Raw genomic sequence first — 238,646 nt, forward strand, 5'->3', positions numbered from 1 at the left:
ATAGAACTCATTACAGGTATTTAAGAAATATTCTTGGATATTTCTGTAACAAATGCTGTAATACTGCTAATCGTTTCCAAAAAGAAGATAGGCTTTCCCGGCTTGCCCTGCCCAGGTGTAACAGACCTGACACACGTTGCATTTTCAGCCTTCACTTACCTTGGCAAAGTTGGCTAAAATCATGTTCAGATACAAGAGCTCCACCTTACAAACAGGCTTGTATGCAAAATAACTAAGGTGAAATTCATTACAGTGAAGGCCAAGTCCTGTACTTAGGGACACAAAATCAAACACAAAGTGAGAATAACTGGCAAGACAACAAAACCTATTGACAGGACTTGAGGGCACTAAACCACAGACAGAATGCAGATCAATGATATGACACTACTGCAAAACTAAAGGTAAAAGGAAAAAATAAGATCACTGTCATTCCAGGATATGCTAACAAAATCTTCTATATAAAAGACAGCAATTATTTCCCTTCACTAAGCTTTATTAAAGCTTCAGTTGGAACACTGCCTCCAGTTTTGGTTACCATTGGTTACCATTTGGTTATGCTTTTTAAAAAGCTAAAGACAAGCTGGATAAAGTCCAAAGAGAAGTAGTTTAGAAAATATGGCTTATGAAGAGAGGTTGAAGAAACTGGGTTTGTTTAGTCTAGAAGACTGAAGGGAGAAATGATAACAGGCTTTCATTATGTACAAAATTGCTAGTAGGGGGACAGTAACCAGTATCTCTGTGGCCACTGAAGGAAGGACAAGAAGAAATCAGACCAATTTGTAATAAAGAAAACAGCATTACAAAGGTAGTTCTTCAAGCAGAGAGGGGTCAGCAAACTGCTTGGAAAGGTTGTGGAATTTTATTGATCAAAAAGTTTACAAGAACAGCTTAGGCAATTGTCCTTTTGGGATAGTCTGCTATGGACCTGAGCCTGGTTTATTGCAGAAGACTGGATTAGACAATTATCTGAGATCTTAGGCTGACTTTTCTACTTATACATTGATGGTGTCATTCAAGAATACTGCCTACAATATAGAATTTTTACAAAATCAACTAGTAGCTTGGGTTCCTTTGGACTTGTATGCCATGATCCATCTCTCCCCACCCACCCTTGCCCAGCTCTCTGTGACTCTGCAACGTCATTCAACAATCCCAATTCCTCCCCAGATCAGCAACCTCATCTACCCACTCCACCTCCCTCCCTACTTCATTTACATATCGTCTGGGCAAAAGAAAGCAAACATGGAGACTGGTTAAGAGTGTATGTTTGAAAATAACAAGTATGGATGGAGCATTTTACTGGCTATAAGGCAGCTGATTGGTTCACAGAATAAGCTGACTGACACTTTTACCTGTGTAATTTGGGCTTTCTTTCTTTATCTAGCTGCCATTTTTCATGTCACTTGTAAGAGCTTTTTTTCTCTAAGATTTCTGCTCCTTTGTCAAATTTGATCATGTTTGAACAATAGATTCAAAACAGGGAGGGAGGGAGCAATCTGTTACACAGAAACAGACCGACACACGGCATGATCACATATACTATACACATATACAATACTACCCCTAATACCTCCCCTACATTCAAATCCAGGATAAAATCATTTGGATGTCTACCTTCCCAAGTCCTAGCAACTATTTCCACTGATACGTTCATCAGACTTAGGCGCTTGTTAAAAAAGGGAGACTATAAAACAACGTGCTAGGATGTGAATTTAAAGCCCAAATGTCCCATAACAATTTCCTAGTGGATTTTCTTAACATTGAATGAAAGCGTCCTGAGGCAGAGCTTGTGCTTTATTTCTTCTTTGCAGACCAAGCCTTTAGCCTTTAAAAGAACCATGAGAATTTTCCCTCACTAAAGATCAAATGATTTCGTTTCTCTGACGTTACAGAGAGTTGTCAGATGGTCATATTTCAAATATTCTAAGTAGCTTTGTTTAAGTGAAGGTAGAGGTGACTGGACAGTGAGAGAGATGAGTTTTATTTTTCAAGAGGAGAGAGGAAGGTGTGTTATACAGCCCACTTGTTTATTCCCTGGATGACTCTTTCGACTCTTTCTTTCCAGAACCGCTTGCTTATTCTACTTGCTATGCAATTAGGCAACACTATAGTATCAAACACACTACAGTCTTCTCAAATTTTCCTTCCATTCCCAATAGTAATTATGTGACATAATTTGGGAGTCAACTTTTCCGCTTTCGATATATGTATTAGGGTAAATGTGATTTGAATTCAGAAGACATGAGTCACAGCAGGCTGCACTCTAGAGAGAGCAGTATAAGAACCTGATCCTAAAGAATTTCATTCATGCCAGCAGTCCTTATTTACGTGAGCAAGTCGACAGTGCTAATGATGTACATAAAAAATACAGGGGTAAGTAAGGGTCGGCAGTATTCAACACTGCTGTTAAGACCTCTGGGATAAAGAAAAGGCTAAACGCAATCTGAAATTGGAAGAAATGTCCCCATATTTTATATACACTTTGTATCTCGTATACGTTTATTAGACAGTATATGGTTCCATTAGACAGCAGCATGCACTTGATTTTCAACTGCGGTGTCTCAAGGAGTCTGAGACATAAACTACATGGATTACTTTATGCTCAAAATAATCTCTTGGCAATACTTCTTGCTTTCCTGACTCCAAGGCATTGTTTGTAATAAAAGCTTGCAAATAACTACATCAGGCAATTTTGTTATTCAGTCTCCTCCCTCAACACAAAACAATCTCTTTCAGCCTGTGTTCTTCCTGAAGCAGCCTACAATTACTCTGTATGTGCACACTGTCTAACAGCTGCTGCCTCAAAACGCTGCAGCTACTTGCACAAAATACGGGGATGACTTAAAGCCTATACTTTCTATTTCACAGCTCAACAGTGAAGTTCAGTGTCTGCCTCAGCTTGTTAATCTACACCAAATTCGTAACACAGGTGAACTGTGATAGAGGATGCTCTATCAGTTCTTGTGAAAGCAGAGAAAGCAGACAGATGAAGTGATAACATAGAGAGGACTTAGGAAATTACAACATAGGATTTTTATTTCTATATTCTAGTACCTTCTAGACACTGCATTTTAAGCAACTGCCATTTAAGAAACTCCCAGACACATCACTTCCTAGCACACAGTTAATCTTCCTTCTCAGGAGCACATTACTGTTTATTCATTGCTTCTGTTAGTTATTTCAAATACGTATCTTTCAAGCTGCGTAATGACAACACAGTCATTTTTTTAATATACGTTATTCACTTTCTCTGTCTCGTGACTACCAGCAACAGCGAAACTATGTATTGCACAGATCTGTCAATGCCCTTTTCCCTGGTGTTTAGAAGAAATTATGCAATGTAAGCAATGGCATTAAGACTGCTGCATTGGACCCATGATTAATTGATTGCTTCTGCCTAATTAAAAGAATAATAGAACAGGGTAAAGGTTTGTAAATGACTATAGTACTTTGTCAGAATGTGGTGTCATTTTGTGGTAAAATGTATACGTTCTGTCTTGTGTATAATCCAGCCTTGCCTGATTGCGTAATATGAAGTCTATGCTGCAGACAAGAGATGCTCTGTTTCATAGGTGAACATAAACTTAGGAAGTCTCTTCTTTACTTCATCTGTGAATACCCGGATAGTAATATAAGCTCTGCAGCTGCTTGTTTATAACACACAAAAACACACTGGGACTGCTCACAGATGCAAATTAGCAGCTTTCATTCACTTCATGGGACCAAAGGTCCCTGCATGTAAATGTATAAACATACATACTTATACTCTCCTCCACTAAGCAAAACATTTGAAAATGCGTATCTGCAAGAACATTCTGAATTCTAATGAAAGCTGAGGAAATTCTACTATGCACTTGAATTTGAATGCATGCTCTAATGATTCACTGACTAGAAATACTTTGCGGAGGCAGAGACTAGGTGCCTATATCTAAGGTTACCTCTGATCCATTGCTGACAAAGGAAGTACATGAAAAAGTCTTTTGATAGGGAATACTTTTTTTTTTCTCTTTATTCCTTCATAGACAAAGCAAACTGATCTGAACTTTGAAGTACAGTAAATGTTTTCAGTTTCAGGAATAGAGCGGGGGAGTATTTTTTGCTTCATACTTTATGATAAATTCTATTTCTTAAAAAGAAGTGATTTTTCGTTGTAAGGAAAAAGGCTTAAAAATGATTGACTGGCTTTACTTTTTCTCTGGTATAACAATAGTACAATTCTTCTCATCAAACCGGACTACCTTTTTCCAACACCAAAATCTGACTAACGGTGAACAAATGTGCTGTGCCAACATGATAATTCAGAAGAAATTCAACTGTAAATATCTCTGCTTTTTAAGTACTTAGGACTTAGTTCAGTAAGCTAGCCATTAATTGAACATTTGCAATTTTCCACACATTTTTTTGATAGGCAAACAGGTCTGCATTTGATGCAAGAACTTCAAAGACAAAAATATCCAATTTGATTTTTGTGTGCAGGCAGCCTGCAGATGTGGTTTGCATGGGGAAAATGAATCCCACTCAAAATAAGCCAGAAGAATTCTGTGCATCATAAAAACTTTTTAGAGCTTTGTTAAATTGTAGAATAATAATAACAATAATAATAACAATAAACACTCTTCATTTTCAATGCTGTTCCCTGAAGTTCATGTTGTATATATTTACATTTGTATGTTCATATACTTTCTCCTTTTATCAAAAGATAAACTGTATCTTTTTAAAGCTTTCCTTTGATGGGACTAAAACATATCAGATAATCTGGTGTAAATTGTTTTAATACCATGCATCTCAGTAGTACTATTCCAATGTACATTGTCTGCTCTATTATCCATAAATTACAGCTTCAGTATAGATTATTGAGATTCCACCTTCTATGTATGTAACTTTAAATGCAAAAAATTTCTTATTATCCCCTAGCACACAGAATAAGAAATTCTAGGCAGAAGGTCTTTTCAAGAGAGAAATTCACTCCTTTTATTATGTCAATTTTACATTTTTTTGTGGTTTGCCTTAGACTGAAACCATACTTTCTGCATTGATTGACTACTTCAAGAAAAAAAATTACAGTCTCAAATATAGCTATACTAGCAACCTTCAGAGTTGTAAACATATTCTGCAGTGACTATTCAATGAAAGTGAAAAGGGCCCCAAATTCAAGAGGAAATAAGCAGGATGTGGTTCCAAAATTCACAATAAGAGAGTGACCAATGCATTCATCCTATAAAACATTCAGGCACTCCTGGGATGTGGCTATAGCTTTCGCTTACAGCTCACATTCTTGAACACACCTAAATTATAACAGGTAAAATCCACTAAAACTGTTTCAACAAGTCAGTCTTCTCTTCCGTACTAGAATAAAGCAAAGAGTCAAATTGTGACATTAGCTATATGGGCGTAAATCAGTATTAGCTCCACAGACATCAACAGAGCTAGGTGTACCCACTGTGATGGGAAGCTGGACCTAGAAGCAAAGAATATGCTACAATTATGGGCCAAATTCGGCCGCCATCACTGTGGTATATTTCTGGAGTAGCAAGATGCTTGCTAGAGATTCTTTAAGATTTAGAAATGAGCCCAAATTACTTCTTTTTTCCTTAATTCTGAGGAAGTTTGAGGTTTTCTATTTGGGCTCCCATGCATTTTATGGTAACACTGAACAACCCATTTTCAGAATGATAGTTCACTGACGTTACAGGGATTCTCAATAAGAAGGTCCTCCTTTCACAACAATCAAGAGGAAATATTCTGACATAAGATTACAGATTCATCCACACACCTTTGGATGAAATAAGAGATAAAGGTTGGGCATTATTTTTCATTTTGGAGTGGACAGTTCCTGGTTGCCTGCCCCAACTTCCTCATCTAATGTAAAAACACTTGCGAAATTCTCTTATGGCCTTTCAAATCTAACCTCAGCTGACTTATTTCGATGTGAAGAAAAGCCTGATAGTAATGTTCTGGGCTTGTATAAACAGCTGTCCCTTTGACTTCTGTGAGACAATTAATCAGAGAAAGTAATGAGCATATAAAGGGCTTAGTGGACTGAACAGGAAGAATGTACAACTACCTGTCAATTAACTCTGTCCAAGTAGGATCAGTCACTCTCTCTTTCTTGCTGTCTCTTAATTTTTTTTCCTGGCAGGGCTCTCCTTATCTCTCTCTCTCTTGGCTTTTAATCTTGAGGGATTGGAGGTTCTTCCTGCACGAATATAATAAAAAGGCCTTCTTCAGATGGTATACTCTCTCTCTTAAATTAAAAAGGCTGACAATCATTTTGGCTTTACCTAATGTATACAATTCTGTAGCTATCTCATTCATTGAGTCAAGAATTTCCCAAGGCATTTCCTGGGATAATCTGCAGTGCACTAATGCCTCATACGTTAGTCAGTCCGACTGCCTGATGTGTTTTACACAGTTCAGCTTAGTTCAGAATCCAATTCAGTTACTGCTCGAGGTTGCCAAACTCGCTCCCAATTTTCCCTCACCACACACGCAATCGACTGACGAGATTCTCCTTGCTCCCTGACACTCGGCCTTCCACAGAAGCAAATGCCAAATATAAAAAGCCAGGGGAATGCAGAGGAATTAACCATTTTTGGAATTCAGTTACTTCAAAACAATTTCACGTGCTCGTCACTTTTGGTCACACCGAGCACGACAGTACACAGAGAACCTGCCCTTCTAACCGCTAGAAGCTTTCCCCTCACCTCAAATTTTGATTACAAGGGAGATTCTCAGCTGGACCACACTGTCAGTCACTCTATTTACCACACTAAGCCACCACCCGACGGTCATGCCCGAGGCGCTTCCCGGGGACAGGAGCGGGCACAGGCCCGCGCCCTCCCCCCGGGCGAGCACAGGGCGCCGAGGGCGCCGCGCTCCCCCCTCGCGCGGACCCCCGTCCGGGGCCCCGCGCCGCAGCCAGCGGGCGGCAGCGGAGGGCGGCCGCTCCCACGGGCCGCGCCGAGGCACTGGGAGCCCGTCTCGCCTCGGAGACGCACCTCTGCTCCCGGGGCCGGCGGAGGGGCCGGCCCGCCGGGGCGCCGTTTACCCCAGGCCCGGGGCCGGCGGAGGGGCCGGCCCGCCGGGGCGCCGTTTACCCCAGGCCCGAGGGGGAGCGGGAGCGGGAGCGGCGGTGCGGGGGGATGGGGACACCTCGGCGGCCGTCGCTGGCGCAGCCGCGCCCCAGGCAGAGCCGCGGAGCGGGCGGCCGTCGGGGCGCGGCGGACGCGGTCCCGGGGCTGGCTATAAAAGGAGAAATGCCGCCGGCGGCGGGGTGGCCGCCGCCATAGGAGCTCGCGGGGCGCCCCCAAGCGGCAGCCGGGCGCGGCGCGGCCCGTCGGGAGGCGAGTGCGCGGCGCCCGCCCGCCCGCTGCCGGCGGCGGCCCCGGGGCACGGCACGGCACGGCACGGCGCGGCTGGCGGCGGGGGGCGGGGGGAGCGCGGCCCCCCCTCCGCGGAAAGTTGCCTGTCGCGCCGCGAAGGGCCTCGGCCGCCGCCTCCCGCTTCCTGCGCCGCCGCCGCTGATTGGCCCGCCGCGCGCCGAGGAATGCGAGCGACCCTTTAAAGGCGCGCGCGGCGCCCGGCGCCCGCAGAGCACCAGGCAGGGCCGGGGGACAGCGCGACCCGCCGCCGCCGCCCGCCCAACCGACGCGCCGGCCGCCGCCGCCCGTCGCTCGCCTGGGGGCTTTCCCGCCCTCCTCGCCGAGACAGTCGAGGGCTGCCGGAGGATATTAGCCGCTGGGTGCCCGGCGCTGCCCGCCGTGCCCTCGGGACTGCTCCGGCCCGCTCTGCCCGGAGGTAAGTGCTGAAGCAGCTCCTGCCCCGCTGGTGGCTCCTGCAGGGTGACGCGGGCACCTGCCCTGTCCCTGTTGCTGCTTCCCACTTCGCAGCCTTCCTGCCCCCGAGGTGCTTGGGGAACTGCTGGTGCCAGTGCCGCGAACACCGGGCTCCTGGATGCAGTGGCAGCTTGGTGACCTTCTTCCTTCGTGATTGTCTCTAGGTTGGCTTGGAGGCAGATCTCTGCCATGGGGCCAGCGGCTGTTCTCTTCCTCTTCCTCACGCTCAGTGTCTCTGAGGCCAAGCGGACTGCAGGTAAGACCAGCCTCTGCACCCTGCATCTGCAGTTTTGTTACTCAGAGTGGTCACAGAAGTGCAAAAAGAAAAGGATTCTTGGTGTCTGAGTAGGCAGATGAAATTGTTCTCTGTGCTGAAGAGCTCCAGAGCTTTCAGTAAACAAAAATGTTTTAACCTAAGCACTATCTAATTGTGGGTTATGAACCGGAAACAACTTCTGGCATGGAATTTATGGAACCTTCAAAAAAGAAGTGTGGAGACCCCAGCACTTCACAGCATACTTTATCCACCTCTCTGGTAGGCAGAGAAGAGGAATCTAATGTAGGAACTAGCTGGAAAAGGAATGGGGCAGTAGGCTGCTTTATTGGGGGCCATAGAGAAATTACCCTGCTTGCTTTTACCTTGCCTGACTAAGCAAGCACTCTTTGCAATATCCCCATACAGCAGCCTGGGCTTCTGCGGTCTATTTCTCTGTGCACCTCTAATGAGGTGCCAAAACTGCTGCTACCTTTGTGTGTCAGGCAGCAGGTACCTGGCACTCCTGTGCCCACTGGCTCCTTTACAAGAATGCACATGTACTGCCACACAGCAGCTCCTGGTGGGGCTGCAGTACTGTCACAGCTTCTGTCTGTGCTCTAACATGAGGCTCTGTTCCTTGCATTAGATGGAACTTGAGCCAATGTGCTAAGCAGCCCCAGAAGATAGGCACTTAACTTAATCTCTTCTTATCCCTTGCTTATGGTCTGATCTCTCTGATTGCTTGCTCTGATCTCTCTGCAGAGTCAAGGGGAGATGATAACAGCGTGTTCGATCTCTTTGAGCTCATCGGCTTTATTCGCAAGGGAGCTGGGCGCCGGGCACCCGGGGTGCACCTGGTGAAGGGACCAGAGTCCTCCAGCCCTGCTTACCGCATTGAAGATGCCAGTCGCATCCCAGCTGTCCCTGATGACAAGTTCCAAGATTTACTAGATGCTATCCATGCTGAGAAGGGCTTCATCCTTCTGGCCACTCTCCGGCAAGCCAAGAAGAGTAGAGGCACACTGCTGGCTGTGGAACAGAAAGATGGCTCTGGTCATGTCCTCAGTTTAGTATCCAATGGCAAGGCAGGCACCCTGGACCTGAGCCTTTCTGTTGATGGCAAGCAACAACTCGTGTCAGTAGAGGATGCCTTGCTAGCTACAGGACATTGGAAGAATATCACCCTGTTTGTGCAGGAGGACCGGGCTCAGCTCTATGTGGGGTGTGAGAAGATGGAAAATGCTGAACTTGACATCCCCATCCAGAACATCTTCACTAGGGATCTGGCCAGCAGTGCCAGGCTCCGTATTGCCAAAGGGGGAGTCAACGACAACTTCCAGGTAAGATTTTCACTTCCATTTTGGCTAGCATTTTCAGTCATCTGCCTTGAAGGTGTATCAGCTATTCAACCAGCCCAAACATCTACAGAGATATAGCTAATATGGTGAAAGGGGTGCCACCACGAATCAGTTTTTGTACATCTGATATGAACCATCTCTAAAGTCACTATATTTTAATAATGCGGTTTGAAGGGAAGCACAGATTTGCAGGGTTAGAACTTTAGGCCATGAAGCTTCTGAACAGGTAGTGTAGCTTCATTACTCAGCTTATTATACATGCTTCTGGAATGCATAGTTTTTTTCCTTCCTGTCTGGAGAGCTGCCAGGTCCCTGTGGTCAAGGATGAGAATGTTGGGAAGCAGGACCTGTTTTCATTGAGGAAAATAATGTTTCCCCTTGCTGTCTGTCTGATGTGAAATTACTCTTAATGATCTTATGTGAAGTTAAGTGTCTACAAATACTTTCCCTGCAAGTTACACTTCCTCTTGCTGTTGCTGCAAGTAGCTGTAATTCTTTCTCTGTCCACAGGGCCTGCTGCAGAATGTGCGATTTGTGTTTGGAACAACTCTGGAAACTATCCTGAGGAACAAGGGCTGCTCCAGCTGTAAGTCTGCAGTCTTTCTGAATGCAGTGACCTATTAAAAATAAATTCTTCAGTATGTTAGGAAGACAAGTTGAGACAGAACTCAGAAGTATGCTGACATACAAATCCACATTGCATAAGAAATAAGATTATTTTTCTGCAGGCTCCCTAATGAATCGGGTGACAGCTGTTTAGCAGGTGTTACCCTGGAATGATAAAGGCGCATGGTGAAAAATGCATTTATCTTATGTGTGTTTTGTTGTCTCTTAGCCACTAGTGCGATCATTACACTGGACAATCCCATCAATGGTTCCAGCCCAGCTATCCGCACTAATTACATTGGCCATAAAACAAAGGACATCCAAGCAGTCTGTGGTTTTTCTTGTGATGAACTAACAAACATGTTTGTGGAACTGCAAGGGCTACGATCCATGGTTACAACACTTCAAGACAGAGTGCGCAAAGTGGTGAGTGCTGGTTAAATTCACGTTACCTTTCATCAGCTGGCACTTAGTGAGTGAATTCTAACCTGCCCTTTGTGTGCCTGGATGAACAGTAATAACTTTACTGTTGTCCAGTCTATCAATTTTGTGGAAGAGGCTGTCTTCTGTATTGAGTTCTAAATATCTTCTCTCTGTTCCCCTCCCCCCCTTAAGACTGAAGAAAATGAACTGATTGCTAAAGTGGTCCAGATCACTCCTGGAGTATGCATTCATAATGGAGTCTTCCACAAAAATAAAGAAGAGTGGACTGTTGACAGCTGCACTGAATGTACTTGCCAGGTAAGATTCCTCACATTTGTAAATCCTCTGTATATAAATTCATGAGCTGAGATTAAGAGATTTCCTTAATGACATTCTTTGTCTGAAAGAGTGAATCCTACACAGGAATAGCATACTATAATACCCACAGAAATACTCTGCTTGTATCTCATCCTACAGGACTCTCTGGTATGAATGTAGCTTTCATACAGTGTTATGACAGCACCATTTTAGAAAGATTATACAGAACATCACTGTGATACAACAGTTAACAAGTATCTAATTCCATGATTTGGGGAGTGTCTGTGCACTTTACATAAATCAAAAGTAAACTAAAAGGCAGCAGCAGAACAAACTTAGAGTAGCTATCAGCTTTCCTCTCTGAAATACCTTGTCTCCACCTTCTGTCCTCACTGAACCTCCTGCTGGCTTGAAAGGAAAAGACTTTCTAGTACTCTGTAAAAGCTCTCAACAAACTTGCAGCTCTTTTCTTTATATAACAAATGCTTCTAGCTGTGTCCCATTAGCTGTTACAGATTATATGCAACAGCAATCTCTTCTAGATTTCAGTTTAGCTGTTTGAATCCCAGCATTACCTTACAAGATATTTATGCTTTGTACTCTGCTTCTGTGGAATGTTGTAAATTACACTAAAATATACAGTTTCTCAGTTTCTTTAAACTCACTGCTTACTCTATTTAATTTTGAGTATATCTTAGCAGAAGTGTTTTGGATTAGCAGTCTGCCAAAGAGCAGGCTAACTTGCTTGCCTCTGTTCAGTGACTAAAAGCTGAATGTCTGTAAAAGTGCCATCAAAGGTATATTACCAAGCTCTGCCTCTGTTTCTATAGGTCTTGACATCTTTTGTCTTGTATTCAGCAAACAATATTGTGATTTCTGCCCCTGCTTTCCCAACCCTCTTATTCAATGTTAGCTGTAAACACCTTAATATAGTCACTTGCTTGTAGAAGAGGGGAGATCAAAATGGTGATCATGACAGCACTTTTCTGAGCAAGCTGCTACCTTCAAGAAGCAAAACTACAGGCTGCACTTCAGCTCTTAGTCAGTTTGGAAGTGGGTGTTCTTACCCTGCCTGCTTGGCTTAAAGATCAAAGACCTCTAAGTATAAGTTATGGATTTTATGGCTCTTGAGCCAAGTCTACTAAAATCACTTTATTTTACCATATAATTAGTGTAAATCCATATTAACAGACAAGAAAATTGGCTTCAAATTCTTGGTTTGTTCCCTTAAGTCTGAGGGAATTATACTTGGGATATCATGTAATAGTCTTTGACTCTAGCATCTGGTAGCTACCCTTGTTCAACTTCTGCTAAACCAAAATACTTCAACTCTTAACAGAAAAATAATTAAGGAATATGGGAGAGATGGAGAAAATAGGGATGGGACAAAGTATGGCTAAGAATACCTGGAACTACCCTTGCACTGTATCAGCTCTAAATATAAGAGTTTGTACTTTAGACATGCTATTGAGTCTTTTCTAAGTGCTAGAGAAACTCTTTTATCATTTGATCTTTTCACCTCCAAGTTCAAGCTCCACAGATTGTATTTATATTCCACTTGTTTATCAGGATTTTCACAATTCTTTGTAGAATTCTGCCACTATATGCCAGAAAGTGTCATGCCCTCTAATGCCTTGTTCCAATGCCACTGTTCCTGATGGGGAGTGCTGCCCTCGATGCTGGCGTAAGTACTTAAAAATACCTCACGCTTCTGCAGCAATTGGCTCTAGTTAGACACACTGCCCTAAAATGCACCACAACTAGGTATAGCCTTATACCACAGGTGGAGTTAGGTTAGCCTGATGCCTCTTTGAGGTTAACTGCATGCAATTTGAAACTCAAATGACTGTCCTTCACTAAACAGCCTGTGGCATACAAACCTGCTATATTTACTTCTAACTGACACTTCTCTACAGAATGACCACTGTCATCCTGAAAATCAGAACACTTCAGACAGGTTTTAGATATTACTGCATTTCTGTAGAGAAAGTAAGGGTTTAGGGATTCTTTAGATCAGTCATCAAGATGAAATTCAAAAGGAGCTCTGAAATCCAAAGAACATAGTATGTCCTGCCTACATACTTTTTGTGTGCTACTGAAGTATATTAGACAGCTCTAATATATTCACTATTGAATGCCTTTCAGTAGTCTATGCTATTTCAAATTTCAGCAAGTTAAAATATTTCAGAGGACAATACTGTCTAGCTCTCCTTATCTGCAAAGTGGCTATGAATCAAGCATATTTATACACAAGTTCAAATGAGTTTCTGGAGGATTTCTATATAGAAGCTTTATAATAAGGAACTGTAATCCTCAGTTTTTTAAAATCACAACTGTATGTGAGTCTTTCAGATTCTAACTGTTTCTATGGGTAGATTTCTCTTCTCCCCAGCAAACATAATACTGCAAATTGTGCATGCTAATTAATCTTGATTGTGCTTAGAAAAGAGAAACCTTGCAAAACTGACCTCAGACTAGTTTTGGTGACTGAATGATGAACCTGACATAACAATGATGAATTCAGAAAGGCTAGAAAGAGCAAACTGGCATGGAAAGTTAAAAGAACACGTTTTGTTTTGACATAACTTACAACAATTCCTTTTAGAACTGAATGCAGGAAAAGTTCTTGTATACTAACTAGGTATCCTTGTGTCTTAAAGTAAGCTTGAAGTAGAGGAAACTACTCAATTCTTATCTGAGCCTTTAGATGCCTGAAATGCATAAGTGATGCATGTGGGCACTTAAACATCCTAGTTCATGGCATTTGTCTTGTAAGAGAAAGGAAGATGCACATAGTTTTTGAGGAGAGTTGTGTCCATTTTGTGAAGAGATGAGTGGGAGAAAACACTATGGAAAACACATCCCAGCAGTCTTACTCGGGCTGTAACAGAACTGTGTGCCTTTGCAGCTAGTGACTATGCTGATGATGGATGGTCTCCTTGGTCCGAATGGACATCATGTTCTGTGACCTGTGGGAATGGGATTCAACAGAGAGGGCGCTCCTGTGACAGTCTCAATAACCGCTGTGAAGGGTCTTCTGTACAAACTCGAACTTGCCACCTTCAGGAGTGCGATAAGAGGTGTAAGTACTTAATCTGCTCACATTGGTAATAAAATACAGGGTACTTTTATTGGCTTAATACTAAACAGTAAAGATTATCCTGCTAAGCTGCTTTGTCACAGGGATGGAGCATTGGCTTCTAGCTCTACAGACTTATGTAATGAGGTAAAAGGAACCAGACAGTTCATGCAGTATGTAGGCATGTTTAGACACTGCTCCCAAATCAAAATTTCAGGCAAATTTAGGTGTGGTGTTTCTTTAGTAGAAAAACAACTTAGTGGTCTGTGATGATGCTGTAGCTATCCAACATATTGAGTCTTTGCTACAGTTCTGGTACTGGCTATGTTCTAGGAGCTGTGCAGCTGAAGTCTGTTCTTCAAAAACTATTAATTAACAGATCTCTCTCTCTTCTCTCTCTCTCTCTCTCTCTCTCTCTCTCTCTCTCTCTCTCTCTCTCTCTCTCCTCTGCAGTTAAACAGGATGGTGGCTGGAGCCACTGGTCACCATGGTCATCATGTTCTGTCACTTGTGGCATGGGCGTGATCACTAGAATTCGTCTCTGCAACTCTCCAGTACCACAGCTGAATGGCAAACCTTGTGAGGGTGAAGCAAGAGAAACCAAATCCTGCCAGAAAGATCCTTGCCCAAGTAAGTATGTCCAGGTGATAACTACTATTCATCAGCTTAAAAAGCAACCTTCTATTCAAGAATTTCACTCTGATCTGTTTCTAGCAATCTTCTCCCTTTAAACTAAGAGGTTGACTAGGTAAAACCTCACAGGTTAGTTTCAGACAAGCTATTTTATATTGCAGTTATGGTCTGACCCTTGCATGGAGTCCATTAATTAGGGCTCCCATTCTGTCATTTATGTCTGAACAATGCCTGAACTGCTCTCACTACAAAAGCAATAGTTCTTAGTCAGTGACCTTACAAACCAGTAGTACAGCTGAATTTAAAACTGAACTTGTCTCTTAATTTCTACCTCTCTTCAGTTAATGGCAACTGGGGACCATGGTCTCCATGGGATGCTTGCACAGTCACATGTGGGGGAGGACTTCAAAAACGTAGTCGTCTCTGCAATAATCCTGAGCCTCAGTATGGTGGGAAGACTTGCGTAGGTGAAGCTAAAGGGACTCAGGTCTGCAACAAACAGGACTGTCCAGTTGGTGAGTATCCCTTTTCCCATGAACATCTGAAGGTTGTGGTCAATCTTGAAAGCATTAATTAAAAATTATGGCAAAAGTCCCTAAAATAGAAGTCCTAGAATTTTCAATTGGCATATTGCAAAACACATAGTACTGCAGTGACCTGGTAAGTGTCCCTCATCTTAACACTATCTGATTTGTCTCTCAGATGGGTGTCTGTCTAATCCCTGCTTTGCGGGTACAACATGTACCAGCTCCCCTGATGGCTCCTGGAAGTGTGGTGCCTGTCCTGCTGGCTACCATGGTGATGGTGTCCACTGCCAAGATATTGATGAGGTAAGAAGGATAGTCTGATGCTTGAAAGGGAGCAGAAGAAAATGGGAAGGGAAAATAAAATCCCAGTGCTTTAAAACACTAATTGACATTCTCCTCTTTCTCATACTCTTAATTTCAGTGCAAGGAGGTTCCTGATGCCTGCTTTGTCTTCAATGGAGTGCACAGGTGTGAGAATACTGAACCTGGGTACAATTGTCTGCCTTGTCCACCGCGTTTCACTGGGACGCAGCCATTTGGCCGCAGTGTTGAGGATGCCATGGCTAACAAACAGGTATTGTCAACCTGAGATCTTTTCTGGGTTACAACACCTCATGAAGTTTCCAGACAACAGAAAGCAGCTAAGCATTTTGAGGAGGAGGGAAACAGGACTTGGTATATTTGATAAAACATCATCCTCTGATTCAGAATAGGAGCATTAAGCAATTTCAGTTAGAGTTCAAAATAAGTTTTAAAATTCCTGTTCTTCTCAGCCACAGAGTCTCAGATGTTGTATTCAATTTTAGGAGAATAATTTCCCAAGTATTCACTTATGATTCAACAATATATGACTTGAAGGTCCTTAAGTGCTTGGTCCCATTTGAAAATAAGAGGTTTGAGCAAGAGAAATAACTGGTTATTAGTAATTGGTGCTAAGACGGCTGCTGGAGTTGGGGAGTGGAGAGAAAGGAATGTATGAGAATTTTTTTCTTCTGATTGAAGGATCTCTGATCAGAATAGCCACATTCTTCATGCCTGATTGGTATCTTTGGGGGGAAAAATGAGGGATTAAAAAGTTAAAATTAAAAATCCACTTCTGGTGGATTTACTGTCTGTGTGGCCTTCTAGGTCTGCAAGCCACGTAATCCATGCACAGATGGAACACATGATTGCAACAAGAATGCCAAATGCAATTACCTTGGCCACTTCAGTGACCCTATGTATCGCTGTGAATGTAAACCAGGCTATGCCGGCAATGGCATAATCTGTGGAGAAGATACTGACTTGGATGGATGGCCAAACGAGAACCTTGTCTGCGTTGCCAATGCCACTTACCACTGTAAAAAAGTAAGTTTACGCTGTTTCCCTGTCTACTGTTTTAACAGCTGGCCTATCTGAGGAACATACAAAATATTTTAAGCTTGAAGTGTAAAGCAAGCTGCTCTCTAATTAGAGCTATTATATTACCCTATGTGCAAATAAAACAAGTAAAATATTCCTCTGTGTAGGAGTACCACTGTCAAAGTATGGGTAGGAGTATCTTGGTGTTGCCTTAGATATTTCTGCAATATGGAAGAACAGAAAGCCTAAAATAATTATAAATATTTACTATAAATGTTTTAGGAAGAATGTAGCTTAGGCTATACCTGTATCAACTTTTCTCTGACAAGATATCCACCTCCAGGGGAAGACAGAGGGTACAGTCCTGGTTTTTAAAAGTGTTTTGGACTATGGCTTCTAGATTTACCCTCACAATAGTATGACTGGTTAAAACCAGTAGAGTTACAGTAAAATAATACTTGTATGATTGACGTATTTAATTATACCTAATGATTATACCTTACCTGCTAAAAACCCTATTGTAATTCATGCCAGCAGTAAACACATCTGTGTACTTCCTCCTTTCTAGGACAACTGTCCCAATCTGCCAAACTCCGGGCAGGAAGACTACGATAAGGATGGGATTGGTGATGCCTGTGACAATGATGATGATAATGATAGTATTCCTGATGACCGGGTAAGACAACATGAAAAACAGCCTTTGTGAATGTAGCGCTCCCATTCCCCTTCCTAAAGCCAGGGTCTAGCTTCTGACCGTAATCTTAAGAGAAGACCATAGAAAATTGCTGGCACTGACAGCTATCCTTGAAACATTTATATATGCATAGCTATGCAGACAAAAAACCTTCTGCAGCTGGTTGAGCTTTGGAAATGAATCTTTGTTTTTATTCAGCCATTCTTAAACTCATGCAAGCAATGGGGTGTTTTGAGATAAAAGCATTTCAGTTTTAACTGTCTGTTTTCCTGCCTTTTGCTTCTCTTCTCGCATAGCAGCAAAAGCAGAATAGGGTCTCGTTAAAGGTTTAACGTGAATCTTTTTAAAGCTTTACTTTCTCCCTCTTTCAGGACAACTGTCCATTCATCTACAACCCGCAGCAGTATGACTATGACAGGGATGACGTTGGTGACCGCTGTGATAACTGTCCCTACAATCACAACCCTGATCAGATTGACACCGACAACAATGGAGAAGGAGATGCCTGTGCAGTGGATATTGATGGAGATGGTATGCGTCCTCTAGTCACACCTTTAAACTGCTTTCTAATCAGACTGATCAAATGCTGCCTTTTGTGGTACCATTAGCCTCTTACCAGAATTTCATACCCAAACACACACAAATTCACCTTTCTGGTGCTTTCAGGACATAATGACTATCAAAGTAATACTTACAGCTAATGGAGAGTCACCTTGTAATATACACATTTGGGGACAATTTAAACTTTAGCCCTATTCTCACAGGCAGTGGGAACAGAAATGGGGGGGCAGGGCTGCTAGTGATGTGTCAGGGTTGTAAGAGGGTCCTCATGATTTCAAATATCTATCATTGTGTGTGGTGGCTTTCAACAGCCCTTCTTTGTGGCATTTAGATCTTTGGGCTTGCATTCATGAGCTCTCCTTAATTTTGCAGGTGTCCTTAATGAAGTGGACAACTGCCAGTATGTCTACAATGTGGACCAGAGGGATACAGACTTGGATGGTGCTGGAGATCAGTGTGACAACTGTCCACTGGAACACAATCCTGACCAGGTAGGGGATTTGCATTATACAGATGGTGGATCTGAATTGTAGAAATATGGTGTCTTATGTGTTGCAGATCATACTTGAACAACAAGTTACAGCTTAAATTTGACTTGTTGCACATCATTCTTGTTGACTTGCCAAGTGGTACCTTTATCAGATAATAGCATGCATTCATATTTCAAACAGCTGGTAGGTATTTTCTGAAAAGAATTCTAGTGAAGGTTTGTGAGACTGTTGTATGTAATTATCTCCTAAACATTTTTTAGGTTTGTCAGATACAGTGATTCTCATGCTAAGGATCTGAAGTTCCTGTGAGCACTGTATGAAATTCAGATGGATAGGGACTACTCTCTTCAGTATCCTATAGTGTAGCCAGGACACTTTTATCAGGCTGCTATTATACAGAAATATGAATTGGAGATGGATTGCAGAAGCTGGCCACCTTAAAGTCCAGTTCAAGTCTTTCTAGAATAGAAGCAATAGCCAAATGCCTCTTAAACATACTTCTGGGACTTGCAGGATGTACTAAGTATTATAAAACATGCTAGGAGCAGAGTTACTTCTCAGGCATGATTATGTCAAAGTATTAAATACAGCTTTGCATTTTGCTACTTATAAATACAAGGTTTATAACCTTTCTTTAACCTTTGTCCTTATGTCTAAAACAGCTGCATTTCAAAAAAATCACTTGTCTACCAGTATAGCAAAGCACAGCTTGCTTTACTTCTCCAGGGCAAAGGCGTATTCTGACACTTGCAAAATTTTCCTCCTTAAAGTCTAAGGGGAATCCAGCCTCTCGCACAATTTGTTCAAAAACATTTGAAGATGGAAATGGATAAAGCCTGTGTCGTCCTGTCAAGTACAAGGCTGTAAGATTAATAGCTTCAGGGACATAACTGGAATGCTTAAAGGGTTAGAAAAGCTGCTGTAAATGAGTGGAATCTAGTATAATACTGTCATCTAGCCTATAAGCACTGATACTTTAAGTAATTTTATAGTCTCAGTTTAAATCCTTCATCTTTGTTGCTCACTTGAATACTTTAACCCCCAAGAGCAGAAAGTGGCTGAAGATCCATTTTACTTCTCCATTATTTACAGGCAGTGTTTCTCTTTTAACACTTTGGAATCTTAATGTAAGTCTCTAGTGGCCTTCAAACACTTTTTTCCTCATCAAGCTGTGGAGGCAGAGAGATTAGATTCCAAACTGCAGAACTAGTAGCTACTGGAATTGTGTGGTATGCCTTCTGTCAGTACCAGCTCCTGGGTCATCAGCAGTATTGGCAAGACTACTTGACTAAACCTTGAGGCAGCCTCAGAGATGCCTGGATTGTTTTCCCTATTTCAGAAACAGTAAGCAAATGACTGGCTAAAATATATGATCAGCAGCTACAGGAGTTCATGCAGTCTTTGCAGACTGCTAAGACAATAATTGTCTTAACTTACTGATGAGTCAGAGGGCATGAAGAACACTATAGGCTTCTTATTACAAAAATTTTGATATGGAGTGAAAGCTGTTAAACCAACACCTGGCAGACTTTGCTTTAATGCAAATCTCCAATGACTAGGTATGGAATATTTCTGTCCTTATCTGGTCCTTGGAACCAGGAAGCCCCCAGAGCAGGTGGGAGGTGAAGCATCCTGTGTCAAACATGCTAGATTGTAGTGACAGAAGAGTCACATAGCAGAAGGGAAAAGAGGAGGAGGAGAAGCTTACACCACACTGTTCTGCTGCTGTGGATTCAAATTAAAACCAGGGCAATACTAAAGCAGCCCCAAGACAGCGAGCACAGGCAGCTTAAGGAAGCATGTATTAATTCTTACATCCATCCTAGCTCTGATTAAAGCAAGCAGAAATCCCAATTAATTCTAGCTATTAAGGCTCTTATTTCTGTTATTTTTTTAAAGTGGCTTTTAAAAATGTTCTTTATTCTGCCCTTTTGTAGGACGATACTGACTCTGACCGCATAGGTGATGAATGTGACAACAACCAGGACATAGATGAAGATGGTCATCAAAATAACCTTGACAACTGCCCCTATGTGCCCAACGCTAATCAAGCTGACCATGACAAGGATGGCAAAGGTGATGCCTGTGACCACGATGATGACAATGATGGTATCCCTGATGACAAAGATAACTGCAGACTGGTTGCCAACCCAGATCAAGCTGATTCTGATGGTAAGATGACCAAGACCATAGTAACTTAATTGAGAGTCTCTTCCAACAGTTAGATACTGTGTTCTTCTCATACTATTCTGTGCTGGACAAAACTTTCAAGTAACAAAAAGACTGTCTGTCCTGATATTACAGTATTCAATAAAAGCAAGGAATAACTAAAAAATGACCACATACTGAGCTTATTGCTAATGTATGAAATATCAGGATGGAAAGGAAGGGCACTTATACAGTAACTGATCTGGCAGCTATAATGTGTCTGCCAGAAGTACCTGGGTAGTCAGAGCTCTGCAGTAAAGATTTCAACTCCATGTTGTAAGGCTTTGAAGCAACTATGGTAACAAACAACTACCAGTACCTGATTTCTTGGAATTTGTCACTGTAAAATTTCTTACACCCTGCAGGTGATGGACGTGGAGATGCTTGCAAAGATGACTTTGACCAAGACAGTGTGCCAGACATCGATGATATCTGCCCTGAAAATGTGGACATTAGTGAGACCGACTTCCGACGATTTCAGATGATTCCCCTAGATCCCAAGGGAACATCCCAAAATGATCCCAACTGGGTTGTTCGTCACCAGGGTAAAGAACTGGTTCAGACAGTCAACTGTGATCCTGGACTTGCAGTGGGTAAGGGGAACATTTTTAACTCCTACAGGCATTGCACCATTGGCCAGGGGTAGGGTGGAGGGACTGACAAACTACTAAAGTTGTTTAAGCATCACAAAAAAGCAGGGTCTCAAACTTCCTTCTTTAATGCCCACACAGGTTTTGATGAATTCAATGCTGTGGACTTCAGTGGCACATTCTTCATCAACACAGAAAGGGATGATGACTATGCCGGCTTTGTATTTGGCTACCAATCTAGCAGTCGCTTCTACGTTGTCATGTGGAAGCAGATCACCCAGTCTTACTGGGACTCCACACCAACCAAAGCTCAAGGCTACTCAGGTCTCTCCATCAAAGTTGTGAATTCCACCACAGGTCCAGGAGAACATCTTCGTAATGCTCTGTGGCACACAGGAAACACTCCTGGCCAGGTAAGAATGGCACTTTGATAAACCACTTTTCTGCACTGTAAGGCAGGCTATCCTTCCAACAAGTTAGACACTCGAGTCTGCACATCCTGATCAGGATAGGATAGGGTTCTTGCCAAAGACAAGAAATAACTTTGTAATTATCCCCAATCATGCAAAATATTATGTAAAGTTAACAGGAGTACATGCTGCAGACAGGGTCTCCAGCACAAAGGAATGCATTGTTTCTGGAATACTGAACTATATTCCCATTTATGTACTTAAAAGTAAATATAACCATAGCTAGTTTCAAAAGATCCCATTTCAGAGCCTACTGACTAACTTTAAACCTTTACTCATCATAAACAAACAATCATCAAGACACTTTCATGCCAAAATGCCTAAGTTATCTCAGGGCTGTGATTGATTAACACTATTTTCTTGTAGGTGAGAACTTTGTGGCATGACCCTCGTCATATAGGGTGGAAAGACTTCACAGCATACAGATGGCGTCTTAGCCATAGACCAAAGACTGGCTACATCAGGTGAGCACCATGCTTTTATCTGAAGTACTTATCAAAAATTAAAAGTGATTTGTCTTAAACTAGAAATCTGTAAAGATAAACCCAACAGAGGCTTGTCAAAGATGACTTGATGTCTTTTTGTAGAGTTGTAATGTATGAAGGGAAGAAAATCATGGCAGACTCGGGACCAATCTATGATAAAACCTATGCTGGTGGTCGGCTAGGATTATTTGTCTTCTCTCAAGAAATGGTGTTCTTCTCAGATCTTAAATATGAATGCAGAGGTAAGGAGGACATTTTATTGATGTGACTTAGCTGGTGATTTAGCTGATTCCTTAGCCTACATTTAAAAAAAAAAAAAAAAAAAAGCTTTGAGAAAGCTGCTTTAAAGACAGAATGGGACAGATCAAAAGAGCTAAATGTCATTTTGTGGAATAGTTCATTCATGATCTTTCATGGCTTTATTTTAAGCAAGTTCTGCAGGCATAAACAGGGCACCTTTTTGATAAACTCTGCACTGTTAGAAGTTTGTATAAAATCTTAAGTATATTTCTATCCTGCTATTTCAAAGGAACTGGAATCCATGTTAAGATATATTTTCTGGAACTGGAATTACTTTCTAAAAATACATATATATATCAGAATGAATCAACACAGATGATGAAGTCTAAGATGAAAATGCAGAATTTTTTAGCAAGAAAGTCATATCTGATATGCATATAAACTGTAACTTCCTTACAACCAAGCAAATCAGAAGGCTGTGCATGCATTGCAGTCTTGCAGTTCAGAGGTGATATGTGCATATCAGTAGATCCATGTGCCCTAGTTTTCCTTAAATTCTGACTTCATTATAAAATGGTTACATAAAGTAGATTCTGAAGTTTAACTCAAAGTACATAAGCACTTTCAGTATCTTTTACCAAAATGTTCTCTCCAAATGTCTTTAGGTATTGATCTCTAGACATAATCATGCTTAACAATACAGAAATATTTAGATATCTAACATCCTCTTTCTTTCCACAGACCCATAATCACAAGGTTATTGGATCCAGAGACTGTTTAAAAATGCTGATATTGCACCTTCTGAAATGTTTAGCCTTACAAATCCTGGGACCATTATATTATTCCTTCCTTTCTTCTTTCTGCATAAATGTGGACTCAAAACACATGACCTGCCTCAAGAGAATGCTTTTGAGAGAATGAAAGTGAGAACATACTTGGTATCTGACCTCTGTTGGAATGGAAGGAAACAAATGTCTCTTGCAAATGAGAATTGTCTTCATTGAACAAGCACACTTCTTTCAGTAGGAAAGACATTTGTTTTGCTGTTTATCACAGTGCGGTGTCACTGCCTCTCTAACTGGAGGTCCCATGGAGTAGCATTTTGTAAAAAGAACATCTCTGGATGTGCTGTGGACTACTTAAACTAAAGACCTTTCATTGTGTGGGGAGAAGAGTTTTTTTTTTTTTTGGGTGGGAGGGTGAATTTTAACCCTTCTTTAAGGGAAGGGGGGGAAACAATTCTTTAATGGGGTTTATGCTATCTTGGTTTACATCTATTTAACTTGGAGAAATGTTTATCCTCTTATTTTTCACATCTTTCAGATGAAAATGCAGGCCTTGACTTTTGGGGGGCAGGGATAGTGAGCTGCTCTATTATACAGGACAAAACAGACATAGTAAAACTGACTTCCATGGTGGGAGGGGGAAACAGGATAAAAATTGGCACACTGGATCACACTAGCTTTGGGAGAACTAGGATTCACCATTAGATTCTGTCTTTGCCGGGTTGGATGCAGATCGATCTTACCATATATGCAAGAAAACACTTAAAGGTGCCAGAGTGCACCACCATCTCAACTAGCACTGTGCTGTCCTTCAGGGAGCCAGCATGTGCTTCATATTTTATGGTTAAAAAGGCACAAAAAACAATAGCAATGAAAAACATTCCTTTTCTACATGCCACAGATGCTTTAAACCCCTCATTTCTTGGGGAGGGGAAGGGGCCTGTAGATAAAATACTTAAATTGTAAAAATATTTATTTTTACTTATCTTTGTTATAATGATTGAGGGATTATTGATTAAAACAAAGAAATGCGTCAAGACTATCCACCTAATCATTGTTACAAGTCTTCATGACTAAGATTGTAAATACAGATTATTTATTAACTCTGTTCTATACTGAAACTAGAGTGGTTTTTTTAGTTGACAAAAATCTTGTTTGGACCAGATAGTGGTGGTCTTTGTTACAAAGAGCAATTTTCCCATAAAGGATTTGAGGCACAGGGAAAAGTGGCAGGGTGGGGAATGGAATGTTTGTTTTTCTCAGTCTGAGCTCAGTGTTGGCTTTTCCTTTCTTTGTGCAAAGCAGTTGGTAGCCTGGCAGGCAACTGTTCTGCAGTGTTAAAACTCAAGTCCTCTTAGAGCGTAGCGGTTCCTGTCTCTCAACCATAGTATTAGAGATGAGGGAATACCTTTTGTGTTCTTAGCAGTTAGTGCTGTGAAATGTCTGCAGTGCTTTACTACTGGTCACTGTGCCTGTCACAAAAACAGAATATCTGCCCTGAGGAGGCTGCAGAAAGAGGCATAATGACCACAATCAATATCCATTCAAATTTGCTATTTGTGCCACTGCATGCTACACATTGTAACTAACAGTGTGCAGCTACAAAAGAATGAATTCTTCACAGACTAGACAGGATTTCAGGAGCTCCTTGTAGAAGAGGGAGAGGGCTTGATGTACATTAACAGATGACTGTTTCCCTAATAGAAGGGGCAGCATCCTTATACCTACAATATTTCCTCCAAAAAGGAAAAGAAATGAACACAGTGAAAGTTTTACGTACAAATATTACCTCATTGTTGTGTGACTGAGAAAAACCTTAGGATCAAGCAGAGTTCAAATGTCTAACAAACTTTAAAGCTACTGTAGTACTAAAAAGTTAATGCTGTACATAGTCAAAAAATTCTTTGCAAAAAAGTGTATTCCCAGTAAGGAAATGGCATTGAAAAAAAAATGCCAAATACAATTTCTAATGTTGTGTTATATTTTTTTCTGTCATCTTGTATACCATTGCTTGTATTTTTATAAATTATTTTTCTTGTTGCTATTGTTATAGTTAATCATGTAATGGTGTAGATACGCTATTTAAATAATTTATCATGAAATGCTACCTGTAGAGTTAGTATTTCTATTTTTATAAAATGTTTGCACACTGAAGATTTTTTGCTTCCCTCTTCCCCATGTTTTTGCTCGCATAATTTTCTAAGAATATGCTTTTTTGTAAACATTTTTAACCATTTTCCATTTTAAAGCTGTGTAAGTTGTACAATAAAGCTTCTTACATACAAAGAACAATAAACCACCATGGACATTTATCTTTACATCCTCCTGATCTAGTTTTAGTCATTCTGTGTGGTATTTCCATGGATTACTGATATGCTAATCTATAGCTCTGTTATTCATACTAAATCTGCCATCAAAAGAAGTTCTCTCTACAATCTTTACAAAGAAACAATGATTATCCTGGAACTGTAACAAGGCTGGGTCCACCTTTCACGTCTGCCTGAGATTTCATCCTAGGTCTAACTGCACATCCAAGAAAGCACTTCTGCAGTTAGGTAGCATGGACAGTCAGCAAATTTGATCTTGAAGTTGTCATTGAGGATTCATGTTAGTGTAGGCACAGCCACAATGCCCTTCATGAAGCCACAAGGCAAAACAACTTTTCAGGAATTTTAATCATTCCTAGCCTGGCCTATGCTGTATTTCTCTTCCATTCATATGCAAGATAGTCACCTGTTGATACCTACTCTAGACTGAAAGTGCTAGAGTACTCAAAAAGCTGATGATGTGGCACTAAATCAACTGCTGGAACACGCTGCTTAAAATAAGAGCAGTAACACTAGTTCCCCAGTCTTTATTTATGGCATTCATTTGTGGCCTGAGCTCTTTAGCAAAGCCAGGTGCCACAGAAGGAGTGTTACATATCTACTGCCAAGAAGTGTATTTAAGGGGTCTTGCAGATACACAAATTTAATCTTTGTATCTCTTTCTCCTGAAGCAAATTCTGCACTGGCATGGATTTAATTTAGCTTTACACATTCACAGCTTTTATTTTCCCCTTTCAACCCTTCCCTCGCATAGCTGCTGAAGAACTCAAATAACAATTAAATTTTACTTATTTTTTCTTCTCTGAAGTGAGTATTTGGTGCTCCGTAGTACATTACAACTGGATCTCCCTCTTCATGTTCAGAATCATGTAGACACATATATTATGCATATATTTTTATAAGTATGCTATATATATATATGTTAAAGCCTCTCCTAGCTTCACAATGATGTAGCACAGAGAGGGTGTTGAAGGAACTCCAGCTCCTTAGATAAACAATGTGAGAAGACAAGTCGTAAGTTATGCAGCCCTGATAATTTCTCCGGTAGCAGCCCAAGCTCCTGACCCTCTGGCCCATGAGCATGGTCAGGTCAATTCAACTTCACAGATCTCGGTGTGTATCAGAAAACAGTGCTCCTGTCCAGCAACTTTTTAGTGTAGAACTGTTCTCCCTCCCTTTGGATTGTTCACAAGAAATGCACTACTGCACACTCACAGCAGTGTCAGCTGGATAAAAGGGCCTGCAAGCACGCTGTAGTATTTTGCTAGGGCACACATGAACAGAAAATGGAAGTTCAGTCAGATGTCTACCTGCAGAGCCTTGCTATTTTCGTTATGCAAATTACAACTGGGTTGCCTCGCTCCACTGATTACAGAAAAGCTCTGTATTTAAATAACGTTGGGAAGAACTGGCCCATACCAACCTAAAGGAAAGGGAATACCTGCAAATACAAACAGCAATTCAGCCCATGCTGCCAGCCTTCTCTTTCACAGGACATTGTGGAGCAGACAGGGCAGGGGTAAAATGGAAACAAAGGGCGTTATGGCAGTAGAGGGGTAGCTGGCTCCGGCAGGCTGGCAGCCCGGCAGCCCAGGGTAGACTATTGACTCTCTAAAGAAAAAGCAGATTGGAGCAATGGGGGAGGGGGAACAGCTAAATAGGATTTAGGGTTCCTGCAGCAGAATGAGGAGAAGAGACTTTTGTTTTGTTCTGTTTTGTTTTAATTACAGCATCACAGAATAGCTGAGGTTGGTAAGGACCTCTGGAGATTGTCTAGTCCAACCCCTGATTAAAGGATCACTTTTCAGAACCCATGAGAATCAGAGCTGCTTTAAGAGCAGGGAAGGCTGACAGGCAATGAGTACACAGGGTTTCAAGAGATCAACCACAACAAAGACTGGTTATGCCTTGCCTTTCAATCACTGGGGCAAAAAATACCTTGTTTATTGTGATGGTGACTACAAAGAGAATGCGGAGTCCTGTTCTGTGAGGGTTTTTTTTTCTATTTTTTCTGTCTCTAATCTTTTGAAGATAGTCCTATACAACTTATTTTATCCTAGTGTGAACAAAGAGAAAAATAACAAAAAACTCCTGACCTGTTCCTTCCAAAATATGAGCAGCTGCTGAATTTCTGCCCTCAGCAGTTACAGTCTTCTCTGCTTCACTTCACTGGAGTCAGAAGTGGTATGTTATTGTGTGGCTGCACTGTCAGCATAACCCTTTCCATCTTTCTTATGTGGGCCTGCTGCACCAACTTGTTCTGCAGCTCTGGTCTCAAATGCTTTGCCTCCGAGGGGCACCAAGTGACACAACTATAAAAAAACAGAGAAAGTTCCTCCCTGAAGAAATACCTTTACCATATTTGCAGCAAGTATGAAATACTCCGGATTCAGAAAGCCAATCAGTTCTATGAACAGTTATGTGTGCATATATACATACATACATATATATATATATATATATATATATATAAAATCGTAAGTTTAAAAAAGAGAAGCCTCAATACATGAAGAAGAATAACACAGGTGTAATCCGTTAAAGAGCAGCGTCTGCCCAAGAGAAGGGATGAATGCTACCCATGATTTGGCAGCAATATATGCAGTTCCTAATTGCCACTGATGTAGGGGAAGATACTCTTGGCAGCCCATTCCAATGATCTTGTCTGAGCCCAGGCCAAACTTTCACGCTAATTTATTATATCCATTTACATAGCATGTATCAGTGTAGCATCTGAACTGGAGATGATACATGGCTTAGAAGAATAAAGGCAAGCCATCTGCCTTGTATTAACCCATAGGTTAAGTCCGTGCACTGTCCCTTGGAGAGTACAATTACAGTGGGACACAAGAAAGGGCTATAGATGAGGAAAGGTAAGCCCATACTTACCCAAGCGAAAAACAGACAAACAAAAACTGAGCAGGAAGAACATAGAAAGGGGCTACACTCTACAGGAGCAACTAACTCCACAGGTGAAGTCTGTGGGAAGTATCCTGTTCCCAGCTCCCTGGAGTCTCATCAGTGGGACACTTAAGTGCACTAACTAACACATGCTGCTTCTAGTGTCAATGGGTACCAGGCCAACTTTTTTGGATAATTAAACCTTTGAGTTTAATGGTATGGCAGAGAGAGAATCACAAGTGCAACGTTTTCTAACCATAGTGTGTTCTCAAAGCCCATGCAAATGCAGTAGCTTAAGTTTTCATTGCATTAAACCTGTGTTCAGCATGTGTAGTCTAACCTGTAGAGATAGATAACCTATTGAGATAAAGACAGAAATAACCTTAGCAAGATAAGCATCTATATGACAATAATGCACGACTATTGATATCACTATGATTTTATAACAAAGTCCATAAACTGGTAATTAGTTGATTTTCAACATAAATTCACCTTAGAAAGGATTGCTCAGACTGTAGAAGAGAGAACATTCTTAATGTATCTGCAAGATCAGTTCTAGTCTTTATTCCAGGTCTTTTCCAAGAGATAGAAAACAGGTGTGTAGAGTGCAGTCATGGAGAGAGGAAGAGAATTCAGGAGAGAAAAGTGTTTGGCAAGCAAAGGCTTTAAAGATGAAACTTTCTATAGGAAATTCAGAAAATTAGACAAGTACCGCACAGAAACTTGCATTTTCAAATTTATACAAACTCCAGGAATTCCAGTCATGATTAGGCTTTAATTTTCAATTGGCTTAAAGAACTGCTAGCCTCGGCAACCCATGCAAGAGCTAAAATGAGTGCTACCTAGATACTGTGTCAAAATCTCCCTTGATGGCTTCACTCACAAAATGCCTTTGGAGAGGCCATTTTAGTGCTATCACAGAATCAGCGTAGAATGCCTCTGGCAATACCTTTCTCACCAAAACTATGCATACCAAATACACAGAGCTCACAATAGGGAAAAGAATGGTACAGGATGCCATGGAATAGTATTTCAACAAAAAGATAAAAACAAAAAAATATTGAAGGAAGGGGGAAAAAGTTCAAAATCCAGGATAGCTGCCTGTAAATCAAGATTATGTTTAAGTACTTTGTCACTCTAGATATTAGTAGATATTTCTGTGTAAGCATTCCAGTTTGCTTTAAAAAAATAAGAAATTAAGCATAATAGATAAGGTACAGCAGATTCAACTGCAAGCAGTAAACTATTTCATATAGACTTAAATAATGACAGGGAGCCTTTTATTCTAACTAGTGCACCTGGATTCCAGCCAATCCCTCAATGAAACGTATAATTGGATAACTGTAGGTTATAGCTTTAGTAGTATTCAAGCGCTCCCATTCTATTTAAAAAGGAAGCACTTTTCCTGACCTTTAAATCTTGCTTCAAATAAAAGAGCAATTATTTCTCAACAAATAAATCTGTTGAGGATATAAAAATTCACAGTTACCATTTTTCCTAGAGTTTTAAAAACCTTCTTAATTTAACAACTTCCTGAGTATCTGCCAAACCATCTTGTTTTCTGTGTCTACCCTTTAAACTGTAAGATTCTCAGAGGTGGGGCTCTTTTTGTAATTGCGGCAGGAAGCAGTCTTAGAAATGTAAACAATTTAAGAGATTTAGCACCTAAAAAGCAAAAGACAGATTTTATTTAAAGCTGTGGTTAGAAAACCATTCAAAGAAGGGAAACAAAGAGAACAACCACATTCTCATATTATTTTCTGAAATTTTATCTGGGAATGAGGTTTTTTTAAAAAATAAAATGTAAAAATTCTGATCATTACTGAGATGACAGAAATTCAGCTGAAAATAACAGCCTCTCATCTATTCCTCCCTGATTAGAAGGTAATTGCACCCTAACACATGAATTACTGACATTCTTTGTCGTACTTCTAGATTAGTCCTTGCTCCTCTCATGACCTGTTTTAGTAATGCTTGTAAGAAAGCAACTATTTCCTCTCTGATCTCTGTAGTAGATAATTTTTGCAGAGCCTGTTTTTAATCTGTGCTCAGAGTGTCCAGAGACTCTACAGGAGCCCTGCTCAGGAAATGCGAGGGAACACATGCTCTAGAGCCCCACAAAGCAGGTAACAACCATGGTCTGGCCTTGAAAACAGAATTTTGATTGTGGATTTTTGTGTCTTTTTCCTCTTTTTTTAATCATAAAGCCTTTTGTACAAAGGCTTCCATTTTTTTCAGTCATAAAGCCTTCACTTCTTGTTATAATTACTTTTAAATTAAACTGGAATACTGCATTTACAAAATACTATATTAACCATAACTTCACTTCTTTTATCATTGCTGTCTATAGTCAACAGTTCTTTTTTAAACAAGAAATTTAGTCTGTCACATCTCTTTGAAAATGGGTAAGAGTCTCAATTGCTGTAAATCTGCATAATTGCCGTAAATCTGCATGGAACTTTTTGTACCATTACAGTATACTAAACTCAATACTATATAGAACTTTAAATCATCATACCCAAATATACATGCATATATATCTATACATACATACACACACAAATATACATAGCTCTCTGTTAATCCATAAAATACTAAACAATTTAGCAGTAGGTCATGAAAATGATTCAGATAACTGCCCTTATTTTCCTGTTTCAGAGGAAAACACTATGATGAGCTTTGTTATTTAAAACGGCCAACCCTGCAGAATTGAAACATGCCCACTACAGTAAATCAGTATCAACAGCTGAGCACTGGCCACCAACAAACACTAGCACTACATTTATGTTACTAAAGAGCCTCAGTGACAATAGCAGAATGGTTTGGTCATATCTTGCTCAGAAAATAGACCAAATAGACCAAAGTCTTATCTTCATGGGTATCTTGCTTTCACACATATCACATTTTTAGTACAAAATTATTCACTCTGTGCTGTAAAATCATTCTGGGAAGTAAGATAAGTAGCACAAGACAATAGAAAACTATACATACACACACAAGCAAGCAAACTTTGTCTTCCCATGATATAAAACAGATCTCAAAGCCCAGAAGTCTGAGGGATGACTTTAAAACCGGTCTCACTTGCTCTGCTATGTTTTGGGATGAACAGAGCTAGAAAAAGTTGTAAAAAAGCTAGTTGTCAGAATCTTTTACAAACTAGCACTTATGCTGAACAAAGATCTTTATTTTGGAAAACCTGTTTCCAAATCCTGAGTTCAGGCTGCACGTGAAAATTCATTTAAAAATCCTAATCTCACTGCTGCATCACCCCACAAGGATAACAGTCACCCCATTCCAGTCCAGCTGGCAGTCTGATTAAGAGTGAGCCATAAGAAGGGGTTATTGTAGGTCACAACAGAGAGACATTGGAAAAACAAAGAAAAAAAACCCATGAATTCTCCTTGGCTCACCTTTCTTTTTCCCTTGGTATTGGGGTTGTTTCAGCAAATAACCTTATCACTATCTTTTGTCTCCATTATTATGTAGCTTATATCAATAAATGTGTTTCGTCAAATAATTTTATTTCCTCCAGTTTTACTTAAATCTAAAAAAAAAAAGTACTTGAACTGATATATCATCTGTTATGTCAGGCACAAAATAAAATCCTCCCAAAGAATCTCTGATTTAATGTAATGCAATAAAAAACAAATACAGATAAATATTAAGTAAGTCAGTAATTTTTAACACAGTCTCTGAGTTTGGGTATCCATCTTAAGAGTCTTTGGACCAGCATTTTGTAAGTGTTAAGTAGCAGCAATTTGCAGTGACGACAACTGGGGTACTCAGCACTTCCCAAGATTTGAAGGGAAATAATAGACTTCTTTTTAAAACTAGACTCTCCAGATCAACAGTCATACAAGGTTACATGCTTATCCCAGAAATATCAGATGAGAATAAAAAGATGTATCTATGATTTCAGCAATGTTTTAAGGCCTAGTCAGTGTCAAGGCTCTTCCTCGAGGATGCTAGGAAAAGCTTTTCATAACAGTGAAAGATTTAAGACAACAAAATAAACAAAAAAGTAACAATGAATTATTATTTCTCTTTATATTGTAAATATTCTAAATGTAAACTTGAAAGAGAAGAGATTTTCTTCAACAACTATCCTAGCTCTTTAACACTATTTTTAAGGAGTCCATAAAACCACATACATGCCATGTGAAAATAACTGGACTGTGGAAACACCACAGTCAATGAACAGCCCTGCATGATTATCATGCAGACGCAGCAAATACTACAGAAAAAACTTACCAGTATTGCTTTGATTGTATTTATGGTATAGGAAAAAAAATAATGACACAGGCTTATAATTCTGAAGGAGCATAAGAATTACATTTAGTTGAGCAGATTCACAAAGCTTTGTGAAATCTGCTTACAATAATCCTTTTACACAGGGCAGTGGGACAAGGTAGAATGCCCAGTATTTGTTTGTTTTTCTTGTTGTTGATGCAAAACAGCAACAATTTCTAAAAACAAAGCAATGGTTTCTAAAAACAAACAACAACAAAACAACAACAAAATCTAAAATATTATAAAAAATAAATAAAAACAATAAGTATCACTTGGATGTGACAAAATTAATGTCCCAGCTACACTTTTTAGTGAAAACAAGTATCGGTTAGATTCTGATCTCTGTTATATCCACATGATAACCCTTCATCAGGAGTGTAAACCCACTCAGATTGGCAACTCTGTAAACAAGATTAAAATCTGGCCCATTAGTTTTAAAATTCAGAGTAGCTCAGGTATACCCTATGCCATAACCCAGCCATTATACAGTTTACATTATATCCATACATCTCTTCTTTTTGAATGTTAAATAGCAAGTTCAGTATCTGAGAAAGAATTTGTTCTTTTAGCTTGTGTCAAATGTGAGCTTGCCAATGGAGAAATCTGTCCAGTTATCTTTGCTACAATATCTCCCCCCCAAAATTTTCAGAGAACCTTGTTTTTTTAATAATTTCTTCTTTTCCTCACACTACAGTTCATAAGATGAAAAACTAAACACCAATTCAGTAAATATGCAGAATATTCAGGAGAAATGATAGTTAAAGGGCAGACAAACAAAAACCTGCTGTGAATTTTTACTACTCTCTCAAACACAAACAGCCCTCCCCCTGCAACTATCCATTACTCTCTGGTTTCCCGTTCCAATATTATCATTCCCATAGTGTTGCAACAAATTTCCAAACTCTCACTTTTATTCACACAAAGCCTCCACAAGCGACTGCGGATCCAATCCTCATCCTGCTCATGACATTTCCTTGCAAGGTAAAGCAGCAGGGGAACAAATCATACCGCAGTTCTGTCAGACAACTGTGGCATGCACCTCACTATCTTTCATAAACGTGTTATGCTTCTTTAAACTAGAGGATAAGAGTGTTTGCGGTGTGGATGCGTTCTTTGCAGGATCACAAAACTGACAAAGAGCTGAGCAGACTGCTTCTGATCCAGCAAGGGACTTGGGCAAGTCTTTACCTTTAACGAAACCAGCAGTCCAGTAGATATCCACCGGGCAGAAATTAAGTACGTATTTAGGTACTTCACTGAGTCAGGGCCAACCGCTCCACTCTCTGACCGGCTGCTAGCTCCAGCACGCTCTACTGGGATAACTGGGGTCTAGTTTTGGCTAACTTCATGACAATAGTACATTTTATGTAAGGGAGGAAAAATAAAATTATTATATACATATGAGACATCTGTGCTAATAAAGTCTCATCAATAAAAATGGAACTTTACAAGTTTTATTTTACATTTTTCATAAATAGAAACATGGATATGAATATCTGTCTATAGTTAGACAGCTACACATATGCATGTGTACATTTATTTATTAGATAGAACACTCAGGAAATTTAATGAAGTACAACAGGTTTTATTTTGTAATCCAACTGCATCGATATATGATAATAATAATTTTCTCTTAAGAATAAATTATTTCATGGAAAATTCTGCCATAATGATAATTTGTTGCCTTCAGAGTGTCTGAAATGATGGTGTATCACTGTAGTACCATTGACATAGACTTAACTGCAGTTTTAGCAAAAAGGCTGCGTAAAGAAGCATATAATCACTCTCACCTCAAACTTGCATTTTCAGATCATCTGTAAAAAAGAAAGAATCATATACTGAATTGCTGAAAGCATATTATTATTTGCAAGTAATAGGGGAAAAGCAACAATTATCAATTGGCTTATACAACTGAAAAATAACACCTTTTTGATAAATGCATTTGGGTAAGTCTGGCTTCCGTTTATATTAGTAAACATCACATATTTACATGTGTATGACCCTAGTACAAATTACCATTTCTTTCAGAGAAAGAAGAATTACTTATCTCTGCAGGCACATGAGACTTTGCTAAATATATGTAGAATTTAATGGAATAAGTATCACAGACTACAGTACTATAATGACTGAAAAACTTAAATTCTGCAAAACTGGGTTTACACAAATACAATTTTTTTTTTTGCTTACACAGAGTTGCATTACATAAAGTTTAAACCAGATGTAGCAAGGTAGAAAATCAAGCTATTTATTTATTTAAATATATTTAAATAATAATTATTTAAATGTTCAAATAAATATTTAAACATTAATTTTAGATATATGTTTTAGTGTAATAGTAAACATTAACTGAATATTATAAAAGAATATATTTAATTGATTTAAAGGTAAAATTATGGATAATTGCAAAATATTTGGCACTAATGTAATAACAGTTACAAAATTCAGAATTGGTTTTTATTTTGCATTTCCTTTTATTTTGCCTGAAGATTACCGCTTCACAGCATTTTTAAATAATCTAACAGATGACTGAAACAGAATCTGACACAATGACTCAAAGCCTGATGTGACAGTGATATCTGTGAAGATTTTTCCTTTTTTTCTTATTTTTTTAGTAAAAAAAGAAAATATTTAGAGAGTTCTGAAAATTCAAGACACCTTCTCCCCCCGCAAAATACTGGGTAGCTAAATGGCTTCTAAATCAAGATGTACAATTAACTGTATGGATTTGAGGTCTATATGGTTGAACAATACTCCACTGCTACTGAAATAAATAATCAAAACACCACATTGTATTGCTCTGACACAATGCAGGATTATGACTCAAAGGTCTTTAAATTATGTGATAAACATAACGCTAGTCACTTTACAGACTCTTAAAAACTCTACCGTGAGATGTATGGAAATGGATGGATGGATGGATGGATGGATGGAAAACTGCTTAACAGCAGTGTGGTTTGTTGCAATTTCCTTCTCTCTCTTGTGCAATAAAGTCACCACATACTGACTGTGTCTACCTCAACAGGTTCAAATGGTTACCTGCTCAGGTCACATCATAGTGGCTACAGTGCATGTTTTGCTTGAACTAATATACCCCACCTTAAAATACACTAATAAAGAGAGAGCAAAAACGAAGCTGGTAGAAGGTACTGGGTCACACTTGGTTCTGACAGCACTACATCTGTTCAAACTAAATGAAAGAGAACTTGAATTCATGTTAAGGCCACATGTTAAACTTCAATTTTCCTCACTGAGGTGCTCAAGAAGCAAGACTGCTACTAAATATTTAGCCATTTTAATCCTACATTAGATCGCATTGCCCTTGGCAGACATGGTTCTCCACAGTGTTCCCCAGCACCACCACCACAACCACACGCTGGTGCAGATCACTTCTGGCACTAGCATTTATGTGAAGAGCAAGACTCGCATGTGAACCTAGCTGACAGCCCCAAAATTGCCTTTCTACAGGTTCGTAGTGTAACTATGGCCTAAGTCTCATTTTGGATAAATAATATGAATAGCAGGTAAGTCTGGGAACCAAGTTTGCCTGGCAGTGTAAACACACCAACAATTTGCCTTCTTGCTTTCTGTTAGGTGGAATCACTTAAAAAAAAGACATTATCATTCCCTTCTGTGTAGAAAGGTTAAGTACGAACGATCCAAGAAACAGCAGTGATCATAACTCTGAAATTCTAATGTAGTAAAGAGACATCAGGATGCTCTTCTAAAATACCAATGACCGTGCAGAAATGTTTCTCCAAATTTGGAAGAGGCTACCTGTATAACAAAAGATCTATCTTGACAACCCCCCCCAAAATTATTAATTCCTAATACAATTAAACTATAGCACTCTAATCATAAATATCTTCATACTGTCAACATTTTTATGAAAGAAATTAAAGATGCAGAGGCACTTGCTAAAATCTGGCTTATTTGAACAATTTGTTTTCCAGAAAGAGAAGTGGTCTTAGGCTAAAAATGTAAATGGAGATTTATATAAAGAAATCACTATATAATTTCATTTAAGTAAAAGTCAGAAAAAATAGAGACCTATCCAAAATCTTATAATAGCACCAGACAGGCTGAATTTGATTTTTCACTGGTTAAAGTCTATTCTTCCTTTACTAAGCAAAAAGTAATTTACCGAAATTATGCAATATTTACTCATTTTGGTATCCTCTCTGTGCAAGTTTGAATTCTCTGAAAGCAATTTATTATTTTGTAATATAGCTACATTGTGTTTGTTTCTATACTATGGAGTTTACCTCATTAAAAACATTCAAGAAACACTACTGGATTTTTGTGTGAATTGTCATACCAGCTCTCGGGAGACTATTTGTTCTCCACACAAGAGGGAACATGATTTTCTGTTATCAAAAAGATAATCCATATGTGTAGTCAACAATGTTTTCCAGCTCACAGAATTAATCGCCATCAGTATTTTATTTCATAATGGTTCTAGTCTCACAGCCAATTATGTCCAGGCAAGCATTTTGATAACATTCTGTTATTTTGTGCATACTGTTTTTGGCACAGTTTTACATTTAATAAAAGTGCATCCTTGCCCTATGATACTAATCAGTGTGTATTAGTGCACACCTTTGGTGAGAACCTGTTTGGTTTTTCATCATAATCAAAAGCCTATTCTAAAGTGCTGTTAGGAGTTTCACCTCCTTTGGTTTGCAGTGGTATGCTGAGAATGTCAGTCTCCCCGGACAGCTCATTGTTCATGCTGATGCAATATAATGGTTCACCCAAGAAAGAAGGTTTCTTCAACTTTTTTGTGTTCAGTGCTCTTGACATAAAGTAACCTTCAGTAATACTCTTATCTCCCATCTTCTGTAAACCTTCTAGGTCATCAGGTTCCTCTGTTTGGGCCAGTGAATCCTTTGATAAATGACTATCAGCCAATGCTTTGCTGAGATAGTAGCCAGGGATTTCACTCTGCATTAGCACATAAAGCTTTTGTCTTCAAGTCCAGCCTTTTCCTGAGCTGTTAACATCCGTACAATATGGTCTTCAACTAACATTTTGGAAAGAGTAGATGGGGAGTGAAGAGTGGAGTCCTGACTTGTGTAACAAGGCGGACTTAATCCACAAGAAAGAGATTCCTGAGATTTTGGCATGGTAACGTTGCTCATTGTTCTCTGAGACCGCATACATTCTTCCAGAAGGGTCTTAAGCTGCTCTTCAGAGAGGCCCATTTGTTCTTCAGTCTGAAAAAATAGGGCAAGAATTTCTTTCTGTCAAAATATAATTAATGAAAAGTAGCACCATAAAACAGTTTGAGAGGTAGAAAAGCACAGTCAGAACTCTTAAACTGTTATCAGTGTTTTCGAATTCAAACTAAATTTAAGTATGCAGGTACCTAATTCTACCATTTACATAATATCTCCCCTGGGTTCTAGATAGGTTTTACACTGAGAGTTCAGAAAGAAGCCTGATGTCCATGAGGCACTGAGAAGTCCTTCATTTCACTTATAATTTTACACAAGATATCACTGTGTTTTAATTATCAAAGCACGTATTTTCTCATATATGTGGATATGTTGTGTATACACACATACACGCACTTTAAGATTTCAGTTACTGAAACCAAAATTGCACATTGCTAAAAGATTTTAAGCCATGGGGGTGATACAGCTGGGGTCAGGAATGGTTTTGGACAGCATCAGTCCACAAAGGTTGTCACATCTTGATTAGACTATTCCTAGCTGCTCACTGTAGAAATGCAACGTAGCTTCTCTCAGCCATGTGACAAAAAGCACATCAGTTACTCATCTACAGGATCTAACACATGAAGTATGTCCCACAGCACATGACAGAAGAAAGTCTCTTCCTCTGTATTACAATCTTACTTCTTTCTAGAGCTGCCTTTGCTTGGAGAGCTCACAGATATATCTTTTCAGTCAGTTTCTTATCCAGACAGCAGCAAATGCTAATCATTTTTATCATGGAGGTTTACTTTACTGGACATTTCTTAAAAGCTGATATTAAAGATAACAACTGACACTAGCTGGTAATGGAGAAGAACAGGAAAGGACATTTTCCTTAGAGAGGGTTTGCAATGGGAAGTTAGTCTTTACAATCCTTAATGCTTCTTGGTACCCCCTAACAATTTAAACAATTTAAAGCTGTTAATGACAAAAATACGAGACATATTTTAGATATGCATAATATATTTGCCCACAAAATGTGAGATATAAAAGATACAATCATATCTTTTTCATATATATAAAATAAATAGTATAGGTACTACGCAACATTTACTGAAAAAGGTATCAAATACATTTACTTTTGTTTTCTAAAATCGGAACTTTGGTTCTACCTAATCTTCAGAAGACAACGGATTAGTTGACAATCTGATGAACTCCCTAAGGTTGCAGTGATTTTTATCAAATAATGATTTTATTCACTGCATTATGACTACTATACAGAGTCTACATTACGCTGGGCCATGGAGCTAGTATTATTTTAAAGGAAATATCAACATCACATCTCTGATTTTTTTCCTGAAGGTCTCTTATCCAACTACAGAACAAATATGACCCTGTTTGATGTATGTGAATTGATGAGATCACAGCCTGAGCAGCACAGGGTGTATGAATTACATCTGAAAACTGTTCATTCATATTAATGAATGGGGAAAATTTTCAGTCAGGAAGAAACTACTATTCCTTTGTTAGACTTGTTTTGGGTATTAAAAATTACAAGCTGACACTACAAAATGAGTAAGAAAGACATTCAAGGTCACTTTCAGTCACCATTCTGTATTTAAATTTTCAGACATTGATGATAGCTAATAGCTGCTATTACATCCTGATTACTTTACAGTACAGGCACTATTTGACGCACTTAAACTGAGTTTTATAGATGTATTCAACTTTTTTTTTTAATTGGTCTCTTCCTGTACAGACCAGTATCACTCCCAAAGACACTGAGTTCATTTTCAATGAGTACAGCAGAAGAAAATTGTGTAAAAGACACTGAGATGTTTATTGCTTTTAAACAAACAGAAGTCCTTAGCAGACTATTATTGTGCATAGACAGCTTCATTTAGATTAACAAAAAATCAGGAAACTACACAGAGAGTCAACTAATCTTGATATCAATCAATGTAATTTTGATTATATAACTAAAATTAAATTGCAATCATAAGCACTGAACCCCTATTTAGATATGAGACAAAATTATGGCCCCTTCAAACTATTCTCAGGCTTTTGAATTTTAATCCTAGTGGAGAAAATACTGTTGAAAATAAATCAGAGAGGGGAAAATGACTAGCAGCAAAACACACGAGAAATCAAAAATGAAACTTGGACTTTTCCAAACTTTCACTCTAAACCTAATCTACTAGCCCATGTTGAATCCCTTACATTTCTTGAAGTAGTGTTTTAACTTGCATGACAATGTCTCTTTGCAAGCACTCGCTATCAGAATGCTCTCACTATAAGCAGCAAGATACGTTCACTGAGGTGGAGCACCACAGTAATATAGTAACACTACTTCTGAGAGCACAGTTACATCTAGAGAAAGTATATCCACACAGCAGAATATTATGCTATGTAACCATAACTACATTTATACCAAAGAAGATTCTCACATCTGGAAAACTATATGGAGTCCCACATGTTTTTTGAGAGTCTGGTTCCACACTTACATATCTTAAAGCTCTTAGCCAAGACATATGGAGTTAATTTTATGTTAATGACAGGACAATTCACTGATTACAGAAAGGAATTCAGCATCTGGTGTGAATGAATGAGTAAAAAATGAGTGCAGTGAGGAAGATCATCTTGTCCTGCCTTTCTTTTTTCCTTTATTCCCCACTCCCAGCCCCTAAACTGCAATTTTCCTTTCCTCCTCCAAGTTTCATTTTTCCTTTTTCCTTTTATGAGGAAAGTCATGCGGCTTGTATTGACAATTAACTCGCAGAGGCAGAAGCTAATTACTTTGATTATTACAAGGTGGGGAGATTTAGGGCCTAAGGCCAACAGGGAGGGGAATGACTCTAACAGCTATGGAGTTTGAGAGCGTTTGGTAACTTGTGGGCTTGTATTCTTCCTGAGCGGCAGGCCTGCAGGCAAAGCAGATCAAGTAAAATATTATTTATTTTTGTACCGTCTTTGTCTCTTCCTTCCTTTGGATCATTTTATAAGATGTGCTTGCAATGAAATAAGGAGAAAGTATTTAACATGTCTCTCAAACAAAATTATGTTTTAAAATAATAAAGGCTTACTGTTTGCAATTAGCCTGTGCCAAAGTCATTTAAGGAAAAACATACGGAAGAAAAGATATCTCTTAAATGGCCATGAGTCACCTACTGGTAACGAGCAGCAAGAAATTTATATTGAAATGAAAGCAGAAAGGCTGTTGTTGAAATCAGGAAACTGAGTTCTGGAAAACATGCAACACCTAAGCAAAATAAAGGAGAAACAGCTCACACCAAAATTAGTTGTGCATTTGCAACCAAATGAGTGTTGTAACACCCGGGGTCCCATAATACAGTAATTGTATTAGGAGTTTCCAATTGTACATAGTTACCAGAAAAAATTTTCTCACAGTTAATTTTAATAGTTGAATACCAGAACTTGGAATCAATAATAAAGGTTTAAGATGACACTAGATTCTACTTCTCCCAAGCTTTCATTGTCCTCACTGTAAATAATTTACAACTTCTATACAGAAAAAAATACTCAAAGATACATCTTTAAAAGCCACAGGACATAAAAGTAATGTAACAGAAAATGCAGAAACAGCCCTCTAGACTAGGGAAAATGAGCTATTAGGTCTGGTTCCCATTAGAAACTGGAAAACCTTTTAATTGTTTTGGCTAATTTTTAATAGGACACGTAGTCCTATTCATTTCCAAGGCTTTTTACTGTTAATGATCAAAAAAACTAGTTCCTAGTCAGGAGTTTAGGAGCCTGCTAATGACCTTTTCTGTTTATGTGTGGTAGTTTTTCCTACACTTGTGGCCCTTCTCCACCTTAAGATTTCTTGTTCTCTGCTAAATTCCTGGGTGACATGCATCTATAGAAAAAAATCTTACTGCATGTGGTAGGAATGCAAACTTGTAGTTAGCTATGGACAGGCCTGCTGTGACTCTAGGCTTGCCAGTTCAAAGCTTTAGGATTCTTTTCCATGTCTACACAGCAACTGAGACCAGATATAAGCATGTAGAGAAAGCTAATAATTCAGGATTATTATTTCTAATTATAGTAAATAATCATAAAATGGCACACAGTAAATGAAGAAACACTAGAAAGCCAGGACTACTTAAGGACTCATGTAGCAGGGAGAAATTTATATTTTGATTATATTTATATATACATTTTTATATTTATATTTTGTGTTTATATTTTGGTGCCAAAAGTATCTTATGATGCTTTATTTGCTTGAAATAATTCACTTTAGTGCTTTAAAGTTAATTTAGTTATATTTTTACTGAAATGTAGGGCTGTAGCAATCAATTCTAAAGTAACTGCTCTCTTCCTGGTAAAATGCTCCTTTTCAAAAGTACATTAATCTACTGAAATAACATTCTGATTTTTGACACAGAGGCACTGGAAGTTTTTTGCAAGTATTAGTTATTCCTGACTGCTTAATAGTTTCTCGAACACACAGCTCTACGCTGTTTTGAGAAGGCAACTTTGCCTTGTATCTCCACATCAGATACTCAGGTCCACACGCACCATCAATTGCAAGGCCTCACCTTCATGGAACGAAGCACCATGCACTTGCCTAGGAACAGTACGAGCGAGTACTGCTGCGGGACATTAACATGCTGCACACAAAAACAGAGACATCATGTCATTGTCAAAAAACCTCTTACAATTTTCAAAAACACTAGAAAGACAAAGTTCCTTTGCATCATGAAAATCATTATTGGTATCCATAACCTGTAAACTGACTTACATTATGGGGATATATCCTTATGAGAGCCATGCAGTCATTTCTGCAAATTCCCAAGTGCCCAGCAAGCTATGTTAGGATTTCAGTGCTTGCTTGTTTGCTTTTAAAAACATTGTGAGAAGAGAGTACTTCCTCTGCAAGGCTTATTTCAGAAGGTAACAAGAGAAACTGTAACTAGAATAGATCATAAACATGCTTTCAACTCAGTGAAGCTGTTACTGGAGAGGACAGTAATTAGTACGGATTGGGTGGCATTAAAAATTAAGACAGGAAGCTGAACAACGGATAGAGAAATTAATGGCTCCTTGTGCTACAATCATGATTCACCATCTGGTGGTACTGTGCTTAAGTCCAGTTTGGGGGATTGGGGGAATTCTGTATTGTTTCAGAAAATAAATAAATCTTTACAAAGGCAGGAAGGGGATTCCTGAGCCACACAAAAAAATCTTCTGCTTACACTCTTTTCCTCCATCTGCTAGCCTTACTCCTGCTAGTTACATTTTCCATTCTCTATTTTTTTCCACTATTTGTGCACGGGAAAATGAAAAGGTCTGGTAGTCAGTTTTCTGTAGCTGCTGCTAATAGACAGAAAGCAGAAGGGACAAAAGTATCTAGGCAAGAAACAGATGAGAACACCAAGAAAAAAAGGAGAGGGGATATTAGTGAGCATCTGGTAACATCACTGACTGAAGAGAAAATTAAAACTTGTAATATCAGGAGCCATCAGAACCACAACATCAGAACCACTGTGAGGCTCACGAAATCATTTTTCAGAATTTCATAAATTGTCTGGGGAAAAATAAATTTAAAAATACTAGGAAAATTCAAAATGAAAATAAACTTAATTTTATTAATAAATTGAAAATTTAAAAAATACTGAATTTTTCTCTTTTTTCCAACAGACAGAAGTCTTAGCAGAGGGAAATCAAAAGGGGACATAAGTTTACATAATTTTGCTCTTATTTAGAGTAGCAAAAGACACCAAGAAAAGAAAGGGAAAATTGTGAAGGAGAGACACTTTAATTGCAGCAGTTTATTTTTTTTGTTGTTGTTTTTTAACAGATAGCCTGCAGGTCATACATGTGAAAATAATTACAAGTTCTTGCAGGCAAAACTAATTTAAACATGCATATTTTAGTCGTTACAAGGAGCTATAATACTTGGTTTTATTTTTTCTTTCTCAAAAGTATCCAATCAATTGCTTGTGGTTTGAATGGGCAAATAATGCAAGACTGCACTTCTTCATCTATGCCACACCCTGTAGACTTGAGAAAGTGAAAGCAACTGGTTGCCAGTGGTGACAGAAGTAGAAAAAAATAGAAAGCTAACATATCTTTAATAATAATTTTCTTCTCATTTGATAACATAGACACTAAACTACATTACTCACAGCTATAGAATTATTGCATGGTGTTGCACTGAAATATAATGAAGGGTTTTGGTACACTAGGATGTAATGAAGAGGTTTTGGTGGCTACAGGTATGGATTTCTTCTTATAAGTATCTGGATAAAATTTTATAATTTTTAAAGGTCCAAAAAGCTTAATTTTTGAATTGTTACAACATGCAAGTCATACTTTTTAGCTTTCATTTTCTGACGCTTATTTTCAAGTTCAGCTTCATTTCATTGTAACTTTTGATCTACAAGTTGCATAATATTTTCTAAGTGCCTGCATATTAGAGCTGAAATTTTCACACGTGGGCACCAAAATCTGTATTTGTATGTCTTCGCCAAAGTTTCAAAGACCTAACTTTAGGAAACAAAATTTGAAAATGTCACACACATCTGAAGTTCCCAAGATTCCTATCAGACAGCTATCTATTAATAAAAACAAATCTGTAATTAAAGATTCTTCTACATAATTATTTCTCACAATTGCCTATACACGCATACATGCATCTGAGGAAAATCATTACTTCAAATGATCTATTTTCATTAACTAAAGCAAGTATGGTATTTATAACCTTTAGATCCCAAACAGTACTGAGAAGACTACATTCAAATGTAAATAGTTAAAATAACATATTTAAACTCCTTAAAAACTGTATTTGCATTAGCATGGTGGCTCTTTTTTTCATTTTAGGTGCTAATACAGCATAAGATTTATGTGGGATTTATTTCTGTGTGTTCTAAAGGAAAGCTAAGTGAGTTTTGATTTACTGTTACAATGTAAACCCAAATATTTCAGCAAATGATTTACTTATGAATAGTAGGTTTTCCACAGCAAACCAAATGGTTGACAAACCAATAGCAAAGGAAATTGTGAATATATTATGTATGATATATAAAGAAAAAATAAATTAAAGGGTAATAGAAATTATTTTTAAATTCCATTTTAAATTGAGAACTATTTTTCTTATTTCAATAATCTTTTACTAAAACACCTGGGATTGTGAAACTGTGACTAAATCTGTTTAACTCTGACTTTACTAGAACATATAACTATTCCACATTAAATAAAAAATTATATTCAAACAATCCATTTTTGCTGTCAAAGTTATAAAGAGGGTTAAATTAGTGGCTGGGAAGTACTCCTACATAAGCAGCTGAGTCTGAAGTTAAATGAATTAATAAACCAAATTTTGACAGCTATAGTCTCTTTTGCAGGTGCAGAGAGATATTTTATTTGAATTTACTTTCTTTTGTTCAGTTCAATACTGTTTAATTTGAATTTGAGAAACTAAACAGAAGCTGGAAGAACAAGAAACTTGTTTTCATCTTCTGATGCTGAATAAAAACAAAAGAAAGAAGAGACGTAGTATTCTAAAAGCCTGGAAACTCTTGAAGCCATTGGATCTGCTAACTGTAGATAACGTTTGCTGTTATCAGGAAATCTGTTAGTTTTAAACAGGGCTAACCTTTTGCTGAAAACATTTAAAAAGTCATAATGAAACTCTAAAATCTTACTCCATTCTCCTCCTCCTAACTATAAACAGCGTTTGTAGTATTCTGGTATCTCTTGCCCTAAAATTTATACCTTGGTTTTGATTGTATGGTGTATTTGACTTGTGTATATCCTATATAGTAAAAAATTTTATTAGTTAAGTTTCAATGCTTCTAAAATGCTACTGTCTTGCTACTGAATTAAAATCTGGTTTCCATCCAAAAGCAGCAGGACACAAACTCCTAGTAAGAATCTACAAAGGAAGAAATTTTGCTTGCTATCTTTAATAGCACAAAAGGTAAGAACTAAGAGTCTAAATAGACATATATTAAACTGTGTAATTAAATCTGCATAGAATATATTTTCTTGGCTAGGGAAAAAAGGTACTGAATTAGTGTTGTGGGCATATTTAAAAATCAACATAACCTAGTAGTCACTAAACAGTAAGGTGCAACTGATCTTTAGGAAAATAGGTAAAAAGTTTAAGAATAAAAGAAAATTAAGCCATAATATTAAAAAAACTTGATTTAAAAAATAAACTAAGCTAAAGTCTCTGATTTTTATCACTTTGAATTTAAAATCAATCCACTCCAAGGATGTCAACAGATGTTTTAGAAGAATTCAATTTTTCTAATTTCAGACCAGTTCAATATTTAGCTCATCTAAGCTGCTGCATTTGTAGATAAAAAATAAGCATTATACTATACATGAGACACTGTATAATTTTTTCTCTCATTTCTAAAATCTCCCTCAATTGTTAGCTCTGGTTTTTAGAGCACTTGATTCCATGTACTTTCACTTCTTATTAGGTTATAAAAACAAACAATTCTTGTTTGCACACACTGTACATATGTGCAAAAACAAGGCACAAATTCCTGAACTGGTATTTATGATCTATTATACTAAGACTTCCATTTTCTGGCCTCTGCAGAAGGTGCAGGACTTCTGCAAGTAATTAGGTTATTTAACATTCAGAAGGAGTTTTTTAAACATCCCATTCAGTGTTTTTAATTGTTTGTTATTAAGCATCTAACAGATTTCATTTCATTCAACTATCTTCCTTGAATATTATTAAGTTATGGCTTTAATTTTCAGCAAAGCCAATAGAGTCAACAAAAATGCCTTGATGTGGTTGCAGCTGTTTTCTGTTACAAAAAAACCCATTTATTTTACTTTTTTTGCTCATGTTGGCTTTTATTTTCCAAGAAGTAGATACAGGGTAGCATGACGGGGCCGCAGTACCCTATATATCAATTTTAAAACTCTGTAACTAAGTACCACGAGATTTTAAGAACACTCACAGGTCAAATATAGAATATAACTTATTGGCTGAACAGAAAATATAAATAGGAATAAACCGAGGGCATGGAGATTTGTTTCTTTGTCATATAAAACACTTCACAGCAAGCATTGAAACACCAATAAAAGTAACATGTCCCTCCAATAAGGAAAACAGAGAAACCACAAGCACATGATCGACATGACCCACATACTTAAGTGGCTAAAAGTCCCTAAAAACAGCAACTTGCCCAATGAGCAGGAAGCCATGAAGATTCAGAGAAAACAGCTATTGCCAGAAGCCTAAAAAAGGACAAAATAATAGCTTATGTATTAAGGAGCTCAGACCATACTGCCTGCCATTCTCCAGGGATATCTTTTCAGGTGATTCTTATTTAATGGCCCTGCCTATCAATAGCAGCAGGTACCTCTGAATACTGAATTCTTGCATATAACATGTATGTCTGTGTACTGTAAACCTGACCGGTGATATATTATTGGTGACAAAAATATTCTTTCCTAATATTAGAAGTTCGACATGAAGGAAGTCCTGCTATATATGCAATAACAGGATACAGAAAAAAGATGTGTTCTGTAGTGAAGACAGATAGGTAGTGTACATTCAGTTATCCGAGTTAAGGGAAAAAAAACAGTTTTCTTTTGTAAATGTAGCCCTCTTCCTAAGTACTTACTAAGTATTTTTCCTAGTAACAGAATTGTACGAACACCTACTTTTAAATAACAAGACCTATAAGGCTTAGTTTTCGTTACCCTGTAGTTGAAGTTCATTTCATAAGATTAATAAAAAAAGCATATGCTGTACTGGCAAATGCAGTCATAAAAAAACAATGGGTCTGGATGTCTCTCCAAAAATACCAGGTCTAATACATTTCAAACTATGGATTTTTCTTGTTTGAGCTTTTAAGTGTTACAGTTCAAAGAAAAGGCTTGCTTTGTTTTTCTTTTTAAACAGAAGCAAATATTCTTGTGAAATCACGGCACTGCAAAAGTCTAGAACTTTAACAACACCAAAAATTACAAGACTTGAGGGGAAAAGAAAGGGAAGTTGGTAACACTTGCAGTTATGTGAACTGAAAATACAGAATCCTAGTTCACAACAGCAGGACTATTAAATCCTTTAAAAAGGAGAAAGAAAGCAAATTCCCATTTACTGCTCATGAAATATTTCTGACCCTTCAATTCACAACTTGAGTATTCATAATCACTGAGGAACACAGTTTTAAAAGCTGTGAAATTGTCATTGCTTTTTAGAGAAAATCTCTGTATATGAGTATAGATAAACGAGCAAGAATGTGGGTGGTTTCGCCACATCTAAGTCTGTTCATGAGAGGTCAGAGAAAGAATTGATAAAGATTTGGGGGCTTTTCGTGTCTGGCAGAGCTGGCTGCCACATGGCAAGTGCAGTCTCTATAGGGAATGTCAGGTTGCAGCTGTGCTTGTCAGTGTGGGCATATATTCTATGGAGTGCTGAAAATACATTTTTAAAAAAGAAAGAGCATAATGAAGAATATTTTTCTTTTCTAAATAATGGCAGGGTATTTTGAAATGAGATACCTGCATCTGGCTCTTCTATTTGCATTCAAAACAAAAAAATGAAAGCCTTTAGGAAGAATGTGACGAAGAGCACTGCCCCAGGGAAAACATTTTATTTGGAGTTTCAAGCCTGTTTGTACCCATTCTAGTTTTGGAGAGGAAAAAAAATCCTTTCTGTAAGTATGAGAACATGAATTTAACCTTGAAATATTAAAATATACATTACCAGAAAATTTACATTTACGTCATGTAACAATAAAAAAGCTAAGACGGTGACAAAACAAGTGCTTATCTATTTATTATCTATTTATTATAGATTATATATTTATTATATATTATTTAGTGTTTGATAGCTGTTCTCAAAAAAATTAAAAATGCAAAATGATAGAATTACTCATTTTCTGTCTAACTAGAAAGGTCACTCTTCAGTAGGACTGAGCTATTAAGGTAAACCTGAGCTTTGACTGCTTATTAACACTCTCACAGTTTTTCCTCAGGCTTGTATATCACGTATAGCAAATGTGCAACAGTACCAATCACAATACTCCTGCCAGACTGATAAAACTCCTATAGCATTATGAGTGAAACCCATGTATTTTATGACCTTGCCAAACTAGAAACAGCGTAAGTTTTATACACAGGGTAGGAGAACTAACCTCCCTTGTTTTCCTTGGGGCAATGCTGCAATTCCTTAATGTTCTAATTGTTCTAATATATGCTCAGAAGCATATATTGTTTATACATAATAAGCAAGAAGGACTTTACTTACTTTACAGAGACAGATACTCTCATTTGATATGGAAACTATGGGCCAACAGATACATAATGCAATGATGCAGCACGCATGTTGCCTTCTCTCTGCATGCTCCTTAACTGGTAAACCCACACCTGGTAAATAAGAGATAACTATCTGTTTGTAACTAGAAGTAAGGATGGCCTTTGACAGGTAACACAACCACACTGGGCAGGTTCCTATACTTACTCCTCATCATCAAGAAGAATGCCAAAAGCCAAGTGAAAGATGTACAGGAAACCAGATAGCTTAAAAAAGTTTAGACTTAAGCATAAGTGTATATGCTTTTCTGCTCGAGGGCCAAAAATAATTATGTTGTCCATGTAGAAATCCAAACAATTTGTAACAGAAAAAAGGCTCATATTTTAAAAATTATCTTGATGAATTAGGAATTTTTTAACATTTCAATTTTTCACCCATTTGCTGCTAAACATGCTCATAAATAAAATGTAATTCAAAACAGCTGTGTAAACACTCATTTTAAGAAGTTTTACATTTAGGGAAATTAAAACAATGCTAGAAACAACAAACACACTACCAAAAAGTAACATGGTAGGTACAGCTGTGTGTAGAAAAGTTAATTCTTTGCAATTTGAAACATATAATTGCTATAAGAATAGCTAAAATATGTATTTTTTTAATGCAGGTTGTCACAATTCAACTAATACTTATTTTAAGTCAGGATAATCCCACTGACTTCATTAGGCACACCACTGCACAGAAGTGGAAAAATAGGCTAACATTTTTCCTAGCAAAAGATATGAAAGCACCAAAAGACTCATGTTTTTCACAAGAAAGTTGTGTAAAATCATCATGCATTTGGGATACAGGTGACTCTACTGGAACCGAGTCTGTCTTTCACCCATGAAGTCAAAGTTCACATGTCACGCATAAGATCTGAAAGATTCATTTACAAAAAGTCTGTGTGATCAAATTACAAGGTCAATGGCTTAAACACAAAGCCCTGTGCACCCCAGTTGCTTGGAACTCTCTTCCCTGCACACTGGAATTTTTTTGCCCAGTTACTTTCATAAAAATAACAACCAAAGTTCACAGCTGTGTTTCTGACGAGAATTAATGATGACATTGTTGGTTTTACAGAGTACTACACTACTCTCATTTACGTGGAATCGCAGCTACTGAATCAGTAGGAAATGGCACAGTCAAGTATTTGGTGTGCATCTTCCAGGCACTTGGCAGAAAGCTGCTTATTCATTTTACCAGTTTAGATAGACAGTTCCTATTGAAATACATTGAGAAAACAATGGATTATACTTTGTGAAATAAAACAGTAGAAGCTTATGGCCAACGAAAAATATTTAAAAGTCTCAACTTCTTTAACCAAGGACATTCAGTGCTAAACTTGATTTTTTTTTTTTTTTAAGCAAAAAGCATAAAGTGTAGCAGTGTAACCTCTACTACATGTGATCAGGCGTGTGTATACCAGCTTGGTTGTGCAATATGAGAGCTATATATAAGTGCTAAAATGAATGAGTTTTAATTAAGATAGACACATTGTGGGTCTGAGTAACACATGGATATTCAATCCTTTTTAGAGATGTCAGAAATCCATTCTTTCTGGAATGTTAAGAATAAATTATTGAGGATCTCAGTGATCTGTCCGCAGGAGACATGACCAGCTTGTTCTTGCCCTGTGGAATCTGTTCACTTACATGTCCCCTTACGGTGCTAAGCACCACTTGATATGAGAATTCTTTTCATGGACCTGACGCATTTGATGCAATTTATGTTTTATTTTATGTGTTAGTGGAAGTATTCATATAGGTCATTCACTTCTGGCTTTACATGGGTCTATTGTTTGGTGGTGCAATATGCTATTAATCCCCAAGCCATTAAAAGAAAGATGGACGATGAAGGGAATAACAAGAGGAAGGATAAGACCAATGCATTTTGGTATTTTCCCAAGTCATTCTTGGAAAGGCAGATTGAGGCACTTCAGTCTTCCCAGTCAGAGCTGGATGCCTTAAGAACTAGGTCATGATGTTTTGCACCTTTCTAGGCTTGCTGTTTGGCCCCCAAAAGCTTCGCTTTCCACACGTTCTAGAGCCCAGTTTCAACACTAGCCAAGGACAGTACTGCACTGAATCTATTCTGTAGCCTATTGAGGATGGATGGCTTTCTCTTAGAAAAGAGATGTAGTTTGAAACACCAAGGTGATATAGAATTAAATTTAGTTCTCCCACTGCTATGCAAATATTTGAGCCATAAGTTATATGGAATAAGTAAAAGAGATCTTCCTTGTTTGAAATAAAAATGTTTTAAATATGCCTAGCTTCAGAGTTTCTAGGTTTTAGATCTTAAAAAGACAAAGGTGCCTGTCAGGAGTCCACGTAAAATACCTAAACTCCAGGGAGGGTGAGAGTCCAGGCAGATTTTTTTTGCTCTTATCAGTTAGCCCTAGGCTATTCCCAGCTCAGTAAACTGGCTGCTTTGAATATTATTCTAAGCCACCTAATCCTCCCCTTGAACCGTAGAGAAAGTCCAGAAGTTAAAATACATTCACTGGATCCAGCTTTAACTCATTTGCCCAAGGTTGGAGAGCAGAGAGTTGCCCTAGCCACTGAACATACCTTTCTTTCATGATGTCCCTAGGGTTTATTTGGTAGATATTCATAATACAAGGATCTTAAAAAAAAAAAAAAAAAAAAAATCACTAATGACAAGGAATCAGTGATTTAAGTCCATATATGGAGGGGGAAGAGGGGAATGAGTTTGTGAGGATGCATGTATATACACACCATGCACCTAATCAATTAATTCTAATCATTTATTCGCTTAGTCACAAAAACAGAAATATCAGGATGAAAACTAAACAATAAAATATTAAGAATAAATTAGTAAGTGAAGTGGATGTGAACAATGCAAATTCCTATTCTGCAGCACTAGGTAGTCAATTATATAATAAAAACATCCCCAACCTTTGACTCTCAGACATGCAGAGAAAATCTGGATGACAGTGTCTCCCAAAACCATAAAATAGACCCATATGTTCATGAAAATGAACCATATGGAAAAATCTATCTTTTAAAAATATCCAGGAATAATAACCAGACTGATCAAAGAATTTTAAACATTTACATAATGAGAAACTTCAAATTTATTTTTCTCATTACTTAGAAAAAAGTTCATGCTCAAAACTTTAGGAGAATACTGTGAAAAAAATCAGCAGTGGACATTGGCTAGGACATTGATATAACACATATAATGACATAAGAATAAAAGGACAGCTTCTCTTCTCCAAATGAAGTCCCTCTACTTGACATGAGCAGTTACTGGCTGAGAGTTCTACCAGCAGGTGAACCAGCAGGTGCCTTTTGGACAGCCCTTAGGGTTGAGCACTTTGCTAAGCGCCTGGACATACAGGGGCATGCTGTAATGAAGAGGAGAAAGAAAACCTTGTCCTGCTCCAGGAGTTTACTCCTGGTTATAGCTATAGTATTAAACCGTGCCTGTCTGAGGTTAGACCACTGTGTAAAAGGCACCAACAGATCTCGGGACAAAGACAGTCTTATAAACTAATATAATCAGGGAACTAATGATCCATCTTATTCCACCTCTTATCTTCACCCAAAAGTGAACCTGATCCTAAGTTTTAAAAACATCTGCGACCATTCTGATGCTGCTGTACATTAAAGAAGTTTAACCTGCTAAACTTCATTTACTTCCAAAAGTTCTACATACAATTTCTATTATGTATGAAATAAAGACCAAAGACAGTGTACTGATACGGGGTAAAGCATGCTGATCCTTCTAGTTTCTACCCCTGGCTTGTTTACTGAAGTTTTTCTGTTCAGCAGTTCACTGAACTTCAGTCTATCTATCTCAAAAATGTAGCTGCTACTATTTATGGGACAGAATGAGGCAGTCAGAAAGTTTGACTAGACAGCTCTGAATTCCTTGAATAAAAAATATTATATGCTAAGAAGAAAAAATGCTAATATGGGCAAACTATGCTGTATTGTAATATGCTCAAAATGAGAGAAAACACACACTTCTACAGATCACTTTGCAGTGCTGTGTTTTTGTTCATAAAGTGCTTGCAAAATCAAGACTACAGCAGAAATTTTTAGAGTTTAAGAAAGGCAAGCAGAAAAAGTCAAAAATGAAGAGAATATTGCATTGTATACTTCTTTTGAAAGGAGAAATTAGAAACAGCAGGACTTTGCAATGTATTAAATGTTACATTATTTGAACATTAAAACAAAATGCTTTTATCGAGAACAATATAATGGTGAGACCACCATAAAAAAAATGGAAAGATGAGTAAATATTGATGAACTGAGCTAAACACAGAAGAGAGGACATATTTAATAAAAGTGAAGGAATGATTAATTCAACCTGCTTGATTATTACTGCCTTAATAAAATATTTCCTATAATTCAGGAACATACACTTCTATACTCATTCTCTCATCACTTACCTCACACAAAGAAAGATAGTTAACATAAGCAAATGGGGTACTGCCTATTCATCAGCACACATCTTCTAATCTCTGCATATGCATTGATGCAGACAGCTGCTTTGTTAGTGCAGTTCACTGAATCACTTATTGTTATTTAATCCTGACTGCTATATATCGTACAAGTGCCAAATTACCCATGCAGGCCCTACTGTACAGTACATGCCTCACACTATAAAAGTACAAAACTATAATGAAAATGTCAGCATTATTAAACATACTAAAACCATTCCTAAAGATGAAAGCCAAAGCTAGCTTTCTGAATGTAACTAGTTCGCACATTTTACAATACTATCTAAACACAACATTGTAGTTTGAAAATATGAACAATTCAGATGATAGAAAATACCATGAGGTAATACTGTGGTGCACTATTGTGCCTCTTGCACTTACACATTTTGGTAGTCCCGTAATATAGCTGCAAGAGCCTGAGTAAAGCCACAGACAATATCCAGATGTGAGATTCTACGCTGAGCCTTTTAAAGGCATCAAGGAACTCACAGCTTAATGAGGTAAAGGGCAAAAGGTTTTAAAACACTTTTTTGCCTTTATGATTTCAGCTTGTTCGAAGGGTTGTTCAGCTGTAAGATCCTTCAGAACCACTACAGTGTGGTCCACTTCAGTTTGACCCTTGTCTATCACCCTTTCTGCTCCCGCCACTCCTTTGACAACCCCCTACACCTAAGTATAAAAGGAATTCTAATAAAGCAGCATTAGTTCTACCTACTTGTATTTCCCTGCTTGAGGGAAAATTTTTCTGTAAAATGCAGGACTTTTAGGCTTCCTATAAATCCTATAGCATTTTACCTAACATACTTTCACAATATTCACTATTGCTTTAAGATAGTAAAATATTTCTCTTGCAATCTTTCATTTGCATCTTACCCTCAGCTGAAAGCAGATCCTGTAAATCCTATCATACAATTGCATGAGTTTTGCAAAGACTTGAACTTTTAAGCCACCTAGATGCATTTGAAAACTTCACATCCAATCTGTAGATCAGATCCAACATGACAAAAGAACTTAACTGTCTCACACAATCTGCTTCTTGCTACCTGCTTTCCCAAATATCCTATCTAACCTCCTGGGTTACAAAACTGAAATGCTGATTTTATACATGTATATCCAGTCATGTTACTGCCAGTCTATCTGTGCACGAATGAACTAGAATCAGTTCCAATCACCTGACTGGCGTGATGTCGATCACATCATGTGATACATCAGCATCCTGATTATGCAAAAAACCATACTGAGCACGTGGCAGGGAAGGGGCTATGGAGCTATTCAGATGGGGATGAATAACCAGACATGCAGTCCTCCACTGTTTCTCTAACAAGCTCACAGCCATCTGAGTCAATCAGTACCTTTTCTATCTGATACTAAAACGAAACTGAGCTTACATGGACAAGCTTAATTACACTGCTTCTTACTTTTAAAGAGTCACCCACGAAGCTAGGTTAGAAAGCACCTCTGGAGATCATCTGGTCCAGTCACCTGTTGAAAGCAAGGCCTTAGATTAGGTTATCCTGCCAAACCAAGTCTTGACTATTTTCATTAATGAAGATTCTACCAACTCTCTGGACAACCTATTCCAGTGTTTAATTGTTCTCTGCTTGAAGAATTTGTTCCTTATATCTAGACAGAATTTCCCCTGAAGCAGCTTGGGCCCATTGCCTCTTACATTCATGTGAGGAGAGTACCTCCATCTTCTCTATAGCTACCTTTTAGATATTGGAAAACTGTAACTAGATCCTTTTGCATCTTCTCTTCTCTACACTCTCCTACACTACCCAATTCCTTCAACCTTTCTTTGTACGCCACATTTTCCAACTATCTGTGCCAGAAGCACAAGGAAGACTCTCCATTTCACATTTCATCTAACACCCCGTTAATTAATTTTCCTTTAGCAGCCCCCCACTTACTGTCTTGGTGTATTATTATACCAGTTTAACAAAACATGGTTCATAACCACTTACATCCTACTCCGGGCTCAACAAACTTACTATATCCTTCACTACTGTTAAATAAATAAATAAGTCCCAGCCAATTACTGAGTTATGTAAGATGGATAGCAAAACAAAGCTTTAAAAAAAGAAAAAAACAGACATTTTAATGTAAATTATAAGTAAAAGGAAAAAATAAAGGAAGCTTATCTGAGTAATTTTATAGTGCAAATTATTATCAAATTAGACACTTACCAAGAATTTTAGCACAAAACTCCTCTCTCTCAAATACATCTTCCTAAAGATACGTCTTCCTAATTGTGTCTGGATTGCCATCCAAAGGGATGACAGCAGCAACAGAGAACTCAACCTGGGCTAGCTAGCATAGCATCTATTCAGGATCCCAGACAGCACTTGCAGTCCATGCTAAATCCATTCTAATTGCAGTTCCATTATGAGGAACAGTCTCACTGCTGCAGTCTAAGTACTAGTATTAAACTACAGTCATACCTCTGGACTGCAGCACAGACAGTCCGAATGAGAGATGGCAGAGTGTGGTACAAAAAACATTCTCTATTGCATCAGTCCATACAGAAATTGTGTACTTCTGCCTGTATCTCCCAACCCTCTCAGGACAATGAGTCTTTTCTCTGCCAGCCTTGCTGGTCACTGCCCTCAAATACACTCTCTTCCCCCTGCCGACAGTTTAAGGACAGCTGAATTGCCAAGCACACACTGGATTTGTGCTAGTTATCGTGCCAGTTCCTGCAGTGTATATGCAAGTGACTCAAAAAAGCAGCCACCTCCTCCAGTTCATAATATTTCTTCTTCAACCACAAAGAGCAAGCCCCAGATTGGAAGCTAGGAAAAACTCGAGGTTTTAGAAAATGTCTAAACTTATGATATCTGCACAGTAAAACCAAACTAATGCTTGCTGTATGCCATCATGAGATGCAAGTAAAGCATATAGCTCAAAGATTATTTTAATCCTCCCAGCTTTAGGCTAAAGTTCTTGTTTTATTCCTGAAATTTAGTAGTATTCCTACTACTAAATGGACTTTTTCAAAGTCATTGTCCTTACTGCTTTTCCCCCAACTCCTTTTTTTAAATATTAGTGTAAGAATGAGAAGTTCGTCTTACTGACTACAAATCCTGTGAATTTATTTTGGCAATAAGAGGGTTACTGGATGGACCTTAGTAGACCAATCCTTCTGTTTAATGAACCAGGAAATACCATCCTGTAATAAGTTTGATTTTTTTCATAGGTGATTCATTATACAACATTAAGGTATTCACACTGTGAAACCAATTCCGCATCTCAGGTTAAGTTAACACTGCATATCCTGAGCAGCAACACATTTTTAAATTTTACTGAGGCTTCATGACTGCTCAAAGAATCAAATCCATATTTAATGCTTTCAAATTCACCAGAATGAGAAAAGGAATAAGATATAATACATCAAGGAAATAAATTTACTTGGCAATGTTATATAACTGTTAACACACCATGAAAAAAATCTCTCTGATAAATTACACTACACAGTACAGGTTGATCTATCTTCATTTAGTTAAAGAATGTTTATCTTAATTCTCTCTTTTTACTGCCTGAGGTTGTTGCACATGCACTTCCAGGTGACTGTTACTAGATTGCCTCCAGATGTACAATTGCTTGTATTCAACATGTTACAGGTACACATGTACAGGCGACCCAAGTAAACTGTAGCCTCCCTGTAATAAGTCTTGTCTGGCATATGCACTCCAGGTCTTTTAACAAGTAACTGCTATGAGGATAGCAGTTTCCTTATTAATGCTGTCTCCCACACTGTGAGTGCGTCTAGCTCTGACCTGTGTGACAGCTCCTTCTGCCCATTTAGAAAGTTAGGCATTTTGGAAATGTACATGAAAAGTCAACTGGGAGACACTGCAAGAGATCACCTATTCCAGTTCCTGGCCTTCCAGACCAGACTACCTATCCTCATGTCATTTCTGATGTAGCACTTGTCTAACCTCTTTTAAAGGCCTCTAGTGGATGAAGGTTCCACAAAAACACTAGCTATTTATTTTTTCTTAATATCTAACTTGATTTTTCCTTCTTCAAATCAACCACTATTGCTCTTCTTTTCACTATGAAAAACTATTTGTTCCCTTCCACTCTGCAGAAGGGCGTACTTGAAGACTGATACCACATCCCTCCCAGGCTTCTCTCTTTCATGCTGACTCAGCCCAATTCTTTACATTTTTATTTAGGTATTTTCTAGATCTCTGATCCAGAGGTCTAGAAGTTGTTTGGTGCTGTCCTCTGCACTCTCTCCAAATGGTCCACACCTCTTTTAAATAAGGTTCTTGTAACTGCAGGATTCTAGCTGAGGCCTCACAAAACTGCATAGAGCAGAAGGATTACTTATTTTTTCATATATCACAGCATGATGTCGCACATTTTTGCATCATGATATTGATGACTCATGCAGTTCATGATCTGCTATAAACCCCAGAAACTTTCCACCTATACAGTAATTCCCCTTTGTATTTGTGCAGTTATTTTTAAACACGGCATCTTACACTTGTTCTTGCTGACCACATTCTAATTCTTTAGGCTATTTCTATACGATCCCCATTTTTAAAGATATTGACAATTTCTTTCAACTTCATGCTATCAATTAATAAGTGGACCGCTCATTTCAATTTCTGGGTAAAAATAAATATTGTAAAAATATTAATAATAAAACATAATAACTCAGAATAAAACTGAGCCAAGGATAAACCTCTCTGGAGCCACACTTCACTGACATTTTGTCAGCGAACCATTAATACTTCCAGCCACGTTATGTAAATAGATTTGAACCCAACTTAAATCTATTCTTTCTATCCACATGGCCTCTGCCTGCTACTCTGTCACAGGAAAAAGTCCTTTGGCTTGACATTATTTTTCTTGAAAAAAAATCCATGTTTGCTGTTATGTCCTTGTTATTTTTCAGGAGAAAAAATAGCTTGACTACTTATTGCAAACAATTTCTAGCAAATTAAATTGAATTAACTAATTGTTTCTTTTCTCCTTATTTAAAAAAAAAAAAATTACTACCATTTCCAGTCTCTCAGTAACCCAACCATCTTTAATTTTAACCATTAATATTTCTTCAAGCAGTATTTTAAGTTTGATGCTGTCCATTAAATCCAGATAATTTGAAAACATCAAGCTTATTTACATGATCTACCTTCTTCTTTTTTCTTATTACAGAGATCTCACTTTTCTGATACTGGAAATAGAAAGGTTAGCACTGCCTGTAGACAGAATTTTTCAGTGATGGTGGCCATTTCAGTGATGTCTCCTTTTACTACAAGGAACCTCTGAAACACATCTTGCTATCCTGGATGTACCTGTCTCATTAAACTTCATATGAGCCTTAGCCTTCCTGAAATTAGCTCTTTAAACTCATGGTTTTCTTTTATATTCACCGTTATTAATCCAACTTTATTAGCCCTTTATATATGCTTTCTGCATGCGTTTGAAGTCAACAACAAGCGAGTCTCAATCCTTCCCTTGCAGCTGGATTACCTTCACTTGTGGCCTTACAATTTTCTATTTTTTTTTCTTTTTTCCAAAAAAAACTCTCATTCTACTCCTTTTCCCCCTGAGATCTTACCTACTAGTTCCCAGAGCTTACTGAAGTCTTCCTCTTGACAACCTCTGTTTCTATTTTGCTTTCTTTGCTAAGCACTGAGCGCTATCATTTCACTGTCACCTCAGGCACGTTGCCTTTCATTCTCAGCTGGTTTTTCCCTATTATGTAAAATTACATCTATGGAAACTTTCCAACAAGTTGCTTTCCCCTTCCACATTAAAAAATAGCACTATGACATTACCAAAAAACCTGTCACCAGTATATTCTAAAGCTTGCTAAACTTATTCTGCTGTATACCTTTCTCAACAGACACCTGGGTAATTAAAAAATTTCTTCCTATCACCAAATTCTAGATTATTCTGCCAATCACTTAAACAATGCTGCATCCATTTATGCATCTGTTCTGGTTGCCTGTAGTAGAACCCATTCTAGTCTCATCTTATTTTCCTTTAAACTTTAGCAGATCATTCAAAAACTCTAACTTCCTCTAAATTTTAGATACATATACTTTCTCCTTCCAATTCTTTGGCCTGTCCTTCTTGAAAAGGCTATAGCTCTTTAGGTTAATATTGTATTTATATGAGTTCTCACTGAGTCACCATTTCAATTGTACCACGGTCTTAATTATATATTAAGACTTCCAGATTATATGATTTATTCAGCATAATTCCCACAATAGTATGCTGTTACTTAACATCCACCTATCTGTTCCTCTGAAAATCCACACCTCAACAATTTTGAATAAACCTGTCCACTCCACTTTATAAACCAATTCCCAAGTTGCTATTTCTGTTTTCCTGTGGCCTTCTAGCATCCATTATGCTCCTCACTACTTTATGAACAGCTTGTGAAACACCATCCCATGGTAAAAATTGAGAGTACGCTTGACAACAGCAAACTTGGATAGATTAGTGCAGTGTAGGGGTCATTAGTGCCGATGACTCTCACCAACCATTGCTCTCACCATGTGAGCACATTAAGAATTCCAGAAAAAAAGCAGTTCACCTGCAAGACAAGTGCTTTAGGCTGACAAGTCTCCTAATTGCTCTCAGGCTGGAGTCATCAACCACAACTACCTTTCACTCCCTCTGGAATGCAGATCTGAGATCCCCACAGTGTTTGGTGGGATATGACTTTTCCTTCTCAAATACTGGATTTTCATCTTCACATCCTGCCTGGACAGCATACCTGCTCTTGATCTCAACAGGCAGTTAATCAGAAGTGGAATACAATCTGCCTTCTGAGGAGATCAGAATTGCAATGGCTGGTTTCTCCTGTTACTGCTGATACCACAGACCTCTCTAAGCAGCTGGAATCTTTGCTCTTTGAATGTATTCTGTCAATGAATATACTCATGGATATATTGTAACCTAGTTAATTCCTCTTATAATTCTCTCACTAATAAGTAAGATTTTAGGAATGTGGGACTACTACTATACAGAAGAATACATCAGCATTAATATTTTAACTAATGTACCATTTTATTATGTTCAAGCAGGCTTAAAACATGATAGCTTATTTTAAACATCAGCCATACCTTGACTTTGTCTGCCCTGACACTCCTGTCATCTATTAGTAATGGGAGAGATGCTTAAATGGCTGGAAACACTGAATAGATGAAATGATAGTAAACTACACTGGAAAGTTTTCTCTTAAAGTAAGGCTATCACAGACCTGAGGATACATCATAGGGAACATGCAAACTCATACATGTAATATCAGTTGACATAAATATGGCAGAAAAAACCCACAATTTTTCCATGATATAAATATACCTTTGAGAAACTGTTTTGACACTTCATAATTTTAAAAAGATAGAAAACTTGAACATTTTAAACATGCTAAACAAGAACTGTATCTTGAATTGTATATATTATTACATGTCCTGTTATATAGCTGTCTTACCATCAGTGTGATCTTGCATGCTATAATCAGAATCACATTCAACTCAGAATGTAGGCAAGAGAGATCTAATTAACTCTTAGTTCATGATTCAGCTGTTTTTTTTGAATCAGTAACAGATCTATGTCCTAAAGAGGTATACACAGGCTCTGTACTATGACCAGCTTTCTTCGGAATAAGATATAAAATCAATGTCTTAATTGTACTAGAGAAGTCCCTTGGCACTTAAGCGTACAGGTTTTAGTTTTACCACCTTAACCAAATCCCACAGTTTGGGTAATATTCTTTCTACTTAAATTCTTTCCATAGTTTCCACTGGAAAAGATATTTGCCCTCATTTCCTGTACCAAAGCTGTTGCTGTGCTCTGTTAAAACAACTGTGCTTTAACTCTGCTAACATCTGTGAAGGGTTAAGGGTTTTTTTTTAATGTGGTAAGAGACAATAAAAATGATTTAAAGTGCCAAGCATTAATCTTAAGCAAAATGGGGGACAGTAGGGCTTAAAAGTATTATTTTTATATTGAAAGGGGGGGGGGGTAAACCTTTGTATGTCAACAAATATTGATAAACACATGAATTCGGTAGTGGAAGGAAAGCCATTCCTATCTAACTTGGCTTTCATTTCTAGAAGTGTTTTCACCTCTATTATGCCCTAGGCTGACAACCACTTTTCATGTATTGCAACTACGAAGTTTGATTCAAGATCAGATAAGGTAGGAGTTGATTACAATCACAGCATACCCAATACTTTCGAATACATATATAGTCTTTTACTATTACAAAAAACATCTGCACAGCCTTGCAGCATTCCTCAGCAGCTACTTATTGAGAGATAAATGGGCAAGCATTCAAACATGAAGCTTTCTCTTTGCAAAACACAAAATGAAGTACCATGTTAGACTGACATATTGTAGAAACATCTTCTCTTAATTTATGGTGTAGCAATTTAGAATAGGAAGAATTATTTCTGGGAGAAAGGTAACATTTGCATGTGAAGTATTCCCAACTACCAAAAAACATATTGAAATGCAGCAATAAATTTCATCATATACAAACCTGCCCCCTAAAAACAAGGAAATTTGCCCAAAGTTGAATTAGCAAAGCAGACTGTATCATAAATGGCAGTACACAATTCTATCAGTGTTTACTTTATAAATACTAAAATAAGATAGTAAAAAAAAAAAAAAAACTAAATAGCTATATGCAGAGAATTTAACATTTATCCTAAGTGAACCTTATGATAAAATTTTCACATCAAATCAAACCTCACAACAGATGGATGGAGAGAAAGAAACAAACTCTCATCTCAGAAGTAAGAACAGTATCAGATGTTTAGTTATTCAAGGCATGTTAAGATAGCTTGTTTATTCATATTCAGATGGTCTGAGCACTTGGAGAACTGAACAGTTCAAAAGGCAAATCTAAGACAATTACAGAACTGTTTTTTCTTTCCTTAGTTAACATATTATATATACCCAGAGACCTAACCTGTGGCTTCTGACTTGAGCTTCATCATACTAGAGGCACTCAGTTTGACCTGAACTTCATGTAGCTAACAGAAGTGCTCTCCTAACCCTTAGTTACTCCTCAGTTTTCAGGATATCCAGAAGCATCCTTCTGTGCTCTTGCTGAAATGAAAATTCTGAGCAGGTTATTCAGGGCTTTATCAAGTCAGGTAAAAAAAACCTCCAAAGATGGAGACAGCACTGCCACTCTGGGCAACCTGTTCCACTGCTTGACTGCCCTTACTATGAGAAACCTCTTCCTTTTATCCAGTCTAAACATCTCATTTCATTTTACACCTGTGGTCTTTCATCCTCCCACCATATGGCTCATAGGTATTGCAAGATTGCTATTAGAAGCCTTCTCCTCTGCAGGTGGAATAAGCCCAGCTCCCTCATCCTCTCCTCACAGGGCAAGTGCTTCAGCCCCCAACCACTGCTGTCCCTCTACTTAGCTCACTCCAGTTTATCAGTCTTTCTGCAGGAGGGGGCAGAACTGGACACAGGATCTAGATGCAGTCTAACAAGTGCTGAGTAAATGAGGATAAACACTTCCCTCAATCTACTCGCTCTGCTCCTGTGAATACAGCCCCAGATGTTGTCAAGCTTCTTTGCTGTCAGAGCATGCTGCTGGCTCATGCAGCTTGCTGTCCCCCAGGACCCTCAGGTGCTTTTCAGCAGACGTTACTTTTCAATAAACCACCGTAACAGAAGAAGGCTCAGAGGAGATGGGCAAAAGCCATGTGCCCGTTAAGCTCACGGAAGACTGTAAGGTGTGACTGACCACAGCTGTTGCAAAGAAAGCTGAATTTATCTCCACACAACAGGGACCATAGGGTGGTCTTTGTTTTAAGATAAACAGCTGTATCAGTTGAGTGGATCTACTGGCTGTGTAAATGTTTTTCTCTGAATTAATCAAAAGAGTTTGTCTCCCTGAGTTGGTGACACAGGGGTGGGTGGCTCAGCCCAAGACAGTATAAAAACTGAACAAGTAACAAGAAGAGAGCAGTGGGCTTCAGCTGGTTTCAACCCACATACTCCTTCCCAGTGACTTGGGTCCCTCAGCATCGTGACAGTAAGCATATTACAGGGATCAGTAATAAGAATCATGTTTGTACTGTGATTCAACTGTATGTTGTTATATTCTGTTAAATGTAACTTACACTCACATTGTGTTTTCAATATATTGCTCTTTCACTCTGCTAAATCAAAATTCCTTGTAGCATCAAATATCTTCAAATCAGTAAATCTGGTATCAAACATTAAACCTTCCAGGTGTGGAACATCTAAAAGAACCTCATCAGAGAGTATCGGCCTCTGACAGCAGAGCTGCTCCCCAGCCACTGGTTCTTCTTTCCAACACACAGGACTCTGCATTCGTCCTTGCTGAATTTCACAAAGTTCCTGCTGGCCCATTCCTCCAGCCTGCCAAGGTCTCTCTAGATGGCAGCCCTACCCTCAAGCACATTGACTCTGCCCCCTATTTGCTGTCATCTGCAAATTTGATGAAAGCACCTTTTAGTACTAAACTTTAAAGTCAGTATGCACAAAAGTTGTTCACCTATGTAAATAATACTGCTTCCAGCTTCAGTTTCACTTTGACTAAATAAAATCGACACAATAGTTTCTCAGACTCTGAAGAAAATGTCCATATCCCCTCCCATCTCCAATTAGTAGCTAAATAGTATTTCATGTTCTCTTCTAAAATGATGGAATCTTACACACGAACAAAGCTTTATACACAGATTAAACCAATTCTGAATATTACAACAAAAGAACCTGAAGCTACATTCCTCATCAGACTAGCTGGATTTCTGCCATTCATGCTTACTATACAACACAATACCATTAATTGATGTCACAGTAGAAGAATTTTCCTCCCCTGGAGTCACGTATTCTAGAGATGCTAGTGTTCGGGAAAATACCAGATTCAATACCCCATTTCAAATTCATGTTAATAAAGACTGAAGAAAGGCAAAAATAAATAAATAAATAAATAGCAAATAAAAAAACACAATATAATAATAATCACAGTAATACTCCAAATAAAAAAACTCTCTCTGTAGTTCACTTTCACAATACTTCCCTGCAATATGATGTTAGAAGCAACAATGGACCAAGCCATTCTCATTGAAGGGAACTTGGGCAGAAATAACAATGTGTGGTGCATTGAAAGCAATAATGTAAGAAACAACAGGGGTTGAAGGATTAAAAACAGTTTGAATTTAGATAATAAAGAAACAGACAAAGTTACCACAAGAATAACTTCAGAAATTTTTTTAATGTTTCTTAAAGCATTAGTCAGTGATCCACTGTGCTCTATTTAATTCTTATTTCAGTATGAAGAAAAGAATCTCATCAGGGTAGGCATTGTGGTGTGGAATTCAACAAAGCATTCTTCAGACATTGTCTATTCATCTCTGCCCCCTGGTTTTGAATCCAGTCTCACTAATGGCAACTAAAAGCTTCTTGAATTTAAAAGCTTTACAGACTACAAGTGGAATAAATATATACAGCCTCAGAGGAGCTTTAACCAAACAGGAATTTGTGCTCTGCTTTAAAGGAACGTGGAAAGTGGTATGCTTGGACTGACGTGAAGTGAGGGTTTTAAATTTCATGAATTGCTGAAAGAATATTCTGCTATTCTCAGAAATCTGTACAAAACCAATTATCTAAATCAGAGCCATTACATACTACAACCATACTTTGTTAGATATGCTATTATACCTCATTAAATGATTCCATAATCATAACATTTTTAAACAGATCACTGATTTCAAGCCTTCAGTTAACTCCCCCCCACATTTTTACCACACCACAAATAAGTTGTCACTTATAAATTCAAACAAAGATCTCCAATGTCAATGTCAATGACAATTAAGAAAATCATCCAGTTGAATGTCAATAAGGAATTTCAAAAGAGCAATATTTATAAAAATCATTGCACACAGGAACCGGTTTTATAACAGATTCTAACCTTTTGCTCCTGAATCTGAATCTTTGAAATAGAATTCTGACACTCTGCTTGATTTTTTTTTTTTTTTTTTTTTTTGGGGGGGGGGGGGGGGGTTGACCAGTGTCATGAACACCAAAATTAACAGTTTGACAGAGCCTTTTTTACTAGTACAGTATGGTCTACCCAGGACAAGAAATAATATGATAAACAGATTTATCTGCATCCGCTGTCATTCTGGCTAGTACTGCAAAGCTTTTAACATGATAATGTCATATTTAATAATCAGTCAGTAGTATATGGCACAGCTTTTGTGTTTGGAAGTCATCCAAGAAATGTCTGAGAGACATTTCATATCTAGAACAACTTCTAAAATATTAAGTAAGAGTATGCCTTCAGCCACAGAGAACTACTCAAGAGAAAAATGTGTATTTTTTTGTATAAATATGACAGCATGCTCTCAAAAAGTCTCATTCTTTATTTAAGGGCATCTGCATAGTACTCCTCTGGACTTAACCACATGAATTTGTTCAGCACAATTTACCAATATGGTGATGTTCTCATGGTTTAAATACAGAAATAAAATACTTTCCCTGAAATGGTCTAAAAAAAGTAAAAAATCTATGGAAGCAATTAAGAGAGGGTAAATCAAACTATGAAAAGGACACAAACTGGAAATCAGTTAAGGGCCCATGTTCTGACCTGAACATGGGGATCTGGATGACTCAGTAAGTCAGTCCTATTAAAATGAATGGTATCAATGACACAAAAGAAACAGCTCTAGAAAACAAATATTATAACCCTATACAAAGAAACTTATAAAGAGACAAAACTAATTAGGCACCCAAATTCCACTGACTTCAGCAGGAGCTGTGTGCTTTAATTCCTCTAAAAAAATCTTCAACCCCCAAAATCTTACTCTTTGCCATTTGAAACAGTATACATCTCTCTCTTCTACTTCTTCAGAGTCATGGAGTGTTGAACATCAAACATATATTTGATGCAAGATTAAGTACTGTCCTCTGAAATTCTACTACTGATATTTGTAGAAATTCCACATTTTATTAGAAAGGGTTAATATAAACAAATGACAAAAGACAATCTCAGGTTTTACGTATTCAAATATTATTAGAAATATTAGGCAATATGGACTGGCATGCATCATGATCCTGGACTAGCACTTTACACAGAGTTTATAAATCACAATACTGTAAATCTGAAAGTTCTTCCAACTTGAAAAAAAAAAATCTGTTTGCTAACTGCATTTCCTAGGGAAGCAGGATTTTTTCAGCTGCCAGATGTCCTCAAGAGATTAACACTGCAATTTTTAAAAACTAGATGGGATATATATAAACTTCCCAGTAAAAGAGAAAGCATCCCTGCGCTCACCCAAAAACTAAACTACTTCTGAGGATTTCCTCCAAAATCTAAAAAATGTCTTCATAGATTGTGTATTTATATGGTGTACCTCAGAACAGTAGTCAAAATCTCAACTTGTCTGTTTTTTAATATTAGTAACCAATTGAGACAAAAAATAAAACAAGCACTCAAAAGTTATATATCAGACTTTGAATTCAAACTCAGACATCCACTAATATAACGGTGCTCAATTAAATATTGTTAGTATTAGTAACAAGAACTTGTCATATCACTTCATGTGCAAAACCAAGTATTTCATAAAGAAAGAAAATTAGACGTTAAATACATTGTAAGAATCACAATGGTCATATTTTAAAAAAGAATAATATATACCCACATACATGCACTTTCTCAAGTTTTCGAAATGAGGGAATGCAGTCACCTAATTCATATTCAAAATCCACATGACTTTAATACATGCTCATGTTTTCAACTACAGACCATTTTCACCACAGCATATCTGCTTCACAGTAAATAATGTGTTGAACTTCTTGTATTGTATTATTTCCATCACTTTTATCTTACTACCATATTTTTCCTCTGAAAGAAGACTGAAAACTAGGAAATACCAACAAAATTCTAACAGTGAAAAAGATGTTGGGAGTTTTTTAACCTAAAAGTGCCTATAAACTGTCCTTTCCTTAAGATAACATGTATGGCTCATAAGAAGAGGCTAAAAACACTGCTTATTTATAGCACAATTAGGTGATACAAGGGGACCTACATTTGTGATTCATCACTGTTTTCAGAAGTGCCTGATAGTTAAGTCATAAGAATAATTTATTTAAATTTCTTAAGAACGTGATAAATCTACATCTTTCAACAAGATCCTGAGCATCTCCAGTTTCCATTGATGTCAACAGAAAAAAAAGGCATTCAGCGACGTGTTACGATTTTTACTTGCCCTAATTGCCTAAACTTGGTAAACTTAGAAGTACATACACATATAATGAATGCTTGTAAACAGCAACACTGTAAAATACACAAAATCAAGAAGACTGATAATATGAACAATTAAAATATTTAAACTTATGACTTTTATTTCTTCCTTTTAGAAATGTACTTTCCCAAAGGATTATATTTCATCTCTTGATTATATCTGTAGCCAGATATAATCCTCATAGCTACGTAATTTAAGAAACAATATTAAATCTTTGCAGTAAATCACCTTCAATATTTTGTGTGCCTTTGGTATTGAATTTTAAGGTCTGCAATTTGAAAAAAAGAGACCACTGTCTTGCTATTACTCAGCAGGATACAGATTCCTTTTTCTAAGTGGAATTCCAGACATTCCATCTGTTTCCCATAAAAGTAGAAGATAGTTGGTCTTAAAGTAGAACAGCAATGGTACATCTAAATAGTGTAGGAAGAAACCACATCCAGCCAAATAACACACCTATAGCAGAAAAGTTTCTTATCCTTTATATAAAATTCAAGCATATGAATCAGTGCTTGAGCTTTTTAAGAGAAAACAGATCAGTTACAAGTTATCGAAAAAGACTGACATTTCTTCACTAGTAATTAGATAAAACCAACTTTTTAAAGTCAGATTTACAAAGTGACTGCATTCAACAGACAGACAACTATGAAAATGGGAACAAAGGAGGGAACACCTATCTTTGGTTCTGCTTTCACTGTCTCAAAGATAGCATATGGCTGTCCGAAAAAAAAAATTTCACATGATTAGAATTATGCATCTAATTTATTATGTATACAGAATGTGCATTTTCCTATTGTGAAAGCAAATCTCCAGGTTACTATGCTTAAATGTGGTAACTGCATATGCAAGCAGTGATTTGCATACAAAATTTGTGCACATAGTATGTGTGCTATGCAGTTTACTGATATGATAGTGTTTTTAAAATTTGGTTGTTGTCTGACTAGCCAGGATATTTTAAATATGCGTGCACATGCAAATACACACATACGTGCCCAAAGTTAATCTAACAATTTTAAAAATCCCACAAAACTCAGAAACTTCAGATACAGCTGTAACAATATTTCTATAGAGTATTTATTGTAACAAGTGCAAGCTCAGAATTAAGTTAGTCATGAAAAAATGTACAAGACAAAGTATTTCACTAACTATATGCAACAAGGAAAATTGCAATTACATTTTTCTCTTAAAAGAAATGCATGTTTTTGCCATGTTCAGGAAATCACAAAATGGCCTACTCCTTTTGTTAAATTCCTTTTAAAGTATTTCTCCTAGGCATAGGCCAAAATAATTCATTATGTTCTTTCTCAGTTATTCTCACAATTTATAGTCATACAAATTACAGGCCCAACCCCCAAAACACCCAGGACAAACTTTAATCATAAATACCTCTTTGAATTCATATTACAAGCACGGGCCTGAAGGATTGGGCTCTATAATTTCAATGTCAATACTGAAAAGAGAATGACAAAGCCTTAAAATACGAAATAAGTAAAGCTTTTTTCTTTGTGCACTTAAACATGTGCACATAATTATGATATAAACAATCCCACTGGTTTTACTATACCTGCACTTCCATACTTCATGGTAAATGTACATACATCACAGAAACACCTACAAAACAATCTACACCACAGAAGCAACAAAATATATGAATACTGACCTTTTAAACAGAGCTATTACATTTGTTCTGGAAAAGGAAAACAATGGAAAACAAAAGTGGGACAACAGATCTTTCTAGAAATATTATTATATATTTTGTGAAAGAACTCAGTAACATTTCTCTGAAATAAAACATTTGAAATTCTTTATGAATTTTTAATGCAATCACCTGAAGTTTACTCTGTAGTCTACCTGTTATACTAACGGAAACCCACTTATCAAAAGGTTTCCCATTTTTACTAAAGACTGTGTTGTGCAGACATATGTCAATAAACTGCAGACACAGTGAAAGAATGCTGAAGGAGAGGGATGGACTATTGACGTTTCTGACATTCTTAGTCAAATTAACATCCTGCTTTTGCTTTACAAACATGGATGTAAGAGAAATTTTGTGGATTATATGCATCACTAACTCTTCCACAGTTAATAAGTCTACATGATTTCCTATTACTTTATTTATACATTAATGGTCCTGATGAACCTATCAGATTGAAAGGGGGATAATGACAATTGGTGAGGAAAACTGCTTTTAACTATCTTCAATATAATAATCCTTTTAACAGTTTTTTGACTGATCTTCCCTTTTTTCAACAAAAACAATAACCTAGGTATTAACTCTGAAAAAGGAAAGTGAAAAGATACAAAACAGACTCTCTACAGAGCTGATACACGTTATTCCCTGTGTTCTGTATCATAGCACTGTCTCAGCCTAAGCACAGTATTTGGATTGGGTGGTTCTTTCTCCCTACCGGTCTTGAAACTATTGCGATATTGTTAATGTTCAAACACTACATGGGCTTTTTGACTTACTGGCATCAAGTATTTTGTTTTAGGGATAACTGTACTATTAAAGAGAAGTTATTCAGAATCACAGAAAAATTTTTAGTCAAAATTTAAAACTTGAGAATACATTTTGGGTCTTAACACATCAGGCAATGGGTAATCACAACAATGTCACTGCCATGCATTTATTTAGCTTTGTGAAGGTACTATATTTATTGCAGAGCAAAAACAGTATTACACGGAAGCAGAAAAAAATCCACTTTTTTGTCAGAGGTAGGTCTAGTTTAAATCAAACGAGTTGGGGCAATTTACTTCGCAACTATGTATCTGATACTTCCCATTGTAGTAAAATATTTGCGATGTTTAGATAAAATATTTTAAACAACTTGCATGTTAGCTTGTTAGATGCTGACTAGAGAAGTCCAACTTACACTGTTACTATTGAGGCTAGTTTCCTAGTGCGGAGGCATGCGTAGCTATTGATGGCTATCGCTAGCTGTCGATCTGGACGGGCATTTTAGCTTTTGGGCTGGGGCCAGGGCCAGGGCCAGGGCCAGGGCCAATCCTATTCTTGTTAGGCATGCAAGGAGTCTTGCCATCGATACCTCTCGATATCGAGGGGCATCAAAGCCTGTCCAATTCCACACCTATCAATAGACAGCGATATCCATCGGCATCGATAATATCGCTGCCCATGGATATTGATGCCTATCAATAGACAGGAGCTGCCGATCGCCAGAGGCATGCAGAGCTTTTGGTGTGTGGGCCGTGTTGCTCTTGGGAGGCACCGAGGCCTATCGACATTGACCGTTTTTGGGATCGCGGGCCCTTCCAGAGCATTGATTTCCATAGGCATCACGCAGGAAGGACACGCAGAGGTAGCGAGCCCTCTCGCTCTGCGTCACAAGCTGTCGATCTCGAGAGCTCCGTAGCCAGGGGTAGGCATCGATGTGGAGGGGCATGCGTAGCTATCGATGGCTATCGCTAGCTGTCGATCTGGACAGGCATTTTAGCTTTTGGGCCGGGGCCGATCCTATTCTTGTTAGGCATGCAAGGAGTCTCGCCATCGATACCTCTCGATATCGAGGGGCATCGAAGCCTGTCCAACTCCACACCTATCGATAGACATCTAGTTACTCTAGACTTCATTGTGAAGACTACTGCACTCAAACACAAAATATATACAAAGAGGAAGACGATAGAGTTTTTCAGGACTTTTAAATGAATTTGGTTTCGGGTCTACTTCAGATAGGTGTTCAACTCCCTCTGCTGTGATAACTACAAAAATGTACCTATGAATAAGGTTCTTGATTCTCTAGCTTGAAGACTTATGATACACTCTGCTCCAAAACCTATACAGAGTATACCTCATTAAACAATTAGCTATTTTATCTGGAAAGATTATTATGCATGTATATCTAAATACAATTTTTGTTTTCAAAAGAAACAGGAATTCTGAATGACTAATCTATGAAGTTTTAAGAAAGCCTAAAAAGAAGCAGAACATAAAGCTATCCCAAAAAAAGAAATATTCAAGATGATCAAGAGGACAGCTCTCTAGAAGGTAGATTGGTAAAGTCAATCCAACAGACTTTCTAATGTCGCTAAATGGCTTTAATGAGCATAAACCTTAGACTGCCCTAGACTTTAGCAGGTCCCTTAAACATTTCAAGAAGAAACTATAAAACTAAGTTTCTGTATACCTTTCAGGTAACCTGATGCTATGTGGCGGACTGATGAATGAATTTTTTGCCTTAAACATTTCTTGGTGCATGGGGTGCAGGCAGGCCACAACCCCGAACAAGCCATCTGTCCCTGGCGGAAACAGGACTGGGCTGCTGCGACCCCCGAGATGGTCTCCCTGCGACCACCTGGGACACACCGAGCCTGCACTGAACGAGACCACAATGGGGCAGAGACTCTGGGATCTGGACTGTAAATTATTGTCCGTTTTTAGCACAACTTCTATAAAACCTGCTTGGCATGAGTGGCTAAATTTGCTGAAGCCTTAGGCCGCACTCCCTAGTACAGTGAGAAAGGGCCCAGAGCTGCTGCAGGTGGGAATGATAAGGGAGTTACCAGCAATTTGCATTCCTGTGCACTGCTGAAATAGTGCTAATTGCTGGAGTTATCACCTTCTTTGTCAGGACCTTGAGAGCTAATGGCTGGACCCAAGAATGGAGACACACCTGTCAGCAGAAACGGCAACAGTAAACGGCCTACCTAGGGACAGTGATGAGACCCAATAAGGAGCAGGAGACCGCAGACCCAAATACTACTACTGGTCTGAACTACCACGTGAGGGGTGGGAAAACAATTTGAAAAAGCTATAATTGCCGAGGGATTTCTTTGTTTGGCCCCCTCCTCTCGCCCCCTCTCTCGGCCCTCGCTCCTCGTCCCTCGTCGGAGGCACCTAGCTTGAGCTGTGATTCGAGCAGAGTCAGCGGAACATCACTGACCTCGGAGTGGTGGTAGCTAGCTTCCTCTCTACTTTTCCAACTTTTCTCTATCTTTTCCCCTTACCCTTGTTCTGTTCCTTTTTTCCCTTCGCCTCCCCTTCGCCTTCCCCCCCCCACACACCTTTTCTCCCCACTTCGTGGAAAATAAAGGTAAAAGGCTGTACGATATTTGACCGGTTTTAGCGTCTTAATCTCGTCCTTGGGATCGTAACGAAACCCTCCCGATATTGGATCGGGACATGCTAACATTAGCATTCATGGACAGCAGGTGAATGCACATGCAGGGCTATGGTTACATTAACATAAATGAACTCCATTTACTGACACTGAGCATCTACTTATGTAACATCAAGGTTTTCTATAATGATCATTCTTGCAATGATTATAGAGCTTACATGCATCTTATCTGAAACAGATGTAATCTTTTAAAAGAATATTAATTGCCAGATTATTTAGGGAAAAATCTTAAATATCTATGGAAAAAATGAATATATGAATTAAATACGATGTTATGCAAGGAATTCCCCTTTCTCTGATCTTTACAGAATCACAGAATGGTTGAGGTTGGAAGGGACCTCTGGAGATCATCCAGTCCAACCCCCTGCTCCAGCATGGTCACATAGAACAGGTTGCCCAGGACCATGTGCAGATGGCTTCTGAATATCTCCAAGGGTGGAGACTCTACAGCCTCTCTGGGCAACCTGCTCCAGTGCTCAGTCACCTTCACAGTAAGGTTTTTCCTTAGATTCAGATAGAATTTCCTGTGTTTCAGTTTGCACCTGTTGGCTCTTGTCCTGTCACTGGGCACAACTGAAAATAGTCTGGCCCGATCCTCTTTACACCTTCTCTTTCAATATTTAACACATCGATAAGATCCCCCCTCAGTCTTCTCTTCTCCAGGCTGAACATTCACAGCTCTCTCAGCCTTTCCTCATATAAGAGATGCTCTAGTCCATTAATCATCTTCACAGCCCTTTGCTGGACTCACTCCAGTAGCTCCATCTCTCTTATACTGTGGAGTCCAGAACTGGATACAGTACTCCAGGTATGGCCTCACCAGTGCTGAGTAGAGAGGAAGGATCACTTAAGAGCAGCTGCCTAACCCTCTTCATCTACAGAGAAAACCTTCAGACTACAGTAATTGCATAAGCTACTTTGCTTTCTGTACATAGCAGCTCCGTGAAGGAAGCGGCAGTACAAAAGAGTTTGGGCAGTTGAGACTTCCCTTCCATGATGAAAAGAAATACAAAACACAGAGAACTTCAACTTTCAAAATTATGATCTAGATACTAAAAGAAAACTAGTTTATTCTTGTTTTAATTATTGTTTAATTATTTGCAGACTGCATTTTTTTGTGTCAATGTAATGCTAATTCACCAAGCTGAAATATGCATGCTAATTACTTTAAAGTATTTTACACTAGATGGCTATGCAGGAATGAGTCAAAAAACATTCCTACAATTTCAGCCTGTATTAATTTTTAAGTGTGATTTTGAGAGTCTTTTTCTCTTTGTAACAAGTAACCAAGAATTGATTGTTTTGTTTCAAAGGACAAACTAACCACAATTTTCAGCTGTGGCTGACAATAGGCTGTCGTACAGATGAAACAAACTCTCTGAAGGGGGCATTCGTTTCACAAAGTTATGTTAATGATTAATTATATTGCACTTGAAATGCTGTGATGGCCTCTATAGACAATATTTAGCCAGTTTGACTAGACCCACTTGTTAAAATCACTGCATTCCAAATTTAGTTTGCTGTACCATAAAAACCACAGGAATGGACAGAAGGTTTCAATTTTGCATATTTCCTCCAGTACAGGAAGAATAAAATGTGCTCAATTCACTGGCCTGAAAGTTATAAAATCTAGAATGAAGCACAGATACCAATAAAAATCAGGTGCAATGGCAGAAAGTGTATATCAATTAAGCTTGCAAAGTGATCTGAAGACAGAAAAAACTGACATAGAACACTGAAATCTAAAAATGAAAATCTTCATTCCAAAGTTTTTAATAAAAATCATTTGAAATATATTATCTCCTGTCTACAGCTTTCAAAACTCTAATAAATAAACTACAACAGTCTTAATATTATCTATACCATATTTCACTTAACCTGTTGATTACAATCCAACACAGATATGCTGTATTAAGAGAATATCCAAAAAGCACACAACGAAAATGAGAGACAGCCCATTTTGCATTTGGGCAAGGTATTTAAGCATTCAGCTAGTGCTTGGATAGTTCCTAAAACAGTAAGTTAAAGCACAGTGTTTGATGGCATTGCTAGGGTTAATTTCAAGGAACAGACTATTCTCCAAGTATGGGATGAATCAGTAAATGCCACAGAAGAAAAATGAGATTATGAAATTGTTCTAAAACAGCAGTGTGAAAAAACAATGGATTGTTTATACATTTTAAAACCAAAATAAGTATTGTATAAGTTTATGAATTAATGACCATTCATTTTTTTAAATAAATGCTGGAGTATGAGAAAGTTGATTTCCAAAGCAGAGTAAAGAAATGCATGTCTTTTGACTCAGCAGTCAATGAATCCTCTAATATACATATGTGAAAAATCTGTTCTAGAACAGAAAAGAATGATTATACAAGACACTGTTTTATAGTTCCCAGGTATATGCATTCAAACTACCCTGTTTCAGCATATTATTACAAATAGAATACCTTTATTATTTTTGCTTTTTCCCCCCTGAAAAAAGAGTGTATATATTAATATATAAATACATATTATATATTACATATATTAAGAATTTCAGAAAAGATCCTGATGACAAATACAGAAACCAAAATGTCCCAACACAAAATCCTGTTTCCCGTAAGAAGAATATTTCAGACTACATACAGAGATCTTTATGAAATAACATTACCTCTTTTGATACCTGCTTTAAATGAAATGAAGATAGCAAAAAGAATTATTAATGCTTAACACATTATCTCATCAGGTCAGGACATTTAACACTGCCACTACAAATTGCTAATCCCATCAAATTTTATAATAAAATGCTTTTTACCTGCTTCTTCCCTGTTAAAACTTTCACTAGGAGTTTAGTCATATTAAATAGCTCAAAATCATTCCTATCTCTACTTGGTACAGATTGTTTTCTTTTGTCTACATCACAGATTTTGGTCACATTTAGGTGTGGAGTGTTGCTTTTTGAAAGCAACAATCTTCTGTTTAGTGAAGAATATAAGACTAAGATGTATAGAGATGAATTAGCACACAACTTGACAGTTCTCTCTAGCTTTCAACAAAAAAGGTAGCTAACAAATAAGTTCACTTTATTTCTGCATGAGATTCTGGTATCCTGTATCAAGACTGTATATCAACAGTATTTAATTTAACTTAACTTAACCTTACTGTTCATACAGTTAGTCAAATTGCACATCACCTGGCAGCTCATAGCTTCAAGGAAGTTACTCCTAAGTAAAGTGTAGTTTGGGAGACATGTTGAAATGCAGCAGACTAAGAATAACCTGAATTAGAAAGTGTTCAGTGCATGCTGTGTTCTAGAAACAAGACTAGGGAAATTTATAAATCAAGATTAGAATTGAACATTAAAATTTGCTGTCCTTACAGTGAAATTTGTTTCCTGTTATTTGCATGCTCAGTAGAGTTTATAAAAGTAACCAATATTACTCCATGTCCAAAACTGTCTAAACGTAAGAAGAACAGCACAGAACCATGTAGTAGCCTCCTATTTCTAAAAGTAGGCACTGAGAGCTAAGCTAGTACTTGCCCTGCATAGTTTGCTTAGTGCACTTGTCCACTGTTAGGTGTGAAGAGAAACAATATAAATAATGACTACAGACAGCCTGAAAGAGAGTGGAGAAAGATAAATGAAGCAAAAGCTGTCAAGAGCGCTTTCCACATAATCCAGGCATGAGAATCATTGTAAGATGTTGAACTAGAGCCCCAGACACCTGTATCAAATACTTAATGCCATGATGTCACATATAACATATTTTACATTAATAAGGAGAGACAGAATGAGATAGCTAAAGACATCCTAGTGTTAGTGAGCCTGGGGCAGTTGGAGTTAGCCTTAAAGAACTGCTGCTGGGCATGGAACATCCATGCAAAAACCACTAAAATCAAGACTTTCTACATAAAATTTAGTTGGTAAAAACTAACATTGTGCTCTTACATAATTCCATCTCCTCCTGCACTGAAGCTTTGGTTTTCCTCTTGCAGCACTTTATTGTTAGGACAAAAAAAAAAAAAAAAAAAAAAAAAAAAAAAAAAAAAAAAAAAAAGCCTATCGCAAGTCCAAATAATTATTAATTCAACAGAAAACAAAACGAACATTGCTCTTAACCTTCTGCCACCAACATCAGCAGAAATGAGGGGGGGGAAAAAAAAAAAAAGGAGAGATGTGAAGAAAATAATGACTAAATAGATTTTTTTTTCTTTCCATAGCAGTGTTCTGTTTTCCAGCATTTAAGTCAGTTATCACTCTGCAGACAAGCCATCTGAGAATTTCCTCAAAGAAAATTCTGTAGAAATTTCCTGAATTCTACTCAGGAGACTAGAACAATTTAAAATTATTTATCACCTGACCACCACCTTAGAAAATCTGATAATCTCACCATTTGATGTATGTTGGTAAAGGAACTACAAGTAAAGACTAGTGAATCAATAACCTTTAAAAGTGAAACAGAGTGATGGAATGTTGTTTTTCAGTCAGCATAATGTTTGCCAATACTCAGACATGTTTTTCCCCATGAAATGCTAGTTCACTTTGCTGTTTTTCAGTCAGCATAATGTTTGCCAATACTCAGACATATTTTTCCCCATGAAATGCTAGTTCACTTTTCTTTTTTTTTTTTTAAACCCCATGAGATTACAGGGAGGTCAACTGTGAAGATGCAAGTTAGATTTAGCCTAATCACTTTCTACCTGGCAAAAATCCAAATACTAAAGCAGTATAATATAATTAGTAGCTTAGAGTTGTTTTAATGTATGTATTTGCATGTTTAAGCAGGTTCAACAATGCAGCAAACTGTGACACACCTCTAATGGCTAACCAAGGTCTTCCATTCCCATACACTCAGCATCAATTCACTGTATTTATCTATTCTTCTACCTGTGTTCTCAGACCGCTTCTGTCAAGCACTGAAAATACATTTATTAAGGTCTTACCAAACCAGACATCCCAAGGACGGCTGCTAAACTAAGCACATATTGACAGGCTTGAATATCAAAACTGAGTAGTGATTTCAGCATTAAATTCTTAAATGACGCTGCCCATACAGGTCTCTATGATCACTCATACTTCTGTGTGACTTCTCTAACGATTCTGTGGGATTATGGAAGTCCTAATTGATTTAATCTTTCAGAAAATGCAAATTCAGAACAGCCTTAACAAAAGTAGTAATATATACAGCAGATACATATACAGAAAAAATATTTAAAAGGTTTATCGGATTTTTCCTTCTCCTCACAGAAGACTTAAAAAAATGAAGGGGGAAGAACAAAGGGGGGGGGGAGATAAAATTCTCCAAAATTGAAGAAGTCATCTAATGTCATCTACCATCTGTCTGGTATATTGAAGATACCTGTTTTCCTTGATTATCTATGTCAAAGTATATCAAACATGCTCACATAAAAATTACCCCATTATTTAACAGTTAACATAAAAGTTAGCTAGTATTTATGTAGCACCTTTGTTTCTAAAGGACATTGAGGTGCTGCACTACATATAAATTGTTGGTTAGAGAAATAAGCAAGTCAAACATTCAGCAATGCACATCATAACAAACAAAAAAACCAGCATACAACTAGCAAAAAAAGAAATACCTGAAACCAAAGAAGTATGCACAATAAAATTAACTGAGTTGGAATCAGCCTCTGATATTGGTGTATATTCCTGTATAGTCAAACACAATTCTGATATTTAAAGATTAAAAAAAAAACCCTGTGATTTCAATTCTGTTTCACTGTTTACATTGCTAGTTCCATGTCAAGAATGTTAAAGGAAATCTAATCCCTCTTGTTAAAGAAAAATCACCAAAATAGGGAAAACAGGTTTTATTCCAGAAGCATCTTGAAAATTGAGAAGATAGGAACTCTAATTTTATTGAAATTTGAATATACTAAAAATAATTTATATAAATCTAGTAACTTCAAGTAAGTTTTAGCAACTTATTCCCCAGAGATGAAAATAAGCACAAAAATTAAAATTTCTTCCTTTATGTTCTTTGTTGTCAGAAGATCAGAACAGTTGTCTCTTAAGCAGCATTAGAGATTCTAAAATAGTTTTGCAGGTCCGTATCTTATCTATAAAGAAAACAGTCTGGGAAAAGCAAAAGGTAATTAACCGTAACTTAATACTGATGACATTCATGTTTGCTCTAGTTCTTTCCATGACACCAAACTTAAAAGGAGAGGAATTTAAATCAAGAGTTTGTAGTTACATCATTAGCTTTGTCACCAACTCATTGAGAGACACTGGCCATGTCATTTATTGTGCTGTGCCCACTATGCCATTCATAGTATATCCATTTCTCTAAAATGCTTTGACTTCTGCAATACAATGTCAGTTTAAATTATGATTATGTATTGCAATGTCACATAACGTTTCTATTTTGTAGGCTTTTATTTTCAAAAACATTTTTCTGATTTTAAAGTTATCAGGTCACTCACATCTTTATTTTCTTTGCCCACTCTTTACACATAAAGTTATTTAACATCTGGAAGAAAATGTCTAGCTTATCACAATCATCTGAGGACTTTACATTTGGACTTTTGATTTAAGAATTTACCCAAGTGATCAGAATCAACTAAATTAAGAAAAAGCACATAGCAAAAGAAAATAAATCCATCACCCATTTCAGCTCACTATCCTAGACTTTCTATGGTACTTTAATCCCATAAAATCGCAGAGTAAAGCCTGTTACGATATAAAAGGAAAGTGCAAAGCTCCCAATTTAAGGACTAGTAACAACTCATTAAAGTAAGGACACATACAATCTGAAGCATTAGAATGTATGCTGAAATATAATTAGTGGCTATGAATCAAACCTGGATGGATTGAACTAATTCCTGGAATGCTATTATGGAGAGTACCTTGTGGAGAAAGAATGATCCTTCTGTTTGCACAGCAACTAAATAGCTTCAATTTATTTTTAAATTGACTTGAATAGAGATAAAGTCCCAGCATTTCAAAATGTGGCCTTCTAAATATAATCAGCCTGAATTATGCCTGTTTCACACTGCAGTACTTGCAACCTGGTTACAGGCAGAAGGGATAAGGCTGCACTCAGCTTATTTCACTGCTTAATTTATATGGTAATTACCATACCACAGCCAGAATGGAGAGCATCTGCCAAAACTGAAGGCCTCACAATAATAAAACTGACATGTGCTGTGATATTGTTGAAGTGCTGACTAAGAAACTTCTTTTATCTCCTCTTGAAGCTATAAAATGGTATTCGTGTTATTACTAGCAGGGAATTTTAACAGCCTTGCATTGACAGCAATTATGTAACACATGCACAAAACAACAGAGTTTCACATCACTTAATAAATCCTTGAGCTCTCTTAGTTCCAGATCTCTCACTGGCTGGATTTTATGGTCTGGTAGCGCTAGCGGACCTTCCAAACACTGGAGCACACTAACCACAAAAGCACTAGAAAATTACTAGGAACAACTGGCTTTTATCCCTGGTATATCTATTTAATGAAGAGGTCATGATGCATAATCATGGATTAATTAAAAGATTGGCTCACTCAATTTTTTCTGTAGCTAAATGTTGTTGTGAACCCCTGGCAATAAAACAAGCAAGACAGATACACACATGACTTTTCCTACTAAGAAGAACATCCTTTAACCAAACAACAGCTGCATAAAAATAATTTCATTCCTATGCTGTGCAACTTTTCTTTTCTCAGCCTAACTCACCTTTTATTAATTTTTAAAAAACTAAGAACATGTCGTTAACATAAGGAATCTAAATTTGCATATCAGTTCATTTTCCAATTGATACCATCAATTTAGCTTCCAATACTAAGCTTTAACTATTTTACTTCAACATATTGCACCCAAAATTTCGAGCTTTAGCACCAGAAGGCTCATGAACAAATTACAAACATTTGATCATACACTTCTAAAAAACAAATCACATCAGACAGAGAAGCATGGGTAACTGAAAAATGAAGAACACCAAGAAAAGTTAAATGGCCATTTCTGTATCAGAATTTATACAAAAGATAAATTAGTACAGGACAAATCATCCCTCCTTCTCCTTCAACAAGAACTGTTTGATAGTGATATCCATTCAAAAACAACCAGCAATTTCAACCAACCAATTCAATTTCAGAAACTGAACACTCACGGAGAGTTGCTTGGTAATGAAACAGAATAAATAAGCTATGATACAATAATTTCAAACACTCTGAGAATTCATTTTCCCTACTACTTACAAAAATAGTCCATGATGCCTCCCTTTGACCACTATAATAAAAAGGGCACAATTCTTTTGCTGCTTTATTGCACTAAAAATCTTCAGCTGCTTGTTGCTATCAGTTTGAAGTCGCTTTCCACACTACTGCTTTCTATCTTTGCCCCTATAAATACTAGTAATAACAACACCAGTCAGTATTAATACTGGATTTGATTTCCCCAATGAATTACCTTAAATAACAAATGGGTAAAGAGAATTGCACACAAGTGATGATTCCACCAATAAAGAAACACCACTGTAATTACTTTCCCAATCATAAAAGTAGATTTGTTAACTACATGATAAAGTCAAAAGCTTTTGAAATGTGCTATATTTATATACAGATCATCTTATCCTAATGTAAGAATCTCTGCAATTTTTCAAATAGAAAGAATATTAACTGCAAAAGCACACATTGGAAAGTGTTTCTTCAACAAAAAGATTCTATGAAATCAAGAAAATAATACAGGTGGCTTCAACAAACAGGGTGAAGTCCTGTAGATGGATCCTTGCCAACAAGTGCTTCCCAGCACTCTTTCAATGAGCTATTACACTTAAGCCTCCAGTAGAAGGCAGGCACCAGAAGTTCTCTTTAGAATGAGGATGCTCTGCTGAGAGATACCACTTCTCTTTGAGGGAAAGCTTTGACTTACAGAAAGAAAAGCAGCTAGAAAGGAAAAAAAACATCTGCTAGAATTACACTTTTCACATTGCATAAGCGATTATCCAGTTTTAGTATTTTTTCTATGAACATCACAGAAAGTGAAATTTTTCGTAACATTTAGAGTTAAGCATTCTTTGTATCAACAAAGACTGTTTCATGTTCAATACACACATCTCTCTATCACAGTATACTTTCTACATTACTTTACAACAGGACATTAGAGAAGATGAGTTCTCCCCCCAAAAAAGTATGCAGCGTTTCAGCTCTGACTCAGGACTACTAGTAGTCCAGGTAGAAAAGACTATACGATTGAGAGAGCAACAAATGACTAGATCCCACAAGAAAGGCCCAGGAAGCCCCTTGCATATCAGAAATGAAGATGACCAGAGGAAGAATGTGCAGGTGCTCTAAGAAGAGGGCAGTCACTACATACAAAGGGAAAGTCTTAAAACAGAGGTTTGTTTAACTGTTTTTTGCATTAGGGAGAATAAAAAAATTACTACATTGTTTGGTTTACTTAAAAAAAAGCCTGTGAAAACATAGTGCAAGCATTCTCAAAAGCATAATTTAAAAGTATGTAACCTATTCTATAATAAAGCTAGTCTCTCCCAAATACAATTGATAGAGTTGGAAAAACAATAATGTCTCATATTAAGAGGTGGAAAAAGATATTTCCTATAAAGTCCAGTCAGTATCTTCAGCCATCCAATGTCATCTTTATATAATTGGCCTCTTTTTAGGAGCTATCTGAATAGGTGGAACTAAATGTAACACATCATTAAGTAATCACATCTTTACAGATGTGTATGCTAGGGGTGAAAAATGAGATACAGTATTATCACTATCATGCAATATTATGTACCAATGTGTATATAATACAATATTCATAAGCAGCAGCATGCCGACATGGAGAGATAACGAGGGAGGGAGAGGAGAAATCTAAAGCAAAACCCTAAACCAGACAACAGAAAACAGCCCAAGAGGAGAACCCTACAACACCACCTCTTCCAGAATTGGAGAGGATTGTGGTAAAGATTAGGATTGATCACAAAATATGTGGCCATAACATTTAGGTACATGCAACCAGTTTTGTGATGATGGTTGCACTTGCTTTTCATTATTACAGAAGTACATGCCCAGAAAATAAGTTCCAAGCTTTAATCTACTTCACCCACTTACAAGGGATAACCTTGAGGACAAGGATATAAGCAAGTCTGAGTAAAAACTCTCTTCACCCCAGCCTTGAGACTAAGCACTAGGGAAAGCAAAATTCATGGTGTTAGAGATCATTAATCCAGACCAAAGATGAGACTGTCATCTGCAAAGAGGAAGTTCCTGGTCCCCAGCCACAAATCTGTTCATATATATTTTGCATGAAAGAGTCAAAGTACAAGCATTGTTCAGGATGTTCTCTTCTTTCAAAGGTCTATCCTCTCCATCACCGGACTAGAAATACATTAACTTTATTTATACTGCTTTGGCCCTGAACTTCGTGTACCTGAATGAGTATCTTAATTTCACCATGGGAGAGATGTCCTTCTCTCTCAAACTTAGAATGCAGGGGCTGGGTCATCCTGTTATGTGAAGGCAAAGGTAGCTAAAGCTACTGAGATGGAATTACTGAGGTTGAACAAGGTAAAGGTGTACTCTAAGATAGATGTTAACTTTATAGGTTGTGTTTCTGAAAGAAAGAGCATAATCACGATCATGATTGGTAACATACTTTGTACTTAATGCTCCTTGGGTGTGTTGACATGCTCTGAGCACATCTAACAAACAGAGCCCATAGACATTCCCAGACTTCCCAGACTAAGCAAAAAACAAATTTAAGCATGAGATGCAAAACTCTGCCAAACAGGCAACACACAGTAGCAGCATGTTAGGAACCTACGTAATTTTTCCAGCAAAAGTTTACATATCCTCAGCTTTTCAGATTCCTGAAAAGGGGAAGTATTATTTGGAAAGAGAACTTCCCAAGTGCTTCTTGATACTGGCCCATGCTATGCAGTATAACTAAAAAAATATACCGTGTAATTAGACTATTTAGATCAATAAGGGAAACCTTTCAAACCATTTCCCAAATGAACTTTGTTTGATTCTGTAAATGGGATTACAGTGTTTCTGAAAAGAAAATTATTGCATTCATGTTAGAAATACTGCTGCTGTCACCTCAGGAAGCTATTTCCAGAACCCTTTCCAATAGGCTGCCAACATGCATCAAAAATATTTCCAGGTTTCAATTAAGCTTTTTCATAAAACAGTGTGATTATCAAATGTGTAACAGTACACCATCAGTTCAAGTTATTGGACTGTCATATCCAGCCTATCGACAGCTTTAATGGCATTCATATACTCTTAGCAAGCATACTGAAAAAAAGCTTTCTCTTTACTACTACTGTCTTTCTAGTGTATTCACATAAAGATTATATAGCTTCAACTGAAACACAGGAGGTGTCAACGTCAATATTAAGAATATTTATAATATAAATAACTTCTTGCTAGGATATCTAAGACGTTTTTGGCCCAGGAGCAACATGTGGCTGTCAAACAGTTCAATGTAGTTCACAAAAGTATCAGCACCCTGTGCATCTGCTCTGCACATTACATCCTTCACATTTAGAGCTACTGTTTGATTACACACCCATCTTAGCCTAACATGTTAAAGTGTCTCAAGAAAAGACTAGAAGCACTGCTACATAGTTTGCACATGGAGACACCCATATATAAGACACAAAATTTACAACCACTAAATTTCTATCCTGACATCTATTGTAGACTCTAAATTACATAGCCCTCAATGCTGGAATGGAAGGATGCATCTATATGCCACCAGTCAAAAAATTGGGACACTTCAATGACAAAAGTCTGCTGTGGACAATTGCACTAACCAGGCAAACTGCTAATTATTATTTTAATAACACCACAGCTAAAAACCATTGTCATAGCCTTAGAAACTGTGGTCCTAGATGTTGAAACAGAAAGAAGAAAAGACCTCAAACAAATCTGTAAGTGTATCCATGTAACAGCTACATATATACGGGTAGACCAGTATCAGAAAAACACTGAAACAACACTGATCAGTATGCTTGACTGTCTTAAATTGGAAATACAATCCTCATCAGTTCACTGAAAAGTGTTTTGAAGGGCTTTGGCATGAGGGCAGCGCAGTAATATGGGGTGGTTTTAAAATACAACTGCATAAGGAAAAACACTATCTTGCTTTGAGGACATTCATTTATCTCAGTCATGAATTAGAGACAACAGGTTGAGAGGAAGGGGAGTTAGGAAAGAGTTGAAAAGGGCCTTGCAAGTGGATACATGTAACTTGATTTAGATGTGACAGGGGAAGGGCAGATAAAAGGATCATATGATTAAAAGCAATAAGCAAATACAGGAGCACTGTTATACCGTATTTGTCAAGGGAAGTATATTAGAAGAGATTTTCCATAATTTTCCATCCATAAGAGGATGTAAGAAAATTAGTTTCATGAATTCTGCCACTGCCTAAGAAAAAGGATGTTTCCAATAAGAATCTGTTTGATAGTGTCAAACACCATTTATAAATAAAGACAATTAAGAAAGTAATGTAGTTACAGTTAAATTTAAATCAGGTTAGAGACATTAAACTGAAGGAGACTTTGGACAATGACTACAAATAGGACTACAGTGAATTCAGAGATGGATGGGAAATCAAAGGCAGATTGTCTGTTATTTTAAGATGGCAAACACCATAACATATAGGACAAAAAGATGAGAAAGAAAGGTTAAGTCTACAGAGGAAAATAAGATCACATGCAAGAGAGATTTGGAAAGAGAATGGGAATAGATACAGGTGTGAGAGAAAGAAAACAGACAAAAGCCTTTCTCTGTTCACTAGTAGCTGGGAGAAGCACAGCAGACAGCTGCTCCTCAGTTTTTTCAACAGTCTTCCTTAATAAAATTGGTAACTTTCTGTATTTTGGGAGAAGGGCAGACAGCACATCATTTTGATGGAGAACTTGATCATTCTCATCTGAAAACCCATTATTTTGAAATAGGTCTCACTGTAAGCATCAAATTCCAGCAATGACTTGTCATACACAGGATCAATGTACAGTCAATACTTATGAAATATTTACAAAAACCTTTGATGCAAGCTGGCAATGTTACTTACCACGGTATGGATGTAATTCTATTTAACTGGCTCTAGCATTGACACAAGTATTATATTAATAATTTTCCATATAAACCAGAAACAGCATTAAGATTTTAACTTAATTTTAATCTTTTAATATAAATAATAAATGTTAAATATTTATATTTTATTGAATTATAAAGTGCTAGTGCAGTCTTAAATTGTTTTCAAATGATAAATAATTCTAGCAGCTGATAAATTCTTGTCAAATAGCAGTCTGAAAAACTACCAATTATTTCAATCATATGAGCAAAACATTTACTTTTTATTAATGTGTTTTGTATTGTGTATTGTTTGTGAAAGTTTTCTCTTATTGCTCTCTCCATGTGTGTAGTAGCTGTTACGTGAAGAACATTTGGTTTTCATGCTAATATTTACACCAGGTGGAAAAGCTACCACTTCTCATTCTGAAACTATTTTGTGCAAATATTATTGATGAGAATGGATCCTGTAAAACTTCAATAAACAAGAACTGTTTAAGCTTGGCTAAGCAGCTTTAGTATTTCATAAATATTTTCTGAAGAAAAACAAAACACAGAAAGCACTATGTCTCAACTTCATTTAGAAACATGTCCTTTTCACCTTAAATTGATGCAGTGCAATATTTAATATGAAATCATTTTAGTAAAAAAATTTACTCTTAAGGATAAACATATGCTTACCAAGAAACAAGGCATTACATGATATTATGTGAATTCAAAGGAAAATGTTTGCCATTTATAATGTTACTGCACAACATACAAGAACCACCTAGAAGGACTACAAATGCACAAAGTAGTCCAAAGTAAATAAATAAATAAATAAAGGTTATGGCTATCTTTCTGTGTTCAAATGTTTTAGCAATGAGTCACTGCAAGGACATTATGACAGAAAATCATATTACAAGATTGCTAGTTTTAGACAAATTACTTTGATAGGACTTCATCTTCTCTTCTTTTTCCCTTTATGGGGGAAGAAAGGAACTATGGCAGAAGTCAGGAACAAATTATTCACTTCATCTAGAATTTGTCCAGATGAAGACCTACTTCTCCATTCTGAAGAATTTGCCTACTACAGGCCACAGGATCAGGCACATTGAATTTGATCCATTTCAGGGAAAGAGCTGGCATAAAAGTCATGTATACCACCCCCCCCCCCCCCCCATCATCCTAATCCAGGGTAAGCCATGAAATGGTGTGCAAGACTTTCTCCAGCACTAAATGATAAAAATTAATTTTATCCTATGATTTCCTTCCCTACAGATACATACATTCTGTATCAGGAAGAAAAAGAACTCTGTCTTTTGGAGTAAGCATCTCCAGGTAACATTTCCTGACAGCACTGGTATATTTACTAGTTTTTATATGTTCCTTCTGCATCACCTGCACCAAATAACTCACTTTCCTGCAAAGCTCAGAGTTCAGGTAACAGAAAACATGTAATTTTCATACCGTATGATATCAAAAAGCCTTGAATAATTAGCAACTATATATGGTGTTTAGCCACTGAATCAGATACACTTGTGAGAGTATGTATCCATATCTCAGTCATGATAAGAGGTCACTATGTATACCCACATATATACACACACACACGCACACACATTCAATATATATTTGAAACAGATTTAGATTTACATATTTAACAAAAACTCCAAAACAAGCATCTGTGTCTAGATTTTGGCAGCAGGGAATCACCCTCCAAACATCCATATAGTCAGCAAAGGTGAAACACTCTTACCTAACAGCTTGCTTGAGTATGCTTTTAAACTTTCTATCATGAAGAAACTTGCACATCACCCAAACATGCTACTGGATTAATGCAAATGGCCAACTAGTTAAAAACTACAAAATAACTACATTTTTTATTCTTTCTATACAAAATTCTTTTCATTAATGCTCAGCAACACGCATTTGGCAACTGAACATTTTTTTTCTCTCTGAAGCAGTAGTTAACAATGCAATTCACCAAACAAAGATAAGCTCAGTGGTTTCCAGGAAACTGAAAGATGAAAGAATGTGGAGAGAGTCAGCCATCGTTTCAAATGAAGAACAAGTGAACTAAGGTCAAACTAAAACCTAAAAGAAATTCAACGAGGCCTAGAAACCACAGCCCAGACACATTTCAGTTGGATTGAAATTTCACAATGCATTTCAACAATGCATACAATACATTCTTTGGTATATTAATTCACTGAGGACTTTTTTTTTTTTTAAATAAAAGTAAAGGAAGAACTCAAGTTGCAAAGCCCTCGGTTTCATTACTTGAAGCATAATACTCGAGCAGATTTTCTGATTTCTATATTAAGATCATAAAGTACATTAAAGTCTGTCTCCAGCCTCATTTTATGTGCTCAGCCACCGGCCCAGCTGAAACAACGTCACACAGCATAAATGCGGTAAGGTGTAGTGGAGTGACCCATAAATGTTGTCACAGTTTCAGAAGCCAGCACCTAATAGACAGTCTATGTCAGAAATGTTATGAAAAATCTGTCTCAATTTATATTTTATACCACAAAAAATGGCAACATTTTCACCAGTAAAATATCCATAGAACCATTCCTAGGCATTTGTCTGCTGACATACAGTGAAGGGTGCCACCTATTGAATCACAAACAGTATTTGCTGAAATAATGAAGTTATTTTGGAAACATGCCATCTACATACTGCTCCTCTCCCGAAGCATTCAGTTTAGCTTTTCATCTCAGTTTCTAGCAGAGAGCAGTTTTGCTGCTAACACAGTTGATGGCCATACTTTTACTTTGGTATAGAAATGAGGCATCAATCCACGCTGCATGGAAGTTTCCCTATTTTTACAGATTCTGATCCTGGGAATAAGACCTCCTAGCTAACTTACACAGATTGGATGCATGTACTTCAGCACCAAATAAGAAAAAAATTAGCCAATTATAACTTGTCGTATCAGAAGATACCATGCTATTTTGTCCAGTCTTCTCTAATAATAAACCATATTTTCCAGAAATCTGTGATTAGAAGGTATCAATTAAATGAAACTAAAAAAAGTGGTATTTTAACAAGGTTGTTCTTCCTTATCCCTAAGAAGTGTGCATTTTCTATATATTTTATTATTAGAGGGGGGCTCCTACTTTCATTCATAGCTGGATGCTTCTTTATTTACTCAGGCAACACAAGTTGCTCACAGAAGGCAAAATACAAGATATCCCATACCCACATGCTAAAATCTCACAGTTATGCTACAGAGCTGCAACCAATGAGAAGAAACAGTATGTACCTGTGAAAGCAGCCTTACCAGGTAATCGTCCTTATGCGCTTTGCACAGTACGCTGCGAAGCTAGCCTGGCCATGAGTTATGCATTGGTACCTTGGCATCGTTTATAAACACTGTAAATAAATGCTACAGGCTATCATTCAGAGTTCTAAATACAAGCAATTCAGCCACAAAAAAATGTCTGGTATGCTGCAAGAGTGTGCACACAGTGTGATACCAAACAATACTGTTACGACCCGATCAAGCCTTGGAACTGACCTATTTACATTCAAAACACTTGAATGAGTCAGCAGCCCATTGCATTTCCCAGGCCTGCTGTAGACTACTACGCAGTTCCCAAACGTGCTTCCTCAGATTGTGTTTACCTCACTAACAAGGTCAGTAGCGACGGAAAGTGATACAAAGGTCAATGACTAGGAAAAGATGACCATATGCAGATTTATTTTATCTGTTTACCCATTAATCTAGTCAATATACTGAAGTTCCACAGAATCGCTCTGTTTGTCTCCCATCTTCTGACTGTCTAGCAAAAATAAAGCAATGTATTAAAATGAAGTTCTACTATTGTTTTGATACTGCAAACAGATGAAGAGCCAAATACGCTGTCTTACACACGATCACTGCCTCCCTTTCCATACTCTTGGTCCCATACCCCATAAGTATGCAAAATTAACTGATGCCAGGAAGAATGTGTGTCAATTAGCCAAATTTTTTTCAATCCAAAAGGCTGGACTGCATGTAGTTGCACCCAAGCTAGCTTTAATCGTGTTAGAAGTCTAATCACAGAGGTTGTTCAGTTGCAGCGCTGTCAGCATAAACTCTGCCAAGACCCTTGCATAAGTAGACAGTGGCTGTAGCTTTTGCAACTGCAGTTACACTGCTCTCAGTGACTGAGACTATACCCCCGTGGCTATGCTGCTATCTGAAACACAAAGCTTTTGATCTGCACTGGAGATCCCTATTTAAGGGCTATAAAAAGTTAACTGGAACAGTATGTATCCCAACTCTGATTACTGCTGGAAGGTAAGCCTACTACTGAATGAGGACCTCCACAAAGCCAAAGGTGGACTAAATGGATTTTTGGCCTGACACAGCCAACTTGTATATTAACATTTTTACGGCTACAAGAAAAACACCAAAATCAACTACATACAAGAAACTGTAATTTGTACAGCACCATGAAATATCACCATTTTGCCTCCAGTGCAGTGATAATAATGATTACTAGCTGAGAAGCACACAGAAATTCTTTACCTTTTTCCAGTTAGAATCAAAGAATCAGGTTAAGAGGGCTCTCAGGAGGTCTCTAGCCCAACCTCCTGCTCAAAAGCAGGGTCAGCTATAGTATTAGACCACGCTGCTTGCAGCTTTGTCGAGTCAGGTCTTCAAAATTTCCAAGGATGGAGATTTCACATTCTCTCTATGCAACCTGCTCCAATTCCATGCCACTCAGTAAACAGTCCAGAGCTCTGTCTTTTCAGTAACATCCTCTTAGGTACTGGAAGCCCCTGTTAGGTCCCCCTGAGCCATCTCCAGGCTGAACAAGCCAAGTCCCCTCAGCCTCATAGGGCAAGTGCACCAGCTCTTGGTGGCCCCCCACTGAATATGCTCGAGTGTGTCAACACCCTTCTTGTATGGGGAGCCCCAAACTGGATGCAATACTCTATATGCAGACTAACAAGTGCAAGAAAAGGGGAATAATTACCTCCCTTGATCTACTGGTGATGCTCATGCTGACACAGCCGCATATGCACACCACTGGTTCATGTTTGGTCTACTGTCCACAATTACCTCAGGACCTTTTCAGAGGGCTGCTCCCCAGCCACTCAGGCCCCAGCCTGTACTGTTACAGGGGGTTACTCCTTTCCAGTGCAGAACTTTGCATTTGCCCTTGATGAATTTCATAAGGTCTCTGTCAGCCCACTCCTCCAGCCAAAGTCCCTCTGAGTAGCAGCCCTGACCTAACCTTGATCTAGCAACTCTAGTCATCTCACTGTAGAAAGCAATAAGGCAGATCAAGTACATAACTTCGTAAATCCACGCTCATTATTCCCAATCACCTTCTTTGCTTTCATGGTTCTTAGTCAATTAACTATACTGCAGCCTCTTGCTAACATGGAAAAATACTTAGAACTTCTATTAAAACGTTCAGTTTCCCGTCATGAAAACGCCCATGCCGGTTTTTATCTCCCCTCAGTTTCTTATGCAGTATTTTACTTGTTGGCCCTCCCCACTGTCCCAATCCAATATCAGGAAGGTTTCGTTACCATCCCAAGGACGAGATTAAGACCCTAAAACTGGTCAAATATCCTACAACCTTTTAACTTTATTTTCAATGGAGTGGGGAGAAAAGGTGGGGAAAGGCGAAAGGGAGAGGGGAGCAAGGGTAAGGGGAAAAGATAGAGAAAGTTGGAAAAGGAGAAAAGAAACTACCTACCGCCACTCCGAGTCCGATGGTGTTCCGCTTCCTCCGCCCGAAAGCTCCAGTCAACACAAACAAGCCCCCCACACACCCACCCACACCCACCCACCCACACCCACACCCACCCACTCACTCACACCCACACCCACGCAGTCTGCAGTTTTTTATAGGTTCTTGCCCCGCCTCTGGGAGGTGCTTCCTCACTTCCCATGCAGATGAACTGTCACGCGCAGTCCGCCCTCTCGGAACCTTCCAGAAACAGGCTGGGGGCCTCTGGGGGTCTCCTGCTCTTGCGCAGATGGTAGATGTGTACGTGCAGTTCGTGCCAGACGCGCTGTTCCCCTAGAGGCGGCCTTCTGCCCTTTTCGCGCCCTTTTTCCCCCCCGTGCAGGTGCACGAGGTTGTTTACCTCGCAGACGGCTCCCAGGGGCACCAGCACGGCATTGCCCGACATGGAGACAAAATCGCATTTAGTACCGGTTCTCTACACCCACATAGCACGTTCTTGGGAGAAACAAAAGCCTTCCTATCTCAAAGGTAAAACATAACTCTGAACAACACATCCAAACCTTAAAAAAAATATATATACATATTCAGTTTTTGACCACTAGTGACAGCTCAGTAATGCTTTCTTCTTTCGAGCCTTCAGCAGTTTTATTCCTGCCTTCAGCTGAGCAAGGCAAACCTTCAAACATTTGTACAAGCAGTCATAAATAAATAAATAAATAAATAAAGATTTTCTTCCTGTTCTCTTAAGAAGATCTACAAGGGAATGAATGTAATAACGAATACCAATATTTGTTTCCAACCCATATGAGAACTGTATCATCTTAGGAATCTTCTTTTTAATTTTGTTCCTAATTCCCTTCCATATCAGCTGCTTTTTTAGCTCCTTCACCACAGAGCAAACAGCACATTTTTAAAATGTATATATTAAAAAAAGTATTTAAAAAATACCAAGTCCTTGAGGTTCCCCTACCACTATTTCTTTTACTTATGTTTCCTATTTGTAACTTCAGAACAATGTAATAAGTTATACCCACTGAAGAAAAGACCAGTAATTGACAGACGCACACAATTCTGCAAGTTTAGGCTTGTCATGATTTAGGAATAAATATAATTTCTGCCTACTAGATTAATAATAGGACCCTCTTCAATTTTAAATTGCCTTTTCCCTAAACACTTTTACTAAAGATAATGATGAGGATGAGATGTGATGTAGCTTATTCTAAAAAAAAAAAAATTTTTTTAACTAACATTTTACTTACGCATTTATATTTTAACTTCTTTTGCCTCTATGAAATTCATGCATTGAATGAAAGGCAAGTTACAGAAACTTACTGAATTCATTCAGCAAAATTAAATCACACAATAATTTAGTGCACACCATATCACCACCAGACCTGGTCTTTTAACAATCATTGAGTGAGATAAGCCATAGTAAAATACTTTAAAGATATATTTATAGATGATTATTTTTATATGCTATCCTCCTCTGGGAGGAAAGAAAGGAGAGTAATTTCTTTAACTTTGAAAGACACTGTGTTAATCGGTAACATGAATTAGGACTGAAAAATATATATTTGCCAGAATATGGAAACTTTTTATCTGAAACTTTCTCCTTTATATTTCATAAATTCCTTCAGGATATATGAAAGGTTGCAGAATTGGATTTTACTGTAAAGATACACAGAATGATAAATTCCAAAGTTCACAAACTGAGGAGAGATTTATTTATTTATTTATTTATTTTTAATGAAGACTTACAAGATTTCCCTCCAGGGATTCCAGCTGATGGTCTATTTCTTTCAGGCGGTTCTGTTGATCACGGTGTTCCTTACTGTATCGCAGAACCTTCTCACCTGGAACTGTTTCTAGTTTTCTGTTTGCATAAGCCAGAGATTCCTGACAAAAGAAGGAATAGGCATAAATTAAATATATGACTTTATATTTTTTTCAAACACAGAAAAGTGTTCATTTGTTTTCTGTGAGAAAAATATATTTAGAATAATTTCACGTTTAGCAAATGCATAATTTTCCTTATGCATACTTTTAAACACAGTACATGAACATAAAGAAGGACTTATTTCAATAAAAGAATTCTCTCCCTTCACATTGGAAGAGAAATTTCATAATCTCTGTAGCTAAAAACTTTGATGCTTAGGTTCTGTTACAACAATATAAATGCACAGAGAATTGGGGAAGTGGAATGAGGGGTTCAAAAGCTTACTCCTATTCACCATACTGCAATCAGAATTAGGCCATTGCTGACAGCTCTCAGAAGGGAAAGGAAGAATCAGACTTGGAATGATTCTAGGCTTTGTTTACTGGAAGTCTCAGTGAATGAGAAAAAATCCTTCTCTCTGTAAGCTGAAGAATGAGTCAATGCACAACCATCATTAAAGATTTGGTTACACATTCTCACATTCTTCAGTAGCTTCGGATCAGTGCTGAGTATATTCAAGGTTCAACGTAGTACTGCTACATGCAAGAACGGAATGTAATTTAGATCATTCATAATGACAAATACTGGGAAAACTGCAAAGTTACGGGTAGTTGGAAAAAAAAGCAGGGTTTGCTCTTGCAAACCAAAGATCCTATAAGAATCCAAGTAATCCAAATAATAGTATAGGAAAAAAAAATTGTCAGTCAATTTAACCCAAAGGAGCATGAGCAGCCATTTAATAAAACATACTCTATTCATTCTTACTTTCAGAAGTAGATCAAACAATCTTAAACCACTCAGAAAAGAAGTTCATATAGCGTGTCTGATTGGAAAGAGAAACAACCTTTGTAATTTAATATTCAACTGAAAATTTCTCAACTACAATATATAAAAGTTGTGAGCATCTGAAAACAATTTTTTCTTCACCAACAGATAAATTAATGAGTTCTGACATTTAAATCACAATATTAGTTGCTTGAGAATAAAAATAATTTAATACAGCACAAAACTTTGAATGTATATTTCCAATCAGCAGTTTTTGGCATTACCACAATCCTAATTAATTTTTCTTATAAGAGACAGAGTTACAAACAGCATCACCTGCTAAAGACTGGAAGCTCGCCAAAGTGGGCTAAGTATAATGCAGACAATTTAAAGCCAAAATTCCTAATAATGAGTGTCTAAAGTTAGGCTTCTAAATATATCAAGAGCTTATTAGCTAAATGTGATGCCCGATGGCAAGAAAACTACACAACTGACATCTATACAGAACATAAAAAAAACCCAAAAAACTTATTCAAACTTCTGCCTATTACATGAAACAAGGATATGACCGTTACATGTACAATATAAATACAGAGTTGGCGAAGGAACCCAAAGTATAGCCACTGAAGCTCCCTCTATTAAGGAGAATTGATTTTGCATGGCTTTTTTCTTTAGGGGATTTTAATGCAAGTGAAACCTCTCATGAAAGTGCCGGGGGGGGGGGGGGGGGGGAGAAAAGAAAAAGATGATGGCATCATATTTCACTTTTTTCTTTTCTAAAAACAAATTACATCTATTTCTGCAATTAAATCAAATTTCTAAATCCAATCTTCATCTAGCCATGTATGGAGACGTTGCCATATGAGCAGTTAGTGCTCAGTATGGATTAGCACTATGGTTATTACTTGGTTTAAAAAGCAGTGTTATGAATACATCTAGAAGAACATGCAATTAGTGGTACTGAGAACTCGCTAAATGCTATATTACACTTCTCAATATTTTATTTTGGGAGTTGTATGCAAGGACTACAGATTGATACTTCTATATGAACTTAGCCTTCAATCAAAAATATAGCTCAAATTGCATACAACATCTCTGGAAAATATTATTACTTCAATAACAGCAAGATTTAGACAGGTGACAGTGAGAAGGGTCATACAACCCAGAAGTTATCACCTTCAAGTTCTTCACATATTTTCCTGAAAGTTTTCTACAGATCTCGGTCCTGGTCCTTCAAATAGTTTCAGGCATACGTTTCATTTTATATAGAGACAGCTCAATGACTGCAAGTACTTACGGGAAAGCTCTTAAAACTTTAGGAAAACAATGCATCATAAGTTATTTTTCCTTTTATCACATGCAGTATGGTTTTAAGCCTGGTTGCTTCTCTAGTAAGGCAACATTGTTCTATCAAAGGGAATTCATAACTGAGATAAACATGATGACTTCATTCTCCACAAACTTTTCTTGAATATTGATCTCTCTCATGATACCTACCAATTCTAATCAGAGTGTGCTGGATAGAACCTGAACTTCAAACACTAACCAGAAAACAGAAGCAAAAAGTACCCATTTCAACATTTCCACAAAAACAATACCCACAATTTTGTTAATTCGATTTAATTCCAAGATTGCTAACTGTGAAATTTCTGTTCATTTCTATAAAGCAGTGAGCAGAAAGGTCATATGAATTCCAAATCCTACCCTACAAATCATCACACTAATAAATAACACAAATAATGAATAAGCAATGAATTTGGTTGGAAGCTTTGCACTTTCTGAAATTTCTGAAATTTTTTCTGAATTTCTCTAAAAGTTTAAAAAAAAAAAACCCTATAGAATGAAGTTGAGTAAAACATGCGGCATTAACCAGATATACTTTTCCCTACAGTCTTGGGGGGAGAGACAGGATATATGTTGTTATAGTGTATAACTAATTATTGATTAATTCTTCAGAATCCTTGAGAAGAGAGGTTTTTAGAAGATTTTCACCGAATTTCATTCTGAAATGAAGTTTTTATAGAATTCTCAGCTTTGAAAAGTAAGCTCTAATCACTTAAGAGTGATAAAACACTTTTCTAAAAATAAGCAACATTGAAAAAACCATGCTGGACAAATGTTCAAAACAGAATCAAAGTTGTTTAAGGTGTGAAGGAATTCTCCTCTTTAAGCTAGAGTTAGTGGAAATGCTATGGGATATGACCAATAACCACATTATTTTCACAGACTTACTCTGCTAAAGAAACATGATCAGTATGCAAAGTTATACAGCTATCATAACAAAGTCTTCAGAAACAAAGCTCATAATAGAACCTAAGAACATAAGAATGACTGGCTCCAATAATATCCTGTCTCCAGCAAGAGCCAGTAACAAACACATGCACATTGACATAGAATAAGAACAAACCTATTAGTGAGAATTTCTTAATATACTCTCAGACTCCAACAATTTGCAGCACAGGGACCTCCCAAAGCAAACACTGCATATTTGTATTGAACATCATTTGAAAGATCTTTCTTCTATAAATTTATTCATTTGTGTTTCAAACCATGTACACTTTGAATTCACAATGGCAGAGGCCCACTTCATAACTGAACATTACACAAAAAATATGTTTTTTTGTTTGAATCTGCCATTTGCTAGTTTCATTCAGTTCTTCCAGTTCTTGCATTAGATGAGACAGTAAAAATTTCCTATTATTTACTCTCTCTCTGATCACTGTGTTTTTGCATACGTCAATCACATACTTTCTTACTCTTTTCCAAACTGAAGAATGTTCTCCGTGCAAGTCAGACCTTGCACAGCATCCATTCTACACTTCCGAGCATTCTGGTAACCAGTTTTCCATTTCTTCTACACTGCTTACAAGATATGGGGACCACAACTGTGCAATAGTCAAGTATGGTACACCACAGATTCACACAGTGGCATAGCGACATTTTGTTTCATTCTGTATTTCTTTCAGAACTGTTCCTAACAATCTTGTTGATATTTGACCACTACGAAGCATTAAATTGCTGCTTTTACAGAATTAGTTCTTTCAGTCTCAGTTCTCACCTTTGAATAGTAACTGATCAGAACTTACACCAGATGAGCAAAGTTTTTTTCCCCCCATATACTCATTCTCTAACATTTTTCTCAAGATATCTGCATTAAAGAAATGTAGGAAACACTACTGCATGAAAAACATTTTATTGTCAAAGTTTCAAATGCTTCAAAACATTTTGCTTCAATTATTATATAGCTGAAGCAGGTGCAGGAATTGAAGCAGGAATTCTTGCAGATGCAGGTAACTGAATTTATTAGAGATTAATAAAGGTCTAAAAATCTTAGCGATGAAGCAGAAAATACAAATATTAGCTACATTACACAAGGGAAGATGCAAGAACTTAGAACAGCCAAAGCTGTAACGACCATTAGATAAATGTAAAAAAACAGTATCTGAAATAACTATTTGCTGCACTCCCTTTCCTTCAAAGTTCTAAAAATAAACAAAGCCAAAACCCACCTAATGAAGCATAGTGGTGCCTTACAATCTTCTTAAGCTACAGAGCAGGCTGGCCTGCTTGTTAAGATGCTTTTAACCATGTCTCGAGGTAGAGATACCTGTCAAAGTCATCTGCTGTGGAGAAGCGGGAGCGTGGAGTATATGACAGAGTTCACCAATGAAAACATTAAGATCTTGTCATAATCTTTTATCCTTTAGAGTAATTCTTTAGTTTTAAACTGTTAACTGTAGTCTACTACTATAGCTGAAAGACAAAATCTTTTTCCAATAAAAGGAACCCAGTTAGGTACAAAAGAACACATCAAGGTAGTATGCTACATTAAAGAAATTATAAGATAATCAAGCACATGGATGATACTGTTTCATCACTGCCTCCATTTTATTTTCCAGTTTTTCAAACTAGTAAATGCACTTATCACACTCAGTCTTGCACTTCATGTTCTTCACCCTACCATTCTCTCCTATCTCCTCCAGGATTATGTTCAGTTTAATTTGTTTTTCCCCCAAAATATTGAGTAACACAAAAGCATTTTTTAAGTTTGTAATTAAGTTGGCACCAGAAGAAAGAAATGCTTCGGAGAGAAATAAAGTTCTGATGAGAAACATTTCCATGTAAAAGAGAACATCAGTCATGGAAAAGCATTCTGAATCCAGCTGGACTGATTGCACAAAAGATGAATATGTATGCTTCTCTGTGACAGCTAAACTATGGTACTGTAGCATAATTAAAGCCAGTTGTTAAAGATTTCAGAGTCAGAGCATAGTTCCTATACCCTGCCAATATAGTTAGAAGTGGCAGGAAACAGCCCTGTCATTAAGCCAATGGTGATTAAGTGTTTGCACTTTGAAAGTTATATCCAGTGCAATTCTTGGAAGAAAAGAATGTGCATCCTTATGACATGTAACTCTAGACTAATTTCATTTTAACTAGTTCTAAAATTCAAAATAAGAATTCAAGCAGAGGATTTAGACACCAACAATTTTTTTCCACTGTTCCCCATCACTAATGCATTATATTCTATTCACCCTCAACAGATGAAATCCTCATCTCCTGAAAATCAGAAAAAATTTCAACACCGATTTAGAAGAAAGATTCACGCCACTGAAATCAGACACTTCAAAGGAAATGGTATCTACATCCCAGTTTAGACTTGTGTTCAATAACAATTCTTGACATGCTGAAAATAAGTTTTCAGCACTACATATGTAGTTCATACACTAATTTTCTTTATTCAGTATTTCTAAACAAAGATCTAAGTAGTGTCCAGTGATAGGAAACAACAATTTATCTGTATTTAAAGTTTGTCTTTTTTTTATGGTAACACTAGAACTTATTTAAAAAGCCAGACTCCTTGGAAACAAATATTGCAGTGCATTCAAATTTGCCTCCCATAGTGCCTGTGTCAGCATTTTTATCTAGGAAGTAAGTTTACAGAATTATCCTCAGTTACGGGAGACGTAGTAATACAGTCTAGGCTGAAAGCATGAATAAATTAGCAGAAACTTATCAGAGACTTCAGCAAGGCCAGATTCTCACTATCAGTTTTGGATACTATAGATGCCCAGTCTCACCCACAAATACGTTGCCTCTCAAAGTTTAGAATATATTTATGAGCATTTATAAAGTAATTTCTGCATATTTAATTCACTGTGTTAGTATGCTTAATGTCTCCCACTTCTAAGTGGTTTTACACAGCCTTCCATTGCTGAGAGCTAGTTTACTTCCTCATTTAGTAATGTAATCCACTGAAGAAATATTTACAAAACTTGTCCGTAAACACTTGGAATTGGCCCCAATTCCCCAGACCCTTTTTCTGGGTAGGACTGCTTAGCCAGTTATCCCCATTTCATGTTGTTCATTTGTTTTTTCCTTCTTGCATGCAGTAATTAGCACTTAAAATTTCTGAATCCGTTCCTTATTTCAAAACATTTATATAATCCATCGGAATCATTATGAATTCTCATCTTACTTCTCAGAATATTTGCAACCTCTGCCAATTTGATGCCATCCACAAATTTTACTTAAAACCCTGTTTCATCAACCAACTAATTTCAGAAGAAAATAACATTATACTTAGGACATACCTAGATCCTGTTGCTACGGGACTACAAGGGAAGGAGTAGAAGAACAGGGGAGAACAGATATGATGCGCGAGGAAAATATATCAGGGAAGCTATGCAAGAGACTGGAAAAAAGAAAGAGAGAAAGGAGAAAAATACTGAAGGAGGCACATGAAGCCAAAAAGGGGAGAAACGTGGGAATGACATACGTTTGGATGTTGGGAAGAGGTGAAGAAAAATATGAACTAACTGGATGATAAGGGAGATACAGTGAAAGGGGAGACGGACAGCAGTTGTGAGAAAGAAACCTACGGGCTGGACAATGAGGCTGGCTGGATCAAAAGTGTAAGAATACAAGGATATGGGAACCAAAGAGAAGTAGAACTGAGAAAGCAAAGGCAAGGCTGGGTAAAGCCAGGGTTAGAACAGTTAGGAAAAAAACAGATGAAAGAAACCGCAGTCAGTACAGAACTTTTTTTTCCCAGGGACTGCACAGAGCCAGCGTATCAGTCTTGCCCTTTCTTTTGCCAGCACATTTGCGTGTTTTATGCTGGTAATGCATCTCATTTTTCCCAGGATTGGATCAAACTCTGTCATCAGTTATGCTGTTAGCTCAAGTATCACATTGACGATAGAGGTTTCAAAGCTGCTACTGGCACTTAGGTGAGCTGTCAGGTGGGTAGTACCCCTAAATAGAACATTTCTCACCTTGTTTGTTTTCTTCCCCCATAAGAAATACACACACAAGTAATTAAGGATGAAAATCTGTGCCTCAAGCATTAGGAAGGACCAGAACTAGGAGCGCATCTCCAGTCTCTAATCATCCTCATTGTACGTCAGTTCCTCTCACTGTGAACTATCGCAGTACTTCCCAACTCTCTCAAGGTTTCAGGCTTCTCCTTATACAATACAGCTATCATCGCAGAAGCAATAAAAACAGAGCATGAAACAAGAAAACTAGAATGTTCATTTTTTTTTATATATATATCTTATTACTTAACTTCTCCAAGCAGCCAGAAGCATATTAAGTATGTCATACAACAACCACAGATGCATGGTACCTAGAAGGTGCTGTCAGTGAGCAGCAAGGGCCAGCTGCTCCCTAAGGGATGGGAGCTGAGGGGGATAACACAGCCAGCAGGACAGAGGCCTCAGCAGCCAGGGCCCAGTCCCACAGTACCCGAGTGAAGCAAGCAGGACAGTAGCAAGGTCCAAGCGAGGATCCAGAGAATAAGGCAATATCATGATGATGAGGCAAGTCCAAGGTCAAGCTGGGAAGCCAGTCCGCATCTCAAAGTTAAAATGGGTCCAGTGATTGCCAGGTAGGTCCATGAGGATGGGGCCAGGCCAAGGCCAGGCAGGGGAGTCATCCCACAAGTCAGAGTCCAGATCAGGCCTGGTGAGGGTAACTAAGATCAGACACAGCCTCTTGATGCTGTGGTAGGGCTGTGGGGACGGGACAAAGCTAGGCCAGGGCAGGATCAGGACCATAGCAGGGCTGGAGACTGCACTGCTACGGTGTCACCCTGGGCTGGGCTGAAATGGGGGCCGGGGAGGGTTTGGAGGCCCCAGGGAGGTGGGCAGGGAGAAGGAGGGTCCGGAGTGCCCTCATGGCTCTGACAGGTACAATCCAAAATGTAATATTGCAACAAACACCAGTCATAGTCTAAACAAGGAGCTAAAAAATAGGACGAGAAATTTCAGTGAGCTAAATGATGTGCATTTTGATAGCTGCAAGAGAACATTTCAAACCTAAGCACAACCTGAAAGAGTTGCGATGAAATTAAATGGAGGAAAAATATCTCAGCTAGAACTACTGATAAAGCAGTGGAAGTACAGAAGGAGATCAATAAGAGATGAAAAATGCACTCTGTGACTCAGACCCTGAGGAAGGCAAAAGAGGCAGTGGGGAGATTAAATGGAAATGCACTACATCTTTGAAATAATATACATAAAACAGACATTTCAACCATCCAGAAGGTGCAGAGATTAGCAGTGCATGGCTGCAAAGAAAGCAAAAAAATGCTGGGCTCAAGAGAAGACTTAACAAGATCATAGACATGGGAACAAGTTAAACTTAAGAATCAGCTGGAACTGACACAGAAGAAAGAACAGAACTGCCACATCCTGTATGTGGAGAACAAAATTCCTTCTCTGTGCTTTCTGTAGACTATAATAGCAATTTCGCCTGGTTAGCTTTTCCATAAAGTTTGTGTCCAGTACAGTGCACTCTAAGGCTATTTTTCTATCTCATTTTCTGTATCTTCCTTTTTCTGATGCACTTTGAACTTATCCCACTACGGAAGACAGAAACCTAGTCCCACTTGGGACTTCCCTTCATTTCTCATGCAAGCAGTGCCATTCCTTAAACACTCGTCTGAATTTTGTTGTTAGCTAAACTCTTCTCCCATCTAACAGGTTCTATGGTAGAATTCAACATCATGGATCAGATGCCTTTGATCAGGTTCCAAAAGCCATTCTGTATAAAGAATTCTGACATTTCTCTCTGACTCAAATATTTAAGTTAAAGGCAAAGTTAAAAAAGGCAAATTTATAAAAATTCCAGTTTATAAAAATATTGTTAGATATTGCTTGTGATAGACGAGGCTGTTTTAAAAAACATAAGTGGCAATGAACTACATGCAAAAAAAAATATTTTTCATGTCTTTTGACATGAAGCTCTATAAACTCAAAATAGTCATTAGTTTTTCAGCTGCTGACACATGTTGCTTCCATTTGTTTGAAAAAGCAATTGTAAAAGGAATTTGAACACGAAAGGTGTTAAGAATTCAGAACTGAATCCAAATTCAGAACCTAACAGTTATTGTTCTATGCATATATTGAATAGCAATTATTTAGGTACCAACACAAAAATAGCTACAACCAAGAATGCAGAACTAAAGGCTGGATCCAGTAAAAAGCTTTTGCAGTAAGCAGTCAAGTTCCCCAAAGTTGACACAACTATCCTCTCCCCCACTTCCCATCAGAAAAAAATAGCAGCTGCAATTATATGTAAACATAAACAAGCCCAGTCATTTCATGCTGCCAGACACACTCAGATTGCACCTACCAAAACAGGCGTCACAAGTGAATTGTCTGAACCCCAATGAAACTGAGGCAGCCAGTAGATGTCCAACCCTCTCCAGAGGGCTGAAGCTCAGGACATGCAGAGAAGCAGGAATGCAGAAAGTAAAGGAATTTGGAGGCAAATATTGAAGGGTAATTTCTGGAATTAACTGTCTCTTTTTGGTTGTTAAGTTTGGTATTATTCAAAAAGATAACACATTACTCTTCTATAAGCATACACATAAATGCAAGTTTCTATTCAAATACTTCAGAGCTTTTATCTAAAAAGGAAGTGACAAGAAACATTTGGACAGATGTTCGCAAACAGAGCATTCATCATCACAGCAATCACATTAACCTCAAGTAGATGTCTTAAAACAGTGAACACAAGATCCAGCAATCATTTGCAAGCTCAGATCCAGGAACCACTAGAGGGAGTTGCAGTTCACACATTAAATCCCAGTTGGCAAATGATCAACATCAAAATGCGATTTCTCTGGAACTCTTACAGCAAGAGTAAATACTATTTCAGGAGAAATAAAACTTTAAGTACATAAAGAAGTCAATACAAAAATGACATTAAAATGCAGTTAACAATATAACGTTGCCTTTAAAAAGCAAAAAGAAAAAACAGTTATTATAGCTGTTGAGAGAGATGTTTCACATAAGTGGATAACTGAAGACATAGTTTTGCCAAAGTACACTCTTACGGAGCCTCTAATACACCCGTCCTGGCTACGAACTGGAAGTTTTACAAAATAAAATTTTTGTAAAATTTTGTGCAAGTAACTGCGATAACACAGACTATGGTATTTTATGTTCTATTTAACGCAGGATGTCGCGGACGACAACATTACTGGGACATGGTATACAATAAATTGGAGTTTTCTTTTCACAAAATCCAAACAGTCATTTCTCAAAGCTGAGATTCCAACAGTTTTATTACTGCTGGCACAGGAAAAAGAGACCCTGAAAAACCCAGACACATACAGTTTCAATATTTTCTACAGTCTTTAGCATTGCTCATTGATAATTTCTTTATCATTAAGATCATAATTGATGAGGCACCTTTGGAATGCTGAAATAAGAAGAAACCTAGCTCCAATTCCCAAAGATGAATTATCATGGATAATGTGCTACTATGTTGACCAAATCCCCGCAGCCCTTGTGCAGCTGAAGTCTGAGTTACCAACTTCTGTATATGAAATTTATTGTTGATTCCACACTTTCAACAACTACTAAAAATAAGATGACAGTCCTCAAAACATACCACTCAGAAATAGCAACACATTATTTTCCATATGATTTCTATAGCCAAAGATTGCACTGAAACTGCTTCATTCTTTTACACATATACTTTGAGATCAAATAGAAGATACTAAAGAAAAATGCAACAAAAGGAAATGAAGTTTGGTGTATTCTCATTTGCATCAGATCTTAACACACACTTCAAACAAGAATCTGCAACACAGAAGCTCTGTTCTTCAATATACCTGATAAATCTGGCTTGGAGGTTTTGAGCAAGAGCTGTGAATTGCAGAAAAATCCCCATCAGATAGTACCTGAAGCTTAATATCTATTTCATTTAGGTGATGAAATTCCATTGGTTCAGGTGTGTACCCTTCTCCTGGTACTAGCCAGCCAGATCCATCTTCCTATTGAAAGATAAAGAAAATACTTAATGCTCATTCCCAAAGGAAACTGATTTTAAAGGCAGTTATGCATAAAGTGTACTTATTCTTAAGTATAGTTTATTTTAAAAAAGTACATCCTATTCTCATCTGTCTCAATACACAGATGAACACTGCCAATACTCATGTACCAAGCATACCTTAAAACTGGTATTCATCAGCCACTTAGATGCACATTTTTCACTTTTAAATATAACCAAGCAGCAATTTAAGTGAACTTAAAAATATATATACTTAGTTTTATTTTTAGAAAGTGCATGAATCTACATGCAGGTAAAACATTTAGCAAAGAAAAAGTTTAGGTTATGTTAACCTAAACAGACTACTGCAATTATGGTACTTATTTCCATACAAGTCCAAAGCCTTTACCTTCACCAAGTAGCCACTTCAAAACCTTGAAAGAAGATTGCTTAAAACCAGATGCCTCCCTTCTAAGATAATATTCAAGTGGAAAAGCACAGCTCTCAAAAAACCCACTGAACTGTCTATTAACATCTTCCTAACAATTATGCCTTGCATCTCAGCACTCTTTGTTTGTACACTACCCCTTATTCCGGAGACTAGCGAGTCTCACAGCACTGTATTACAACTGAAGAGCAAGGGACTGGACAGACAGCTGACTATACAGCAAACCTGAACGAGAAAGCTCATTCTTATAAGACAAGTCAGCAAGCATAAAAATGATAAGTTCTACACTACAGTGAAAAATAGCACATCTTGAACAGCAGTTAGGTGGAATTTTACATCTCAGAAAGTCTGGCAGCAACGGATGCAGTTGGGCATCCATTCTGGTACACACTCAGTCACACCTGCACAGCAGCACAATGCTAAAATTCATTTAGAATTCCAGATAAAAATGGAACATAATACGCTACTCTCTACTATTCTCTGAAGGAAGTGGAAGGAATAATCTCAGGTGCAAGCCAAAGAAGGAAATATAATCAGCAGCTTTGTGTATAAGCCCAGCAACTTTCTACTTGGTAACGGTCAGAAAGTGTTAAAGCTTGGCCAAAAACTGCCTTGGAATGAAACTGAAGAGGTTCTTGCTGTGGCAGAAACCACCTGGAGCCAAATACCAAAGAGGGTATGAGATGCAGCGTGAGAGCTGTAATCTATCACCAAAGAACACAAGCCTTAATTCTTAGGGGAACTGCTCTGAGATCACTAGCCACCACCTTCCTAGAGGCCAGCACACTGGCATCCCCCCCTCCAAAAACAACAAAACAAAACAAAAAACAAAAAGCATGGCCAGGCAGAGACTATGGAGTTCTTTCTGACCGTGACTTGGGCTACTTGTTCCTCATGATAGCAGTAGCAGCAGTAACATCTGCCTAAACAAGAAAAACACGTGCTGCCAGCATGAACAGTTGCAGATTATGAGTGAGCTTGGCCCACTTTACTCAAACAAATGAGCTTACATTCACAAATAGATGCAGGTTATCTGCAGCAATCTGGTGCTCCTCTCTTACAGCCAGAGAACTCGGTTTGTGCAACCACCATTCACGGGGAATGATGCTAAGAGATTACATCTAATCTTATGTCCCGATCCCAAAGAAATGCCACGTAGGACCTTACAAAGGGAGGGCAGGGAAGTGGAGAAAGAGGTTTCCTTTCCTTCTTCTAACAGAGGAGGGCCATGACCTTGCCCCAAAGACTGCAACACCTGCTTTGCAGGGGATTCATGCCCACTGTTTCTTCGGAGCTTCCAAATTAATCCTCTAGCTACTCAAGCAGCCACAGCCACACAACAAGAGGAAATATCAGCTTCCAGTCACAACACCACCGTTGTGAAGTCATCCCTGGGCAGCCTTATTACTCTAAAGGCACAGCGGGAAAGCAAAAGAACCTATCACTGACCCAGGCTCATACCGCTGCATCCGCTCCATTTACTGGAACTGTTCGTTCTTTCTACACCACACCACTGCAATCTCTGAGTAAAATCTATTCATTACAAGGAAGCTCATTAGTAAGAAATTTGGGGGGAGAGGAGAAAACACTATATATACACACATCAAGCCTAAATAAGTGCAATTCACACCACAAATACTACCTTCCAAATTCCCACTTTAGAGATCCCTTCTATAAGAGAAATCTTGCCAAAGGGCAGCATTCTATACCTACAAAATATTTAAATATAAATTAGTATAATTTAGTGTTAACAACAGTCCTCATAAATAGGGGTTGTCTTCACACTAAACAGCAAATACCTGAAAAGCGACTAGAATTAATTTTAATATGACTGGTCAACAGAAATCCAGTAACTGGTTGCACAAAGCAAACAAACATATACGTAAAAACAAACAAGAAAAACCTGATACCTGTCATAAATTATTTCCATACTAAAAAATAAACAAGCTCCTTTGTGGAAAAAAATCAGTTTTTCTAGCACTTTCTCATGCAAGTATGTGTTACAAAGAGGAAAAGTAATGGAAGACAGTCACAAAATGTATTTTTTGTTAATTTTAGAAGTCAGTGGAAATACCACCTTAAACTGTAGCCCTATAAGCAAAAGAAGGATTGCAGCATACAAATATGACTAGTTTCCAGCATAAAATTTTATGAAGCAACAAGACAGTATATTGTGATGAATTCACTTCAGTCAATTCTCAGTTATCTCTGGGTATATTGTCCAGACTGAAGATCATCTGTAAATGAACATAGGTCCCCAGGAACCTACATTTGGATCAGTTTGGGTCCTGCTAAACTTACCATTCCAAGCACAGAACTGTGGAAGCCTGGTTACCTCCCAGAGTATATGAGAAGCTTAGGCACTTTCACAAGGCATGAAATCCAAGTTAATAAGCCTTCTGAAGCTGACTCAGGTCTGGTGTTTCAGCAATACAGTCCCAGGCCTAGGAATTCTAGGAGTACAGTTCAAATATCTCTAATTAGCAAAGCATAGAACTAGTCTGGATCTGACAGCACAACTAAGCTTGACCACCTAGCCTGACTCCATAAGAAACACTCAGAAGTGTCTCTAGAAAAAGCTTTCCGGCTTTGTGGGAGTACCTATTCAGGTCAGACAGTGACCATCATAACAGAAGTATCTAGTGAGGTACTAAACTTGTGCTGTGTTACTCATTCTCTAACCAGACACTGAAGAGCACAACACAAAAAACACGGAAATGATTCCACAAAGTCAGTTCAGCTGCAAACAAACTCATTAGCTATAGCTCAATGCCCATACTCCATGCTCCCCAATATCCAAATTATTCCAGTAGCCACTTTACTCCAAGGTTAAATGCACTCACACGATCTCTTCTGTATTTTCAAGATGGCCAGTGATTTAACATTTTTCTTGGAAAATAAGCTTCTGCCCCATCAATGTTTCCTATGCATTAACTCAGAACGATACTTTTGTAACAGTACAGTCAGTGCTTATTATTATTGGAATATCTGAAACAAAACTGCAGTTTTGACGATTAAAGTAGCTTGAATATTTACTTCTAAAATATTTTAAATAGTCAAAAAAGCACTTTTGAAAAGTGCTATTTGGATATTTGAGATATTTAGTAATATGAATCAAATTATCTAATCTACATTACACTATACAGAAGAATGAGCACAGCACACTCAGCTCTACCTTGATCGATAATTTCCATAACGTTACTTTAGCCAGTGTGCTTGCACCAGCTTTTTAAAAGTCAGAATGAAATAAGATAGAAGTGGCCATCAGCTGGACAGTTACCTCTGCCAGTTTGGAGCAGTCTAGATTAGACGTTATAAGCAGGCACAGGAAACACCTCACACACATACAAGTCAAATATGGGAGAGAGAATCCATCTCTAGATGAGGCAGGTTTCAAGCAACTAAGTATTAGAGTAAGTATTGAGTAAGTAAGAGAATAGATGATGTTATTAATCAAATCTCAACCTCTCCCACAATGGGAAAAAAAACAAAACAAGCGAATAAAAACCCATACACTCTCCCAACAGTTTCTTCATATTCTAAAACTAGATGAAGTACTGTTTTCATTGAACTTTTTGTCATTCTTATATGGGACTATAATGCCAAACCTGTTGCAAGCTTATCTAAAAGAAGCCCTGAACCTTTTCCTGAATGCACAGACAAAAGATTAATTAAATAATGATCCAGTAGGCTTTACCTTTGTTCCTTTAATATGTAACAAATTAAAAATACAATAAAAATCAACTCTCCTGACCAGTACAGGAATATTAGGCCAGGAGTCCATTTCACTGCTTTCTTTTAACGCTAGACCACATCAGTTAAGTCAAACATCACCGTGCAATATCATTAACTGATGAGTATCTTACACAGATAAACATATCAGTTCTGTAAGTGCTGTGTTCATATGGTACAAAGAAAAGTAAGTAAGCTTTCTACATAAAGTGACAGAAAGAATGTCAGGGCAACACGAAGACTGGTGTAACTTTACAGAAGTCAGTTGCTAAGAGGAAAAAGTTTGAATGTGGGTGACAGATTTAAACCTTTGCATATCAATGATCATCAAAAGTTAAGCTCTCTGTGTTTCCGCTATAGTTTTCCACCTACAAAAGAAAAATTACCATTAAAGAACTGCACATTTATATTATCTTATTCATGTGTCCATCAGAATTTCCTGTCTTTGATATAGACTCCATCACTCGTGTTAGTCCTACAAAGATCTGAAAATGCTAAAACACAGTGTATATTTATTAGTTTCCCTGGAGTAAAGAGAAAAGTTTTGGGCTATTGACTGTGTGAGTGACAACCAGCAGTCATACTGAAGCTGGGTAAATCACAGATTTGTTTAATGCCACAAACCATGGATAACGAAGCAGGTTAGTTCTCTCTTTTCATTACCAGTTTGGATTCAGATGAAGCAAATCCTGAGCTCACCTCCCTACCCCCATACTCTAAGACAGTAATTTATAAAGACAGATTTTAGGCATATTTTGGAAAACAGTTATGAACAACACTGCTTCTTGGATGCCTTCACCACCTTTTTGGCAAATAACTAATTAAACTATGAGCAGACAGACTAAAAATAGAATACATTGCATCCCCTTTTGTTTCTGTCTCTCTCTCTCATACACACAGAGACACATAAGTTGTTACATTACGGAAAAATAATTTACTCTAGGTCATTTTTAGCTGTATCAATTAAACAAACTATCTTGTATTTTCTTCATTCTACACAAAGTTCACATCTCTCTTAGGTACAGTGATTTAACGTATACTTGTAAATATTGTGAAAAAGATCATTACTATACACTTAATGCAAAGTACATTTTAATTTGAAATAAAACACAAGGGTCACTTAATTTCTCTACACGTAGCAAGCATTTTTCCCCTGTATTTCTTATTTATTGCAATGCTGTTTTTTTGAAGTGTTATACCAAAGCTTACATAGTTTAAGGATGATCATACTATGAAAACACTTATCTTTAGCACATTTAATACCATATATATATAAAAAAAATTAAGTTTCCAATATGTTTCATTTTTCAAATCAAATTTTATCTTCCCATCCTAACAGACTTTGATTATTTCTATAAATCAAGGAAAGCCCCCAAGAACTCCATCATTGTGACATTCCCCTCATAAAAGTAAGAAATAAAGGCCATATCCTAATAACTAGGAGATCAAAAAACTAGTTAATGTGTTCACATTACTGGGAATCATTTTGTGGAAATGTAGATCAGCTAGACTCCCCTAGAAGGAATGACTGCTTGGACAGTTGTCTTCATTCTCTGTATGAAAGGGCATTTCTACGTGCTTCAGCTATTTCCATCTACTGCAGCATGCAGACATGAAACACAATGCCCACACTGCTTGCTCTTTAATAACATTACGTTAAAATATAAATGTCTAGAATTTAAGTAGAGTTTTGGTTCCTTAGTCTACTTTTCAGATAGATTGAGTAGGAAGCCATTATCTTTCATTATCTTTCCAAATGTACACATAAGCTTCAATGTGTGTGTGCCCAATTGCTGCCTGATTGAAGTTCATGTCCTCAAAAAAATTCAGTTTCTTCTTGAGGTAATTGCCGGCCCTTCTACCACAGATTATAGCAGCTAGCCACTCAGGTCAAGAGGAAGCATCCTCACATTTTATGCGGAGGAAATAGGCCACCTCCTCCTCTGAGTATTGTTTAAGGCTGTGCCTAATTTTTCCTGAAAGTTCTGCTGTTCTTCAGAGCCCTGAGTACTTCCAAGTGTTAGTAAAGTGAACAAAGACGACAATAAAAGTTCATTTGTGCAGACAAATCTAATGAAGTTTGTTCAGCTATTCTCTCTTACCACAGTAGGTCACATTGTGATGAGACTAAAACAAAATCAAATTTAGATTTACACTACAAGCAAGTCAAATACAACAGGACAGTACAAATGAAAAGTTTCTATACCTCAAGACCCTGCAGTTCACTTCCATCTTCTGTATCTTTCAATAGTTCAATCAACCTTTTCTTTTCTTCCTCAAGCAAAGCAACCTGGTTTCCTGAATCCTTTGCCAGCTGAAGTATTTACAAATAAACAAAAAAAAATAAAAAAAAATTTAAAAAAGCCTTTAAAACCCTACCAGGTCAAGCAGCAAAGTTTTTAAATTCTGTGAAATTAACATCCAATCTTGCTTATTGCCATAATTCAAATTATCACTCTGACAGCAAAATCTAGCAGCCTAATATATAATAAGCTGATAATTTTATATCTGTCATTGACATAGATACACAGAGTTTTTTGGATGAAAAAATCATTATAGCTACTACAGCCTTAAAGAAACAAAAGCACGAAAGTTAAGGCATCTATTTTCTGACAGAAGTTTTCTGTAGATGAGGGTCCTGTGTGGCCTGCACATGAATAACTTACATATCTAGTCCTTACCTACAGACAAGGATAGCTTCTCTTAACAGTAAATATATTTAAAGAAAGATTTTTAGGAAATACTCGTCCTCAAAACAAGCTACATCCAGGCATAAACAGAACAATGCAATCTCCATTACCTTCTGCAAATACATAAAAAGGGTATTATCCCAACCCTACAAATGTGAGCACTGAGATGAGGATGCTCTTATGTAGCAGTGTGCAATAAACAGCAACATTTGATAGCAAGATTTTACTTTCAATGTTCCTGAGAAAGAAACCCAATTGTCCCCAGAAGTGCTTAAATACTACTGTTTCAGTTAACATTGAACAAATACACTAATGATTTTAGGTTTTAATGCTTACCTCAATGTTCTTTTTAATGAAATCCTGATTGCTTTTGCTTTTATTATGTGTTTTTTCTGCTTGATTCAGAAATCCATTTGTTTTTATTTCATTTGGGCCATCTGAAGTTTGAAAAAGAAGTTGCAAAGTTAGACTACTCCTTTTCTAATTCAATCAGAGCTGTAATAATAGTAATTCAATTTAAATCTTTAATAAATTTAAAGTGGATACACAAACTTTTGATGTGCCATTTTCAATGTTTTTATTAAGTCTATTGCTATTTTGAAAACATGTAACTATCAAAGACTAATCTCCTTTTTTGAGCTTTTATTACATGAGATCATCCAACTTTGGGAAAGCTAAAACACTTTTGGATTTCTGACCTCAAAAATGTTAAACATGGTGGCTTTAAAAGGCACGGCATTCCTTCTAACCCTCTTATTGTTTCAGTTTTATCATCGGTACAAAACCAGACAATAGGTTTTGGGGAAACCGCAGAACTATTTGGAGAACTATCAAGTACATTTTTTTAAAAATAAAACAGCTGAAAGACAGGTGATATATTTGATGATATTATAACATAGCTTACAAAAGTTTTTTTCCTTTTTTCTAAAAACAAAGCTCATCTTTGAGCTGTAAAGCTATTTAAAAACCATGTACATTTTTTGCAACAAATATATCTGATAATGTTTTGACAACAGTACACACTTTTTTGCAACAATGGTTTTCTATCTATCTGTCATATAAAAGTGGGCACACATTCTGTTATTCAGAGACCTTTACTAGTTTTAAAACAGTAATTCTTCTGTGATCACCAAGAACACCAAAGATTTATCAAAATAAATAACAAGTCTAAGCAAATACAAACAGCTTCCTCTCAGTCTCACAAACTACTTTAAAAGTATTGATCACAATACTTTTTATTTTTCAGAAAAGCATAGAGTTGAACAACAGGGTTATTCTGCCTACAAAAAAACCCTCAGTTTAACATGTTAGATTATAGAACACATGTTCTAGCAGCTCATTCTTTTACAGTTTACATGTGAAGTAACTCTTGCAGATTGAACAGACTAAAAGCAAACTCCCAAAGATACAGAATAAATTCAGTGCATCATTTTACCAACCATGGACAAAAACTGTGCAACATTCTCACCAGACTTACTCTGAAACTGCAAGCAAACCCTAATGGAATGAAGTGTGGGACCTGATCACCAAGAAAACCCTGTCACTGTACAAATTCAGTTATTTACAGGAAACATGCCAAACTACCTCTGGTGTTACCAGGTAACAGAGGAGAAGAAGATCTTGAACCTATCTAGGAAGTGGAATCCTGTAAGAATTTACAGATAAATATGAAGATGATGAGTTGTATTCTGAAATGAGCAAAACAAAACATGAACATAACATGCAGCATGCATGAAACATTACTTTTAGACTACATTTTTTGCTACCTGCAGCATGAGTGCTTTTGAGAGGGAGCCATCATACACAGTATCTCAGAACATTCAAGTAAAGAAGGAATAGACATGGATTACTCTGAAGAAGAATACATTAGAGCTCATCCTGAGTAAATAAAAGAAAGACTAAGTTCGATCTCAATGAGACTGCTTAAGCAATAGCATATAAAATAGTATATATAAAAAACTTCTTACCTCAAAAAAAAAGCTCCTCTTGCTCAGGCCCTACCTTTTATGACAACTATTACATAGAAATCCAAGAGCAACCAAAACAACAGGTCTTAGAAATCAGAAACCATATCAAGAGTCTTCAGCAGAAACAGTGAAAGTCATTTAAGTACTTTATTGCTCATGAGTTGCAAGTGATCTCCACTTCATGAGTTCCCAAACTAAGAGGATGTAAATCATCTCAAAATTCTACGTGCAGCAGCAGCTCCCAACCATGGCTGTGCTGGGAGCTTCAGAAATCACTATTGTCTTGAATTCAGGTAATCAAAAGCTATCATTGCTAATCAAGGATGCTGAAGCAAAACTGTGAAACGGAGAAGTTGGAAGCATAAGGGTCAAGTTTTGGTTTAAGGGAAGAATGAAGACAGATGGTAGGAAGATGGAGAAGATCAAAAGCACGACTGCTCCAACCCACTGTGAATAAGCATTTGGTAACACAGAGTTAAGATCACCTACCAGTAGACTAAGAGTGATAAAATGATAAGGGGACTGAGGTCCCAGTTTGAAAAGCTAAAACATGCAGTCACATTCTATAAAGTTAAGAGATTCTGCTGCCATCAATGGTTCAAACTTTAGGAACACCTGTTTATTACGTACTTGTCATCTTGGCCAGTCACCAGGATTAGATCACTTCTGTTTATGTAAAATGGTAGACTTTAAAGAAATAAGCAATTGCAGCTGACAGCAATGGCAGCTGAAGCTACCTCTTCTTATGTCATTTCACATATGAGAAGTTATTCAACTGTAAAAATTTGACTTTCAAATTAGGAAAGAATAAGGCACAAAAGCACAATTTATTTATTTTGAAAAGATTTTTGTATCATATTAAAATGCTTTAGGTTAGCTACAAAGATTTTTCCATTTTATCACTTGTCAAAAACTAAGAACTGTTGCCACTGCAAAGATAAACTTACTTTTTCTGACTTTTTGGCTCAGCCATGAAGGCAAAGTCTTCATTACCCACCAATTTCATGTGTTGTTTTGCCATATCAGGAAATACGAATTATACGGTTACTAAAGCTTACCCTGATTATGCTGGCTTTTATGGCAATCATAATCTTCTGGATTAATTTGTGTGTGAAATATTGAAATACTTATTTCATCTTCTTTAATGAGGAAGGGATCTGCTAAGAAATTTCAGTATAATTTAATTAAAATGCATTTAAGGAAGACCTAGTTTCACATATATCATTCTATAAAATCTCACACATGAAAGTTACAGAAGTTTACTTCTCTCTTTTTAGATAAATTACATCACCACCATATTTTTCAAGAAAAAAAAGGTGAAAGAGCAAGGTGTGTTTCATTAATATGAACATGTAACAGAAGAAAATTCTTTATACTGTTTCATACATCTGTTTTTGTTTATAACAACTGCTGCATATATATATGTAAATGCACACACAGGACAAATAATTACATTGTAAAAGATACAGCCCTAGGCCATAATGCTCAAAAGTCTCAACAGACACCTTGTCACAAGCCATCTAGAGGTTTAAGTGAGAATAAAGTACCCAGATTTTCAGTTGATGTCTGCCTCTGCCTGAATTATTAGGCTTCCAAGTGGCTAACGTCAAGGATATAATCTAAAGAAAAGCGCATTCAAATATCCTAGCACAAACAAGAGTTGCTTCAGGCACTCAAAGAAAAAGAACTAAGTCGTCGTCCTGACGTACCACCTGGAGGTATAAACTAGAGTATTAATATGCAATCTATGTACTTGGTACTTACAGAAAAGGACTCATACTGCAAAGACGCATACACATGAAAAAAACCACCAATGTTCTGTAATAACAAATCTTAACACGCTCAACTGAAAGCATGATTTTGTTGCACAGAGCATAAAAGAATGAATTTAAAGCTCTTTGATTAATTCCCGACTTACATTTCTCCCACAAGTCTGTCAGAATTTTCTGAGAGGCTGGGATACGTATTAGTTATTAATGATTTTGTACCCAGAACCTTTGTTTAATTTCACAGCCACATAAAGAGTTATAATTATCTATCTATATAAAATATGTAATTATAAAATAATATATACTTTATTATGGAGTCCTATAATAATTACATATATTTATTATGCTATGTATTATTGATTATATTGTACATAAATATATATTATATATAAAACATTCATCAAATAAAGTTCTGTATCAAATTCAAGCTCTGAAAAGCAAAATATATGAACTGCCTTCCATTTCATTATCAACCTGGAGAACTACCTGTGCTGTCAGTCCTAAAAAAGCAGACCTGAGAAGCTGGGCACTAGCATGCTATAGAAAGAGTAAGACAGAGATCAAGCTAGGGGAGAAAAATAAATCTAAACTACACAGAATTTTGCCATTATGGTACACCAGAACCCATATGACACACGTTCACTACAGCATGGAGTAACCTTTGAAAAGAACAATGAAACAGAGCATGTAGTTCATTAGTAACTGCATATATTCTTGTTTCCTACCTTTTTTTTAATTAGATTCTGACACCTACTGGACACTTTTTATATACCACCCTTACCAAGCTAAATTTTGTGTTCTTCCCTTAATAACCAAAACTTAGGTATAGAAATAAAAGCAGTTTATCTTGTAGTAATAAGTTTTAATTTTTTCACCACACATTGCTACATTAGTATGCATGTATGTCCAAATAGTCAAGTTCAGATTTTTGCCCAGCAATATCCATTCAGACCTCAAATCCTCATTCCCTCTCTAACGACAGAAAAGGCAGGATGCACGACAACTGTTCTCTTTCAACGAGGAAACCCTTTCAGCTAAGGTAGAGAGAAGGAGGGCGGGCTGCAGAATGTGCATATGACTGACACATCTCTGAGAACTCCAACAATGAGAGACAGTACTTTAACAGCAAATTTTTGAAAATTACTTTTGAGCATAATTTTGATGTAACATATTCTTGACAAATCCAAACAATCTATTCCTGCACCCCCCCCCACCACCACCAATAAAGACATTATAAGCAGGATGGCTACAGTTTGTTCCAGTGTATCCCTCAGTAAAAGTCCAGCAACCAAAGGACAAGAGAGGGCATTTTTAAAAAGCCAATGTTTGTCTTTTCCCAGGTCCTTTGGGAGCTTGCACATCCTCTGTGCATTCTTGAAGATAACTACAAATAATTAGAGTGTGTTTCAACCATTTGCTACAGAACTCCAGCAGAATCATGCTCTTCAGTAGAAAATGCGTTCCACAGTAGAGAAAACATTTCTAAATAGTCATTAACTTATTCTGCCTCTATTCCATCTATGATTTTACATTATTGATTTTAACTGTAATTTCTATGATAATTTTTTAATGCATCACATTCCACGTTTCTCTGTACCATTGTTTGTTCACCCTTCTCATTAAAAAATCTGATCCTTCCTTAGTCATTTGTCCACTTGTAATGCAGTTACAAAATTTTCTTGGTGTTTTAAACCCTACTGAAGATGGAACTGATTTTACTTAGCCTATCTGTTTTTATTTTAAAACACTAAACTGCAACTGTTGATTCTTCTCAGTGTGTTTGTTTCCATTTCAAATATTTGTCTTTATCTTCATATTACTGTGAAGTTCAAAAGTTATCTTACCAGACTTCCTATCTTTCCTTCCAGAGAATATTTTGATAGTGTGTCTTTAACACAGTTTCACTTTTCGAAACAGCTAACTATCCTAAGTTTTTCCCCCAGAAGTCTCAGGAAAAAAACTGACCTAAAACACTAAGTTCATGATTCGTATTCTGCCTTTTCCTTAGAATCACACTCAATATTATTCGATGATCCCTATTACTCAAATTGTCTCACATTGTCACAATGTTAACAACTCTTTTAGAAGTAAATTAAATTTCACATAATCAGTAGCAAATTTAGTATTTGTTGCCACATTCCAAGGACCTGGGTAGTGTGCATCGTCCTGCGCTGTTTTCGAACATGTAACTGAGTAGCTAGTATCATCATTTGGTCCCGTTCTGTCAGTACCTCTCGTAACAGTTCCCAAAATGACTCAAGCTTTCCCTTTTTCTGGTACAGTCATACTATCAGATCCTTACCATGGCATTGCCATTGCTTCCTTCTCACTCTTCCTCCCTCTCCCACTTGAAAATATTCTCCCAGATACACGTGAGAGGCCCACGACATCCCTAGAGCTTCTATTAAAATATATTTTAATGGCCTATGCTTACTATACCAATTATTCCAGCCTGGTGACCTCTTTCACTAGCACCCCCTGGTATATCAGTAACTTCATGATTTTTTTGTTTACCAAAACAATTTTGATTTCCTTGTTTATTGCCCAAACAGGCCCAAAATACAGGATAATCATATCAGGGTATTCACTTGTTTTTCTTACTTACCAGCTGTATCCTGCCATGATGAGATCAAAGCTAAAAAACGTTTTGTGTTTTCTATCTCCTCATGACTTCCAGAGGTACTGATAGACTATTTAAAAGAAATAAAGCATAAATACATAAAGCTGTATTAAAAGTTGTAGCAAAATACTGTGTCTGCTTATAAGAATTTCAAATCTAGCAAACTTTAAACCATATCAAAATAATTTTTCTTCTTGAGGCTATCGTAACATGTCCTGAAGTTTTGATGATGACATGGTGGAACTTGGAAGTCTCTGTTATGTACTGTCTCTTATGTAGAGTCACATTTCACAGGGTGAAGAACTTTTGTAATGGATACATGGCTCTCAATCCAAACCGACTGAAATGATACGATGCACTCAAACTGACTGCCATCATGTCTTTTTAGCAACTTACATTTGTATTCATTGAAAACATCCAAGATTGTAATTAACTTTGGAAGAAATACTAAATTTCATGTTTCAAGGCTTAAATTGATATCTAACTGCTAGAGACTGGAATAAGAATAACGTGAAGGAATTTGTGCTGTAGCATTCTCATGCCTTCTTCAGGGGGCATCTCTAATCACTTCAGTAAGAGACAGTACTGGAATAGATGTTCCTAAGAACAGTCACACTAGAGCAGAAAAAATGCTCCTAGCACTAGGTTAACAGCTATTGCCTCTTGTCATGCTTTATCATACCTGCAAATGGCAGGTTCAAACATAAGACTGTCTGTGCTTGTAAATCACACCTAGACAGCTGTACGTTTGGCTATGGTCACATTAATTTTAAGGACCATGTCCCTGTTCCAGAGGCCTCACAGCCAATACATATTAAAAACTATTTAAAGTTACTTTTTAAGATCCATTTCTTCGCTTTAAATCAGCTAGTAAATGTGAGTTATTTAATGAAAAAAATGTGTCTGGGAAATTAGATAATTCTGTAAGACAATTACAGAAGACAACAGATGTACTCTTAGTTATACTATTTTATTTACATAAGTTGTATATTTCTAACCTGAAGTTCTTCCCAGAGCTTTGCTCTCATTTCTTTGCCTTGTTTTTTAATTGCTCTCTCTTTAAAGTGTTTTTTTGCCAGTATTGTGTCAAGTTTATTCATCTTCCTTATAGCTGCTTGAATCAGAGGATCTACACCTGTTTGTTCAGAATCTAAGTTGGCGGAGTTTGCTGTAGATTAAAAATTAACATTAGCTTGATGTATTTCCATTAAAAAAAATGAAAAAAACTGTACAAGTAATTTGATAACAACTGCAGACAAGAGTACAATCATTCGCTAGTGTATATACATCATGTTCACTTCTAGATCTGTTTGTAGCAGAGGAAAATACAAAAGCCTTTTTAAAAGATTGATGAATCAAAGCTCTTAGCTGTTGCAGTTGGATTGGGAGGGGGGGAACCCCCCATTTGGCAAATGAGTGAAATTTAAGAAGGAAGAGTGACAAAATCTCCATAGTATCAACTATAATCACAGACAAAATAAGCTTAAAACTCAAAAAGAATTTCTCATGTATTCAGATTGAATACTAGAATACATATTGAAATGTCAACCTTTAACTTGAATTGTCCTAAAGTTAAGAGAGACTCTATAACATTTCTAATTTTAAACATTAAATAAGTTTCAGTCTCCATTTATGCCTCAACCAAAGCAGAGTCTGATATTGGCTCTGGAAAAATGCACTTTTGTAAAACAGAAACAGTGAAACATTATGGAAACTAACACTACTTAAAATTTCCGCATTGCCTCTTTTTTTCCCAGACATGCAGATTACAATTTCTGATCACTTTTAGCCTTTTCCCTTCCTGTAGCACCAAACTCTGCCCTCATTTCTGGTCAAGCTTGGCTTCCAGAGCAAGAGAAGAGGAGGACAATTGCAGCACTGCCTCTATCCCATAAGCTTCCAAGATTTTCTGGTCAAATTCAGCTTCTGATAATAAATTTACAACAAACAAACAGCACTGAATGCTGAAATAATCATAAGGGCAATTATTTTGGGCTTGGTATTTTTTCTTTAAAGCTTGTTAAAGCTACCAGTTTGAGCTGCAATATACAGGTAAGAGTTAAAAATCAAAAAAAGAAAGAAAGGAAGAAAAAAAGAAAAGAGAGAGTGAGTGAGCACACACACATACAGGAAAAAGAAAACCCATGCCATTGAGGACTACAGACACCACTGAAAGGTACAATGATTGCAACAAAGTTTAAAACATAAAAATAGTTCTAACATTGAAGACAAAAAGCAGTAATTCCAATTCTATTCCTTCAATTAAAAACCAGAAGCAAACTTGGATATAAAGTTAAAATGCAGAAGAGTTAATACTCCTGCAGTACCTTTCCATTTTCTCATCTTTTGAGATCAAAAGCTTTACACACCCACTGTCCCCAGCGATTTACTGTCATATATTACTCTACCTTGTGCCAAAAGAGATGAGTGATTCAACAAGGGAAAAGCTGTAAAAATCCAGCTGAACTCTGGGAAAGCCCCATGGACAAAAGATGAAAAAAGACCCCTTATTTCAACTGCCCTGAACCCAGTAGATGGATTTGGAGCTAAACCTACCGAGTGAAGCTTTGAAATTGAACTCTATCCAATTTCTGTCCCAATGAAATGAATGTTTTTAGATGACTGGCACTCTAGACAGAGTCACCACTGGATTCTGCTTTATTAGATCAACCAAACATGAGTCAAATGCTAACATAACATTTAATAAAGTGAATATCCTTTAATAAAATAATCCTTAAAGAACTGATCACTCACCTTTTGAGCATCGTATTGCATGTACGTTTTCTATTTGCAGTCTTTTTACGCACACACACAAATATATATAGACACAGATATATACACATGCACACACATACACCAAGGTCCCAAATTCTCCTAGAAGTATTAAGAACAAGGAATGAAAAAATATTTTATTGTACTGTTCACTTTATAAATCTGAAAAGTAATATACTCTTTTGCTTTACTTATTTTTTTTCCTTGGGAAGGGTCACTGAATTTGGAAGTCTGTATTTCAGCACTATCATCCCCAGAATCTGAATTAGAGATAGATCCTGAAAAAGAAACACAGTAAAAAGCTCTTCACAATGATATGAAATAAACTTTTAAACATACCATTTGAACTGTTAACAATTAGGAAACCAAAATACATTTTTCTGTCAGCTAGGGAACACCACAGAGCCTCCACAGTGGATTACTGTTTAAAACTATTACACCAGGACTCAAGTTAAATACAGGTGCAGGAATTAAGGAATTACAGACCACAATTCCACCATGAAATCTATCTAAACTTGAAGAAGGTATCCAAACTCTCTGCTCCACACCCTAGCCTTCACTTCTGTGTGTTTAAATAGGTTAGAAGCTCTGGAAAATTAGTTTATTAATATTTACAGAATGCCCAAAAGTTTTAATTGCAGCACTTCTACACATGCTGTTTCATTAAAATGAGATATTGCATTTTAATATTTAAACTGTGTTATTAGTATTTGCATTGTTCAGTTGTTAAATCCTATAACTTATAGCTAATATTTTCAATTTGTTTGGATTGATGGACCATTATTAGGATACAAAATTTCTCACAAATGACCATGATCTCCGTGAAAAATTTGGTAAGACAGACACTACTGGAAGTACTTTCTAACATGGTTCAATGGATCAGATGCAGAGGGTCTATCCTGATCTTTTAGGCTGTTACTAAAGAGCAGATCCCAGCTTAGACATCACAGGACACATACTATATCATTGCTGCCATTACTATTATATTCAAACAAGTGAAGACAAGGAAAGGTATTAATTTTGACACTATGGTCTTCCTCCTACTTCTCTTCTAGAATTTTACCTATTTGCATCCTTTTTATGTCTGCCAATAGAATTTTACCCAGATTATACAAACATGATATTTGGTCTAGCCACAACTCAAAAAGTGTTAGTCATTCCCCCACCTGGCAACTCACTAGGATTTCGTGTATACTCCTGAAAAGCGTAAGTAATATTCTCCACTGAGGTTTGTTTAGCTGTTCTTATTCTCTTGATGTCAGATTTTTCTCTGTCATCATCTTTGTTTTCCTCTGGAGAGCAGTATTCTAAACTGTGTCTTTGATGATTACTGGTCAAACTGATAGGTGAATCAACCTATGAAAAGTAAACTAATTACTACCATAAAAATCAGAAATGAGGATGAGTGGAGGAAGAGGGGGGAGGAAAATAGTAATGATAATCACATACTATTCCAAAGGCTAACAGTGCTTCTACGCAAGATTATACAATATGTCTTAAATAAAAGAAGAACAGTTTTCTGGCCTGCTACAGAGAGTTCTCTTTCGTAGATAACACCCTGATGTGCCTTTTTCACATGCTCATCATTCCCTGGATTGCCAGACTTGAGACTGCCAGACTTGGAAGGGATTCCAAAGATCGATCCCATCTGCAGCAGCAGAGGGGACAGCCAACCAGTTAAGATCTCTGTACAACAGCCTCATCCTATAGGTGCTCTGCACAAGGTAACATCCTAATCTCTTGCTTATAGTATAGAGTTTAATCTTCCAAGGGCTGAAATGCTTATGTCAAATTCATCATTGTGAATGCAAAGTCATCTGATGGCAACCTTAAAACCTGACTATGAACCTACAGAAAAAAAATATCTTAATAGATCTGTGAAGCATCCAGCTACAATCCTATTTTACAGGCAGGTGAATGGAGGTATAACACAACTGGATATTCATAGAAGTTCACCTACACAAATCAATCAAAATCTCATATTCTCGAGTCCCAGTTCCTACATCCTAACAGCCACACCATGCACCCCCCTTTCCCAAAATTAAGTTAATTCCTGATATTAATATCTTCAGAGGATGTACAGACACCTTACTTCCAAAGGAGTCTGTCAAATTCCTGGAGCTGACTCAGGTACATTGCAATAGTATGTAAATAGTATGTAAAGAAATTTTTAATTTCATTCAAACCTTTCCTGACTACATGCAGTGCCTTGTGAGACTTTTCAACTTTGTGAGACAATTCAACTTGTGAGAATTTCTCAAATACTTTCTTTCAGTAAACAAAGTAATCTTTATTCCAATTTAAGTTTAAAAGCACAAATGGGATGGAAGTTAAATTATACATATACTGCCTCATGCCTCAACAATCTATAGCTTTCTACCTAAATATTGTTAACATAGTATCAAGCTTTTTTGATTAAAATAGAATTTAATAATTTGATTAAGCACAAAGAGGAACGCACCCACATTTTCTGGGTTGTAATACTGAATAGACATTTCTGCAGCAAACCAGAAAGTAACAAGAGTGCAGAAAAAAGAAATTAAACATCACTCCAAGCAGGCATAAGAAGCAGCCCATATACATGAAGTTTCATGTAAACTCATAGCACATCTGCTGACTCAAGAACTCTGTGCAAAGTTTAGGAAAAAACAAAAACCCAGAAAGCTACTTCTTTGCCTATTTGCCTTAGTTAGTAAGAAAATCGAGGCATAGAGATTTTAACTTGCTGAAGGTGAAAAGCATTACCTTTGGCAAACATGGTTCTGGTGTTAATACCTCCATAGATGCACTTAAAGATCTACAGCTAGGATAAGCTCTTGAGCTAGATGCAGGCCTTGAAATTTTATCCAAGCTCCCCCTTGTAATATCCATTGTGACCTAAAATTAAAAAAAAAAAAAAGAAAAATAAAGAAAAAAAGCTTCCACACTATCAAGTTATTAAGAACCAAGAACACAAACCCAGTAATATTTCAGATGTAGTTTAAACAAGTTTCAAATCCTTTCTGGCAATTCAATATTGAGAGGTCTTTCCAGTATGCACTAGCTTGTCACTCAAGTATAGAGTTTTTATATCATCAACCCAGTCAAAGTACCCAAATGCATTTACTGTCCATAAACTTGCCTACCTCTTAAAACTAATCTCAACAACAAAGGAAATGCAATGGCAGCTTAAAAAAAAAAAAAAAAAAAAAAAAAAAAAGACTGAGAAGGTTGGCATCAACAAAAGGGCAAGGGTATTTTATAAATAACTAGGAGACATCAAACAAAGCAGTGGAAAACTTTTCATAGTTCCGTAGTTCCAATCTGTGGGAGTTCCCAACCCAAAAGCTGATATTCCTATTCCCTTTTCAACTAAGAGTTTAGAGAATAGAAATGTGTGGCTCTCTGCAAAAAACGGTGTGACTGCACAACATATTGTTATGTACCGAGTACACAGTCATTTCCAAATGGTCCAAAATAAAACCATTTTTCATTTCAGTGCAGGAAAAAGGATGAACGGAGACACACAGGCAAGCCCGTAACAGCACATCACAGTATAAATAGGCAGGTAGAACTGAAAAGATAAATTCAATCATTCCAACGCCTGAGCCTCAGGCTTGCTCACTCAAGTGAATGCCCTTCACATCATTTAAAGTCTGCAGTAACGATTCGTGTACTGCTAAGAGCGGGATGGTGTCTGCGGTTAGGTGCGGAGGCACCAGCGCAGGGAGCTGCCTCGCTGCCTGCCCAGGACCTCTGCGCTGACACAGAAGCGCCTTGGAAAAGCTAACTTCAGAAGTGCACGTGCTCTGTATAAGGAAACCAAATTCTTCCACAAATTCTGGCTATTTCTGGGCCTTTGTCAACAGTTACCCACCGGTGACAGAGGACAGTGTCTGAAGATTTTGTAAAAGCCTCTTTCATTCTGCTGGGGATGGAGGAAACCAAGTAAGCGCAGAAGACCAAAATAATTAAAACGGAAGAGACACAGATAAGCAACAGCAGAGACACAAAACATTCCCGAAACAAAAAAACAAACAACCTTACAAGAGGTTCCCACACCGAGAGAGCAAGCCCTCCTCCACGCTCCGAGAGAAACCCCGGGGCGCCGCGCAGCCGGGGCGGGGGCCGCCCGCGCAGCCGTGGGGCGGCTCCGGCAGCTCCGCCCGGAGACGCCCGCGCCCCGCACTGCCGGCCGCCGCCTCGCCCGCGAGAGGGCACCGCCGAGGCCGGCGCCGAGGCCCGGCCGAGGGACGGGGACGGGGACGGGGACGGGGCTCCCACCGGCCCGCAGCGCCGCGGCCGCTGTCTCCAGGACAACTAAGCGCCGCAACCGGCTCCTCAACGGGCCTCTCGCGAGAGCAGCCCCGTCCCGCTCTCAAGCGCGGCGGTACCAACCGGGAAGGGGGGTTTAGGCGAGCTGTTGCTAACTACCTCCCGGGAGGTAAAAGTAGAATGGAGCTCTTACTTTTCTCACGGCCTTCAAAAAAAGGCTAAACCCCATTAAATCTTGTATTCTCCGTCCTGATGGAGAGAAATTCTGTGCGGAGGGCGTGCTTCTCCCCTCACTCCCCCCCCCCCCGCAGCCATTAGGCTGCGCCGGCCGGCGGGGCCGTGGCGGGGGCAGAAGGCTGCCGGCCGGGCGTCTCCGAGCGTGGTTGCGGCTCCTGCCGGGAGGCAGCAGCTCGGCTGGGCGGCGGCAGCGGGCTCCCGCACGTCCTGGCGGTGCCCGTCCTTCCCTCGCGGTGGCCGCAGGAAGGCGGCGCCAAGTCGCGTTGGGCACGCGTGCGCTGTCAGTGCGATAGGTGCCTGCGAAAGGGCTGCAAACGCGTGACTTCCTTTAAAAGCTCGGAAATCTCGCTCGGAAACGGAGGTGTCGCTGCCCCTGTGCCCGCCCCGGCGCGGGGCGCAGCAGGCCTGGCGCGGCCGTTGCCCGCTTGGCGCCTCTGCCCGTGGCTGCGGACTGGGAAGGTGCCTGGGGTCGGGAAGGATCGTCCGTTAGAAGCGGCGGGAGAGCCGGAAGGCGGGGTGCTGTAGGGAGCAGTTGCAACCCTTCTCCCGGCAGCATAGCTCTTACCTCCCCTTTTCAGTTAAAAAAAAAAAAAAAAAAAGTGTTTAATCTGATAAGGGTACTATAAAGAACTCTTAAAATAATAAAATAATATAGCGGTGCCATAAATGGATTATCATTGTTTGTTTTGATGATAATTTGTCTGGTGTCCTGTGTAAATGGCAGTGTGTTTACTTGTAACCATGTGTAGTTGAATGGCTGTTTTTAATAAACTCATTAAAACTTTAATACTGTGGTTCACTGTTATTTATCTCATTATTTACTGTTAATGAGGGATTATAACAGAGGGTAATTATCCACTCCTCTAATCCCACCCCAGTTTTTTTCCCCTGCATATAAATAGGATGCAAGGAATAACTTCTGTGTTTTGAGTAACTTGTGCAAACTGCAGAGAGGGTTCCTGGCCCCATACAACTTTCTTTGCTACCCACAGAAGTTAAATTCATTGGCAGGAACAATTTACAAGAAATAATTTGGGAAAAAACCCTGCATTTTGTTCCATGTAAATTTTGTATTGGCAAATCTTTCTGCCAAAATAAGTCTTAGCTTCTTGAGGCACACGTTTGCCATACACAGTAGAGCTGTCTCTGAGAGCATGGTGCTTCACCGTCATGCTCTTGGAATTGGTCTTCCCTTACTGGTACTTTTTCTGGTATTTAGGGCAGTAGTGATATGATGGGATTTGCAATTGAAGTGTTAAAGACAAATGCAGAAAATGTTCTAGGGAGCCAAATGTATTTTAGCCTCCTGCTTGAGCACACTGACCTCCAGGAATGTTAAAACTCTAACATTAATCCTGATATTGCTAATGCAGTACCTTAGTGGAATCTATAGAGGTTTTATGGAGTATTTCTAATGCTGGGAGAATTGTATTATGAAGATTAATGTGTGGTGCTTTTCAGATGGTGCATATCATAATTCAAAGGAAAAATCAAAGACTGAATGTTGACATCCACAAGTTGAATATATAAGGCCAGTAAGGACCATGACAAAGCAGTACAGTGGAAAATTTAGTGCAGAACTAGCTAAACTAAAATCTGTTTTTAGCTAAACTAGGAATTACACTATTAATTACAACATGGGTAAAGTAGCTAGGTATAACACCCCAATATTCCTTTCTTTCTACAATTACAATATATATTCTCAGTGGCTGTTAAACTGACTTGCTATCAGCAGTTTCCATATTGTGAACTGCCTACCACCTCTACAGAGCAGACACAAATAGTGTCTCCAACTCTCTGTGTTCGGTAACAAACTAACATAAATCTCCTTTGAAAGTGGCCCAGTATATAGCAGTGTATTTCTTAATGCTGCTTGTCTAGACAGAATCAGTGAAGATTTTCTATGAGGCTGTCACATTTGAGAGTTAATAGTAGTCGTTTAGCAAGGATATGTCAAATCAGAGTTGATCTTATGATGTGTGTTACATATCCTAAAAGACACAGAAAGGAAAAGAGGTTCATAGAGTTCGTCTCAAATCCTATAATAAATAAGAGGGCTAATACGTCAGTTTATTTTCAGGACACCATCATACAGTAAATAACAATTTATTGAAAGGTGACATAAAGGGCACAGATGTAAATGATATCTAGATAATCTGCTACTGCCTTTGAAAAGACCGTGGTGCTCACCAGCCCCATCCTTGCATCTCCCATCACAAGCACGATGGAACGTTCCCTTAATCCGGGCTTCTAAGACTTTTGCCATAGCACACCTCTTCTGAGGCTAAGACAAGCCATACAATAGCTTCAGTAAACTGTGAAATGATTAAATTTTATAGCTGTTACACTAAAGAAGTATAGCATTGTATAGTAAAACACTGAGGAGAACATGGCTTTAACTGAATTTTGCAGAACCCTTTTTTCTATGATCATAAAATGGAAAAAAATCTGTTTTCTAATTTAGGTGAGTTTTGAGACACTGGTTTAATGTATGGTTTTCCAGTGTTCTGAGATTTGTGGAAGGTGAATTTTACAGAAGCACTAAATCTTTTTACATCAATCTGAAATGTTTCGTGCAAACTTGGTATAAAGACAAGGCTAGTACTGATAGCTTTCAAAAGCAGAAGTGATAGGTATCCAAGATCCCAACTTCATCCCATAGTGCTGTGAATGTGTCCTTCAGTGTGATGCAGGATTTCTCACTGTCGCATAGACCTTTGTTAACTCTGACTCTCATCTCGTACTGCTGTGAATGAACAGACCAGATATACAAAAAAGAACAAAAAACCCCACCACCACCCTAGCACACACAGAGATTTGGTTCTCACAATTCCATAACAAATATGTTTAAGTACCATAATATCAAGGCATGTTCAACATGTTACTTTCACAATAGTGCTGTGACCTCAGAAGTGTCAGAGTTAACAATTTAATCCAAAGTAAATCTACTTCTCTGAAACCAGTGAGGATAATTTTACCTTCTCCTTGCTGAAAGTGCATCTAGAAAATTTTTCAAAACTGGCTATAGTTTCTCCTAAGATTTGTCTATTGGTTTTCTCATTTGTTTCAAGTTTCTTTTTCTCACTTTCCAGATTTTTTATGTCACTGTTCCTCTAGCCGTCCTTCTCAGCACCCACAGTGTTCCATCTCCTTTTAATGTCCTTACCTGCATCTTTCGCTCACTGTACTCACAACTACTTCCGTGCCAGCCCCTCTTCTCAGAGCTCTCTTTTTGCCTCAGTATCACAAGCCTATGGGAAAGAAAAGCTCTGAACACCTGCCATTCCCACTGAAATCATCTACAGATTGCATTGTCTGTAGATTGTAGCAATCCTTAGAGCATGAATCTTTGGTACTTTTGTGGCAATGAGCCTGAGGCATTGGTGCATTTCTCTCTGTGCAAGTCTTACTGCATGCCTTGCAACTTTTCAGCACTGAACTTGGGGTGGCAGCAGAGGAAGAGAAATATGCATTATTAAAACTTTTATCTTCCACTTGCATGTAGGAATATGTTTGTTCTGATTATTAGTATGTTGTGTATGTACTAACTTTTTTTTTTTAATACAGGACTCAATGATAAAGTGGTAGCAGAGAATGCAGAGAAACTCCCTTCACCATATGAACCTCAGCTTCAAAGGCTCAAACACGGCCTTTAGGCAAAAGATCTCCAATGTATCACCTTTTCTCTTTTTGCTGGAAGTGGTATGTTATTTTCTTTTCATATATTTCTAAGTTTGTTGAAGAGACATTCTCCCCTACATGTGGTTTCAGTCTTTGTGGAGAACACTCAAAAAAGAAAAAAAGGAATAATTAAGTAGTGAACACTTAAGGGGACAATGTGCCTCAACATTTAGAAATCTCAAAATATTATGAAATCTTTAAAATGTTTCTAAAAATTAAAAATTGTGTCCCTCCATCTCTGGTTTAAGAGACCTTAGGTTGAACTATCTCAACTTTATTCGTACCTACAATGCCTAGAAACAGAAGAGTTGTTTTTAATGACAGTGGAGATTCCCAGAATTGCAGAGTTTTGGGGACAGGTCTTGAGAGCAATCCAACTTGAGAACCCTGTGAGAACTGGCAATGCTGCTCTCCTGACATGTACCCCATGCAACTGAAATGAGCTCAGCAGGATTGCAAGGTTTGCAAAACAGAGCATGAGAGGCTTCGTTTCTAAGGAGAGGACTGAACTTTCGTAAACATCCTTAAATGTTACAGAATCTCAAGTGTTATTACAGGTGAAGTTATTATAGTGAAGTTTGAACTAGAAAAGCAGAGAAAAGGATATGATTTCCTTTTTTGCCTTTCTGGGAATAGGTCAGTTTTGTTCCATGATAAATGAGAGAGTTCTCTGAAATACAATGGGGATAAAAAGGGGTTTAATTGGAGAAAACTCTTGTGTCTAGAGAGGGCAGAGCAAGAAAAGCACTCCAAGATGTGCTTTTCATCTTAAAAGACAGGTTAAAACATGATGAAGGCACACTTAGACAAGCTGTCTTGATACTGAGAATATAGTCACCATAGTAACAGAATTCATTTATTCATCTTTCCCTAATCCAATCAAGAAGAAACACAAATGGGGGGGGGGGGGGCGGGAAGGGGCCATACAGAGAACTTGTTCCCTTTAGTACCGTTTTTATTTATAGTCCTCTGCTGAACAGCATTTTAATACACATCTGCTGTTTTTATTTCACAAATAGGTAGGCAAAACACTACTTTCATTGTTTTTATACAGATTGGAGATGACATTATCAAGGCTTTCTTTAATGCCCAGTTATTTGTCTTTGGTATTTTGAACATTCTCTATGTTCTCATCTGAAGTAGCTTTTCTTTACAACAGGCAGTATTTTTAAGGTAGACTGTAACAGTTCCAGTACTCAAATCAGGACAAACACAGCTAGTTTTCATTATGTTAATTCCTCTAAATGTTAGGGGAATAAACAGACCCCTTTCTGGAAAAGGGGGTTTGTTCATTTCAATTTTACATGTTTGTTTTAATTTTTACATGAATCTTTTTGAATGTAACAATATATTTGGAGAATATCTGGTAACGGTAAATTAACATCATCTCCCTACTGCCTCCACCAACTATTAACATAGTCTTGTTCTCCTTTCTAAAGGATTTCTTCCTTTTGTTTAATATGAGCTCCGTTTTCTATTTTTCTCCCCTAAGAACCAGAATAATGAGCTCCTCTAAGCGTATTCTTCAGTGGTAAGATTTATCCTTTATATTATCTTTGCACAGACCAAATTGCCCCAGGCTTTCCTTTCTTCTCTTCCCACAGCTTTGCTTCATACTTCACTTCCCCTCACAAAAATTCAGGAGAGAAGCAGCAATACCTGTGATATTCATCATAACAAAATATAAGTTTTGCTTATCTTCAGTGTGATGATAAAGGAGAAAACAAGTCTTGATAATTGAGATTTTTTTCATATTGGCCACTGGGGAGCATTTTGCCCAGTAGAAATCGTTTGAACACAAGGCAACTGACAGCACTAATGACACTGCCATAGATTAACTTAAAGTCAAACTTCACAAGTCAAATACTCCATATTGCATTAAGAGTCTCCTGAATTACTTTTCTCTGGTGACAGTTTTACTGTAGTGGCTGTATTATGAATTTTGCACAGATTATTCTTTCTAAAGATGTGCTTTTGTGTATTTTTTCCCACTTCTCTTAAAAATTCAAATGGATAAACTATTGAAAGAGGGACTAAAATGAAATATTCACAGCTATTGCATTCCAATATAATTCTTAAGGCATAGAAAAAAAATTGCTTTCTAGATACAAGACTATGTAGATCTATGGAATTTGGCTCTTTGAATTTATCATGGCATTTCATTCAACATGAGAGGTGGAAGGGAGAAAACTAAGATAAGATTGTTTTCCTCAAAGGGAGTTCAGATCTGTGTCCATTTATCCACATTCCTCAGAGACTCTGACCTTTATCTACATTAAGTGTGCAAGAAATACCTTAATTTAACCAGAATTCCTACGGAAATTGTAACCTAGCTTGCTTTTGATTTTTTTTTTTTTTAAACAGAATCTGTTCTTTCATTAATTTGGGAAAAACAAAACACTCTCTTAAAATAATTTTTATCAATGCTTGTCAAAAGTATCTGCTATGGTACTTCTCCATCTCTGCCATAGAAGGAATGCTTTTTCCTGGAATATTCTTTCTGTCTGATTTCAGGCAAGATATGTCTGCCTTCTCATCTCCATACGTAAGAAGCAGGACAGCTGGGAATTCCCACCACCCATCTGGACCCATTGAAGACTGCTCCTCACTCCCAGGCTGAGGACCCCTTGGACTAGCATAAGGTCACTGAAACCAAAGAGGAAAGGGGAAAATAAGCATCATTTACACAGTAATTTAGAAGGGTTCTTTTTTTCTCTCTACATTTTTATTACAATATTTGTTTTGAATGCCTTGTAGAAATCCATTGCTCTTGGAGCCATCAGAAACTGCTGACTTTCTTCAACTATGTCAAAGGAGGAACAGGTACACCTCCAAATTCTGCTTCAGCAGTACTTTTTCCTCACTTTTAACAGTAATCAGTTGGATTTGGTAAGTAACTGTGACCTTGGCAAGTAACCGTGAACTTGGCAAGATTCTTCACCTAGTCTTTTTTAAAAGTATGCTTTAAAGCAAACTACTTTGATAAGCAGGCAATAAATTACAGGTAAAGGTCTGGCATGCACCAGAGGGCTAAGTTACAGGAGATGTTACTAGACTGTACTCTTAATAAACTACCCAGTGTGACAACAATGAATGCAGATGAGGAAGACTACTTGCAACTGAACAAGGATTAAAATGCCAGGGTTGCAGTAGTTTTAAGGTCATCTGACAGACTGATATAGTTTAAAATTCACACTCAGTATACACAAGACAATATGCCTGTGATGATGCAGGGAGGTAAGCTGCCAGGCATTGCCTGAACACTCATAAAAAGGCTGGTGTGCTGATACCAGAAACAGCGAGAATCGGATTCACACAGGAATTAGGCACCAGATTTGGAAGTCTTGTACGCTGGGTAACCAGTCTGTGAGATGAGTGGAGTAGGATGACTGGTACTTATATCTACAAAGGTAAAAGGAAAGCCTCCTACCGCACCTCCCTCCCTCTGACAACAGTGAACAACAGCATTAGCAAACCTTACATTTTGGGGTCCATTATCAGCTTCCTCACTCAGCAGTCCAGTACAAGGCTATTAGCATTTTTGACCCATTGCTTTCATTTGCTAGCTTTCCCCTAAGAAAACAAGCAGAGTGCAACAGCAGATAAGAGTCTATTTCAAGGCTGACCCCTTGGTTATTTATAATACACTATTACATACATCACACTTTTATCACAGGATCAAAGTGTTCTATTCATGTCCTTGGCAGATATATGCTTTCTCATTGGGGTCAGGATTTGTCTTGTATTGTCTCCAATCCAGCTTTTATTTAACTACAAGAATATATGTTTTTAAAAAGCAAATGGTATTTCAGAATGTTTTTTTCTTTTCTCAGTTTTTGTGATATATATGAAGATTTGGGTATCCTTGGCTTTGCTGAAGTTTTAAGTCAAAATTAGCGTATTTTAAACTAAAAAAAGTTTAGATGTTTGGCAGATATGTGGTAACTGTAATAATGTGCAAAAAGGCAACTTTTGTTTTTAACACTGGTATGAGAAATGGATTTAATAGACAAAGTTGTCCATCTTAACTTCATTAATGAAATGTGCAAAGGCTTGTTGTGTCCATTTCTGTGAGGTTAGGACCTATCCAATTTGCATCTGTTTGGTGCTCCCTAGAGCCTTCCCTGTTAAGTTGCTACGATACCCAGTCCATTTTAAAGGAACATGAAACTTCCCAGCAAGCCAGCTGCCAGATTTTCATACTTCATTTGTACAGGAATTGTTCCCAAAGCCATGAGTACCCTGTGAAAGTGAATCAGGCATGTATTATTGTAGGTATTTCACAAATAAAACTAAGAATCAATGTATATATATTATTTTCATGAAAACATATTAAAAAGGAACACTTGAATATATGTGGGGGTTTTTTTGAATTAGCTTGAAAAATTAGCCTGTAACAAATTTCAGCATAACAAAGATCCATGGGATCACACATATAATAGAAGGTGACATTCCTCTGTCACTTATAGCTCCTGCTCTTGCTAAGAATCCACCTTGGGAAAGATACTGACTTTGTTTCTGCTGACTTTTCTTTCTGCTTTACACTTGGGCTGCTTTGTCTGGATTAGCTCTTCAGGGGTATTTCCCAAAGGAGGCAGGAGTCGCTTCTTACTGTTTCGGTTTTCTGAGAGCCACTGTGGAGGCAACTCAAAGGGTCCAAAACCAAACTGCATGGAATACTTGTCATTTGCCATGTCAGCTTCTGTGGGCACAGCTGGGGCCACCTTAGCTGCAGAGTCTGCAACTGTGTGTGGTATAAATTTGTGAACTAAAGTCTGTTCTACCTCTAAACTGGTTGTAGGAATTTCCTTCTGCTGAAAGTCACCAGAGCCAATAGATTTGGTTTCGTTCTCATCTTCTGTCGGCTTGAAGATCTGTTGCTGTCCGATATGAAACATCTCCAGAAGCTGGCTCCCTGAACGGACATTGGGGTCCAGGTTAGCATCTGCAACACCACCAGAGCTGACAGTGTTTCTCCTGCTATACCTTCGGTGCAACTGTACTATGGTCCCCACTAAGCATTTCCGTACAGATTTGTTGACAGTTAAAAATAACAAAGGATTGGCTAGCAAAGAGACCTTGGGCAACCAAATGGCAGTGAGGAACAAGACGACTGAAATATCTGAAATATTGAGTACGGTGCGGTAAATCACCAGAGTCACATAGGGGACACTGCAGAAAATAAATATCATAACCATGGAAAGTAGCATGGCATGAAGTTCAGTTTCTCGCTGGGAGGCATAAGGGATAGATATTGTATTCTGAGGGGTCCTTAAGGCAGCTATGATGACTTTTTTCTTCTGGCTGGCACTCAATGCCCTGCGGATAAGAATCATAAAGAGAAATACCACAGCCACTGGTACAATCACAGTGGTGATGTTATAGATGATGACATACACCAGGAGACCAAGGGAATAACTCCAGGATTCAGAACAGGTGGACATGGCATAAATATCAGACACATTGGTCACAGCAAATACTGGGATGCTGGCCACTATTGCATGGGCCCAGATGTAGATAACCAGGTCTCGGGATTTTGCATCAGATATTTTTCTTTCCAGGGGATATAAAACAGAGTAGTACCTGTCAAAAAAAATAAATAAATAAAATACAACTGATACAAGGTTATAGTTTATAGTGAGCATAGTGCCCAAACTCCCTAACCAGACTGCCAACTGAGTAGCTGCTTATGAGAGAGCAGAAACAAGTGTCTGGCTTTGGAGGTCTGTCTGTAGAAGAAAAAAATCCACACTCCAGGAGCACATTAATGGTGAACAACTTTTTCAGTAATTGGGACTATATTGCTTGGTCTGATGCAAATGAACATTATCTTGAAAATTTCATTATTTTCTTGCTTGCACACAGCACAAATTCACAAACCATGATAGAGGCATGGTTATGTCACATTGAAAGATCAGACTCATAGTTAAATTGAAAAGTTGCTTCATAATGGATTTTCTCTTGTATTTGAAAAAAATGTTGGTCACATGTCACAGCTGACAACTACTGGAAGTACAACAGGGTTTTGTTTTTCCACAAGCTTCGGCGGGCAAATGAGCAAAAGGATAGTTTGGACACTATACAATCTGTGTGCATAAGAAAAAAAAAATTGTGCGTCTCTGACATGATCAAATTTCAGGCACTGGTTCATTGTTCAGTTTTGCTTATTACTGTAGATTTTTAAGCTCACAGACCTTTCACGAGAGACCCATCCATCTACCCTTATCATAAGTGATAGCAGCTTCTACTTTTTATAGGGATGATCACAAGTTTTGCTGGTGAAGGACAACAAGTGATATGCTGTTTCAGTGGCAATACTGGTGGGCATTACAGATAGCAATACTTCATTTATCAAGACACTAATATTAGAGTAAGATACGTATCACTTTGTTAGCTACAGTTTGCTTTTGCAGAGCTAATATATTCTCTGGTGAGACCCATGACCAGACTATCTGACAACAATTTTATCTAACATACATAAATGCAACTGCATTAAACTGTAACCAGTATCTGCCCTTAAAAATATCTAAATTACAGTCACTGTCAAGATAATAAGAGTTGTCCATTTAGGTGAGATCATTGACTGCAAATCACATAATAAGCTAAGTTAATGGAATCCAAAAACTTACTCAGTTCAAAGGGCCACTTTTGTTTTAGACTAATTTTCTACATTCAAAACTTATCTGAATTAATTTGGGTTGTTTAAAAAAAAATTTTTTTAATCCAATCTATATTTGAAAATTACCAGGGAGAAACAGTCTACATTGGTAAATTCTTCTAAAAGGCAATGGCTTTCAACTTTCACAAAGGTGTGCACTTTGTCTGAAGTTGTCTAGCTTCAAGTTCCATTATCGAAAAATGATTAAGGATAGGAAGAAAGGAAGGATAAAAACTTCTCTGAAGATAAATCCATAGACTCAAAATCACTTAGAAAAGTCCAGAGGTATCAGAGTAAACTGAAAAATAAAGGTATTCAATGTTACAGAGAAGAATATTTATTCTAGTACATTATAGAAAGAAGCTGTACATTGTGAGCAAAGTACTGGATCAAGGGCAGTCCATGTAATGGCATAATACAACACTAAATAGCATGTACAAGACTAAAATGAAATAGCATCAAAAGGAGAAAAGAAAGAAAAATCAATGATTACAATACTGCTCAAATTTGATCTCTTACCTGTCTAGAGCAATGGCCGGAAAACTCAGGATGGTTACTGAGCAGAAAACTTTGTGCAAAAACTTGGCAATTTTGCAGAAGAGCATCGTATAGATCCACCAGCAGCAGTGTGGACTGGCACTAAGAACAATGTCAAAAGGCACACAAACCAGGCTGGCACAGATCCCAGAGCAGGCCAAATTCGTAATGAATCGGTTTGTTACAGATTTAAATACTGATGTTCTGCAAGTTGACCACAGCACCATGATGTTACCTGAGAGTGGAGACAGGAAGGATAACAAAGCAAAACAAACAAAAAAAAAAAAAAGAAAAAAAAACAGATTTAATTGGTCCCTAGTAATACAAATAAAAAGCACTTGTCTGGAGTTTGTAGTGGTCACTGATGTGAACCATCGCACTGGTCAGACTAAGAAGTCTGTGCTATGGCTACAGACTTTACAAATCAGATGACTGAAAAACAGTTATTCCCCAGCTATCTCCTCCCACCATCTAGAAGGACTGAGTTAGGGACTTCCAGAGGCAATGTCTAAGTAGAATATCCAAACCACATGTTTAGATGCTTACATTGACTCACATGTGAAATAAGCCATCCTGAGCTAAGTGCTCATATTTGAATAACCATGCATAACATATTTATTTATTTTAAGAAAACCACCCACTGTAAGTAAATATAAAGCTTCGTGGAAGGACAAGTTTGAATTTGTCTGTCTCTGTGTGTCTGTGGATCACAGCAAACTTGTTTTTACTTCCAATTTACCACCTCAATGGCAGAGATAAGCCTTTGTGAAGCCACAATCAGAAAAAAAAGCCTTTATTTTTTTTCCAGTTCAAGAGATTCTATACATAGATAATAATATGCAATTAAACAAATATGACAGGAAAAAAAAGCTTTCTGCAAGTAACTCCACTAAAGAATACACAGAATGCACATATTTCAGTTTGCAATAGGGAACAGATGCCTGGGGGACAGAAGCACACAGAGAAACCAGCTTTAGTTAAGACAGTATTTTTCAGTTATTGTATCCTAGTGTATCCCGATCTCAGGAAGAAATCTCACTTCAAAGAAACCAACAGACCTCCCCCAAATTTCCTTGTGATTCTAAGTCACACAGCAGCAGCACAAAATTAAATGAAGCAATATGTTCTTACTGCATGTAGTTCTGGGCCCCTTCTACCGCATACCAAGATGTCAAAAAAAAACAGCTTCAAAATACAGGCTTTTATCTCCCCTTTAAAAATCAGTCTTTAGCAACCTGATTGCTTGAAAAGAAAGAGAAAAAAGGCTTAACAGAAATGTGCAAAAATGAATTAAAGTCTTATCTTGAATTCCATAAAGCACCAGCAACTCTTAAAGCTTTTGCCACTTTAAATACATGCTAAATACAATCCTATTGGTGAAGGAAATGCAGAAAACCCCTCTATGATCACAGAAATGCTTCCTTGCCCGAAGTGTGTTTCATGCACACACGCGGGTGCCCTACAGACAGGTGAGCCAGCGGGACGGCCGGCAACTCAGATCACAGACGTGTCCCGAGCCACTTGGTGCAAACTGCCATCAGTGCGCCCGGCTCCAGGGACCTGACGTGGGTGGCACTGCTCCACACGTGTCGGCTCAGCGAGAGGGGGCTCTTCTCTGCCTCAGCCTGCTCAGACCTAGTCCCTTTCGCCCGTGCCCACGCAGGCCTCGGGGAGGCGCGTTAAGTTGGGGAGAGACAGCAGGACGTGGGCAGCCCTTTCTGCCTTCCCTGCCCCGGTCCTGGTCCTCCTGGTCCTGGCTTTTCCCCTCCCGAGGCCGGCGATACCTGGAGGCAGCCAACTCGTACACTTGCAGGCGCTGTGGCAGGGCATAGCACACCCATTAGTTCTCCTAGACTGAATTTGCTACAGTACCCCAGCTGATAGACATACACTACTGCTGACTGCGAAGGAGGCAGGAGGATGTCGAGGAGCACAGCTGAGCAGGGCACACAAATTCTAGACGACATAATCTGGTCCCAGCTTTGCACCCGTGCCCACACACACGTGCATGTACACATCAGTTTGGCTCAGGCTCCAGCACCCCAAACCTAAGCTAATTAATGCTCTCTTCAGAGAGAGCGTTTGAAAGCTCACTGACAGCAACACGATATACAAACTTTCAAAGCTCATGAAAATGGGCATGCAGCAGATGAATATGCAAGGTGTTTTGAGCGAATGAGTTAGAAGCAGTCATTTTTAAAGAAGTGTGCAGCTCACACACTTCTAAGCAGGCTGTCCAACTGCAACTGAGAACTGCCTCACGTTTCAGCTAAATGTTTATCATATAAACATAAAAGCAGCCAAAAACCTACCAGGTTTTCTCAGGGGTTTCACAAGCATTTCTTTCTAAACTTAAAAGGCACCAGAGTTCTTTCCAGCAAGCAGCACTCTCCCTTTTAGGGAATGATCTGACAAAGAAATGAAGCAAACATAATTTTTACAACTTCCCCCAGTAACTTTTAACAGCCTTTTTAATAGAGAAAAATCTCAAGTGGAGCACACATCTCTTGATGATACTCTCCCCTAGATAATTCTAATGCGATTTACCGAGCATCTCTCTTTCCACAGGGCACTAAGCAATAGACAGTAGTTAAATCATCAAACCAGACAGCAATTCGAGACAAAAATAAAATAGCTTAGTGTGTCAGACTGATTAAGCTGTGTTCAAATTTTCATACTGAAGAAATCCTGCAATCACTCTTTGTTATCCAGTTCATTGTGCGCCAGGCAAAAATTGTTCTCACTGACGTGCATTACTTACTGGACAGGCTTAACTGAGATCAACACAAATTCTCAGCACCAGCCAAACTATGCAACTGCACTCAGTGCCTGCAGCTTGGGTGTGAGCAAGGTGCTTTCCACTAGCACTAACTACACGGTAAAGGCTAATATCATCCTGCTAGAATATGATTCTCCTTGATCTTGTTTCCCCTACAGACCTGCTGTGCAGTACCACCAGATCAGCCAAAGCATAGCTACAAGCATAAAAATACTGTGTGACAAGGCAATTCCATTTACTCTAGCATAGTTGGACAGCACGTAAAGCAAAGTTTAGCTTTCTACCACCCAGAAAAGTGAAATTGTTCTTATTGTAAATATCAACAGCTGCATGCTGTTGATATTATGTTCTGTTGATACAGAAGCTCTTTTTAGTTGAACTGTAAATGATTTATAAGCCTGTCTGATTTGGGGGGTGGGGGGGTGGTTAAGGGTAAACAATATACACAAGGGGAGAAAACAGCGTCTTGAGCTGCTGATTGAGGTATGAAAAAGCAGCTGCAGCCCCCTAAGTTCTCTCTGTTGACACTACCGTTCTTCAGCTTGTTTTTTCTCTCTAACCAATAAAAAAACCCAAGTTTTTATTTGCTAATCAGAGTTTCTCTGCAGTTGCCCAGATAACTGAAATGTCAGAAGGAATATATTCTTGTTCATGAGGCCAACGTGTACACAAAAGAACAGGCGTGTAAAAAAAAATACCAGGAAGTCAAGTTTACCTTCTTGATAAAACAGTATCCTTCATGCATCATTTCAGTAAAACCATGCAGCATTAACTTTAACATTTACCTCACAGATACACTATTTAGGACTGCAGTACTTAAATGTAAATCAGAATTTCATTTTATATAAATTGCGTGCCTTATTATGCACATTCCTTTTTGGTAGCTGACAAAATATTGAGTTAAGTATTTACTATCTGATGTATTTTGAAAAACGGAATCATCACCTAGTTTTGGCAGGTGCTTTAGGCTTGACAATATATTCAATCAGATGTATTTAAAAGCTTCTTAAATTGCTAAGAGATATTCAGTCAATCAAACCACTTGCTTTAGAAAGCCTCTCTAACTCTCCAGCTATTAAAGTAGTACTTCTCACATAGTAATAATATATTACTACGATGCCCTGGAGTAGGGGAGAAGCTATGATTTTGTTTAAATTTAAATCTTTTACATAGTTTGAATTGCATTGATTTTGTAACCTTACTTCTAAAGCAAGTTTCACCTCCATTAGAATGAATATAAATGAAGGATGGAAAAATAAAAGAAATCAGAGAGTTTTTAAATAATATTTCAGATGCTGCTAGAGAACTACTAGGCTATTTTTCAAGATCTTGCAGAGAAGCTTGATTCAAGACCCAAGATTTACAACTGCGGAATCACTCCTACAATTCATGTCATATCATCCTCTATACCAGGGAGTGCCAGAAGGAAATTAAATCAACTGGTGCTGGCTGATCCTGGATGGAAATGGAAAGAATAAAGCAGAAAAGATACTGGTTCTAAGATGCAGAAAAGCTCTTTAGACAGACAAAATGAAGCTGGAGCCTCAAAGGGGAAAAAGAGATAGGCAGGAAGAAGCTGTATCTTACCAAGGCTTGGGACAGTGGAAAGTTAATGAGTGAATATTACTCAGGGAAACATATATTTTCTTCCACTTGCAACTATAGCTTGCATATAACCAAATCATTCTGATGAATCAGACTGGTTTCAGCATAGACTGGTGCTCTTTCTGCTGATGCCTTCAAATCAAATATTCCCCTTCATGTATCTCAAAGCCATCTACTCAAAGAAAAGAGTGCACCAGAAACTCCATATACCATCAAGTATAAAGAAGCTTAAGAACAAACCGCATGCATTTTCCATTTCATTGCTCCTCACCTTTCACTTATTTCCATGGGAAAGGATAACAACTTTCCAGGCAACAAGGTAATTTAACAAGCATTAAAGCACTTGTGCTCCAAATCTTTTCACAATGTGTAGAGCCACTTTTCTGTTCTATATGTAGCCACTTTTCTGTTCTATAGGTACTACTCATTCACTGCTGAACCCGTGAAAAGCAGTGGTCTACCACCGATATCCTGCTTGGGTTATGGCTGTTCTAGGCTGCTTCACATCCTCACAGCAGGTAATGCTGTCATCTTCTATCCTGGGTTATTTTCTGAGATGTGTCTGTTGGATAACTGGCCTAGGGCTACACGACCTTGGATTCAGACTTCATAAATTACACAAGATTGTACAAATTAGCTAGGAGACATCCATGAAAAAGTTAGAGTGAATATGCAGCTGACAACACAGCTTCTCACTGTTTCCTGCAAGCCAATACTGACCAGGATATGAGCATCCCTTATAAATGATTACATGTGACAAAGCATATCCCATATTGGCTGCACAGCTTTCAGACATCTGAAAGAAAAAGATAAAGAGTTTATTTAAAAAGAAAAAGTGTGTCTTTGCTCTTCTCAGAGAATAAGCTACATCTACATAAAAGCCTCACTACATCTGACATTAATTGGCAAACTTATCCGTATACAGACTGAATGAGTAGGAGGTAAGCATCCAGCTCACCTGTGCCTTTGAAAATTTCTCCAGGTAAAAAAAGAGGAATAGGAAATACTAAAGGTAACAACTCTGTGAGAAGGAGCTCTTTTCATGTTAGAGACAAACATGCATACAGCCTGCCAAGCAAAGTCAAATAAAGTTAGTTTTATCCTCTTGTATTATCATAAATATCAACATTCAATAAAAATCTTTGTGTATTACATACTTATTGTTCTACTGTATTCAGATTGAAAGGACAGTTATTTCCTGTCAACCCCAAAATTTTTTGATTCAGAAATACCACTGACAAGCAGCCACACAGTAAATGAAGTTGCATAGAAATACACTGAGAAAGTAAATACAAGAATGGTCTGACTTCTCAGGACGCTCAGACAACATCCTTCAAGCCATTAGAGTGTTTCAAGTTCCTTGTATCTGCAATGAGTAACATTCTCTGAACATTAAATGTTAGAGTACATTATTTTGATTCAAAACAGCAAAAAATATTTTCATTCCCCTTCCAATTTGTACCCTGCTCAGATTTCCCTGCCAGACACAAAGTGTTGATTCAGGCGTTAATAGCGGAGATAGTTTTGAAATAATAGCTCTTAGCAATAATTCAAATTATGCAAATGACTCTGAATAATACCTTTAACAAGCAAAAGGATGATCTCCATGGAAACCAGAGATTGTTATCTAAAATAAATACACTTGCCATGCAGTAATTCAAAGAAATTTTTTTTCTTTGTCAATTTACTCATCGAATCTTAGTTGATATGATCCGATCCATTAGCTGGGCATAACATTCAGGTGATATTTTTCTTAACATCAATCAGCACCTAACTGAACCAAAACAGAGTCCATACTCTAGTAAAAGCCTCCTTCTCACATCTTGCCTTTCTCTGCTTGCTGATCCTCCCCCCCCCCCCCCCCATCTGCTGGAGGGTTCTCAGCATCCAGTTGTCCTTCCCACCAAGAGAACTACCAGAGCACCTCCCGTGTGCCCACACTCAGTGCACTATTACGGGAAAAAAACTGGCAGCCGTCTTTATTAAAAAAAAAAACTAGGATGCAATGAAAAAGGTTAGAAACTGGGCTTTGTCCTTTAAAGCCTTTCTTAAAAAAAAACAAAAACAAAAACAGAAAAAAATATCACAGGTTCCGTCAACATGTTCAACAGGAAAAAGTCATTTTGTTGAAACACCAGGCTGCTTACCGTCCCAATCCTCAAATGCTTTTTTCCCCTTTTCTGAGTTGTTTTGAGTACAGTATTTTCTGCAATAGTCATTCTGTCAAAACCAAGCCTTGCTGAAAAGGAACTTCACTGGAAACATTTTTGGCAACCCATGGTCGGAGGCTTTTATGTGGACATGGTGGGTAGCCCTTCTTATCTTAAAAATGTATGTTGTCTGCTTCTTCGCCTCCAGAGGGAACAGGATTGCCTTTATAAATGAAAAAGTTATCAAAACAAACATGTTTCTTCCAAACAAAAGGTTTGTTTCTGAAAACAAACTCCCACCTTTTCTAATATTCTAGCTAAGAACTTCAAACTTCAGTGCTAAAATTACTACCACACTCCAGTTAAAAGCAATTGCCAATAAATTTGATATAATCTATTATTTTAACAGGCTTCTTTCATTTTTAATTTGTGCATATATGCAACAAAATCTTTTATATCCAAGATAAAGTGTCTGCTGCAGGAGTTACTTACTTGGAACAAGATTTGCTATGTACTGCAATATTTTTTTCCTTTCATAGATCAGGTGATATCCTTAACTTTAGGAAGTTTCTCACTCCTTTTCTTAGAATTCTCATTCACACACAGCTCTTGGGGTAGAGTTGAAATTGCTATTCACCTTCATGACTATTAACTGGCACTTTAAACAGAAAATCAGTGTATAAGGGGCTCTGGCCATGCCCAAAACATAAGACATTCATATTGTATTTCCTCATTTTTAGAAAGTAGAATAATTTACAACATTATTTAAGGAAAGCAGTGCACATGAAGTCAAGAAGCATTCCACTTTGTCAGTGTACCCGGCTCTCACCAGAGCACATTCTCTCCCCGCATTGGCCATGAATCTTTAGGTTTCATACGATAAAAAAGTTGTTTCAAACTGAAGGAGTCAATATCATAACACAATAGCAATGAAATGAGCCTTCAGTTAAAAGCCATACCTTACAAGTAGCTTACTACATTTAAATATATGACATCAGGCTGAAAAAAGTCATATTCACATCGTAAGTATTTATTTAGAAGTATAATTATTTCAGATTGAGCAGCGTAGAGCTCGTCACCAAAATAAGCCCAGTTGCATTATATGAAGGATGAATTTGCCCAATACAGAGTAACCTGCAGAAAGTTTTGGCATAGATGTGAACTACATTGGAAACCTTTTAATTTAGAGTGCGACACGTGATATAGTTTCCCTTCCCAAGAAAGTGTATAGGTATAAAAGACTTTAGGGAAGGAGAGCGGCTAGTTCGTAGCAGTTTGGCCCCGGAAAGTGTTCCATGCAAGACAGTTTTACCACGTTGCTCACAGAGCTTTTTAAGGGCTACATTTAACTTCATAAAATGGAGGAGAAACAACCTGTCCTCAGCAGGAGGATGAGGAATTTGCGGATATACAGAGAAAATTGTAGAATTGCCATTCAGCAGCTATGGCACCTTTAAAGTCCTACCATTCAAAAGCTTCCCAAATCCTAATATATGAAAGCTTCCCTGAAGATAAGGGAGGCAGGTGTATTGCTGAGGGCTGCAGGATGCACCTGACCAGCAAGGTGACCTCCGGGCTCCCCTGCGGCTGCCTGGTGCCCGTGGGGCCCAGCTTTAACGGGCTCAGCACAACCTCTGACTCACAGTATTCTGTTTATACACAAGTGCCTGATTCCTATTACTATTTCTAGTACATACAGAGAATTTAAGTGAATCTTATTTGAACACTGAAAACTGGCTTTATTTTCTTCGTGCGGTTAACTGAAAGTCTTCAATTGAACTTTAAAAACAGCTGGAGTAAACACTGAGTAAGGGACTGTGGTATTCATTAAAATCACTATTTTCCACAAAAATACATTTTTTAAAAGCCTATCTGTAACACTGCTGTCTCTGTGAATGCCTCCCTGCTTTCATGACTGTAAACATCTTAAATATTTGTAGTTCTCCTGACTGCAAAAACATGCTATCAGCGTGACTGGGAGTAATACTGTGTCCAGCAATTATACCCAATGCTATATTGTTCTCAGCAGATTTTATTTACTCAGCTTTTTCCATTTCCGTTTGTTCTTCTGTATTCTTTCTCCTGTAACTGTATTTATACAATATGAAATAAAGAGAAAACACAAGCACAGAACTCCAAAAGCAGTAGAAGACAAGATGCAAAAACAAACAGAGGCATCACCAGAAAGACAAATAAATTTAAAAAAGCAGAAGCAGAAGCATCCCAACTCTAAGTGCCAAAACCTTCATTTACTAGTATTTTCTTTGAAACAGGTTTCTTTTGGGGCAATCTCCTGCTTTTGCACAGTCACACAATTATCTCCATTGGCGGTAGCAGTGGTGGGAACGTGGTACTGATACAGCATTGACTCTTACTGCAATGTTGCCTAGGATTATTCCATGCAATTTGATGACAGCCATTAAAGGTTGACACTTGCCTATACAATCCACTGTCAGGAGTGACTGTGGTGACAGTACGTCAAAAATGATCGCCTCCACTCTGCCTGAAGAGAGACCAAGGGTTTCTTAAGAGCAGCTGCAACTGGTTCTTTCTGAAGGCTGTATGTTCACACTGATCAGCTCAATGCCAGCTCTGCTTGTGCTATCAGTAGCGTACTAGGCAGCACTGCTCACGTGGGGGAAAAATTGCTGGTGTCTGGAACTTTACTGGGGAAAAAAAAAAAGCAGATAACCTTGAAGATGGAGATCTGTAGACTCTGAAAGTGCTGCAGGTGTTTCAATAGTTTTGCTACACTTCTTAAAAAGGGTAATCCAGTTTAGAGATTAACTGAAACTGCTGCTCTTCAATTCTGTTTTTCCTAGGGAGGCAACAGACTTGGCAAAGCTCCAAAATGCCTTATTTTTAACACAAAACAGCACTCCAGACACACAGGGCTTGATTCAATTGTCTGGTCCTACACAGGGAAAAACTAGCTGGTAATGCCAATGCAATGTTTGTCATAGCATTTTGAGCATTTGCTCAATCAGAAAATAATTATTTCTCCCAAACACTCGTGCTCCATGCGTATGTTTTTCCTTTTTCACCAGCCTATCGTTCTGCTGGGGAAGGCAGCTTCTATTTGGCCTGTCCTTAAAGTTGACTCTGAATACAGCTCACTCCTGCTGCCAGTCCAGCAAGCACTTCTCTTCTAATCTTACTTGACTTCTCACTTTGCATCCTGTGCCAGGCTCCTCGGCACCCGCGCCGTCTCTGCCACCAGAACCTCAGCGAGAGGACACCAGCAGAGACGTGGCCTCCTACCTCTCTGGTACAGGCAGAAGGGAGGGCGCAGAGAGCACTGCCTCCAGCGGAAGGATGATTTTTCACTTGTTATATTACTGGTTTCCAAGCTGTATCAGTATCTCTAGCACAGCACGTGGGAAATAAATAACTGGCAAGTGAAACTCTGTCAGGGCCCAACAGCTGATAACATGACCTTCAGACTTCGACTGCGAGCCTGCAAAGCAGAATTTTCCTAACTGGCATAATTTATAGGCAACTGAGACCACGAACCACTTTTGTTTCTTACACAATCTGCAAACCAGTGAGGACAGAACAAGTTGGCTAGGGTAAATGTCAGTGTTGGGATGTTAACCAAATCATCATTTATCCGGAAACCTGACTCAAACTCAAGAGACTCCTGACTTCTTGTTTTGGGTTAGCTCTGAAATTTGGATTCCCCAATGTTTCTGTTTCCCCAATGTTTGCCTTCAGCATTTATGAGCTAAACTCTCTGACATAAGCAAAACTTGTCAAGCGAAAGCTCTTGATTTTTAACTACTCTAGCAAGCATTTAATAACACGCAAAGACTAAGATGGAAGCAATCAGTGATTATTTCTCACAGAAAGAGTAACTTTTCTTGCCAAACCAAACGACAAAGAACATGAAACCTCTGCAACTGGATCAAAAATAAAACCCAAATAGGTCAAGTTTAAGAATCACAGTTAAACCCAATTTTTGGCTTAATGGTTCTGGGAGAAAAATGTGCACACAATTGGGTTTTATATCCCACTTAACCAGGATAACCATGTAGCATCAAGCCAATGAAGGAAATAACCAAACTTGCTTATTTTACCAAAGTACTCTAGATCTGTCTGAACTCTTTGCCTCTATTTTGGAACTCTTATCCTCAAAGAACCCAAAACCTCTTCAAGCTCCTTACGAAGGTGAAAGTTTAAAGAATATCACTTCTCCAACTTCAGGACATTGGATTGTTCCCACATCATGATCATATCAAAAATGTATGGTGTTACCTTTAAAACCTAAGCATGGAAATTAAAAATCTGAAAAAGATTGTCCAGATTTACTGCTCTAACCATAACAGGAATATAAATCTTTTCAAAGTTATTAACTTTTTGAATTATAACACCTAAGGTACCAGTTTATTTAGCTTATTTTACGAATATAAACTCCCCAAATTTTAAAATTTTAAAATTTTAAAAGCAACACATTTTTAAACCCAAGGACTTCACAGGATAGATAGAAGAGAGGGCAAAAGGGTCAAAGGAAATAGATATATAAGAGGTATAAAGACTGGTACTGAAGATGCATTAAATCACTGGCAGAACAAGTATGGAATCCCCACATCTTCTTTGTCAACCTAGTGTGATACTTAGTGAATCAGCTGGCCTCTCTACTACCAGGCTTTGTGCCAGTCACCTTTGGAGAGCAAAATCAAGGTGGTTACTGAAACAGTTCAGGGCCTGGGAAGCTAGTGAAGCAGGTAATTTTTCTGAACAGCCGATTTGTGTGTTCTCTATCATCCTTGGTATGAGAGAGGTAGCTTTATTATATCAAGAACCCACAAAAGGGCCATTTTCAACCTGAATATCACAGAAAAACTGAGAGATGCAATAACAACACTTCTTACACATGCAAGGTGATTTCAAGCAACACATCTGTTTACCCAGGCTTGCCTGACTACTGTGCTGAATCTAATTGTATTTAGCAAGACGAGGAGCAAGCACATTTAACATTTGCTTTAAAATAATGTTATCCTCCAGTAGCTTTTTTATTTGTAGATAGCCTGTACCCACTTCTGTTGACAGCCTTGCTAAGTATGTCCAGTCACATCTCTTCAGATGCTCCTTTTTTGTCTGACATCACCCCACATACCCCATCATTCACATATAGCCCGGTGGGTGCAGTTAAGGAGATGTTACCATTAAGATGTGACTTTTCACATCCCAGGTGCTACTCAATTTCACTTTAATGACAAGACCAGCCCCAGCCCCTACTAAGTTCCTCTAGGAGGAACTGCAAGTCTCTGCTCCTCTCGGAGGGACACGTCAGGGTCAGATCCCGGAGCAGACCCATCGATTTACCAAATGAAGCACAGCAGTGTACAGACTTTACCCTTGTGAGGCTGTGGAGAACTGTATGTCTTTTAGTGCAGCTCCAGCATTTGACCTGTGCTGGAAGCTACTGCAGCAGCCAGCAGGCAGGAACCACAGTCTCCCACCTTTCACCCTGGTCCTTAGTGCATCTCCTGTGCTCTCTGGACTCCTGCTCTCCACTGCCTTCCTCCTCATCACTGTACAGGCCAGAATGCAAAGCAGCAAAGCATCAGAGACTCAGACATGGCCCAACAACATTGTGCTTATGCAAAATATTTCTCTTCTATCTAACACTTTTCCAATTGTTCGCTCAAGGTATTAAGACAATACTCATAAAAGAAGTTAGTTTCAATGCCATATTGTAGCATGGTGTACACCACAGATTTACCCTGTCCGAGAGCATAAAAACAACTGGACAATTTGACTATATTACTGGTAAGTTCGTTTTCCCTAGCTTATCTTATTTGAGGAAAAAAGCACATATATACACAATTTTAAATGAACGATGCTTAACAGAGGAGCACAGTTTAAAAAGCCTGTGGCAATTACTAGTGGTTAGCAAGCAAACTATATTATCATTAATAAATAAGACTATCTTGTATTCTTTCTCTTGCTAAAAAAAAAAAATTGATTCCTACCCAATAGGACCAATTTTTGTTCTCCTTTAAAGCTGAAATAACATTTGTAGCTGAAAGACACCACAGTAACAGCTATTTCATGGAGCAGAAATTATTTTCTCTTCTACCACACAGTCTTGTGACTCATATTTTTGTTTTTTGCTTTATACAACCAAGAAAGATCTGATGGCCTTTCTGCATCGGTTTGACTGGACTTCCCTCTCTCTAAAATGCCAAGTTAGCAAAAGAAAATGTTATTCTTTATATACTTTTGCCATGCAACCATTCAGCAGGTCAACAGCTGGACACACTCACTATTGATTCTTTCTACACAGACGTCTGCAGCCAGAAATTACATATGCTTAATACTCCCTTCATGGTAAGATTAATTTACTTTATCTTTAGAAACAAGCTTTTTCTTTCCCTTCTGCAGCTGACTCTAAGGAACAGTTCTCTCTGCTCCTCCCAGCCCTGTCAATGGAATCAGACAATTCCCCCAGGAAGAAGCAGAGTTAGGGGCTCTGACCCCTATTTCTGAAACACAATGACTTACTAAGTGGGGGGCGGGGGGGGAAGAAAAAACAGCATGACCCTCAACCAACTAACATAAACAAAGTCACATGGAAAAATACTCTGTCTAATTACCACAGCAAGGATTTCACTTAAGAAATATGAATCTACAGCACCAAATCAGATTTATTCAGGTTCACCAAAGGGAAGAGACGTGTGCATGGAATACCCTGGGAAAGGCAAGGTGCTATGCCATCAAGATCAAGGTGACATTTCTGACCTGATTGAAGTCAAGATTGAAGATGGTTTTATTTTATTTTTTTCTTTTTCCCGAAACACTTTACACAGCCCTGAAGTAAAATCTGAGATTTTGTTGAACAAGAATTCTCATTTGGGACTCTCCCAGAATTTCCTCCCTCTCCTTTTCCTACAGTGTCCCATGCATAGCAGTATCACTCTAAGGCTTCGGCAGTGTCCACTCTCCTGTCTGCTTCCTTTCACTTCTGCAGCCTCTTCCAGTAATAGAGTTCCCTTCGAATTGTTCCAGATCCTCCCAGCAAAAGACACTGCTGTTCTAAGATTCGCTCACTGCAACCCAGCACTGTTAAACCCAGAATATCATTGGGCTTAATGGGATGGGGCACCACCATTCTTCTTTGGAATGTCCTCATGGAAAACACCATCAAATAGATGGGTGGCATCCCCTGAGCTTCACAATCACCTCTTACATACTGAACCCTGGCAGACTTGCATCCTCCTTATGCTAGGAAAGGAATTGGAAAAGAAGATTTAGGCTCATTGGAGGGAAAATAGAAGGGTTTAAGAAAAAATGAGCAGAAGAGAGCTGGGAGGCCTGAGCAGGGAATGAAAGGCACAAAAAAAAAAAAAAAAAGAGAGAGAGAGAGAAAAAGCAGGACAGAAGAGGATAAGCAGGGAGAGAACAGAGGAAAACAGTGCACTGAAAATAATAATAATGACAGGAAAATTCACCCAAGTGAATTAGAAAGACTCCAACTTCTCATTTGCTCAAATCAGTAAGAAGCTTCTTCTAATGAACAACACAGAACTTGGTGACTCTGGGAGGTTTAGCTGGAACTGGCCCAAGCAACATAAAAAGCAGGACACCTTTCATGTCACTGGAGATAAATAATAACATTGCATTTTTTTTAGACAAGTTACTACTGAGTAGCTAGGACAATAGCAATATAGGAAAATATGTTCAATAAGATAGTACATAAGAAGTCCCAAGAGGATTACAAAAGTCCTGCTTCTGTTTGCAGCTCAGAAATTGAAAATATCTTAAATACAAAGGAACAAAAGATCCTTCCAATACCCACCTCTTACAGGTTCTGTATTATTGATGGTAGCTGATCCGCATTTCCTCCTGCTGGACAACCGGAGATTTGTAGTGCTCAGAACAAAACTCTTCCATTACCACTCAGCATCCCATACACTACCTTTACTACTACATTTACAAAGGACACGACACACACTATATCTTAGGCTTTTCCTTTGCAATAGCCTTAGTGGATATAAATCCAAAGTGTTTCCTGGTGTGTGTTGCACACTAAGGAAGAAATAGGTAATAAAGGTCTTGTCCTTGAGACATGATGTGAATAATGTGACTGTGGAAAAGCACCTAATTCTCAAATATTGGGATAGCAGTAGAACATGTAAATCCAATGCAGTATTGTAATTGCTACCTCATCTGCCAAAGTGGAGGTTCCAGCTCAGGGCTGGGAGGCTCGCGTGCAAACACGCAGATGTTCACATGCGGAGCCTGCAGATTTGTTCTCAGGAACAAAAGATGTTTGAGAACATCTTAGGAACATGAGCGATGATTAGCATTTCCAATGCACTTCTGCAAAAGCACATGATGCTCTTCATTACAGAATTATTTTTGAAAACAGTATTTTTTACAAAAGAAGCTGACAAGCTGATTACTGAGAAGGAAGAGCGACGGTTGTTGTAATTAACGACAGGGAACACCTCGCCACGACTGCTGCAATTCGTTGTTTTTCTGACTCCACCTTTGCAACGGCATTGTCTAAAAGGGAACGCAAGCCTCACGATGAAAGCAATGTTTGGTACCCTCAGTAGAAGAATTCCAAAAGCTCCACAAATTTAAAGAGAGGTACGCATTCTCCTTGGCTTTTAAGCTCATAGTTTAACTTGTCTGCTGTGTTGGAGCTGCATTTTTGGCACTATGTGAATTCCATGAAGGAAAAGTTGCCCAGTTAGAGATGAAGCCCCTTCAGCTTTGTAACTTCCATCATCTGGAAGCAAAATTCTCATGTTCCCATTTTCAAGGAACAGCTACATGATTAGTCCTATTACCTTAAAAAAGGAGCATATATACATATTGTGCTCTTCACGGTGAATATGAAGAGCGAGATTAAGTTTGCACATTTTACTAGTGCCTGGAAAATTGCTGTCTTCCAAGACAGCACAGAAAAAGCTTTTGTTAATTTATCACACAGGCGTTTGGCATACTTCAAGTAGTGGGCTACTACTAAAACATCCTAAAAGAAAAAGCGGTCTTTGAGCCAAGGTTATGGCATTATTCTGTTACCAGCTTTTTTTTTTTTAACTTTACAAAACTGAATTTTACAGAAGTCCTTCCTTTAAGAAATTTGAAATTAAAACAGTAGCTGATCCAAATTGAAAGACAAAACCAAAAAATTCACAGCATTTTACTCAGAGTTTACAATTGCCTCTGTAGCCTACCTAATAAAATTTTAACTTCAGAAACAAGCACTATGATGATGCAAAAAATATCCTTACATGAGAACTCAAAAATATGTTGTTAAACCTGACTCATTCTAAAATTGCTTTTGCAAGCAGCTCAACAGGCCTGCACACTGAGGAGAGCAATGGTCTCCCACCTGTCTCCTAAATGAAGCAGAATTTACATGACATACAAGCACTTCCCAGACTTCTAATAAAATCATTTTTAGTGAAGATTATTAATTTTTGGTTCATGCCTCAAAGTGTCCCTACAGCAAAGAAATCAAAAACTCCTGGTATTTCAAGGATGGAAGTTTATTTAGCATTTCAAGCTTTATTGATAAAATATGCTAATAGAGAGATGTAACTCGTAACCAGAATGGTTAAAGAAATATTTCCTAAAGCATCTAGTGTATGCATGAATGCAAAAAATGTGAATGCAATATTAATGTTTGAGTTGTATATACATTAACAGGTACTGTTATTGAATAGCCCTTTCATAATCTACTTAGAAGCCGTATCTGGCAGTATGGAGCAGGAAATACAGCCAGTATGTCAACAGTCTTTTCTGAATTTATATGGTTAAGTTTAACAACGCATCAATTATTTTTATGTGATTTGCAAAGAGTCTGGTATTTGATACTTAAAAAAAAAAAAACTCTCAGGCCAAATGCTTTGCCAGAGATTTCTGCCATATGCCTCATTACAACATCAATGGCAGTCATATCCCTAAACCTTCTGCAGTGCTTTGAAAACATACACCGCAAATGCCCCTGGTATTTAACAGAGAACTCTCTTACAACCATCAGTGGTAGGCACTACTCTTTCATAGTTGTATGTTTTTAATGCAATTTGATAATGCTACTCCAACAAGGAAGATGGACATTAAAAACAAATTTTATAATGCTGTACACTAACGGGACCATTTCCATCCCTTTGAAGTGAGCAGATGTAATTGGGAAGCAGTCTTATGTCATTCTGGCAATCCCAGGCTGCCTAATTTATGAAATACTTGCAAAATATTTCATATTCAGCTTTCCTTTGCTGGGCAATGGAGTCTCTGTAGGACACACAAGGAGAGTCACATTATAAATGAACTTACTTAGAAAAGTTAAAACTAAAACAAAACGCAAAACTGAGACATGAAGCCACTTTTCCTCCTTCAAACCGGCCACTGTCAAAGACTTCAGCTGTCCCACTGTTTACTTAGACAAAGACTTAGTACAGAACTACCCTACTCCCTTCTCAGTCCTGCTGCAATGGTGTCACAAGCAGCGGCAGGGAAAACAGGACTGAAGCGTAGTCTCTAATTCTCCCTGTTATGAATAACTGAATGAAGAGAAGAAGGAGATTTACAGTTCTTCCTCTACTCTTCCAACGCTTTGCTTAGGCCAATAAATAAGAGTAATGGTACCCCTGAAAGTGGGAGACACTTTTTTCCTCTCAAATACCAACAAAAAAAGGAAGAGGGGAAGACATTACTCCCTACATGCATATCACACATGCTAAGTTCGAATTCGAATGGGAGCATAAAAGGACAGCTTCAGCCTCCCAGAGGCACAAACTCAGAGCATCTGATTAATCCATAGGAGGTTTTATCATTTTCAGTCTTGTACTTAACACTCTCTGCAACCAAGGACCTAACCCAAGCTGCCAGTGGACTCCTCCTGTGTCAGTGATTCGTCCCTCACATCCCTAATCCAGCCATGGCGCGATCAGCGCTGACATACCCCAGCGGTCCTCCCTGCGGTCTACCAGAGGAACCAGAAGGCATTGCCTGGTTAGATTGCTATTTCCTTCAACCATAGCAATTAGACAAATACTGATAATACAATTACCGGACTCACACTGCTCTAAAAATACATTAAAACTGTAATTCAATGCAACTGGCACTAAAATTATTCCCTTTCCTCTATTCCAACGTTTATTTTGTTAACTTGCTAATGATGAAAAGATAACTTTTACCCATTTCATGTTGCTGGGAAACAGAACAAACATTAGAGAAGAAATGCAAGCATCCTCCTCTTAGCCACATAAATAGTCTTAGGGTTATTTTTTGTTTATAATAATTCTGTATCACATTTGAAAACAAAGAGATTTATAACAACTGTTTTCATGCTGTTTTTGTTGGCTATAACAGATAATAGTGGGTAAAAGATTTTCTCTGGATATAGCCTCTTTCTGCAAAGTGGTGTGTCTGCAAACATTATTAATTCAATTTACTTACTCATTTTTTCCTCTGTTTGAGCCATTCATGAATTTTCTTCTACACATTTTTCAACAGCCAGTACTAAAGTCATATTGGACTGCTCATGCTTGTTCCATGGAACTGCTCTATGCATGCAAGCTTCGTCTCTCTTCAGGGGATGAAACAGAGAAACATCTAATCTTGCTTTATGCAACAACAAACACCCACAAGAACAACAGCTTATGAGGGGTAACAAGAGGAGCAAGAATGTCAGGGGAGGTAATATCCTTTATAAAGCAATTGCACAAGTTGGGGGGGGGGGAGAAAAAGACAAGCTTTCAGGAAGACAGACAGACTTTAATTTAAGGATTCTTTGATCTGTATGTCTACCTACAAGGGCTCTCTTTTTTCTAGTTTAACACAAACCCAGTAGGATACTTCTTATGTTTATTGAAATGCAAGTAAACAAAATGCAAAATAAAGCTGAGTTTTACGACAAATACAAAAGCTAAGTAATCTTCAAAGCAAAGTTTTGAGGCTCTAACAATTCTGTCATTCAGATAGATGATGCATCAACACAGCAATGTATACACAGTTCTCCCATTCATTTTGATGGAATGATAGGGCACTTTCCAGTATATTTACCTAAAAATCTCTACTCCCACACATTTAAACTTAATTTTCTGTGCTTGGATTATCACTGCACTTGCTTCCACACAGTATCACACAGCCTACAACCAGAGCAGGTGGAGGTAAAACTCCATGGTAATGGCATTATTTGTTTGGTACCAGTGGGAGAATCATCTGGAGTTTTTGGCTTTCTGCAGACAAAACTGCTTTGCCCCTTTCTGGTCTTTAGCAAAAAATACATTAAACACACAGGGGAACGTATAACAATCTCCCCTGTTGTGCCTGAGTGAGCAGTGCAGGGCGAGTGAAGATAATTCCGCATCTCGTAACACTGCCTGCTGGGTTTTCAGCAAGCGACCACACTTACCACTTTTATTGGCTTTTTAAATAGCATATGTAGATAGGCATTGCATAAGAAAGAGGATGGCCTGCTTTCTGCCTATCTGCCAGAAAGGCGTTCAGAGAAGAACTAGACACTGCCACTAACACTCCAAGTAGGATTACAGACATAATATCATGTATTAGTATTAATCTTGCACACACAGTCTTTAAAATTACCTGCAAAAGCAAGTTTTACACAAGCTGTCTACCAGGACCCTGAGTACACCAATACCTGGGCACCCAGTCCTAGCCTGAGCTGTGCCAGGGGTGTACCTGCCTCCCATCTCCGGCCCTGTCTCGTGGATGCACCTTGGATCTATGTCACTTTATTCTCCAGTTGAAGAGAGTAAAGGTGGTGTACAGCCACTTTCTTCCTTTGTAAAAGAAGTTGAAGAGAAGACAGACTGAACAAGCTCTCATGCAGGAATAGCTCTTGGGCCATACGCAGCTTCTTCATTCATGCTGAGCAGTAAAGCTTCCTCTCTTTCTGCTATACCTGCAGTAGTTATCTCTATGCCTGCTTTCCAAATATGAAGGAAAGTTAAATGTAACAAAGCAAAAGCTCCCATTTATCCTTTAAGATCAAACCCAGGTTCCCCACTGCTTCATTACAATACATGGCACTTTCTAGTGTGTGTTATTTGGGTAAGTATTTCTGCAGTAAAGGTCTATAATTTAATACTCCATGTTGACGACTACCACACAGCAGTTGTGATTGCTATTATATGCTGCTATTGTAGTAGTTATCATGCCAATTCTCAAAAAGTATAACACTGACTGTACTCGGGACGTCCAGCAACAAAACAAAAAAGCCGAAAGATGAAAGGAACAAGGAGATGAGGGAAAAGTCTCCAGTCTGACTGTGTCTTCTCCATGGACCAAAGTAATTTTCTGTAACTCACCTCCATATCTACAGCCAGATTTCAGACTTTATTCCAGTTCTTTACAGGTTTTGCAACTGTTAGAGGTTTAAACAAAACAAAACAAAAAAAAGGCAAAAAATGATTTCTATTGCATGCTCCTGAGATGGTCAGTTTGTAATCAATCTTTCGAGAAACCCTGAGCAGCAGCAAATTGTTCAAAAGACTCCCCAAGTCACGGCAGAATTATTCCATGCAGTGGTAGTATCCGATTAATCAGAATAACTGAAAGCACTCAAAGGCCAGCAGGAATTTTCTAATTAAGACTCTTCCAATTAGTTAATCATTCTGCAAATCAGGATTTATTTTAAAAATAGCTTAGCTGAAGCAGAATAAAAATTGTGTGGATTTTTTTTTTTTTTAATAAAAAGTATATTAAAAATTGATTCCTAAAGCTTCCAGAGGTACAGCCTGGCCACTGTCTAGACTGAGAGACCAGAAATAGGAGAACTGAGATAAGATCACTGGGTTCCCTAACTAGCCACGTTACCTTTGGAAGTCACTTATGGCTTGCTCTTCCAAGAGTAGATGGTGATTCTGTTTGGTGACACCTTAAGCCTGATATTCTGCAGATGGCGAACATCCACCTGTATGGCTTCTCTGGACAGACAGCCAAAAATCACTAGTGATTTTCGACAATTTCAGGAGTATGGACACAGATGCACATGACAACCATTGCTCTTTCTGCTATTACCTCCATGTACTCTAGGTCCTTGTTCTCTCTGCTCTGCCCACGGAACTTCTGAAATCTAAACTACAAGCTTTTCAGACAACTTCGGTTAAAATGAAGAGGGACTTACATAGGTATGCTGAATGCTTCCAAATACCAGGGAAACAATTCTGAATATGGATCCAAACTACACAGCCCAAGTTCACCTGTAGTTTAAAAATTAATTAAAATTATTAAGTCAGGGAAGAAAAAAAGAACAGTAGATCAGTTCAGGACATAGCTAAGGAAAACCTGCAAAAAGAAGCCTCATAGACATGAAGTAAATTGTTATGGCAAAAAAACAAATGACAGTCTTGACCTGTAGAGGACTGAGATATAAACAACAACCTCACATGCTTGAAGAGAAACAAGAGATATTAAAATAGCAAAAACATCTAAACTCATTAGTCAAAAGTCATCATAGTAGCTCCTAATATTCTCCACACACTTCAACATCTAATTAAAAAGGTCTAACTTTCCATTTGTCTTTTTTGGAGGCGACTATAAACATTTTGTCAGATTTAATTTGCTGAAGAGCAGCCTCCACATCTGCCTCCCACTCCATCCCTGTTAGGCTTCAGTCCTCTCCCACTGCCACAGTCAAGACTGCTTCCAGCTCTAGGACCTCGGTAGTGGCTGAAGCACACGGAGGGAAAGGATTATTCTCCATGCTAGCTCCTGCTAGGCTTTGCATTTGAGATGGATTTAAATCTCCATTAATACAGGGATTTCTATATTACCTATCATTTTTATGAATGTCTCTGAATTTCTCTTTCAGTCATTTTCAAGTGCCAGTTTAAAGATGTAATGCTCATTTTCAGAGTACTTAATGTGTCAAGACTTAGCTATGCTGGAGATTTAATTTCAAGACGTGAATCCTTACGTATCTCTCTTCCTTCAAGGCGACGCATGAGACAGAGTGCTACAGTGTCAGGACAAAACATTCTTATACCAAAGGTAATTTTGTTATAGCAAAAAATTTCCTGAGGATTTTGGCAAGTGTAGAGCTCAACTGTATTAAACAAAAATGTCATAACACCTTCCTTATAAAGAGTATTTAAGCTGCAGCAAGAATGGTGCTTAGAGCACTAAATATTTGCAGCCTTTAAAGTGTATCTGTAAAATACATAAAATAAAGACCTACCTCAAATAAGTCTATGAAAGGAATAAAGTGAAGAGTAAGCAGAATTTTCTGTCCCAAAAGAAGTAAGAGTTAGAGCTTCAAGGAAGACCAGAGGTTTCTGAAACTTTGTGGTGTCTGAGCATGCTCCATTTCTTGCAGAGGATGCTGAGACAAGCTTACATCCACAAAAGTTTACTCTCAGGGCCCAGCGCTGACAGCATACATTGACCTCAAAGTTACCTTAGGGATGAAAACAAAGGAGAAAGAGGGAAAGAAGGGAAAGGGGAAAAACTCTCCCCCATGGTGATCAGGAGGAGAAGCAATGAGGCCCTAGGACAAGCATCCTTCCCCAGCTGACCTCAACACCTGAGCAGGTGATGATGGTGAAGATAAGGATGATTTCCTCCATGCTTTTCCCTAGTAAGACATTTCCTCAAGACCCACTCAAATCCCCTATTGGTTCTTCCCACTTATGACGCTATTAGCCCTACGTGGATCATGACTGATCAGGTGCAAGGGCTGCACACTCACTGGTTGCTAAGCTCTGTGTCTGTATGTGATCGGGAAATGCTTATCAGATATTTAAATGCCTACTACCTACTTTGGCACTCACGAAGACTTGCTCTTCCCGAAAGTTAAACTAAAGGTCACAAAACAAGGGTTAGGAAAAGGCAAGGGAAAGAAGAGATGATTCTCGTGCTGGTGGCCACCTCTCCTCAAGGGAACCCATTCGAACAGCAGTACAGTTTGCAAGCGTGAGGCCACGAGAGTTAACAGCACAGGAACAACTGCATGAGAACAAGAAGAGAGAAGTACTGCCAGGGCAGCTTGGGTGAAAGGCAGGAGCCAGAACTGCAAACTGAAGGCCCTTAGGATAACACAGGTTAAAGCACATAAGGTACTGGACAACACATGTAAAAGAAATAAGCAGTGACAGGCAACAGTGCAATTTCCCTCTATTTTCTGTTTCTGTATGTGCGTGCTACATGAAAGATGTTAAACAAGTTTCAAGACAAAAGTATCAAGGCCCAGGAAAAGAGACTATACTACTAGGTTAAGCCAAGTAGCTAAAGTCCTTTTCACTTAATAAGGCTAGACACCAGAAAACCTCAGCACACTATGCCAATATGCTTGTTCCCAGGATGTACCAGTGGAAGCCAAGTGTCACCCTGTCTGAGGACAGCTAGTACTCCCCTACTAGCTGCAAAAGACCATTTCAAAATTAATTTCATTTTACTATGAATGGAGCTGCTGACACCAAATAAGAGTGATGATTTAAAGCAGACTTATGTAAACTGATGCAAGTTTGTGTGTAAACAGTGCTTAGAAATGATAATTTATAAGTTAGCTAGTATATTGCCAGAATGAAAAAGGACACTAGACAAGAGCTTTGCTCTTAGATCTGAGAGATATATATTAGGTAACTAATCTCAGCTACTCTTTAGCAAAGCAAAAATGTGTACAATGTTGGATACTGCACTTTTTTTTTAATGCTTTAACAGGAAAGATGTCTTTTGGGGATAATCTGCTATCTCTCCCAGAAAACCCACCTTTAAAAGATGACTGTCACAGAATAAATTTCATTGTTACAGAACAAAAGCAGGTTTTTATTTAATGTGCAAGGGCAAGTCAGTGGCAAAGCTGAACACATTAAGTCCGCATGTCTCAAATAAAGCAAAAGTATTTCAGAAATTCTATTCATAGAAAAGAAGAAAAAATATTTTGAAGAACTGCTGCTACCTTAATATTGATCATTTTGTACTTTATGCTAGCGACTGAAAATATATGGAAATGCAATAGCATCTCGGCCACCTGAGGTCCCAACACACAGTGCACACAGCCATTTACTTGCTTTAGGACACGTGTAGCATCATTTCATGTTTGGACTATTTTTGTTCCTTGGGTTTACATGTTTTTTCTACCCTGTAGCAAAATAAGACGGGCATTTCTCCCCAGACTGCCACGCAGGTTCCAGAGAATACCTGCTTCTCGCTAGAGCTGAATATATAGCACCAGAATTCCCCACAGAGTGAATTTTCAACATTCAAAAAAGGAGAGGTCTCATTCTTCCAGACTGCTATTAGTGGATAGATATGACTACCCCATATCTAAAGGTGGCTTTGATAGAAGATGGAAGCAAACCCAAAGTCTCTCTCCGAATACACAGGGAAGCCTGCGGGCAGCCTGCAAGCAGCCCAGTTCATCCAGTAGCAGACCTGAACGAAGTCTCCCTGCACCCATTCAAACAAAGATCAAAGACATTTTCTTTCAGATCAAGATTCTCAGGACTGCAAAGCTATCCACACTCTGAAAATCGTGTAAAATATGTAAAATTGTTACAAGACTTCGTCAATGATGCTAAGGTACATATAATGGTAATATTATTAATGTACTGCTATGCAACTAGACACCATCTTCGGTAGTTCTCTGCATGGTGTTAAATGAAGAAAAGATTACCTGTTAGCAACGTATATGAATACCAGAGCCTCTAAGGCTTGTTATAGTCTATTTGCCCTTCCTGTGCATTACCACATGCCATTTATTCACTTTAGGCACTGCCACACAAAAATGTCTTTGACCTTGTGAACTGCATTTTTGGGGGCAAAGCAATCAGCCTCTGGCAGCTGGATTAGGCCCAGCAAGTATAAAGTACCCTAAGATGGCTGCTTAGTTGCATCTGTCCTCATGATTTCTAATGCGTTATTGGAGAAATAGACTCCAAACAGGTTCCAAAGGAGGTGGAAAACAGTGAAGTGCATTTTTACTTTCATAAAGGTGTAAAACAATCAAAATAAGTCTCCAGAGGCTGGTACCACATGCAGTACGAAGCTTTGCCAACTGCATGCATGGTTCAGTATCTCCTCTAATTAGATCCGTTCCTTTTAGCTGAGCTAAGAGAGCAAAAGGATGCGTCTTCTGTCCTATTACAGGGGCCTATTACAGTCAGGAAACTTTTAATGAGGCGACAATTTATTTCTTCTTTCAAATTACATTGCAGACTTGGAATGCTGAACTTAGCCAAATCTAGCATGAACATCAGACATCTGTATTGGATGAAAATAAGGATAATAGATAAAGATTATTGTAAGTGAAGTAAAAGAACATTCTGTAATATGCTATTGAGTTCTGCAGCTTTTTTGGTAAGTATTATAGTAATTCTGCTGAACCGTACATGATGTTCCCTGCAATGTTCCCTTTAAGGAACATTGCAATGTAACATACATCTAACAATCCTTCAGGATTCAGGCATCAGTGTTTGGGTGGAAGCGGACAAAATAAGGACTAACTGTGCCTTTTTAAATATGTGCTCCAAAACCACTATGGCATGTTAAAGAGAAGCATAGGTAGCAACATCCTGCTATAATTTCCTGATGATTAGCAGCCGTATACAGTGTTACTGTACATATATGCGTAGTGTCTAACTAAACCTTCACGAGATGGAGACAGGACGTATTTGCAAAAAACAGATGGATGTTACATCCAGCCATCACAGGCTATTTGTGTGCTCCAAACAAAATGGCATAAATGCTCATCTCCCTGTAGCAAACAACAAGCAATTGCACAGGGCAGGCTGCACAGCAGTTTTGCCCAGGAAAGGCAGGAGGAAGAACAGCAGGCAGGTGAGCGAGACTGGTGAGCTTGGGGTTTGCATGTTTTCTCGGTAGTGGCCGCATGCCATGAGCAAGGGGGAGATTGCTGAGGCTTCTCTGAGCGTTTGCTTCTTGCTGATGTGAGGGTGTGTTGTGAGAGAGGTGGTGCCTGGATCCCGACAAGGGGGCCCAGCAGGCCGCTACGGAGGGGAGGAGAAGAGGCAGGAGCTGAGTAACCAGAGGAGCGTAGGGAATGGGCAGTAAATACGCACTGGGAGCCTGCACCGGCAGAGGTACAGATCAGCTTCCTCCTCCACTCTCACACACGTGCCAGGTCTCACTGCACTGCTACCTATCTTAATAAGGGTAGAGTACAGCAGGAGAAGAGTAATCTTAATCACTGAAGCAAAAGACATGCTAAATTAAAAAAAGTTTTCAAAAACTAACATATATTAAGCTCAAGGTGCAGGTCAAGGTCCAGGAACAGATAGGGCTATGCTGTTTACTGTACTGAGCGCAGCGTGTGTGACTGCCTACGCAGGGCAGGTTTTGGACGTGTGGGTACAGTACAGGGAGTTCTTGGCCATGAGATAAAAGCCTCACTCTCTTTAGCAGAGGAGGAGTAAACCAGAATAACTAAGAGAAATGAAAAGATCCCAGGTGAGGCCTACAGGGACACTGCAGCTCTCACCTCCATGTGGCAGCGCTTGTTGTGCTAAGGGAAGTCCCAGGGAAGGACAGTGTCCATCTGAGCAGGGGAGAAAACCCACTCCAGTGCTCTGTATCAGTGTCTTCTTGCACACCAGATGCTCCTGCAGTAGAGGAGAGGAAGCAGGAGAGATGGGGTATTGCCATACCAGGCACAGAGCTCGCTGGCTTTGAGACATCTGAGAGGACTGCATGGGATCTCCAGACAGCTCACAAGGAAGAACAGGGGAAGGGTCAACAGCTGCAGCACTTACTGGCACCAGAAACACTGGGAGGTGTTGGAGAGACATACTGGAGGCTAAATTCAGGCGACCAGGCAGCAAGGATACTGAAGTCTGAGACTTCCACAACCACCGTCTTTAAGAGACTGCCACTTCTATATGCTAAGCCTGAGATGCATATAGAGATCTAGAGTCTCAAAGCACGAATGCAGCGGTGGTGTTGAGAAGAAATGATTAGATATTGTAGGGAATGGGGAACCCTTTGGACAAGAGCAACCTGTAAAAGAAAGACAGTCTGTGCCTTAACCAAACTGGAGCCAGGCTGAAAGTTGCAGCAGATTATTTAAACGAAAAGCTGTGGAAAGCCAAAAGGCACAAAGCAGCATGTGATTTAGACTGACATAGTCCCAAAGGGGATGTAGCTAATGCTCCTCTGAAAAGGCTAGAAGGGAAAACAGCCTAATACAATAAATAGAGAAGGTAAATCAGACCACCCTCTCTTGTTCCAGACACTTCTTAAAAACACAGATACTAAAATCTAACAAAAAAAATCACCCTACTTTGATATTCTCCATTTTTTTTCCCAATTTTTTCCAATTAATTCAGGCAATAGCAGTGGAAGATACATGTACTCACTTTGTTGTTTGTGCTACAGCATCAGAGAAGTGATCCAGATACACAAAAAAATAAGGCCTGCTGGAGTTTGTAAAAGCCAAGCAAAAAAAGATACATAGGAGAGGTGACAGGAAAAGCAAGATCACATCATCTTCTCATATTTTATCAGTCTTCTGGAAGATATTGCTGAGTTCTTGCTTGGAATTGCTTTGACACACAAGAGAGTAAGTCAAAGGTGATAGAAAAAACAGACTAACAAAAGAGTTCCTGTCCCCCCCAAATTACATCCCCCCCTCCCCCCAGGGAACTGGAAGCATAGAAGAAAAGACCACATTTGTCAGAAAGTAAGACAGACTAATGACAGAGAATAATGTGGATTGCAATGATTAATATCATAAGCAATAAAGCATTTAAAATGGCAGCAGCCCACAGCAATCTCCCACCAACCCCCACTGACAGCAAAACACCACGAGCAGAGGATAACACAATTCAAGCATTCTCTGCCATCACCATTTCAGCTCTGCTGCTGCTTTTGTTACTGCCGTAATTGCCGTTTGCGTTGTCTGGCTGACCTAATGCCTTGCTGTGATAGATTACCTGATTTCCTCTCAAGCCAGCCTCCCACTCCAGGATAGTCTCCTTATTGCAGTGCTCCTATGGAAGCTGGCTGACTACAAGGCACCAGCTTTCATCCTTGCTTCCAGCTGCTAAATCTAATTTAAAGATGCTAAAAATAAAAAAGGCTTACATGTAACAGCACTGTTAGGAAAGCAGGTAACTGTACTTGCTACAGGGATAGCATTCAATCAGCTGCAAGATGAGAAGAGGTACAATACAATAATTATTTCACGGGTATTTCTGTCAGCACCTGGCTCACTCTCAGAACATTTTGAGAACTCCTTTCCTGTCAGATACTGGAACACTAAGCACAGGAGACATAACACAGAGAAGTCCATGCTCTTTGGACTTCCGGTTCAACCATCACCTCAATCACCACCTACATTGCACATCCAAAGAACTTACAGTCATTTACAAATTTTGTGATGAGTAGAAAAAAAAAAAATCAAAAGTAGCACAGCAGTAAACCCTGCCCACCCACCCCCAAAAAAACCCAGTATTTGATCATTTTGAAGTTTTTCTTTAAAGAAAATATGTGTATACAATACAGTTTTGTTTTTAACTGCAAAACACTTCCCATGAATATGTCCATTGGTACACATACAAACTGCTATACGATCCGCTTACAGTTTCACCAGACCCAAATTATCAAAAAGAAGATCCGTCTGTAGCTTATGCCAGGTAATGTGGTAACAGGCTCGTCTCCACAAACACGAAAGAGCACAGAGCAAACAGCAAGCGGGGGAGCCCCAATAACCTACTCAGGGAGACGGAGCCCCCGACCTGGCCCCCAGGGCTGCCGCAGGGGAGCCCCCAGTCCCATGGGCTGCGGCTGACCCCGTCACCGCGAAGCCATGGGGGAGGCTCTCTGGGCCACCTTACAGACCAGGGGGGTCACTGCCTAGGGGTTACGGGGCACATCCTGGGATACAGAGGAAGAGCATTTGGGGATTGTACGAAATTTACTATGGGATGTTTAGGGGAAGGACCAAAGTTGAGGAAAGAGAGGGTTCAAGGGGGCTTATCTGACCATGCTCTGTGCTTGATCAGCACAGTCTGTCCTGTCTACTCATTAAACTCCATTCCTAACTATTTTCTGGGCTGAGGGGACTCTGTTCTGTGTGCTTGTGAGTGTATGGAGGCATACGTGCCAGCAAGGGGAGTAAGACCCCAGGTCACAGGGGCCTGTGCATCTGGGCTGCCAGCGACTGGAGAGACTGGAGCGTATGCATACTGCGTAGGTGCCTATGTCAGTGTGCAATCTCTAGCGAACACCAAGCCAGACTAGCTGGCGAGCAAGATAAGAGGTTTGGAGCGGCCAGAAGTCTGGAATGGATATTGTAGAGACCAGCGGGTCTGAGCTGGCTAGTGGAAGGACCGGGAGGTCCAAGCCAGCTATGGAGAGACCATGGGATCTGAGGGTCAGCTACTGGTAAGGTCATAATTCTGGACTAGCTACCAGAGAGACCCACTTGCACACGTGTGCATGTGAGTGGGTGAGTGTGTCCATGCATAGGGCAACTGCAGGACCAGAGCATCCAGGGGCCAGCTACTGGATAAACTGGGTGTCTACGGCCAGTTTTGGAGAGATACATATTGCATACATATGTATATATATTTTCCACTAACAGGCTTTCATCCTGATCAGCCAGGGAGGGGAAGAGGAAGTGGCTACTGGTGCCATTTGCATGTGTGCTGTGTTTTCTGTTTGTGTTGATCTGTGTGACCAGACGTATATATAGGTATGCGGTGTGTGGGTGTCTCTCTCTCTAGTGGAAATACATGCTCAGCTTTGCTACTGGCTAGACCTCGGAACATGGAGCTGCAGCAGCCTCAGCTCTATTGGGCTACTGGATTTGCCGATTCCGAAAAACAGCAACTTTTCTGAGTGGCAGAAACTTACACCATTTCCTAGATCTTGAAGAATGTTTCCAATAAGTGGCAAGCTTACCTTTTCCAACGACATATAATTTAGGGTGACCTACAAATAAAAAATTAATGATGAAGGAAGGCTGAACAGAAGAGAATAAAAGCTCATTTAAATATTCATAGTGCCTGCTTATTAACAAGCTAATAAATGAGAGCCAGCACCATTTAAAATTCTTCCCAAGTACTGTCAGTCAGTCACTCACATACCTCCAGCATAAAGCTCAGAACAGTATCAGAAAATGTGCATGTCCCCTCCCTTGCCAAAGAGATTATATAAATGGCTGCTGGGACCTTTCAAGCTAGCTGCTTGGGTTCATTCATTGGTATAAATAGATTCCATAATGCAATAACTGACCTGCTTTGAAAGAATCAAAATCCACTTACCACCTGCATGTAAATGTGGAAAACACAAGCACTCAGCCTTGAAAATCAAACAGTTTCTGTGATACAAAATTATAACAATCCTGACATTTCCTGCCTCATTTGACTCCAAAATATACAATATAAGATTGTATATACCAATATACAATCTATATACCAATAAATACAATACATACATACTGTACATATATACCAATATGTACACATACATGTATGTATACATGCATACACGTATCTGTATACATACATATGTACCCATATAGAGAACAGACAGCCAGGGCTACCTCAGCAGTTCCAGGAAAGAAAATCCTGAGTACAGCTTCTTGGGGTGGTGTGCTACAACCATGATTCTGTAGAAATCAAAGCTAACTATATTGTTTATTGAAAAGCAGCCCTTTTTACCTGCTAATCCAGTGAGGACACAACAACTAAAACCAAATGTTGTGTTTGTGTACTTTTATGCCTTCCAAAAGTAAGAAATTCTGCAAAAGTAAATAGCTGAAATACTGATTTACTGCCTAAAACATCCAATACGAAATCTTGCCCTACCTAAACTTACATTTAAGGTCAGAATAGTCAGTGACAAGGCAGCATACACCCACTGCCATTTCAGCTAATGTCATCTCACAGTGAAAAGCAAAACATGACATCTAGTTGCTTAGTTAAACAGCTGTGGTTCATAGCTGGCATTGAAGTAGTCATATGGGAACTACAGAGAGTAAAATGACTGGTATCAAACAGCTTCACTCTGAATACTGACCAGTTACACTGGAAACAAAAATGAATATGAAGCAATGATTTTCTGATTAGACATTATGTACATTAAGGATGTTAAGCGGCTACCTTACATGTTATAGCAACAAGGTAGGGCACAGAAAAGTTGATTGGGCAAAGCATACTCACACACACAATGGCAAGATACTTAACAGACCAAAAAAAGCTCCACAAATACAGTAAAGCTCAAGAAAAATAAATGTCAGAGAACAGAGATTTTGAGAAATGGTCGATCCATATGTCTTTCCATCCAGCTGATAATACCCAGCTGACCTTAACGAGAATGTTCCAGGATGACATTTCATGGGTATGGGATTTTTGTCTCGACTTCCTAAAGGGCCAAGTACCCTGACAGCAAGCGCTAACTACCTTCTACAACACCTGACAATTCATTTATAGAATCACTACCTAAGCCAGCTTTGCAACTGATTCATACCATAAATCATGCACAAACATTCAAAAGTCTTTAAGGATTTTAGCTTTCATAAAGCATCTGCTGGAGAAACATAAGGAAATGTGAACAAACAGCATAACAGAGCAAGAATATGGATACGTTCTAGAAAGAAGAAAAAAGCACTAAAGCCTGCAAGACTATGTTCTGCATGGGTGAACACCCATTCTGCACAGTGATTGCAAAGTTTTATTTGATTTACCACCATTGGAACAGAAGTATTTCTACAAAACTTAATCCGAATTCTAGTATCTGATTCTCACTTCCATCGGTACACATACACACAGGTATTTGAAGTCAAGACAGGAAAAGGAATACTGAAAAGAAGAAAGGAGCTTACTCATATACTCATATGTGGAATGGGAAGCAGTCATCTTTATTCCTCAAGAGCAAGGATAAGATGTCCCTTGACCACCTCCCCAGCATGTATTTTAGGAACACACTAGCATATAGTATCACTATAGTATCAGACACTTACATTACAGGTATAAATCATTTTCAGACTGTAAATAGTTATTTTTCCCAGTTCCTCTATTTTAAAATGTAACACTGCTATTGAGGTAGCCCCTCAGCCAACCACCGGAGAAGGCATCTTTGCTGAACCAAAGGAGGAAGGTCTCCATAGCAACAGGAAACCGTGAAGGCTCGCAGAACCCCTCTTTTTCACCTCACTCCCCAAATTCAAATTTTCATCAGTACCAAATTGTTTAGCAGATCACTTGAAAATACACAAAAAGCAAAGCGTAATACCTATCCATACGGACTTCATCAAAGAGGCAATTAACACCAATTGCTGCTGCAGGTTTTACTATATCTGAAGCTTGGAACTGCTCATAAAAAAATGCACAGAAATATTATTACTACATGATTATTATTACATGCAAATATTATCACTCATTATTACACTTGCCTGATGCTTCTCATTAGACTTGCCTTTCAGTCGCTTATTACTTTGTCAAACTTCAATTATTCAGGCTGATCAGCAATGAAGTTAATGTATGCAAGGTGCCTGGTTTAGAAGGTTTTAGCCAAAACAGTTCCAGCTTTTTCTAAGAGTGAGACCAGTAGAAATAAAACAATATCTTTTCCATGCTAGAACCTTTGGTGCACTTTTTCTCCAGAGCTTCTACCCATTTTTGGAGCAGGGATACAAATTTTTTGCTGGAGCTATTGTAGACGTGCCTCCCTTTCCTTGGAAATTCATTCAGTCTAGCGTTTAATCATGTACCTGTGGTATTTTTTCCTGCAACATTCCCTGCCTCTTTACTGAAGACAGCTGTGGTACACTTCACAGGTAGCGATTCCAAGATGCAAACATTTATTCCTTATACTAGTTCACATCTGCCTTTACAAACATGTTACCTAGACTGCCAGTTAATTTCAGATTATATCCCAAAAATCATTTATGTCTTTATAGATTAGGTGCTGTTGCAATTACATTCTACATCTGCTTTGCATGATGTCAAGAAGGCAAGATGAAAACTGGTTTCGAGGACAGCGAGAGGCTGGAGCCAAGCAGCCAGGAGGATACGCTCAGGAAAAGAGGCGAGCTTGAAGCCCTGCCTCGCGTTCAGGACACGGGGAAGGTGGTGTGAAGCAGAGGTTCACTTCTCCCTTAGAAATCTGGTATCCGTATCAGCAGAGCTCCCTGTTCTCCTTGAAGGGAGCCCTCCCTTGGATACCATCCCAGAGTGCTCAGAGCACGAAGTAGGAAACTTCTGCCCAAGAGGGGACGAATCAAACCCACAGCTTCCAAAAAAGTGCCATAACCACCCGATTATAGTTCAAACTGTATCAGTGAAAGCTGCATTTCCTTCTGTACAAGACAGATGGGTGAAGATAAAAGAGCAAGTAAAAGAAAGCCTCATTCCCCACACCCCCTTCAAGGCACTGATCTACAAGCTCTGGGGAAGCTTCCTGGATGTGGAATTGTTTGGGATACATTAAGTAAAACTTGCATAAAAAGGAAGATGCATATTCAGTCTTGGAAGGGGACACTGGCACTCAGTACATGCCTTTCTCATTATAGTTTTCATTAATGAACTAAAGTTTGTTTTCTAAAGGCCTGAAAATAGAGGTTTTTTTTAAGAAATCCATGGAGTTTTTAATCTACGAGGCTAACATGAAAACTGAACAGACTCAAATAACTTCAAGAGCACACGAAGACTCAGATGTGGGAAACATGAAACAAACTGAGACAACATGCCGTGATAATGGGATATAATCTCACATAAACCTAACAGGACCTGAGCATTCAGCTGCACCCATGGTACAAGCACAACCCATATAAGCTCACCCATTTAACTGTGCAGTCATAATGATATGTAAATAAATGTAAATAATGTATGTAAATAAGCAAATTGAGGGAAAATCAGTTAAGACGGAGAGAGCTCATACCCTGATCTGCCTCACAGCTGTTATTCCCAATTATCCTTTCCCTCCTCCTCAGAATAACGCAAGATGTTATCAGCTATTCCATTTTGCCCACCCGTTTTGTCTCCCTTTCAGTCTAAGATCACTGTGCACGCTGTCTGCAAGTGCTCTTTGGAGATCCTCTTCTTCGGATCCCAGATGCCCTCCACTGGATCCAGCCTCACTCACTTCCAGTGGCCTCTGTCCAGTCCTAGCCCAGAGCAAATACTCCCTCTTCCTGCTGTCAAAGACGTGGTGGCTGTGTTAAAGCACTAATTAGTCCCTACAGATTACCTCTAATGGCAAGAGATAAATAGCCTTCACAAAGCAATATTGCTATATGCCAGATTCACCTGTGAATCTGATGTCAAAAATTCTCTTTGATAAAAGGGAAGCTATTAAAAATTCACTGGCTTTGAAAACCCTACATCATTCCAAGCCTTAAAAAAAGAAAGAAAATGGAAAAAAGGCATCTTTGATTTGCCATTCATCAGTTAAGTTCTTTGCCATCTATTTAAGAGTCATTGGCCACATTTATCCTTTTTCAAACAAGTGACAGTCACAGTGGTAAAAGCAGTAACTCCATATTCACCTAAATTTAGTATCTAATATTTTTTCCACAGTTAGCATGTTCAAATAATTTCTTTTCGTAAACGGTTAATTCATTTTTGAATAGCAGCCAAATGGACAGAATATACTAGAGCTTTATGTTGTTCCTTTTTCATGCTGAATGAGGGGGACGATCTGAATAGAAAAAATACTATAAAGTTACAAATATAAATTCTTAAGTTCAATGAAAAGCAACCTACAAGTTTTGTTCTGCCCTTTTGACTTCAGACTGAAAGATCTGAAGCCTCTATTTCTTTCGACAGCAAATGGGCCATGAGTAACACCAACACTATTTGTGACCCCCCTTTGCAAACTGCTCTGCACTGCATCACTGAAGCATATCTCAGTGCCAGTTACAATCTTACCACACTGCTGCAAATCCTTACAGGACACTGTATATTAGAAGCCAAACCAGCCTGAGATATTCCCCAAAAATGAAAAAGAGGAGTAAGATCATTGTGTGAGCTCCATCTCTCTTGAGACGCCAAAGTACAACTATACAGCCTTCAAGATGAGAAAACAAATGAGAAAATCGGGAACACCTAGTTTACACAGTGCTCTGGGTGGGAGGACAGAAAACAACACACACTTTCCTAGGGCAATACCACAGAATTGCTGCCCAGCATGCTTCCTTAGGGTCCTCTTTATCTGTAGAGGCAATGCAGACAAAACAGCAGTGCTCTTGGCCGTTGGCCCCACACATACAGCTGGATGTAGCTACCAGTCTATCAGTCAGCATGGGGTGAAGCCAGCAGAGTCTCTCTTTCCTGACCCACGTGGATCTCTTGGCAACAAGAGCTGGTCCGTCTCTGGAAGCTCCTGAACTTCCCGGTTTCTCGGCTCGCCCTGTGACCAGAAGCCCCATACACACCGGCAAAAGTATGGACAAGGCAGCACAATGGGCGAGTCGTGTCTCCAGCCATCAGTGCCCTGCATTGCTCAAAAGCGGCATTGCTCCGGGCCACATCAATCACTACGGCCACAATGAATCATATGGGAGCTAAAGTCCAAGCAATCTCTGGCAAGAGGAACTAACTTTCATGGACATGGGAACACCACAGATTTTCATTTTCTACCATTGGAATGGTACTTGGCAGTCATCTTCTAAATAAACACCTACACAATCAGCAAAACTCACCAAATCTCTTTTTAGATTTAAAACAGAAAAATCTCAAACAGAACTTTACTCTTCCTCAAAGAGAAATAACTTCAGAAACTCCAAGAAAAACTGCACTCTTGTTATCAAATTGTATCACTGAAGGCATTCTTGATAGTATGGCAACAGGCAGCCATACAATACTGTGAAGCAGACAGTCTGCAGAAAGGCTCTGGAAGAAGAACCCAGAGGAAAAGACCAACAGGGTAACAGGCAAAAAAACTAAAAAAAAAAAAAAACCAAAAAACCACAACTCACACCCACAGAGAAAGCTTACAGAAACTACTACTTGTTTTTAATAAAGATATTAGTTTGAATAATTTTGAGAACTGAGAACTCCAATTTTTGCCTAAACAGTATTATTTAAGGCTTGAAAATGAGTACTTTTGCAATTAAACAACTGCCTATTCCATTTCTTTCCTGGAATAAGCTAATTAACAGTGGGAGAGACAGGAATATGGTCTCCATCCTCAAACCTCCAGCAATTTTATAGTACTACATCTAAGCCTAAATTTGTTTTTTCCCCCTTCTTTTTACTGTTCTGTCAGCTTCACATGAACAACAGCTTCCTTTCAACAGCAGCCATTTGAAATTGCCAGCTAAGCCAGTATTATCATGAGTTCAAATCATCACTCACTTCCACATGTAACCTGACTTAGTCGCCTCTCTCTTTGACCTGTCCATTTGGGGGGATAGGCAGAGGGAATCAGCCTGAAATACTGCACGGATGCAGCTTAGACAAAGCAAAACACTTCCTCCTAGGAAATAAGAAATTATCTTATATGAGTCAGGTTTAGTCTACTAATCCAGGACAGTTCTGTTTTGAAGCAGATCTCTACCATTCTTGTTCTACTATTGATTTCTACTACATTCTTTCAACGCAAGTTATGACATGCAAAGCTTGAATCTCTTGACTCATTTTACTCCACAGGATAAAGTAAACTGATGGGAATCAGTACTGACAGTATGCATTGCTTCTCACGTCATACTGTTCCCTGCTGCATCATCGTGATGGCTAGTGAAATCAGTAAATCCTTCCCATTGATGCATGTTACCTTCCCTCATACTTAAGGTAATCGAAATTACTGCATTACAAATAGAAAAAAAAAAAAAATTCAGAAATTCACCACATTAGCTTTCATTTTGCGAAGCTAAAAAGGTGCAATTAAGTGGTCCAAGAGAAAGTCACTCATATTAGCAAGTTAAATAGAAGCATAATTATTTTAACACCTATTTTCCTGTAATAACTTTTCTTAGAAGCAACAGATTTAATCACAAGGTACCTGTACAATTAAGCCCTAAGCAGACTATTCAGTACAACTCACCTGGCCCCACACCAGCAACATATCTTTTTTACATATGTACTTTTCACTCAAGAATTTCTGAAGCACACACGCTCTTGATTTCAAGGAGGATCAAGAACATGTGTGGGTGAGTAAAGGAAAGTGGTAACTAGAGGCTTATGCTCAGCAGACGTTTCCATAACAGTACTTTTTTTTTCTATGAAGTGTTGGGCACTCGTAGATCCAAGTACAGTTCAAACCGTGGAGCAAGAAATACTGTTGGTAAGTGTTTTAATTGCATTTTACTCACCCCTGCTCAGAGTTGATGGCTTAAAGGCTACAAAATGCCATTACTGTGAGAACTGTCATTGCCAGCCATGGAGCTGCACAGGAACATAGCATTAACTAGGCCTTCTGGCTTCTTACCTACTCCGTACCTCACCTTGTTCACTCAATAGATAAGTTCATCGATGTCTGCAAAGCACTTAAAGTTTCCCAGGTGAATTTCCCAACTCATATGCCCAGCTAAGCATCCCAGACTGAAATGGCTTACAAGTTTTCAACATGCTGTAAATCCTCCATAGAGGCAAACTTAGATGCTGACCAGGATAACTATGAACTCACCAGTTCTCTCCACCCACCAGCCCTCCTACCTTGTACTGAAATCTCATGGTAGGCTACAGTCAAAGGAGGGCATAACGGTTAATATTTGTTGGGTGCAAAGTACAGAGATGCTTCAGCAGATTTCCCCCATCTTACTCCTCAGGCTTTGAACATTAAAATTACAGGTAATCTGCTAATCAAGAACTTCCACAAGAGCAGTGGAAAAGGAACGTTGACAAGTCTGTGCACACTCAGCCTCATAAACAGCTGTTTAAAACTGTAAAATCTTAGCACAGTGTTGTCATTTCATTAACTCAGTAATTTGTGAACAACTTACATGAAGAGCTCTCATCTTTAACTGCCCTAAATTATAAGGGACTTTTAAACTAATATTTATGTTTTGTCCATTCCGAACATGGAATAATCTGATTCTTTATGAAATCAGAAATTTTTAACAACTAAAACTATAAATTAGGAGAAAAAATAGAAAAAAAAATCTGCAAATCAGCAAGCGTCTTCTTGGTATCTCTGGTTGGTTCTATCAGTTAGATCCTCTGCCTATTGAGACCACATCCAGATTTCAGCTTTGGCAAGTTTGTGACAGCTATGTAATTCTCTTTAAAATTAAACAAAAACTCTAAAATCTAGTATTATTGTCATCATTACCTAAAACAAACAAACAAATCATCCAAGGATGTGCTTTCCAAGTATTGTAAAGTAAACATAAAGAACAGCTATCAGAGGAACTATTTTTAACTCTGACTCTTTATTTTTCTGAACAGATATCACAAAACACTCACCATAACACTATCATTGCAAAACACAGGAAAAACTAATACAAGAGCACCGTCTACAGTTACAAGTCCCTCCAGAGGTCTGAAATTGGAGAGAAAAACATAGCGTACATCTCTCTCAAGACAGCCTATCGCTATGAAGCTTTTCTGTAAGGCAAGTTTCCAAATTAATTTTACAACTCAGTCCGTGATTCTTCCCTCTTCAAGGACCTGGATGTCTCCGAGCTGTATACAGATCAGTATTCATCATCTAAACAGGCATTCACATGTATTCCCTTTCAAGCTGGATGCAGAAATCATTTCATCCAGTACCGAAGTGGCTTGGACATTCGCTGAGGCTGTGGGATGCACAAGCTGCATGTTTTCCTAAACCTGCGAGGATTCAAACCCACACATCCTACCTCTGAGGAGAGCACCTCACCACCTCATGCTTGAGGGGGAAGGACCATCTTAACTCCTCTTGACAGGCTTCCCCTCTGCAAAGAGGGACCTGGGACTCATTGGACCAAGGAACTGCTTTTGCAGCTCCACTGAGGTGCCCTCCTGGGGCAGGGAAGAGCTGGATGTCAGCCCACACTCAAAGGACCATGGTGGGGAATAGATGAAGAAAAGCTTTATGGCGCTTGTGTGTGCAGAAACACGAGGTAAACATCAAGTTGCTCTCCCCTGCCAATGCAGGGACAGTGCTTGCTTGGCACATGCACAAGCAGCACTTGTGGCATGTATGTGGGGTGAGCACGCAGGCACCTAAATTCAAAGTCCTTCCTTTCTTTGTGGCTTTGTTTCCCTCCAGCAAAGAGGGAATAATAGTACATAGGGATGTTAAGGGAAGAAATACTTGTAAGGACTCTCATGTTTTCAGCTGTTTATCATAAGATGTGTCATAAATATTCCTAAAATAGTGTTTCAGGGCAGCAGAAAGACAGAAAAAGAAGGCAGTTACAAAAAAAAACAGTTTCTATCACAAGGGCCACTGTATTTGTTATTGTACTACTGCATTTTCATATTGAAGAAAACATGATTTCCTGTCCTGTTTTGCTCTATGACAGGCCTAGGGAAGCTGGTGGTCTGGAAGCTTTGCCAGCTTCCCTCCCATCTGATCTGCAGATGAGCCCCTCATAACAGGCCTGCATCTTTTCAGAGGGAGTCTCCCACTTGAAAGCAGATTACAAGAGTGCCAAATCCTGACTTAGAGCAAGTCTTGTGAAATTTAGGGCTTTTTTTTCTTCAATTCCTAGCTGCTGAGGGTCTGATCACATGAGAATCTCTGTTTGATTCTTCTGGTAAGTTTTAAAAGATCCATGCTCTCAAACTAAACTGCAAACTAAACTCTCAAAACTAAATCTGGAAATATGACCCAAACACACACTCTTAAGGCTCAAAACCCAAAAGACAACTAAAATTCTGACTTTTTTCATCCAATCTTGTAATTTTTAGGACACTGTTGGCAATGCTGAGATCAGGCTCTTAAACCTCACTGTGTGCTGGCTGTCATTTTGTGCCAGGCACTATCCAACACACAGCAAGTCCCTTCCGCACACTGCCAATGCTCTAAATAGAAAAAGCAGGAACTAGGAAGTCTATACCCCCACGACAGAGAGGAAGAACTGATGATAAAAGTCTCAGTGATTTACAGTAATACTCGATAAGTCTATCACTGAGCCAGGATCTCAACCTTGTTCCAAGACTATCCTTACCATCATTTTAGGAATAAATGAGTTAAGTGATATTAAATACCAAGAAGCAGAAGTCATTAGCATGAATTAGTGACCACAGAAACAGATTCTAACATTACCCAAGATCAAAAAAACCCAAAAACACACCCTCGATAATAAGAAATAACGACCACCTGCAAAGGCTTTCTGAACCCACCTAAGAGAGATGAGGATACTCTCACTCAGGCTTTGTGTGAAAAGGCTCATCTTTTCCAATAACTAGCTTTCCCAGTTAGTTAGAGGTGGTATTTTACTGAAATCTAACTGGCTGACCTCCCAAACACTACAAACTGGTCTCACCCAAAGGCTTTTTTTTTTTTTTTGGTAAGAAATACAACGGCATCTCTAACAGAACAATTTACTGTAGGTGGTTAGAGAGCAAATGTACAAAGGCTTGTAAAGTTACACAGCAATATATTAGTAATTTACTACCACCTATCTAAAGTGCACAATTCTTAGCTTAAGGACAATAAATAGGTAAGACAGCATGTGGTTATACATGTTTAGAGCATAAAGTACTCACAAAGGATTCATTTGAAATCTGCAGAACACAAATGCAGAATTTTTGTGGTGTGCAACACAAATTCAGTACAGATTGTTTAAAACACTCCACATGCTTTTCTAGGATGACCAGAGTAGATCCCACTACATTTAAAAATAAGGATATTATCAGTGCATTAATTTTTCATCCATTTAAACCCTCATAGAAAAGTTTACTAAGAAATACATGCATGTAATGTTCTGATTTTCTTCTATTACAAATGGGTAATTTTTTGTAGTAGTAACTTTTGCACATCAGAAAACCATAAGGACCTTGAAGTCATACACCTAAGGACCTAAAACCTAAAAAGCAGAAAGAAGAGTCAGTGTGGTAGCAAATTCTGCCCACACTGATTATCCCTTGAGTCTGCAGTCACGGCCGTGAACCCGAACAAACCATGTTAACAGGAAATCCCAGCAATACTCACTGACCCAGCAAAGAGCCTACAAAGATGACAACTTGCACGGCAGTAGTGAAGTGCCTGTAGGTTTGCTCTTCGCTGTACTCCCCAGTTTCCAAGGAACCGATCCCACTGGCGTTCCTCTTGTTCCACGCGATTTGTGCCGCAGACGCATTCCTGATCTCCACAGCTCTGGTGACAGCTTGATAGAGGGCATGCTCGCTTTGGTTTTTTGAGATCCAGCTTCTGTTGTGCCCCATGGCAAGGTTTCTTCCTTCTCCTTGCTGCCTAGGGATCACACATCACTGACCCCGCACCTTGCGACGAAGGGAGCCCCCCAGCAAGGAAACGCTTTGACGAATGAAGCCTGGTCTGCCACGCTTGGAGGCATCTTCTTCACGTCTGCATGTCCTCGAAAGCGGCCTTGGCTTTTCATGTTTCTGCCTCTTAAATCATTATACACAGAACAGAAAAAAAGAAAATACGGCAGGCTCTCCCTTGCTGTTAGTTCTCCCATGTTTCTCATCTCTCAGTGCCACAGCATTTCCTCAGCATATTTTACTGCAATAAACCTGAATGAGAGAAAGCGCAGCCCGCACCAGAGCTCATCCTCCTCACCCCACCTGCTTATCTCACACACGCCGCCCCTTCACTGTACATGGAAATAGGTTGGGAAAACTTGATGAACCACAAGCTCTGCCCCCCACTCTGTTCTCAGCCTTTGCACTAGCTTTTTTCACAACCTCGAGAGAGGAAAAACATCTCTTTCCCAGTGACAAATCTCCCAGAGCTCTCTTTGCTGATTCCAACCAATTTTGCTATCGTGAAAAATGAATTAATCCCACGGCTCCTGCTCTGTGTGGCCCCTGGGAACAAGAAGACCCTCACAGAGCGCCCAGAGGAAGTCAATGGATGTCCAACGGCTTCCACAGCGCACGCGCTGCTTCTCAGGAAAAACCAATTCGTTTTTCAATTCCGAGCCAGAGCGCTCTCCAGCCTCCACCGAAACAGAAAAACCCTCCGTGTCATCCTCCGGGGCCTCCCGGGGACCCCCCGCCCGAGCACAGCGCTCCTCAAATCCTCTAACAGTGCCTGCTCACGCATCCCAGTAAAGCCGCCGAGCTGCGCCCGCGCCGCGCCGCACACTGCCGGCTGCCCGCGGGAGGCGGCGGCGGCGGCCCCAAGGGCGGGGGCGGGGGCGGACGAGCTCCTGCCGCCGCCGCCGCCGCCGCCGCCGCGCCCGCCGGCTCGGGGAGCGACGCCATCACGTGGTCGCCGCGCGCCGCGCAGCCATTTTGGTGAGGAGCTGTCGGGTCCGGCCGGAGCGGAGCTGGGGTTTGGTTTCTGGCGGAAAGGCGGTGTGGTGGCTTCGGTTCAGCCGGCATAGAGCGAGGCCAGGGCGGTACGTTGTTCTCGTATTCTGCTGATAGTAGAAACATTGCTTAAAAGTAAGAATTTCTAAACTGATACTTTAAAACAGGACCCATAACTCTGATAATATGTCGAAAGACGTTTCAGACACATACACATCATTCGTTAATTTTTTTTTTTTATTATTGAATTTGCTGGGAAAGCTCCCATATGGGTATACAAAGCTCAAGTTTTAACTGTGCAAAAAGTGTGCATCCATATGATGGGCACCCAGCTTAAAGCATATTCGGCTGTAGTTATGTTTTAGAATGATAGCTCCGTAAAATCAAGCTAAACAGTGTGAAGGAATTTCTGTAATGTTTTTAAAATACACCCTTCAACATTCCTGTTAGTTTTTCCACTAAATAGTGTAAATAGGTTAAGAGTTACTCAGTTTCTGGTAGGATTTTGTGTTTGTTACATCGACTAACAGAACCATATATGATGCTTGATTTCGCTGTTGTAGTTAGGCAAGGTAGGAGTCTTAGAGCAGCTTCCAGAGGGACCAGCGGACCCGTTGTCATTTCGATTTCTCATGGCAGTTCTGATCTACAGGCACAATAAAACTGATGTTATCAAGCACGAAGCTTTAAACAAAAAGATTTTTCAGCAATTGGTCAGCGTATTTGGAACTCAGTGTCTGGAACAATAGCTAGCTATCAGTATTAACCCCTTCACAGCAAGGCATAAAGTCTGATTTAATTTAGTCATCTCATAACACCACTTTTCCAGACACCCTAAACTAATAAAACTTCTCTCTGTGACCTAAGCCCCTGTCTCATGTTATACCACAGTCTATAATTATATGGCCAGAAACTGTTTTTAAAATTCTATTTGAAAAAACTCATGTTTCCATGCTAATATTAATACACTTACAAAGTTAAGCATCCAAAGAATAGAAATATCAGTGTTAATAAATAACTTTGCATCTTTAATGCATTCCCACCCTGCACATGGATTAAATGGTAGCCCTTGCAGGAGTAGTGAGTTGTCATTCTCTGTGCACCAACAGAAATGAGATGAATGCTCTGCCATGGTTCCAGAGACATTTCCTGACCAGTCCCATCCCAGGCCCTGGGGGCTGATGGTTCAACCTCTTGGAGTGTAAGTCTCCAAACGCTTCACTCTAGTCTCTTCTCTAGTAATCTGTGTCTCTCTTCCCTACTTGTAGCCTGGCCCTGGTCTCACTCTCCTTCCTACTCTGAGCTCTCACCCCTACTCTCAACCCATTCTCCTTGTCCAGCCAGTCCCAGTTTTTATTCCACCTTTGCACTCGTAGGCAGATCCATGATTCATCAGCAGCTGCAAATGTGCTTTGCCCTAATCATAGTTTCCTTGGGCTCCTTCCTCAGTTTCTTGTATTTGAAAAGTACATAATGTGAGTGAAAAGTAAATCCCACTTACATGATGTGAGTGTATGTTAATGTCGGTAAGAGAGAGATAATGAACATCCACTGCTAGTAACTGCTTTTGCAGATAACTGTCATGTCTAGTGTATAGACTTAATAAAGTTTTCATGGAACATAAAGCAGGACTACAGTAATTATCTATATTTTGTCTCTTCTCTGGAGATAAACACTACCCAATGGCAAGGAACCAAACAGTGAGCAGTATCAGAACAGTGATAGAGTTTAAGATTTGGTTTTGGTACCTACTCATGACACTATGAAACTAGTAGTTATAAATAAATTATAATCTCAGCTGGGATCATAAGCACCTAGCTTAACTTAACTGGAAAGATAAACTTGTAACAAATTCACCATGTCAGAAAGATGAATTGAAGACTATAAAAACTATCCTGTAGAGCAGATCCATCCTTAAGCAGTCTGTTTATAACCGAAAAGTCTGTACTCAGAGGCCAGGGAGTAAAGTGATACTTGCCAAAAGTCCATTAAGATAAACCTTGTAAAAAATTAAAGGAAACAACAAAAGGTTCTTCATGCAGTTTAAAAAAAAATGAAAAATTGAGTCCATTATATGGACTGCAACAATAGAGATTTAAAATAGTGTAGGTATGGCTCTAAAACTGTATTTTACTTGTTTTCAATTAAGATGATGGTATTTGATCTTTGGGAAAAAACAATATAGCTCATGGGAATCCTGGTATAAAAATGACTAGGTGCAGGGTGAAAGGAAAGCTCAAAGATTCAGTCCATTCAGTTTCAGCGGGCTACATAATTTCTTTCCTAGATTTCCTAAAAAATGAAACCACATGAGCACAGTGTATGGCTGCAGAGTAACAAGCTGTGGACTACTATACCGTTAATTTTCCTTTGCCTTGGGATGACAAACTTAGTAGGATAAGCATATATGTATGTATTTATTTGGGGGATTTTCATTAAGATCACAAAACTTGAAAAGGCTACATCATCTTCTAACAGTCCTTCAGTTCAGTAGTTCCCACATGAAGGGAATGAAGAAAAGCACATTTACTTTTCTGTTTGCCACTGGTTCCCCGAGGATTTGTTGCCTCTCCCTCTGGTAGACAGGTTGCTCACGGGTTGGGGCCCCACTTTGTGTTTGGAGTTCAGCCAGCCGAGAGGCCAGGGCTGCTCACTCTCCACCATCTAAAAATAGCGAAAGCAATCTTCAGGGGAAACATTTTTGCAGTTTCTACATGTTTTTTTTTCCCTTTTGCAAATCTTTCGCAAGGTCTCTAAAAAATAAATAGTGTTTGGTGCATATCTCTCTGTTTATGGGTGCGCCGGGAGGCAAGGCTGGTGGGGCCTGCGGGTTTGCGTGAGGCAGGTGGGAGCGTCAGCGGGCGCCAGGGCCCCCGGGACCAGGAGCGGCCTTGCCGGGCGCCGGCGGAGCCCCGTTGCCGCCCGCAGCCCCGGGCCGGCAGCAGCACCGCGACCCGCCGTCCGCCCCGGCGGTAGCGGCCTGGCCCCGCGGGGCGGCCCGGCGCGGCGCGGCTCCTCCTCCTCCTCCCGCCGCCGCGGGGGCGGCGCCGGGGCGCTGCGGGGAGCGGGCGCTGCTGGGCCGGCGCCGCTTCCACGGTGGCAGAGCCGCGGGGCCGCCCGCGATGCCTGCTGCCCGCCCCCGCCCGCGGAGCTGACATGGCCCGGAGGAGCGGGGCGCAGCAGCCGCCGGCGGAGGCGGCCGCGGAGGCGCCCGAGAGCTACCAGCTGCGGCAGGAGAACGAGCTCCAGGTGCTGGAGTCCATCTACGGGCAGGACTTCCAGGATCTGCGGCGGAACCAGGCCTGGAAGGTAGCGAGCGCCGCCCCAGCGGGGGTGCCCGCCCCCCGGCCGCCCTTCCGCGCTCTGCTCCGCCGCCCCGGCGCGGGGAGCGGCGCGGCTGCCCCGACCGGCCCCTCCGGGCGCCCAGGCTGCGGCAGCTGTGCAGCGCTGCCGCCTCCCGACGGCGCGGCGGGGAGGGGAGGAGGGGGCCCCTCTGCTTTTCTCTCTCCGCGCTTTCTGCGTCTTGCAGTCGCTAAAACCCGCCGCTTCCCCCTGAGGAGAGACGGGGCCGGTTAGCGGCGATCGGGGCGAGCAGCACCTGCCCGGCCGGTGCTTCCCAGGCGGCGGCGGCACGTGGGGCGGTGCGGGCTGCTGCCAGCCCGGCTGCGCCCGCCGCCCCCTCGGCTCTTCCCTCCGCGCTGCCCGTTTTCGCCTTCCCTCTCTCCGGCCCCGTTGCACGTGGAGGGGGCGGTCGGAGCGCGCAGAATGGGCCTAGGGAGCATCCTTAGCTCTTTCTGGCTGGCATCAAATCCTTTTATTTCTTGCCTGACACATCTTGTCTCTTAGGACTTGTCCGTTGTCCTCCACCTGTTTGGTAGTCGGCCATGTAACTGGCTTCCTTTGTAATTAATCCTCTAGGCTGATACATTCTTTCTATAATTAATGCTGTGCGTATGACGTGCCTTTTAATTAATTGTCAGATATGTTTTTCAAATTTCCTCTTAATTCATTCCTTAACTGACTAATTGCATACCTGCTTAAATAATTCATCTCATTGGCATACGTGTTTCTGGAGTCCTTGCGTATTTATTTCATGCCAAGGTTTACTCAATCTGTGGCTGTTTGCATGAGAACTTAATACATTGAATTTGTTTTTTACATTTTTTCCCTTTAATTACAACTAATTAATGCCTAGGTCTACTGCTCATTACCCCTTTCTGTTCCTCTTTCATGTTCATAAAGTTTTCTTGAGAATTTTTTCCAAGTGGCACTGTCTTCCTGTACCTGGAGGTACTGGTCACTCACTTCAATTCCTTCAGTTCACACTTACTGTCATCTCTGTTCTTTACCTTCTTTTGTCTTTAATTTCTAAAAAGCATCACAGATGCCATTGTCTTTCTGCCATAAACCTGAAATTAAAATTCTTCTGGAAACCTGTGATGTGTTTGTTTGTTTTTTGATGGAATGTGCTGCTAAGGCTGTTAGTAACTCCCCAGGTTATCAGCAGTGTTGCTGATCTCACAGACTGTTAAATTCATACCCAGCATCCTCTTGACTCAAGCTTAAATTCTTTCTCCTGTCTGAATTGCAAAGGGAAAGTAGAGGGGATACTGACCATCTTTAACCTAGTGCCATTTTTGTTATTCCATGTGATCTTATTTCCCTACATGTTTGTCATGTTCTTAAGGTGTCTTTTGTCTTTGCTTTTTTTCAGAAAATTAAGCTGCCTATTTTAAAAAAAATGTTTGGAATATCTATATGCACATGTTTTACTTTATTTTGAACAGCTAATTTGATCAGTAGAGGGGAGAAAGGACAACAGTTTACAAAATTCTGTTTTATGGCAAAAATAAAAATATAAACACACAAAAAATTTACTATCCATCTGTTTGGCCACACAAGGTGTATATAGTAGATGTGATGCTAGGGCCTGTCCCCATGTCCGAGAAGAAAATACTGACTGATAGTTGTTAGAGAGCTAAAACAAAAAAGAAACAGCTTTATTTGTATAATGAATGTTTTAATTATGATATTCCATAAATAACATGTCACATTTATTTGGTGTTTTTTTTCCTGCTAAACAGAATAGGAGGGTCTTACTATAAAACCTCTTTTTTGCTCAGTCTGATTCATCTTTCTAATGACTGTAGCTGTACTTACCTGAAGAAGTTCCAAAAATATGCAGGATAAACTGGGATAAACAGTGAACCAGTTCACTTTATCAATGAGCAACATCAATACCATTAATACATTTTTTTTTCATAGGTTGATTGGATGGTCTAGCCTGAATTCTGACATAATGTAGGTCATGAAAGTTGTGTGCAATAATTCCTGCTTTAGTAAAAAATACTATTAAATCAAAATCTTTGGTTTCCGTTTTAGGTAAAACAGCCTCCTGAAATTAATTTAGTTCTGCGCCCTCAGGGATTGACTGGTGATAATGAAGTATATGCCAAGGTTGATCTGTGGGTCAAATGTCCACATACTTACCCTGATACGTGAGTGAACATTAAAATATAATTTCTTTCCTGAGTATTTTTCTTTGTTTTCCATGGTAAAGTGTAAGCTGAAAAACATGTTTTTATTCACTGTTGTTATTCTTACTTTCTGCATGTCAGTACTCACCCTGTAGTATTTTAAAGTAGGTGACTGTAAAACTGTGCACCTGAATTGGATGTGGTCCCTTGAGCAATGGAAAGTAATAAGGATGTATCTGTTGGTAGAAGACTTGAGGCCCCAATTTTTAGCTTGAAGATACATAAGCATAGGTATACATGTTAGCATCTTAGTGCCCTTTTTGAACTTTTTCAACTCATGACCTGTTCTGCTGAATTGGGGACTGAATCCACTTCCACAGCATAACTCCCGTTAACCCGTCCATTTGTACTGTGACCTGAATGGTGTAAAAGGGAAGTGTTATTCCTTACCAAGTGATAACTCAGTTATACCCTGCAACACAGGGCATAGCAACCACTGTAATTTTTTATTTAAGGTAGCATAGTTGTAGATGTTCTACTTGTTCCTATAAACAGGTTTTTTCTTTTGTTGTTATTTATTGCAGTATGTTTCTTTGTGTCACCTGTATAGTGGTAAATAAATAAATTTTAAACACCTGAATTTTATGCTAGTAATATTTTTAAAGGATTGTTACATCGATTACTAGTTGAGAGCTGAGTTATGAGAGACTGCAGGGTTTTCTTGGTAGTCCTTCTGTTAGGTATAGCTAACAAGCAGTCTCCAGCCAGCAAATTTAATATTGGTGATTATAAAATAGTATTTCTGGTTTTATTCTATATTTTATATGTAATATTTATGTACTGCTTCTTTGAGCATTGACTGGTTGCCAAGTCACTGTAAGCTCCCTTCCATTTCCCTCACCCATTCAATCTTTTACCAACCTTTTGTGCCTTACACAATTGCTTTTTACAATCAGTTTTTCTAATGAGACATTGTTCTGTTGCTTGTATGTTTTTGTTTCTTCCCCCAGTGTCCCTGAAATAGAACTAAAAAATTCAAAAGGCTTGTCAAATGAGAAAATAAATGAATTAAAATCTGGACTAGCAGAACTGGCAAGACAGCGTTGCGGAGAGGTAGGAGTTTTTTGCTTCCCTGAGAAGTGAACTTGGGTCCTAAATAGTTCTAAAAAATATGTGTGGTATAATATAATCAAATACATCCAAATTGTAAGAATGAGTTGTATTGTTGCTAAGGAAGAAGAGAATTGCCTTCTTTCTTAAGAATATTTCTAATTAATGAAAGTTCAGAGTATACATGCTCTAAAAATACAGTGCCTGTGTAAGTATTGTAGATTGTATCCTTGTTTAGGGACAGCTGGATTTTTCTTCTAAAAGTTATTTCACATGATGAAAGGTCATACTAGCTCTATAAAATTGGGAGCTTTCTGCCCCTTTCATTTTAATTTGAATATTGTAAGTGGCTGTAGACTGTTTAAGGAAACAATGATTGCGTAGGCAGTTTTTCAGTACTACCTGGTTCATCTAACACAGAACTGGAGGCACGAGACCTCTGTAGGTTTTGCACAGCCACTACATGCCATCATGCCCTTTTTTCTTTTTTTTCTTTTTTTTTTTTTTTTTTTTCCTGTGGTTAGGAAAATTGATACTTGTCTTCCCCCCGAGAGGTATAAAAAGAGAGAGATGGATAAATATGAAAAGCTTAGAATATGTATTTATTTTTTAAGGGTTTTTATAAGGCCTCAGATATGTTTGGTTAACAATACCTTTAAATTGTTGCTGAGGACTAAAATGTTCAAAGAGTTAATTGCAAGCACTGAATTCTCTGTGAAACAGATTATAATATGTTTCTTATCTTGATGTGGAAGTGTTACAGGTGAGCACATTTGATTTGCTGAATTTGCCTTTTTAAAAGTGAGAAATACACAGCTGTGGTAGCTGTCATATGTTAAAATAGGAAATTGAAGGCAAAATATTCTCTGAAGTCTGCCTACCATTTATATACTACACCTATTTTGTTTACAAATTTTTATGCAGATACTTTCAAAAGAACTGTTTTAGCCAGATACTATTTTATTCCAGTTCTGTTTAATATCAAAGAATTTCCTCAAAACATGTTGGTATCTTTGGAAGTTAACAGTTTAACAGTGTACATTGGATTTTTTTTTTCCTGTAATAAATGTATCATGGACAATTGAGAGCAATAGCTGAAATAAGGTTTGAGTTCTCTGAGTAGCTGTACACCCAGTCTACGTACCCAGTCTGCTCACAGCTGATCCCAGGAAAGCTATAGGGCTGTAGGGCCTTAAATCCCAGTCTGATTTCTGATCTTATTGAAAGGAGCTAAAAATATGTTATAGGTTTTCCTAATACTAATTTTCCAAAGGGAGAATAATCATGTTTGCTCTAGGGATGTGTAGATACAGTTGTGAACGACATACAGGATATACATTTTTGACGAATGACATACACAATTCAGTCAAGAATTTGCTGGGGGGAAAGGAAGATGGCTGTTCTCTCAGCTTTGATAAAGATTCTTTATTAAAGTGTATTCTGCAGCATGGGAAGTTTGAGAATGTCTCAGCTATCTGTCAAACCAAACAGTGGCTGGATTTTTTTTTTATTATCTAGATTCCTCCTTCATTTTTCTATACATGCATGTACATGCATGCTTCCCTTTCTTTCAGAATAGAAACCTGGGAAAGATATTTTATTCTGCACATGGCAGATATGTGCATATCGTGCTATTCTTTCTGTTCCAGATTGCCTTCTGGCTTCATTCTTATGTGCAAGCAGGGGATTCAGTGTTTGAGAATTTTCTAAATGTCAGTCTGCTACAGGAGATGCTAAAATTTGGTATGGTTGCTCTCCCATCTGTGCATGGAAATCAAGCCCAATGCTTCTGATGACTCTGCTGGGATGAATCTTTCTAATGTACCATTGCTTTAATTTTGGAGACGTGGTGGTCTACTAGTGCTAGGAATTGTATAAATTAATAAAGAGATGCTGCTAGACTGATGAAAGCTCAAATCCCAACAGGTCAACAAGTCATCAGTTCACACCTAGTTCAAGTAAGCAGTAACTCAAAATTGGTTCCAAACAAGCAAACCATGTAACAGGATATGGATGAATTTTCAGTGCAGTTCTTATTTTAGTAGTTGTGGTTATATGAACCTGGAGTTCCTTTAGTGGTTTTACAGTTATAACTGTTGGGCTAGTTTGTAGAAGAAAGATTGGATTTAGTATTAGCAATGAAATAAGCAACTTTTTCTTAGCAGTATATACACTAATACCCAGTTGCAAAGGGTTAATAATTCTGTTGTAGTTTATATGTCATAAATATGTAGCTTTGCAAATAGAAAAATACCCCTAAAATGAGGAGATGAGAAAGGGGGTGGGTTTGTTTGTTTGAGAGGAAACTTGATTTTCTTTCAGTAATTTTCACCACTTTGCTACCGTAGTCAGTGATTTTTCATGTCACAGTTCATTAATGAATAGTTCTGACAAAGACATACTGAAGTATGGTAAATTCTCATAATAAATAACAAAATCAGCAGTCGCACACTGACCCTGCTATATTGCTTTTTGAAGTTGGGTGTCAGTTACTAAACTGACTATGTGATCTACTTGTGCTTTGAACTGTCGTGAACTCTGGGTGTCCTTCATGTTTATCTTCTTTCAGGTGATGATATTTGAACTTGCAGACCACATACAGTCGTTTCTCAGTGAGTATAATAAACCACCTTCCAAGTCCTTTCATGAAGAAATGCTAAAAAATCATCAAAAAGAACAAGAAAGACTGGCTCAGGAGGAGTTGCGTAGGGTACAAGAAGTTAGGAGAAGAGAGGAGCAGGAGGTAAGAGAAATGTAATAATACAGGGATATTCACACTTTAGATAACATAAGCAATCATGATTTTGTAAATCATCCCTTCATATAATACCTTATTAGCAATAAATTGGTATTTTAGTAAATTATTAGCTTGTCAGACCTGTCATTCTCAGCTGATCAATAAGTACCATATGAACTTGCTGCTGCTGCTGTTGTGACATCTTTTACTGGTGTACTTTTAACCCTCAGAAGCCTGAAACAAATGTAAATGTTGATTATTAACCCTATGAAAACCATTTATAAAGAGGACCTTATATACATGTATGATCAAAGTGCATTCCATCTTAATCTAGGAAGTACTAGCCAAATAGATATGTAATCATACCTCCCTTCACTGTAGGGTGACTGAAATCTTCTCTGTGACAGATTTTTTCAGAGCTCGATAAATTTAATCTAAACAGGCCTAGATGGACCTAGATGGACCTAGGTCATGGACCTAGATATTATTCTTGACTGCAAGTGAGGAGATTCATCTAAATCCCACAGAGACTTGTGGTATAGAAAGAGAGTCCCCAGACAGTGGGAGTATGGGCAGTATAACTATGTTTTCTTTTTTTAAGAACATTTTAGCTTATTCCTCAATATCTTCTTTGTGTGTGAAACTTTATTGTCGGGTCTGTCAGTAAAAGTAATTTTCTTTTTGTCTAAGGCTCTTTTCTCCTTTATTGTAGTTGTTGCTGTTTTCTCTAACTTGATCGGGAGAGCTAATCTAACTTCATTTTTTTATTCTTCTGAGATCCACAAATCCTCTTAAACACTCTTCAGTATCCTAGCTTTCTTTGTCAGAGTAAGATTAGCAGTTGCATTGTATATACTGTTGCATGTATGTAGTGTATGCATGTCTAATAGCACTGAAATTAATTTCAGCAACGTGAAATTCTTGATGAGATTCAGAGAAGGGAAGAAGAGAAAAGAGAAGAAAGAAAAAAGAAAGAGATCGCTAAACAGGTATTCTTTTTAAGCAGGGGTGCAAAACTATTGCAGTAACTTTTTTTTCTCGATACTATAGTACATGCTTATAAAAATTGGGGAAAATCACACAACTAAATTGTTCTGGACATCTTTTCTCATCCAGTGCTTCTAATAGGTCTAGATTAAAAAAGTGTTGTTTCTTCTTGATTATATGTGAGTTATTTCTGAAAGAAAATCAACTGTAGGGCAAATTAATATAATGGCATCTTTTTCAGTGTACTGAGATGGATATTTTCAAACAGACATTGAATAGAGCTGTTGCTGTGTTTCCAGTTTACTGTAAAGCATCCTTATGTTCTTGCCCATATACCATGCTGAAATACACTTCTTGAATCACAGTGTTTCTTCCTCACCCTCGTATGCATCTTTGTTATGAGAACTATTTTTTCTGTTTTCTGGGTGACTTCATATGATAGTTAAAATGTTATCCATATATATTGAGGATAGGAGCAGCTTCTTTACTTATTCAGTGTTTTTCCTGATTCATAGGAACGTCTGGAAATAGCTTCTCTGACAAGTCAAGAGAATTGTCACAGGAGAGAGACTACAGGGTATAGAGTTGTTTCCAGTTTAAATGGGAGCTGTTTAGAACACGGAGGGAACAATAAACACCGTCCAAATTCAGCTGGACGTTCCAAGTATGTATGTCAGTTTGGATGTTGATTTTTCTTTGACAAGCATTGGATTTTAAAGTGAAATTCGAAGGCAAGAAAGTAGCATACTGTACTCCTAAACTGTTCTTTTTTTTTTTTTTTTCTCTATCTTCAGTTGGCAGGGCATGACAACTTCATGTGGTGGGAGTAAATAAGAAATTTTCTTTTCAATTGGGAGAGAGAGATTAGCCCTCAGTTTAACTTAGAAAGTATTTGCCAATCATTAGAAAATGTATTCAGTATTACTTAATTTCTTAAAAGTATGTGATATGTTGGCTATTCCAGATAAAATTCATTTTATTTCCACTGATGAAGATTTTAGAATAGTGCAATAAATTGGAGCTTATGCTTGTCTCAAAGATCTCTTGTAAAGGTACAGTGGTGTAACATGCCCTTTCAGAGAATCCGCTTATGCTGATCACATATACAAAGCAAATTCTTAGAGTTACTAGAGAGTTCCTTTGCTGATATATAACTCATGTAAGTTAGGATATCTGATGGTGTAGGTGGGCACTAATGAGTTCTCGAATGTTTTATTTTCAGTTTCTAAGAACCTGTGGAGTATCTTTGGATGTAAAACAATTAGAAAACTGCCATCTAGTTCATGGTACTGTTTCGCTGACTGTTGTAAATTCTATTTGTCCCTGCTTTATAAGGTTGTTTTTCAAGATTAGAAGCAAAGACCACTACTTAGCCACAAGGAAAAGGCTGGGAAAGAAATTGTTTTAGCCAACTGTATGCTCTGTTTTGTGCCTTTCTCTCGCTTTCGATGTGTCATATATGGAAGTGAAGGTTTAAAGCATTATTCCAGGGAGACACTGCTTTGAAATATGCCATGTAGCAAAGTAACTACTTGTTTCAGAAGCTGTGATTACCATGGCTGACAATTACTTCTGATTATTTTAGATTTTAATCACTTCATTTATAAAATATATTTCAGTTTAGAAAGCCAGATGCGGTCTTTGTAGAATTTTCTGTATACAGCACTTGTCAGAAGTTCCAGAGTGCCATCTTTTTTGAATGTAGGTTCTTTCCTTTTTATTTTTTGAATAAATTCAATATTTTGAAAGAGCTTCTACATTACCTTTTGTGTACTCATGTGATCTCTACACGATTGCATTTATTTGGAGGGTACACTGTGTAATGGAGGTGTTTTTATTAATTCTGAAATAGATTATACCCAGAAGTAATGGAGGTTGATTTGGGTTAGTGGTCTTGAGTTCTTTCTCGTCTCATGTGCATCTTTGTACATGCACCTGTGCATGTAAGCAGAAACACGCTAGTCATACTTGCTATGAAAGTGTTTTCTAAATGCTAAGTACAACATAGTAAAAAGTATTACATAAGATTATTTTGAAATATGCAATCGAATAGAACAGTCTCTGTTAGAAATTGTCATTCATATTTCTATTAATGCTACAGATAACAGCTGGAATTTGTTAAAAGGTTTAGCTTAGGTTAAAAACTCATCTAATGTCTCCCATCATGCAGCTCAGACAGAGAAATCGAGTTGTGCTGTTTTATTGGCAGAAGCTTTTGCATGTGAGTTTCCAAGGCTGCAGGCCCAGTAGATTAAAAAAAAAAAGTTTTCTGTTTTCTTTAGGAAATATACAGCTTTCTGTAACTATTTAGGTTGGGAACCTGCCTTTTCTTTTAGTTTAAACAAAATTTTCATTTTCTTGAAGAACGAATTTAGAGGAGTAAAGGAGGCAAATGGAAAACACACATTAAATCAGGAAAAATATTAAGCTGAAGCTGGAATTAACTTTAAAAACTACATATATTCACTTTTTGTAATGTTTTGAAAGATAATGCAAATCAAGTCAAATTTATTTATTTTTCAGAACTGTAGTATGTTTACTTTTTTTTTTTTTTTTAAATTGGATGTGTCATCCCAAGCGGCAGAAGTATTAAGGCTTGGATTCAACTTTTTGCTGAGAAGGCTTTAAATGCAGACTTCCAGTGCAATATGTTGTTGTTACTACAATGCTAGATTTCTAATCAGACCTGCATGTTTGCAGTAGCTCAGTGTCTTTGAAATTGGTGGATTTATCATTTGATGAAGAGGTCTTTGAAAGCTAATCCTATTGCCAAATTAATATTTTTGCTTAATGCAACAAGATTATCTTTTCGAGTCTAGGAAAAATGTTTTTCTGCTCACATTGCAGACGAGAACGCCATCTTTCTATTGGTAATAATGAAGAGTCCCATGGAAATTATGAAGTTTTGAACTTTAGTACCAGTGGTGCTGGGCAACTTATTGTCCATAAAGGAAAATGTATAGGTAAGCAGAATAAGAATTGCAGCTTGAAATACTGTGGGTTTTTTGTCTTGTTTGTTTGCGGAAGTTGTAGTGCTTACATAAATGCGTATTCATTGTCTTACCCAATGGAGGCAAGTTATGCTTCGGGAAATTTAAACAATGTACAGAGGTAGAAAGCAGCAAGGATGGAGAGAAGATTGTTGTGGAACACAAAATGTCCCAGTTGAGAGTGGGAGGGAGTAATAAGAAGTGTTGTTTTGTGACACGTTTTTTATTTTCTTAGCACTACTTCAAGTAAAAAATTTGCTTCTCCAGATATAATTATTCAACTTAATGACAATACCCAGAAAACCTTCTCAACATTTTATATTCTATATATAACTAAAATAATCCTAAGAATCATCTGCTTTTAAATTTAAATAGCTAGCTTGTCAGATACACATGGCTACTGGGCAAGAAATCATTTAGCTGTCGGTAACATAAATGACACCAGTGATAAGCACAGGGTTAGAAAACACCATTGTTGCTGATAGCAATGGGGTTAAAGCAGCAGTTTTAGAGAAGACTTAAGTATAGACAAGGGTAGGAGGCTTTCAGAGCTAATTAGGAACTAAAAGGCCTCCCTGAAGTGTCCATGTGAATGGACCATCAAATTTTTCAGTGTTCTTTTGCTGCATAGGACTTCCTCAATGGAAGGATGAGCAGTCTGGAAGTCTCTGGAGCAAAGAGAATTTTATTATTTTGCAGTTTGAGGAATATCAATTATACTACTATGTGTAGAGTTCAGCATTTGCTCAACTGGCAAAGTGTTAGTTATTGAAACCTGAAATTCTTTAAAATATATGTCAATTTATGCCAATACACTATTGTTTTCAGGATTTTCATTTGACTACTGCTAGTATTTTGTTTATATAGCGTTCAGTTTTATCAGAGCTGACATTTTGCAGACTGTGATTATGGATGTAGATTTGTGTTTCTAGAATTGTAGAAAACAGGCTTACTGATGTTTCTTGAGCATTTGCAGGAGCTTTGTCAAACCCTTAGAGGGAAGGGGAACACAGCTTCTTTTGTTTCTGTTTATGTATAGGCAAGGATGAACAGCTTGGTAAATCGGTCTACAATGCCTTGGAAACTCGCAGTGGAGAATTTGTGTTAGTATATGAGTGGGTTCTGCAGTGGCAAAAAAAGATGGGAAAATTTCTTACAACACATGAAATAGAAAAGATTGAGAAGTGTAAGAAACAGGTAATACATCTTTTTTGTATTTTTTTAGTATGGTTTAAGGGGTTTCCTGTGCTTTTCTTGCGGCTGTTAATACATATTGAACTTGGGAGGGTGGTGGTGAGCCTGAAAATGCTAGTACCTAGAGTGCTTCTGCCACAGAGGAAGATGGAAGTGTTGGGGTATTCAGGGGTTCATTTACAAGCATATAAATATAAGAAAGTATATTTGCAAGTATACGTAAATAAATAATGAAATATTAAATAAAATTATGAAGAAAGAGGAAATCAAACTTATACGGTGGAAGCAAAAGTTGTTCTTGCCACATGTCTATAATGTCTCCTCTTCAAGTAAGAGTGAGAACGTCACATATTCTAGATATATTTTGTATGTGTTATTTATTTTAGTAATGGCATGTTCATGAAACTTGACACTTAACACATTATGTTGTGTTTCTCTAACAGCTTCAGGGTGCAGAAACAGAGTTCAGCTCACTGACGAAGCTAAGTCACCCAAACATAGTACATTATATATGTATGAAGCTTAAAGAGCAGGACGATTCAATTGTGGTGGACATTTTAGTGGAGCACATAAGTGGATGCAGCCTTTCTACGTACTTATGCAAAGAGACTCCTGTTCCCATTGATGAGTTACGCCATTATGTGACCCAGATTTTGTCAGCTCTTGACTACTTGCACAATAATTCAGTGGTGCACAAAGTTCTTTGCGCTTCCAGTATTTTGGTAGATGCTGAAGGAAACATCAAGGTGACGGACTACAGCATTTCCAAGCGCTTAGCTGACATCTGCAAAGCAGATGTTTTTGAACAAACCAAAGTTCGTTTTAGTGAGGATGCTCTTCCGAACAAACCTGGAAAAAAGGGAGACGTATGGAGTCTGGGCTTGCTCCTGCTTTCTCTCAGCCAGGGCCAAGTAACCAGGGAATATCCAGTTGCTGTTCCTAGCAGTTTACCTGCTGACTTCCAAGACTTTCTGGAAAAGTAGGTGTTTGTTGTGTTCCTATATCTTTTTTTCCCCTTGATTTCTAAAAGAAAGACTTTCTTGAACAGTTTTTCAAAAGAACACCTAAATCCCCCTATGTCACTAGTCATAGTTTTTAGAGAAGAGGTGCTAACGCCAGGCTCAGGCTGCTAACCTGGGGTTCAGGAGACCAGGTCTGGTGTTCTCTTCTGCTCTGCCCTGCCACCGACTTTCTGTATCACTATGGACAAGTCATTTAGTCTTACTTTGCTTCTGATTCCCGTCTGAAGGATGAAGGTGATAATTTCTTAAATATAAGTAGTATTTTGAATTTTTAGGCCTGATTTGGAATAGCTCTTTGAAAAGTTCTCTTTTTGGTTTTCTAATAGATGTGTTTGCTTAGAAGATAAGGAAAGATGGAATCCTCAGCAGTTGTTACAACATAGTTTTATAAACCTTCCACGAATGAAAATACCTATAGCAGAAGAAAATGCAGATGGTAAGGAACTCTGTTCTTTCTGTATTCTGCTATGTAAGTGGCCTTACATAGGTAAGATGCCTACATTTGCAGAAGACTTGAACTGTGCTAGAGCATCACAAGACTGTGTTTGTGCAAGTGCTTTACATTAACTAACCTAGAAGTTGCTGATGTGGACTGACTGCCATTGTATCATCAGTAGAGGAAGCTGATATTTTAATTAAGCCTTTAAATTCATCCACTTCTTGCACAGTCTAAATGTCAGCCTTAACTTTCTCCTTGGGTAGATTCTATACCAGTGAGACTTCTTTCCTCATTATGTTCTTATTAGCATCAGTTCCTTTGCCCAGCATAATGCATTAGTAATTAAAAGCTCTATTAAGGTTTATGTTTGTACCTGGACTTAACTCTACCCAACAGAGCACTTCTATTTTTCAGGTTTTAGTTGTCCTTCAAGTTTTTTAGGGTTTGCCTTCTTCCTAATGCTTATTTAACATTGTCTTGTACTTCCCCTCCAACCCCATACTGCCAGTGATGGTAATTTTTGTGTCCTGGTTTCAGATTCGGCAGGAATAGATTGCGTTGAGACAGTTGTACCCAGCAGTCAGATCTCCAGTGCTTCATTCTTCGCAGAAACACAGAGGCAGTTTTCACGTTACTACAATGAGTTTGAAGAGTTAAAATTACTTGGCAAAGGGGCTTTTGGAGCCGTCATTAAGGTATGGTAAAAAAATTAATTCCCACAATATAAAATCCTCTGGGGGGATGCATTTGTTTCCTCTGAAGCAAAACAATATATTCAGTGTTTGCTTGGCTTCCTTTATTATTTTCTAGCGCTCTGTGTCTGTATTGTGCTTCGTGTCTGGAATTGAATAGGCTGAAATGTTTTGTGAGAGATTACTGGTAATCTGTGGAGAGGCCTGTTAGTACAGGGAAGCTTGTATTTGAATTGTGGTCGTTTCCCAGGTGGAAGGATAAGTTCCCTCTTCGATGAAATCATTCTACCATGTTCTGCTGGCTCCTTTTGGTAAGACATTTATAGGCATTTGACTTCAGATTTATTTGAATTTTGCAGGTGCAAAATAAGCTTGATGGCTGCTGTTATGCTGTGAAACGTATCCGCATAAACCCTGCCAGCAAGCAATTTCGGAGGATTAAAGGGGAAGTAACATTACTTTCCCGCTTGAACCATGAGAATATTGTGAGGTATTACAATGCTTGGATAGAAAAACATGAAAGTCCCGTTCATGGTGTGTCATCATCTGAAACTACTGAAGAGAAAAGAGTGTCCGCCAAGGCAGATCTTTGCATCCTTCCCAGTGAGGAGACAAATGATGTGGAAGCCAATGCCCCTCCTCCAGTTTTGACAAGTTCAGTTGAGTGGAGTACTTCGTGTGAAAGATCCTCCAGCAACAAATTCAGTGGGGCTGATCAAGAGTCCAGTGATGATGACGATGATGGTGACGGGGTGTTCTCACATTCATTTCTGTAAGTGAGCTTCAGTGTTGGCACTAGAGGGAACAGCAGCACAGTTGGTTATTCCAAGTTTGTGTCTTTTATCATTCTCACTTCTTTTTTTTGGAGAACATTCACCACATTTTTGTTTCGTCCTTGGGTACAGGAACGTTGTATTTGCCTGTAGTCAAGTAGCCGGGGGAGATGTATGTGTAGGGGGGATTTCTCATTAAAAACTGCTGGTGTGAGAGGAAAACTTTGTTTTAGACTTCTAGAAGTTTTGTCTTTTATTTCAGAATGCATGGCTACTTAATTCTGCTATGTTGGAAGTAAATGTTTAAATAAACAATAACAGAGAAATTTTAAAAATCCTGCCAAATACCTTGCTTTTCTTTGTTTCGATTTTTTTATTAACATATTTCATATCTGCCTTTGTTATGGGATGGTTCTTCTGCTTGCAGTGTTTTTTAAGCCCTGGATTGTAGTAAATATCTAGATTTTGCTTATTGAATACAGAAGTTGAATTATACTGCTGCAAGTATGTTTTCTCTTTGAGAACCAGAGCTGTCAGAGGAAAAGCTTTGTTTAGCTTTGCGAACAGGATAGGGTTTTTTGTTGGTTTTTTTTTTTTTTTTTTTTTTTTTACGTGTAAAAGTCTTGAACAGAAGCTTAGATTTTCTTTTTTTCAGCAAATCGTCTTCAGGTTTCCCTGTTAATATTTCCTGGTAATATTTATTTAAGGAATACCAAAACTTTGGGTTTTTTTTCTTTTTAAACAGGCCAACCATGGATTCCGAAAGCGAAATAATTTTTGATAACGAAGATGAAAACAGTAAAGGTCATCTTCCAGTAAGTAAAGTTAAGGCTGTTGAAAATGTGAAGATAACGACCTGCTTGTTTATCAAGACTGTTTTATTTCGGAGGTTTTGTTTGACTTTTTGGTGCAAGTATAAAACCATTTAGGGCTATGTTCCATCAGAGCAAATGTCATGCCACTGGATGAACTGAATGCCATAAAATTAAAGAGTCTGATACAGCTAATCTGGACTCTATTTTTTATGGTGTTTATTGAGCTAAATGTGAATCCCGTTTTATCGTCATGGCTCTGGTTCTTGTAAGTTTAAGACTTCAGGATGTACATGACTTACCAGTTTACCATGTAGATTGTCTTACATCATCTGAAGGCTGAAGGCCACTTTCTCAAAGTAGCAACAATACATGCTGTCAGCAGTCAAAAAGAGAAGAGAAGTCGAAATAATGTGTGGCTTTTAGTTGTTCTTAAGATTTTTATATCACACTGCTTGCTGAGAAAAGTCAGTGCGCTGTATCATTGGAAAGCTGATGCAGTTTTCTACAGCATATAGGATCTATCATTGCCAGTCCTGATGATTTTTAAGATGCTCATCTTAATGCTTGATCTCTTTTCTGTTGAAATGTATGTTGGCATGACAAAGCTTTCAATATCTAATTTGATAAGATGGCAGAAACAAAATCCAGGGCAGTATGTTTTGCTGGAGAGGAAGAGGAAGGATTTATGTACTATATCTCAGTTGAATTTTTTTTGCATTATTACTTTACAGTAAAGTAGGTTGTATATATTTTATTCCCCCCCCCCATTTTTTTTTATGGGATACACTCTGAGATTTAGATGTCATTCAGAGCTTCTGCAGTATTCTTTTTTCCTGTGTCTAGTTAGCAAATTGTTATTTATTATTACTTTGGAAGTGAGAATTGGATCATGTCTGTTTTTATAGCAGACCTAGAAGGAATGATGTTACCAAAATGTCAGTATATTGCTTTACTGTTATTAAAAGGCAGCCATAGAAGGTGAGTTCACATGAATGTGTTGCAGACATTAAAAAATAATAGTATGCATAAAAAAACCTTGGACTGCTTCCTTTAGCTAACTGTTCTGTTACTTTCACTGTGATAAAGGATGAAGAATGCAATGAAAAGAGTAGCCATGGAGAAGAAGACAAGCCACCAGTGATTCAGACAGTGCATTATCTATATATTCAGGTTAGGCTGCTAGTAATTTCAGAGAAAACAGTGCTCTTTTTTCCATCCTGCAGAGATTAATTGCTTTTTTTGATGAGAAGAGTAATGACATTTTAAAAAGTGCAAAATGAGAATGAAGTTCAGTGTTCTTTTTGCAATAGAATAGTTTTTTGGAAGGCGTTGCTGGTGATGGTCTGTATCCTTCCTGAGAGGAAGGAAGATGCTGCGGCTCTCGGGTTGTACACCCTCGTGGGCGTACAAATTTGGCAACCCCTGGCTAACCTTAGAACGAACAAACACACCTTCTTGAGTCCCTGGCTTCCAGACCACTGAACCTGAAAAACCCAACTTTATTACGGCAGTTGAACATAAGCAATGATTTCCAGTGCTGTTGAATGCAATGTATTTTTCTGCTTCCTATCTTTTTGTATTGTGCCTGTTCTTTGCTAAGAGTACCCCCGTGCCCATTTACACTGTAGCTAGTGTTCTTGAGTTTGGTTATGAAATTAATTTCCAATGAGAGGTTGAAATGTACTCTGTTCATTTCCAGAGGTGCAGTCACATTTCATAGATGTGAAAACGTCCACGTTCTTTTCAAAGACACTGTATTGTGTATGTCTTTTTTTAACAAGAAATACAGGAAATTATAGTGCTATCATACAGCCCTAGCAATAGGCATAAACCAAAATTCCTGAAGGTTTAAAATTTCAGGCTTTAGTACTTAGACCATCTTCATTCTTTTGGGAGTTGGACTATTTCTGGGAGAAGTATACTAGCACATCTACCTGTTCTGTGGTGATGTGAAATTTTTTATAAAGTGCTTAGTGCTTTACAAAGTCTGGAAGGAAGATGTGACTAGGTGGAGCTAGATCATAATAAGCTTGTTTGCATGTGTTAAGCATATCCATAATAGAAGCTGTTAAGAGGCCAAGTAAAATAAAGCCAGAAATGCTTTAAAAGCTGGTTTAAACATACATTATGCCTAGACTGGTTTCATCTTGTTTTTAACATTGATGTTGGAGAATATACCGCTTCATAAGCCAATACCCCATTTTCTGGAATGACTGTAATACCCATGAGTGAGTACATGCTTTTCTTTTTAGCTAAAACACATCGCTCAGAACATTCCAGACAACTGAATGTTTTGGTGATATTAGTTGCTCCTGAGCCATGTATTAAATGAACCAAGCATTAATGTGCTCACATGTATAAGTTTCTAACAGTCCTTTTTTTTTTTTTTTTTTTTTACTGCTTTTTTTTCCACTCTGTCCCCCTCCATGCACAATTGAAGATGGAGTATTGTGAAAAGAGCACGTTAAGGGATACTATTGACCAAGGTTTATATGAAGACACTAGTCGGCTTTGGAGGCTTTTCCGAGAAATTTTAGATGGGTTGGCTTATATTCATGAAAAGGTTAGTAAATATGACAATTATGATCTGTCCATAGTGTAGATGTCATTCCTTCTTCTGTACGGGTTTCTTCTTGTTCTGCTCGTTTTCGAGTATTTGATTACATAACTATATATATAAGCAAGGTTTGTTCCTTACCTTTTCCATTATAAATCTGTTACAGAGTTTTAGAATATAATATCGTGAATTTGAATTTGATAAGGAATCACTTTAGATTTTTCCCTTCTGTTGCAAAAATTTGCCTAGCTTAAAAAACGTTGTGTTAGGTATTTTTTTACCATGAAAAACTCTTTCTAGCTTCTGGGCTACAAACTACAGTCTTGCTTTTAAAGCTAATCATCAGTGACTTAATGCAGTAGCTTTCCACTGCATATAAAATAACAGTAAAGTATCTAATACAGTTTTTCAGTCTGTTATAAAGAGAGTTTTATTTTGCATTGTGTTTATTGTGCCTCGGATTCTATGGGTCTTTTTTTTTCTTCCCCCTACTGTAACAGGGAATGATCCACAGAGACTTGAAACCTGTGAATATTTTTTTAGATTCTGATGATCATGTGAAAATTGGTGATTTTGGTTTAGCCACAGATCATCTAGCAAATGCAGTAAGTACATCTAAAAGTGAATGAAAAAAATTCAAATTTGGTGTTGTAATAACATGAAAGATTAAAATAAAAGAAAATGTTTCTCAGACTTTATATTGTGAATGCCATAAATATTTTTTTTATTCCTAAGGTTCTAGAATTAAACCTTGTATTGCTAACCAAAACAGCAAGAAAAGCCAACAGAAACTTTTCAAGTGCCATTTAAAAAATAATCCTGTTTTTTTCTGATTTCAGGCTGTCTCTAAACAAGAAGAAAATCACTCAGATAATTGTGCTAAGTCTGACCTATCAGGTTAGTATATATAGAAGCTTGTTCTAACTGATCTTAAGCAGTCTTATGTCTGACAATCTTGTGTACTCTATTAAAGAGAAAATTTCCATTCATCTTTGAAAATAAAAAGTTGATTCCCTGAGGTTCTCTTTTTCCTTTTTTTCCTTTTTCCTTTTTTTCCTTTTTCCTTTTTTTCCTTTTTCCTTTTTTCCTTTTTCCTTTTTTTCCTTTTTCCTTTTTTTCCTTTTTCCTTTTTTTCCTTTTTCCTTTTTTCCTTTTTCCTTTTTCCTTTTTTTCCTTTTTCCTTTTTTTCCTTTTTCCTTTTTTTCCTTTTTCCTTTTTTCCTTTTTCCTTTTTTCCTTTTTCCTTTTTTTCCTTTTTCCTTTTTTTCCTTTTTCCTTTTTTCCTTTTTCCTTTTTTTCCTTTTTCCTTTTTTTCCTTTTTCCTTTTTTTCCTTTTTCCTTTTTTTCCTTTTTCCTTTTTTTCCTTTTTCCTTTTTTTCCTTTTTCCTTTTTTCCTTTTTCCTTTTTCCTTTTTTCCTTTTTCCTTTTTTTCCTTTTTCCTTTTTTTCCTTTTTCCTTTTTTCCTTTTTCCTTTTTTTCCTTTTTCCTTTTTTTCCTTTTTCCTTTTTTTCCTTTTTCCTTTTTTTCCTTTTTCCTTTTTTTCCTTTTTCCTTTTTTTCCTTTTTCCTTTTTTTCCTTTTCCTTTTTCCTTTTTTTCCTTTTTCCTTTTTTTCCTTTTTCCTTTTTTTCCTTTTTCCTTTTTCCTTTTTCCTTTTTCCTTTTTCCTTTTTCCTTTTTTCCTTTTTTCCTTTTTTCCTTTTTTCCTTTTTTTCCTTTTTTCCTTTTTTTCCTTTTTTCCTTTTTTTCCTTTTTTCCTTTTTTTCCTTTTTTTTCCTTTTTTTTCCTTCTTTTTCCTTTTTTCCTTTTTTCCTTTTTTCCTTTTTTCCTTTTTTCCTTTTTTCCTTTTTTCCTTTTTTCCTTTTTTCCTTTTTCCCTTTTTTCCCTTTTTTCCCTTTTTTTCCTCTTTCCCCCCCCTCTTTCCCCCCCCTCTTTCCCCCACCCCCCTTTCTTTTTCCCCCACCCCCCCTTTTTTTTCCCCCACCCCCTTTTTCCCCCCCCCCTCTTTTTTTTTCCTGGGAGGATGTGGTATCAGCACTCCTATTTCACTGAAGAGAAAACAGTTTCTTGGGGGAGATACTGCATATAATCTGGCTGTCTTGATAGTTATACCTAAAAATGAATTTGCTTCTACTGTTAGCTTTCTGCCACAGATGAGTGCTTTTCCCATGGTGAGATGTAGAGGATCTCTTTGTGGCTCTTCTGCCTGCACTTCTGTTCTCTTGTCTGTACAGGACAATTTCAAGACTTCAGGGCTTTTCGTTTCTTGGTTGTGTTTTGAGAAAAATGATAATATATTGTATGTCTTAAGGTGAGTGTAGTGGAATTGAAATCTAGTGTCATTGCGTGCTGATTGACTAAAATTCTGTAAAATTATAGAAGCAGATACTTGACATACAAAAGTAAGAACTGTCTGTTCATTGAACTGTTGAGGAATTACCTGGGTATATCTCACTAAGGACTGCATTACCACCTGGAAGAAATGAGGGCAAAAGATACCGAGTTTTCCTGACTTTGATGCTGTTTCTCTGCTATTTTCTTGAAACTAACACTCGTTCCTTGCGTTTAGGTAGTTTGACAGGAATGGTTGGTACTGCACTCTATGTCAGTCCAGAGGTCCAAGGAAACACTAAATCTACATATAATCAGGTATGATTAAGTAAACTTAATAAAAAGGCAGTATGGAGTCTAGGAAACCAGCTACAACTCAAGTTGTAGCTCAAAAAAGATGAATTTACGCTCAAAAAAGATGAATTCAGAGTAGAGCAGGAATGTGGTTTGACTTCTGAGATGAGCAAGGGAATGAGAAATATCCCTTTAAGAGGATACTGAGGGTAGAAGGATGTAGGCAAGACAGTTTATCTGCTTGTGCTGTGACCATGGCAAAGTGCAAGCCTGTTGGTGCTGAGAGTAGATAATCACAGAGGACCTTTATAAAAGAATAGAGTGGAAATCTTCCAGTCTGTTGAGGACTTAAGGTGAAATGTCATCATCAGAAGTATATATTGCTCTCCTGCATTGCCAGTCTGATACTGGGGGATTTGGGAGTAGGGGTACATTTTCTCCTTAAAGAGAATTCTGTTTATGTGCAGAGACAAGATGAATTTCCAAGCAAGAATGTTTTCAAAGTGAAATGGAGTGTTTTATTTCATGGCAGTGCTGCAGGATGGAAGGCATTGAAGGTTATCAGTCCTTAATGGATTGTGTCATTTAAGAAAAATTACTAAAAAAAAACACAACCTCTCAGGCTTTAATATATTGTTAAATTTAACCAAAGCATTATTCTTTTCAGCTGTCATCTTCTGGCAGAAGATTCACAGGTATTGCATTTAGGTTTCCATTTTTTCTTCCTTAGAAAGTGGACCTTTTCAGTCTGGGGATAATATTCTTCGAAATGTCTTACCATCCCATGAGTACTGCATCGGAAAGAATCTTTATTCTTAGTCAACTAAGACTAGTAAGTATGCAGAGAGAGTGATTGTGTGATTGTGTGTGTCAAACAGTTTATTAAGAGCAGGAGAAGTATGCAAAACTTAGCAAAAATGTTTCCATAGGAAGAACTTCAAAAAAAAAAGTTTGTAAATTATGTAATAAAAGAGGAAGAATAAAATTAGAGCTGCTAGTGACATCCCCTTAATGCATTGTGTATTTCCTAATGATACTACCACCAGTCATTGCTTGCCTCAGTATCAGTGAAGTGTAACTTTTATAGTGTAGAACAATAGTGGAGTAAACTTTAGATAAAGAGATCGTGGGCTTAGTACACCTGAGTTCACACCCTGTGGGTCTTGATCAGGAATGAGTCGGTAGACTATATTTGTACTTGGTAAATGTCTTTGAGTATTGGTTGTTTCTTACTTAATTTTACAAAACTTCATAAAAGCATTTCAGCGACATTTCTTGCTGTTAGCTCTTCAAAATAAATTTGCCGTGTGGGTTTTGTTTTTCCTGTGGGCAGTAAAAATGTCTAGTCTAACTGATTAAAAATGTAGGACTTAAAAATAAGACTAGCCTGCACAAGTTGGACTGTCTGTTCTAATTGAAATGCATTTCTTCTTTTATAGCCCACTATTGTATTTCCAGAAGACTTTGATGAAGTCAAGCATGCAAAGCAGGTAATTTTGAAGACAATTTAACTATTAGGTATTCCTTGTCAAGAAATGTTAATTATCATTTTTCCCCACTTAATTTTAAGTCAGTAATCTCTGCCAAGTTACTATTACGTGACATTAGAACAAAGCTTAAAAAAACCCTGAAAGCTCAAAAGAGTAAAGTAAGTAAAGTTGCCACTGAAATGTACTTACCCACAAAGTTCCATGAGCAGAGCCATACTGAAATACAAAGTTCACTGGCATTCCTTTTAAGTTCTAAGGGTAACTTTTGACTCTCAGGTCAGATAAATTGCAACTATGTTATTTAGCTCTTGCTTTAATCTTTTGGAAGTGGTCTGTGTCACAGAACAGAAAGAGTGTATGCGAGTTAAAATGACTACTCTGAGTTTGGAAACAGCTGCCAAGAGGTATTCTGGCAATTGGGACAGCCAGAATTCAGTGGATTTGAATTTTTTTTTTAATCTCATTTTATTGAGTCATATTTCCATGGCTCAGGAATGAAGTGATATAGAACAGTATAATCTCTTCTGGACCATCTAGAGAAATGTTTTTCTTACACAAGCGGACTCTCTTGTTGACCATTAACATCAGCTTTTTCGTATGTTTTGCCTGTGGAACAGCAATCTGGTTCTTTTTAGTATCATAAAATGTTTCCATCTTGTACAGTTTACCAAAATATATCTAATGCATGCTTGAATACTTGTCAAATGGAACTTTCTTCAGCCAGGAAAATTCCCACTTCTTTAATATATATAACTCATAGATCTGTGTTGTTATGCACGTGGTTGTCTTCTCTTCTCTTTGTTAATAAAGAAATGGCAGATCTAGAGTAACAGAGCAACAGAAAGACACGACGTATTTTATCTCACCCCAAGATACTTGGCTAGATGAATAAATTTCTAGTAATTTCTATGTTTTAGTAATTTTTATTCAGATAATATCACAATAAAAGATATGTAATAAGAATACCATCCCCAGAGATACAAATCCTGCTTTCTTTGTTTTTCTGTAGTCTCATAATTTTGTGACTGTAATGTGACTAGGAATGTTGTTGTAAATCCTGCTGGCATTAAAAAAAACCTATAAAATTTTGATTTAACTTGTAGAGATTGGTTATTACATGGCTCTTGAACCATGATCCTGCTGCACGACCAACTGCTGTGGAGCTGTTAAAAAGTGAACATCTTCCACCACCACAAATGGAAGAGTCTGAACTTCATGAAGTACTCCACCATACCTTAGCCAACGTGGATGGAAAGGCCTACCGGACTATGATGAGTCAGATATTTTCACAGCGCATATCTCCAGCTATAGACTATACCTATGACAGTGATATGCTGAAGGTTTGTAGGTGTTTAGGAGATTTTTTTTTCCTGTTTTGGATTTTGAAAAATGTTTGTGAGTAAACTCCAGTCATGTTTTCTATAATTGCTCTACCTCTAAGATTAATCTTACAAATCAGTTTCCATTTAAATTCACAAATCTGGACTATGTGCACTTGAATACCCATTTCCCATTTCAACCTTACATTCATTCTTCAGTGAAGAAATAAGCAATGTTTGACTGTAGCAGCAAAAGCTCCGAACTTGTATACACATGATTGATTACTTTTCTACTCTTAGTCTCTATCAAATTAATGGTGCAGTACTTGCATCTGATTGCTAGCATAATGTTTTGGCTTTGACTAGTTTCTGCCCTTTTAATGGTGGCAATTAAAATAACCTTTCTCTATTTCTAAACTATTAAAACTTTCTAAATGTAAAAAATACAAGGTAGCATAATACAATAATGCTTTGTATAACTGTAATTATTATTTATTTTGAGAGCATTACAACTTATGATAGTGGGAGAAGACAGCAGAATGTTTATTACCTGTATCACATAGAATGTTCATGGCATATGAATTACATATGTACTTTTTATTTGTGATGGTTTCAGGGTAGTTTTTCTATTTGGGCAGCCAAGATACAGCAGCATGTATGTGAGATTGTCAGCCGGATTTTTAAAAGACACGGTGGGTTTCTTTACAAAAGTTGTTCATTTCTTTTTTCATGGTTGAATGAATTGAAGAGAATGGACTGGTTTTACTATTATCATGTGAGTTGCAAAGTATGTCGAACAACAGTTGCATATCATTCAAGGTTTAAAATTGTGTTTTGCTGTTATTTTGGCTTCTTAGTAATAGCTGTCAACTTCAAATCTGAATGATTTAAATTCTCCGTAGAAAGAACAGTGAAAAGCTTAATATGATGTCTTTTGAATGTATTTGGTTGTTCTGATTAGCCTGTAGGAAATGCTACATTAAATTCAGATGTGAATGTAAGGACAGCTCTACAGTGAGAGACCAGACATCTATCTAGCACAGTAACTTCTGTGACTGTAGCCAGAATGTGGTGGCCTAAGGGAGTAAAAAAAGACAGGAATTGTGTAGTGGTGGTTTCATTGATTCTGCTCTTAACAATGATTTGCTGTTCAGGAACTTCCTGAGCCATAGCTCATGTCAGGATGTTTAATAGTCTGTGATGGTTTTTCTTTCCATTACTTTATCTAATCATTAGTAATAGTATTTGCTTAAAATTAGTTTTTAAGAACAGAAGAAAATTTATTCACCTATTGACCCATTTGAAATGTTTTAAATCACATTGCTTTATAGTGGTTTATTAAATTATTTTCTGCAAAAAAAATTTAAAATAGAAATGGGCAGGTTTCCTAATATATCATAATCTGATTAAGCATAATCAGAATTTGGCAGTACAAAGGAATGAGAAACTGGGAAATACAAAACCAAACAAGAAGAAGCTACTTTTTTTTCCTCTCTCTATTTAAAGCTTGTCAAACTTTGGAAAACATTTGTCAGTCTGCAGTTTAGAAGAGATTGAAACATTTTGGAAAAAGACTGGGGTTTTGTGGAATTTCTTTTTCTCATTAAATAGTATCTGTTACCTGTAATGATTGGGATTAGCAGTTCCTTATTTGGGGGGCTTTTTTTCCTGTCTTTTAAATGCTGAAAAAAATGTTGAAACCCAGTTGAAGACATTGGTAAAGCTTCTACAATAAAATAGCTTTTTGGGGATCAGTAGAGAATTTAAAACAGGAAAATATTTTTTTCAATAATTGGTGATACTATTTTTTATAATAAGGCTCTAATGAAGATTGTATTCATACTGACAGATGGTAGTAAAATTCAGCAAATACTACTTTTGTCAGAAAACAAATGGTAAATTTGAGAGGTTTTAAAGTGAACCATAAACACTTATAGTACCTTTTGAGACATGAGATCCAGTGAACTTGGTCTTTCATGGTGCTGGAATGATAGATGTTCTCCGTAGCAGTGCCTCTAGACCAAAATAGTACTCCGGGTGTCTCAGTTTCTCATTTGTTCCTTATGCGTGCCTTTGTGAAAAATGGTGTTTAAATAGGGAGGGCAAGTTCAAGATTCTGCCATACTGTGGAATTTGCAAGTCTCCTCTGTTTCTTTGAAGGCTTCCTGTGGCTGCCAAGAAGTGTGCAAGATGAAACATCAAAGTTTGTTTGATGGCTTTCCTCAATAGGCTTTCCTCCACCATTTAAAGACATTCAGAATAATGTGTATTGGTTAAGATTATCAGGTTGTTTATGAGCTTATAAAAAGCAGATACTACTTCTGAAATGGGAGGTAATAGTATTTTACCATCTTTGTGTAGGAGCTATCAAGCTGCATACTCCGCTGCTAATGCCTAGAAACAAAAAACTGTATGAACATAATGAAGCTTCATATTTCATGGATCACAGTGGGATGCTGGTTATGCTTCCTTATGACCTCAGAGTAAGTAGTAGCCTCTCTGCAGGCAAAGCTGGGTTTGGAGAATTCTGTGTTGTTTGTTGATGCTTTTGATTCACCAGTCAAGAATTTGGTTTAGGCTTCTACTTATTTTGACTGCGGAAGCAGTGGATCTTTCAGTGTCCTTAGTCCTGTCGTCCTGTTCTTGGTAGCTGGAGTCCTGATCTCATAAGGAAGAAAAAGGTGTCATGTTATAAATGTTGTAGATGTCACTGCTACTATTTTTTTTTCGTACACATGTATGAGAAAAAGGACTTTTCCCATGACTGAAAATTCCAATATTCCTTTCTTCTTTATATGCCTTTGTAGAGAACATGCGTAATAGTCTGTCTGGTTTTGTGTTCCTCTCTGCTAACAGATGCTCTTAAGAACCATGCTGTAGGGCTGCTCTGGAGAGGGATTGCTGTATGCACAGTTGAAGTTACACTCTGTCTGTGATTCCGCTATAGTTACTGCCCAATTATATGCAATGTTAGTGTAGTTAATTAACTTGTACCTAATTTAACACCTAAGTGCTTAAAGTTTTATTTTTTTGTTTGTTATTGACAGTTAAAGAACCTGACTTTTTTTATTCCATTGCACTAACTTAAGGTCAGCATGACTCATCTTTCCTTTGCATTCATAACCTCAAACTATATGGTATGATCCCCAGTTCAGGATTTGTGCAGAACATATGATATTGAGCTTTCTGTTGGAATTACCAGTTTTGGAAAATGTGTTGCCAAAGACTTAAACACATATTCCTTTATATCTTTATGTGAACAGCAGAATACCTGCTAATACATTCTAGTAGCCTTAGTTTGTGATGCATTTTCCATGCATCAGGATAATGAAGACAGTTATTTGTGTCCCTCTCCAACTTCTTCACATAGGAAAATGTTTTTACTATTATTAAAGACTTGGACCAAAGACAGTTAATCTTACTTGGCTATGGCAAACATTTTAAGGCATTATTACACATGTGAGAGTAGAAGTGTTAACCCCTTAGTAGTAACTCATTTCCAGTTTCACAGCATAGTCAGAATGAATGTTATGTTTCAACCATTTTTTTGTATTTTTTTCTTTTTTTTAGATTCCCTTTGCAAGATATGTAGCTAGAAATAACATATCAAACTTGAAAAGGTAAGGGATATAAAGAGATGACATTTTGTACAGATACCATGCTTTATGACAGTGAACATTTAAGATGCTAATTCATTCTTCGATGTTTTCTTTAGATACTGTATAGAGCGAGTTTTCAGACCTCGGAAGTTAGACCGCTGTCATCCCAAAGAACTCCTAGAGTGTGCATTTGACATTATTACGTCCTCTGGAAATAGCTTTTTGCCTGTAGCAGAAACAATTTATGCCATTTCAGAAATCATTCAAGAGTTTCCAGTGCTACAGGTAGATCCTCTAATCACACTCATTGGTTAATAAAGTTTTTAGTATTTTTTACTATTCTTTCATCCTAAGATTTTAATCTAAGTAAATATTTTGTCATATGTGTTTAAAAAGAATAGTTCCATTAATCTCAGAAAAACACAGAATTTTCTATTTTCTGTTTGAATACTTATACTGCTGTTGAAATAATGTCTCTCTTCTGTTAGACAAGTGATACCACAGAGTATTGTAGAATGGTGCAAACCTTGTTATTCTTTAGTTACAGAGGGGTTGTGGTGATGGAGGGAGAGGTCTGAAGTTAGTTTTGAGCAATGGAGAAGTTTTTGGGGTTTTTTTGGTTTTTTTAAGAAATTAGAATGCTAGTAAAACATTTGTTTTTTCTTATACTTTGCTAGGAAAGAAATTACAGTATTTACTTGAACCATACTGCCTTATTGAAAGCTATACTTTTACACTGTGGGATACCAGAGGATAAACTCAATCAAGTCTACATCATTCTGTATGATGCTGTGGTAAGTTATCAGTTATTCAGCTGTAAAAAAAAAAAAAAATCACTGTAAAATATCTTATTCTATATTATATCTTTAAAAACGAGTAATAGGGCATTGCCAGCTTACCAAGGAACACGTATTGAAATACTTAAAGGCTGAATAAATTCAAGCCAACAATTTATATTAATAACTTTTCTGTTACTTCTGGATTGGGATGTTTTAAGATAATTTTTAAACGTGCATTTATGAGAAAATTATTCACTTGTGTAATTAAAGAACTAGTAGGCTATTAAACTAAAATTTTAGTGTTTTTATTTAAATAGAAAATTTAGTGTAACTGTTTCTTAACATTATGTGGGTCTTTTCCACTTCATAAGCAGAGAAAATAGATTTCATTTGAATGATAAGGGAGTGTGTAAATCTCAACAAAATGCGTCTTTTATTAATTCTCTTCAATTGTATTTTTTTAATTTTTTTATTAATTTACATAAGCATTTCACTATTCCATTGTATTCATATATTCAGAAGTGCTTTTCAAGAAAAGTTGTTTTTTTCTGTTGTTGTTGATGTAACCAAGACAAATATGACCTCACTAAGAGATGAGTAGATGAGGGTTATTTATCATTTTTGTTCTTTCATGGTATTATTGCAGTTCATAGATACAACAATTGTTGTGTTTTAATTCTTCCCAGCAATAGTAATTTTTTTTCTTGTTTGTAACTCAGTTGTTCTAAATATGTGTTTGAATCTGTTTCTTGTGCTGTAGACTGAAAAGCTAACTAAAAGAGAAGTAGAAGCCAAATTCTGTAATCTCTCTCTCTCATCAAGTAGTGTAAGTAATTTTATTTCAGTGTTAATTTCTCTGTAAGTTGGCAAAAATCAGTAGTCTTTTATTTGCTTTGAAATTTGCTCAGCCACAGGAAATAAGATAAACTATTGCAACTGCTGTCCAAAATAGATCAGTCTCTTTGGAAGTGGTATGACTTTGTTTTCTGCTCTCTCTGTCGGTCAGTATTGCTACATTCCAATTTTCTCTCTTCTCTTAAATGTGTTTTTCAGACTTTGCAAATAATTAAAGAGTAAATGAAATATTGTGCAGTGATATTTAGTAAAACTAACTTAGAGAAAATTTAAAATAATTGTCTTTCCAATATTGGCTCATGTGTATAATGAGAGTTGAAGTTAACTTCTGGACATGAGAGTTTTGCTTGTCTATTCCTTTTCTCAAGTTATTAAGTAAAATCAGGCTGCTAGGTAACAGGAGTGAAAAAGGTAGATATTTCACCCACACTAACTCACATATTTTTCATTTTTTAGATGTTTCCTATTTGAGCACTGTGAGTGGTGCTGTATATATTTGCTTTTATTTTATTTTTGTTTTCAGCTTTCTCGACTCTACAGATTTATTGAGCAGAAGGGAGAGCCAAGTAATGTATTTCCATTTTTAAACACAATGATAAAACAAAAAACAGGTGTCACTCAGCTCTTGAAGCATGGCATGAAGGATCTAGAGGAAATCATTGGTCTGTTAAAGCAACTTGGAATAAAACTTCAGGTTTGTAAAATACTCTGCTGATAAATTAATTGATTTATAGACGACTAGATCTTGTCACTTGCAAGGAAACAAATTACTGATATTTTGGAATAGAAAAAAAAACAAAATGTGTTTTGATGACAAGTGATAATAATGATATTGATTTTGAGATGCATTTTCAGAATAAGACCTTTTCATGTCATAACTCTCTGGCTTAATTTTCATTTAAATGTTATAAGTAGCTTTTCATCCAGGATTGAAGGCATTACCCAGAACATAAAGGATTTAAAAATTTTGAAATAACCTATAAATATTTTCAAAAATGGAAAAAGCTGATGATTACTGAGGGTTTTACGTACTCACACCCCTTCCCTGAGGCTTGCTATTTGGGTTTTATGCTGTAGTTCTCTTGTGATGCTTTAAGTTTAAACTGTTCTTTCCTGATTTTTTTTTAATTGTATTTTAAGTTTTTGGGGTTGTCAGTGTTTTTATATGTCTTCTTTATGTGAAAACAGTGTTTTTAATGCATAGTGCTAATAGGAAATGAATCACATTTACTAGTGATAATGGTACAAGACACATATTCATTTATATTTTACAGGTTTCTATAAATCTGGGACTGGTTTACAAAATACAGCAGCACAATGGTATTATCTTTCAGTTTATAGCATACATCAAAAGAAGACAAAGAACTGTGCCTGAAATTCTTGCTGCTGGGGGGAGATATGATCATCTGGTATGTATTCATCTCTTTTAATGAACTAAAAAAATAAAACACAGAAAAAAACTTCTTGACATTTTTGCAAAGATAACTATAGTTGGGGTTTTTGTTTTGTTTTGTGTTTTTGTCTTGTTTTCAGATACCACAATTTAGAGGACCACAGACAGTAGGACCAATTCCTTCAGCTGTTGGAGTCAGCATAGCTATAGATAAAATAACTGCTGCTGTTTCGAGCATGGAGGATTCTGTATGTTTTCAGTGGTTTTTGTTTTGTTTGTTTGTTTGTTTTTGTTTTTTAGTCCTGACATTTCAGTAACCTACTTGTAGCCACAGAAAGGGAAAAAATAAGAAGCTCAGATGTGCAAGATAATGCTAAACTGAAATAGACAGCAAGCATTAAGATGACCTGTTTTCTTCTGTGTTTCTCTACACAGAATTTTTTTAACAAAATAAGAATTCAGGGAAGAGAGGGACTTTCAGGTCTTTACCCTTTAATTTAAACAATGAATAGTTTGAGAGAAATGTCCTGTTTCAGGCAGAAGAATACCATGCTAGATGTATAGCTAGTAAGTGTTACTTTGCCCATACCACTTCTCCCCCCTGTAGAAAATGATTAGAGGTGGAAGGGAGATTAAGAAAATAGACTACTCTGTACACATCACACAATTCCACTTTGCTGTGGAATGTGTATTTTATTTAAACTTTCCTTTATAAGAATAAATTAACATTGCTAAGCAGGGCAGGAAGAAACAAAAGGAAAGGCTAGGATACTTTGCAGCTGAGGCTGTACAGATGCCTTATTTGTCACAGAGCAAGGTTCAGCGAAATGATTACTTTTAAACATGCTTAGGAATATGGTGGCTCTGAAAAGAGGTGGATCTAACCCTTTATTTCAGATCGATGCGCTTTGGAATACAATAATATATTTATCCTCCTTTGTTACATTGACTGCTTTATATTGGGAAAAAGGAGCTCTGGTCGCTAATATTGTCCCCCTTGTTCGTTCTTTTACTTCAGGTTTCTGTCAGCTCATGTGACCTGCTGGTTGTAAGTGTTGGTCAGATGTCAATGGGTAGAGCTATCAGTATTGTTCAGAAACTCTGGACTGCAGGAATCCCAGCTGAAATAATGTATGACTGGTCCCAGGTACAGCTTCTATCTACATATGTTAACTGAAGTATCTTTTAATAGTGGTTACAGTTATCAGAAGATTATTTTTCTGGTTCAGCTTTAAGTATGTCAGCTGGTAACTAACAAAAGAAATACCACTGAATCACCCATTCTGAGTCACGTGCTGCAGAGGAGACAGTTTTGGGCCACTCAGTTGCTTGCTGACTTTTTAGTACTCTTTCAGCATAGTATTTTCCACAGCTTCAGTTCTTCTATTCCAGATCATATGCTTTACCTATGACCACCCTGAGTTTTCATCCTTTTGCAATTATTAAGGGATGAAGATTTGGGTAGTTTTTGCCTCTGTCCAGTGCTGCACTGCAACCCACTGCCAAGTCAGTATAGCAAGCACTGCCGTAAGTTCAGCACTGAGGATGGCATAAGTCAGGCTCAGATTTACATGAAGCCCAGCTGGAGTCAGCTTTCATGACAAGGTGCCAGTCATGCAGGACTGCGTTGTTACTGGAGTTGTAGACATTGGGGTAGTAAATGTTTGATTGACATTACATTGTAAATTTTTACTGTTGCCTACACCCTGCACTTAGTAGAGAGAAACTAGCACTTCTGGAACCTCACGTCACCCTGAAGATAATGTGTAAAGTTAGTTAAAGTTGTGTCTTAAAAGTGCCATTTTGACCCCATGCCTCTGAAAAGAGTTTACAGTGTCTAGCTCAAATGTAGACTTCTACAGTGTAGAAAGGAGGTGAGATGAAAATGTTACCCTAACAGAATGAATCTCTGTAGACCTTATTTGATTCAAAGAATACAGGCAATTGGCATCTTCTTCTAAATCTGCTGGAATGCAATATAGACTAAGTCTATGCTGTGGGGCTCAATAGATGGTTCCTCATTCCGGTCCCTAGTTGCATCCATGCTAAAAGGAGACTGCACTGCATTTCACTTTTCCAATATTGTTTCAGTTTCCTTTGGGAGGACACTTGAAAGGCAGGCAAGGAGGAAGCAGCAATGCATCCCAAAATGCCCCCCATAGGAAGGCTGTGAAGCTAGGACGGTGGGTGTACTGCAGAGCATGCCTTGCCTGTAGAGTGGATTCAGCTAGCACATGTGTGTGAGAACTACGACTGCAGGGCTAACCTCAGGACATCCTGTCTATCTAGTGTAGACTTAGCTAGATTTCAATTTTTAAGGAGCATCAGGTGGATAAATATATCCATAATGAAGTTTCACCTCCTGGACTTGCTAATAAAACATTCCTCACTCAAAAGATTATATACTCAGTGTGACTACTGCATATCAAGTTATTTTAACTGAGGACAGGAGACCTGGTTATGTAAGTGATCACTTTATAATCTGCCAAACTTCTGTTCCATTCTCCCTGCCCCATCTTGTCTTAGTCCCAGGAAGAACTACAGGAATATTGCAGATGCTCTGGGATTACATATGTGGCTCTTGTGTCTGATAAAGAAGGAAGTCATGTAAAGGTAAGCATGGGCCAGGAAGATGTTTGTTCATGTTTCAGATTTATAATCTGTTGTTCTGCAGTTTTTAAGATCATAAAGATTACACTTGGTATAAGAAATTCAAGTAGATGGAATTCGGGTAAGTTCAGTTTCAGTTGCTAAGTAGTAGAAAATTCTCCTGAAAAAGTCTGCTTCTTCTCTCTCCATTACACTGTTACTCACCAACCTCCTTAACTAGGAGAAAAAGTCATAAAATGTGCAAACATTGCTTCACTTTGAGTTATCAGTGTGTCTTTATGTGGAGGAAGTTTTCCATTTTCTCAGATTTCTTTGAAACCATGAAATGAATTAATTGACTCAGCCTTCTTTCCAGTTGACAGCTTTCTACAGTTATAAAACAAATATAACTAAATTGTAAATCTAAAAAAGAAGTGAACTGTTCTAAAATCTCCTTGATTCTGTATCATTATGAAAAAGATCTGTATTCATTTAATGAAAGAATGTAATCATTTGAGAGGATCTGGCACAGCCATGTCATCTAGCCAGTCTGTGTGACTAAAATATTTTTCACTTACTTGTTATTCATGCTCTTTCTCATTGTAACAGAGACAACAAATAACTGTCCAATAACGGTATGAACAAGTAGATTTTGATAATGAGGATGAGATGTACCTATACCTTCCATGAGACTCTTACAGAGCATTTTTGTTTGTTTGTTTGTTTTTAATATGGCTTTGTCAGAGCAAAAACAACAAAGAGCATGATAATGAGTTAAATGGCATTGTGACTGATTAATCTTTTCCTGGTAAAGGTGGAGCAGATAAATTGTTTGAATGTCTGAATGTAACTGTGGCAAACTGAAAGCCAAGCACAATTCCAGAATAATTCCTTAACTAAAAAAAAAAGCTCAAATCCATATATGCTTTTATTAACATGGTGTTTGCACCTTTAAACCATTCTCTTCAAAATTAATTACTATATATTAAACACAAGTAGCCAAGCAAGTTCAAGCTTTGGGAATGCAGAGGAAATTGGTTGCAAAAAAAAATCTAATTAGATCAAAGATTTAATTGGCAGTGGTTTATTGACGATAATGACGATAGTTTCTTCCCTTTGACTGCTTCACCTTTAATGGGTGATTAATCCAGTTTATTTTTGTTTAAATTTGAGACGTTTATTCACGTGCAGTTTTAAGAATCAGCAATCTAAGAATCACTGAAATACATCATAGGTGAAATCCTTTGAGAAGGAAAGACAGACGGAGAAAAGGATTTTAGAATCTGACTTAGTAGATCACCTGGTCCAGAAACTGAAAACTAAAATCTGTGATGAAAGATGTAGTAGGTAAGTAACATAACAAGTGAACATGAACAGTAAAAATCACAAGTGATTGCATGCTTTTTAATTAAATAATTTTAAGAAATGCTCACTGAAACTTTGATTTCATTCCATAAAGGATAAGATCTTTGCCGAATTGCTTTTGCAGAGAAAAGAAAGCAAAGGGCTTGGTTATAGAATTGCTGTTTTCCCTGAGATTAAGCGATTGATTTCCCTAGCAATCAAAATAACCTCTAACATCCTCAGGACTTCAGAAATTAAAAGCCATGTGTTCAACTAGAGTTGCACTCAGGTTGCCAGTTCAAACACTACTTGAACACTAGTACTGTACGTACTTTTAGGCTGCCTGGAAATCTTTGTTACATTCATATACCATGCAGTAATCAAAGAATCAAAGCAGCAATTCTCTTTCATTCTGAGGCAGAGCTAATGCAGTAAAAATGAAGGTGTGATTGTAGCACAACTGTATGGCCTGACTGGCACAAGTGAAAGTAACACCTGGCAAAGACCTGGGATGCAACACCTCATCAGCATATCTTTGTTAAAATTACTATGTAATGTGACCTGTAGAAATTAGTACAGAAATCACAGGAAAGGCTACAGCTACACCTGTGTGCACACGCAGTAGAATTGTTATACACACACACCTCTTTGTAAATATATAATAATACACACATGTATGTATGTTTATATAATGTGTGTGCATGTGTACATATGCGCACCTAAATATGCACACCATGGCAGCAGCAACAGACATGCTTTAGTCACACAAACAAGAATTAAGAAACTAACAGATTTGCTATCCATATTTCTGAATAGGCTTTATAATAAAAGAAGTCTTCAAAGCTAAGACATGCTTAAATCTCAATAGTTTGTGCTTAATTGCAGGGAAACGACATCTCCTGCTACCCACCTCTTCATTATCTTTAATCTGGTCTCTGCCAGTCTTTATGAGCATTTAACTTTGCAGCTAACATGATTCTTATGTGTTCTGTGACAGATCTACAGGATCTAGTAAAGGCAATTAAAGAAAAGCAGAGTGTCTAAAAAATCTTATTTATAGGTGCTGAGAACAGAATACAGAAAAGCCTATATTTGATGATACTAAACAGAGAAATGCAATAATATGATTGTACTAAAACTGGCAAATTTCTTTGTTAACAAATCCTGAATTTAGAAAGTAAAAGGATTCAAGCTAATAATTGAAAGCTCCTTTTAATTTGTGAGACGTTATAAATATTACTTTGATACTTTAGTGTTATCTCACAGAAACCTGTAAAAAGTTATAGATTAAATTCCTAATTCAGAGAGAACATTGCTTATAATACTTTATAGGATCGAAATCATTGTTGGAGAACAGGGAGCACAAGAATTTTTTGTATCCATGGGAAGCTTAAGGATTGCTGGACTATTAGCACTGGATTATTTGTGTAGTATGCTGGGCATGCTAGATGAGATTTTATAATGCAGTTATTTTGTACACTTCCCTACCTGCTCCAGAATAGAAAATTTAATCTGCAGATAAGTGCTGGGAATCTCCATAAATTTCTTCAACTGTTGGAGTAAAATAAGTATACTTGTATGATAATCTGGATCCAGAGTTATTGCAGTATTCTTTCATTATATAAATTTGTTTCCCTGTCTTTCTTGTTTATTTTTAGAGAAATCTCAGATAATCCCTCAGTACAAAATCAAAAAGGATCATTTGCTAATATTTCAGGTATTTGATCTCTAGTTATAGAACATACGCATTGATTTCTGTCTCTGTTGAAATACTGTTTGTAAGAAATACTTGTTGGATCATAATTTTAAATCTGTTGCCAAAGTCAGAGGAATAAAATGTTTTCCAGCAGTATATCTGGTTAGAGACACTTCCTCCTGATGTCAAATGTTGTCCTGAGCAATCTAAAACTGAAATTTTCTCCAAACTAACAAAGTATAATTGCTCAGACCAACAGATAGAACATTGTCCATACAAGCATTCATTGCTGCAGTGATTTGGGAGGGAGGGGAAAAAAAAACAAACAAAACGTGAACACGTTTAGGTGAGAAGTTAAATGTCATCTTGATGAAAAATGGTATGATTTCTGATTGTGAGTCTTGAGACTCATGCACTTTGAACTAGTGTTCTGCTAAGATACTTTTTCTTCAAGTGAGAATACCTTTACATATCTAGCTAGAGATTTGCACTCCTTAGTCTGATAACAGAATTTTGCATATATAAAAAAATCTTACATACTTGCTATGTGCATAAAATAAAGTTTGGGGTTTTTGATAATTTTCTTTAGTATTGTAATAAATGCCAGTATAGGGCATAGTGTTTTCTGGTTTTTGGTTTAAGAAAAACTAATCTTTTTCTTTCATAACAGTGGAGCAGAGGTTGCCACACTTAGTTTTTCTGCGATTAACTGAAGTGACAGTTTGGATTTCAAAATAAGCAGTGTCACGGTTTAATTGCTAATCTGTTCTTTTTTTATTTTGAATCTACTATTGGACTGAACATTAATCATAGCCTCATTCTTTTAATAGCCTTTCTTTTTGGTATTAGATATACTACATTCCTCTGTAGAATTCTGTTCCATTTGGAACCTTGTGGTAATTTCAGGGAACACTGGTAACAATAAAAAAATTGGTATTTTACATCAGTCTTTTAGAGTCATAAATTAGCATTTGGGAATCTACCTGCACATGTTCCCCTATCCTATCTACTTGACTTACTTTGTTTCTTTACTGACCTTTGGACCCTATGCTATATAGTTCTTAGTTCCTTAATATTTGTGAATTTTCTGTTTCTTGTTACTTTTTTGTATAAACACAGAATGTATTCTAAAACTGTATGTGTGCATTTTAGGTGCGTTTGACTCACATGGAACTCTTATAGTGCCTAATGTTAGTGTTATAGCTCCTGAAAAATTATCTGCCAGTGCCAGGCGTCGTCAAGAAATTCAGGTACACATATGCACAAATTGAATAAGTATTAAGAATTATTCCTTAGAAGTTAAAGAATGTTGGAATTCACATTTTCTGTAGCACCTAAATTACTTGTTTACATTCTGTTTATTCTTTATTCATAAAAGAGACTGGGAATAACACAGAGGGTTAAAGGTCATGAAAACTTTTTTAATGTTTAGGACCTTGGGGATTATCTGTAACATTGCTGTGGCACAGCTATCATTATACATGTATATTAGAAATCTCACTGTAATAGGAACAATGGTTCTGGAATTTCCTACTTCTTGTAAATGTTCAAGCATGTTAAAGTTGCAAGTTTAGCCTAGTTTTCGTATGCAACATGTTTGTAAAACTTACTTCATATGCATTTCATTATGTTGCCTCAACATAAAGGCCTAAGAAAAAACAGATTAAAGAAAAAATAATAGTATTGTAGAAAAGGCAAAATGATGCTAAAACAAATGTCAGAAATTGCTCATTTAGGTTATTGGCTTCAAGATATTTAGATCACATGGTAAAACATAACCCTAATTTTATCCCCTCTTTAATCCAAATTTGGGTGTCCAACAAAAATCCCCTCTGCAAAAAGTTCTTGGGACCTAAACAAACAAGTAGATGTTATTCTCTGAGCTTTGAGCTAAGCAGACTTGCTATTAAGTTTTTTCCAAGCATCTTTCTAAGATACTAAAGCCCATTCTTATGGAAGGCTGCAACCATTTCTGTAAAATGCTATGTTTGCAGGATTATAGTTTGCTCTGAAAAAAGCATTATGAAGCATGAGACACATACTTTGCTACTGCCTTCAAATCAGTCATCCTCCTTTAGCTAGAGACAATTCAGCACATCCAGTGTATCACATTCCTCTGAAAAGTAATCTAATGCCCATAAATAGAAATGCAGTTTTGATCTTCATATGCAAGAATTCACAACATAACATGCAGTTCTGACTATCTGCTTTGGTATGGTACCAGTATTATCAAGTCTTTCCCATTCCTGCAAGGGTGGTTCAGCCACACTCTCCTTGCTGTCAATTTATCAAGGATTATTGTGGATTTGTTACTGAAAATTATGTTAAATGTGAATTTTATTTTAAACAAGATCAAGTTCTACATCTTCCGTTAAAAGCAGCATCTTCTGTTCTCATAGTCTATAACACAGAAAACAAGTATTCTGAACCTGTGTCACAGAAGCAGTATGCATTTTACCTTTGCCCATCTTTTGTTGGCAGATACAAACAAGACTTCAGACATTCATTTCCTGCCTGCAACAGAAAACGAGTGAGATGATTGAGATTTTAGCAGTAAGTATTTTGCAGAAGCATGCATTAATTTCAAATCCTTAATTGAACTGGGTGATACAGTTGCTGTTTGGGAACAAGTTACTTCCATTAGTCTCGCTTTAGAAATAGCAAATGCAACCAGAAGAAACTTCTGGCTAAAGTAAAGACCTGCATCATGTTTGTTTAGTGCTTGAAAAGTATTTCATATTGTGGGTATTGGACAGGTGCACAGAACAAAATGCTTTGCTTTGCTGAGCATGTCACAAAGGACTTTAAAACAGTACATGCTTTTCAAGCAACAAACATGTTTGCCTATTTGTAGCTTTCCCTAAGAAATCTTTCATGACCAGTTTGTTTAAAATGCTTAAAACTGTGGCAGATTCCCAGTTCTGTCAGTATGGGTTCTGCTGTGGAAATCAGAATTTCTGACTCCCTCATATATGGATAATCTCAAGTTGGAAAATTGACAACAGGAATAAGAACTGTTAAATATTTGATTCTTTTATGTTATTTTTGCAGGTAGATCTGCCAAAAGAAACTGTGATACACTTCTTATCATTAGAGGTAAGCAGTTATGTATTGTCTTTGAAACTCTAATTGAAACCCTAAGTGAACAACAGATTTTAAGTTTTGTCCCTAATGGAGTTGAATATAAAATTCACCCATAGCGCCCCCCTCCCCCATGCCCCCCAGGAGTTTGAATTGGCTTTTAAAACTTTCAAGCCCTTTGGCTAAAAAAGTGCTTTGAAGAGGCTAGAAAAATCATTTTGCCAAATGCACAGACACCATCAGGAGGTCTTAATCCAAAGCTTGAGGTTTCCCCTAAGAGCAGTTAACTGAAATTAAGTCAGAAACGAGTTTCTGAAACCTTTTCAGAAACCAGTAAGCTTTACTATGGAAGTTAAGCAAAGGCTCTTTTGGACCTGTTAATGAAGATACTTAGATTACATGGTAAAATATAACTCTAATTTTATCCCCTCTTTAATCCAAATTTGGGTGTCCAACAAAAATCCTCTCTGTAAAAAAGTTCTTGGGACCTAAACAAACAAGTAGATGTTATTCTCTGAGCTTTGAGCTAAGCAGACTTGCTATTTTAAGTAGCCAAAATACAGAGGCAATTGAGTACAGTAGCTGAGCCTTCTCTTAGTGAGGCCAAGGTAAATGGAGGCTGTATGAGTACTATTGACCACTTTAACAGCTCAGAAACCTCTTAATTAGAAGAAAACCAAAAGAGTTCTTTTTCTTTCTCCAGTAAGAGCAATGGCTTTAAAGTCAGACATTCTCGTTAGAGAGATAGACTCTTCCAAAAAACTCTCAAGAATGACATCTGGTCTGGAAGTGGATCTGGTACTCACATTCATGTTTTATGTCAACTGCTCTGAAGCAGTGCTGGGCTGGTAATCAGACCTCACTGAAATATTATAAAATATTTTCAAAATACTTAGTTGATTCAGTCTATCCAAATGGTGAAGACAGTTTATCACATTTTACTTCAAAAAAGGGAACATGCACGCAATCAATGTGGCCATCTTGCATGATAATTCACTTCTGACTGTCATACTAAAGTTCTAACATGCTTCCTTGTTTTTTCTAAACTGTGTTAAGATCATTGAAGTCTCATTCTTAATATATTTTCTAAAAAAAACCCAAATTGCAAGTGTTTATATGAATTTTGTTTAGAACAACCTGTATTTCTGATAGACTGTTTAAGTTAGGGGCATTGACATTACACAATGTTCAGAAGAGTGAATCCTTCTGAAAATATTTATTTCAGAAGAGAATATAATACTGTATCAGTGTTCCTTGTCGAATTCTTTTCCTTAGTTTGATGGAGATAGACAAACCTTTGATGCTACTGTGAGACAACTGATGTCACGATGGCCAAAACAGAGATCCTCATATCTACAAGCAATTTGTGATGAAATTTACAGTATCAAAATGGAAAAGAGGTAAATTTGTTAAGCTATTATAGATATGTAAAAATATCCCAATTATTTCTGCATTTGAACTTCACTAAATGAATGGCTCTTAATTTGTCTTGCCCTTTCCCCTTCCCCCTGGGTGAGGGGAGTAAAGAAATGTGTCTTTAAGTACTATTTTCCCCTACCATGAAAGAAGAGGCAGAGTTACCTGATCATTCAGTCCTCATTTATGGTACATACTAGTCTAAATTTGTCCTTTTTCTAAATCTTTTCAAGAAATTTTGAAATGTATTCTATTACCTAATTTGCTGCTTTGTTCATAAAACTGAACAGCAAACAGTAGTATGCGGTATACATTAATGTGTCCTACAGTATACACTTGTGTGTACTACTGCCAGATGATAATTCTGTTTTCTCACAGGACTGACTCAGCTTGACTTTCAAAACTTGAGCACCTTTAGTTCCTTCTGATTTGAGGGGAGGCTATGGAATCTGGCACAGTTGATAGACTGCCCAGCTTTAAGTGAATACACTGCATGCTCTTCCTGCACATACAGTAAAACCTGTTTCTAAGTGTAAAAAACCAGTTGCATTGAACTCTTAACCTCCTTGTCTGATTCTGGCGAGGCTGAAACAGTCTCGTCTAGGCATATCCAGTTTTAAGCCTCAAAAAGTTTTAAACTTGTATGTATTAGGACAGTTAAATGAGACTTGATATTTATATCCGATGATGAGTTTCATTTATGCTACATTTTCTTAAGCAGCTGTTCAGTTTGAAAGTACTACTTAATAACTTTTAAATAAGACTAAAAATTGACTTTGATTCTTTCCTCTTAAAAGAGCATTCAACAGAATTGCTTCATGTTTAATGTTTACTAAGGCAACTAAATATCAAAATACTTTTTTCTGTAGCTTGCAGGGCTGTGAGCAAGAGACTCGAATTGCTACCTACTAAAATATGCTGCGTGAGAATGTTATGCCATCTCTGATGAAGTTTTCCTTTCCTGTTTCATGCTCCAACGCAAAACATTGCTTAGCCATAGCCTGCAGATCACTGAATAAAAGCTGAATGGGCTAGATAAATGGAAAGAGAACAAAGGGAAAAATTGCAGGGAGAGTCAAAACTAAAGTTACCACTTTTCCACTGAATCTTTACTGTTAGCTTATTGCCAAGATTTGCCACGTTTTGTTATAGCAGCTTTTGAACCTGTAGTTCCAAAGTTAAATATCCTCTTTTCCTTCCCTCTGCAGGGTTCCTGCACTTATCCTGTACAGTTACCGAGATGAATACAAGGTTTTGTTTTAGTGCTCCAAGCATCCTCTATAGGATGCTTCCACTAACGGACAACAGTATTTTGCATAAAAGAATTGCAGAAAGCTGTTTGTTACAATATGAGATAGGCGACTACTGCTTTTTTTTTTTTAACATGTCCAGCTTGAATTTGATGTGTAATATAAGACTGTAAATGTATTTAAAAAAAGTCAAAATAAATGTTTTATAGTCACTTAAGGAGCAAAGTCTGACTACAGCCAGCGCTATGTGATACCATGCAATTCTTGTCCCCTTACCATGCAAAAGAAATTATCAGCTGTACAGGTGTGAAACTTTTCTTATAACATAGTTTCAGAATGCCTGTCATATCAATAAGCAACAGTAGTACTGAAATGAGAAACTCCGATCAAGGATTAGAGAAGATGTATTAACTTCAGCTCTAAAAGACTGCTTTAAACTTTTTTGAAGACGGCTTTCATGTAAAATAAAAGTTTTGGTTAGTGAACACTTCTTGAAATATGTATTACAAGATTGTTTTTTTAAACTACTACTTTGATCTTAAATCTCTATATAAAAAGCAGGGCTAAGATTAACTTAAAGTTGTTTGAGAGAGTTCTTACAAGCCTGGTTGCCTATGCTTGTCATGCCCACACTTTTGCACTTAAATCAAGCAGCTGCTTCCTGGGAGATAAAATAAGACTTGATACCAGAAAAACTTGTTTCAGACCTGAAGGACCTGAGTCCATGGATTTAAAGAAAAACAACAACCTGCAGATGCTTAGAGGCATAACAACTTTTGAGTGAACTTTCTTCATGAGGATTGTCAGATTAAGTTTGTATTTCAAGACATAGAAATGATGGGGAAGTTAGAGCTTCCCCCTCAAGGCTTTTTAAAGTTGTCTGTAATGGCTGTACATAGTTAGCTATACAGTAGTACAGCTGTCAGGAAAAATGAAGTTAAGCAAATCTAAAGATGAGCTATAGCAGCCTTAGTTAACTATATGTTTCACACCAAATTAGTTACAGTATGGGAGTGACTGTGCAGAAAAGCTTGGGATTTCCAGAAGCGTAGTGGTGTTTACCCTCCCTCCCCTCCTCCCCAACTATTACCTTTCATTTAAAGAGTTTGCTCCTGTTTCTTCATTCTCTAACTTACCAAAATGATTGTATTCAGCACTGCAGGCTCATTGCATTATCAAATGCCTATGTTTTCAGCCTTATTCTTGCAGTGAAGGAGAGGGCAAAGTTAAAATATGTGAAGAAGTAACTTTACAGACAAACCCCAAAACTTCTTATAACTACAAAAGTTGCAACAGCAACACTCAGAGTAGCATCAAGAGCAAGTCAGTCCCAAATGCATAGATAACTGTCATTCCTAGCTGTTTGCTGAAGCAATAACATCAGTCATTACAACCACATCCATTTCTCATTGCGTTTAATAGGAACAATTAAATATTCAACTTTTACATCTGCTTCTACAAAGGTGCAACTTTAAGATGTTAAGTATGGGGAATTCAGATCCCTGAATATGTTGAAGGATGAAGCCTTTAATAAAGAAAAAAAAATCTGTTGACATGAGCAGTCTTAAGCCATGTCTAAATGGAACACGATGCAGAGTCCTGCCCTCCCCCAACCCAAACTAGAATCAGCAGAGCTGTTACCAGCGTGGAGCAAAGACACAGCTGATTAGCTCTGTGAGAGCTCAGGCACTGTACTACCTTAGGGATATCTGCACTGCATCATGTAGACATGTCCCTCAAAATAAGATATAAACAGGAAAGCTGCTGTTCCCGATAATACATTGGCACCCACTTTCCCTAGTACTACTGAGGCTTATCTATAAAATTGGGCCTCTGTCACTGAGACTCCAGTTTTAGCATCACTTTGCTCATGTTACTGTGCATTTCTCTTCACCCTGTGTTACCCCCCAAATGGGTTTTACACTGCCCATTTGTCTAATACAAAACAAACAGCAGTGTAAGTACAGAACTAGTTGGCAGTTGAGTGTAAAGCTATTTCAGTATAACCCTGTAAATACTCCTGCCATACAACAATCCACAGAAAGCACTTTTGGCTTTCAGTTTAAACACAAGTACTGATCGCATCCCAGTATCCTGCTGGAAGGAGAGCCAAGGACAAGTGGTAACTCAAAAAGAAATGGACTTTGCTTTGAGCAAGGGTCTAGTCTGTTAAAGTGATGGTAGGACACGGTTCCATCACTGTGTTGCTTTACTCTTCTTGTTTTTGCTTTTCTTGTCTTTCTTCTTCAAGCCATCCATGTTAGCTCTCAGCAAATTTGAGTATGCCTGAAAGAACAATTAGAACCATTGAAAGAACAATTAGAACCATTGAAAGAACAATTAGAACCATTGAAAGAACAAATACTTGAGTGACAACATACTAGATGTAACGTATTACTCATAGATATGTATCTGCATTCTCTCAATTCTGTTACAGAATCATGCTCTTATCAGTGCAAAAAGTTAGCTAACATACAGCTGGATTTTTTTTTTTTTAATTACAAGTGCAGAAAGACAGACAGTCTAAGATGAGTCTGTATTCCAGTTTAGCACTGAATCAACCCATTCACAGGTAGGAGGAAAGAGATAATAGTCCACAGCTGTCCAGTGCTTCCTACTGACTACTCCTCCCCAATACCTACAAAAGAAGAAGATAAGAGGCATACAAAACTTACCATTTGGAATTTATTTACTTCCTTTGAGCTCACCTACAAAAGTAATACTGGAGGTTAATCAAGAAAAAAGTTGGCATATATTATAAACTAAATATCAGTACATGTTTACCCATCAGTGAGCATCTAGTCTCTTTAGCAGCAGCTGGACCAACTCATCACATTCAGTGCTAGATAAGCTGAACTGATATGTCAGAGGCCTTCACTGATTTAGAAAACCAAAACCACTCCTTACTAAATGAGCAAAATCCTCTAGCCTTCTCCCCCAAAAGTCATGTGTTTTCAAACAGAGAAAAGGTGGAGAAACATTATAAGGAAGGTTTTGTTTCACTGTAGGGATGTATCTTAATTTTTTGTGGAGATAGAAGCCCTGGAGTAAGATATTTTATAGACCATATTCTCTCAACTCTTTCTCAAAATAACATTTTCCTTAGATCTCCTCTGTGATGGACTTCAAAATCAATTACAGCCTTTCCCCATCTCTCATTTAAAGTGAACACATCAGGTTTTCAACAGCTAAGGTTAAGATTTCCTGAAATACACATACCTCTGTAAAATAAGAAATTCAGGCATACTAGGTGAGATTGAGGCTTAGAAGAGTCTACCCCATCCACACACACTCTTGGCAGGAAACAAGGACCGATTTTTCTGTTGTTTCAGTCTGGGAACACACAATTGTTTCCTGGGTTCTAACAACCTTTAGCCAACCATCTAGGCCTATAGGAAGCTACCTCTTGTCACCTGAAGCTGGCCTGTACCTGTCTTCTCCTTGGAGTCACATCATCTGTCCTGTGTCCTTTCCCCAATGTCATCCTTCTGTCTCGAAGCAGCTTCCCCCATCCCTCCAGAGAATTTCACCCAGGACATGGCAGCCAAGATTGCTGAAAACAGGCACAATCCCTTTCTGCTGTCCAGCAATACCATTTTGAAGCAAAATCCAGTATACATATAGAGTGAAACTAATCAGTTATACCATCTGTAACACTGAGGTGAAGTATAAGCATTAGACTTTAGCAATTTTAACACTTTGGCATAAAAATTTCAGCTGTGTTTAGCTACCATACAATTTCTTCATGGTATTAAGTGGTTAGTTCTCTTAAAACTTGTATCAAGAGACATTTCACTTACAATATGGGACATTACATCAGAGTGAAGCTGGACTGCTAATCATTCTGATCTGAGGCTGTCACTTACCACTGTGCTAATTTTCTTTTTTCCATCGGTTGCTCTTAGAAGACACTTATTGTCTGCTGGTTCAAAACTTTCTACGTGGCCTTTGCGTGGGACTGGTTTTGTTCGACCATCATCTGTATTGAAAGACAAAGCCTGTCAACTCACATTTTGCTAAAGTCACTGGATGTCTCCTAACATGAGATGTTAAAAATAACTCATGAGGAGATTTGTAAAACACCTAGAATTTAAGGCCGTCTGAGCTGACACTGCTGCCATATCGTTCCACAACCCCCTTTCCCTATGACCCCAGCAGCACCTGCTCCGTAAACCAGATCTGCCCAAAAAATACCCCGTTGAACAGTGTCAGTCCTTACACTAGTATACCATGGGAACTGCTTGCTTCAGCAGCACTATGTTTTAAATGCATTTCAAACTGCGACCTGTGATGCTTGACCTGCCAAGTACTGCCAGCTATCCAGAACCTTCCTAAGAAACATGATAAACAAATGAAAGCAACGCTGCACTTCTCTTTCAGAAGTCTGAAGATGAACATTTCCAATTACTGTTTCAATAATTAGAAAGTCTCCATATTGCTTGACAGAAATACAACCCTATTTTACGATCATCAATGCTGCAACTAATTTGACCATTTTGTCAATACTGCCACTTTTGTTTTCAGATACTCCAGCCTAAGACTGTATCTTTTTAAAAGAGATATTAGCAACATCAGAAATTCAATTTAAACCAATATCACTTTAACCTGATAGGAAACTTAAAACTTACATTTCTTCAGTGTTATGAAAACACTGCCCGAAGTTCTGCACTTCTGAAAGAGTCTTGTAAGCTCTGTCAGGAACTGCAAGAAAAAGAGACCCCATCTTTGGCTGAAGGCCACCACACAAGCATGCATTGCTTCTCGCCATACAGCGTAGTAATTTCTGCCTGCGGAGCAGCCATTGCCTCATTCGGATGGCGCTGTTACAACAAAGCCAGTCGCCCGCAACCACCCGGGAATCAGCAGCGACTAAGAAAAGCAGAACTGACATGTTTTTCCACGCGGAAACACCAGACACGAAGCACCAGCCAGGGGCGGCCGGTCCGAGCTTCCGACTCCGGAAAGAGAGGCTGAAACCCCAGACCCGCCGCAGCGCCGCGTTTCTGCTCTCCGGCCGCCACCGACAGCACCGGCACGACGAGCCCCTCCGCCCCCGCCGCTCCCGCGCCCCCGGGCCGGGGCCGCCCCGCGCGGGCCTAGCGCACCCCGCCGAGCGCCGGGCACCCCGCGGGGCCTCCGCCGCGGCACAGGGCACGGCACGCCCCACCCGCCCCGACGGCCGCGCGAGCCCCGGGGGGCGGCAGCGGACAGGCCCGGCGCCCGGGGACCGCCGAGGCCCCCCCCACCCGGCGGCGCCCTCCCACCTGCTCGCTCTCCAGCAGCACCATCCCGCCGCGCCGCGCCGCCCTGCCGGAAACGCCGCGCGCACGCGCACCGCAGCCCCGCCCCCCGCTCGCCCCGCCGGAGGAGCGGGGGCGGCGCCTCCCGCCGAATGGCTCGAGACCGCGCAGCGTCCCTCGGGGGGGCGGGGCGGCCCCGAGGCCCCGCCCCGCAGGCGCTCCGCCCCGGAGAGCGGGAGCGCCACGTCAGCCGCCAGCTGCCGCCCCCACCCGGCGCGGCGGCCCCGCCCCCAAGCGCCAGCCGCGCCGCGCGGTGGCGGGGCGGGGCAGGCAACCGTTGGCGGCGGGGGCGGGGCGGGGCCGCCTACCTGGCCGTGCGCGCTGCCGCAGCCGGTGTCGCACGTCGTCCGTGCTGGCCAGTTACTGCCAGGAGCAAGCTCGCTGCTGCTGAGTGGCTGCTTAACGGACACAAAGGCGGGCACCGCGAATGGGTGCTGCAGGGAGGAGGCCGTTCCCGCTCGGTTCTGTCTCCACTGAAATTTTAACCACCCTGAAGCCGGCGTGTAATAGCGTCTCAGTGCGATTTTTCAGGAAAGCAACTTTTGTGAGTGGAGCTTGGAAAAACAGCATGGTTTTAGGTCCACTGCAAAATCCTGCGCTTACCCCAGCAGCACGCGCTGTCGCTCAGCCGTGTGGCGTTGTCACTGCAGCGTTACCCTTTTCAATCAAAACTCATGATCTAAATGGTGCACCAAGGTTAGCCCTCAATTCTCAAGGCACACGTGCATGTCTGTTACTCTTGCTACTCAAAAACCAGTCACCATGTTTCTCAGAACACTGGACAGACTGTGAGGATGAAAGGCTATGAACCAGCTCTTATGTCCAATGTGCTGAAGTGGATTTTTCAAGTCACATCTAGGCTTTATGAGAAAGCAGGCACATCGCATAAACCATAATGTTAGCTTCCGCATAAAAACACCGGTTAAGCTGGATGTCATTTCCGATGAAGTGCTGAAATGACTGATGCAAAGGATCTTGGCTGCTGAGTATGACTGGCTGTAGGCTCAGAGGATGAAAGATGTGATCCAAAATATAAAATGATCAAGAGCCCTAGACTTGAGCAATAAATAGGTAATGGAAAAAAGCAGCATTTGGGTGGGGAGAGAGAACATTTCACATCCGTAACACTTGAAGCTGCTTAGGGCAAGATTCTGGAAAGTGTTAGGTTTTCTGTCCACCCCAACTTACTTCATCTGTAAACACACAGTACAAAGTAACATCTGCTCTAGTGCCTTTTCCTCTTTCTCATTACGAAAATTGATTTTCTTCCGTCCACGGACCTAACAGAAGTGGAAGGTAATTTCTTACATACAGATAAAAAGAAAAACGCTGTTCTCAGTTTGATAGATGCTTGAGCCCCTAAAGAATTCAAATTCTTCATTTAGAAGTTAAAATGTACAATTGTAGACAGAACTGAAATATCTTCTGGCATTACCATTCTCATGGTGACAGTACTATTTCATATATATGACAACACTTTCGAATCTGTGGGTCTAGTCACTCTGAAAGTCCTTCCTTGAGTTTACAATCATTTGCTATCTTTTTGCAGATTCACCAAGAGGCAGTAGAGGGTGCTGTTATTGCACATACAGAAATAAAATGTCTGTGCCTAAAGCACAAGGAAACAAATACCCAAGAAGCAGGTCATTACAACATGGCTATAGTTTACTCAAGTGCAGCAGTTTATTAAATTAACGCCTTTCATTAACTATGGATGTTTTTATCCTCCTGGTGTTTTTTCACTTGTAATGTTTGAAGTTGAGGGGGAAAGACTTGAGAAAAATAATTTACATTGCTTCTCATAGCACAAAAATTTCATAAAACCTGATGTGATGAATATACGTTATTCAAGTCTTCTGAGAACTGACATTCTACGGGGACATCAGCAGCAGTATGGTCAGCAGTACTGAGAGGCCAAAGCCTTGTGCAATTATAGAAAGTGATGCTACCTGCCCCTAAAAGCTTACAATCTGTGTCCACAACAAGTGAAGACAGGTGGATGCAAGAAGTCATTGGTAATGTGTCCTTCCTCCAATGCTGGCCAGTTGCAGGAGCAGTCATAAACTCCTAATTAGAGGAGATTTTTTTGTTCACAAATCAAGAGAACGACTGCATTTTCAAGTGATCTGAATGAGGACAATGCAGTAGTTTTGCAGATTTTTATAGGCAACTTGTGAAAGAACAGAAATGGAAAAACTCAAAACAATTGCAACATACTCCCTCTTGGAAACTTTCGTGATCACAGACACTGGAATACAGAAGAAATGCATTTCCACTCATGCTTGCCAAAAGAGAAGATGGGTGGTCTTGTAGCTAAAACATTGGGACTACAACTCTCATCTGAATTCTGACCCCCTGAATTCACCAGAGGATTCTTGTGTGGCCTTGAACCAGTCTCCTAACTTTCCTGCACCACAGCTTATAAACATGAAGAAAGATATGTTATTTCCTATACTTGTTATGCAACAAAAAGCATTAATACCTGTGGCTTGAGTACCATGGAGTCCCCCTCCCCCTTTTTGCCTGAAAATCATCATCATCATCTATTAGGGGCCACTTCTGTTGGTAAGGTGTGCCTTCAGTGTACTGTAGACATAGCCATGCCCATTTTAATCTAGGTACCTTGAGGTAGCTGTGGCATCAGAGACTATACAAGGTAAGTTGGCCTTGCTGGAATCTCTAGTACCAAGGTTTCTGATACTGCTGTAAGCTGGAGAAAAGGACAAAGGGGAAACAACTACGAAGAAACAGGTCTCTACAGACAGATTCCTCCTTCAGGAAGGAAAGTAGGTATTTCAGAGTGAAGGAGCAAGAAGAAACCACAAGTGGACTGGCCACAGGTTCCAGACACAGGAAAGAGGGAAAAACAGGGGACAAACTTTTAAAAACTTTTTGGAGTAATAGCACATATATTTTGGGCGTAGGATAAATTACCTACTTTAGGCATCTAAAACACCAGAAGGTCTTAGAAAAGTGTGGTTTTGGAGAGTATTTGTCTTAAGATGGTTGGTATTGTGAGCTCCTTAGAAAAAAAGCAGAGCAAACTTCCACTGAAAGATCTGACAGTTCGAATCTTCTTGGCATTGATTGACATTAGTGAAATATAGATCACAAATTAAAGGACTCTACTATGTCTTTTTCTTAGTTCAACTTCTCACAGATGTGCAAATACTGTAACTATCATTACCGTGCACAGGTGATAGATTTCAGCTTACAATTTCTGCTTGTTCACAAGGTATTACTGGGATTGCTTTTGTACAAACTGAACAGCCTTCCTTGTTAATAGAGGATTTTATAGTTCTGATACAAAACTCTGAAGAGTTGGGTGAAATTTACCTTGTTCAAATCTATTTTCATCAGCAATTTTTCAGAAAATATTTGTGCCTCACTGCTACTAAGAGAAATGGCTCCACTCATGGGCAAAATCTTCTGGATTTCCTTCCCCAAGAAATTCAATAGAGGTTCTTTTTTTTTTTTTTTTTTTTTTTTTTTAAGCTTATTTTCCTGAATGGCAAACATTTTCGTGAAATCCAATTTGTAAAAGTGTTCAGATACCCTAAAAGTTGCTTTTTCAATCCAGAATGTCACAGTTTAATCAGCAGAGAAGTCTTCATCATGCAAACAAGGTGAAAACTGAATATTTTTAACGATTCTCTTCCAAAAAAATAGATGGAACAGGGGAATGCTGACATTGCTTTCATTTTGCCAAAGGCTGCCAACACTCAGAGGGAATAAACTACTCAGCTGGTGAAAAAGTGCTGAACAAACACTAAAGGAATACCCCCAATCATGATATACTTGCTTTCTGCTTTCCCAGCTGCCCAAATGTAGTAGCTCCCCTCCTGCCCTGCACCCCGTCCCTCAGCAAAAAAAAAAAGAAAAAGAAAAGAAAAAAAAAGACATATTGGATTAAAACAGTAGCAAGAGGAATTGGTGGATCCTGAGAGCTGGCAGGGGTATGAGTATTTTGTAACCTGACCTGTCATGTGACTAGGCCCAGGCAATAAAAATAAGTCTCCTACCAGCCATCCTGTTTGCTCTACTTTATTATATGGTGTCAGTAGAGAAAGCCTCCTTTTTTTTTTTTTTTTTTTTTTTTTTTTTTTTTTTTTTTTTGCAAAAATTTAGCAAATGAAGCCACCTGAATCATTAAATCTCGAAGGAAACCTGGCAGAGAACTGGAGGAGGTTGTTGCTGTGCTTCCAAGTTTTCCTGCAGGCAAGCATGCACTGAAGAGAAACAGCAGTGAAATCTTCTACTCTGCTACATGTGGTGAGAGGGGCAGGAAGCAGAAAAACAAAATTAGAAGTAAATTAAATTCTTGATCAACTTTAGTAGAGGTTGGCAAAGATCTATTTGAATTAGCTAGAAAAATTACTTCTCATTTATGGACTATCACACAAATTCAGCTGCTGCACACCACAGTGAGCAGAAATGTAATAACACACTGTAAATTACCATTTGCTCACCACAGTACTCAAGATGAGTTAATAACAGATAATGGCCCACAATTCACAAGTGGATTATTTTGGTAATTCTCTTTGATCTGTAAGTTGAAGCACACCATGTCAAGGTATAACTATGCACAGGGAAAAGAGTCAGTATTATTGCAAAAGCCCTCATAACCCTCCCCACGCACACACTCCCCCCCCCATCCATCATTAGCACTGTAAAAACGGGTGCACACCTCACTGCCTTACTGGTCTCACCAGATCTGAGACTAATGGGCAAAGGAAAAGCATTCTAGAGCCAACATTTAACTGAACTGCTTGGACAGAAAGACAATTAACCCTGAAATAGCTACTAAAACAGCCTCAAGTTCAGTGTTAGGAAAATAAAGAAGGAAAATTCAATCAAAAACAGTGAAGAGTTACTCTTTTTACAGGTGCTGGATAGATTCCAAACAAAGCAAGTAGCAGGTTACCTAGGTACAGGTGAACATCAGTCTGAAGATCAAGTCTTAAACCTTCTTTATAGGTGGCTCTTATGAAAAGGCATAAAGGACATGCAGGGAAACAATGATCAGAGAGCTATTGAACAAGATATATGTGCATAAAGAACTATTATTTGTCTGTTCAGCCAGTAACAATGAAAAGAAAAGAGATTCTGACTACCTATCTAATAGATTCAAGTAGAGAACTAAATGGTGTATTTTAGAAAGACCTTTCTGAGACCAGGATATGCCACCAGAAACCTGCTAAGCCACTGGTAAGAAGGTCAGCTTCCGAAGAAAAGCTCTATAAGAAACACAGGTCTTCTCTCATGTCTTAGGATCCAGTTAATATACTCTGAGTTCCACCCTAGACATTTCTGATTGTTTCTAATTGTCTGTCTTACTGAATACCTATTTTATTTAATAGAGTTTTGTTTACATAAAATTATTTTTAAAGATAGGTTAACTGTTGCCTTGAATTCAACAGATATGACTTTCACTGTGTAATAGCAATGTTAACTGTGATTGTCAGGGAGACGAGAAAATAGGTATGTTTCTTAAAACTCTAATGCACTACATTACTACTATAGTGCAAACCAAAGCCTATATGAAGTGAGACACAAAAAGATTTTTGGTTTGAAAGGGAAGGGATTTCATGGATTTGAAGTACTATCTAGATTTTAGAAAGGTTTTCCAACTTGTCAGGGAAGACATGGAGTATACATTTACTGTATTGTTAAGTGTCTCATGCGCACTCTAAATAGTTTTGTGACAAGCCTCTGTGACAGCCTCTCTCACAAAAACCTGACAAAAAGGCCGAAAGTAAGGCAGCCCAGATGCTGAATTGGTTATTTGTACAACTGATAGTGTCATCTGTGCTCTCTAAGGAAACCCTGCAGCACAGCTCACCCTGTGAGACAACGCAGTGGAGATAATAGTTTCTGTGCAATGACATGTGTACATTACAACGAATCTATGAAAAATGCAGCAGTGTGAGACATACTCTGGGAAAGGTGAAATTAAAGATGCAATTCAATTAACTCCTGGAACAGGAAGAAGGGCAGAGGGAGAAGAAGCAACATGTCACCAGATATGTGTGCATTTAAAAGGATGGGGCAGACCAAGCACAATCTCACAAACCTCCAAAAACAGTGCAAAACATTGCAGCAAAATGATTGGATTAAAAAAAAAAAAAAAAGAGCATGGGGCATCCACACTGTGTTTTGACAGTTCATTTGTACTGATAGCTTTCAGTTATGAACAGAGGATAGGGAAGTGCAAAGAACAGCCTGTTCTGAAACAGTGCCACCTGTGAGATGATACAGCTGAGCAGACCCTGGCTGCTGCTTTTTCTAAATTCAGTTCTGAATCAGGAACTGCCTGTTGCAGCCATTGGGAAGAAACAGCACACTGTGCACTGCACAAATACATCAAATAGAGATTGTATGGCTGAGCATGCTTTACAGCATGGTAGAATGAGTCTTTAAAAGTGACCTAAGAAGAGCATCAGTTCTGAGTCCAGATAAATGAGATCCTCCTTTACAAAAGTAAACAAAAATTAATCAGAATGTGTTCACATCCTTACAACACAAAGACATTTAGAGTGATCAAACTCCCAGCTATTCCCTCCATGGCCAGAAGTATAATATCTTGATAGTTATACCTTATTATTTAGTACTCTTAACTGGAGCATAATGCAAATTTCTAGGGATGTGAAATGAAGTTTCAGTGTGTGCCTCATTTATATTTTTGAGGGTCACTGGGATAAAACAGGCCTACCCAAATGGGAGACTCTGGCCTGTGTTTGAACCAGGAGTAAGTTTTGCTGGGGTTTCAGACATATCCCAGGAAATGTCTCCCATGTTACTAACTTTTCTACCACTCATTAGGAAAGCAGCTGCAATGTATTGCCAGACTTCCCAGCTACAAAGATGTCCTGGCAGATCTGCAGCCAGAATACCACTTTCTCAAAAGATCCACAGATACTAGGAGAATGAAATGCAGCTAGTACTATAAGACTACAAGAGTTATCACTAGAAGTACTTTTCACTTTGTATAAAAGTTTGTACCCAAGGATCTCAAAGACTTTGTGAAAATAAAACATCAAATTCTCCTTGCAGTCCCACTGGCATCAATAAAATCATATTGGCATACAAGAGATCAGTATTTGGTAGCCATTAACATAACTTCTGTCTTTGGAGCTGCAAACTATAAACTCATTTGGATTAAAACTTTGCTATTAGCTTTAAGCAATTTTTGTGATATGAAATTCTATCCCGGTTTCAGTGGGTCTTTGCAAGTCATCTGTGAACTTTGGTGGTGCAGGATCAGGGCTGAAAAATATCCTGCACCTTTTGGGTGCTCTAGAAATGATATCTACCAAACCTCACAGTGCATCTCTCCAACAGAAAGAGGGTATCTAGTCATCACTTCATTTTATATCGCAGATTTTTAAGCAGACACAGAATGTCTGGTTAAAAGCTGTGCAAAGCATTAATTAAGTTAGAGCTTAAGAGTAATGAGGTGACAGAGATTGGGTTGAGCATCATTTTTTTCACATTAATGTGTCCTATTTTCAGAAACACAGAAATACAGTTGTGAAAAATTTCCACAAGACATTCCCAGTGAGGTTAGAGGGCTTGTGGGGTTTTTTTTCCTATGTAAGTATTTAAGGGACAGAATGAGGAATATCAGACCATATTAAAAAAAAAGCCAAAGGGAATTCTAGGTCAACAGAATGTCATTAAGGAGGATGAGATTGCCCCTGATATCAGTGAACACTAGGAGATGTGTAATTTTAAATGGAGCCACAAGATCTTTGATATCCTCCATTTCAACTCTCCTCAGCAGAACCCCAGGCAGCATCTGTTCCCTTGATACTGTGGGGTCTTGCTTTCTCAGGAAGAAAAGGGTCACCTACCAACTCACCGGCACCATTTCCTGTCTCCTTTGAGACCTCCTAACCAAATAAGACCTGGCTGGACTTCTGAGATTTGAGGATCACAACACAAGCTGCAGTGCCTGTAAAACAATAGATTCTTCCCAGCCACCGAGTGGGGGATATCTGATGCAAGAGCTGTGCAGCACAACAAAGAGACAATTAAGTTAGTTACAAGATGAGTGAAGTGTTAGAGATTGGCTTAGACATTATTGCTCTTATTTCCATAAGCCCTGATTTTGGAAAAACAGAGACAGCTTTGACTGTTATCACCAGATATTTGGAGCGTAACTCCCTTCTTTTATGAGCTGCCAAGCTTACCTGCTTATTCAAGCTTTACTTGTATTTGTTGCTCCTTCCCTAATGCTCCTCCAAATGCCCAGATACTTTCTAGGAACAGGGTAGTGTGGGGAGGCCACTTTGAGCAACTAGCAGCTGCACTATATTCACTGGGTCAGAGGCTGGAGGAAGTAGTTTCCTGTTTTGCTGATATTCAATGACATTTAACAATAGGGGGAAAGAAAAAACTGCAGGATCTAAGCATAGCAAAACTGTTTTCAACATTAGCTGTCTGCCTATTTCCCCGTTCTGCCCCAACCTCAACCCTCCCTTGGACCCAGGTCTTCCATTGGAAGAAAGCAGAGAAAAGGAGGCAGAGATGGTCTAGGCCAAAATAATGAGCGCTTAAAGATGTCTCTGCCATATAAACGGCCTGGATGCCTTGGCAGCAGGTCTGAAACAGCAGACTGAATATTGCTAGTTCGTATCCTTCCTCCTGCCTCCCATGAGAGAGAAGGTGAGATCCACATGCAGGTCTTTTGGAGCGTGTCAGCAAGAGTCACTCACGCTTTATTACAACACCAAAAAACATCTTGTCCTTCCTAGTAGATGGTTTTCAGCACCATCTTGAGAGAACACACTGTTGATAACCATTTTCAACAGCAGTCAGTTCATTAGGGCAAGAAAGAGCATTAGCAGAGATTCCTCACTCTGCCTTTCTTAATAACGTCCTTTCCCTCTAATGGTTTGCTCAATGACAAGTCCTTAATCCGCTCTTATCAGTTCACAGAGTGCCCTTACCCTCCTACTCCCCTCCTACTGCCTGCATGCTCTGACAGCATCCCTTGCTACCATGGTGGAATTTAGCTCCTGTGATCCTCATCCGTGTCAGAATCCTACCTCACTTACTGGCCTTCTTTTTCAAAAGATGTTCTGAGGTTAAGGATTGCAGGGTGTAGCTCTGTAAAGTAAATTAAACTAAACTACTACTAGAGTCATTCAAAAACAGGAAAAACAGATACCCAAACTGTAATTTGAGTTTGCTGCTATCTCGTTCCCTTTATTTCAGCATCCCCCTCTCTGCTTCAGAATACATGTTGTCTTCAGACACACCGCAGAGCAGCAGACAGGGAGCCTCAGGCATATTGGAAGTCACAGGCTCTTAGGGCTCACGCTATAGAAATCCCAAGTGAGTCACCTCTGTCTGCAGTAGCAGGTAACCCAGCCATTGTCAGTCAAGCTCACAGATACTGCAATGCAACCCTGCCAAGGAAATTCTCAGAAAAAATGTAGGTATTATAAATGCAATTCCTTTGCTATGGCCTATAGCCTTAAACAACAAGAACAACATTACTTGAAGACATGGCATGTAATAGGTTTACAAAACAGTGTGCCAGAAACTTCCACCTCCAAGGATTAAAAATAAATAAATAAATAAATGAATAAACGAAATTCACCTAGAAATTCCACTAGGGTCTTTTCAGAAAAATTGTGATTGGGTTACAGTGCCAGCAAAAGCAGGAAAATTTCCAGGACTTAAGCTGCCAAGGACAGGACACAGTGAATTTTTGCATAGAGCTCAGATGGTGAAACATAGTAGTGGATGAATGCATCATGTAGCAAATCTATCACACTTAAACATTGCAGTGACCCAACTGTGTTTTATCTCCATCTGAACATGGCAGGAGAGCTAGAACTCCATTGAAATCACATCAAGGAGGAGTGCTCTAGGTCTTTATGAAGAACATTAAGAAAAGGATAATTCAAGACTACAAAAAAATAAAAAATAAAAAAGCCCACCACAAACCCTAGGATGAAACTGTGGCTTCATCTACACTAAACCTAACATTATTTTGTAATCAAGCAACTGTGTTCTCTCATCTTTGTCTTTTTTTTGTTTGTTTTTCCGAAGAAGATTAAAGAGTATACTTAGAGCAAGTTTCTCAGAAGATAACCACCTGTCATTTGTGTCTAAATGTCCGTACCTTTCACATAACCTACTGCATGCATTCTGGGAAAATCTTGGAGTGCTCTGAATGGAGGATAAAGTGCACAGGGACAAGCAATGACATGGCATCAGCTACACGTGGAGCCGTGGTGTCGTGGATGTCGTGTTGCACACAGTGCTGTTAGGACAAGTTAGTTAACAAGGTTACTGGAACATAACACAACGAACAACATCATTATTAGCAATAGCAGTACATCAAATGCCATTTCAGGTTCCTGTCACTCTTGCCTGACCACTTCAGCTGTTACCAACATATTAATCATTTGACCGCATTTAACATGAATCTTTCACTCCTCATTATACATTCAGCTACAAATTATAGCAGAGGCTTGCTCTATCCTGTACTTGCAATATACAATTCATTGCTATGCTAGAAAATCTATTATGTCTAGAGCTCAGACTTCAGAAACAAGTTAATTAATTGCACTTTCTTCACTTCTGGGTTAAGATAAGATTTTTTCTGTACTTTTCAGTAAAAGGCTCTGCTTTTTGCATAACACAAATGGTTTGCCATATTAAGAAGCCTGTCAGAATGAAACTCTTCATATAGAGGCAAGCAACAGGCATTTTATCATCACAGGGCGCCTGATTATCAGTATTATAAAATTATCTTTTGGCAGAGAAGTCCTGGCAACAAACAGCCTCTTAAATCTGAAAGAGATTAGCAGTTCTGCAGCAGGCCTGTGCCTAAGTGACAAATCAGTCTCACAGCACATTCTGTGGCTGAAAGCACTGTATAAGGCCTTGACTGACACCTCTCCAGAAGTCGAGTGGTTTTCCATTCAGCATGGAGACAAGTGTAGCATTTCATGTCTTTCAAAGGCTGACCAACTGAACGGCTGGATATTAATCAGATGACAAATGATTTGCTAGATGACAAATACTGGGGTGGCCTTTGGCCTGTTTGAACATAAGAGTGTGGAAAAAAAATTCTGTTGGTGTTTCTGTAAAATAAGGATTTCCTAGCTCTTTGGATGACAGGACCCCAAATCTGGCTTCCCAAAATTCTTGCTGATTGAGGATCAATAGTAGGGTCCTCCTAAGGACCGTGACTGAAGTGTGGCAGGAGAATCCACAGTAAGACAGGTCTTGCCCGAGCAGGGCTCTGGTTACATGTTTCAGGTCCAGAGATGTATCAGTGAGAGAACCCTCCCCTGACTCAGGAAGATGTTCATTCCCACAAGAATGATTTTGTCACATTCATGCTTTTCTTTTCCTGTTTTCTAACATACAGGGTTTTTTTTTGGGGGGGGGGGGTCAATTCCTTTTTTTTCCTTCTATCTTTCTCCTATCTTTCTCACTGTCTCTCCTCCCCATCATTCACTTCTCTGTCACTAATTGCCATTCTTTGCTACGTCCTTTGTC

The 238,646-nt window shown here is 38.3% G+C and overlaps 5 protein-coding genes across 9 annotated transcripts; 2 read left to right on the top strand and 3 right to left on the bottom strand.

Annotated features, from left to right (window-relative positions):
- The first annotated feature begins 7,583 nt into the window (after positions 1-7,583).
- Positions 7,584-25,218, top strand: THBS1 (thrombospondin 1). Its single transcript, XM_026095782.2, has 22 exons — positions 7,584-7,797; positions 8,000-8,091; positions 8,854-9,431; positions 9,960-10,035; positions 10,285-10,481; positions 10,671-10,796; positions 12,387-12,480; positions 13,705-13,878; positions 14,329-14,505; positions 14,850-15,023; positions 15,211-15,338; positions 15,457-15,609; positions 16,164-16,382; positions 16,945-17,052; positions 17,442-17,601; positions 18,004-18,122; positions 20,060-20,294; positions 20,696-20,923; positions 21,062-21,333; positions 21,757-21,854; positions 21,978-22,117; positions 22,857-25,218. The coding sequence occupies exons 2-22, from the start codon at positions 8,025-8,027 to the stop codon at positions 22,862-22,864; spliced, it is 3,531 nt and encodes a 1,176-aa protein (XP_025951567.2). The 5' UTR covers positions 7,584-7,797; positions 8,000-8,024; the 3' UTR covers positions 22,865-25,218.
- A 9,530-nt stretch (positions 25,219-34,748) lies between these two features.
- Positions 34,749-124,455, bottom strand: FSIP1 (fibrous sheath interacting protein 1). Its single transcript, XM_064512447.1, is given in 13 exon segments — positions 34,749-37,370; positions 37,373-37,628; positions 93,215-93,352; positions 104,287-104,448; positions 110,831-110,938; positions 111,651-111,751; positions 114,340-114,438; positions 117,656-117,740; positions 118,669-118,838; positions 120,634-120,720; positions 121,609-121,798; positions 123,188-123,319; positions 124,299-124,455. Coding segments are annotated over 13 exon segments (1,986 nt in total). The 5' UTR covers positions 124,440-124,455; the 3' UTR covers positions 34,749-37,053.
- Positions 124,456-128,458: 4,003 nt separating this feature from the next.
- GPR176 (G protein-coupled receptor 176) lies at positions 128,459-177,501 on the bottom strand. 2 transcript variants are annotated; one of them, XR_003258486.2, is made up of 4 exons: positions 176,317-177,501; positions 135,792-136,044; positions 132,096-134,197; positions 128,459-131,260 (listed from the first exon to the last, which is right to left on the bottom strand). XR_003258486.2 is itself a non-coding variant. In XM_026095816.2 (3 exons), the coding sequence occupies exons 1-3, from the start codon at positions 176,543-176,545 to the stop codon at positions 133,096-133,098; spliced, it is 1,584 nt and encodes a 527-aa protein (XP_025951601.1). In that variant the 5' UTR covers positions 176,546-177,501; the 3' UTR covers positions 128,459-133,095. The 2 variants fall into 2 exon arrangements, 1 of the variants encoding a protein (XP_025951601.1); XM_026095816.2 differs by having other exon boundaries at positions 128,459-134,197.
- A 41-nt stretch (positions 177,502-177,542) lies between these two features.
- Positions 177,543-222,320, top strand: EIF2AK4 (eukaryotic translation initiation factor 2 alpha kinase 4). Of its 4 annotated transcripts, XM_026095756.2 has the most exons (40): positions 177,543-177,687; positions 178,708-178,799; positions 182,981-183,096; positions 184,086-184,188; positions 186,755-186,928; positions 187,831-187,911; positions 188,425-188,573; positions 190,757-190,872; positions 191,939-192,096; positions 192,537-193,072; positions 193,442-193,551; positions 194,092-194,249; positions 194,606-195,018; positions 195,765-195,834; positions 196,921-197,004; positions 198,275-198,397; positions 198,892-198,996; positions 199,231-199,288; positions 200,957-201,036; positions 201,743-201,844; positions 202,452-202,502; positions 203,606-203,842; positions 204,438-204,513; positions 206,183-206,304; positions 207,392-207,441; positions 207,537-207,705; positions 208,098-208,214; positions 208,960-209,025; positions 209,578-209,748; positions 210,329-210,463; positions 210,588-210,695; positions 211,466-211,594; positions 212,974-213,060; positions 214,271-214,383; positions 216,039-216,097; positions 217,229-217,326; positions 218,558-218,629; positions 219,128-219,172; positions 220,433-220,557; positions 221,782-222,320. In XM_026095756.2, the coding sequence occupies exons 5-40, from the start codon at positions 186,758-186,760 to the stop codon at positions 221,834-221,836; spliced, it is 4,599 nt and encodes a 1,532-aa protein (XP_025951541.1). In that variant the 5' UTR covers positions 177,543-177,687; positions 178,708-178,799; positions 182,981-183,096; positions 184,086-184,188; positions 186,755-186,757; the 3' UTR covers positions 221,837-222,320. The 4 variants fall into 4 exon arrangements, with proteins under 4 accessions (XP_025951541.1, XP_064368518.1, XP_025951540.1 ...); XM_064512448.1 differs by lacking the exon at positions 178,708-178,799; XM_026095755.2 differs by lacking the exons at positions 177,543-177,687; positions 178,708-178,799 and adding an exon at positions 180,605-180,907.
- Positions 222,321-223,221: 901 nt separating this feature from the next.
- On the bottom strand, positions 223,222-227,236 carry SRP14 (signal recognition particle 14). Its single transcript, XM_064512450.1, has 5 exons — positions 227,088-227,236; positions 226,452-226,524; positions 225,690-225,802; positions 224,499-224,531; positions 223,222-224,109 (listed from the first exon to the last, which is right to left on the bottom strand). The coding sequence occupies exons 1-5, from the start codon at positions 227,109-227,111 to the stop codon at positions 224,020-224,022; spliced, it is 333 nt and encodes a 110-aa protein (XP_064368520.1). The 5' UTR covers positions 227,112-227,236; the 3' UTR covers positions 223,222-224,019.
- Between the last annotated feature and the right edge of the window lie 11,410 nt (positions 227,237-238,646).

The sequence above is a fragment of the Dromaius novaehollandiae genome, chromosome 5 (assembly GCF_036370855.1).
Source record: "Dromaius novaehollandiae isolate bDroNov1 chromosome 5, bDroNov1.hap1, whole genome shotgun sequence".
In the NCBI taxonomy this organism is placed as follows: Eukaryota; Metazoa; Chordata; class Aves; order Casuariiformes; family Dromaiidae; genus Dromaius; species Dromaius novaehollandiae.

What these genes read in the sequence shown, in the direction of transcription:
- THBS1 (XM_026095782.2), top strand. Translation starts at nt 8,025, where the DNA reads ATGGGGCCAGCGGCTGTTCTCTTCCTCTTCCTCACGCTCAGTGTCTCT. An exon ending in CCACTTACCACTGTAAAAAA is followed by an intron (nt 16,383 to 16,944) that starts GTAAGTTTACGC and finishes CCTCCTTTCTAG; the next exon opens with GACAACTGTCCCAATCTGCC. An exon ending in TGGAACACAATCCTGACCAG is followed by an intron (nt 18,123 to 20,059) that starts GTAGGGGATTTG and finishes GCCCTTTTGTAG; the next exon opens with GACGATACTGACTCTGACCG.
- GPR176 (XM_026095816.2), bottom strand. Translation starts at nt 176,545, where the DNA reads ATGGGGCACAACAGAAGCTGGATCTCAAAAAACCAAAGCGAGCATGCC. An exon ending in CTTTGTAGGCTCTTTGCTGG is followed by an intron (nt 136,045 to 176,316) that starts GTCAGTGAGTAT and finishes CTCCACTCTCAG; the next exon opens with GTAACATCATGGTGCTGTGG. An exon ending in CCGGCCATTGCTCTAGACAG is followed by an intron (nt 134,198 to 135,791) that starts GTAAGAGATCAA and finishes TTTTTTTGACAG; the next exon opens with GTACTACTCTGTTTTATATC.
- SRP14 (XM_064512450.1), bottom strand. Translation starts at nt 227,111, where the DNA reads ATGGTGCTGCTGGAGAGCGAGCAG. An exon ending in TGCTGCTGGAGAGCGAGCAG is followed by an intron (nt 226,525 to 227,087) that starts GTGGGAGGGCGC and finishes TTTTTCTTGCAG; the next exon opens with TTCCTGACAGAGCTTACAAG. An exon ending in AAGTAAATAAATTCCAAATG is followed by an intron (nt 224,110 to 224,498) that starts GTAAGTTTTGTA and finishes TTGTTCTTTCAG; the next exon opens with GCATACTCAAATTTGCTGAG.
- EIF2AK4 (XM_026095755.2), top strand. Translation starts at nt 180,755, where the DNA reads ATGGCCCGGAGGAGCGGGGCGCAGCAGCCGCCGGCGGAGGCGGCCGCG. An exon ending in AATTCAGCTGGACGTTCCAA is followed by an intron (nt 188,574 to 190,756) that starts GTATGTATGTCA and finishes CTCACATTGCAG; the next exon opens with ACGAGAACGCCATCTTTCTA. An exon ending in TTGAGAAGTGTAAGAAACAG is followed by an intron (nt 192,097 to 192,536) that starts GTAATACATCTT and finishes TTTCTCTAACAG; the next exon opens with CTTCAGGGTGCAGAAACAGA.